At 41.3% G+C, this 243,793-nt stretch overlaps 2 protein-coding genes across 9 annotated transcripts; one reads left to right on the top strand and one right to left on the bottom strand.

Moving 5' to 3' along the window:
• The first annotated feature begins 3,908 nt into the window (after positions 1-3,908).
• Rad52 (RAD52 homolog, DNA repair protein) lies at positions 3,909-20,735 on the top strand. Of its 3 annotated transcripts, none has more exons than XM_038320640.1 (12): positions 3,909-4,038; positions 6,588-6,681; positions 8,410-8,511; positions 9,848-9,941; positions 10,116-10,183; positions 11,499-11,617; positions 12,319-12,394; positions 16,381-16,580; positions 16,720-16,871; positions 17,959-18,042; positions 18,976-19,200; positions 20,146-20,735. In XM_038320640.1, exons 2-12 carry the CDS (start codon positions 6,595-6,597, stop codon positions 20,205-20,207), a joined length of 1,269 nt encoding a protein of 422 aa, XP_038176568.1. In that variant the 5' UTR covers positions 3,909-4,038; positions 6,588-6,594; the 3' UTR covers positions 20,208-20,735. The 3 variants fall into 3 exon arrangements, with proteins under 3 accessions (XP_038176568.1, XP_038176567.1, XP_038176566.1); XM_038320639.1 differs by having other exon boundaries at positions 3,912-4,034; positions 16,723-16,871; XM_038320638.1 differs by having other exon boundaries at positions 3,912-4,034.
• A 1,268-nt stretch (positions 20,736-22,003) lies between these two features.
• On the bottom strand, positions 22,004-141,307 carry Wnk1 (WNK lysine deficient protein kinase 1). 6 transcript variants are annotated; one of them, XM_038319647.1, is made up of 28 exons: positions 139,575-141,307; positions 105,617-105,789; positions 95,097-95,317; positions 92,925-93,082; positions 74,229-74,317; positions 72,124-72,343; positions 70,488-70,821; positions 68,834-69,021; positions 65,995-66,252; positions 62,258-63,496; positions 60,431-60,511; positions 54,267-54,404; positions 49,903-50,000; positions 49,643-49,805; positions 48,935-49,051; positions 48,506-48,679; positions 48,267-48,324; positions 47,991-48,113; positions 45,829-47,264; positions 43,752-43,835; positions 41,634-41,717; positions 40,495-40,555; positions 36,780-36,844; positions 34,831-35,492; positions 33,807-34,009; positions 32,798-32,992; positions 25,166-25,353; positions 22,004-24,762 (listed from the first exon to the last, which is right to left on the bottom strand). In XM_038319647.1, the coding sequence occupies exons 1-28, from the start codon at positions 140,331-140,333 to the stop codon at positions 24,445-24,447; spliced, it is 7,887 nt and encodes a 2,628-aa protein (XP_038175575.1). In that variant the 5' UTR covers positions 140,334-141,307; the 3' UTR covers positions 22,004-24,444. The 6 variants fall into 6 exon arrangements, with proteins under 6 accessions (XP_038175575.1, XP_038175574.1, XP_038175569.1 ...); XM_038319646.1 differs by lacking the exon at positions 65,995-66,252 and adding an exon at positions 50,684-50,968; XM_038319641.1 differs by lacking the exons at positions 62,258-63,496; positions 65,995-66,252 and adding exons at positions 50,684-50,968; positions 51,767-52,225 and having other exon boundaries at positions 139,575-141,306.
• Positions 141,308-243,793: the final 102,486 nt, after the last annotated feature.

The raw sequence follows: 243,793 nt of genomic DNA, 5'->3' as shown, positions 1-243,793 counted from the left end.
AATATTGTTTTAACACAATCACATTTCTGAAGTTGGGCATTTCTTGTCAGCCAGGTGGCATTGGTGACGCTGTCAGTTCATATGGTTCAGACTTGTAGTGCATCCTGAGACATGTCTTCTCAAAGATAACAATATAAATTGTCATTGAAAATCTTTTAGGGGCCAGGCAGTGGTGGTGCACACCTTTAATCCCAGCACTCTGGAGGCAAAGGCAGGCAAATCTTGGTGAGTTCAAAGCCAACCTGGTCTACAGAGCTAGTTCCAGGACAGCTAGGGCTACAGAGAAACCCTGTATCAAAAGAGAGACAGAGACAGAGACAGAGAGAGAGGGGGGGAGAGGGAGGGAGAGGGAGAGGGAGAGAGAGAGAGAGAGAGAGAGAGAGAGAGAGAGAGAGAGAGAGAGAGAGAGGCACCTGGGCAGTGCACAGGTTTTTCCTTGGGTCCCAGAAAACCATGCCTTACCTGGGCTCCACCTCTTAAAGACAATTGGCTAACAAGGTTTTCCCCATCAATCCTGTAGTGCAAGCTTGTCTGAAATTTGCTATGTAGCTTAGGTTGGCCTTAAAGTTGTGGCAATCTACCTCCTTCAGCCTCACAAATGCTGGGATTAGAAGCAGGAGCTACAACCCCTGACTTATATTTTCTGTCTTGATAGTAAACAAATAATGAGAAGTATTTAAATGGACAGTATCTTACAGTAAGTGATTCTTGGATCTCATTAGGTTACCCCACAAGGTTATTATAAAGTATAAGGATTAAGTAATATATACAATGTTTACAGACTTGGAATCAAAGTTAGCACCATGTAAGAACTATGGTTACTAAAGATTTACAAAATGAGTCATTGTTAACAATAGCATCCTCCACTCTGACTTCTAATGTGTCATGAGCAGCAAGCTTTTGAGAAATGCAAAAGGAAAATTAGAGGTTTCTCCAATGTGAAAATAATGGCCTTGGAAATTAATTATCAATACCATCAAAGCAAAGGAAGGCCCAGGAGAAAACAGTATTGTCTTATGGAGCCAGACTTCCCACACTCTTCTCAGAGGAGATGCTCACAAAATCTCTTTGGAAACAGCCCAGAAATAAACCCTTGGATGTTGCTTAAATGATATTTGACCAAAGGTCCCAAGAATGCATGGGAAAGGGATAGTCTCCTTGATACATGATGCTGGGGAAAACTGATATTCCCAGGTTAGAGAGTCAAGTCAGATTGTCTCCCTATAGTGCAGATGACAAATTAGTTCTTAGTATTCAGGAGGTAGGGGCAAGAGAACTGTGAGTTTAGAGCCATATGGAGCCATATATGAGTTCCAGGAAAGCACTGTCTTAAAAAAGAAAAGAAAAGAAATGATAAAAAAAGTAAAAGCCAGGCATGATGGATGGTGGTGCACACCTGTAATCCCAGCAATTCGGGAGGCTGAGGCATGAGAATAACAAGTTTGAGGCTAGCCTCAGTTCTACAAAGAGATTCTATTTTAAAAGCAAAACCTTTTTAAGAAAGGTTAAATAATCACACCCATGATCCTAGCATGTGGGAGGCAGAGGCAGGAAGGGCGGTGACTGTGAGGCCAGTCCTGGTTCCTAGTCAGGGTTTCTGTTGCTGTGAAGAGACGTCATGACCACAGCAACTCTTAAAAAGGAACATGTCTTCTTTTTTTGAGACTGGGTTTTTCTGTGTAGCTTTGGAGCCTGCCCTGGAACTCCCTCTGTAGACCAGGCTGGCCTTGAACTCACAGATATCCACTTGTCTTTGCATCCCAAGTGCTGGGATTAAAGGCATGCGCCACCTTCTGGCTAAAATAAAGCATTTAATTGTGGTGATTCACTTACAGTTCAGAGATCCACTCCATTATCATCTTGGTGGCATGCAGACAGACATGGAGCTAGAGAGATGGCAGAGAGTCCTATATCTTTCAGGCAACAGGAAATGGTCCCCCCCCAGAATCCACAGGCTAGGAGGAGAGAACCAACTCCACAAAGTTGTCCTTGACCTCCTGCGTGTGTGTGTGTGTGTGTGTGTGTGTGTGTGTGTGTATGCACTCAGTAATTGAACCCTGCTCCCTCAAAAAAACAAAATAGCAACAAGGACTGGAGATGCGGTCCACGCCTAGTGTTCCTAGTATGTCTGAAGTACTGCACGCAGTCCTCAGCAGGAATATACGGGGCAGGACCGACCTCTTGTTCTAGCATAAGTGGTTCAAGCTCACTCTTGGTTACACGGTGAGTTCAAGACCAGCCTGGGCTGTCATGTAAGACCCAGGAATAAAACAAAAGTGTATGTTGTGTCAATAGAGATGAAGTTATTTTGCACGGAAATGGTAAAAAGGAACCCTAGCCAAATTTTGCCACAGATAGGTAAGACTTCATTGGAATTTTGAAATGACTTTAGCTGGAGCCGAAGAGACAACACTGGCTGAGAGTTAAACTAAGGTGTTCTCTGAATGGAGGAAGAGGCAAGCTTTTTCTCAACTTAATCTGCTGACCCAGGGTAAAGTAGCCCCTTCCTCCTGTAAATTTTGTTTTCAGATTTATTATTTTATGGGTATAAGTATATTTCCTGCATGGATGTGTGTACACCATGAGTCCAAAGAGGCCAGAAGCATCACTGTGCCTGGCTTCATTTTTGTATGTCTATGTGAATGAATGTCATATGTATATAGTACCTTCAGAGAAGAGTGTTGGGTCCCCTGAAGCTGGAGTTACAGGCTATTGCGAGTTGCCAGAGTTGGATGTGGGGACAGGTTCTAGTAAACATCAGCAAGTGCTCTTAACTGTGGCGCTCTCTCTCTAGCCACTGGTGCTGATAGCGTCCTCCTCTGTCCTTGGGCTTGAGCCCAGTGCTTCACACAAGCTAGGCAAGAGTTCTACTACTGCGTTATAGCACCCTCTTTATTTTGAGACAGGTTCTAAGCCCAAGCTGGTTTAGTCTTGAACTTGGGATCCTCCTGTTTCTCCAGTAGCTTGGGTTTACAGGTCTGTGCCACCAGGTCTGGCAGGTTTGGCAATTTTCCATTGGCCAGCAGGAGTTTCAGAAGATGCCCCCTCCGTGTCCTCCCTTCCCCCCCCCCCCCCCCCCCCCCGACATAGTTTCCCTGTGTAGCTCTGGCTGTCCTGGAACTCACACTGTAGATCAGGCTGGCCTCGAACTTAGGGATCAACCAGCCTCTGTCTCCCTAAGCACTGGGATTTAAGGGCTACCAAGGCCTGGCGAAAGATGCTTTTCTCTTTATTGAAGGAATGGGCAAGTTGAGTTGTCTACTCATTCCAGAAACCGCTGAGTTCTTGCAGCAGGTGCCTTTGTCCTGTGCAAATATCCTGGTGGTGTTGAAGGTTTGGGCCCTACAATAGCTTATAGGACTTTCGGTTTACTGATTAATGGCATCCAGACTCCGTGTTCCTGGGAAGACGACTAGTCAGTCAACCATCTAGGAAAACATCGAAGGGCCTGGAGTTAGTGGCCAGATAATGGATAATGAATTGATTACACTGTAGCAATCTAAAAGTCTGACTTTTTTTTTTTTTTTTTTTTAAACAAGTTCTCAGTATATAAACTAGGGCTGCCAGGGCCTCCTAGTTTAAGAGCTCATTAGAAGAGGTGATGGAATGGCTGGACAAGCACCTTCTCAGGGCCACTACGGAGGCAGGGTGAAGGGCGAAGAGCCAGCCTCAGGGGGCTTGGATGAAGCCGCATCCTTGAGGAGAGGACAAGGACCGTCGAGGCAGAGGAGCTGCTGCAACTCCAGGCCAACCCTGGCAGGAGGAAGGCGGCCCGATGCTTGGCGGTAGCAATAACGGAGCTAGCAGCTCCGGACACCGATCCCACCTTGGCCTCGCGCCCGCGCGCGGGTCATGATTTGCGACAGATTGCTTTGCGGCTCGGGTCGCCTCGTGACTTGACTTACGGCGCCTCCTTCGGGTATGTGCGGACCTGCTTCCCGGCGTGCCCTGAGCCTGCGCCTCCGTCTCAACTGCTTGGCCCACTTCGGCCTCCCGGTGCCGGGACCGAGCTCCTGCGTGCCCCGCGTTCCGAGGCGCGTGAGTGGGTGTTTCCGGCGGGGTGGCGGGGCGTGGGGCCCTGCCGACTGGACGTCCTCGGCGGCTGCTGAGCCTGTCCTCCCTGCGGACTCCGGCCGGGTCGGGGTGCTGGCCGCGGCAGGGCAGCTTGGGAGGGCAGCCTGGAGGCGGTGGCGGTCACTGACGGTGGCTGGGTGAAGTTGGGAAGAACCGGTGGACTTAGGAAATTTGACGTTCAGGGTAGCCTCACAGTCCGCCTTTGTGGACTTTGAAAAATGAGGCGTGTAGTAGTACACTGACTTCACTCCTTGGAGGGGCACAGTTCTATGGTTACTAGTACGTTTTCGGGGTTCCACAACCCCTAGCATTATCGAATTTTCACACCATTTTCATCACCCCTAAGTAAATCCTGAAGCCCTAGTTAACTTCCAAACTCCCAGCATCCCTTCTGCTTTGCATCTGTGAACTTGCCTGTTTAACTGGTGTGAAGTGATACAGTACTTTTAATGAGCGTGTAGGGTCTGTTTCTGTTGAATCAGTGTGTTTCCCGCTTTCACTGGCCATCGGTTGATTCCACTTCCTTGCTCTTGTGGATGTAGCAGCAGCGTACACACAGATGTACGGGCATCTGTAGTTGGATCTAGAGTCCTTTGGGCATATGCATACGAGAGGGTTAGCTGGGTCATGAGGTAAAGAACTAGCTTTAGTTCTTTGAGATATGCTCAACACTAATTTCTGAATTGGTTGCACTAATTTATATTCCCACCAACAAATCCTCCCTCCTAGCCAATTACTGTTTTCTTGTTGACAGCCATCCTGACTGGACTGAGATGGAATCTCAATAGTTTTAGTTTACCTTTCTTTGGTGGCTAAAGATGTTGAACACTTAAGCTATATCGTTGGCCTGGGCCTGGCTGGCTGGTTCAGTGGTTTCTGCTCTTGGGGAGAACTGGCTTGAGTGCTCAACAGTCATCATCAGGTGCCTACAGCCACTTTTAGCCCCAGCTCCAGGGGCTCTGATGCTTCTGGCCTCCAGGGCCACCTTCAGTCATTCACATACCCACACACAGACACATACGTACGGAATTAAAATTGATTTTAAAAAGATTTGAATTTAGCTGGGCGGTGGTGGTACACACCTTTAATCCCAGTCCTCTGGAGGCAGAGGCAGGTGGATCTCTGTGAGTTCGAGGCCAGCCTGGTCTACAGTGTGAGTTCCAGGACAGCTAGGACTGTTACATAGAGAAACCCTGTCTCAAAAAAAAAAAAAAAAAAAAACAGATTTGAACTATTAGAACATCTTCCACAGTGAACATCTCAGAAAAGTCGGACAGATCGCAAGGACCAGAAGACCAGGAAGTCTGCTGTAACAGTGTCTTTTACATGACATTACACTATGTGACATGTTAGTATTGCTGCTTTACTAAAACATGGGCAGCTACAGGACCAATTGACATGCCAACTTGGATGGGGGAAGCTCTCACAGGGCTCCACCTCTAGATGAAGAGCTATAGTTGACTGTTGAAGGAGGGAGAAAAGTCTTTCCCAGAAAGTACCAAGTGATTATCCAGTACCAAGTGATCATAGACAAACATGCCCCATTAAACAGATTCAGTAGGCTTGTGTTTATATATTTATTTATGTATGTATGTATGTTTGTTTTGTAAAAGGAAGAAAGCCATGAAGTTTGTGGGTGCAGGAGCTATGGGAGGTATTGGATGTGAGGAAGAGGAAATTATATAATTATGTAAAATTATCCATAGCAAGAATTCTGTAATACTGATAACATTGTAATACTGATATAACACCATATGTTCTCAGTGTAAGCATTTACCTTTTCTAGCCCACAATAGTAAATATGTTAACTGGAAGAATAGCTAGGTTTATCTGTGTCTTGGCAGACCCTGCCTGACCCCTGAGAGACATTGTCCCCTAAGTAAGTGCTTTATTTGATTTGGGATAGAGGTTCTTGCTTTTTCCTCTATTTTTTGAGCTTTATATTAATGTTTTATTTGTTTGTTTTGAACCCAGTTTGGTAATGTCAACCAACTTGGGGCTTTTTTTTTTAATTTTATTTTATGTGTATCAGTGTTTTGCCATGAGCGTTGGGTCCCATGGAGCTGGATCTACAGACAGTTGTGAGCTGCCATGTGGGTGCTAGGAATTGAACACAAGACTTCTGGAAGAGCAGTCAGTGCTCTTAACCCCTGAGCCATCTCTCTAGCCCAGTTATTTTTTTAAGTGAAGAAATACAGATATTTCTATTTGCAGATGCCAACAACCTATACTTAAAACACCACAAAGATTATACCGGAATATTCTTGAAGATGTGATAAATGATTTCAGAAGGCCACAAAATACATAATCAGCATACAGAAACCAAAGTTTGTTTCATAGTACCAGCTAAAAAAGAAAGCAATAACAATTTACAATATTTACATTAAAATAAAACAAACAAAAACGAGCCAGCCAAAACCCAGATGTGTAACAGATCACAGGAAGCTCTTATCTTTGCTTCTCCTCTGAATCTGTCCCCTAATCCTCTCCCCATTACTGCTTCATTTAAACAGAGTCAACATGGCTGGAGCTGAGGAAGCGGTCCACGGATGTTGTGACAACCATTCTCCCTTTGCCGGTGGGAAGTCTGTGCTGTGCTTTGGGCAGGTAACTAGTTGCTTCATTCTGAAGTCTAAGTGAGGAGAGTTAGGATGAAGTGATAATGTCCTGCGTGTGAGCCTTTCTGGACTCCCTTCTCCTTTGATGCAGTGTTTCAAGGGCTTTGCTGTTTCGGTTTGCAGCACTGAGGATTGAATTTAGAGTTCTACCACTGAGCTGTTGTATCCCCAGCATGATGCTTTTTGTTTTTTTGTCATTTGTCACAAGGTCTTTAGTGACTTAGTGTACTCGTGAACTTTGCAGTAAAGTCTAATAGTAGGGCCAGTGAGGTGGCCCAGCAGATGGCCTCTGCTGCTAAGCCTGATGACCTGACATCTGTCCTTGGGATCCACATGGTAGAGGAAGAACTGACTCCTGCTAGTTGTCCTCTGAGTTCATGCTCACACTGTGCTACTGTGTACTTATGTATACACAGGCAAAATAAATTTTAGAAATGTAATAAAAAGTTTAAAAACTTGTAGTACAAGGGATTACATTTAGGTGTAAATTTTTGTGTTCATGTGTTATAAAATTTGACCCTATTTGAATATATAATGTAGATAGAATATGGTACATGTATGTGATGCCTCTCTGTGTGTAGAGATTGTGCATGAACTGGGCCGTGGTGGTGCACGCCTCTAATCCCAGCACTCAGGAGGCAGAGGCAGGTGGATCTCTGTGATTTCGAAGCCAGCCTGGTCTACAAGAGCTAGTTCCAGGACAGGCTCCAAAGCTACAGAGAAACCCTGTCTCCAAAAACAAACAACAACAACAAAAAAGAAATTGTGTGAAAGATTCTTGTTTTGTCTATCCAAATTCTGACTTTATCAAAGAATTGTTAGGACTTACCTAATTTAAACAGGACAAGGGAATAAACCCCAAAGATCAACCATGATATATTTGTCTCGCTGAGAGATGGGAATTGTGGAAGTGGATATTGTAAGAGCTCTTCTCCTTTTGCCTTGCCTGTGGAGTGAGGTTTGGGCTCTGAGGTGGTAAATTGGGTTTCCCAGCTCTGCTTCAGAGGATTGGAGCTCCCTCAGTGAGAGAGCTTGCTTAGCCTGTGGGAGACCTTGGGGTCTGTCCCTAACTCCTCAAAGCAAAAAAATCAAAACCTAACTTAGCTTGAGAAAGTTTAAGAAGGATAGGAGCGATACTATGTTAAAAGCAACATTTTTGTATTAATGTTTTGTTTTTGTTTTTCGAGACAGGGCCTCTCTACAGAGCCCTAGCTGTCTTAGAACTCACTATGTAGTCAGGCTGATCTCAAACTCACAGAGATTCACTTGCCTCTGCTTCCCAAGTACTGGGATTAAAAGGATATGCCACCACAACCTGTTTACATTTTTTTTTTCCGGTTTTTGGAGACAAGGTTTCTTTGTGTAGCCCTGGCTGTCCTGGAACTTGCTCTGTAGATCAGGCTTGCCTCGAACTCACAGAGCTCCGTCTGCCTTTCCCTCCTCAGTGCTGGGATTAAAGGTGTGCACCACCACTACCTGACTTAAAGCAATGTGTAATACGTGCATAAAGTTAGGCTTTTTTATAGGCTACCATTCGATGCTTTGATACACGTATGCAAGATATGTCCAGTACTTTTCTCTGGGCTGAGGGTGGAACTTAGAGCCTCATGTGTGCTAGGTGGGTGCTCTAATCTACAGTCAGCTCTTCTCAGTTCTCAAGAGGGGGAAGAGGAGCTGTGTCGGGAAACTCAGGGAGATTTCCCCTTCTGGATTGTAGAGCCAGTACACAGCCGAGGAATACCAGGCCATCCAGAGGGCTCTGAGGCAGAGGCTGGGCCCAGAGTACATCAGCAGCCGCATGGCTGGAGGAGGCCAGAAGGTAAGTTGAGTCTTGGGCATGTATCTAGCAGTTGATAGAGAAATTCTGCCTGTTGGTTTTACTAGATTCCATAGATTCAGAGGCCCTTGTTCCCTATTACTAGAGACCTCGTACCTCTGGAAGGGGTGGGTTTCAGACTTCTTTGTCATTTGTAGTGGCCCAAATGCTGTCTTGAGATTGCTGTAAATTCCATGTTGAGATTTTTATATCATTTTTAAATGTTCTCTTTACTGCTTGCTTCTAATTTCATTCCATTTCTCTTCCTTCCTTCCTTCCTTCCTTCCTTCCTTCCTTCCTTCCTCCCTCCCTCCCTCCCTCCCTCCCCCCTCTCTTCCCTCTCTCTCTCTCTCTCTCTCTCTCTCTCTCTCTCTCTCTCTCTCTCTTTCTCTCTCTCTCTCTCTTTCTTTTCCAGACAATGTTTCTCTGTATAGCCCTGACTGTCCTGGAACTCACTTTATAGATCAGGCCTTGAACTTAGAGAGATCCTCCTGCCTGCTGGGTTTAAAGGCGTGTGCAACTGTAGCATACTTTCCTTGGGGCCACCATCCAGCTCCCAGTCATGATATGGGGAATTATTATTAGTTGTCAATTTTCAGCCTTATCTTCTCTCACTAGCTCTTATAACTTATTTTAACCTGTTTCTCTTCATCTTTGTTTTGCCTCGGACTCTTTACTTTTTTTTCTTTCTATATGTCCTAGTCCATGTCTCTCTGTCTGGCAGCTGTCTGCCTTCTGGGCCCAGATGTGTTCCTCACTTTTTCCCTTGTCCTTTCTCCTCTCAAGGCAAGATTCCTTCTCCTGTTCATTCTTTTTGCCCACCGCCCCACCTGTCCCTCCTCTGCCTAGCTGTTGTTTATTCAGCTTTTTATTAGGCCAGTCAGGTGCCTAAGGCAGACAAGGTGAAGCAGCAACACTTCTTTATGTAATTAAACAAATGTAGCACATCTATACATAGTTAAAGTAACATCCCACAACAAGCCAGCACACCAAACCTTGCTTCCAGTTTTAACAACCTTCTGTTGCTGAAGGACGGAGTCCTGGCCTTCCGCTGGAAAGCTTATGCTGCCCCAGAGCTGCTCATGCTGAAGCTCTGTGTGTGGTTTTGGTCCTCCGGAAGCTGTGCCATAGGTCAGCCTGAAGTTCCTGAGGCTGGCCCAGAGATTGACTAGTTCTAGTTTGATTTTTCCAAAAGTCTCTGAAATTCTTGCATTGAGATTTCCTGTGGAAAGGAAGTTTTGCCAAAAACATACGAGGATTAAATGAATTTTAATTGACACTTAAAAATACCAACACCAAGGACATTTTAATAACTTTTTCTTAAAAATGTATTTTCTAGGTGTGTTATATTGAAGGTCATCGGGTGATTAACCTGGCCAATGAGATGTTTGGTTACAATGGCTGGGCACACTCCATCACCCAGCAGAATGTGGGTATGTTCCCTGCATGTGCTGACTGCTTTCTGCTCGTTATTTCATAACTGGTTTCCCCTGCTTAAAGAGTTTAGTGAGGCAGGTTTTGGGTAGGTGGGTTTGGTTGCCAGCCAAGGAAAGTAACTAGGTGCAGGGATCAATGTCTTTCCAACTGGTTCTCTTTCCCATTCCTAGATTTTGTTGACCTCAACAATGGCAGATTCTACGTGGGAGTCTGTGCGTTTGTAAGAGTGCAGTTAAAGGTGAGGGTGGGTGCCTGCTGCCGGTGAGCAGGGAGGGCGGCGTGAGTGTAGGCCCGGGTGTGTCCTAGCCAGGGTGCCTAGGATGGCAGTGTCCAAATGTCAGCTCCTCAGGAGAGTGTTGTGTCTTAACTCATCTTACGTTGATACACAAAAGTTTGACCATATAAATACAAAAGGAGTGTGTGTGTGTGTAAGTGTGTAACTTAACAGTGGAAAATCTTTTTATAATGTAACAACCTAAGTGCCATAGGGGATTAAATGCTATCATTTATTTGAAGCAGTGCTGTGTCCCATAGCCCTGACTTCAGTTTAGATCAGCGGTTCTCAGCCTATGGGGGTTGAAGGCCCCTTTCACAGGGGTCACCTAAGACAGCTGCATATCAGAGATTTGCATTACGATTCATAACAGATATGAAGTAGCAACAAAATACTAATATGGTTGGGAGGGGTCCCCACAACACGAGGAACTGTATTAAAGGCCGTAGCATCAGGAAGGTTGAGAGCCACTGCCCTAGACATCTCACTCTGCAGGGCCCTGGCTGCCTGAGGCTCAGGCTTCTTTCTCTGCCTCCTGTGTACTGAAATGACACTCGTGTGCTTCCACCAGCTTCAGTAAAGTCTCAGCACATAGAGCCTAGGTTATGCTGGGGCTGGCGGTTTACAGTACAGTCCTGAGCTACAGGATTGTGCTGTCCTGCTAAGCTGCACTCTTATCAGAAATGTCATTGTCCTAATATAGTTATGACTGGAAATTCCATTTATAACTCCATTGTGTTTCTAGAATACATTGTGTGTATGTGTGTATCTTCTATCTATCTATCTATCTATCTATCTATCTATCTATCTATCTATCTAGAAACTCTTTTTGGTCAATTTCTATTGACCTCACAGCTTTAAAGACTTAGCACTGACCACAAGCATGTTTTCAGGCAGATCTGTTCCAGACAACACTTCAAGACAGGGTTACTCTGTAGCTTTGGAGCCTTCCTGGAACTAGCTCTTGTAGACCAGGCTGGCCTTGAACTCAGAGAGATCCGCCTGCCTCTGCCTCCCGAGTGCTGGGATTAAAGGCGTGCGCCACCACCACCACCAGGCTAGAAAATGATAGCTTAAGCTCTGTGCTGTTGTCTCTTCAGTAGGGTCCTGGTACCACAGCCTGGGGGTGGTAGGTGTGGGGGTGGTGGGGGTGGGGGTGGTGGGGGTGGTGGGGGTGGGGGTGGTAGTGGTGTTGGTTTCTTTTTTTTGAGTGCTGTTGCTCAGGGAAGAGGACCATAGCTCCCATATCAGAGCTCCACCAATGTCCTTTCTACCTCAGGACGGATCCTATCATGAGGACGTGGGTTATGGAGTTAGTGAGGGCCTCAGGTCAAAGGCTTTGTCACTGGAGAAGGCTAGGAAGGAGGCTGTGACTGACGGGCTGAAGCGGGCACTCAGGTAAGAAGGAGCTGGGCTGCAACCACCTCATGTCAGCTCATCTTTCAGATGTGGCGCATTTCCTTGGGTCAGAGATCTAATAATGGGAGAAGATAAGTCTCATTCTATCCTGATGCTGTGTTTTCTTGCTTGCTTCTGTACTTTCCCGTGGATGCAGGACTAAATCTGACTACACCGTCCACAGTGCTGCTTCCTCCTGTGCAGGAAGGGGTCAGAGGCCTTGCAGCTTTTCAGTTCTTACAGCAAATGTCCGAATACACTGACTCAAAGTTTAGTTAGCCTCCGTTCAGGATTGATTGGCCATATTGTTTTGGGTCTGGGGTGGGGAGGTTAAAAACAAACAAACAAACAAACCCAGGAAACAAACCCTGTGATCTGTGCTCCCAGAGGGCAAATCTGCAGTGACCTAACACCTCTCACTGGCCCCCAGCTCCCAAGATCCCATCAGTTCTGCCCCACTCCCTAGAGGCCTGGCCTTTAGCAGGTGGGTTGTGTGTGGGGCTCCATTCATAGCACTTAATGTCCCCTTGGGAAATCTGTGTCAGGTCACTGCTGTGCTCTCAGAAGCTAATGTAATGCAGGGATGTGACATGGTCCATTGTGTCTCACTGAACTAGGACCCATTTCCTTTCCTGTGCTGCAGCTTTGTAGTGTTGTAACTGTCAGATGTAACTGAACTGTCTGGCTTTTTGTCACTGTAGGAGTTTTGGGAATGCACTTGGAAACTGCATTCTGGACAAAGACTACCTGCGGTCACTAAACAAGCTTCCACGACAGGTATGTTAACAGCGAGGAGTGGGGTGTGGGCAGCTTGCTATCACAGCATGCAACTTCTCCAGTATGTCCTTGAGTGTGGCTGCAGAAAGGAGAAGGGAGACTCAGCGTTTGGCAGCATCTAGAATGGTTATTTCAGAAGGTTGATGCTAGCAGACGTGACCTGGCCATGTTTATAATACCCCTCATGAACAGAGAGCCATGCATGGCCTTCTCACACTATTGCTGTTCCCTGTACATGTTCACACTAGCCATCTTTCTGCTCTGAGCTCTGGTGGCTGTGAGGTGCGTACCTCCATTCTGTCTGTCACTACCTATCTGTGGGATCTTAGTACCAGCTTCAGGAGTGCTGTGTGGTAGATGTGGCTAGAGTTGCAGTAATTGGGGCAGATTTGGTGTCTGCCTGGCAGAATCATTGCCTCTGTCTCCTTGAGAGCTTTGTCAGGTGCTACCCCATCCTTTTATCACAGGAACCAGTGGAGTGCCATTTGGCTTCTGACAAGACTTTCCTTTTTTCCTCGTGTGTGTTTGTGTGTCCTGAGAACATACACTGTGGTTGTTTATCTACCTCTTGACTGTTGTATTGCTGCTGTGAACACAGACGTGTAAATTTCCGTAGAAGCGCTGTCTTCAGTTTTGTGATCGGTATCTACAAGTGTGAGTGCCAGGTCATGTGTCTCCTATTTTGTTTCTTTTGAGAAATCTCCATCCTTCTTGCTTTAACCCATATTTAGTAATCTGTGTAGCACCACTAGGTGGTGTCTTAACTGGGAGAGATTTTAACCTGTCTGTCTCGGAGAGGAGAGGCATGGCGACTGCCTCAGGCATCTGCCTGACTCTGCTTTCTTTCTCCCACAATTCTGTTCTGTCTATTCCGCCTACCTAGTTTTCTGTCCTATTAAAGGGCCAAGGCAGGTTTTTTTTTTGTTTTTGTTTTTTTTTTTGGTTTTTCGAGACAGGGTTTCCCTGTAGTTTCTAGAATCTGTCTTGGAACTAGCTCTTGTAGACCAGGCTGGTCTCGAACTCAGAGATTCGCCTGCCTCTGCCTCCCGAGTGCTGGTATTAAAGGCTGCGCCACCACCGCCCAGCAAGGCAGTCTCCTCCGTCACATCCTGATACAGTACATACTGTGCAGTCCGTTCTCTCCATGACCTTGCTCTTCTGTTGTCCTAGCAGAGTCTTTGCTTCTTGTGTCCTTGGTGTCAGCAGCGTTGTTGTGTTTCAAAGGCTTGTTGGCCATTTGGGAATCATCTTTTGAGAGACTGAAGTCCTTTGCCATTTTTAATGGGTTATTTGGTATTTTTGCTGTTGAGTTATGGTAGCTCTTTAAATATTCTCGACATTAAATACTTTAACTGTTAATAAGATATACAAATGTCTTCTCCCATTCCATATATGTTTTAAGGTTATTTTTTATTTTATTTTATTTTTGATTTATTTTGGTTTATTTTTTGTTATTTTGAGGCAGCCCTGGCTGTCCTGGAATTTGCTCTGTAGACCAGGTTCTTCTCAAACTCTGAGCCAACTGCCTCTGCCTCCTAAGTGCTGGGATTAAAGGCTGGCACCACCACTGCCCAATGCTATTAGTGTCTTTCTTTAATAATTTATTTTTATTTCATGTACATTGCAGTTTTGTATGAAGGTATTGCATCTGTTGGAAGTAGACTTACAGACAGCTGCAAGCTACCAAGTGTTTGCTGAGTACTTGCGGGGAGTTGAACCTGGGTCCTGAGTGCTCTTAACCATTGAACCCTCTCTTCAGCCCCACTTTTGGTATCTTATCAAGAGATCATCACCATATCCAGTGCTGTTTCTTTTTTCTAAGAGTTTGGAGTCCTACACTTAGGACTTTAGTTTGTGTTGAGCTGGTTCTTCTGAAAAGTATAGGACATTTACCAACCTCATCCTTTGGTCTGGGGAGACCCAGGTTTCTCAGCAGTATTTACTGACTCCTCTCCCCATGTGACAGTACATGTTCATGTGTATGTATGCATTTGCCTGTGGAGGCTAGAGGTAAGACGTTAGCTGTCTTTCTCAGTTGCTCTACCTTATATTTGAGACAGGGTCTCTCACTGATCTGAAGCTCAGCAGTTAGGATACACTGGTTGGCCATTGAGCTCAAGGGATCCTTCAGGGTTGGTATTATAGTCATTTGTTACCCCACCCAGCTTTTATATGGATGCTGAAGATCAAACTCAGGTCCTTATAGGTGACAATATAGTTGAATACGGTTTTTGTAATCCATTTAAAACAGTTACCGATAGGATAGTTACTATTTCCATTTTTCTGATTTTCCACATATCTTATAGGGTTTTTTTTTTTTTTTTTTTTGTTCTTGGATCTTTGCCTTCCTGTTTTGAATTTTTTTGTATGGCTGATTTGATTCTTCATATTTCATTGTGTACTTTCTTAGATAATTTCCTTGTAGTTTCCATTGCAGTTGCATAAATCATCTTAGTGTTAATAGTTGCTTTAAAATGGCATCAGTTTAACTCCAGTTGATAATAACACTACTTTAGATATGATATATATTCATTGCTGTAGGCTTGAGTTTTGTTGACCCAGGGTCTTAGGGTATAGCTGAGGCTGGTCTGGAACTTAGAGCTGCCCGTCTCTGCATCCCCAAGTGCTGGGATTAAGGGTGTGCCCCACCATATCTGGCAGGTTTTTCTTTTTGTTCTGTTTTGTTTTTTGTTTTTGGATATAGGGTTTGTAGCTTTGGAGCCTATCCTGGAACTAGTTCTTGTAGACCAGGCTAGCCTCAAACTCACAGAGATCAGCCTGGCTCTACCTCCCAAGTACTAGGATTAAAGGTGTGTGCCACCTCCGCCTGCTGTTTTTTTTTAATTAAAATTTTTCTTTTATTGCTTTGCTCTTTAAATTCTGTGTAGGAGCATTACAGTGACATTTTTCTGTGTATACCAGTATTTTTTGGAGAACTTTGTATTTGTCTTTGTGCTGCTACTTGTCTTTTTGAATCTGAAGGACTCTATTTTCTTTTCTTTCCCCTCTCCCTTCTGCCTTCCTTCCAGTTCTCTTTCCTTTTTTCTAAGACAGTGTCTCAAGGTGTAGCTCAGGTTGGCCTTGAGCTTGCAGGTTCATTGCCCGTGTCTCCTAAAGTGATGGATTATAGGTATGTGCCACTGGGCAAAGGAAAAGGGATAAGTATACCGCAAATACAGCCACCAAGGAAAGAGACAAGTTAGACTATATAGACTATTTTCATCAAAAGCATTTAATCTTTATTGAAACTTATTACTAATACAGAACAGTTCGAAATACAAATGAATTGCTCTTGTTAAAATATGTCAGATGTCACTGGGCAGTGGTGGCGCATGCCTTTAATCCCAGCACTCTGGAGGCAGAGGCAGGCAGATGTTTGTGAGTTCAAGACCAACCTGGGCCGGGCAGTGGTGGCTCACGCCTTTAATCCCAGCACTCGGGAGGCAGAGGCAGGCGGATCTCTGTGAGTTCGAGGCCAGCCTGGTCTACAAGAGCTAGTTCCAGGACAGGCTCTAAAGCTGCAGAGAAACCCTGTCTCGAAAAACAAAAACAAAAAAACCAAAAAAAAAAAAAAAAAAAAACAAAAAACAAACAAACAAACAAAAAAGACCAACCTGGATTACAGAGTAAGTTCCAGAACTGGCTACATAGCTTACATAGCTACTGAGAAACCCTGTCTTGGGAAAAACAAAAAACAAAAAACAAAAAAAAACACAAAACATCAACAACAACAACAAAATGTCAGATATCTACAACCCCAACTGCTCAGGCTTGCCTGGGCCCAGCAGTTTGCCATCAGTGTGGGAAACAGACCCAAGTAGAAAAACAAACCAGCCAGCTTGGAAGTTGTGGGTCAGCTTTTGGTGGGGCTAAGAAAACAGATAGGTCAAGGATCATCAAGCAGTATGTCTGCGGATGTGCATGACTAGGGGAAGGAGAGCTGGGTATGGGGTGCATTCAGTTTTTCTACCATTTTCCCTTTCTAGCTCCCTCTTGAAGTGGATTTAGCTAAAACAAAGAGAAAAGATTTTGAACCATCTGTGGAACAGGCAAGATATAACAGCTGCCGACAAAATAAAGCACTGGGACCCTCAAAACCACAAGAAGCAACTTCCCCTTGCAGACCAAGCCACCCACATGATTCGGACAGTAGGCTGCAGGGGGCTAAGGACTGCAGCAGCTCCTGGTACTGGACTCAGGTTCCCTCCCTTTCCTCTTCCAACCCCTTCTCGCCTGGCTTTGGTTGCTTCCACTCCTGCCTTTGAAACCAAGTGGTTTGTGTGCTTCTTCAAGCCGGGTTCCTTTGTGGTTAACTTGGTTTGCAGCAGTCTGGCCGCCACTGGGGAGAGTGATGCCATTCACCAGCGGAAGCTCCGGAAGCTCCGGCAGAAGCAGCTGCAGCAGCAGTTCCGCCAGCGGATGGAGGCTCGCCTGCAGGTTCAGGCACCTGCTGCAGAGGTGGAAGCCGAACCTGAGGGTGTGTGAGGATGTGTGTCAGGGAGACTGTGACTCACTCCAGGCCGTGCCTCGCTAGGGCTTCTCAGAGTTCCATGTAGGACAGATGACCCCATGGAATTAGGATGGTAAAATATGCTCTGCTCCTTCCCAGTTCTAAAGACACAAGGGGATTTTCAGGGAGGTCATCGGCCATGATTGACATAATCTGCACCACTTGGGAGGCAGAGGCAGGTGGATCTGTGAGTTCCAAGTTGGCCTGGAATACATAATGAGGCCCCTCCCCATCTTCTGGAATTTGAAATTTCAAGTAAAGAATTGCTTTGTTTGTCTCTGCATTAGGAAACTTGCCTCTTGGGTGGCTTTTGAAAAGCTGAAAGATAACTGGAGCTTTTAGCAGATTCTTTACTCAGGAGCTTAAATTAACCTGAGCTCGGATTTCACAGAATTAGATATTTCTGATGTGCAGACATTTGTTAAGTACTTTTCTGGTCCAGAGAACGTTTGCTCTTTTTCTCTGTGTAGTGAAGGTGCAAGAGACAGGTTATATGCTGGGTTTATTCTCACCCCTTAACCCAATGCAACATTAATGTAGAAAAAAAAAAAACATATTCACCATCCTGAGTAATGAGTTAGCCTAAAAGTTTGGCTTCTGGCCATGCCAGGAGCTTGAAGAGCAGGGATGGGATTCAGGATGCACTGCTCTGTCCCAGAACCACTGGGCTGGAAGACTCCTACCACTCCCCTGCCTTTGCTGTTGACAGGAAAATGGGTTGGGGGTTTTGCTCAGACGGCAGAATGTTGTTCTGGTGTGGTAGTGGCACACTGCTGCTCTACTAGGAGAATCAGATATTCCAGATCATCTTGGCTGTATAGGAGTTTAAGGCCTGCCAGAGCTACATGAGAGACTCTATCTCTCAAAAACAAAATACCAAAGAAAACACCTGGTTCTCCCCCCTTTAGTAGACATACAGAGTTGGAGGTAGGCCTGGGAGTTAGGAACCTAAACACTCAAGGTATATCTGTCCAAGAGGGGAATAGACTTCATCCTGCAGTTGACAAATTAATGTGACCTCTGGCTTGTCCTTTGTCTCCTGTGCACACTGTAGCAGTGCTTCCAGCCCCTCCTCCGAAACACAGTACCCCCATAACTGCTGCTTCAGAACTTCTCAGGGAGAAAGCCATCTTCCCAGGTAAATCACTTAAGAATTAACCAGTAAACATTTAGGAGTATGTGTAAGTTACTGTGCTGTGTAATTTTTGGCAGATATAGAACTCAAGTTTTTGGGGGGAGGGTTAGGTGCAGTACTGGGATTAAACCTGTGCCCTTGCGACACTAGGCAGGTGCTTTACCATTGAGCTATATACCCAGCCTGTGGATTTCATCTGGTAGTCAGTTCTCTCCTATTACCATGTGGGTCCTGGGTCTTGAACTCAGGTTGTTTGATTGGGTGGCAAGTGACTTTACCTCATTAGCCATCTCTTTGGAATTTATCTGATTTTTAGTGCTGTAATATAAAAATAAAGGCCGGGCGGTGGTGGCGCACGCCTTTAATCCCAGCACTCGGGAGGCAGAGGCAGGCGGATCTCTGAGTTCGAGGCCAGCCTGGTCTACAAGAGCTAGTTCCAGGACAGGCTCTAGAAACTACAGGGAAACCCTGTCTCGAAAAACCAAAAAAAACCAAAAAAAAAAAAAAAGATTTATAAAACTAGAGGCCGGCGGATCTCTGAGTTCAAGGCCAGCCTGGTCTACAAGAGCTAGTTCCAGGACAAGCTCTAGAAACTACAGGGAAACCCTGTCTCAAAAAACAAAAAACAACAACAACAACAAAAAAAGATAAAAATAGAAAGAGGTTCCCAAATTGACTGACAGGGGATCTGATACATGTTCTCTAACAAAAGGAAAGACTTGGGGTATTTGTTGGAACAACAACAACAACAACAACAACAAAATGCAGATTTATCAGAGGGAACCGAAAGCCTGATTTTTTCCTTTTTTAACCAAGAGTCGGGGTCTTAAGTCTGTCGTGGAACTGTCCACCTTCCTGCTCACTGCTGGCTGCCATGTGCACCATCACACCTGTCAAAACATGGAAGCTGTTGTAATACTGTGGTTCTCTCTGTAGATAACCCTGAAGACAACCCTGAAATGTGGGACCTGACTCCAGATTTAGAGGACATTATTAAGCCTTTGTCTAGACCAGAACCACCCCAAACTTCTACCACCCGAGCCCTCAACCACCAGGAGGTGATTCAGGATGGTGTCCTACACAGCCTTTGCAACCAGATGCCACCAGAAAAACCTGGAGCTGGGCCCCTGCAGACTTGCAGCACTCACCAGCGTGTACTAGGTAGCAGAGATCTTTGGAAGAACAAATATGCTGGGTTTGATTCTATAAAATCTAAAGGGAGGGAGCTAGTTCATTTTAAGAAGTTGAATTATGGGGACTGTAAAGATGGCTCAGCAGTTAACAGTGCAGACTATTCTTGTAGAGGTATTTAGCTCCTAGCACACATGTATTGGCTTACAACTTCCTACAACTCCAGGTCCAAGGGATTAGACACCCTCTTTCTGGACTCTGGACATTAGACATGCAAATGGTGCGTAGACATACATGTAGGCAAAACATCTACCAAAAAATATATATATTTTTAAATCTTGGGAAAAATAATTGTTGGGAGAAAGGTACACAGTGGCAACATGCGTGTAATCCCAGCACTCAGGAGGCTTAGACAGGATTTCCGTTGAGTCTGAGGCCAGCCTGAGCTGTATAGTAAAGTATAGATGAGTTCTGTGGGCTGGGTATTTAGCTCAATACTAAACTTTGTGTTGCAAGGCCCTGGGTTCAATCAGGCCAGTGAGGACTACATATTAAGATCTTTATCAAAAAGGAAAGGAAAAGCTGGATGGAATGCAAGCAGTGCGGGTGAAGAGAGTATTTGAGCTATTGGCTCTTGATTTCAAGTTCAAATCTACTCTTTAGATCTAGGATGAGGTGTGCCTAACCTGAGATGAGACTCTATGAATGCAGCCCAATACAACGTTACATTCTTTTTTTTTTTTTAATTTGAGTAGCTCTTGCTGAACTTTGATCAAAGTGTTTTATAATGTTAAAATGCATGCTTGTAGGAAGCAAAGGCCTGACTAGATCTAGAAAACTCATAAGAATGACAAACAGTGGTCACTCTCATTCAGTGTCTGAATGAGAATTGCTAGCTTATACAATCCAGAAATGATTAGATTAGCTACTGCTTAAAGTCAAGGCTGCTGCATTTTAACCATTTATCTTTCACAGGAAACTCTGACTCTCATATGAAGATCCAGGACCTAAAGAAAAGGAAACTGGATCCATCCTGAAGCTCAAGACATGACTAGATTCTATCACAGGAAGTTTGGTCACAAAATTGTTCCCAAGGCTTTCTTTTGAACTTATTAGAGTACTAGAGTACTTTAAAGAGGTTGTCATACGTTATGATGGGAGGGAGGCCAATAGATAAAATGCCTTTCCATTGGCTCTGCAAGTTTCTCAGTACTATTCATTTAGGCTACCCTCTTTTAGTGAGGCAGCCCATCTAAGCATCAGCTTGATCATCACCTTCAATAAATTACGTTAGCTCATCTCTCCTTTTGTTTTCCACGAAGTGTTAACCAATCAGGCCATGGTGGTGGTTCAGGATTACACATGGACTCAAGTCAACAGAAGCCTCTAGAGAGAAGTACCAACACGTACAGTGGGTGCTTTCGCATGTCTGATTTAGGTCTTCTCCATTCTCCGTGCTTACCACGTCCCGTGGTTGTATGTGGTTTATATACAGCAAGAAGGCCAGCATGAATTTTTCAATTTTATTATGATTAAGTTATAATAAAGACTACATCTCAACAGTTGCTGCCTTTGTTTTGTTTTGTTTTTTCGATAGGGTTTCTCTGTGTAACAGCCCTCGCTGTCCTGGAACTTACTTTGTAGCCCAGCCTTACCTTGAACTCACAGAGATCTCTGGGATTAAAGGTATGTGCCACCACCCAGTCCCATTAGTGCATTTTCAAGCCATCGAGTAAATTCATATTTAAACATTGACAAAATTGTGGAATTTACAACTGAGATTACTGGTAGATAAGTCTTTCATGGCTGTACTTGGCAAAGATAAAACTCACATTGATGGTGGAATTCTCATACTACATGGAATTTTAAAGAATTGTTTTCTTCTTGGCTGAAACCTTTGAATGAAAAAACATGGGTTATAGGGGGAGCCACTGCATAATTTCTCATTTAAAGAAATGGCAGTCGGGTGACGGTGGTGAATGCCTTTAATCTCAGCATTCAGAAGGCAAAGGTGAATCTGAGTTCAAGGCCAGCTTCACAGAAAAACCCTGTCTCAAAACAACAACAACAAAACCCCATGGCATCTCCCCCAAGCAAGGAAATGATCCAAGGAATAGGGTTTTTGTTGTTTGTAATTTTACATGTGTTTTGCCTGCATGTATGTGTACATGCATTTGTAGTATCCACCGAGGAGTTAGAAGTTGTTAGATTCCCTGAAACTGGAATTACTGTTGGGTGAGCTGCCATGTGGGTGCTGGGAATTGAACTTGGGTCCTCTGCAAAGGCAGCACACACTCTTAACTGCTGAGCTCTCTCTCCAGCCCCAGGAATAGGTTTTTAAGAAAGCAACCACTCTTAACTATACCACCCCCAGTAATTTTCTTTCCCCAAATGAACAATGAATTTGTAATTTTACATAAGCTGAATTTGTGGTTTTGTTGTGCTGAATCCTTAAAAAATATCTTTAATTACACTATTATTTATTGTGCATGAATAATTGTGCATGAATTGGTGTTCTTTTCACACCATGTGGGTCCCAGGAATCAAGCCAAGACCATCACACTTAGTGGGGAGTGTCTAATATTGGAGCAGGGTCAGACCTGTCTGTGGGGAGCTGATACCTCAGATACTTACACAAGTGTTGACTGACAGCAGTTTGCCACATGCCACCAAACTTTGATTTTTCATTGTTAACAGCTTGATTTTTAGGTTAGGATAAAACTACTGCTAAAAGTTCCCAAGGGACAACAAATCCAGTTATAAGTTGTACAAAATTCAAAATAAAGCCATGGAGAATAAAAGGCATTTTTAGCTAGAAATGACAACCCACAGCTCAACAAAAGCAAGTTTGGTTTATTTGAATGGTTTCATTAAATAAGTCTACAAAGGTAACAAACTGAAGCACAAAGCGCAATCTTACAAGAAGCGCAACACCCGGAGTTAGTGCAAAATGTACAGTTAACGGCTGCTGAGAAACCCCAAGGTTTGAATTCAGTTTTATACAGTGTACATTGTTAAATAACGTAAGGAAAACATTTATAATTCGGAAAGTTCTTTTTAAATGTGGAAAAAGGTACTCAAAGTGTACTATTAACACAAAAATAATTTAAACAGTTCAGTAGCACTAGCTCGTTTCTCTAGGCTTCAGTTATTTCATCCACAGGAGGGCAAAAAATCAACAGTAAATAAACTTTTGTGAATGGGGAAAAGACCTCAAGATGACTAAAACCAAAACCAACAACACGCTGCATCTGGCTCCCTCTACACTGGTACAAAGCACTCTCACCCATCCTACAACCCGTCTCATTTCCACAGCACCTCTCACCCTCTCCCAAAAGGAATAAATGAGTCAACACTTTGGTAGCAGGATCTGAAAGAAAAACCATGCTCTTTTCACCTCCCTCTCCTAAAACTTTCAGCTTTCATGTGTATCTTTTGGCCTAGACCAACTTAAAAAGAACAGGACTCTTAAAGAAGGGTGCAGGTAGCCAGTGTCTAGTGTGTAACTCCTGGGATGTGTCAAAGAGGTTGGAAATGTGTCAGTTCCCAACCAGGGTCAAGGGGGAAGCACCCAAGAAACGAGGACTTCTACTTCTCTCTCAGAGTATTCAGATCCCAAACAGCCAATTAGGTATTGACAGAAAACTGCCTGTTACAACTAGGCGTAGTACTAGATAATACTGGTTGGTTGTAGTTATTTGGGAATATGGGTATGAAACTGTGAGAGTATTAGTTCTAATACAGAAGTACAGGTGGCACAGATTCTGACTGTGCAACCATTTGGACATTGTAGAAGGGTAGGAAAGGAAAGAAGCACTTTTTCCTACAATGCTTAGAAAGTCAGAAGTGGGTCCATTTTCCACAATACAGTACTTCAAGTGGAGAAATGTGTGGTACCTGTACAAGAGGTGGAAACAACCAAGCAGGTTTCCTTAGAACATTTTCCATCTTTGACTTGGCACTGCCATCCTTCCCAACTTAGAATCTAGCCCGCTCCCATCTCATTTTGTTGAATATCTTCTAGGTTTTGTTAGTTCACTGGCCAGGCATCACTTCAAACAAGCTTGTCCCCACGCCTCTGGTCCTTATCTTTCACACAGCTCATAACCCCCCTCATTCTTTCTGAAACAGAAGTTTGTTTTCAACCTCTGATGCCAACTTCTCACTGTGCTCATATCACACCTGCTCTAGGCAAAACTGTTTGAACGATTGAAAAAAAAAACAACAAAAACAACAACAACAACAACAAACCCACTTTCATTTTCCCTTTGGCATATCCACTGCTGGGGTCATATGGACCTAAGATTTCTTTCCACATACCCTTTGGTGACCTGGGGTCTGGTAAGTTGATGCTAACAGCAGAAGCAAGAGAAGTCCAAGGCACTAAAATATCCAGCAAGCAATACTGGGAGAACAGAAGTATTCAAGTACAGTAATTTATACAATTTTACATTCACATTTATTTATCTAATACAATGGAAATACAAAGGAAAAAGTTAAAGTGTCTTAATAAGTAATGGACAGAGCTAGCTTTTTTTTTTGTGTGTGTGTGTATGTGAACCTTTTAAACCTTTCAAATTTTACTCTTAAAACTAATGTTGTCCAACAACATTTATATATCACAGTGTTTCCACATCAAAACTGATGGCAAAATTACATGTCCTCAGGGAACGTCATTGTTTTCCCTAATTGCTAATGCTGCAGTCAAAGCTGCTAATATCTTGCTTAAAGCATTAATGACCTATATAAGAAAGGGTTGCAACCCCAGTCCCCTGGTATTTATTTTTCACTAGGTTGTAAAGGAAAAAAAAGAACGTGGGGGTAGGGATCAGAGTGGGAGAGAACCTTCTTGTCTTAAGGTGTGCATTCTTGTGGGAGTAAAGAATTTGGAGCATATGTCAAAATTAAGAGCTCTACCCCACTCACAGATATATATGGGGTTTAGCTTACATTGAGCTCTTGGGGTGATCTGGTAACAAGGCTCTCTTCTAGCTCTAGGCCTTACTGGTGGGTACAGAAACAGGAAAGCAGTCTCAGGCAAACCCCTCCACCAGAAAGCTGCTCTTTCTTCTTTTTGAACTCCAACAAATGGAGAGGGAGGGTGGTTCTCCATTCTAAGGGCTCAAAATGATATTAAAAACATTCCTTCTGGCAAGAAATAACCAGTTAAATGCAGCACTAGTAGTTAGTATATAGGCTACTTCCCCAACCCCCCAACCCCCAGCATTCCATCTCCTGCCCCCAAATCTATTTAGTTAACATGTTCATGTCTGACTAAGTGGTCCGCAGATTGGAACCTGGGGGATTGCTGATGGACTTCTGCAAATTGCTGATGTTGAAATTCTGCAAGGAAGCAGTTCCTACAGGTTGGAACTGGCCAAGTGGCTGTGGCGCTGGGCCACCTGTTCCACTCCACTGAGTGCCAAATGGGGCAGCTGGAAAACCATACTGCTGTGGGGGGCACATGGACTTGGTGAAGTGACCTAAAGAGGTAGCAGATGCTGCAGAGATGGGGGCTGAGCCACCCAGGTTTGAGGTCATGGAAATGCACAGCTGCCCAGGAGCAGAGAACTTCCTTGCCATTCCAGGGCCCTAAAAACAAGAAAGAAACAATGACAATTTGATGTAGGTATAATACCAAGAAAAAAATGTGTGATAACTGCAATGCTGTTCTAGAGCTTGAGATGTTTTAATCTTAGTGTTAGCAAAACATAACAAAGCCTCCTGCAATATTTATTGGCTCTATGTTTAATAAGGAGAGAAAACTTTGGTATGAGATGTGTGCATATGTGACAGGTGTATGTGTGCACACACAGGTAGGGTAGGATACTGAAAGAAAAGGGTACCAAAGTGATTGTTATCTTGTTTACTCAATAATGTTAGAATCCATGGGCTGCTGAAGAAGGTGGTGGCAAGGATGGTGTACCAGTGTTGGCAGTCCTCAGCTCATCTGTGTGTTGGTAGTCTGGCAAGTTAGGAAAAGTGGAAGACTTACTTCATAATTCATGTGTCCTTTGCTCCCTCTCCTGCCGGAAAGATTCATGGCATCTCGGGCCCAGTTGTCTACCAACTTGTGCAGGTCATCTGTGAAGGTGCCCTTCCTACTGGAAGTCATGGCAGGTGGCTGAGCCTGGGCAGCCTGGCTACTCACTGTTCCCCCAACAGTATTTGTGCTGCTGGTCCCTAGAATTGCAAACAACACAGTATTAGCATTAAAGGGGATCTGGGATATGACTCTGGGGAAATGGGAAAATGTAACAGGATAATGAATGGCAAGCCACAGAATGGGGAGAATAATTGGGAAGCCATGCAGGATAGGAAGATACCAAAGTTTTATTTATCTGTTTGCTTTTGCATAACAGGTAATGAAAATGGTTTCATTTCCATAGCTTGTAGATATAGCTCAACAACTTGGGATAATGGAAGACATGGGTAAAGGCTTCTTTCAAAGCAACCTGTAATACTGGGAATGTCTGCCAGTGCTCTGTTCCCAGCACTACACTGACGAGGGAGTGATATGGTCCACAAGGCTGGCTGCTATGGAACTTTGCAGAAAGCAGGGCCAAAGAAGTACTGTGTGCTAGGTAAGTTAAAGTAGTACAAATGCAGAGATCAGTGCTTGCTGTGGAAAGATGGGGTTCCCAGATCATGTAGATACTGTGGCATTCTTTAGTCAATCTTTAACAAATAGAAGTAATGAGACACGGCATGCTCTGTTCAAAACATTTTTTTTCACCTGGAACCACAAATATAAATTTGTAAATATAAACTTGGAAAAGAGTCAAGGCCCCAACTTTTCTCAATGTCCCACGAGCAAAGAATTGAGATTTGGCAGTGGGGAAAAGATGTGCCTGAATCTCTCAGGTCCAGGAAGTTAGTTTTCTTGAGGACTTGTCTTTTAATTGGTTCAAGGAGTCTTATCCCTTCTCCCCACTCTTCCCAACGGAACAAGCACTCCTGGATAGAAGCAACAGGAAAATGCAGTTGAGGCAGGGGAGGGGAGGGGAGAGGAGGCATAGAGGTTATGATGAAGGAATTCTATTTCTATAGTTTGATGAAAAAGAAGGAGAAGTCTGTGTCCTGCCTGATTTCGGCTCAGCTGGAGGGCACACTGAAGGTTATTCGGAGAGGCAAGTTTTGGGGAAGAGGGAAAGAAGAGTCATGGTCTCATTTTTGTTTATATCCCCCTTTATTGTCAGACTTCACATTTACTACATAGTAAACAAAGGTTACTAAAGTAGTGAGCCAGGAGGCCCTATCATACTCAAGGAACCCTGGGACTAAGTGCATGCGTTTTTCTGCTTTCAATGCCAAAGCAGCACACCAGAGCACAGCAGCACATCTGAAGCAACCCTACCTACTACCGCCCCCTGCAATCCTGTTTGTGCCAAAGGGTGTATATTTTATCACCTAAGGAGTGGCCCACCAAAGCATAAAGCATGTCTGTGCTAGAGGAAAGCTAACTCAGGTGAAGCTGCAGAGTGAGGATGCTCACATGCTTCTTCTGGTCACTGTGGCAAAACATCAATTACTGCAGTCACATGGTGTCTGCTAGAACTGCAGGGGATCATTACTACACACAACGTAAAAATAGAGTAGATTCACCTCAGTACAGGAAACCAAGTGAGAAAATATAAAAACACAAGAAACAGCTTTCCTTGAATAGCAAATGTGGGAAAAGGTGCAGTGGGAAGAAAGCACAGGCCATGAGGATGGGCAGTCACAACAGTGAGGAAACCCAAAAAGCGAGCATGTGGCATGCACAAGGACTAGCATCCTGCTGGATGACGGGCCAGATGATCAAAACAATAGAAATATCCACAAGTGAGTAGAGCTGTTGGTGCCAAATGAGAAGCCAAGTCAGGGTGAGCACTGCTTATCCAGAGAGCTCATGCCAGAAGTCACACTTCTATAGTCTGGTGCTAGTTGCTCTTGATGCTGTGAGGGCCCTTTAAAACCAAATGCCATTCACTTTAGTCTACATTCCTCAATATTGGATTCTTAACATGAGGTTTACCTTATAAGGGAGAGTCATCCTATGGTTAGCCTTATTTACTGTAGTTTCTGACTGTAAAGTAGGATTAGTAGGCTTTCTGTGGAGAGTGCTAACTTTTAAATCTTTTCAGTGTCCCTGAAAGCTATATAGATATCCTTAAAAGTAGGAAATTTCATTTCTCTAAATTCATGTTCTGAGTTTCTCCTACCCCTACACTTGCAGGTTATAAGCCATTATGAGCCACAATCACTTTAACACTCTAGACTCTTATAAACTGCTAGTATTAATTTCTTAGCATCTGCATTTTATTTTAGCCCCGAGGCTAAAAAGTCAAGCTCTAAAATCAAGTAGCATTCCTCTCCCCTGTAGCTGAGCACCAACTTCTACTGAGATACACAGAGGATGTGAGGACATGGCCCTCTGTGTACACTTAGATTACTGTTGAGTTTTCAGTGTTGATGAACAGTGGTGGAGTGGTGGGTGCATGCTCAGAGACTTTTTTCTGTACAGAACCTAGGCTGCCTCCATCTCCCCATTCATATCCATGGATGTCACAGATACAGACTAACACAGCTGGACTCACATGAGAGAACTGACTATGAAGTGGTTTCTCAATCTGGAAGTAGTAGTAGTAATAAAATATAGCAATTAAGCACAATAAGGAATATTATCAGAAAAGGGTGCAGGGATAGATGAAAATTAGGAATCAGGGAGTTATGAAGCTTCATAGTTTAAAGAACTCATGGCTTTGCAATCAGGATCAAAAGTAACAGAAAGAAGATAATTACTACAGAGCTGGTTGCAAGGACAGACTTTTTTCACCATCTTCCCTGAAGCACAAAGAGAGAGCAGTGTGTTAAAGAAGTATCAGTAAAATCTTTATATGAAATCTCCAAACAGCACATAGAAGCCCAGCAAGAGAAAGCAGGAGGGGACAGATGGGTGGGACCTGGCAGCCCTAGATGAAGAGACAAGTCTAGGGACAAGTCTAACTGGCTGTGAGTGTTAACACAGTTGTCAGATGAACTGTGAAGTCTGGATGACAGATGTTGAGTTTTTACACCTCATCTTTATTTCTAAAATGAAATGTGACATTAAGGTGAAATGTGACATTCTGGAGGAGGGAGGAACAGGTCTAACTGCTTGAATTCCAAATACCCAAGCAGTACTTCCATTGACCACGTCCTACTTCCTGTTTCTCTTGCTGGGTTGTTACAAAGCATTTAAATAAGTACCACTGTTACGCTTTAGGTTGATTTAAAACTGGCTGTTATATTTCCACATCCTAGATACACATTCTCTCTCTCCCTCTCCCCCTCCTCCTTCTCTCTCACTCAATCCATATATCCCCATCCCTTCTAGAATTTTAAAAGTATGTGGAAAACAAGCAACCTTTAAATATAGAGCATTAAGCCAAGCCGTGCTTCCAAACTATTTTGAGAAGATAGGATTAACGTATCCAAAACAAGTAAGGGACCATACCCTTCTTCCAAACACCTGTTTTCTTTATATATATTGTAAAACATCTGCCTTCTAGGATTTGTCCAGCAGTTTTGCATGACCTATCATCATGCACTTTCAACAGGTATAGGTCTTCATTTAGACTCAAAAGGAAGTGGTAAGGTTTACCACTTCTAATCATTTTCAGATCAATACTGCCTAAACTTAATAGTATGCTGTAAGACACAGAATTAATTCAAATGGTGGGTAGGTATCAGACTTCACAGAAAGAAGCTCTGGTTTGCCTTCTTTCTTTTCAGACATATCAGATTGTGGATCACAGGACTGGGCACATTTTACTGCAAAATACCCATCCTATTATTAATGTCCTTTCATCTTTCTAGCTGGACATAAAATTAAATGTTTATTCAAGTGTGCTAATAACATGCATAGTCTGAGCTAGTCTAATCAAAAAAACTATTGATAGAAGTATACCCAAATCATGCATGCTTGGAAACTATCAACATGGGCAATGGCTTCCAGCCACTTTGTTAAAGAGCTCAGCCCTGGACCACTGGCATGTGTGGGAATGTGGTAAAAGAAGGCTGTAGGTAGAACCAATCCATGACTAACATGTCAGTGAGGGAAACAGGTTAAATCTAATACACAAAGGTACAAGAGAACAAAGCAGAGTTAAATTCTTCCCACCATGAAGAGGCCAAAGGCTCTCTGAGCCACATACAGAAACACTGATGGCTTTAGCACATGCATTTAAAAAGCACTTTAATAACCACACCAGAAGTTTGAGGCCTTAACTGATTGTCATCCAAAACTCTAACACAGTTCTTTTTCTTACTTGAGTTTTTTCTTTTTAAAATTTTTCTTCCAATAAAGACTCTGGCTACCTACTAATACCAGACAGATATTTGCAAATCACAAGGAATTGAGAGTTTTCTAAGTAGCAGCTGTTTCTGTGGACAATATCTTATTTAAACTGTACAATAGCCTGATTTCACTCCTTACAGGGAGAGGACAATACAGGGCACGCAGTTTGGTCCTGGGCTGCCACTTTCTTCTTAAGATTTGTTTTTATTTCATGTGTATGGGTGTTTTGCTTGCATGTATCTCTGTGGACCATGTGTGTGAAGTGTCCCAAGGTGAGAGTGGGTGTTGGATACCCTAGAACTGGCATTATAGTTGTAAGCTATCATGTAGGATTTGGAAACTGAACCTGAGTCCACTGGAAGAGCAGCCAGTGATTCTAACTGTTGAGCCATCTCTCCAGTTCCACATGTACCTTTTGTGGTTTGTGCTTTTATGAGTGGGTACATGTGGAGGTCAGAGGATACCCTCAGGTGTCAGTCTTCATGAACCACCCACAGTCTTTTCTGAGGAAGGGTCTCTCATTAGCTTGGAGCTTGCTGACATAGCTAAGCTGATTTGCTCATGAGACCTAGGTTCTTTTTTTCTCCAACTTTTCTAGTAGTAGGACAGCCCAGCTTTTTAACTTAGGTTGTAGGGATCAAACTCAGGTCCTCAATCTGCATGGCAAGCATTTTACTGAGGTATCTTTCAAGCTTCCTGCACCTTATTTTAAATCAAAAAGAGATGAAGTTCTATTAATACTTAATATTAAAATGATAAATTTCACTTGCAGGTACTTGGCTTTGGTCTTTAAAAGCTGGGCAGTGGTGCTCATGCCTTTACAGGAGGGTCTCTGTGAGTTTGAGGCCAGCCTGGTCTACAGAATGAGTTCCAGGACAGCCAGGATCATACAGAGAAACCCTGTCTTGAAAAAACAAACAAGAACAAAAAACAATAATAACAAAAAAGCTTTGTAAGATAACTATACTAAATGTTCTTTGAACTATTTAATCTCATGGAGTTGGTAACAGAGGTGAAGAGATTTCTAGCATCTCTTTAATCTGCACATGTTTGGGCTTAACTGAGAAGATTTCAATTCATATTTAAAAGAATGGAAAACAAGGTAAACTTTTACCTTCCATCAGGATCATGCATCAGTGGTCAACATTGATTCCTGTCTTTTTTTTTTTCAATTTTATTTTAATTTTGAGATAGGGACTTGCTACACAGTCTACTCTGGCTTCAAACTTACAATCTTTGCTTCTCCCTCCACAGTATGGGAATCGTGGACACCACCACTCCTAATGTCAGGACAACGAGACAACACTGAGTATGACTGTGTATTGCAGTCTTAATATAGATGCTAACATAGAATAGATCTAAAAGAGGCAATTCTACCTGGGAGTTATTTTGAAATCTATAAAAACCCACTGCTGTCTCTGTATCTTTTTCTATAATTAACACAGGGACCCAAACTTCTGAGGGTAACAGTCAGCCAGGCCACTGAGTAGATGATAAAAGAGACAAATGAAAATGGACTGCGTGACAATCAGATCCAAAGTAGCAGAAAAACAAGGACAAGGAAGGAGTAAAGGTGTTACACACAAAGAGCCAAGCAGGGCGTACTCAGAAATCGGGTCCTCCTGCCACCAGGTTTGAATGTCACCTGCTCAGATGCACAGTTAAACTTCGCACAGCCTGTGAGAAGGGAAAAGGAAAGAACAGAGAGGAGAAGAGACAACACAACTACAAGATGTTAGCGCTTGAGGCTGGAGTGGTGACACACTGGATGGCATGTGGAAGAGGGAGATCTATAAGGAAGTCCATCTGTTGTATGCGACAGACACCAAGCCTCCCCCATTGGCAGAAATGAAGCTTTTTTCAACTGGAACAACGTTAACAACTTTGTGTTATTTCTTACTAATTACTCCCATTAGCTGGGAGGGGGGGGGAAGGAAGGAGGGAAACTGAATGTCTAATTTCTATGAAATTGTGCTAGAAGCACTTAATTATCTGTAGGTCTGTCCTCTAATTCCTTTCTACCCAGACACCCAATTCATTACTTTTGACTTTTTTGTTTCACTATTATAGCCCAATTTGGCCTCAGCCTCATGAGTACTAGAACTAAAGGCATGTGCCATAATGCCCAACTTTCCTTTCAATTCTAGTTTTATTCTTTTATTTTTTTATTTATGTGTATGAGTGTTTTGCTTGAAGATAAGCCTGTACACTACATGTATTGCCCTCAGAGAAGAGAACAACAGATCCCCTGGGATGGCTATGAGCCTTCGTGTGGATGCTCTGAATGGAATCTAGGTCCTCTGCAAGAGCAGCCAGTGCTCTTAACCACTGATCTCTCCGGCTCCTCTTTCCAATTCTCACATAACTTTCAGTTTCAAAAGCTCTCTGCAGCAGTAATGTTATGAGCAACAAAACCAAAACATTATTTTGGAAAGTAGAATATGGATCAAAAATTTGATCTTAGGGTACTCCTCTCTTGGGAGTCCCTCTAACTTTCTGGAATTTTCTTATTTTTTTCTTAATAAATCTATGTTCACAATGGACTAAAAAAAATAGATTTTAGCGTTAATCATTTTAGTATGCTGCTACCATGCTTAGAAGTTTAAAAGCAGATTTGCTAGGGCTGGGCGGTAGTGGCATACGCCTTTAATCCCAGCACTTGGGAGGCAGAGGCAGAAGCGAAGGATCTCTGTGAGTTCGAGGCCAGCCTGGTCTACATGAGCTAGTTCTAAGATAGCTAGAGAAATCCTGTCTCAAAAAAAAAAAAAAAAAAAAAAATCAAAATTAAAAATAAAAGCAGATTGGCAAAAAAAAAAAATTTAAAAAATTTAAAAAATTTAGTCCACAAAATCTTGGCTTAGTGTTAAAGGTTATGGTCTAAATCATAAATAAGTTAATTCATACAGGCTGCACGTGTTAAGGATCACCCTTTGAAAAGAAGCTATTTCAGAACTGAGTTTAATGATTTTTATCTATAATTCCAGCACTTGGGAGGCTGAAGCAAGAGGATTGCTAGGAGTTCAACATTAGCCTGGACTCCACAGTGAGTGTCAGAACAGTCTATTCTAGGCTACAGAATGAGGTGCTGTCTACACAACAAGAACAACAACAAAACAACCCAAACAACAAGAAGCTATTTTACCACGTCTGGAAGCAAGGAGGCCAGTGACTCTAATCAGCTTTCCTGCTCAGTCTCTTTCTATTCAGCCGATGACATAAAGTTATTGACCTTGCTTTTGTTCCAAGTATGGAAGTATTTCTATTTTCATGTTTCTAGGTGATGGTGGTCACACTTTGAATTCTTACCTTGACCTGGAGCAGAAAGGCTTGGTACTGAAATGGCACCATCACTGGTGAAGGCTGAATAGAGGTTGTCACTGGAAGGAGATGGCTTAAGAGGCTGTAACAGCTGGTTGTGTCCAGTCTCTGGGGTGTTGCCTGGGGGGTGGAGGGTCTGTTGGGGGTGTAAAACTGAAGTTCCACTCTGACCAGACAGGTTACCTGGTGAAAAATATAGAGGTTTGAAGAAACATGGAGAAGGAACTAAGGATGTATTTCAATTCACTAAGCAGCCATGAAAAACTGGGTTTGATTCAGCACCACACAATCCAGGTGTGGTGGTGTACGTCTATAATCCCAGCATTTGGGAAGTATATGAAGAATGATCAGGAATTTAAGGTAATCCTTGACTACACAGTGAGTTTGAAGCCAGTCTGGGATTATCTTCAATCAATCGATCAACCAACCAATTAATAAAACATCAAGAAGAATAAGAAAAAAAAATACATTATATAAACTTCCTAATATATTTACTGTTTCTGATTCCTCTTTCTCTTGAGTGGGAAATTTAAAAACAAAACAAAAACATATAAACTAATAAACAGACAAATTCTTATTGATATGAAGGTAAGAAGCAATAAGATGTTTATAGACATAAGGCTATGTATATGAATAGCTACTCAAGAATGCTAACTTTAGACAATGCAGAGCTCACTAGCTTGGCCAGAATGAAGTGTAAACTAGAACATGCAATAGATATGAAGATTCCATTTCTACTTCCATAGTTACATAGATATTAACACTGACTACATTAAAAAAAAAAAAAAAGCCTATTTCTAGGGTCAAAAGAGGTTCGAAACACACCAGGTATAGAAGAGCCAAAGTAGGAATATTGGAAAGTCAAACTCCTAAAACAAAAGACACAGGGGGAAAGTCAAAATCCTTTGAAATTTAATTAAAAGTTAACAAATGTTCAACAGGTTATGAGGGAAAGAAACAGAGAATGGCTGACTAGACTTGGCCCAGGGCTTCTTACCTGAAAGCTGTGGACTTTTATTGCCCAGTGAGCTGCTGCGACTAGATTTACTGCCTTTGCTTTTGGTAGGTCTCCTTCTTCTCCCTGACAGAGGAGCAGCTGGGGGAATAATGACAGCTGGAGGAACCTTGCCCAGTTTGGTATACAAAGATTCAATTTCATGTTTCTGGCGACTCTGCAGGTCCTGAATTTCTTTAAGATGTCTATAAAAGATAACCAAATATGGATAAAAATATAGCCACCTTTGTTCAAGTGAGAGTTAAATAATATTCCTAAATCTTCATTCAAGCGTTTATGTAGCTATGAACCCTTAAATGAGCTGTGAGATTCTAGTTTGACAATTCATTTTGCTGATCTCCATACACAAGGCACATTTCAGTAAACTCCTAGCCTAGATAACAGCATGTTAAAGAAAAAACAAAACTGAAGCCATACAAAGCGTAGGTAAATTTGTTACTGTGATCCAGGTAATTAATAAAACTATAAACATAATTATACGTTTAGTGCTATTATTAGATTCATGTTATAGACTAACAAACAACCAAGAGTCCTTAGTTATTAACAGAACTGAAGAAATGGTTCAGTCATTAAGAGCACTTTGTCTTCTTGTAGAGGACCTCGATTCAGTTGCCAGCACCCACATCCCAGCTAACAACATCTATGTAACTCAAATTTCAGAAAATGATACTGTCTTCTGTCCTCCATGGGCACCAGGCATGCACATGGTACACATACATACATGTAGGCAAAACACTTGTACACATAAATAAACATCTTTCTTTAAAGGTGTCACTAACAAAAATAATGTAACAATATAATGGTGCTAAGGAACCTCAAAACTAGAAATGCCATGGGTACTGATGAATACAGGATAACTCAATGAATGACGAATCAGGTAATTTTAGCTTTTATGTATTACTTTCTGTTTAAAAGGAATGTGAGATCAGCGTCTGTATTGAAATGCTTAAATACCAGACTTGAGATACAATATCTGCCACTGTTTTACAGGAAAAAAATTACTTACTTTTCTCTGAGTCGTCGCAGTTCTAACCTTAAGTCTTCATCTTCAATGTCTGACTCATTGTCACTACTCATGTAAGAGGAGTTGAATGAATTACTAAGGCTCTGACTTAGATTCTGGATAGGAAGGCTCTTTGAACACAGGTGAGGCGGAGACTGTGGACTACCTGAGCCATCCTCTGCACCCCTACTAAGAAAGGCAGCCTCCAAGTCAGAAGAGGGCCCATTCAGATGGGAAGGCTCTGCCAGCTCAGGCTTCTCCTTCTTTGGTATCACAACAGGACTAACAGTTTGTTCTGAATCTCTGAAAGGAGGAGAGGTCACTGGTCCCTCTTTTTTGAGTTCTGTGACCTTGTCCTCAGTTCTTGAAACAGAGAAACGACCTACTTTGTTTGCTGTAGTTGTCACCTGAAAACGCCCAACCTTGGTAGGCTGCCCGGTTTCTGACTTTGCTTCTGGGGCAGGTGTTTTGTGGATGCCATCTGGCACATCTAAGGAGATGCCAGGGATGGTTATTCCATTAGGCTCTGGCTTTACCAGAGTACTCTCTGGACTACTACTTGAAAGAACTGATGACTCTGATGTGCTAGATTCAAAATGAACCGACTTTGTATCTTCTGACCTATTTTTACGCTCTTTCTGAGCATCATCCGTTGTAACTGAAACCTGATGGAAAAGAGAATGAAGTATGATTAAAAAAGATGTCCCTGGCTGGGGTAGTGGCAAATAACATTAATCCTAGCACACCAGAGGTAGAGGCAGGCAGATCTCAGTAAGTTCAAGGTTAGTGTAGTATATATAACAAATTCCAGGCTTTCCAAGGCTATATAATAAAACCTTTTCTGAGAGAGAGAGAGAGAGAGAGAGAGAGAGAGAGAGAGAGAGGGGAAGAAGAAGGAGAGGAGGAGGAGGAGGAGAAGAAGAAGAAGAAGAAGAAGAACAACAACAACAACAACAACAACAACAACAACAACAAGTTGTTCCTTTTTTGTAGCATGGACAGTTAAAAGAAGGATTGCTTCTGATGTAACTCAGTTGGTAGAATGCTTGCCTAATATGAAAGAGGCCCTTTGGTGAAATCCCCAGCACCAAGTAGACCAGGATTGGTGATGCATGCCTGTTATCCCAGCACACTTGTGGGAGGGGTGGGGCAGGGGATGAGGGTGAAAGGAGGATCAACTTATTTGCCAGTGAACCTGTGGAATTTCTTTTCATAGTCTTGTCAATCATTGTAAAGTAAACTGAACACCTACTACAGAGACAGCACATCAGTACTGAGATGCAGTCTCAGCGCCTGCTGAATCAATGGTTCATTTTTACCTCTCAAGTGAAACAACTCAAATTCATGTCTCAGTCAAATTATAAATAACAGGTTACAGGATCATGAATGTTTCTTATGAATAAATTATATCCAACAATATTAAACTTCAGATTTGTAACAGGGCTTGTTCATCATATAAACTCAGTCCATTCCAAACTCTTAGAAGTTTGTGAATTAAGACTTATCACCTATAATTCCCAACTCCAAGGACTATCCCCAAAATAATTTTGAAGTGGTTGTGAAAAGTTTCATATGTACCATGAGCCAGAAAACTCACTGGTTGGACCAAGTGGGGAAATAAAATGTAGTATCATTTGATGTTGAATTCACTTGAGGACTGAATCCTAAGAAAAATATTTTAAGTATGGAAACTATTTTAGGCATAAATTTATAATATTACTTTTCTTAGTGTGTTGGAAAATTACTCTCATTTATTTTTACTTTGAGAAAGGACCTCACTAAATTACAAGTATAGATTTGAATTCACTCTGTAATCCCAGGAAGACCTCCTGCCTCTGGTTCCCAACCAAGTATCTGGGAACAAAGCCCATGCCACCAGGTTTGGCTAATAATTTTATTATATACCTTGGCCCCAAAAGAGAGGATCAAAGCAAGGAAAATGATCATCTTACCTGAAATCGCCCCATCTTAACAACACCAGCTCCTAAACTAGTTGCAAGGACATGGCCTTCAGTGGCTTGAGAAACAGAAAGACAGAAGCAAAATTAATATTTCTTTCCAGTTTCTTTGCAATGTCACCAGAAATAATATTAAAGATTCTTTTCCCACCCTTCAAGACTGTCTGCTACCTCAGGTTGACCATAAACTTGATCTTTTTGGGACAGTCTCCCAAGTGTTGGAATTACAGGTGTGTAAAACAGCTAAAGATTTGTTTTTAAGTTTTAGTTATTACTATGGTTTGTTTATGATGTCTGCATGTGAGTATGGCCGTGTACATGTGAGAGGAAACTTTTATGACTCAGCTCTCTATTTATAGTGCAGATCCTGGAGACAGGAAGCAGGTTGTCAGGCTTTTAAGGCAAGCACTTTTAACCATTGATTCACCTCACCAGGCAAGATCAGTTCGTTCGTTCATTCATTCATTCATTCATTCATTCATTCATATACTCATTCACTCATTAATTCATGTTTTTCAAGATAGGGTTTTTCTGTGTAGTCCTGGCTGTCCTGAAACTCACAGAGATCTGCTTGCTTCTGCCTATTGAGTGCTGGGATTGAAGGCATGCACCACCACTGCCAGGGCAATTTGTATTTTTAAACACATACACATAAACAATTACATTTATCTATTGTGTGTGTGTATATGTGTGCACACGTCACACAAGTATGAATGTGTGTGGAGGTTAGGATGACAACCTGTGGCAGTTGGATCTCTTTTCTCACCTCATGAGTCTTGAAGCTCAAACTCAGGTGGCAGCAGGATTTTCTGTCTGCTGAGCAAACATACTTGTAGGTGGAGGCTGCTTGTTCGTTTCCCAGCCACCCAGACCCAAAATAATCACAGAAACTTTATTATTACAATACTGCTTGGTGTATTAGCTCATGGTTATTATTGACTAGCTCTTATATCTTAAAATTAATCCATTTCTATTAATCTGTGTATTGTCACATAGTTGTGGCCTACTATTAAGGCTCTGTCCGGCATCAGGCATCTGTCTCCTATAGCAGCTACATGGCTTCTCCCTGACTCTATTCTGTTAAGCCATTAGCCAAAAGCAGCTTATTAACCAATGGCAATAAAACATATTTACAGCATACAGAGGGGAATCCTACATCATATACTGGCCTTTCTTGATATTACAGATCTGTGGACTACAACTTTAACAGGTACTACTAAATTGACTATCAGAAGCTTTCTCCAATGATACTGAGAAATGCTACTGCTTATAGTTTTGTTTTGCATTTTTATTAAGTATTTTCATATCGCATGTATTTAATCGCAGCATTCAGGAAGCAGAGGCAGACAGATCTCTTAGTTCAAGGCCAGCCTGTGAATTCCAGGACAGCCAGGGTTACACAGAGAAACCCTGTCTCAAAAAACAAAACAAAACAAAATTATTTCTTTGTATCATTTGTCAATCTGTGTTGAATTTTAGGAACTCTTTATATTACATAGTGAGACCTTGTCTCATAAAACAAAACAAAAAGTATTTTCCCATTCTTTTACTCAAATGTTATTCTAAAAGACTACTACTGCCTACTCTGGGCTGTGTTTCAGATTTAGTAACTCGTTCCTAAATTAGAAAATTTTGATTCTGCTTACTACCCATTTTTACAAATACATTTTATTGGAACACAGCCAAACTCCTCCACTTATATATTATGAATTACTATTAGTTTGGAGTATGATTTCAGAGACTGGTGACCTGAAAAGCCTTTTAAAAAAAGTTTCAATTGGGCATGGTAGCAAATGCCAGCAATTATAGTACTCAGAAGGTAGAAGCAGGAGGATCAGAAGTTCAAGGTAATTCTTAGCTATGTAGTAAGTTTCAGGCCACCCTAGGCTACATAAGGCCCTTCCTATTAAAAACAAACAAACAAACAAACAAGAAAACAAACCAAACGGTTCTGGACTCTGTTCTAGACAGTTGAGAGGAAAAGGATAAATCTGTGTTCTCAAGTATTTCAGGAAGTTTTACTATTTTTTTGAGTGTGTCTCAACTATACAGAAAAATAGGTTTATGATATTTTTATACATATATACACTTTTATAATTTTATACTGATATTTTTTGTAGTGATATTTTATAAAGTTTCATTTGTATTTTATTTAGAATTTTAACTTGACTTGGCTTTATCCAGATGACTACACAGTTGCCCCAAAGCATTTATATATCAAAATATCCTCTCTTGCCAGGTGTGGAGGCACACACCTTTAATCCCAGAGCTTGGGAGGCAGAGAAAGGCAGATCTCTGTGAGTTTGAGAACAGCCAGAGTTATGTAGAATGACACCATCACAAACAAACAAACAAACAAACAAACAAACAAAAATCTTCTCACTGGTTTAAAAGTCATCTTTTCAGATCTTACATCCCTCCTTCCCATTTTGTTTCTCTGACACAAGGTCTGACACTGTAGCCCACACTGGCTTACAACCCATGGCAATCTTGCTGTATTAGTTTTCTGAGTTCTGGGATGGCACCTAGATTCTGCATTCCCTTTAATTTGGTGCTCTCCCCAACAAGTGATGTAGATTGAACAGGGATTTGTGCTTGTAAGGCTTCATTCCCAGCCCTGAAGTAAACATCAGTTTTTAATCGCATATATTCAAGGCATCTAATTTATATTGGAAATCTATTTTACTTTGTCCATTTCTAGACTTTCTAGTCTTGTTTTAATGATTTCTACTATTTTTTAATGAGAATCAATTCATAAAGTAGTGCATAGAAAATAAAAATTATAATGTCCAAACTGATAAATTATTCTCTCTCTCTTCCCTTCCTTCCTTTCATGCTTTCAAACAGGATTTCTGTCTTTGCCTCCTGAGTGCTGGGGGTAAAGTTTTATGCCACCACCACCTAATAGTATCTTATATTTTTATCTGTGAACAAATTATATGTTCTGGCTTTTCCAACTAAACTGTATTTCTACACAGTTAGTGTTACAAATGTTGTAGATTACCTGTAAATTGACTACCCTCCCTCTTTCTTCCCTCTTGAGACAGTGTCTAGCTTTGTAGCCAGGCTTACTTCTGGCCTTCTGCTCAAAATTATTCTGCCTCTGCATACTGGGTGCTGGGATTACAGAGGCACACTACTACACTTGGGCTTGCAAACTGCTTTTTATAAATATACTTACATTTTAAAATTAATCTCTTATAGCAAGGTTCTTGCCTAGCTAATAACAAATGATTTTATGCTATGAAACCATACAATGCTTATTATATGTACCTCTTCACCCACAATAATCATTCAAAACTCATTAATCAACTAAAATTTCCTGCTTTAGATACTAGATAATATTTCCTCTCATTCAGGAAACCACACAAATGTTATATATAATAACCTAAAGTGCACAACATTCTCAAAAATGTATCTTTTAAAAAGTAAACTAGTCAGCAGTGGTGGTGCACACCTTTAATGCCAGCACTCAGGAGGCAGAAACAGGTGGATGGATCTCTGTGAGTTCAAGGCCAGCCTGGTCTCACAGAGTGAGAGTTCCAGGACAGGCTCCAAAGCTACAGAGAAACCCCTCCCAAACTCACTCTCTCTCTCTCTCTCTCTCTCTCTCTCTCTCTCTCTCTCTCTCTCTCTCTCTCTCTCTCTCTCTCATCAATTACAGGTAGAATTTGGCTTAATAAAATGAAAGTATGAAGGGGTGTCTCACCATCCTTTTGAGGCTGTGTTCCTGCTTCTGTAACTGCTGTTGAAGCCATCGTGGACACAGGCTGCAAAACACATACACACAGATACCACAGAATCTTCAGTTTTAATCATTCTTACAACTTTTGCCTTGTCCCTTTTTCTCTGGTCTATGTAAAATGGCAGAAAGATAGTATATGAAGAGATACTTTTGTTTAGTGTAGTGTTTTTTTCTTTTACAACCTAAAGATCTATATCAAGAGGCAGCTTTTTAGAAGAAACATTGGATCTTAACTATTTACTGCTTTCTCTTACTTACTTTACTACTTAACTCTTTACTATCTTTTTACTCACAGAATTTAAAAAAGAAAAAAAGAATGCCAGCAGAACCAAGAAAAAGGCATTGGATTCCCCAAAGGTTGAGTTATGGACCTTTTCATATGTAAGTTTATTTTTTTATATCATTTGTCAGTCTGTGTTGAATTTTAGGAACTCTTTATATTACATAGTGAGACTTTGTCTTATAAATCAAAACAAAAAGTATTTTCCTATTTTTCTTAATATCATTCTAAAAGACTACTACTTCCTACTCTGGATTGAGCTGCTAGGAACTGAACTGTGGTCTTCTCCAAGAGCAGCAAGTGTACTACTTAACTGCTGAGCCATCTCTCCAGTCCCTGTAACAAGATATTTAAATAATGTAGTTTAGCTATTTACTGAAATATATATGGTTTTTTTGGAACAGGATTTCTCTGTGTAGTGTTGGCTGTCCTGGAATTTGCTTTGTATACCAGGCTAGCCTTCAATTCTGATCCCCCTGCCTGCCTCCCATGTGCTCTGATTGAAGGCCTGTACTACTACGGCCTGGCTGGAAAGTAGTTTAAACAAAAATATTGTCACAGGCATTTAACCTCTTCCAAAGCTTAAATACAAAATTAGTAAAATCGATCTGCAATATAATTTACACAGAGGTAGAGAAATAAAACAAAATAAGCATCTCTGATATCTTTTCCATAGTTACATCGGGGGTCAGAGTTAAATCTTTCAATAGTCTGTGCCATTTCTGTTGACAATGACTGAATAGGAGGAATTAAGGTATTAATCATCTATATTATAGTTTGTACTCTAGAAAACGAGATTTTTTTCAAGGCTTTAAAAACTTACACCAACAGCAGATGTCACGGTAATAGTCTCTGGACTAAGTGTTCTTCTCAATTGGGCATCAAGATCTTCTAATGGTTGCTGGGACTAAACAAAAAAGTTATAGTATGGTAAGCTGTTTAGTAGCTTCAGCCACTATATATAACTAATTTACATATAACACATTATTTTATGCTTTAGATCACAACACAGTGTTTGCCGTAGTGTAATATGACAATTTATCAGGTTGTCAGTCTATCCGTCCTTAGGGATTTATACTTTTGTAGATTCAAAAATGATCTTATCTTCTATGCTTAATGTTAGGAAATTTACTGTCTTCTATCTAAAAACACATTCTGAAAAGTATATCACCAACTGTTAGATTATTTACCATTCTCATTTTCTTTCTTTTTTAAAAAACATGTTTTTTGATGTGTATATAGTTCAGGCAAGCCGGCAAGGTACAGTAATATTCCTGGTTTCGTCTTGTGGGGACTTTTACTGCATTGTCTTGGCTCCTAATTTCATACATCTTCCTGGGAACTGCTTTTGAATAAGATAGCATTGACACATTCAGTCATTATCAAGGGTATTCTATCCTTCAGATTTTAAGATGTGTACTTCCTTTTTTCACCCATGACAGTAAGGAGGTACTATGCCTCACTGGTGTACAACTCAAGTGCCTTCTACCTTTGGTATAACCTTGTTGTATTTCTTTCCTATATGCAGACTTTTATGCATTAATTCCACATATTTCTCATTACACTATACCTTCCCTTAGAAATTTGGATGCTGAATTATGTGTCTTACTATGCTTCCCAGGTTGGTCTCAAATTCCTGGGTTCAAGTGATACTCCCATACCATAGTGCCAGGCTTCTGAATACATGTTTCTAATGAGAAACAGGTTAAAAATTCATTCCCAATTTATAGGCTTTTCTATTACACATCCTTTTCTCTTGAAATTTTATGGCTGGTCTGGTAGAGTGTGTTCTCTGTTGGAGTTCATACTCTTGTAGCAAGTTCCTTACCCTAACATATCTATAGAAAATAAGGAACAAAGAAGTAGAAATAAATTCATACTGGATTTCTAATGTAAGTAATGTGTCATAATTTTCTGACATAATTAAAAATGAATTACAAATATCATTTCAAATTTACTTGCTGTCTCATGGCAGAAGCTTTTTCATGTTTACAATGGATTCAGAACAAGTGCTTTCTTGAAGAAAATGTCATTTAAAGCATTGGTAACAGAGCAGTAGGGAAAGTAAAAACTAAAATTTTTAAGTAGGTATACCACATGATACTTCAATTATTTTACTAATGAAAGAAATTCTAAACACATAAGGAATTACTAATGTGGTTTCCACCCTTCCCTCTGGACACAAACTTGCTTTGTAGGCCAGGTGTCCTCATACCCACAAATCTTTTGCTTGACCCACCCAAGTGGTGGAATTATAGACCTCTTCTACCAAGACTGCTTATGCATGGCTCCTTTCTTTAAAGAGAATGAACAGTGAATTTTAAGCAAGTAAAAAACTCTCAGGGTGGGGTAGAGGGGCTTCAGAGATTTTAAGAATGCTGACTTACGAATCTCTTCTAATTCAGAACTTCTAGATAAAATTTGACTACATACAACTTTTTATTTCTACAATGGCTTAGAAGCTTTACCTTATTTTTCTTTCCCCACTCAAAATTTCATTTTATTTGTGTGTGTGTGGTGGTGGTGGGCTTATATACATGTGTGTGTGTGTGTGTGTGTGTGTGTAGAAGCTTGAGGCTGACATCAAGTATCTTCTCTGATTGCTTTCTAACCCAGATCTATCTTGAGGCAGATCTCTCATTTGAACCCAGAGCTTGCCATCTGACTAGTATAGTCAGATACAGTTTATTATTTATTCATTTATTTGTTTGAGGCAGGGTCTTGCTAAACAAGACCCTGGATGCCTGGAACTCACAGATTCACCTGAATGCTAAGATTAAAAGCATGTGCCACCATGCTGGTCTGTCAGATAGTTTAAAAGGATGGTATTAAAACACAGCCAAAAAACAAGGTGGAAGCCAAGATTAAGTAGTGGAGAATTTATACAAATTCTGTGAAGGAAAGCAGAGGCATAGAAAATAATCTGCCAAGTTAGGGGCACCTGAGTTAGAGAAGGCCCAGGAAAAGGTGTCAGCTGCTCACAGGATAGAGTACCAGCTGGAAGTTCAGGACCCACTGGTGGCACCTATAATAATGAGGGAAAATTCAAATCCATGAGACACCATTGGTAAAGTTATATACTAAAAAGAAAATTACTAATTTGAATGCAGAAGAATGAAATGAAAATGTGTTTAGTTATGGCATACTTCTATCATTTAAGTTATATTCTCTAATCTGTCCTAGAGGACATCATAACCAAAGACATTATAATGAGTTATGATGAAATAACCATCAAACAAATAGTTAAAAAAAAGAATAAATTATTTTTTTTTTTTTTAAAGAGACAAGGTTTCTTTGTGTAACAAAAGACCTGGCCATCCGGGAACTCACTCTGTAGACACCAGTTTGGCCTCAAACTCACTGAGATCCACCTCCTATGCCTCCCAAGTGCTGGGATTAAAGGTATGCACCACCACCACTCGGCAAAGAATAAATTCTTTATAAGATGTACAGTCAGGAGCTGGAGAGATGGCTCAACAGTTAAGAGCACTGGCCAATCTTGCAGAAGACCTAAGTTTGGTTTCTAGAATCTATATGGAAGCTCACAACTCCAGTTCTAGAGGATTTGATCTTGGTGGGCACCAGGCACCAAGTGGCACACAGATACACAAAGGCAAAACATTCATACATATAAAAATAAGCCTTAAAAAAAAACAGTACATCAACAAATTTGTAAGCCACCATATTTAAGAAAAAATAAATAAAACAAGACTTTTCAAAGAAAACAAGCAGGTTTAGAAATAAACAAGGGTTAAGACTGATAATAAAAGGTATAAAAATGTATTACTGTCAAGTAATTTGTTTTGTCTACATAAAGATTATATAGATGGTCCCTGACTTAAAATGGTAAGATCAAAAACTTTTTAATTTATAATAGAGAAAAATCAATAAATATTCAGTAAAAACTGTACATTGAATTTTTTTTTGGTTTTGAGATAAGGTCTTGTGATATAGGTCAGGATAGCTTGAACCTGTGTTAGGGTTATAGGCATGTACTAATACATTTTAGTCAACTGTTGGAAGGATTACAGGTATACCACCACATCTAGTCAATTTTTGGAAGGTGTTGACTACGTTAGTCTCAAATGAGTCTCCCACTTCAGACTCTTGAGTAAATGAGACTACAGGCACATGCCACCAGAAAAATTTCTAATTCTGCTCTATTTTCAGGATAGCAAAATATGGTATCTCTTGGACAGCAACAAACAACAGCTGTCTATCATCCAAGTTATTACAAGAGTAAAGAAGTGATATTCTTGTTTTGTATTTTTATGCTATAACGCTAGTTATAATAGCATTACTCTTCTGTCAAAAGAATTCTACCATCAATAAGCAATGCAGAAAAAGGGTAGAAATATTTAATACAATAGTTACTCAGCCTTGTGACTTGGAACAGAAAGAAAGAGGCTGAAGACAGAATGAGAGGAAATCTATAATAGCAGAACTAAATACATTCTAATCATTGAATTTGTAGAATGAGATTATTCCCTATTTCATTATATCAGTTTTATCAACTTCCAACTTTTTATTAATTTCAAATGTCTATCTGGGAATTACAACAAAGAATATTTCATTCTCATTTTGAAGATGGTAAACTATTGTCTTATTGATAAAACATTTTGTTTCCTTTTGGAATACAGAAATCTTTAGCATATACCAATTCAGCAAAAAATTTTCTCATTAAGGATTTATTATATATGTCTGTGTTAAATTATATATGTCTGTGTATGTTTATGTGGTGGTATGTGTACTCTAAACAGGCATAAGACCCACCCAGGGAAACACTTGTATTTTACCTGATAATTATATATTCTAAGAAAATTGCTCAACATAACCTAAAATCCAGCCACATTTCAAACAAAGAGAAAATTCTTGTGTTTATTGTACTTACACCCTAAAACATACCAGACACCTTTATGACTACATTTTAGCTTAAGTCCAGCTAAAAAGGTGGAATTACTGAGAGGGAAGCACGAGGAATAATCACATTTATTTAGTCATTTAATAATGAATCTTACCACAGTCTTAGCTAAAGATGTCTTTGGGGGAGTTGTTCCAGGTTTTGCTCCTGTTGCAGTGCTGACTGGGGCTGAAGCATGTGTGCCTGGGGTAGAAACTTGTCCAGGTGTGCCCACTGGCATAACTGGCAAGCCAATTGCTCCTAATGGTAAATTGGTGGGTGGTAAGCAAGTGCTCGTAGTGGAAGTCATGAGTTTGCTTGGTGCTATAGCAGTGGTGGGGATGCCTGGTGTGACAGTGGTCTCTACTACCAAAGGTGTCTCTAGTGGGACAGAAGCATGCTGAGTTCCAGATGAGCTGTGTTCACTAAAGAGAGATCTCAGTTTTTCCTCCAGAGTCTTTATGTCATCGATCCCAGGAGCTTTGGATTGGGTATCAGCATCCATTTCTAGACAGTGAGTGTGAGGCTGGTTGGGGAGCAAAGCTGGTTGAGGCTGACTATGAATGAGCGTTTGCTGTACAGCAGGGACATTGGTAACAGGTTGTACCAAGGGTGGGATATTAGGTACTTGGGGTAATAAAGGTGTAGAAGTAGGTCCTGTTGGTTGGGGGAGGACAGGTGTAGAAGCTACAGCTGATGAGATGACCAAAGGATTTACCACACCAGGCTGAGAAACAGAACTAGACACTGCTGTTCCAGAGGAGGAAGAAGAGGATGGTGCACAAAAGGATAAAGTCAATCCTGTGGTGCTACTGTGAGATGCCTTGTCTAGTGAGTGTGCACTAACCACCACAGTTTCCGCTAAAGTGGGAGCAGAGGTGCTGCTACTAAGAGGAAGGGATGGCTGTGAAGCTGTGCCTGGGAATGGAGTGCTAGTAGAGACTGATGTCACTATGGTTACCCCAGCAGTACTGCCTGCTATCTGTTGCAATAATACAGCTGGAGGCTTAGCATTTGGGGCAGTCACACTAGCCACTGTGGTAGCTGAAGTTGTGGAAAATGTCCCAGAAGGAAAACTGCCTGTACTAGAAACAATGCTCCCAGATGTGGGAGCCTGAACTGGCTGGGATGTTGTAGACACCGCAACAACTGTAGGTACTGTAGAACTGGAAACCACACTGGAAAGTGTTGGTGGCACAGACAATGGGGTGAGACCACTTGAAGTTATCACACCTGTGCTGGTGTTAACTCCGACAATGCCTTTTTCAGTCGGTAATGCAGCCTCAGACTGCATTACTGATGTGGACATGTCAGTAAGAGGACTGCTGGTTATAGGGACTGATACTGGTGGTGAGGATGCTGCTACAGTTGGGCCACCAGCAATGCCAGTCAAGAAAGGAGGAAATGTTGGTCCTGTGTGATTGAAATTTGGAGGTGCTGTATTGGGTCCTTCAGTCATTTGGGCATGTTTAAGTTCAGAAAAAGCCTGCTGGAGACTAAGGGATGAAGCAGAGTGAGATAAGTTCATTCCAGGGCCCTGAGATGTAGCAGCAACTAGAAAGGAAAACAGAAAGAAATTAACCTATTTTAAAAGCATGGATTCAGAGTCTTTGAGGAACCATTATTAGATTATCAACAATGCTATATATACATCAGTAAGAATTATAACATCTCCCAAGCAAATGACATGCTCTAAAATAGTAAAATTAAGTAGTAGATTGACCAAGTAAGGCAGCTTATGAGTATATACTCCTTGAAAACAAAACACAGAGTAACCCCAAAACATAATTTATCTCTAAATAAAGAAATAAACATACTACTGTGTAGGTTCTACTTAGCACACCTGTTATTTATTTATTTATCTATTTATTTATTTAGGTTTTTCGTAACAGCTCCAGCTTCTTGGAACTCATTTTGTAGACCAGGCTGGCCTGGTCTACCTCCCTATGTCTCCAGAGTGCTGGGACTAAACGTGTGTGCCACTATGTCTAGCACATTTTTTGTCTTTTTGTAAGACAGGGTCTCACACAGCCACTCAGGCTGACCTCAAACTACTGATCATTCCTTTTCTGTCTCCTGAACAATGGGATCACATGCATGTGCTTATGCCCAACTCTAGATTTTATTTTGATGCTATTATAATCTATTTTCTCTTTCCATGTTACTTTTTTATTAAAAATTCTACTTTTCATTTGACCATGAACTAATGTTTAATCAAGCTCCTACCATATGAGGGATTTGGTGGAAGATTTTCTTAAACATGGTTGAATCAATCCTTACCTGTATCTGATGTTTCACTGGTGAAAACTTTTGACTCTCGTAACCTACTTTCGGGCACAGGACTCACTATAAACCGTCTTCCGGCAGAATGAACAACTTGAGTTAAAGAACTGGTAGGAACACCTGAATAAAATAAATGACTGAAGTTCATGTATATTGCTATACATGGGTAAAGTCTCAAGATTCCATTATTGGCACATACAATTTTTTTTTATCAAATGGAAACAAAAAACAAAAACCAACAACAACACACACACACACACAAAAAAAACTCACCAGTCTGCTGTGGCATGGAAGATACAGCAATTGGTTGCTTGAACTCTCCTTCTAATTTCTACAACAAACAGAAGCAAAAATTAATTCTCAACATGTAACCTCCATGATTACACAAAGCAAACTGTCATATTTGAAGAGAGCATAAACGCTCATTCTCAGTCATAGGGGTAAGGGTAATGTGTGCCAATACAGAACTGTTTTAAATAAATGCAACCCCATTATTAGTATGGTGAACCTACCTGAGAACCTGAGAAACCGTATTCATCCTTTCCTTGCAGATTCTCCAATCCCTGGTCACCCTCAGGCTCCACACTGACATCCTCACTTAGCATTTCATCAGCTTTTTCAATAATTTCTCGCACTTGAGCCACAAAAGATTCTCTTTCTATTGCTAGAATGAAGTCATTGTTCACCTATGAGAAACATGTATCAATCTATTAGTACATTTCTTATCATTCTTATAACTTCTATCTATACACCATAAGCTACATCTTAAACAAAAATACCTCTAAATCATAGACCACGGGTTGGGTATGCTGGTTGTAAAAGAGAAATTAAAAATCACTTGTCAAAATGAAAGTGGATGGCAAAATACTGCATAGTTGCCTAGGACATGTACTTAAGACCAAATACTATAGAAAAATGTGGAATTTCAAATGGAGACATACCATAATTGTTGCTATCTCTTCAGGGTTGTCACCATCTAGGTCAAATCTGAATGTAACCATTTTCCGATTATGAGTTTCTAATTGACATTCTACTACTCGATCTCCTTTATTTGAAACCTAAAAAGAGAAAGGTAATACATATTCAAATTTATTACTGAATTTGAGAAAACATCTTTGAATCTTAAACTGGCAGTAAGGAAATCTATGAAAAGATCTCAGCCCTCAAGCTCCTTTAATCTTCCATTAGCAAAAGTGTCTAGTGTTTTTTCTATTAGTTAAAACTCTGTTGTCTGGAAGAAGTGTGGTGCAGGCCTTTATCCCAGCACTCTGGAGGCAGAGGCAGTCAGATCTGTGAGTTCAAGGCCAACCTGATCTACAGAGCCAGTTCTAGGACATCTAGAGTCCATATAGAGAAATCTTGTCTTTAAAAACAAAACAAAACCAAACAAAATAACAACAACAAAGTAAATGTGATATTCAATTAAAAGAGACTGAGTGAATTAAATGAAAAGGCTGCTATAAAAATAATATATATAGCCAGGTGCAAGCCTTTTATCCTGACACTCAGAAAGCAGAGGCAGGCAGACCTCTGTAAGTTTTAGGCTAGCTTAAAAAAAAAAGTTTATTTTATGAATAGTTCAGAATTGATCTCTAAAACTAAAGTCCCAAATTATTTCAACAATACAAAGGTTACAAATCAATACTTACATTTAAAATCCTCAGTTTTGGGCGAGAAGTCTTTTCATGACGAGAGCGACTTCTTACAGATTTTCGATAATGACGTTTTGTCGCTCTTCCTTCATGCCTCCCACTGGATGATGGAGCATTCTCATTGCCATCACTCATTCCTGAAGCAACATCTGAATGTGCACTTTGAAGGGAAAAAAAATTAATGAGACTGAAAGGCCTGTTATTCTGAAGTTTCATACCATCCTGCCCACAACTCAAACGAGTGTTAGTTTTCTTACCTGTCTACATTTGAAACCAATGTGACAGGCTGGGTTGGTTGTGACTGTGTTATTGGAGTTGGTTCTGGAGGAACAGTCTGAGAGACTCCCTGAGTACTCTATAAATAGAGAAGATAACTCAAATCTTGGCAGGAAAAAAGATTTACACACACACACAGAGAGAGACACACACACACATGTAAGTATATTTATAAAACCATTCACCGTTCCTAAGAAGTTCCTGTTACCCCTCTATAAGTCTTGGAATCAATGAAGGTACTAGTAATTCTTAACTCAAAATCTTCTCCAAAGCTAGTTTCTAATACCGACTGTTGGTGTGAAGTCAGCCAACCTATTTGCTAGGCATTGTGAAACTACAATTTGCCATGCAGACAGCATCTTACTAGAGTGTGCAATAGGGCAGGTAGAGCGAAGTGCAGAGATGAATTCAGAACTGTACCCTAGGAGAACAGAAAAGGTTGTTGGGAGCACAGCAAGTAAGATACTCTTATGAACTGCCAATGGCAAGAGTTTGTGGAAGGAGAACAATGGCTAACGCACTAACTAGAGAAGTGAAGTGCTAATAGTGTCAATCTTCTCTAAGGCAAACTCACTTCCCAACAGAACAGCCAGTGGCAACAAGGCCCCCACATTGCCATTTCATTCTGCTGTAAGAAAAAGTCATTTAGAAGTTAGACAGTCTCCAAATGAGTTGTAAATCAGGGGAGCCTGTTTTTTCTTTGCTATTTGAACCCCATTTTTATATATGTTTTTCATATAAACATGCAGTAATTTCATTTACCTCCAGGGCTGCTTGCTGGGAGGATGTAGTGGGGGGTTGTTGTGTTAAACTCACTGCTGGTTGGGACACTTGAACCTGTCCTCCTACACTGCCCATAGGAACCAAAAGATTTGATTCCACAAAAGGCTGCACTACTGTAGGAAAGTAACCTTGGGTGGCCAAGGCTTCTGTCGGCATAGGAGGAGGGGCTAGGACTGTAGAATGGATGCAAACAGAAGCCACGTTGGAAGAGGGAACAATATTTGAATCTCCTGGGTATTGTGGTGGCAGTCGAGATGGGAAGCCCTGTGACAGAAATGAGGAAGGTGAGTTAGTGTGAGTAGGGACATCAAATTAGCAAATCTGTAGACGAGGGGCCAGAGGGAAAAAAGCACAAAGCAAAGAACAGTACCCCGGTTTCTAATAATTTAAAGAAAATTTAAAGATCATTTTCAAAATGAACTGGCAGATAATTTAGAAAATGGCACTCTTTCAATCATACTTTAAACTGATTTCCCCTCCTAGAGACCATTTAAGTAGAACTTAAGAGACTAATTCCTCACAGAAAGAATTTATAGCAATCTTACATGGAAGAATGCAAAAAAATCTCTCCCAGATAGCAGTCATATTATAAAATCTAAATCCTGAACTTCCTTGTTTGTATCAGGCTACCTGCTCTATTTACTGTCTATATATAAAAGAGCAGCCTGGCATACTAAACTAAACATTATCCAAGTTTATCTAGCTTACCTTGAATAGAGTTAACTTTTCTTCTAAGTTGTATCTTCAAAACCATGTATGACTCATTTGGTAATATCACTCCAATATTTTCTTTGAGATAGAGTCTTACTATGTAGCCCTGGCTGACTTACTCACAGAGATCTGCTATCTTGCTCTGCCTTCCAAGCACTGGGATCAAAGGCACACACTACCACGTCCAGCCTTTTCAGAATTTTGCTATTTTTATTTTGTCTAGTTCAGAGTGTCAACTTTTGTTATTATTACTCTGACACTCAACTAACTAGTACATTTCTCAAGTTCTTAATGATCTGCCATTAAAATCCAATACTCTAATACCCTCTGATTTACTAGCTAACACAATACCTGGTACAGAACATCTCCAGAGGGAAGTGGACCCTCGGCAGCTTGTCCAAGGTTAGCTGGTATTCCCATGGACTGAACTGTTGGCTGTAGGAGCTGTGGGTGAACCTGACTTTGCAGCTGATTCACAGGCTGCAGAAGGGTTGGAAGCTGATTAGGAACTACAGTTGATCCCCCTGGGATTGAAGATGCTGTAGCAGATGAAGTCAAGGGGAGCAGAGGCTGATTAATGCCAGCAGCCATCGTTATAGGAACGGAGGAGAAACCTGTCTGAGCCGTAGATACATGAGGAGTTGATATGGGAATTTGAGAGACAGGATACTGTGGGAGTAAGGAAGCAGGAAGTGGCTGTCCCACAGGAAGGAAATGAGCACCAGAGTGGACTGGAACAACTGAGGGCTGAGCGGAAACTGGGATGTGAGGTTCGCCTTGGATAGTTGGTACTGTCTGGGAAACTGGAAGCTGGGAAGGTAAAGAAAAACAAAACAGACTTTTTTTTTTTTTTTTTAAAGCAAAGCTGCCAAAAGCAAGATTAACATATTAGTCAAGAAGAAAAACAAAATTCTGCATACATTAGTATAAATTAACATGCCACATAGAATCAAGAAAGAATAGGAGAGAAATATGCTAGTAAAGTAACATTTCCAAACCTTTCACTGTTGAAAAAAAAAAATGCTATTTCATTTTTGGCAATAAAAGAGGACCTTTTCACACAGAAGGATTTCTCTCCCCTCTCTGTTGGTTTATTTTTTGATTTTGACTCTCACTAGGCAGCTGAGGCTTTCCTGGAGCTTGTTGGGTGATTCTGACTGAACTTTTAACTCTAGTTCCAGCCAGGTGGATCTCTGTGAGTTCAAGGCCAGCCTGGGTTATGGAGTGAGTTCTAGGACAGGCTCCAAGACACAGAGAAGCCCTGTCTTAAAAACCCCAAACCAAACCAAACAAAAACAAACTCTAGGTCCTTCTGCCTTTGCCTTCCAAGTGCTAAGACTACAGACTTGTACCGGAACACCCAAGTTTTTGTTATTTGTTTTCTGAGGCAGGGTTTCTCTGTGTAACAGTCCTGGCTGTCCTCAAGCTTACAGAGATCTGCACACAAAGGAGTACACCACCACCACCACCCAGCTTTGTCTACTGGCATATGCGTCACACACCATAATCCACCAGCATGCCTGCAATCACCTAATCTATGACTGCTAATATACTGATTAAATTCAAATTTCTTTCCAGTGGAATTAGACTTCATATTATGTCTCAATTTTAAGTGTAAAACAACACTAAAAGTTGGTATAATTAGTATAATTCACTAATTCTAGATGTATATCATTCCACAACTGTATCATTTTAAAACTTGAGTGAGATATATAGAGAGAAATTAAGACTATATGCCAGTGGCAAATAAGAGTGCACTTAGAATAGATATTATTTTAGTTCTGAGATGACAATAATATTCTATGCACATATATCTAAAACTGACCCATAGATGAAGTTGATGAAAGATTATTCATAAGAACATGCCTTCTACAGGGTACTTTCCAAGAGACTGAATAAACTAACAAAAGAATAATCAAAATAACTTCTCCAGACAAAACAAAATCCACATAAGTTTTTTGAGGAATAGTAGATAACACAGGTTTGTCTGGAACTTTTGAACCTCTTGTCTCAGGAACTGCAGATATGTGACAACATACCCAGCTGATGGGTAATCTTGGCTGTCAACTTTAATTAGATTGAGAGTAAAGAGGTGATTACTAAAATAAATCTCTGAGAGCATTTTCAGAGACAACTAGATCAAAAGGGTTCTGACCTCTGATGGATTCATAATTTAAGTGGAGAAGTGGTGAAAATGTGAAGAGTGGGGCCTAGTTAAAGGAATTGGGTGGGTGGGGCTTTGAACGGTATGTCTTGGCCTTAACCTCTTCTATGCTTCTTGCCAGTCATAAAATAGTTTCTTATGCCATAATTTTTCCTTCATCTGTAACGCTTTCTCCATCTCCTGCTACAATATAAAGGCAATATGGCTTGCCAATCATGTGTGGACTGAAATCATACAAGAAAACAAATGATTCTTTTCTTACAATATTGTCCTTAGGTATTTGCCAATGATGAAAAGCTAATTGACACAATAAATTAATATCTGTATGCAGTGAGGGAGAAAACATTGAAGAACTTTATATGAAAATAAAACACAGCTGCAAAACTGGAATATAAGATACAGCTGACACATTTCTAGATAATGTCATAGGTCCAGTTACCAAAACATTTCCATTTAACCCATTAGTTTCAGGATTTGTAACTACTTCATACTTATAAAACCTAAAATTTCAATATTTTGACATGGTCATTACTATTGATATTTACAACAAAAACAAGTGTATAATGGGATTAATCCCTACTCCATTTTAACAGATTCTTCACTATTACAAGAGAAGGCAGAAATCTGCTCTAAAGGACAAAGTACATGAATATCATTTGTAGCATCTTTTCAGGAATTAGAGTTTACCTGTGTTCCAGCTGACACTTGAGGCAAAACTTGTGGAGCTTGAGGCTGTGCAGTAGTGCCTTCACTGGAAGATGCTACCTGTGGAAGTGAATACTGTACTGCCTGTTGAGGAGCAGCAGTTGGCTGTATTCCTGGTTGCTAGAAATAAAAATAAAAACAAAAACCAATGATTCAGACTTTTTGAAAGAGGGAGGTAACTGAGTTGACCTTTTTTTTTTTTTAAACAGGATATGCAGCTCTGGAACTCAGAGATCTCCCTGCCTGCCTCCTGAGTGCTGGGATTGAAAGCATGCATCACCACGCCTGGCATTTATCCTGATTTTTTTCTTAAATCATTAAATATAATTAGCTAAGAGGCAAGCAAATCTCTCTGTGAGTCTGAGGGAAGCCTGGTCTACAGAGTTCCAGGTCAGTTAGGGCTACATGGTAAAACCCTGTCACACACACACACACACACACACACACACACACACACACACACACACACACACACACAGGCCTGCAGAGCTCTGAGTTTGAGGCTAGCCTTGTCTACAGGGCGAGTTCCAAGACAACCAGGGCTACACAGAAAAATCCCTATCTTTTTGTTTGTTTTAGAGACAGGATTTCTCTGTGTAATAGCCCTGGCTATCCTGGAACTCGCTCTGTAGACCAGGGTGGCTTCAAACTCACAGAGATCCACCCGCCTGTGCCTTCTGAGTGCTAGGATAAAAGGTGTGCACCATTACCGCCTGGGGGAAAAAAAAATCCCTATTTTTTTTTTTTTTTTTTTTGGTTTTTCGAGACAGGGTTTCTCTGTGGCTTTGGAGCCTGTCCTGGAGCTAGCTCTTGTAGACCAGGCTGGTCTCTAACTCACAGAGATCCGCCTGCCTCTGCCTCCTGAGTGCTGGGATTAAAGGCGTGCGCCACCACCGCCCGGCTAAATCCCTATTTTTTTTTTAAGGGAATAATTAGGCAATGCTGGTCATCAACTCTTTCTATACATCAGGTTGGACAAATCTTCCTGACACAGCTTCTGAAATGCTCAGATTACAAGTGCATATAATCATATCTAACAATTCTCTACCAGTAAATAAAAATTAGGAAAAAACTTTACCTCTGGGCATATGATATTGCTTGTCCCCTTCATTCCCATTAAGAAAGAAGACTCAGCTGAGTGGTGGTGGCACACATCTTTAATACCAGCACTCAGAATGGAGAGGCAGGGGGATCTCTGTGTGTTCGAGTCCAGCCTGGTCTACAAGAGCTAGTTCCAAAACTACAAAGAAACCCTGTCTTGAAAAACAAAACAAAACAAAAAAGAAGGTTCAACATAAAAATTGGCTTGCTAGGCAATGGTGGTGCATGCCTTTAATCCCAGCCCTCGGGAGGCAGATCTCTGTGAGTTCGATGCCAGTCTGGTCTACACAGCAAGTTACAGGACAGGCACTAAAACCACACAGAGAAACCTTGTCTCAAAACAAACAACCAACCAACCAAACAAAATACACACACACACACAAAGACTCAGTCAGTTCTTTCCTGAATGAATTCGTTCACAAATTTATCTTTTAGTTAAATCAAATCAAGGGTACATGTGTATGTATGTGCACATGTGCGCACGTGCGTGCACACACACATGCATACAGACAAATGTAAATTTGTTATTTTATTTTGTTTTTCAAGACAGGGTTTCTCAGTGTAGTCTTGGCTTTCCTGGAACTCGCTCTGTAGACCAGGCTGACCTCAAACTCTCAGAGATCCACATGCCTTTGCCTTCTAGGTGTGCCACCACCACCTGGCTATATTTTTAAAAGAGAAAAGATCCACCTCAAACCGAACTTATTTGTTTCTGTCCCATAATTTTCTAACTTTGTTCCATTTACATGTTCCAAACTGCAACTCCTCCACCCTTGGCAGGAATCTGACTTATAACACATCATCTTTTCCATAAAGTCTTTTTGATAAACCCCTTCCAAATAGGAAAGATGTCTATTTTTCTGTCAGAGACACGGCAGTAAAATGGTAAGCTGTGGAAAAAGATTTAGATTTAAAGTGCTTTTACCTCTTAGATGCCATATCCTTGAGACAGTTTCCCAAAGTTCTCAGATTTTAGCTTTTCCATCAGTAAAATGAAAATGATAGGGTCTACATTTACATTTTATGCTTACAATTACATTACTTAGGTTCCCCCAGAGCCAATCATGTTAGTCCATCTCAGCTGACTGTCAGAAAATAGAAAAAAGAAAAGAAAAAAGAAAAAAGAAAACAAACAAAACTCTGGCTTACTTGGAAATGTTGAGAAAAAGTAAAGGGGTAACAAAAATGGATACCATTTCTTTTTATGAACTTATTCCTAAAAAGACAACTGACAGGTATGTCAATAGTACCTTAGAGTACTGTTTCTGAGAAATGGTACATTTGGTAAGCCAAAATTACATGCCATCTGCTTCTGCATAATCACACTGGCTAATAACCAATAGATCATTCAGACAGTAATGATGACTTTGCATAGACTTTCTTTATAGAAACCAGTTCAAACAGCTTTTATTGACTGGTACGACATAGCTGCATGATGATATATAAATATGATCCTCAGGCTGAACGGAAGAATATGAGTATCTGAAGGCTGTGTACATGCTTTTATGGAAGACATGTTTATCTTTCCCACAACCTTCTTTACAGTCATAAATACTGGGGGCACCACATTAATATAAATGATACCATTTTAAAGCTTTATTTTTTAATAATTTTTGTGCATGTACATGTGTATACATGTGTGGACAGATGACCACAGTGGTAAGAGAAGGGTGGCCCTTACAGCTAGAATTATAGGCAGTTGTAAGACATCTGGATTAGAACTGAATTTGGGTCCTCAGAAGAGCTGTAAGCTCTTTCAACTGCTGAGTCATATCTCTAGCCTTTATCCATCATAACTCTTGATAAAAAACAACAATGAATCAGGGGAAAAGACATTCCTCATTTACTATATTCTAAAAAGTCACAAGATAAACTAAATTTCAGATGAGGTATATGTCTTTCCTTACTATAAAAAACTATTACCAACATTAAAGAGAGAGGTCCTTTTCTTCTTTGCATTAATCCATTCACATAGACCCAGTAACAGGTAAATATCTACCTTATAAACTAATTTTACAACAACAAAACAAAACAAAAGTCACTTATACAGAAAGCTTGAATTTCAGTAATTTGTAGCTTCCTTATTACCTGAGAAACTCTACAAAAGTAAAATATAGGGCTGGAGAGATGGATTAGCGGTTAAGATAATTGCCTGCTCTTCCAAAGGTCCTGAGTTCAATTCCCAGCAACCATATGGTGGCTCACAACCATCTGTAATGAGGTCTGGTGCCCTCTTCTGGCCTGCAAACATACATGCAGGTGGAACACTGTATACATAATAAATAAATAATTTTTTTAAAAAAAGTAAAATATACTAGATAATATACCTCTTATACAAACTGGCTTCATAATTTTGATTCTACTAAATTTAAAATATACTGTAATAACATCTAAAATGGAACCAAAAGAAAAACAAATTATAATGGTCCATTTACTTGCATTTTATCCACCACTAGAATCAACTATTTAGCACTTTCTCAATTTATCTTTTTAGATTGTTCAAATTTATTTGTACTTATTCTTTGACAGTTTCAAATACACAGAGTGAAATTCAGTCATTTTCACTACTATTACCCTTTCTCTTCCTTCCTTCTTCTGTAGAAACCTTCCCATTTCTCAAGAAATCTTCCTTCTACTTTCGTGTGTGTGTGTGTGTGTGTGTGTGTGTGTGAGAGAGAGAGAGAGAGAGAGAGAGAGAGAGAGAGAGAGAGAGAGAGAGAGAGAGAGAGAGAGAGAGAATGAGTTTAATTAGTGTTGCATTAGCACAGGAGGTTATTTACTGGAACATGGCATACTTTTCAGTGGCTACACCACTGAAGAAATGATTCTCCTTCCTTCCCCCAGCAACCATTAGCTACTAGAAACCAAGATTTTTATAATAGTGAACTTGTTCCTAAATAGTTACACTGCTGTTATCAAAAAGATTACATTATCTGTTTCAGGTTCCACTTCAATGAATGAATGCAAGAAGTAAAGGACTTATCTCTACTACATTGGTGGCCTGTTTTAAGATATGCTACTTATTTCACATATTCTAAGAGAGAGTTGGGGTCTTATGAACTACTTTCTCTTTTCTGAGAGTACAACTCACTAGGCAACCCAGGATGGCCTGGAACTTATGATTCTGCTGTAGGTGCCCTAAATGTTGGCATTCCAAGTGCACATAATCACATTCAGACATATTACTATTTCAACTTAACATTTATTTATAGCATTATGCTATTTTATCCCCACATACTTTGAGTGTTGAACCTGATGATTTATTTCACTTTCTCCTTTATTTGATAATATTTATATGTATGTATGTAAATATAAACATGTATTTAAGACAGTTGACACATTTCTTTAGAAAAGAAAAAGCACAGCATATGTATTCCTTTTATTAGTGTTGGCCTATATTGAAATATAAGCAAATTAAGACATCAGTGTGAGTCAGATGTGTGTGGCTCATGCTTCTAATTCTTGTACTTGGGAGGCAGAGGCAAGAGCATTGAGAGAGAAACTCTACCTAACTGAATGAGAGTCATCTCACTAACCTGTAATTTAACCTCCATAAAGATGAAGTGACCATATGGCCACCTAGTGTATTAAAAAAGGCCATTTATAATAAGAATGAAGACTTTGTTTCAAAATTAGAAGAAGTCCCTTTACAATATGGTCATTAAAATTATAGTAGAAGAACCATCAATGAAACAGTTTATCATATTAAACAGATGGGTATAAATCTTGCTTGAAACAACTAATAAATTGTTCAAAATGAATGATTTCCTGTAAATAAAAATCTCCTAAGCAAAAGTATTGATAAACTATTTGAATTTTAAGATTAGTCATTTTATTGATGCTTGGCTCTTTTTAAACTCATGTCCTGAATTTCTCAGATCTTCTGGGACAAAACCTCCCAGGTCAAAAATTTAATTTATCAAAAAAAAATCAGACGGGGCATGGTGAAACTTGCCTTTAATCCCAGTAACTGGGAGGTGAAGGCTGGCAGATCTCCGAGTTTAAGGCCAGTCTGGTCTACAGGGTGAGTTCCAGGACAGAGAAGGCTACACAGAGAAACCCTTTCTTGAAAACAAAACAAAACAAAAAACTTCCTGTAGTAGTTGCTTTTTGTTTTCTTTATGTGTTTTGCCTGCATGTATGTACATGTTAAACATGCATGCTTAATGCCTGAGGAGGCCAGAAGAGGGCACCCTGGAATTGGAGTTACATATGGTTGTTAACCATAGTGTGGGTCCTTTGGATAACAATACATACTTTTTTTTTTTTTTTTTTGGAGACAGGGTTTCTCTGTATAGCTTTGGAACCTGACCTGGAACTTTCTGTGTATACCAGGCTGGCCTGAAACTCACAGAAATCCACCTCCCTCTGACTCCCGAATGCTGTGTGGCCACTACCTGGCTACATATTCTTAACTAGTGAACCATCAGTCACTCCATTTCCTTTAAGGAAAAAAAAGTTTATTTTGTTCTTTAGGTTTTCATTCATTCCCTTATAGAGCAAAATATGATACACTATCCCACTAATAACCAATAAAAACAAGTTCACTATCCAAGGCATGAACCATGGGAGGTTGTAATGACAAAATGCCCCCCCTTTTTCCCTTCTTTTTGGAGGTAAGGTTTCTTTGTAGTATGGCTGTTAAGGAACTTGCTTTGTAGAGCAGATTAGCCTTGAACTCAGAAATTCACCAGGCCTCTGCCTCCCAAATGCTGGGATTAAAGATAACAAAACTCCCATATGTGGACAAGTCATAAAACATAAATAGAAACAATTTTCTTTGTATATTTTACCTCATGAATACAATCATTAAGAAAAATTATGTAACAATTCTTCTAAATTTCAACATATACCTAGTAAATTGTTCAATAGTTATAAGTACATTAATCAAAATCAAAGATATCCTAAAATACTACTAAATGCCAGAAATGTTATGTCAATTATTCTCCAAAAAGTTAGCAAGCCATTTATATCAGCAATCTAGCTCATAAAGTAAGTGGTTTTGGCCACTGATAAAACATAATGTAACACCATAACATTCTTACCTGTTGAGGATGTTGGACAGGTTGTGAAGATAGAACCCCTGCTAAGCTACTTGATGGCTGGCCTTGGCTCTGCCCCTGTGCCTGAAATAAAAAAGCAAATACAAATTAGAGAAGGTTTATGCACATGAGAGTTAGACTTTTGTATAAATACTTCAGATCCTCAGAAGACTGCTTGATTGAAATGAAACAGTTTGGTAGTGTAATACAAGACAGACCTCTAAGGTTTTTTGTTTTGTTTTGTAAGATAAGTTTAGGAAAAAGATCATAGAACATTTCTGATCACATCTCAGATAAAAAAATCAAACAAAAACACAAACACGCTGCTGTTAAAAACCTACTATTAATGGTGGCTAATGTTTTAGCTGGCTTTAATAGTTAGATTCAATAATAAAATTGTCACAGGAAAAAATGTGTTAAGATATCAACATGAAAACATTTAATCTGGATAATTAAATAAAAGCCACACTCAAAAGTGCTAATTTGGTTATCTTTTCCTATTTCTTGTAGTCATAGTAACTGATAAAAAATGTCAAACGTCTGTTAAAAACCAATTTCTCAACAGGTATGTAATGGTTGCTTCAGGTAACATATGGAAACATTTGAAGACATTCTAATTGTCAAAACTAGGGGAAATGGCTATAAGATGCTACTAAAAATTCTATAATGACCGTACAAGTCCCCATTCAGAACAAAGGATTAACCAACCCAGAGAATGTGAACCATGTTAGGTCTGAGAAACCGAACAGCTTATTCCATTTAACAAGAAGTCTATATTAACTGAGAATAGAGTACAAGAATATATGTTGGGGAAATTAATGCATGTATACTATGCACACAGAAATACGTTAAGAAAATGAAAAGGCTACCTTTATGGTTTCAATTCAATTTAGAAGAGGTTCTTCAATGTTTATAGGGATATATCACACTTGATGAAAATTTAAATTATCTATTTTAATTTTTTTTTCTTTGCAAAGCTTGAAGGATAATGTGAGCATACAGCATGCCCACGCTATTTAAGTTTCAGGGTCCTTCTGCTACTTACCACTATTCCAAGTAACTGATATATCTAAAGAGTATATGAAATAGTCATAAATGACTTCTTTAATTCTGTCTCTTTTTATATTTGTATGAGTATGTATGCTCGTGTATGTGTGACTAAATTTTTAAATATATTCAGAACAAAGCCTGAGACACTACTGTTCCTGGCCTTTGCAATCCATTATTATAAATTCATGCAAAACCCAATAAAATCATTACACAATAGACTCTACTAGTTGTTAAAATTTGACATAGTCCTTAATTTAACTGATTAATGTTACATTTGGGACCTTAATACAGTGGTTTGATTGATACCATTTCAAAACTATACCTTCATTTGTTAAGCCAAATCATAAGATGTGTTTTCTTAAGTCCTACTTATAATGAAAGGCTCTGTGTTTCTTAACATTACACCAAAAAAGTTTTCGCTATTTCCCATTTTGCTTTAAGGTTATACTTCTTTAATTTTTAAAAACTTATTCAGAGGAAGAAATTATACTAAATCATTGTATTGTATCTAAATAATCAAAATAGACAATTGCATTTTCATTACTAAGGTAAATTTCTACATAGAGTCATTAATTCTGATGACTACAATCACAGGCAAACCAGGTAGTTTCTGCTTTATCGTTCATTTAGTACAAATATTTATAACCACAAAAGAAATTCTATTAAGAAAATAAACAACATTCCTCATAAATCCATGATTCAGGGACATGAGATAGAATACTTAAATGCACTAGTGCAAAATAGGGTAGTTTAAAAGAATTGTGAAAGTTGTCCTATAACCTGTGGATGGAGTGTAGATCCTCCTGAAGAATATGAGGCAGATAAGACCTGCTGAGTTGTGGTTCCTTGGGGGAAACAGAAGAAAAGTGGGGATTCTTGTAACACTGTCTGAGGCAGGCGAATAAAGGGCAATGAGACGTCAGAGCCAAAAGGTGCAGCTGTTCCCCCTGTAGGGGGAGGTGATTGAAAATCACTGAGATCTGAAGAAGTAATTTGAGAGGAATCACTTGAATATTCTGGGCTTCCTATTGGCCAGTTCTGTCCCATAGGCTCAACCACAGAAATGGTCAATTCTGGGGCATGGTTATTACGCTGTTCTTCAGTAACAGGCTGCAGGTGGCAATGCAATCCAACTGACTGAGGAGGCAGTTCTTCCTGACTTGAGTCCACTGCAACCTGTCGATTTCGGTAAACACGTTGAGGTAAAATCCCACCTCCTTCTCCTGAAGAAGAACTTGGTGTTTGAGCATGAAATTCAAATACACAGTTGCTTCTGTTCTCACTGTTATGAGTTAACACAGCTGGTGCAGAATGAGGAACAAAGACAGGGTGAAATTTCAAATGTGTAGCATCTGTACTGTTAGGCGCAGAAATACTAGAGAGGGGTGATGCTGGACTCGGTCCAGAATCTAATCTTAAATTCTGAAGGTGTCCTACCAGGAAAGCCTGTCCAGATGGAAATTCAAAGACAGAACTTGAGGCAGGGCCCCCGGGCACTGGCTTCTGTTCAGGTATCTGTTTCATAGGACTTGACAGTACTGGTGAGTTGTATGAAATGCCCTCATACTGTCCTGCCACCTGGGTCTGGTAATGCACCCCAGCTAGATATACTGTTTCCTGAGGAATAAAATAGTGAGCTTCTTCTGCCAGTACTAGTCCAGGTCTATAGTCACTGTAAATCTGGGCTGGCTCAAACACAGGTTGGGCCTGCATCTCACATAGATCTCTATTTACTCTACCGGCTGTAGTACCAAACATAACTATGGCCTCTGGTGTCCAGTTAGTTGGGCTGCCACCAGGTGGAAGAAGATTTTGGCCAACAGTCCTCAGCAGGGGTTGAAAGTGGCGAGTTTGGGCTTCCAGGAAGGAGGTGCTCTTACGTCGTTGGGAAATGGCTACTTTCGGTGGACAGGTGGGAGGTGGTGAAAAAGAAACTGGACGTTCATGAATAGTTGGGAAAAATATCTGTGATTCTGGGTATGTTGGGGTCCCCCCACACGGATGCGCCATGGACTGAGGCTGTATCAACATGAATAAGACAAGTAATTCATACATTCAGTAAGTGAAATTACATCAGACATGCATAGCTGGATAGTTCTGTGTAACCCCATGAAGTGGCCACACTCAAATTTTAATAATTAACAATGCTTTTGGAAATTATGTGTATAGTAAAAATCCATTAAATACATCCAGGGCCAATAAAGTCAATCTTTGGTACTTCCTTGAATGAAAAAAACAGCTGTTTTTCCACAAATCTGCTCTCTCAAAGCAAAGGTATGAAGTAAACTTCCTAAATGATTATTCTATTTATCTATAATAAATGTGTTCATTCTTAAAGTTTTATCAATGGAAAAACCTAAAGTTAAAATATTAAAGGACAACAAAGAATCCTACTATTTTTATAATTAAAAATATACTTCAATTTAAGCTACTGTTCCATAGTAGTCTATTAGAGGCTTCAGTGTTATTTTCATCAACTAAGAGTAAATGATCAGAAGAAATTTCTAATAGTATAAGTCAAAAGGGATCTCTGGTAGATGGTATAAGACAAGTCAAGTTCAATGATGCACACTTATATAATGTTAGGACTTAAGAAGCTGAGGTGGGGGCTGGAGAGATAGACTCTGCTGTTAAGAGCACTGACTGCTCTTCCAGAGGTCCTGATTCAATTCCCAGAAACCACATGGTGGCTCACAACCATCTGTAATGATATCTGGTGCCCTCTTCTGGCCTGCAGGCATACATGCAGACAGAACATTGTACACATAATGAATGAATGAATGAATGAATGAATGAATCTCAAGAAAAAAAAGAAACTGAGGCAAGGGGATTTTTGAATATAAGGCTATACTGAGTAATTATATGAGATATCATCTTTAAAAAAACAAACAAAAGGATAAGTGACTAGTTTTTTTCCTTTCTGTATCCAAAACTACAATTAATAGTTTTACTACAAAATGTTAGAGATGCCGAATCATTCTTCTGAACATTAATAAGGGTTGAACACCACGAGTTTTCTAATTCTGAAAAATCAGATAAAATGGAGGTAATAAATAGCAAAATCAATTTAATAGCAATTTTTGTTTCCAGAATTAAGACTGAGCTTAGATTTGCAGCTTGCCAAATGCAATGCACATAATTCTCTACCAAGGACTGAACTCCTTTTTTTTTTGGTTTTTTCGAGACAGGGTTTCCCTGTAGTTTCTAGAGCCTGTCCTGGATCTAGCTCTTGTAGACCAGGCTGGCCTCGAACTCAGAGATCCGCCTGCCTCTGCCTCCCGAGTGCTGGGATTAAAGGCGTGTGCCACCACTGCCCGGCTGAACTCCTTTTTAAAATATATTGGTTTTAGGCTAGGGATATAGCTCAACAGGAGTGCTTGTCTAGTATATGCAAGGGTCCAGGTTCAATCCTTAACAATACAAAAATGGATGTGTGGGGGGGAGGTCAGAGGACAACCTCAGGTGTTGGCCATCACTATCCAATTTGTTTGACACATATCTCTGTTATTTGATGCTGTCTACAACAGGCTGGAGGGCCGTGAGATTCTGAAGAGTCTGTTAACACTTCCCTTCTCACCCCAGTAAAACTGGGATTATGGATGTGAACTACTGCGTCAGGTTTTACATAGGTTCTGGGGATATGCACTCCATGCTTGTGCAGTACTTTAGTCACCGAGCCATTTCTTCATCCTGCTAGGAGTATTCTGTATCAAATGCTAACATTTTATTGATTATTCAAATTTTATCCTAAAGCTATAACATAGGTAGTCATTTTCCTAACTAAATATCTTAAAATTCTGGTGACACTAGTTCAGAATATTAACTATATTTTCTGTTTGGAAAAGTAGCAAGCAAGGTCTTACAGCAACTAGTAATTTGAGAAGTTGTGTAGCTTCATAGACATTAATGGAGACAAGAAAAGTTATATATGCTATATGTTTATCTAATATATTCAGTAGAGTCTATGCCCAATCTTATATAATCTTTGGAGTGAAAAAGTACCTCCCAAAGAGGGAACAGCCTTTTAGCTTCCTGACATATCACTTTACACAAATGACTGAATTAAAATCAATTTTTACTCCTCAATTGACTGGTTTTAAAAAACAAAGGATTCAACTAGTTGTATCGTTGAAGAATAAATTGAGGAGAGAACACATTTGGTTAATGTTTGGTAGAATCCATTTTTGATTAGGCTAATAATATGTTTAATAATAAGTAATACACATAGTTCTGCTAAGATATAAAAATTCAAATCCTTTTATCAATGGAAGCTAGGAAATTATAATAAAAGTTATACTGAAAAGTGCTATTTAAACAAAATTTCATTGCCTCCTTGCTTTTTATTCTCATTTAAAGTATTCTTTAAAAAATATTTTCTATAAAAATAGCTGTTATCATAAAAGCACAACATATAACCAAGCTAATAGTTTAGTTTGGCTCTTTAATCAAATTTTCCATGCCTGGATGTATTCATTGGTAATAGTTTTTCACTTGTCAGGAAGTTTACATTTACATACAGTAGTGACAAAGAGGGAAGGCAGGCTGGAGCGTCGATGCTTGCGCTGAGAGGCAGAGTGCATAGGCAGGACACTCTCCAATGCTTTAGAGAGTTTTTCAGCAAAAGTTTCCTCAGGGGCAGTCCGAAGGAGGGAAGGACAAAGAGGTGCAGACAGCACTGGTGGTGGGGTAGAAGGAGCACTGGGAGAGATGCGGGATTGAGAGGGAACAACAGAAAGATGGGGAACACAAACCGACATGCTACGGCCACGACGAGGCTAAACAGAAAACAAACACACATGAAAAACAGTACTTTGAAAACAAAATAACCAAATGTACAGTGATAATAGGGCATAGTAAACAAAGAAATGTTCTACCCTCCCCAACTCTGCAAAGTTTTCTTTTTTTTAAAAAAAGAATGTTTAGGTGAGACATAATTCTACAAAGCACAGCTGGTATATCATAACTAGTCTCCCTGTTTTGGTGGTTTTTTGCAGGTTTTCTCGTATGAACAAAAGATCAATTATTATCTTGACTATTTTGAAGTAACACCAACTATTAAGTGCATGAATTAATAAAAACTGACTAATAGAGTACCACACAAGTAACAATGAACTATAGTTCTAAAACCTTAGTAAGAGTATAATAACAAATTTACTAAAGTATAAAATTTGGGAAGATTTTAGGAGTAGATTATTTGCAAGAGCTCTAGAAACTTGAGGAAAAAACTTTTCTATTTTAGAAGATAGTCTACAAGATACACTTGCAACTTTCTCTACAAAGGTTAAAAAGTCATCATCAAATAGAAGAAAAGAATAGCTTTCTGACATTTACTACTAGGTATTAGAAATACTTTGTACTTTTATAAAGAAGTCAGTGGGGGAAATGCCTTCAATTTGAATCTCTAAAGAATTAACCCCTCCCCCATATGATAAATTCAGTTTAAACTTACAAAGTTTGTAGTGCCCTAAGAGAAAGGGTTTAACATAGGTACAGAGCTAGTCTAATATTGTAAAGGTGCCTGGAGCAAGTTTATGATCTCTTTCTTTTACAAAACTAGCTGCAAAGAAATGCTTTTAGCCAAACTTGGAGTTCAATTAGTATGTATCATCATAATTAAGTTCATTTTGGTTTCAAATTTTTACCTTTGTCTCTCTTTTTAAATTTTCTCTTAGGCATAGTAAATTCTTGAAATGAAAAAAGAACATGATTATAAAATGTTTTATTATTCTAAATATTTGTAATTCTTTATAATCACTCTATAGAAGACTGTTATCAAAAAGTTAGATACAGTCTAATTTTAGAGTAACAAATAAATACAGCTAATGTTAATGGCTTGAGCATTTAATATCTGGATAAATGATCAATCCTATTTCTCTTAAAAAAAAAAAAAAAGACATAACCCCCATGATGAGGAAGCCAAGAGTTGAAAATAATGGTGAAACAAAGAAATGAAGAAGTGCTGAAAACTAATATTTGTCAGTATATGGAAATAAATCACCCAGGGTCATTTGCCCTACTTAGGTTAAGAACAGATTGTTAAAAGGTTATTATATATTAGTTGTACTTTTCTTTGAATTAATGTGGCCATTCATCTTGGGACCTAAGTCCAAAGCAGAACTGATCCATCAATGGACTCCAAAATAAACATCTTTTATGAGTGAAAGTATTTTCCTGAAAAAATTTTTTTTCACTTAATGAAGATATAAGAATTCTACAAAGTTTGGATTAAAAGCCTTCTGGGAAGGAGGGAGGAAAATCAGTCTGCTTAAAGATTGTACTAAACAAGTAATATAAAGTGAACAGTTATCATCTAATTCCTTTCTGAAGTATATGATCTTTTTTTCCTCTGAATACCTCACAGAGAGTCAGCAAAAAAATGGGGATATTTTATTATTCATCTAATTTAACTTTCACTATTGCAAAGGACAATGTGCATATACATCATATTCCAATAAATTCACTACTTCTGTAAGCTGACTCTGAAAATAAACTGGTAATAAAATAAATACCAAATAAAGGAAAAGGTAAATGAACATATACTGGGAAAGGAACACGCATAGCAACTGATGATCAACTAAATACAAGCAATAAATTAGTCAGAGGTCATACAATAAAAGATTACTTTGCTCTATAATACTCACATGCAACATTCTATTAATAGTTTGGAAGGTCTTACCTGGTTTTTGTACAAAAGAAAATCTTATAGAAAACACTTGTTACTTTAGTTAAGTAAGCTTTCAAAAAATTAAAAAGCCTTGCTCCACCCACAAATCATGTTGTTTCTAGTTTATGCCACTTTGAACAGATTTAATTCCTAGGTGAAGAGAGTGCAGTTCAGTTTTACTGTACAGAGCTACTTTGTGTTTGAAGTTCAGCTAATTCTCACTTGTTAATGTGTATGTTACCCAGACTAAACTCCTCTGGTTATACTCTTATAATCTTATTTCCTTTATAAATAACATCAAACCTCAGTCTCTATGCTGAGTTGGTTCCAAGCCACCCCAACAGAAACAAAAATCTGCAGTTGTCCAAATCTTTTATATAGATTATCATAGTATTTGTATATAATCTCTAGATTACTTATAATACCCAATTCAATTCAAAAGGCATTTAAAAATTATTGTATTACTAGGGAATATATCAAGAAAAATCTGTACGTGTTCAGTACAGATAAAAATTTTAAGCATTTTATTATTTAAATCTACCCACATGAAAACCACGGACAACAAAGACTGACTAGATCATTTATATTTTCTACCTTAGACTCACATTGCTACCTAGATGACATAAGAAATAATCTGAAGATTACCTATTGGCTATCATTTTAGTATTACATTTTCTTATGCATTTACTCACCATACTTGAGGGTGGATACACCCCATGAGGCTGAGATTGTGCTTGGATACTAGAAGCTGTATGCCCCGGTGCTGTGCCAGTAGAATGTGCCTGTTCATGTTGGGAGCCATAGGAAACTGTCTGTTGGCTGCTCACTCGAGATTCTGTGAAGACAGATGATCCCTGACCGCTGTCAACTGTTCCATCAGCTGAAGGATAAATGAATCATTAGAGGGTGGGAGATGGAAGAGGGAGAAGTTCACATTGTAGACTCATTACATCAATGTTATTGGTTATTTCTTTGTTAAAATCTTGAGTAAATTTTAAAAACTGAATAGGCCAGTGGTGGTGGAGCTCGCTTTTAATCCCAATGCTCAGTAGGCAGAGGCAGGTGAATCTCTGTGAGTTTAAGGCCAGCCTGGTCTACAGAATGAGTTCCAGGACATGCACCAAAGTTACATGGAGAAACCCCGACTTGAAAAACCAAAAAAACCAAAAACCAAAACAAACAAACAAAAAAACCCAAAAAACAAAACAAAGCAAAACCAAAAGAATAGCAGTCTTGTTAAGATGTGAGCCTGTTTCGCCCTTGACTGGAAGTCAGAGAATTTGAGCTTATTTTTGCTCTCTCAAAGTTGTTGACAACAGATGTGGCTACAAACAAGAGATTTTCTGACTTAGGGTGTAGTTAATTAGTATTTTGGGTATAGAGGTGAATCCACTCCACCCGGACCAAAGGTCAGAGAATTCAAGTCTATTCCTTATGAATGATTTGAATGAAGTCTGTTGCCACCCGTTTCCCCTTTTGGAGTGAAGTATATAGGCATGTGGAAAATAAATGAGGATGGATTCATGATTCAGTATTCACTGAATTTCTCTGCTAATGCTGTTCTGTGTTCCTGTCTCTTATATCCTTGTTTCTTTTGCTTAATAATTCTAATTAATCCTCATGTTCCTACCCTGGTACGTTTCATCAAGGCTGGTCTTCGACAGATAGTAGCCCAACGTGGCACTTGAGACAATTAAGTACCTGTCTACATTTAAATGAGGGACTTGTGCAAAAAAGAAGTAATCTTAAAAAAATATTTCTCGCCAGGCAGTAGTGGTGCATGCCTTTAATCCCAGCATTTGAAAGGTGAGGAAGGTGGATCTCTGAGTTCAATGCCAGCCTGATCAACAGAGATAGTTCCAGGAGAGCTGGGGCTACACAGAGAAACCCTGTCTCCAAAAAAAAAAAAAACAGCAATAACAAAACAAAAAATTTCTGATTGTCACTGAATGATATCATCTTAAATTGAATTCAACCTCGAGGTCTTATTCTGTGGAGACCTGTGTTTACTTGATGTTAAATACTTAATTCAATTACTGAGCTCTGGTCTCATCAACCTTTGGTCTTCTAGGTAGTTTTGCTAAAGAGCTGAAATCAGATTAACAGCTTCAAGTGTAAATAGCAAAATTTATTTACCCTTCATTATTTGCAAATTTAACTTGAAGGAACTAAATAAAATAGATAAATAACCTACAAACTCAAAATGTCAAGACACTAGAAGTTTTCAAATATCCTTATATCTTAAGCACATTTTCTCAGTGTTTCACCCTTCTATTAGTAATGAGTACAAGAACGGAAATAATCAAAAGCATCACTAGCACTTTGCTTACTTCTCCTAACACTTACATAACACAGATATACTAGGCTGCTGATACTGTAGCTGTTGATGTTGATCTGCCTCGGGTTCTTCAGGCTCTACTTGTGTAGAAACTGAAGCAGAAGTGGTGGGAGCAGTTGGTATGCCAGTGCTAGCAGAAGAGAGTTGCTGAATTCCTGCTTGGGAAACACTTGGTGGTTGTTCATTCTGCTGTTTGAGACTGCTCTCTTCCTGTTTTCTTTTTTCTTGCTCCTCTCGCACCAACTGCCGCTGCTCTCGTTTTCTCTTAATTAATGACACCCTGTCTTTGATAGCTTTAGCCATGGTCTTGTGATCACCTTCACAGACATACCCAGACTCCACCTACAGAATAAAAGGGTATATTAAGAAAAAGGATATTTAGAGAAAATTACTTCAAAACAAAATGAAACAAACAAACGAACAAACAAAAGCCACTGTAGAAAAGTAGGTTAGTTATTTTGGAGGGGTGCATGTATTTTTTTCAAGTTTTATAATGTTTGAGACCAATTTTATAGTTGGTCTCAAACTTGAAATCCTCTTGCCTCAGCTTTCAAGTACTGGAATTACAGATGTGTGCCACTAACATTAGAGACCTTAGGATTCTTCTTCACCAAACAGTAAAATTACCAGTCTGCATTATATGTTTCCCTACAACTGTGGTAAACAAAGAGTGGATACCACCATTTTTATAGAACATTACATAAAATTAATAAAATAATAAGTACCTCTTTCATATCTGACCCTTTTTCTACTACTGAATAGTTTTATTTTTGTTGTTTTTTAATAAATCCTAGTAAGGTTATCTTATGACTACCTTTGTATAATAACTGGCTATTTTAGGCACTGGGGCATACCTAGATTTGGCTTTCCTAAAAGGGTTTCCTTTTAGAACAGTGATCTTTTACATCAGGATACATCAGAGTGATTTGATCTTGAAAACACCATTCAAAGTAAAAACTGTTTTCATAATATTTATTTTTATTATTTAAATTGTACATGTGTGAGTGTCTACAGAGGCCAAAGGTATCCGATCTCCTGGTGCTCGAGTTATAAGCAATTGTGAGCTGCTCAATTTGGGTAACTGCTGGGCTACCTGTCCAGCCACCAAAGCGAAAATACCTTATGATTCTGTATTTCTCTCTAGTGTTTATAATGATGGATCAAAAGCTAACCAATGTTTAGAAACAATTCCAAACTTGGTCTGATTGGCTATACCTGTAATTTCAGCACTCAGGGAACAGGAAAAACATAAATTCAGTGTTCCCAAAGCAAAACAGCATAACTAACACATTTTGACTAAAGTCAGCTACAGTTAGCTAGTTATTCACCTTTACAGGTTTTCAGAAAGACTCCAGAATTCCAGTCTATTTTATTTATTCACTTATAACTACATGTTCTTTTCCTCAAATAAAAATTTTAAAGGACTAAAAACCAACCCACATTATCAAAACAATACCAAAAAATACAAAGAAAGGTCTTAAAAGAAAAGTCATAGAAAAATCCCCCTATCCAAAGACAAAGACATATGGGATCACACAACCTCATGTTAATGAGACATGCAACATACAACACTCATTAGATGTTTGTTTTTTCCCCTATTGGTATCAGTATACATAAATCTACAATAGTTAAGAGTCAATTTACCATTTCTTGAGCAACATCTTCTGGTACATCCCTCTCCAAATCAAAGGAAAATTCAATAGCTTCATTGTCTTTGTATTTTCCCTTTAATTTCTTAATATCTTCAATACGCAGCCATAATTTAATAGCTATCTTTTCTCCATCATCTTCTTCTGCTAATTCTACCCGTACCCCTGTTTCCTCCTGGAAAAAGGCATGGTTCAAAAGGTCTTTGATGGAATATCTTTCAAAGAAAAAGAAAATTAAAAAAAGAAGTCATTAGTTTGAAAAGATATTTTTCTTTCTTTCTGAGACAGTATCTCTTATGTTGCCCAAGCTGGCCTCAGACTAACAGAGCATTTATAGGCACAAGAATGACTTTTAAATGTATGTGTTTACTGTTATTTAATTAAGGAGAAAAAAACTGGGGAAAATTTGTGATTCATTTTAACATTAGTCCATCTGAATGGTAATGTTACAGCGTTGTGTGTGTTGGCAACGGAATCCAGGACCTTGCACATAGTAGACAAGTACTTCTTCATCCCCAGCCTACCATCTTATGCCAACAATATTTTATTAACAGCTGATAGAGTCAATTTTTAAACCAAATGATCATTAGTCAGTAGAATAATTATGGAAATAATACACAGAATATCAAAGCTTCAAAACACCACAGAAGCATAGCAAAAAAATAAACGACAACAAAACACTGTGTAGGACCTTCTCTGGTCCTTGAACAATAACAATGGAATGCCATTTCCTGACTATTATAAAATGAAGGCAGAGGAAGGTTAAGATTCTTTCTCAAAGTTTTACAGTTATAAATGATATAATCATAACTAAAATATAAATTTGTTGTTTTCTAGTTTGGTACTTTCTATAACAGCAACCTTTATTTACTACAATAAATCCTTTCAATTCCTTATCAACAACTAGTGGATTAGGCAAGTCAAAGGTTGAATGCAAAACAATCAATCTTTTTAAAAATATTTTATTGATTTTATGTACATTAGTGTGAGGGTGTCAGATATTCTGGAACTGAAGTTACAGGCAGCTGTGAGCTGCCATGTGGGTGCAGGAATTGAACCAGGGTCCTCTAGAAGAGCAGCCAGTGCTCTTTACCGCCTAGGCATCTCTCCAGCCCCACAATCAATCTTCTTTATACAAAATACCAGTAATCAAAGAAACTTTTCCATCCAGAAATGAAACAGAATGTTTTTAAAACTCAAAACAAATAACCCTTTGTTTATACTGAAAAAGTCTTAAAAGAGCTTCTAAGGGCTGTATATCTCAAAACAGAAACTCATAGATAACTATCTGCTGAACGGTCTGAAAGATCATGATGTAGAGCTCTTCTAAATAACAAAGTTTTGAAAAGAACATGAGACTAGAAGAGTTAAGATACAAAATTCTTCAATTTTGCTGATATAGCCAATTGTGGCCGTATTTTAGGAGATAGGTTATGCTCAATTTACAGTTTATATTAATTAGGATGGCGTGCCTTTTGTTTTTAGACTGGTATGGGAGTAAGTAAGGCAGATTATTTTTCAAATAATCATGTATCTTTGCTAAGCCTACAGGTGACCCATTAGCTACACTGCATAACTGATACTGGACACTCTTCTCAGAAAAGCTTTGTTTGTACAAATGACTAAGCCAGCTCTTCTTCTAAGCCTTGCATGAAATCTCTGTTTACTCAATAGAATTTTTACTGTTTTGCTCTTTTTCAATCCTGGTATAATGGTAGGAAAATAAAGGCCTGTAGAGCTAAGCTGATTTTCAAAAGCCAAGATTTTACTTTACTTTCAAATTTCAGAGGGAGAATGATTAAGGAATCAATTTTTTGCATTGGAGAATGAACTCTACTGTAGGGTTTTCTAAATTATTATATTGTTATAAGTAGTTTTCATTGAATGCAGAGACTGTGTAAGGTGGTTCTGGTTTAAACATAAACTTAACTTACTTAAACATCACTAAATCACATTCTTACAGTTACAGAGAGCAAATCTGAGTAGTTTCAATGGAAAGAATCCAATTTTTAAAAATGTTATGAATGGAAAAATGAAACACAAGTATTAAATATACGTCACATTGTTCAAGCAACACCAGGGGTCAAAGAAGCAACTTACCTTTCATCTTTATTTTGTCGGATACATCCTTCAATAATTTCCTTCACTTCAGGAATTGCTACTTTGTCAAAACTGGCTGGCTTCACTCCCTAAAATCCATAAAAATAGCCACAGAAATGTTAATGAAAAAAGAATCTTTGATTTTTTTAAATGTCCCTTGCCTTTTTTTTTCTGATGCAGGACCTAATCCATGTAGGGATCAGAGGTAGGAAGTGGCAATCTCAAGAAACAATAAGGAGTACAACAGATCTTACTTTTACAGAAAAAAAAAAAAATTTAGGCTGATGACAATATCTTTCTTCACATTTAAAATGGTATAACCTGACTGGTTAGAAAATCTTGTCCTCAATCTTGAAAACTAACACATCGATTAATTCAGCCTTTATTTGGACATTGAACCCAGGGATAGGTATGAATTTACAAAGTTTGGTAAGCATCATATTATATGATACTATTCTAAAAGCTTTATACAAAGAATTATGGGTTAGTATTGTTTTGGCAGGATAACTAAGGAGCAACTTGATATAAATAAAACAGAAAAATAAGAATCAGAAACTGCTGTATAAGTCTATAAATTCAACACTTGGGAAGCGGAGGCAAGAGGATCAGGCATTCAAGGTTATCCTTGGAGTAGTATGTCAGCATGAAGCCTCTCACAAATATTAATAGGCATCCTATTGGGGTGCTGTCTATGAGCCCTCAGCTAGAAAACTTACTGTTACCAATGGAAACGTTTCACACCTATCCTTATACCCTTCCCTGTATCCAGCCTGGGAATCATGAGAGTCTGGCTACAGAATCTTACTGTCAATTAACTCTTCATCCCCATCCTTTAAAAGGTCTAAAAAGAGCCTGGTCTACAAGAGCTAGCTCCAGGACAGGCTCTAAAGCTGCAGAGAAACCCTGTCTCGAAAAACCAAAAAAAAAAAAAAAAAAAAAAAAAAAAAAAAAAAAGGTCTAAAAAGAAACTCCCTCCCTTGCCATTCAGATCTTGATTCTTTTCAGAAGAGGGACTCTCCTCGGAGCCTCTTCAATGCTATTTCTCCTTTGTCTGTAGGTTCTTGGAAATAAAAATAATATAAAATGTTTCTAATAATCCTATGTGAAGCAAAATGGGGTTCAAGACCATGAATAGATAAATAAATCAGCTTAGTCGACCAGGCTGTCTTCCCCAACTTGACCCTGGTACCTCTGGCCATTTTCCTGCTAGGTTACAAGGTCACCTCCACCAAGTTCATACACAGTATCTACAAAGATCTCCTTGGTGGACTCATTATGTAGTCTTCTTCTGCTCTAGGCTAGAATCTACCTATGAGCCCCCAAAGGTAACCTGATGTGGGATTCCCCTCTGTATGCTGTGATTACCATTAATGAATAAAGAAAGCTGGCTTGAGCATATAGCAGGGCAGAACAGAGGTAGGTGGGGAAAACTAAACTGAATGCTGGGAGAAGGAAGGCAGAGAGCTTGGAGAAGCCATGTAGCCCTGCTGGAGAAGACCCAGAACTTTACCTGGTAAGCCACAGCCTCGTGGCGATACACAGATTAATGGAGATGGATTAACTTAAGATATGAGTTAGCCAGAAATACACTTAAGCTATTGGTCAAACAGTATTGCAAAACATATGTTTTTTGTGTGATTATTTTGGGCTGAGCAGTCGGGAACAAACAAGTGGCCTCCTACAACAGTAACCTACCAGGCAACTTCATCAAATTCTTGCTTTCACAAATTTTTTTTCTTCATTGTTACAAGTGCCCTACCTGCTGATTACAATACACACAGATTTGACAAAAAACAACCTCTTCTAATAAACTCCTTAGTGCTCAGTAATCTTCTAGTGTCCTCTTGAACCACCTGCCCCATCTGAAAACTGCATAGAGTTCAAGGTCAGCTTGAGTTACATGAGACCCTGTCTCAAAAAACAATGAATAAACTAATAAAAAGCATAAAGGACAAATTAATCAGGCTCACATGAAATAAAAGTATTACAATTAGTTTTAGAAGAAAACTCATTAGCTTACTCTATGTGAAACTAAACAGCATCACTGTGTGTCCTAAGCTAGGGTTACTATCCCTGTAATGAAACACCATGACCAAAGTAATTTGGGAAGGAAAAGGTTTATTTGGCTTACACTTCCATAGTATTATCAAAGAAAGTCAGTACTAAAACAAGGCAGGAACCTACAGGCAGGAGCTGATGGATGATGCTTACTAGCTTGGTCCTCCTGTCTTACTCAGCAAAACCTTTTTTTGGTTTTTCAAGCAGGGTTTTTCTGTGAGTCTGTACTGGAACTTGCTCTGTAGACCAGGCTGGTCTCAAACTCAGGCGTGTGCTACCACTACTCAGTCAGCCCACTTTCATATAAAACCCAAGACAACCTGCCCAAGGACAGTACCACCGACATGGGCTGAGCCCATGCCCATAAATCACTAATTTAAAAATGTCCTACAGTCTTGCCTACAGGCCCATCTTATGGAGTCATTTTCTTAACTGAGGTTCCTTCCTTTAAGATGACTTTAGCTTGTGTCGTGTTGACATAAAATTGTTCAGCACACAGTGATAGTTCAGAGTTTTCATGAAATATAAATTCTTTGGCCAGATGTGGTGGCACCATAGTAAGGCCCCGTCTAAAAACAAAACTCCCAAACCAAAATAAAAACAGCCTCCAAAACAAATCCAAATAGATATACCAACATGTTGTACAAGTGGTGGTATACTTCTATAAACACATAGATGAGAGGGAAAGTTACATAAATTCTAATTATCTGTATAGTCTCAGTAACACACATAAAGCTAGTGATAACTGGATCACAGAAAGGTACATAATCACTCACAATCCTAAATAAAATATAGTAGTCTGACTTCCTTATCTGTGGCTTCACTTTTCACTGCTTTAGTCATTTGCAATCAACTGTAGTCTGAAAATATTAATATTTGTCTTGATTCTGTTCAATAAATGACCTTGTCGATACAATATTTTATTTCTATTAGTTATTATTGCTTATTTCCTGTTATGTCTAAATTACATATATTAAACTTTATTATAGGTCTGTGAAAATGTATTATAAGATTCAGTATTATCACTGGTTTCAGGCATCCACTAGGATTATATACTGAGAGATTCAGTGTCAAAAAAATCATTAAACATAAAAGTTAGATGCAGATTTGGTTAATTCTCATTAATTACCCATTGCATTCTTTCTAGTCCTGATTTGGAAAATTGTGCTCCTGATGCTAATTTTTCATAGCAGCTAACTGTGTAGTAGAGTGAAACCCTAAAGTCACATGCAGGTAATGTGAATGTTTCATATGCAGGTAATTTGAAATGTTTAATTCTGAGAATGGCGACAGAGAACATTTTTGTATATTTACCTTCACATAATTCTGTTTGGGAATCTCATACTGGCACAATATGTGTCTTGATCAAGTCTACCCCCATTTCTCTTACCAATCAATTTATACACACCCCTTTTGATTAAAGTCATTGAGTCTATTTATTGCTGCCAGTATATATTTGGGTGTAGGACCACCCATTGAATCCTGGGAAGTAACCTCTTAGGGGCTAAATCCTTCAAGTAAAGTGAGTCTTCTCTCTCAGCAATTTCCAAGAGCTCTTCAGGGTGATACTGTGTGACTACCTTCCCTATCCACACTATGATTTTGTTTGGCTTATTTTACCCAAGTCTTGTACATGATGTCACAAATGCTTTGAGTACATGTGTGCAGTTACTTTGCTATATCCAGAAAACTTTTTTTTGCTGTTGTCATCCACTGCTCTTACAATCTTTCCAATCCCTCTTATATACTATAATATAGGTATGATGTTGTAGGTATCACCATCTCTGATAATTTTTACAAGGAGACCAAAGTACACATTGTGTAGGTAGAGAGATAAGAATCTAGTTTTGCTGGAAAGTGGTGGCACATGCCTTTAATCCCAGTACTCAGGAGGCAGAAGCAGGCAGATCTCGGTAAATTTGAGGCCAGCCTGGTCTACAAGAGCTAGTTCTAGGACAGACACCAAAGCTACAGAGAAACCCTGTCTCAGAAAAAAAAAAAATCTACTTTCATTGTTCTTCATGTAACCATCCAACTTGACTGGGACCATTTGTTGAAGATGTTCTTTTCTCCAATGTGCCCTTCAAGTCTCTTTGTAAAAAATAGCAGGGATGGTAATACCTACAACAGTGTTTTGTCTTGAAATTTTGATGATGACCACAGTAATCTGTAGATTGCTTTTGGTAGAATGGCCATTTTTATAATATCAATCCTATTAATTGGGTATGGGAAGTCTTTACATCTGCAGTGTCTAAGTTTTCATTATACAAATTTTTCCCTTTCTTGATTAGATTTATTACAAAATTATTATTATTTGCATGCTACTATGAATAGGATTTCTTTCTTGATATTTTTGGTGCTGGTATCTAAGAAGGCTTCTGAATTTTGTGTTTTAAATTTGTATTCTGCTTCTCAAAAAACAAACAAAAAAGTTTATATTCTTCTACTTTGCTGAATGTGTTTATCAGTAGCCAGAGTTTTCTGGTGGAGGCTTTAAAATCTTTTATGCATAGAATCATATCATCTGCAAATAAGAATACTTTTGTTTCATCCTTTCCTATTTGTATCACTTGTTAACACCTTCATTTATCTTACTGCTCTAGCTAATACTATACTAGTAGCAGTGGGGAACGTAGACACTCTTGTCTTAATATTGATTTTATTGGAAATGTTCTTCATATAATCCTAATAAAACAAAAATAATACTGCTATAGTCAAAAGCTGCTGTAATAGAGCAAGAGAGGTGTTTCAAATTTAAGACTAAAGGAAATAGAAAATGGAAGTTGTATTTCAGTTGATACAGTACTTGCTTAACACATATGAAGCCCTGGATTGATCTCCAACACAGCATAAACTGAAACTAGGGCTGCATGACTAATCCTGCCACCCAGGTGGTGGAAGCAAGAGGATCAGATATTCAAGAGCATCATTGGTTACAAAGCAAGTTCAAGGTCATCCTAGATTACATGAGACCTTGTATCAAAAAACAAAACAAACAAAAAAACCAAAAACACAAGTGCTGTGGCATTCAAGGAGTTGTGGACATACACACATACAATGAGTAAAATTGTAATTAAAAATTAAGCAATTTTATGGATGACTTATACTAAAAGATGATAGTAGAAAATTTGAGTTTTCTGTTTTATAGTGGCTTTTTGTTTTCTACAATAAAGCAATACAGCATAAAGTAAACTTTTAAATGGAAAGAAATACCTAAAAAAGTATTGGTAAGCAATTGTCTGAAATAGATTTTGGTATAACAGGTTGAATATAGTTAGATTATGTATGAGAAGACAGCTCAAATGTTACAAAAAAATAACCAAACCAACGGAAAACTTAATGAGGAAAAATGTGGCTCCATCCATAATACAATATCTCAAGGGGATGTATTTAAATTACCGGCAGTAACATAATAAACTAAGATGGCAAATATAGACTGACTTTTATATCAATATTGGAAGGACATAAGAAATTCTCCTAAACTTGTTTTCATCATTGATGTTCCTAAATTGTCTTATTAACCCTATTCATGCAAACATACACATTCATGTTTTTACACATTGTAATTTCTATCTACTAGCTAATAAAACAAATAGAAAATAAAGCAAAATCAATAACTGTGTATAGCACCATCCTCAAATATATTAGTTTATACTAATGTTAGTTATAATAATATAATAATAATATAACTATGTTAGACACAGATAGGTCCTTTTAAATGTAATAAAAAATACCCAGAAGCTACTGTGGCCTTAACATATTGTAAACGGCAAGGTGGCCAATAAAACTGAGATATATTTTATTAACCCATCAGTTGATATTAGAAGATTAAGACTACTACCCACCTAGATATTGGGAAAGTAAGTAAAAATCTCACCATCAGTCAAGATTATAAAAATGCCCAGAAAAGTCTTTAAAAAATAGTGTAAGAATGTAAAAATTTAGTATTAACAGACAAAAAGTACATGGAATGAGTATGAAGCTCTTGAAAGTGACCTGTGACAATAGGTAAGAATGTGCACAATGCAAAGTTTTTGAGATTTACACCACACTTTTTGTTCTTAAGATATAAGAACTTAATAACTCATATTTTTTAAAAGTTGGTCTAGATAATTCTTAAACGTGGTTATTGGCACCAGAAAGAACACAGTATTGGCAAAGTGTTCTTGTGATAAAATTTCGTTTTATTTCTTTTTAATGTGTATATTTCAATAGAGATGAAGATTAACTTAAAAGCTCTACAACCCTGCAAAAGCAACCCCTTTTCTTTAACTTACTCCTTAACTTTTTAACTTAATCCTACTCAGTCCTGCTCCAACCAGTAAAAGCAAATATGTTTCCTACCTTTTCTACATAAGGTTAGAAAACACAAAACCAAAAAGAATACTAAGATAGAAACACTGGGTTACTCTTAAAGAAAAAAATTAAGCTATATTCACTAAGAATAAAAACTTTTCTCACGCCACTCATCAGAACCAACAACTTAGCTTTAAAAGTATTCTTGCCTTATTGTTTCAATTCACAGGTTCTATCTTTGGGCAATCGTGTCTCTATATATACACAGCTCCTGCAGACAAGGAGACTAGTTTACTTCTCTAAGTTTCATAAAACCGTGCACTTTCTCATATTCTGTTTTGAGACTGTTGGTCCAAAGTCACTTCTATAACATATCATATATATTATAAAAACTGAGTAATTTTTTACTCCAAAGGCCATATACATCGAGATGATAAAGAGAAATGTTTATAAAATATGTTGCTTTATTTGAACTAAAAATTTTTATAGACACTGGTTTCTTTAATTCTGTATGTTTACGGTTGTCAACTAATCTGCTGGAAACACAGAACTGAGTCATAGTATAGAATCTTTTGGCTCAATGTTCAATTTCTTAAAACTGTCAGGAATTGTCTCAAAGCTTAAGTTTCGAATGTTAGGTTTCAAACATTTAATCTCTTGCTTGATAAAAGTAAAACTTGTCCTAACCAATCAGAATTGAGAAAAACATACTTACTTCCTCACACAGAATAAACCATAGAACATTAAATAACTTCAGCAGTTTACGTGAAACTTTCTATATACGTCATCAGAAAGGCTACGATATGCTCTACACAGACTGGAAATTCTTACCTCATGTATACAACCCTTTTGAGAGCAGCAGCAGCAATGAGAATTTACAATAACAAATACTGAACAAAAATCTGTCTTCATAAAATCCATCAGAAAAGACAAAACAGATTTGTTAAGAGTTTAGAGAAAAATTAAAGGGAAAGCTGATAGAAATGTAACAACTTAGCCCACAGCATAAAGAAGACAAATATAAAAGTCAGACTGGAGCATAGTTTCTTGCTGAATAGCCATGTTTCCCAACTGAGCTTGCTTTACTCAGCCAACACTCTATTTAGATTGGCTCTGTGGATATAAACCACATGTTGAAAGACTCGGCAACAATTTTGCTACTAGTAGTTTCTTCTGCTTTTCCTACAATAGCAATACATCCTTGGATAAGCAGGGAGACTTTTATTTGCTCAAAGCTCCACCTACTGCATCTAAAAGTTCTGCCTCCTTGACTCTGAAATCTACCTTGGAGGCTTTCCTGAATGTAACACTAGATACCTACCTACTGAAACACCTCCTTCATAACAATCATGTTGAAATTATGCTTTATTTAAAAGTGGGGGGATGGGGTGGAGATTGAGCTTAGGCAACAGCAAATTCAAAGTAAACATCAAGCAGAGGGACTGGCAGTTATCCAGTTAACTCATACTTTAACTGGTTGTTTCCTAAGGACTCAGGTTTGATTCCCACCACCCACATGGCAGCTCACAACCATATGAAACTCCTGTTTCAGGGAATCAGATGTCTACTTCTGACCTTATTGGGCACCAGGTGCACAAGTAGTACACAGAAATAAAAACAGGCAAAACACTCATGCACATTAAGAAAGAGGAAGGAAGGAAGGAAGGAAGGAAGGAAGGAAGGAAGGAAGGAAGGAAGGAAGGAAGGAAGGAAGGAAGGAAGGAAGGAGACAGATTTTTTTTTTTAAAGTATGCACAATAGCTCCTTTGTTTTATCAACTGAAAAGGTAGTAATATTAGGGCTGGAGATATAGTTCAGTGGTAGAATGTTTGCTCAGCATGCATGAAGACCTGAGATCAACTCCCATTGTGTGTGTAGGGGGGTAGTGATATACTGCTTTCCACTCCTTCATAGCTTTTAAAAAACAGTAGTGAATTGGTATACAATTTCCCTCCTATTTATTAAAAATCTTAACATGTGCATGGACTCAAATAAAAGCTACTTTGAATTTAAGTGTTGTTAAATTTTCCTTCATACAGTAAAAAAAAAAAGCACTGTGGTATTGTAATAATGGGTAACAAAATAAAGCTGTATCCTTTGTAATGATGTAAGACTGAATCCCAAAGAAGACAGTACATGCCAAGGTTTCAATCACTGATAAGTAAGATTGGATGCTATTTAGTAGAAATACTTCTGCTCTAGGGACAGTTAAATTACTCAGTGGGCAAAACCACCTGCCACTGAGCCTGGATCTGAGTTCAATCCACTAGAAGGAGTACAGACTCCTAAAAGTTGTCTTCTGACCTCCAAACACACTGCTATGATGCATTCATTAGTCCCCCAACACAAAATACATGCAACTACAACAAACAATAACAACAGCAAATCATTTCTCTTCTAAAGGTTAGAAATGCACTAATTCTAACATGCTATCTCAAAATAGCTACCAATAATTTCTGGTTCAATATTTATCACTACTAAGCAAGTAGTCAGGTGGTGGGCAGAAGTACAGTAGTTCTTTTAACTTACACATACAAGGAAGATTGCTTAAGGCTATGCTTGGCTACCTCAAAGAGCTTTTTAAAAAAATGCCTTTTCCAGCAGGGTGGTTGAGGCGCATGCCTTTATCTAGAACTCAGGGAGGTAGAGGCAGGCAGATCTCTGTGAGTTCGAGGCCAGCCTGGTCTACAAGAGCTAGTTCCAGGACAGGCTCTAAAACGTAAGTGAAATCCTGTCCCAAAAAACTAAGATAGATAGATAGATGATAGATAGAGATAGACAGACAGACAGACAGAGAGAAAGATAGGCCTTTTCCATTCTTTCATACTTCTTTAAGATATGATTATTGTGGCTGGAGAGATGGCTCAGCAGCTGGGAGCACCGGCTGCTCTTCCAGAGGACCTGAATTCAATTCCCAGTACCCAGATGGCAGCTCACAACTGTCTATATAGCTCCTATTCCAGGGGGTCCAACACCCTTACACAGACATACATGCAGACAAAACATTAATGCACTAAAAATAAAAAAAAAAAATAAAAAAAAAGATATGAGTATTAAGAACAACCTACACTGGTGTAGCTTTTTTGGTTGTTGTTGACAACAGTTTGATATAGGCACAAACTTCTAGATTCTGTGAAAATAAACCTTTTCTGGGCTTGCTTCAGCAACACATACTAAAATTGGAGTGACAAAGCCATATATTAAAATGGCTCCTGTATAAGGATGACATACTAACTTGTGGTACATTCCTATTTCTTGGGGGGAAAAAAGAAATTTTTCCTACAAATTAAGTTTCCAATATCTATAATAATACAGTTACATTCAAGGAATGGAAACAAAGAGTCCATGGTAAATTGACCTTAACTTAAAGACATGGGGTGTTAGTAATCAGAATTTGGTGGTCAAAATTTTAATTCAAAAGAAATAAAGCAATGACTGGGGAAGGTAACAGAATCAGCATAAAAAAAATCTCATTTTATTTGGCCAGAAATGTGAAGCTATTGGAGAAGTAAGAGGGTACAACAGCAGAACTGTTTACCTCCTGTTTAAACAAACAAACTTATCTGTTTTTCAAGAACTCGCAGACAGAAGTAGTTATTATATAAACCACACCAGTCATTAATAATTTTGTATTTTTTATATTTTATATCTTCCTAAAACATTATTAAGTTTAATGCACTTAAAATATATTCCCTTTCCCTGAAAAGCTGTTTTAGTGTTTAAATACTACAGCACAACAACAACTTGCATATAAAGGAAAAAGGAACCACGACTTTTATTAAAGAACTGTAGTTTTTATAATTGTATACTTAAATTGGTATTTTTTCAAACATCAATAAACTACTTTTTTTTTTTTTTGTCAGTTTGGTATATCTGGTTTCTACAAGGAAGGCTGAACTCATGCTGATTTGCTTTTAAATGTGGTCTTTGACAACTAAATCTAAAATGTAGTATTTTTGAAATTTACAATATCAATTTCTGTACAGAATTTATTATTTTTAAATAAAGTCAAGATCAATGTGTGCTTCTGTACTTCTCATTCTCTTCTTTCAACTGGTAAAGTCTTTTCAGAGGGTTGATTCTAAAGTTATATGTACAAAAGGCACCACAGACATTTATCTGGGTGGTGAGGCTGCAAAATCTTCATTTATGCCAAAGTATCAATGGAGTTGTTCTGTTTTCTTCAATTGTATTTAGTACTGCATTTCTCAGCATAAACATATTCCATTGCATTTTTATATTTTTAAACATTCATGAAAAAAATTATTAATTCAAGGTGGATTACTGAATGTCTAGTCCAATGAGTGCTAATGCATTAACTTGAGCACCTAGAACAGTCTATGTTCTAATAGGTAATGGCCCAATTAATGGTAGAGTCAAAACTAGAATCCAAATATTCCAGTGTCAAATTCAATGTTACTTCTACTACATGCTTTCTACTTAACCTCTATCTACCCTTATTTCCCCAGTAGTTTAAATTGATTACTTGTTCAGTGAATGCTTAAAATGTGTTTCCATCAGCATTTTTTTCCAGTCAGGTTTGTGGAGGTGCAAGCCTTAATCGCAGCGCTTGGGAAGCACAGGCATGTGGATCTCTGCATTTTAGGCCAGTCATGGCCACATAGAGAAACCTTGCCTGGAAAAGACAATCAACCAACCAACCAAATAAATAAATAAAAATAATACTTTTTATATGATGCTCCTTCTACTATGAAAGACATTCTCTTTTGTTCTCAAAAAACATCTCTCAATCTCTGACTCAATAATTAATAATAATAAACAATAATACCCAACTACCCAGTAAGTTCAGTCAAATGCATTACCTGCTCACTGTATACTTAATGCATTATTTTTAGTTATTTATGTCTCGTGATTCTTTAAAGGTACACCTTAAACCATATATATCAGTAAAAAAAAAAAGCAACAATTATGAAGTAGTATTTCCATTTTCTTAGCACTTAGCATGTGTTATTACCAAGAGACCAAAAAATTCAGTATTGCTGAAATGTGCTTAAATAAAAACACCATCTTTATAGACTGTCAGTTTTTATTCTGTCTACTGCATTGGAAATTAAAGACTGATATTCAGGATTTGCTGAGGAATTCTGAAAATTTTACAATTTTTTTAACACTTCCCCCCAAGAAGAATGATACTCTAAACTGTTACTTTTAAATTTAGAATCACAGGAGAATAACAGAATGTCTCTGAAAGTCACACAGAATATTAAGATACAACTTGTGATATCTTTTCACTTACAATCCACATTTATAAAAGGACAAATCTAATCAAGAATTGGTATTGTTTGTTTCTATAAAAAGAGTGAACTGTTGCCACACCAACTCCAGTGTCATTTGTGTGACATGAAATATGTCATTATGCCAGACGGGAGCTACGTGTCCTATGGGACTAGGCTTCCTGGAGGTCAATGACAGACGGCCTGGTATTAGCCACCGCTGAGGCATAGATGGGTTTCTCGATTAGCTGGCTATGCGGAAAATGGGCTTTGCACAATCTCTTCTAATAATGATATTCTATATATCTACAAGACAAGGATTATCTCTTCAGGAACAGCTCTGGGATAGGGAAGCAAAGTATGGGAATGTACAGCAGAACCCTTGTCATACACAGGGTGTGTGATGAGCAAGGGAATAAATGGGTTAATGTTGATGGACAAAAAGTATTATATTATACTTTGAACTTTATGGATAGACTTGCTAGATCCCAACCCCCATGGTGTCTGCTGCATAAGAAGGTACTAAAAAGTATATTTCAACATGTGCAGAGAACTGATTAGGCATATTTGGTCACTAGATGAGATAAGAAAGGATTAGAAAGAGGAAAGACCATGATAGTGATGAGACAAAAACTTTCTATTCTTAAGATGAAACCACTTGTCTGAGGTTTACGTTCCCAAGGACAAGATTTCCTCTTCTAAGGATGCTTTATGTCTAACACCTGTCCCTGATAATATGATTTTCTTAAATATTGTTGATGTGACTAAAAGAAGCTTTCATACTGTGCCAACCAATGATACATGACCTTCTGGTTTGTTCTTTGTTTGAATACTATATAATGAAAACATGAATTCAGTAAAATCGCAGCAGATTCCAACCACTCTCTTGTCGTGTCTGTCTGTCATTTGCCGAACTTGTGCCTTCCTGTGTACCAAGACCCTGCTTCTCCCACGGTCTGAGTGGCTCCCCTGAGCCGGTCTGTGGCAAACTGTAATCTATTATATAAAAGGTAGAAGGAATTTTAACCTAATGGCTTTAATTCTGTTTTTTTCCATACAGGGTGTTCAAGTCTTGCAATCCAAAGGCTAATGGAATCAGTGCCAAAGTTAAATTACACAAACAAAGTAATTAAAAAAATCCCCATTATTTTTAACTTGGTTGTTAAAGGACTGGATTCAGCCAGATTCTTGTTGGTATGAACCATTAGTTTACAGGTATTTGAACATACCATATAATTCCATTGGAAAACAAGCCTCTTCAAATGCTCTACCAAATTGAGTTGGCTCTATTAAAGGAAATTAGCTTCCCTCATGATTCCCTGAGGCTCACTATTCTGGATACATGAAAGTCAAGATATTGCTCCAGCCTCAAATGCACTATCCTTCATATAAACATTGATGTTATAGTGCACTAAACTTTTAAATTCTTTTAATAGCATACAAAACTTGTGTTACTTTTTCAGCCTTCAGACTGAAGACTGAATCTATGGCCAAGTACATGCTAGATAAGAGCTCTATTGCTGAGCTATATTCCGATACCGATTTTTAAATTTTTTTTACTTTGATATGGTCTCACAAAGTTCTTAGTTCTCCATAGTTCAAGCAGAGCTTAAACTTTCAATCCTACTACTTTAGCCTCCCATAGCCGGATTGATACTTACTTTGGATCTTCTCAATTCCAAAGGCACACAATATATAACTAAACAGTTTTTCTATGCTGCCACAAGAACCTACTTTTATGAAAGAATCCCCAAAGTGCAGTTGGGGATCTTATGTACAAACTTGTGTTAACTATAGTTTGTAAGTTTTTTTTTATTCATGGAATTATTTATTCATGGTTTTGATTTTGGTTTTTTGAGACAGGGTTTTTCTAGAACTTGCTCTGCAGACCATGCTAACCTCAAACTCAGAGATCTGCCTGCTTCTGACTCCTGAGCACCGGAACTAAAAGCATGTACTGGGATTAAAGATATGTGCCACCACTACCTTGGCTAGAGACTTTTTAATACCTAGAGAAAAAAGTTTTAAAAGAACAAGCAAAGGACAAAAATGTTACTATCTATCTGTACGTCTTGTTTTTGAACTCAGCTACTAAATATCACTCCTTCATGACATTAAGAAAAATGGTTAAAACTTTCAAGTCTGTCTTACCTGTGAAATGAAGATATCTATTTACCACAATACTAAAATTAGACTGAAATAGGATATTTAACGTATTTTGCAAGGCAACTGACAAAATTTTAAATAAATATCAACTCCTACCCAGTCTGAAGTTGGCTTCATGTTGGTTTGTTAAACACATTTAATACAATTTGTGTCTATACATCATTGGCAACTAATTTCACAATTACTCATGTGACAGTCATATTAGTAATAACGGCAATATCCAACAAGTGCCGGTTGACAAGTACATAATTAAGATGATGATGACGACGACGACTACTACTTCTTTAAAGTTGTATGTTCTTTTCTCAATTAATACTTTAGGCTCAGAGGAATTTAAAAACTTGCAGCTAAGTTCACAGTTCACAGCTAGGAAGCATTTCTGGGATCTGAATTCAAGCAGATCAAACTCCAAACTGTATTTATTCACTCCTTATAGTCTACTCATGTATTTATTTCACTAATATTGGCTGAGTACTTGCAACTTTTAAATTGCTGCATTACTGATAGTCTTTAATTCTGTACTGTCAATTTCTATTATCTGAAAATACTGCTTTATTTTTTACTGATAACCATTCTTTATCATAAGAATAATAAAGGGCCTGTGTCTTTTGTTACTTTTCTAAAGAACTGCTTGTGTTTGAGGTAACAAATGCCTAGACAATACAATAATTTCATGATATATATAAGTAACAATGATCACTATTAAAAGCCTCATTGAAATACAGTATATATGACTTGTATTCAAATTAGGGCATTAAATTTAAAAAGTGAGGTTGTGGTAATAGCCATAAAAAATAAAAAGATCAAATTAAAATATGTATTTTAAGAACTCTTTTTAGATAGGTTAGTCAGAGAAAGCTTCCCAAAGAATATTAACATTAAAAGAAAGATTTGAATGAATTACAGCCATGATACACACAGTGTATTATCAGTGCATTTATCTCTCTATTAAACTAGTCTGTACTTACTACTTTCATATCAGTACAGGTTAAAATGCCCTCATATCATAATTGACACTATAATATTCATTAATAAACTTTCATGTTTTAAAAGATTCAATGTGAATTCCTTGATATCTCATTTCACATGACCTAATGCCTTTTCAATACTAGTTAGACACAAAACCATGACTACATTACTTCAATTCAGAAATAAGTGTGACATTAACAAGAAGTCATACATTGGTGTCCAATCCCCCACCATGGTGCACAGTCTATGATTCTTTTCCCATTGCACTCTATGGTTCACATCTCTACTAGAATGTTTGAACTGATGTTTTACTATTCTTTTTTTATGTAAACACAATGGTGAGTTTGGAGTCCTGCTCCTCTAAGATTACCTTCTCAGAATAGTCTTCCCCAGGGAAGAGCACTGCATCGCACTACATCCCAGCCCATCCTGCAATTGGTTATTCAGTACCAAGCAGTCAGTTCTGAGACCATATACATACAGGGTGCATTATGTGGACTGAGCAGCTGTATTTAGGAATTTGAATATATGTGCATATATTCATAGAGATATTTGAGAGATAGCAAGGAGTATATGGGAAGGGTTGGAGAGGGAAAAGAAAGGGGAAAATTGTACAAATATATTAGAAGTTTTAAATATGATATAAAAAATTTACCTTCTCAGAGCAAATTCTTAGTTTAAACATACTTTCTCAGGAATAGTATCTTTGACTCTCCCAAGAAGAGTAAAATTCCCTAACTTCATTATGTCTATACTATCTATTTGGTTTAGTGAATGGGCTATTTTAATATGCCCACTGTTCCTAGTATACTATAAAATTTCTATAGACGATTAAAGCATCTCTCTTGCTCATTGCTATGTCTACAACTTAGCACACAGATGATGCAAAAAGGAGGTAGAGTGTCGAGCATGCATGAAAGCCTGAGTTTGATCCCCAGCATAATGACAGCACATGTCATCCTAGCACTCAGGAGTTGAAAGCAAGAGGTCAAGGTCATCTCTGACTACATTTCAAGTTTAATGACAACACGTCTCCAAAATCTAGAGAAGGTAAGACTAGGTGTGGTGGTACACACCTTTACCTAGGACTTGGGAGGCAGACATAGCCAGATCTGTTTAGTTTATACTAGTCTAGTCTACAAATTGAGTCCAGGGTAGCCTTGTCACAAAGAGAGAGGAGGGAAGGATGGGGGAGAAAGACAGAGGAATGGAGAGGAGGAGGGGGAAGAGGAGAAAGAGAAACAATGTTATACAATTAATTATGGGAATTAAAATGAAAAGCCAGGCACTGTAGCTTGCATCTGTAGTCTCAGCACTTTAGAAGCTAAGGCAGAAGGATTGCTGAGTCTGAATCATCCTGGGAGACACAGGAAGACCCTGTCTCAAAAGACAAAGCAACAAAGAAACTTATAATTATGGCTCATGTGTACAATTGAACAAGATTCTGGAATAGAAAAATCTGGCCTAGGAAGGTAAGTCCAAGGCTCTTTCTAATCAATCAATGCCAAATATACAGAAGGCCCTTGGAGGTATCTTACCAATTACTGATAGGTAGAATATATAACAGACCTCAACTAGAAACTAGAGAACTGGTGCGTGTGTGATGTTAGTTAGGAAATTATAACCTCTTTGAATAGATAACCAAACATCAACATGTTTCCTTAATAAGCATGTAGTAGGTAAGCTGAGTATATTAGCATTTTTAAATTAGTTAAATCTATATCCAAGGTAGATTTGCAAGAAAGAATGCTACATCAATCTTGTTTCACAATAGTCACTGTTGTTTATATAATTACATAAAATCACTGTGTTATTATTTAAATACCCCACATTAATATCAGAGCCTCAAATATAAGCAATCTTCCATTAAAGCAACAAAAGACACAGTCCCCTTTGACACTTCACTGGAACTCATAAAATAAAAATGGATTAGTTAAAAACAAGACAGCATGTCCAAATATATGAATGAACAGTGCAGAATTAAATATTAAAGATACCTTTAGAACTATATTTGTAAAGACCAGAAGGAAAACAAAACATAGATTAATGTCACCAGTAGTATGCTCTGAATTAAGGATTTTGACACAGTACCAGTCAATTTACTTTGTAAACTTTGTTAATTTTTGAAACAAGGTCTCCACAGGAATGTTAAATCCTAAAACAGCTTGACAAGATGTTATCTTAAACAGAAAGACAATGACAAAACAGCAGAGCAATTTCCTTTTTCCAATAAGGCATACAAGCTTCCCTTTCTTAAGAAACTGGTTTTAGAAAAATATCTCGAAATGTGTGGGTTATCAAATGAAATATGATTTGCTCTTGCCCTCAGAAAACTAAGTGAAGATAGACTAAAAATTATGAGGAAATGTTGTTAGGCAAAACCGCACAGTCCCTACCCTCACAACACAGAAAGCAATTTAAACTAGCTATTCAGAAATTACAATTTTGAGATTTCAGAATCTGTATAGTAGCAAGAGAATGGACAAGGATTTCAGATGCCACCTACCCTTGGAATTTTCACTGTTAAAGTTAGTTTTCTACTTTATCTGTATTAGTTTCCCCCATTCTATTCTTTTTTCTATACCTATATATTGTTTTTATTTGTGTGTCAGTTTCTATTTATTGCAATTTAGCTTCACTTTAATAGGATAAAAAAATTCCAAGAGTCATTTTAAATTTCATTTCTCTTTTGGACGATAATTCTCACAAATTAGCATAGTATCTAACTTTTAACTACAACTGGGATTCTTTAATTGAAATTTTTTATTTATTCAGGTAATGAACGCACAAAATGTAACTTAATAAAAGGAATCTTTCACAAGGAAAGGACAATGTAAAAAGGCACTATGCATGAAGAATGGTTCTTACATAGATACTGAAGCTGAAGGCATCTTTATCTTGAATTTGCCAGCTTCAAGGAACTGAGAAATAAATTAAATAAACAAATGAAAAAATAAACCCGCTGTTTATTAATGCATCCAGTTTGTGACATTTTTATTATTGCTGCTCAAAAGATTAGAACATTGGGGGCTAGAGAGATAGCTCAATGGTTAAGGACACTGGTTGTTCTTCCAGAGTTCATTTCCTAGCAATCACTTAGTGGCTCACAACCATCTATAAAGGGATCTGATGCTCCCTTCTGGCATAAAGGTGTACATGCAGATAGAGCACTCATAAAATAAAGAAATCTTTAAAGAAGGAAGGAAGGGAAAAAGAAAGGAGGGAGGGAGGGAAGAAAGGAAGGAAGGAAGGAAGGAAGGAAGGAAGGAAGGAAGGAAGGAAGGAAGGAAATAACATTGTTCTTGAGCCAGGCGGTGGTGGCACACACGCTTTAATCCCAACACTTGGGGGGCAGAGGCAGGTGGATCTCAGTGAGTTCAAGGCCAGCCTGGTCTACAAAGTGAGTTCTAGGACGTCCAGGACTGTTACACAGAGAAACCCTGTCTCAAAAAACAAGCAAACAAACAAAAGCATTGTTTTTGATCCCTCTCCAGGAATAAAGCTATAGATTCAAGCTGTTTAACAACAAAAGGAAGGAAAAAAAAGAGAACTAAAGTAAAACAAAAGCTGCTCAATATTAGGTAATGAAATATTATTCAACTATAAAAAGCAGAAGGTACTGCTTTTATGTGGTAATTCGAGGCCAGCCTGGTCTACAAGAGCTAGTTCCAGGACAGGCTCTAGAAACTACAGGGAAACCCTGTCTAAAACCAAAAAAAAAAAAAAAAAAGAGAGAGAGAGAGAGATATTAGAAAATAAAATATACTTCATGCTAAAGGTTTAAGTGACTACAAGGGAGGTGGGAAGAAACTGATTAACTTTGCTCTCACTGTACGCTGCATCTAACTGAGCAAACTCTCATCCCAACAGCTTAGGTTTTCTATTATTGCCCCCTTTTGCACATGTGGATATTATCTAGTTTGATTTTATTAAATATGATGTGATGCCATCAACAATTAAGACAAGGACTTACACTGGTCACTCGACGGTAGATCTGCGCAGCATTTTGGCACTCTGAGTATGGATATTCAGATGTAGCCATCTCAAGCATGCACATCCCAAAAGCATAAACATCAACAGATTCGTCATATTTTTCCTCATACATCTCAGGAGCCATGAACTCCGGAGTACCTTAAATTAAAACAATGATTCAGACTCATTTGAATAGTAGCTGTAGGTTTTACCTACTAGAGGTTTCAAAAAGCAAAAAGGTTTACCTGTCAGAGGGGGAAAAAATAGAAGGAGATGAAGAAGAAAAAGAAAAGGGGAAGAGGAAGGAAATCTTAGTCTGTTCCATCAAATATCCTATAGAAGATCTTCCATTGTAAGGTCTTTAAGGGTACATGATTACTTAAACTGTTGAAATTGTGTTTCCATTATTACCATAGAACTTTGACTAAGAGATACATTAGCATTATAATGAAAAGAAATAAAAAGAAAGGTAAGAAAAGAAAAAACTAGCAGAGGGAATATTATTAGATAGTAGCGATAAAAAGATCAGATACTTGTCTGCCTTCTATCATATGGCAGTTGTATTCACAACTAGCTTCTTGCCATTAATACTTCACTTTTTAAGGAGACCTTGCTGGGTAGGGGAAGGGGGGGGGGGAACCTCTGTATTCAATGTTTTTAAAAATAATAACATGTAATCATCTGCCAAGGCCACTCATCAGAGCCTCTTCTTCATATACTTACCATGCAACCCACAATGCACAAATAAGACTAATGCAGATACAGGAAATACAGAGAGGGGCATCCTACAGGTGAAAAACAAATACACATACACATACAACAGATACAGAACTTAAATACACACTGGTTTCTTACACAGTATGTATGTGTATGTATGCATATAGTCCTACAAGGTAAGATTTTACAATGATTTCAGGATCTTTAATTTCCAATTCCAGAATAAGTATGTACATTATGATTTAATAAACAAAGGAAATAACTCCATTGGACCAGTGATTATAAGATGCCAAAGACAATCAAATGCTTCCTGTCAAGAAAACAAAAGGGCAATTTGGCTTCAAATATATTTTTCTTGTTAAATATACTGTGTGAAAATGTATAAACAGCATCCAAAATCCTAACTTCACAATATTCCATGGAGAACAAACATTGGTTTTGTTTTGTTCTTTATGTTAAAAAATGCAAATTATAGGTGTGCCATGCTGTTCTTATTGTATTTAGAGGATTCTGGCCTGCTTAATCATGAATGTGCTTTGTGAATTAAAAATTTTTAAATTTCAGAGAACTAAAGCTTATCAAAACAGTCATTATTTCTTCTAGCTGTGACTAATATACAATTAAAAAGTCTGAATGGTCACTCTTATTATTTAGACAATTTACTAATTCCCAATAGGGTTAATTTTGCTCTCCTTACAGCAATGTCTGGAAACATTTTTGGTTATAACAATTAGGAGTAAAAAGATAAAATATGCTACAAATATTTTGGGGTAGAATCCAGGTATGCTATGAAATAATTCTGCAATATACAAGAAAACCCTAAAAAATAACTATCTAGACCCACCTATCCAGTTTACTGAGGCTGAGAAACCTAATTTTGATATATCATTCATTCTAAAAGGTGAGAGTAAAGAAAAGTTGATGAGGCCGGCTTTTCACAGTACAACCCCCTATATTCCTATTTTCAAATCAAATTTTTACAGCCATGTATTCTTATATTTTTGGTTGTGAGCCTAGCCTTTAACAGCTAAGCCATCTCTCCAGCCCAAGCCGGGTATTCTTGAAGATATAGCCAACAAACATTTCTGAAGCTAAACTACATAGAAACTCCATTTACTTTATGAAAAAAGAAACATTACTTCTACTGTATAAGTATGAATATAAAATATTTAACAGAATGACTCAGTAAGACTGTTAACAAGAAAGGTTATATCAACGAAGTTCACCTTACTCTTCTCTATGTAACTTTATAAAACATCAATAGTCTTCAAATGATTTTAGAAGCTTAAATATTAAAAAACCTTCATTTCATATTTAAGTAGACTTGATCACTAAGTTAATGATATGAATTTCTGAAGGCTTATTCTGTGTCAGAAAAGATATGACAGGGTCAGGTTTCTAAGGAAAAGCTATGTCAAAAGGCCAAACTGGCTCCAAAGCACACTTGGAAACATACCTATCACACTCTTGGCAAAGGAAGCCCGCTTTAGAGTTGCCAGACCAAGGTCTCCAATCTTGACTGAACCCGTAGGACCAGTGATAAAAATGTTGTCACATTTAAGGTCCCGGTGAATAATTGGTGGTGTTCGTGTGTGCAAAAACTGAAGTCCTTTAAGGATTTGCCGACACCAGCTTCTTAGAACTTTGATCTTCATCACTTTAAACCTTTTTAAGTACCTGGAAAAGGCAAAGTAAAACCAAACAGGTTATCAATGATATAAGCTTTCTGCTTTGAAGAATTCAATTAAATTCTAATATACTAAGGCAGAAAGAAATATCAAATTCAGAATATTGACTCAGTAACTTTAAGGGTTAGCAATACTTTTAGTAAGGTTAAAGGAGCTAAGTTTAAAGAAAAGAAATAAGTCCTTAAAATATTTTTATAGCTGAGTAATAAACTCTTCTTGAAAAAATATTTATCTTTATGTGTGACTATAAGTATGTGCATGTGGGGTAGGGGATTTACATGCACCTGTGCCATGTGTAGAAGTCAAAAGAGACAGTTAAAGTCCTTAAATCTGAAGTTACAGGCGTTTACCAGTTGCCTGGCTTGTTACCTGGGTGCTGGGATCTGAGCTCTTGTCTTCAAGACTGTGCAGCAAGCAATCAATTATTTCTCTGGCTAGTAGTTTGTTTTTGAAAGGATCTATGTAGGCCAGGCTAGCCTCAAACTTGCAATTCTTCTGCCTCTGCATCCTTCTTTCATTTTTTGTATGTATGTATGTATGTATGTATGTATGTATGTATGTATGTATGTATGCATGCATGCATTTGAGAATGGTCTCATGTAACCCAGGGAGACTACAAACTTGCTATATAACTAAAGATGATCTTGAACTCTTAATCCTACTGTCTCTGCTTCCCAAGGTTAGAACTTTAAGTATGCACCACCCTGCCCAGTTTTTGCAGTGCTAGGAATAGAACCCAGCACTAAGCAAACACTTTACCAACTGAGTACCCCAGTTCTTGGAGAAACTAATTAGCAGTTGGTAAAAAAATGGCTATAACAGAAAAAAATGTATACTTAAAGTTAGTTTGCTATTAATATAACTAAAAGAATTCTGCTTCTAGTAAATGACAGAGTGGCTTCTACTGGTCACCAGTGTATTCCTAAACTGGTTTTAAAACAAGGAAAATGGGCTGGCAAGATGGCTTACTAGGTAAAAAAGAGCATACCAAGTTCCTCCAAATTGTGTACCACAACACGTGCTGCCCATATATGCACAAACACAAAAGCAAATAAACAAATGTAATTTAATAATTTTTAAATAAAAAATGAGCAGGGCGATGGTGGCGCACGCCTTTAATCCCAGCACTCGGGAGGCAGAGGCAGGCGGATCTCTGTGAGTTCGAGACCAGCCTGGTCTACAAGAGCTAGTTCCAGGACAGGCTCTAAAGCCACAGAGAAACCCTGTCTCGAAAAAAACCAAAAAAAAAAAAAAAAAAAAAAAAAATTGAAGAACAAAACGAAATCAAAGTGGTTTCACATGAGAATAAAGGGAAAACAATTAGTAAGGAGCCGCTGTGTGTGTGTGCGTGTGCATGCGCGAGCACATGCATGTACATGTGGAAAGAAAGGTCAGCTTTGAATGTCATTTCATCCATCTTGTATTTTAAGTCAGGGTCTTTAACTGATCTTATCAAGTAGGCTAGACCGACTGGCTAGGAAGCCCCAAGGACTCATCTGACTCCATTATTGAAGTAAAGCAGATAATCATGCCTTGCTTTTTTTCACATGGGCTTTATAAAGACTGAACTCAGGTCTTCATGCTTTTCTGCTCAGTGGGTAAAGGTAGTTGCTGCATGCCTTCTGACAATCTCCATGACTCACAAGAGATAATGGATTCCCATTAAGTATTCTTTGATCTCCATATGCATGCCATGACATGTGTATGTGTACATACACATAAGTAAATGTAATCATTTTTAAAAAGGTCTTATGTGGTAAATGGAACAAATTTTGGATATGGTATAATAAAAAACAGTTCTATGAGTACAGTGCAATGGTGATAAGTAAAGAAATGGTGAGGCTAGAGAGATGCTTCAAGGTTAAGAACACTTGTTAAATACTTCCAAAAGACCTAAGTTCAGTTCCCAGTATCCTTGCCAGGCAGCTCATAACCACCTTAACTCCAGCTTCAAGGTATCCAACACCCTGTTATGACTGCTATGAGCACCCGCATATGGGTAGTTTGCACATACATGCACGCGCGCGCACACACAGACATACAGACACACAAAGTAAACCTTTTTTTTTTTTTTTTTGAAGATGGAAAAAGAGGGCAGATAACCTAATGAGTTTTAAGTTTGATTTCTGTAATTCATGGTGGAAGGAAAGCAGTACATGCTGGATTTAGTCTTCTGGCCTCTACACTTGTGCCATGGCATGCATATGGACTAGTTAGTACACACACACACTGTTCTCATTCATATTCTAATTTATTCTCATATTCTTGCTCCTCTCCCCCCACTCATAATAATAAAATACACTTTAAAAAGGAAAGAGACCAGCTCAACAAGAGGGAAATCATGCCATCATGCCTAGTACTGGAAACCTAGTCAACTACCTAGGACTAATGAAGATGTGGATCTTGGAGGAGACTCCATAACTGCCACTTTACTAAAGCAACATACTCCCTAACTACATTCTAAATTTTTATTCTTATACCCACAGAAGTGTAGTTCTTATCTCTCAATAAGGAAAGTTCTCTTAGTAACTAACAGACAGAGACCATTATTGCAGACCACAACTGATGAGAATGCAGAGTTGTAACGTCAGACATAACCAATACACAACTGCTGCACCTAAGGCTCAAGATCATTGTGGGGCAGAAAGATTTTAAGAGCTGGGAAACAGGGAGTTTGTGTGTTTACTCTAAATATAAGAAGCTGACCTGAACAAAAACATCAACAGATATGCTAATATGAGAGGAAGTCTCAACCCTAAACAAAGGCCTATAAAGGAATGCTGAGTGGGAAAATTAATCTTTCCCTGGAAAAGGGACACAAATAGGTTCTCAAATACAAAATGTTCAGCCCTGAAAACATATATGGTAAGTAACATTATATAGACTGAGTAGGTACTTATATACTTTGAAATGTGTACATACACATACATATAACAACTGGAGAGGAGGAGGCCATGAATTTGAAAGAGAACCAAGGGGAACAGGTACCATGGGATGGCTTAGAGGGAGGAAATGGGGAGGATGACATAATTATATTATAATCTCAAAAAATAAAATAGTTAAGAAGGGGAGGAAGGAGCTGGGTGGTGGCAGCTCACGTTTTTAATTCCAGCACTCTGGATGCAGAGGCAGGCCAATCTGAGTTCCAGACAGTCTGGTCTACAGAGAGAAACCCTGTTTTGAAAAACAAGAAGAAGAGGAAGAAAAAGAAGATAAAGAAGGAAGAAGAAGAGGAATGGGAGGAGGGGGGTGAAGAAGGAGGAGGAGGAGGAGGAGGAGGAGGAGGAGGAGGAGGAGGAGGAGGAGGAGGAGAAGAAGAAGAAGAAGAAGAAGAAGAAGAAGAAGAAGAAGAAGAAGAAGAAGAAGAAGAAGAAGAAGAAGAAAAGAGGGAGTAGGAAGGAGGAAATTCCAGAAAGTAGTCACAGAAGGAAAGTTCTCAATTTGAATATTTCCTATCCAAATCTCCAGTTAATTAATGAAGTATGTACATATGCAACAGAATCCACAGGATGACTAAAGTGAAGAGGATGGTACAAGAGTCTCTTGATATCTATCATTATAGAGAAGATATTGTTTGGAAAATGCACTGATATGCACATTTTATTTGTACATATGCAGAGTGAGGAGAGGAAAAGCATCTACTAATATTTTCATATTTGTACCTTTAAAGTACATGTAATTACTCAATGGAGAAAAATCTGTATTTTGTGAAGGGCTACAAAATATACATATATCAATAAAAAAATCACAGTATCAAAACAAGTATTACCTAGGAAACGTGTTTTATATCAAAGTGTACAATATTAGCAATAAATTTGTGAAGAGGTAAGGATATAAATAAAATCTCTACAGTAATCATTTCTTTTAAAAATTCTACACACACCAGATCTGGATCTATCAGAAAAACTTAAGAGTAGAACTAAAATAAAACTCTACATCTGGAAAAGGCAAGTTGTTTTTTAATTTTTTAATGTTTTTAAGTTTTTTTATATTTAAACTTTTTATGATCGGTATTTTGACGTTCCATATGTCTGTGCACCAAGTGTATGCCTGGTGTCCAAACTGGCCAGAATAGGGTGTCTGATGATCTGAAGATTAGACAGTTGTGAGCCATCATGTGCCGCTGGGACTTGAACCAGGGTCCTTTGGAAGAGAACCAGTGCCCTTATCTATTGAGCTACTTCTCTGACCCCAAATTACTTTTAATCCTTAAAACCTGCTTTGGATGTGGTGGCGAACATCTTTAATCCCAGTACTCAGGAGGCAGAGACAGATCTCTCTGTGAGGTGAAGGTCAGCCTGATCTAAAAATAAGTTCCAGGACTAGACAGGGTTGTTACATAGAGAAACTCTGTCTTGAAAAATAAGTAAATAAATAAAAAACAAAACAAACAAACAAAAAACCTGTTTTGGGGAAGAGGTTGGGTGGATATAATCAAGATACGATATATAAAATTATCTAAGAATAAAAATGTTACTAAAAAAAATACCCTAAGTACCAAAATGAGTTATCTGTGGAGTTGCTGGCCACTGGGGGTCCCACAGACCCCACCTAAACATTACAGTCTAATGCCACTGTTCTAGGTTACCCTCCTGAAACTGATGGCAAGACCCTTTTGTGAAGACATCACATATTTGTGTAAAAGGACATGGCGAAATCACGGCAGAAATTTCATCCCTACTGACAAGCTCCCATAGTGCTGGAAGGTGCTATGCATGCTACTGAGGAGTGAAAGTAATCGACAGTCCTGCCCAGTTGAGAACTCCATGAGCTATAATTAGACCTGTCCTGGCAAGATATGCCATTGATAAAATATTGGCACAAATGTTATGGGAGTAAGCAGGCACTTTATGGTTGGACTTAAGACAGAACACATGCCTGGTACTACCATGGCTACTAGGTCATACGCTCTAGGTGAAAACCTGCTACTATTGTTCTATGAAATGGACATAGTATTAGAATGACTCTTAATGGCTTATCATTATACCTATATACTAGTGTATCTCTCAATACTCATAAGAAAAGCTTTTTTTTTTGTAGCAGCAGCAGATGGTGATTAATACAGACTAACAACTGGTCAAGATGTAGAGAGTTAGATTAGAGCACTACCAAGTGCTCAGCCCTAAATGGGACATCTATGACACACCTCCTCCCTCTGCGGCTCAGGGATCATTGCTGAAGAGGAAGGTAAAAGATTTTAAGAGCCAGAGGTAGCAGAGAACTGCTATAAAACACTTTTTCCATACATAAGTGAATTTATACCTGGTATAATAAACCTTGTCGAAAACCCATTGCTGGGAGGTTTTAGGATCTCTAAGGTAGTGGTTCCCAACCTTCCTTTTGCTCCAATCATTTAATACAGTTCCTCATGTTGTGGTGACATCAAACCATAACATTTCATTGCTACTTCATAAATGTAATTTTGCTGTTATGAATTATAATGCAAGTATCTCATATGCAAAGTATCTGATATGAGCCCTGTTGGGTTCAAGACCTTACTACTGTTGTTAAGCAAAATTCCTTCTAAATGTTTTAGTTTATACCCATAGACAAATGTTCTTTTTAGCCTTAGAGAAGGTTCTCTTTGCAATGAACAGAGGTAAACACAGAAACTCACAGCTGCTAAAGTTTCTGAGAATAAGCAATAGCTGAGCATCCAACCCTGAACAGAACCTTTGTTACCATCCCTTCTAAATCTCAAGGAACAGTGTCAAACAGTGTGGAATTGAGGTAGAAAAATATAAGATGCAGAAGTAAGGGTAAGGACTATGGGACTATCTTCCAGGCATGACTCTGCCATTGCAATAATGATCTCACAGTAAGGGACAGAGTTTCACAGGGTCCTAACTTCCCCTCTGCTGAATTAGTATGGGGAAAGAGTAGTCATTGTCTTCAATTCTTTACCCACTAAGAAGCCCACCAAGTTCCAATAGACAATTCCAAACTAAAGTTCATACTGGTTAAACTTAACAAGTCACAAAACAATAAGACATGAACATGGGGTAAAGAGTTGAAAGGAGAAGAAATAGTGGCAGGAATTGGGAGGAGATATTGGAGGAATGGAATAATCAAAATATATAATATCTATGTATGAAATTGTCAAAGAATAATTTTTATTTTATTTTTTGAGACAGTGTCTTACTGTACATCGCTGGCTGGTCTAAAATTCACTAGAAAGACTAGCCTGCCCTCACAGAGACCTGTCTGTCTCTGCCTCCTTAATACTTGGATATACAGGCGTATACTCTGAGCCCTTGTGAAATTTTAATTTTAATAATTTGTTCTTAGGCATAAATGTTCTCCAGATCTTTCTCAATTGTACCTGTCCTTTTCTTAATGGAGTCTCATTTCTTTCTTATGTCTTCTTTCTCATTCCCCTCCTTATATAACTGTATATTCTTTTTCATCCTTACTTAATATATGATTACGTTCAGAATCACCCACAGCAGCTTTAACTGGTTCAGTATTAATTTGTGGTTGTGTGTTCATGGTTTTTGGTGATTAGTTATTTAGTTGTGAAGTAACCTGTCTTAGTTACTTTTCTATTGCCATAGCAAAATACCATGACCAAGGTACATATTAAAAGAAAGCACTTAATTGGGCTTACAGTTTCAGAGTACATGGTGGTGAAGCAAAGACGTGGCAGCAGGAACAGATGAGAGCTCACATCCTGATCCACAAGTAGCAGACAAGAGAAAAAGACTAGGAGTGATGCTAGTCTTGTGAAAACTTAAGGTCTCCCCCACAATGACATACCTCCTCCAAAAAGACCACACCTATAATCCTTCCCAAACAATCCCATCAACTGAGAGAGAATCAAATAAGTATTCAAGAGCATGAGTCTATGGGGACCATTCTCATTTAAACTACCACATCACTTTTGAAAGTTTGGCTGTTGAAATTGTAGTGTGACCAATGAACTATGAAAATGTACCTGGAAATTTCCACTGGAATAACTATGGCATATATCTGTTGGCTTGAGTTTCCTGCACTAACTAGGCAGTAGAGTTTTTATATATATTTTTTCACATATTTTATATATTCTATATGTGACAGGAACAGTTATAAAGAACAGGCACTGATAGCAACTGGAGATGAAAGTAGGGCAAGAAGGACAGCACTTTAGTATTTTTCAGAGGTCCTACTTTCCATCCAGAGGGCAAAAGCTTTCTTGTTATTTTTAATGACTGGAGCGCCAACTTCACACTTTATATAGACAATTACATTTCTGACACAGGTAATATTCTAATCCTCTCTGCTGATTTCCAAGGCCTTTTTGTCACTATGTGGATACCGAAACAAGTACCCATTTGATGTGGGATTCCCCTCTGTATGCTGTAAATGTATTTTATTACTATTGGTTAAAAAAAAAAAAAGTTGCTTCGGCCTATGGCAGGGCAGAATATAGCTAGGCGAGAAAATTAAACTGAATGATGGGAGAAAGAAGGCAGAGTAGACACCATGTATCCACCAAAGAAGCAGTATGTGAAGTAATAAACAAGCATCATGGTAAAATATAAAATAACAGAATGGGTTAATTTAAAATCTAAGAGTTAGCTAGAAATATGCTTGAGCCATCGGCCAAACAGTTTTGAAATTAATATAGTTTCTCTGTATGATTATTTGGGTCTGAATGGCCATGAAACAAAAGTGCAGTCTCCGTTTACACACAATTCCTCATGCACAATATCTGGTGTAACTCTGATTTATCTCATTATTTTTCTGGGGATTATTCTTAACCCTGCTAGGGGGTGGGTGACTAAATAAGGCACTAGAGACATGGTTCAATGGTTAAGAGTACTTGCTACTCTTCCAGAGGTTAGAGTTCAGTTCCTAGCACCCATATCAGGCAACCCCCTACAACCTGTAACTCCAGCTCCAAGAGATCTGCCATCCTCTTCCCTCCTTCAAAGACTCCCACACACATATGGCATACACTCACACAGATGTACACACTTAACACATGAATAAAAAAATAAATCATGAAAATTTTAATATATTAATTTTATGTGCTTTTGCACGTGTGTGTGTGTGTGTGTGTGTGTGTGTGTGTGTGTGTACTACATGCATGTTTGGTGACCACAAAAGTCAGAAGGTATCAGATCCCCTTGATCACAGATGTTTGTGATCCACCATGTGAATGATGGAAATCGAACATGGGTCCTTTGCAAGAGGAACCTTAAACACTGAGCCACTCTAGCCCCATAAATCATTTTGCAGATAGATAGATAGATAGATAGATAGATAGATAGATAGATAGATAGATAGATAGATAAAAAATAAACAAGAAAGACACAACTAAACCATTGTAGTATGCTCTTAGGTATGTCTGACAGAATGCTGACAATAAACTAGGAATATGAACCAGTGAAAATAATCTCAAGATGTAGATAGACACACAATTATCACACAATTTTCTTTAATCCACTCAGGTATTTATCAAGTTTCAGACACAGTGCTACAAAGTAAAGCGTAGTAGAAAAAACAGGAATGTGAATATTAAAGAGCCTGGAAGAACAGGAAGAGCTGAAGACACTGGATTAAAAAAAAATAGAGCATTCAATGACACATGCAAATCAGTGACTATAATCAGGGGACAAAAAACTATGTTCCAAACTGACCTAATATGAATCAGCTCAGTACTATCTGATAGAGACAGATGGTTCAGTGGGTAAAACCTCCTACCGACAAACCTGGAGCTCCACCTCCATGATCCACATGATAGGAAAGAACTGAGTCCCACAATTTACCCTTTGACCTCTACACTGACACCATGATACATATACCTACACACACACACAGAGAGAGAGAGAGAGAGAGAGAGAGAAATATGCCAGGTGGTGGTGGCATATACCTTTAATCCAAGCACTAAAGGGGTAGAGGCAGGCTGATCTTTGAGTTTGAGGCCAGCCTGCAACCTGATATATAGTATCATACCACCTTGAGCTACATAGTGAGACCTTGTCTCAAGTCACATCCAACCTCAAAATAAAAATAAGAGAACAAATAACACACCACAGTAAATATTTAAAATTCAGTTACTTAGGAACTAGGCTACAAAGATGGCTCAGTAGTTAATTGTTGTTCTTTAAGAAGATCCAGAATTTGGTTGTTAACACCCGCACCCAGCAGCTTACAACTACATGTAACTCTAGCTCCAAGGGATCAGACATCCTCTTTTAGCCTCTGTAAATATCCCCACACAAGATATTTACTCATATATTCGCTCTCACACACATATAAAATAATAAACTGGGCATGGTGGTACAAGCCTTTAATACCAGCACTTCGGAAGCAAGGCAGGCAAGTTTTTGAGATTGAGGCCACCCTGGTCTACAGAGCAAGTTCCAGGATAGCCAGGACTACAGAGAGAAACCCTTTCTCAAAAACCAAAAATTAACAATGAAAGTAATAGTAATAATAATGATAATAATAAAAAGAGAGCTGGAGAGATGAACCAGGAATTAAGTGCTTGCTGCTCTTGCAGAATTCAGATTCCAGCACCCATCAGGTGACTTACAACCATCTGTAACTCCAGCTTCAGGGAATCAGACACCTTTGGCCTTGGTGTTACATGCGCGCGCGCGCGCGCGCGCGCGCGCACACACACACACACACACACACACACACACGTAATTTAAAATAAAATATTTTTTAAAAACGTAATTAAAATTAATTTCTCCCATAACAAACTTATACCATGTACTCTACAATAGCTTCCTTTCTTAATATAATAAATAGGTACTCTTGACAAACCTGTGATTTTAAAAGTATACCCCATCTCTTCACCCAAAGCTCTTGGTACTTCTATGTTACCTATTTCTCTCAAGTGGATAATACATCTAGCTATTTTGGTTTTAATTCTTAGTGCTATGATAAATAAGACTATAGCTAGTTGCATACATACAGTAAAAAATAAAATGTGATCAAATAAATATTTCTTAATATAGTTTAATCTCATTTTATCTAGTTTAATCTCATTTTAACCACTAGAGGGCAACCTTGTCATTGATTTCTAATCCCTAAACCATTCAACTTTAGAAATACCAATCAACATGACTTTAAACTTAAATAGGTTTATTCAGCAACAACCACATTCCAATAGTTATAAATAAGCGATCACCATATCGTTTTATATACAAGAGAATTTTGTGGGTAAGAAAAACACATGGTATCACAAAGGCTGAAAGAATTGGTTCTGCCTTGCTAGGCTAAACAATGAAAGTACATCTAAAATGAGATTATCTGGACATTCTTGCTATATTTTTTTAAATATTGATAGACTTACGTTTTAAGTGTTCCAGATGTCATTAGTTCAGTCACTAAAACAATGCATTTTTTTCCTTTTACTGTGGATTCCCAGGAGTCATAGAATCGAACAATGTTGGGATGTTGAAGACCCTTTAACATTTCTGCCTCTTCTTTGAATCTCTGCCTTTCAGACTTTGTTAACTTTCGATCCTAAAAGAAAAAAACAAAACAATGTGGTATAAAATGATAAAACACAAGTCACATGGCTATATTAAGATGCTAAATAAGCTGGGCATGAATGGTGGCATATGGCTACAATTTCAGCACTCAGGTAGCCTCTTAAAGCAGAAGAATGGCATGAGGCAGGAGGATGACAAGTTCAAAAACTCGTCTAAAAATGTGCTAATTATGTATTTATGATAAATAGCATTAAAATTAAATAGAAACCTAATAACAATCATTTTCATGTCCTAAGTGTCTGATAACAGACTACTGCATACTTAAAGAAATTGGACTATAAAGTGATGCTTGATATTATTTATCATTAATAACAATGTATATCTAATATATGTCATTTGCTACTTCCAAAATCAGTCAACAAGCCAAGTGGTGGTGGTGCAAGCCTTAAATCCCAGCACTAAGGAGGCAGAGGCAGAAGGATCTCTGTGAGTTTGAGGCCAGCCTGGTCCACAGAGTTAGTTCCAGAACAGCCAGAGCTGTTACACAGAGAAACTCTGTCTCGAAAAACAAAACAAAAACCAAAAAACCACCAAAATCACTCTCAATAGCTAATTAATCATCATGGAATAGTCATGGGTTTTTGAAGGCAAAAAAATTAATAACTACAGTTCTATCTTTGCACTAATTAGAACTTTATGACTATACTACATCACCCAACAAAACTTACCAGAATCAAGCAATCTAGCAAGTATGTTTTCATCATGTGTTTAAAGTTCTTGGTGCCTTTACAAAAACCAATTTATTTCCTATCTAAGATGAAAAATGGAGAAAGGATCCAATTTGTTCTTATACCTTAACAAGGTTCATATACACAATGTGTTGACTGTTCTGTTTATTAAAATGGAGACTATCTCTAGCCACTCATTCGCACAATACTTTAATGAAGTATTCCCAGCAAAACTAATATGACTTAATATTACAGTATTTTTGTAAAACTAAGTGATTTAATATTACACACCTAATTTATAAAGTCCTCCAAGTAACTAGTGGCCCCTCCTTCCTACTCCTTACCCTTGAATGAACATTATCCAGAATTTATATATATATATACATATATATGCATATCTATATATATGTATATATATAAGAATCTTATGGTTTTTATATTCTGTAAAAAAAATTGAACATAACACAATTTATACATTACCTACTCAGGAATCTTTAGGCACTTCCTCATTTGTTGCTTCTTCAATACCACAATTAAGGTTTCACTGTTAAGCTTTTTGGACTTATATATATAACTTATATAAGACACTAGGTTTTTTGTTTTGTTTTATTTAGACAGGCTCTCTCTAGATAACTCTGGTTGTTCTGGAACTAGCTTATGTAGTTCAGTCTGTCCTTGAACTCACTAAGATGCACCTACATCTGCCTCCTGAGTGCTGGTATTAAAGGCATGGGTCACCAATCCCAACAGGGCACTGTTTCTTGTAGGATTCACAAACTTCAAGATTTATAAATGTATAGAACTAAAGAGATGGCTCAGCAGTCAAAGAGCAGTTGGCTCATCAGTTAAAAGCCTTTGCTGGTCTTGGAAAGGACTCAGGTTCAGATCCTAACACCAGCATAATAGAGCACAACCATCCATGATTCCAGTACTTGGGAATATAACACCCAACCTTCTTCTGACCTCCTCTGGCACAAGGAATGTATGTGGTATTTATACATACATGCAGACACTCACTCACTCACATATTAAAAAAAAAATCTTTTTTCTAAAAATGTTAATTTTCATTAACTTTGAATTAAAACTTAATATTTTGATTTTGTTTTTTGTTGTTGCTTTGGTTTTTTTGAGATAGAATTTTTCTGTATATCCCTGACTATCCTGGAAGTAGCTCTATAAACCAGGCTGGCCTGGATCCACTCGTCTCTGCTTCTCCAGTGCTAGGATTAAAGGCGAGGGCCACCACTGCCAGCTTAAAATTTACCATTTTTTATTTATGAATGTAAACATAAAACAGTATTCTGCATTACCTGCGATTTTAACACTGACATACTAAATCAAATGATAAATGATTACACAGGTAACCCAAAATTTCACTCAGATTAACCACTACTTGGAAATCATGGTAGCTATTAGACCTTGTACTAGATTGTAGTATCCATTAATGATGTATACAATGCCACTTAAAAATAATAATTTGATAACTAAAATGTAATTTCTTTTCTGCTCTTATGTGCTTTTGTTATGATTTAAATTATTCACATTGAAATCTTAATCTCTAAGATATTAGGAGGTAGGCCCTTTAAGTGTGACTTTATAGGGGAAGGGGACATCCTTCAGGTAACAAGAAAATCTCTTCTGTCCCTTCTACCTTGTGAGGATGCAACAAGAACATGATACAAGTTCTCTGTACAATAAGTAGTCACCATAAATGGAACCTGTTGGCACTTCCCAGTTATCTGAACTGTCAATTTTTTCTATTATTTATAAATTAATGCCATCTAAGTTTCATTATAGCAGCCTGCACAGTCTAGACACTATCTTGCGTCTGAAGATTACTACTGCTACACATGCTGTAGAGCACATGTGGTAGTTACCTACCACATATCAGCTTTGTCAGTTTGGTGAGTGTAAAATCATACTCGCTTGTTTACTTTATCAGTGTCAGTAATATGCTTAAACAACTTCTTTTTACTTTTCTGGGAAGGTTTGGTATGTAGGTCCAGATAATTTTGAACTTGCAGTCCTACTTTAGTCTCCCAAATGCTGAGATTATAGATGAAAATCATCAATGCGCACTCTGATTGTTTTTTAAAAATAAAATTTAAGTGTTTGTGTTTAATTCAGGAAAATTGTCAGCTTCTCTCTCACTCTCTAAAATAACCTTCTCCCATCCTTCACTCTCTACAAGATTTTATGTGCAGAAATGCATACGTGTGTGCATGTGAGACTTATCTTTATTGTTTCTCATTATCCATTGCTTTCTTTAGGTTCCTGATTCTCAGATATATCATTATCTTCACTAATTTTCTTTTCAGTTATTACAACAAATCCTTGTTTAGTATCTTTTTAATACTACCATAATTAATTGAACTTTATGGCTCAAGGGAGGCAAGGATACAAAAGACATGTGCCAGGTTCTTAGACTGCTCCAGCTATAAGGGAGAGATGAGCCTAAACCAGACACTTCCAAATAAAAATGCAAGTGAATATGAAATATATATGGGGGAGGGGGCCAATACATGGCCATCCATAAAGAATATAAAACACAGGTCAGGCTAGGATGATGGTGGCATGCCTATGATCTTAGCACTCAGGATTGAAAGTATGATGTTAGACTGGGCTAATGATACCCTATTTCCCTCCACACTACAAAACAAACAAATCTCCAAACCAAAGCAGAACAGTCTAACAAGAAAAACTCTAGAGGGTCAAGCAGTCAGACTCAAAAGTATCTATGGGGAAGTTTGAGAAAGGAAACAAGTCATGACTCCTATTCACTACTCCCACTAATATCAAAAACAAGTCTAAGGGTCAGAGACATGGCTCAGCAGGTAAATGCACTTACCCACAAGCCAGATGACCTGGATTCAAACCCTAGCACTTACATGGTGAAAGAAGGGAACTAACTCCTGAAAAATGTCCTTTGACTTTGAGCTTACACACACACACACAAATTAAACAAGCAAAACTAAACTGGCATGGTGGTATAAACAACCCTAGCACTTGTGAGGTTAAGTTAAGAGGAGGCTCAGACTGTGTTATAGGTATGACAGGCCCTAACTCAAAAGTACAAAAAGCTAAGAAAAAAAAGGGTCAGGTAGGTGAGGTAGGAGGGAGCATGTTCACACTAAAGAATTTATTAAGAAGAGAGCTTTTCTAGCTATCTCTTTCACCAAACCCCATGCCTGGAGAAGAAATTCATCTTTCCTCATTCAGCTCTGACCTTATACATTTGAATGAGTCATAGTAATCAGTTTAATTACAACAGTCCCCCTCTAGCCTCCATTGGATTCCAGCTTCATGAGCAAGTAAGTTTCTCCACATCCTCTTTGGAATTTCCTCCTCAGAATCTTGCTCCCTCTATAAATTTTCACTGTAAGACTGACAAAAACATTATTTCACTAGACTGGCGAGGTGGCTCAGTAGGTAAGTGCACTTGCCACCAGGTCTTTGATAACCTGTGACCCTAATGATGGAAAGGAAAACCTGGCTTCCACAAGTTTTCTTTTCACCTCTACACACATATATCCAAGCTCCAAGCAAAAGAAAAATTTTAAGGTAATATTTTTTTAAAGTAATGTTTAAAAAATACCAGACTCGGGCTGGAGAGATGGCTCAAAGGTTAAGAGCATTGCCTGCTCTTCCAAAGGTCCTGAGTTCAATTCCCAGCAACCACATGGCGGCTCACAACCATCTGTAATGGGGCCTGGTGCCCTCTTCTGGCCTGCAGGCATACACACAGAATATTGTATACATAATAAATAAATAAATATTTTAAAAAAAAATACCAGACTCTCTTTCACATCTTTTTGTACTTTATTTCAACTCCCCAGCCAAAGGCTTTATCCACAAAGTCACCTAAATCTGTCTACTAGGGGTCATTACTCATGATGACAGAATTATTGTATTATTGGTATCTCTCAAAGTATAAACTTTCCAGTCAAGGCACAAGTCAAAGTAACTGAAGCTAGAAGACTGAGGAAGGTGGTACTACTTCTCATTTAGTATTTAATCTCAGTAGATTTTCATTTCATATTAGATTAAGTTTTCGTTGTACCTCCATAGCATCAGTATTTCATTTTCATCTTTTTAACTCTTAAAAGATCCTGAGGAGGCTAAGTTAGGAGGACAGAGTTCAAGGTCAGTCTGATCTAAATATGAGACCTTATCTAAAACAAAAATATAAAAGGAAAAAGAAGCAATGAGAGATGGGAGAGTCTGCCTATGTTATTCAGACTAGTATTAAACTACTGGGCACAAGCAATTCTGTCTCAGCCACCAAAGTAGTAGGACTAGAGCTGTATGCAACTGCACCTGACTTAAAATATACTTTATTACCAGACACAGTGGCTTATTACCTGTAGTACCTGTACTTGGAAGACTGAGGCAGAAAAATCATTAAGTTTGAGACTAGTCTGGATTACAGATATATCTGGTTGCAAAGTAGCCTGAGCAATACAATGATTCTGTCTACACACACACACACACACACACCCAAAAAATAACCTAACAACCAACCAAACAAACAAACAAACAAAAACTTTTAGAGGCTCAGGTCATTTACCTGGAGTAGCAAGAATCTAGTCTTGCCAAAGATTTTAACTGTTGCCATTAGTTCGTTATAAGATTTATGACACTAGATAATGAAGCTAATTTAAGTTGCAATTTATTCATTGGAATTCAATATATCCCACACTTCTGTGGACAAGTTCTAAACTTACGAAGGTTTGGTGACTCAGAGATAGTATCAGTCCTGGCTGTGACTCTTATGCAATGAGTTTAAATATGAATCTTACTAGTATGTGATTGCATATACCTGGTTATAATTCTAAGGATGTACTTTCTTCGGGTGACATACACCAAGTTTGCTTTTTAGTCTGATTTTCTCATCATTCCTTCTCATTCTGTAGCTTGTTTCTCTATGTCTTTACCACTAGGTGATGAAGTCTTTCCCATAAGGGAAAGAGCAGAGGTGACTTCTCTTACCTAAAATATCCTTCAACTCCCCATTCCCAGAGACTCCTATCTTCCCTAATCCCTAACCCTGGCTCTATTCAGACTGCTTCTGAGTTCCCAATATGCACGAAAACCAACAGCCCCTTTCAAATCAGGTCTTCAACAAAAAGAAATCTTCAGCTGCATTACTCAGAATACAAGGGAAATTGGTGATTTGAAGATGTATTCTCCCAACAACAGGGACAATAGGTGGCATCCCAAAGAATTCCTTACTAGGGTGAATTCTAAATAGCTGAACTAAATTTAAATTGCATATAGTAATAAAGGAAAAGCTTTTGAAATATGGCTACAATATCAACCGGGAAACTAGAAAACCTCAATCTTCAATGACTCATTAAACAATGATGCTATTACTACTAGACTTGTTTTGTAAAACTTTTAAGAAAATGGCAAGAGTACCTCATGTCCTCATCTTAATGGCCTGCTATGTAATCTAAAGCTGAGACACAACTGCTGGGTATGACTGCCTCATATTCTGGGAGCTAACACTACCAACTGAGAAGATCTTCTTCTAATAGTACTTAATGGTATGGTCCTTCTAAACATGTCTGAATTAATAAACTTTAAGGGGGATACTCCAAGGATCTCATGAACTGTTTTTAATTCAGAAACACAAGGAACAGCAAGTCTTCATCAAAATAATCCCAATTTTGATCAAACAAAAGAAATTATGTCCTCTTTAATACATGCCAGATAGGAATGGAGGAACTATTAAAATACAGTCTCCTCTGATAGATCTGGTCCTACGCAGTAAAAAACATGATTATCATAAATTTATAGAGAAATTTTTAAAATTCACTTTATTTGACTGAGGATTTGCACATCTTACTGTCACTTTTACAGTAGAGAAAACAATAACAAAGGATTACGAGGGCAATTTCGCAGCATGCAAATGCCACAGTAATGTTTCCAATCTTGGTACTTACCAAATTAGAGAAATTCTACCCCAGACACCTTTATTGGGAATATAAGAAAAGTCCAACCAAAATCAGAAAAGAGGTGACCATATTATTTCCCATATAGAAGGAATGAAAAGGCATGTAACCAACCTTGTTAATAATGATTAAGTTTGTGAAATCACTTAAAACAAGGAGAAAATTCTGTCCTCTTCCCTGAATCGCTGCTTGAGGGCCTTAAAAAGTACTCTAATGTTAGCTCTGAGTCATCAGAAGAAAAGGTCTTCTTAGACAAGTATCATCATCATCATCATCATCATCATCATCATCATCATCATCATTATTGGTTTTTTGATACAGGGTTTCTCTGTAGCTTTGAGCTTGTCCTGGAACTAGCTCTTGTAGACCAGGCTGGCCTCAAATTCACAAAGATTTGCCTGCCTCTGCCTCCCAAGTGCTGGGACTAAAAGCATGTGCCATCACCATCCATCTTAGACAACTATTTAATCCCAGCACTCAAGAGGCAGAAGAAGGCGGATCTTTGTGAGTTTGAGTTGTGAGTTTGTGAGTCTGATCTACACAGCTAGTTCCAGGACAGCTAAGGCTATTACACAAAGAAACCCTGTCTCAAAAAACAAAAACATGCCAAAAAAATAGACACATAGGAGTTTTGGGGTCATTAATAATACAGAAGCAGAAAGGCCCACAGAAATAAACTGAATAGGCTGAATGGCTAGCTGCTGCTGTGAACCCTGTGCCACTCTGGAGATGCCCACCAACAGAAAATAAGGCGTCAGGAAGGTCCTGCCTAGAGCTATCACCCAGCCAAGCACCTAGAAATTCATATATGTAAATGAAAGGGACCTTGGAAAATAAAACATCAATTTGCAAGAAAGGGATCAACAATTCCCGCACTGGAAAAGAGTATCTCCAGTTCTGAAACAAGTACAAAGACAAAAAAATCTTGGGCACTAAAGGGCTGCAGATCCTTACACATGAAACCAACCTCTAGCAAAGAAGAAAGAATTTCAGAACAATTAACAACTGCTTAAGGCCCTTCTCACTTGCTTTCCAGCTATAAACCTGAAAGTTTCTAGGAATCTCGCCAGAAACCCCATTTACAGAGAAAGGATGTACTAAACTCCTTGTGCAACTCTAGTTGTTTCTGGTTTTACCTTATCAGATTATAACTCTGCTCAAGGCATTTACAGAACCATTTTATAATCTGACTTCCCAAGGGAAAACAAACACCCACAAAGGTTTTCTAGCAACTTTCTGAGATGTTAACTTTTTGTTGTTGTTTTTGAGACAGGGTTTCTCTATAGCTTTGGAGCCTGTCCTAGAACTCGCTCTGTGGACCAGGCTGGCCTTGAACTCACAGAGCTCCACCTGTCTCTGTCCCCCGAGTGGTGGGATTAAAGGTGTGCACCACCACCACCTAGCCCCAATGTAACTTGGGCCACCAAACTTTAGTACACAGGACTAACACTAAGACAATTAATTGTAACACTCTTAAGAAGCCTATATTAGCGGTAGTACATGCCTTTAATCCCAGCACTTAGGAGGCAGAGGCAGGTGGATCTCTGTGAATTCAAGGCCAGCCTAGTCTACAAGAGCTAGTTCCAAGACAGTCTCCAAAGCTACAAAGAAAACCCGGAGGGGGGGGGGGAAGAAGAGGAAAAAAAAAGGATGCCTATATCTATATTTGGATATGTCTTACTTTCTGTGACTTAGAGAAGCCCACACCCACGCTCTGAGGGGAATGTCTTTTTCTCCTAACACTTATGCTTCAGTCTTATTAAAATATCTTTAAAATCAACAAGATAGGTGAGTGGGTAAGACACTTGCCATATAAGCTTAAGTTTATTCCCTAGAATCAACATAAAAGTAGAACCAATTCTAAAGTTTATTCTCTGACCTCTAGAGGCATGCAGTGACACACACACACACACACACACACACACACACACACATATATATATATATATATGCATGCACGTACTTTATTTTATTTTAAAAAAAATAACTAAACTCTTCAGTTCTGGTTATCATATCAGCTAGGCCTGGAATTCATTTCTGCATCAAAGCTAAGAATCACAACTGAACCTGAGTCAAGGTCCTTTAAAAGCTTAGGGAAACTAACTTTGCAGAGGGTGACCATCATGGAGCTGGCTTTGTGTCCTTACCACTGCTAGTTCCAGAGGAAACTAGGGTTACCTCAATTTTGGCACCCTAGGACAACTGAAGGGACCAAAAGTCCTCTCTTTTCCCCACAGAACAGCTTATCATCGGCACTATATCAAATAATTCTGAAAGTGGTTAGAGAAACAAAATTAAACTGAATCTACTTTGAGCCAACAGTTAACCTCAAATATGTCTTTAAGAAAAAGACCACATTGGACCAGTAGTGGTAAAACCAAAGGAGTCTGAGATAGGATTATGAAAGAGACCAGCCTAGGTTATTAATGAGACCCTGTCTAAAAAAACACAAACTAGAATTGGAGAGAAAAGGCTCAGTAGATAAAAATGATTACTGTTCTCTTCCAGAGGGCCTAAGTTTGGATCCTAGCACTCACAAAGGAAAGCTCACAACTGTTTGTTAACTCCAATCCCATCAGTTACTCTAATTTTTTATTGACTCATAAACTTCACCTTTCTGAAAAACACAATACCAATGCTTAGTATAATGTACCCAACTTCAGTTCATTGTTCTATAGAAATGTTGTCATTTAGAAAGTCCACAAGGCCTCAACCCTACCCAAAGAACTACAAGTAACCAAAAAATGCCTAAGAGTAAGAGAAATAATCTTTGTCAGGAAAAGCACACCAACAGGTTCTCTAATACCAAATGATCTGCCCTGAAAACAACCATAAAAGTAGCATTATACAGACTGAATAGGTTATATTTAGAAATATATATATATGTGTATATACATATATGCACATACTAACAACAAATTTAAAAAGGCTATGAATTTGAAAGCAAGGAGGGTATATGAGAGGGTTTGGAGGGAGGAGGGAGGAGAGAGGAGTAATGTAATTATGTTATAAGCTGAAAAATAAGAATTAATTTTTAAGAAATATTTCACTTAAAATAATAAGTAAAGAAAGGGGGGAGTGCACAACAAGATAGCCCCGTGGGAAAAGTGTTTGCTATACAACCTAGTAACCTGAGTGCAATGCCTCAGACTCCCACAGTGGAAGGGGAACTGACTTCCACAAGTTGTCCTCTGGCTCCACATGTATGCTATATAATACATGGGTCCCCTAGCACAATAGTCTTTCTCTTCCCAATACAAAATAAATAAATTCAATTTACAGACTTAGTTTTAAAAAATTGAGTTTATATCCTTTTACTGGACATCTCTCTGCTTTTGTTTGTTTTTATATAAACCTCATTCATTTGGGAACCTTTTACTGATTCCAAAAGAAATGTTTCACAATTGAAAAAGTGAAACTGGCTTTTATTAATTAAAATCGAACTTCTGCAAAGCTATAACCCATCTCAAAAAAAAATCTACTCCTCAAGTCTTTTTAATTTCTATATTTTATATTTGGTTATATTTGAAGTCTTACTACTAAATTAAGACCCCACTATGATAATTCTACATATCAAAATATGGATGACATGTCTGGAATCCTTTGATTAAAAAAAAATTAGGTCAATATTAGAATCCTCCCTCCTTATCACCGTGCACCACACTGACTTAGCAAAAACCTGAGCATCTATTCCATCTTCCAAAATAAGTACCAAAAATTGATGGTAAGTATTGTGATAAAAATTATTTCCAAGCAGGTAATAAAGCAGTCTGAAGCAACTAAAGTACAAATTCCAATTACTATCTACAAAAAGTTTTAAAAAATTGATCAGTATTTTAAATTACATTAAAATTATTTAAGTCTAGAATATTCTCTGAGAATACTATATAATAGCAATTTTAAATGACAGAAATATTTATTAGCTGTAAGAAATTTATTTTATGTTCATGTGTTTGTGTCTGAGTGCATGTATGTGAATATATATATATAGTGTTCACAGAGGCCAGAAGAGGGCATCAGAATCCACAGAATTACAGACATTTATAAACTGCCACGATGGTACTGGTAGCCCAACCCAGATCCTTTGAAAGAGCAGAAAGTGTTCTTAACCACTGTGACACATCTCCCCAACCCCTATTTTATTATTCTTGATAATATTAGAACAGTAGAGAATGGGTAAATAACTACTAAGAAGCAAAACAATTCTCTCACACACATACACACACTTGCAACTTTTCAAAAAAAAAAAATCGCATGCTGAGATACAATAGGAAAATCACCTCTGAATTTGTTGTGGCCAAACCTACAGTGTAAATAAAATGCTAATGCAGATTTTCTTATAACCTTCCAATATAGTATCTCTGAATAAAACTTTGTCTCTCCAACAGGAAAAATTATTTACATTAGTTGAATTTTTCTCAATACGTAAAAAGTATGATAATCACAGGGGGAAAGGTACAATGCCCCTTACATCTTATGGAATCTTCTAAGAATTATTCTGAAATCATGCCAGTTTCCACAATTTTTAATTCTCCATTAAAAATAATAAAATAGTCTGGTTTTGTACTTCTGTTAGCCCATTCTTACTATAGCTTATCTTAATTTTCACTCTATTTATTGTAAAAGAAGAAAAATCTACTTATAAGTGTATAAGTAAAATAGCAGAGGCCAACATGAAAACAACTAACTCAAAGGGCTAAACTTTAGCTATATAGGGTCTAACACTATTGCAACTCTCTAAAGAAAGCAGTCAAGCTTAAAAGGGGACCAAAGAAAGAAAAGAGAGATGGGAATCAAACAGAAAATTTTTCAGCATCAACTGCCATACATGAGATAAAAATTAACATTTTTTTCTTGAGGTTGTGTCATCAAAGGAGAAGCCAATAAAACAGAACTGATTAAAAACTCCTATAGTGTACTAGCAAAAAAAAATGTCAGCACAAGAGGGTAAATGTGTAAATGTGGTGGTGGTAGATGCTGCAAAGTTAATGAGCTTCTCAATAAATTCACTGAAGCAGGTATCCAAAGCTATTTTCATTTTGTTCGGGCGGAGGGGAATCAAGAAAATAGGGTATAAGTACTATGTGCTAGGTTTCAGAACGCATGATGAAGCACTGACTTAAAGAAAAAGAACAAATAACGCAGGACTCAGAGCCCTTACAAGATAACATACCAGTGATCCCAGAATTAAGTAGGATAAGAGGAAAGAGTTCATGCCAGCATGGGCTGCATAGCAAGACTCTCAAAATAACAAGAGAAGTCAAGAGGAATCATCTGCTTTTAGAGTGCATAAAATATGTTATGATTCTAAAACAAGAAGATGATGGAGATAGGACCAAAGAACTTACAGAAATTAAAGATAAATTCACAAATTAAAGATAAATTCACAAACAGAAGTTGGCTGGCAGTGAACAGAAAAAAAATTTTCTCAAAGTAGCCCAAACAGAATGTCAGACAATAGATTAAAGAGGGTAGGCAACAGTAATTGCAAGATTCCCAAAAAACAAATACTTCTCAGAAAACAAACAAACAAACAAAAAATCAAGGGTCGAAGTTTTCCAATTGAAACATTTCTCAAAATAAAACACACATATTTACAGGAATTTATTTACCAAACCAGAACAGATGGCAGAGAAAAGTTAAGACCAAAAAGAAAAACTCTAATGAAAAGAGGGAAGCATTCATTATTCATTTAAGTAGTTTCCAAAAGCAAAATATGTCCAGAAGCAAAAATACCAGGATAGTTTCTTTTCTCCCAGGAGCTGTTCCTCAGGAGCTATACCTACTGAAGCATGATTAATAAAAACTCAGAGAAAATGGGGTTCAACCTGAAGACCAGAAAAGCCAAACAGCCAGCCACTGGCCCTTACCTCAACCTCAGTCCGAAAATGGCAATCCTGCTTCCAGGAATCTCAGAATGAGACTTGGAGAGCTGCCTCCTTCCATTTTATAATCCTTTCTAGTTCTGGGATTAAAGGCGTGCACCACTACCACCTGGTTTCTATGGCTACTGGGATTAAAGATGGGTCATTTCTGCCTGGTCAATAAGGTTGGCCAGTGTGGCTGTTTTACTCTTCTGAACCTCAGGCAAGTTTTATCTTTAAAAATACAAGTGAAATGCCACTACAACCTACCTTTATTTTTAATTATTATTTTGAGACAAGGTCTCTCACTAGTCTGGTAGACTGGCTGGCTAGCTGGTGAGTCCCAGGGACCCATGTGTCTTCACCTTCCAGCACTGGCATTATAAATTATAAGCATACACCACCATACCTGGCTTTTACCTTGCTTTTTTTAAAAAACAAAGCAAAACCATGGGTTCTGAGGATCACACTTGGGCCCTATTTTAGAGCCTGAGCTATCTCCCTAGCCTAATAGCAGAATGTTAAGGAAGAAAAGTAAAATTACAGAATCCCACACAAAATTGATTTTTAAAAGTACTTTCACTGGGTGAAAACCTCCAATCTTATATACAGATATTTACTTTATATAGAAATCATAAAACTGTGAAAATGTCACTAAACTCTAACTAAAGCATATGAAACCTTTATTTGGATATAATATCCATCTAGAAATGAGAACATAGCTTTTTTAAAAAGTCAACACCCAAATATAGCAAAAAAATCTTAAATATTTATTTTTAAGTGAATATTAATTTATTGGGTATGACAAGAAAAGCAATAAGAGCACAGAAATGAAAAACAGCAGAGGTGCTAATAACTTCAAAATAAAGCTCAGAAACCAGACATGGTGGCACTTGCCTTTAATTCCAGTACTAAGAAGGTAGAAGGAGAAAAATCTCTGTGAGTTTGAGGATAGCCAGGGCTGCATAGGAAGACCTTGTCTCAAATAGGCAGGCAGGGAGGGAGATAGCTCAAGATTGTTTAAACATGTAATGTAGAGTATATTAGTGTGTGTATACAGATAAGTGCAAGTGCCCTTGTAACCAGAGGTGTTGAATCTCCCGGAATTGGAGTTACAGGAAGTTTTAAAGCTGCCTATATGTTGGTGCTGTAAGAAATAAATTGTGATGGTCCATTTTCAGTATGAGGTGTCCTCATTGTTTTCTCAAAGTTACAGAAAAGCAGGAAGCACCAAGCCTCTCTCTTCCCTAGCTGGTAGCAAGCACCTTATCTCAGAACTCAGAGTTGAAAAGTTACTGGTAGTCTGCTACTACATGCTCAGAAAAATCTCAATGTGGAATAGTCTCAAGCCCTAAGTTATTTATTAGATAAAAATTTGCTGCCTAAACCAACAGCAAAGGACTATGCTAAGTCCCGGCCTATGGGAAATAGATAGAGCAGGAATTTCTCATGATCAGGATCTTAAAATCACTGACTTATGTTATACCAGCATACCAGCTATTTTTCTTTTCTCTATCTAGTCCCTTTCTGCAGAATGGTATATTAAAAACCATACATCCCCCTTTAAAAAATTAATTGGGACACTACTAGAAATTGAAAATACAACCTGAAAAGCAAAGAAAATGTTTGCTAACTATATCTCTGAAAAAGATTTGTGTCCTATATTGAAAACTTTTATAACTACAATAAAAACACAAATAATCAAACTTATATGTTAGCCTCATTTGAATACTGTAATAATCTATGTATGTATTAAAACATTATATACTACTCCAAACAATATATATAATTTTTTTATTTTTAATTACTAGTTGAAGAAACAAAGTCAAGAGTTGAGATAATGAAGAGACCCAACAAGTCACCACTTATAATCTTAGACTTTCCATCTCATTCAACTTTAGTATAAGCTATGATTTACAAAGCAAAAACAGCTAAAATTTTGGTGTCTTAATTACTCTAGAACCACAGGGAAAAAAAGACTTAGTTTACTAACTTCATTAATCAATTCTTCAATTATTTGGTAACAATTATTGAGACCCTATGAAGATTTTATTGTCTACATTTAGAGAACTGATAGTGTATTGTCTACATTTAGAAAACATACTACATATTTATTTCTTAGGTATCAAAGAGTGGTGAAGTATCTTGACCCTTAAATTTTAATAGTAGTCACCCTGGCTAAGGGTTCTATTTAATTCTTGTCATACCTAAAAGATCGAAGATGAGGAAAAATAAGATTAAAGGTATCCCATTTCAAACTGTCTTTCTTGTATGTGTATACTAATGTGTGTGTGAAGGGGTGTGGGAATATGCATGTGGAGAACACAGGTCAACAATGAGTCTCTCACAAAACCTGGAACTCATATATTCAGCTAGGCTGCTTGGTTAGCAAGCCCCCAGGATTTCATTTCCACCTCCCCAGCACTAAGATCAGACATACTACACACACTGCTGCAACAGGCTTTTACATGAGTTCAGGATATCCAAACTTAGATCCTCCTGATTGTGTAGTAAGCATTTACCAAGGCATCTCCCCTGTGCTTCCAAATCATCTTTAACCTTAATGCTCACTATATCTAATAAGAATTCCATGAGCTAAGGAAAACAAAGTGAGTGATATAAATGTTTACATAGTTTTCCAATACATGAGCATTTATGTGCATGAAATGCATGAGAAAACAGAAGCACAAACAATTCTGATTTTCTCTGGGCAAAGGAGGGTAGAGCATGAAGAACTTTGGAGGTCTGGAGAGAGAGCTCAGAAACTTAAAGAGTACTAAAGAAATCTTCAACTCCTTGGTTACTTGAGAAATGCACATCAGAACTACCTTAAGATTTCATCTTATACCTGTAAGAAAGACCAAGATCAATAAAACAAATATCTCATGTTGGTGAGCCAAGGACTCGATATCCTACAACTGAGACACCTGCTCAACCATATTCGTTGCTGCTTTATTCATAATAGCCAGAAACTATTATCAATGTGCATCAATGGAAGAATGGATAAAGAAAATGTGGTACATTTATACAATGGAATAAAAATGAAATTCACAAGTAAATGGATGGAGTTAGAAAAAAAAAAAGATTACTGTGAGTGAAGTAACCCAGACCCAAAACGGCAAATATGGAGTGTATTCACTTATAAATGTATGCTAGTTGTTAAGGGACCACATGGATAACTTTCACCCCTAAGCAGACCAGGATATATATTGTCAAGGCTAATGGCTGATCTCCACCAACTGATGGGAAGGCCCTATTGCAAAAAAAAAAAAAAAAAACCACACCTACATAACTCATTGAACACAAAGACGTCAAGCTGGTGCCTACCTAGAGTTTTCACCCTTACAGGCTGGTATTTATTGTGCTAAAAGATACTCTGCACATTACCAGAGGAGAAAGGTAAACAACAACCCAGCAACAAACTTCTATCTACAATGCTGAACTGCCTGCAAGAGACTCTGGTGCAATAGTGACATAAATCTTACAGGAGTAACCAACCAATAATGCCCATTTCATGAAATGGAACCCATCCCTGACACTGCTCAGGTGAACAAGAACCTGAGACTAGATAGGCACCTAGCGAAAAACCAAATACTACTGTTCTACTAAAGGAAAATAGCAATAAAATGATTCTCAACAACATTCTGCTATACACAGATCAGTGTCTTTGCCCAGCTGTCGTCAAAGAAGCTTTCTCTTGCAGTAAATAGGAACAAATACTGAGGCCAACAACTAGACAATGTGCAGAGAGTGAGAGACCTTGGAACGCTCAGTCCTAAGCATGTGTCTCCATCAAATCCCCCCCCTCAGGGTTCAGGTAACCCTTCAGAAGAGGTAGAATAAAGATTTTAAGAGCCAGGACAAGATGAATGACACCAAGAAAACAAGGCCTTCTAAACCTAGCAGAACTAACACATATTTGAACTCACATTCACATAACAACTCACAGAAAACGCAAATAAGACCCCGGACGGGTAGGGGTCAGATAGAGTCCCAGCACTGAGAGGGGAAGTGGACCCATGCCCCAACCCAGAAGTTATCTCCAATTGACAGCTACTCACAAAGGAAAAATTAATCTTCTTGAACAGAATGTCACTGGGTGTCTTAGGGTTTCTATTGCTGTGAAAAAGACACCATGGCTATGGTAACTCTTAAAAATGAAAACATTTCATTGGAGCTGTGGCACGCAGACAGACAAGGTGCTGAAGAGGTAGCTGAGAGTTTTACATCGGATCCAAATGCAGCAGTAAGAGACTGCCACACTAGGCCTGATTTGAGCATCTGAGAACTCAATAAAGCCCACCCCCAGTGACACACCTTCTCAAAAACAACACATCTCCTAATAATGCCACTTCCTAAGAGCCTATGGGGGCCATTTTCTTTCAAACCACCACACAGGATATACAAACCACTCCTAAAGACAGGACCATGCCCAGAAATAGTCAACACAAAATAAATTTAATGGCATTTTTGGAAGTTCCTTGTCTCATAATGCTTTCTCTGAGCAATATTTTTATTCTTTTTATTTTTATTCTTTTTTTTCCTCCCTTAGAGGTTTTTGTATGTATTTTGTAATTTCTGGTTTTGTTTTAATGGAATTTCTATATGTGCAAATGTGTGTGTCTCTGTATCTCTATGTGTTGCTTTTCTCCTAGTAATATGTTTCATCCTATTCTGGTTTATTTATTTTTTTAGATGCCCATTTGTATTCTAATGAAAAAAAAAAGGTACATATTCATACTTTTCTTTACATGCTCTCTCTCCCATTTGAAGGGGGAAGACATGACTGGACTAGAGGGAGTAATAATTTTTGGTACTACAAAGACAATTAAGAAAAGTTCCTCTCCCTAGCTAGGTATTAATTAGTGGGAAAAATAAATATTTGTGTACCAAGAAATCTTCTAATTCCCTTCATCTATTGTAAGGCACTCTTGGTTATAGATCATGGATAAATAAAAGTGCTAAATGAAGGATGTATGTTTTAAGTATATAATAGTATGTTACTTTTGTATTAACAAACATAAAAAAGCCAAAAAATGCTAAAGGCAGCAAACAAAAATGAGAAGAAAACTATCAGGAAATGGCTTAGCAATTATATTAACTAATGCTAGATACTTTAAGGGCTGTACTAAATAAGCTTTAAACAGTTTTATCTGCTTTCTTTAATTTTTTTTTACAAAGTAAATTGTTAATAAATATTTAATGAAATAAAATAGCTTCCCATCTTAGGGTAGCAGGTTACACAAAATATTTTTAAAGAACAGAAGAAAAAAAAGTAACACCTCTTAGCCAGGCATGGTGGTAAATGCCTTTAATCCCGGTGAACAAGATGTAGATAAGTCTTCACGAGTTTCAGGGCTTTGTATTGAAATCTTGTCTCAAACAAAACAGGGGTCGGAGAGTTGGCTCTGCAGTTCTTCCAAAGGTCCTGGGTTTGAGTCCCAGCACCCACATGGTGGCTCACAACCACCCAGAACTTTAGCACTGGGAACCTGACAACCTCTTCTGACCTCAACAGATACCAGGCATGCACATGACACACATACATACCCATGCAGGTAAAACATTCATACACAGAAAATAAAGCCGTGCAGTCACTTTTGATCCCAGCACTCAGAAAGCAGAGGCAGGCGGATCTCTGTGAGTTCAAGGTCAGCCTGGTCTACAGAGCGATTTCCAGACAGTTCCAAAGCTACAGAGAAACCCTGTCTTGAAAAACAAAACAAAACAAAACAAAAAAAAAAAAAAAAAAAAAAAGCAAAGAAAATAAACAAATCTAAACAAAATTCCCTCTTGAGGTAAGTATATGCTAAAGCTAAAAAAAAAAAAACCATTACAAAATAAGCACAGACCTAAGCTTCACATACATTTTGATTTTTGACAGTCTTACTCTGTAGCACAGGCTACTCTAGTACAAGTTGATATTTTTGCTTCAGTCTTCCAAGTACAAGCCACCATAACTAGCTGGCTTCATATATCCTCGTACAAAAATTTCTCAACTGATAGTATTATAAAGGAATTTCACCTATAGAAGCATTTGTATGCTACAATGCTGGAACACAGGAAAATTTTCAGATAGGTATCACTATTCATATGATTTGTCTCTTAATTATGAGAAAGATCTTATGTTCCTAATTTTAAATACATAAAGATGGCAAATTAGAATTGGTACTGATACTTTTAAACTTCCAAGTCCAATAGATTTTTTAACTATATGACATACGCACATGCACATCCACACACACACAAACACCCACTATATAAATCTTAACAAAGTTTTGCACCCTTTTTTAAATATGTCAGACTATATTGGAGTTAAAATGTAAAATATTGTCGCCAGAATCCAAATATACCAACAGTTCCCTCTCTTCACTGCAGCTGTAATTCATTTCCCTAGACCTGGCTAAATGTAGATCTAACAACCAACTGATAATATTTAATCTTTTTTACATCTCTTTCTTTACCTCTATATAATACAAGAAAAAGAAGAGGGGGAGGCAGGGAAGAAAAGGAGAAAAAGGCTAAGTAAACAAACTATAAACCTTGTAAAATCTTCTAGAACTTAAAAAACAGAATAATCACTAAACAAAATGGACTGAAAACTTATAATGTATTAGGCATGGCAGAGAAAGATGACACCCAAGAATAAAACATTACTATGCCAGGCATAGAGGCAGCACTTGAGAGAGAAGCAAAAGGATCTTTGAGAATTTAAGGACAGTTTGACATGCATATCAAGTTCCAGGACAACCACAGAGACCCTGCCATAGACAGACAGACAGACAGATAAAAAAAAAGAATGAAACTTCAGAAGCTGGAAAGATGTCTCAGAGATGGATAAGCATGAGGACCTGAGTCCAATCCTGAGCAACCAGGTAAATTCCTACTGTAATTCCAGCCCTGTGGAAGAGGAAACAGGAGGATCTTGAGGCCAGTCAGTCTAGTTGAATTAATGACCTCCATGTTCAATGAAAAATCAAGAAAACAAAACTGTCTCATAAAATAAGACAGTGATTTAGAAAGCCCCCCCCCCCAAAGTCAATCTCTGGGCTTCACACATATGACACTGACACTGACACACGCACTGCACACGAGTGCACATACATGGGGACACACACAAAGTATGAAATGACAGAAGATTTTTGTCCTTTTAAAATTGTGGTTAGAAATTTTGTAAGGGCCTTCTCTCATAGATGTCCATTCACCTGAACAAGTTGCTATAAAATCCTTTAGAAGTCAGTAACACAGCAAGCACTTTATTCATTGAGTCAGTTCCCCAGCCCCATAAATACCTTTTATATATGAAAAACAGAGATGCTTTTTAATGTCTTGGAAGTAAAAAAAAAATAAATATCATAGCAAAAACAGAATTTGATAGCATGGTCAAATCAAAATTTCCTAGAAAAAAATAATAGTAACAAACGATTAAAACAGGAAAACAAACAAACAAACAAACAAAAAAGACACGTCATCTATGAAAGAGTTTGGTGTTCCAAAACAAAGAAATCAAGGACAAGAAACAAGAAGGGAAATTTAGTCAGGACGTGGTGGGGGACACAGGCTTTGGATCTCTGAGTTCAAGGCCAGCATGGTCTACAAATCAAGTTCCAGGACAGCCAGAGCTACAGAGAGAAACCCTGTAACCACCCCCCAAACCCAAGCAAATAAGTAACAACAAAAAAAGGACTATCATAACAAATATACTCATGCTAAAGACTAAATTACACATCATGAAACAAATACTGCCAAATGGGTGACACACACGTTTAATCCTAGTACTTGGAGGCAAATGCAGTGTATCTCTGAGTTTGAGATTAGTCTAGTCTACAGAATGTCTTTCAAAATTCAATTGTAGTAAGTTGCTGAAAATTTTGGTGTCACTATCTTGTTTCAACTAAACAGTACTGTGCATATTAATAAAGTTTAAATTCAAAGTAAAAGTCAAAAAAACATTAAGATTGGGGTGGAAGAAATGGTTCATCATTGGGAATGTGTCCTGCTCTTGCAGAGATCTGAATTTCAGTTCCCAATATCCAAATTTGTATTTCATAACTACCTGTAACTCAAGTTCAACAGGATCTGATGCCTGTAGAAATTCTGGTCTCTGGCTACTGCATACACATATGCAACCCTCCCCCACAACCACACACACAATTAAAACTAAAATCTTTTATTAGGGTATGGTAGCCAATGTCTTTAATCCCAGTACTCGGGAGGCAGAGGCAGGCAGATCAGGGCTATAACACAGAAAAAAGCACTGTCTCAAAAAAACAAGAAAGAAAAAAACCTTAAATCTTTAAAATAAAAATTAACAGATAATTTGTCTACATGGAAATCTAAGATACAGCAAAATTAGTAGAACATTGCCTAGCTGTGCAAGACCATGAATTGAATCTCCAGCACTGTATAAACCAGTGCATCGCAGGAGTATCAGGGGTGGGAGGTGGGGTTTAGTCATCTGTCCCAGAACTTCAGACCCTGTCTCAAAGAAAACAAAAACAAGGAAAAAAAAGAAACTTTACAAGGACCCAACTTCAGCTGTTACATAAAATCTAATCATCTGTTTCTTTCTAAGAATGAAATTAGCAGAGTTTGTGTGATTAAACATGACAAGAACTAAAATCCATATAGCCAACAATTTTCATTTTGTAGTAAATACTTATAAACAATTTGTTTAATTAGTTTTTAAAAAAAGACAAAGGACCAAAAGTGTACTGGCTAGTCCAAAACCTAAGTCACGAAAATTACAAATTCAAGGCCAGCTGGAAACTAATGAGAACCTGTCTAAAAACTAAAAGTGTTGTGGGAATTCGATACAACAACCAATTGTATTGGGACAGCTTGGCCCAATGTGCTTGGTCTTCTCAAGGATGTGTAATCAGATAATAACCAGAGGCAAGGGGTCGAGTGCTCTCTTGGACGGTGGATGAGCTGGCAGCAAACCATGCTTGGAGCTTCCCCATTGCCTTTTAGGAACGTGGTTGCAAGTAGTGGAAGAGAGCTGATTCCCCAGCGGGAACAGCAGAGCAGCTGGTGACAAAGCCCAGATTCCTCATTCTGTCTTGTAATCATTGTGCATAGATTTTGATATTAGTAAACGGTAACATAAACCCCAGACTTCCCTCTTTATAAAAGGGAACTGATGATATACCTCAATGGTATAATATTTGCCTAGCATGTGTAAGTCTCTGGGTTCAACATTTAGCACCAACCCCCCCCAAAAAAAAAAACAACAACAAAAAAATCAAGATCAACCTGGCATACATAGCAATACCATAGCTAGCCTATCTGGAAAAACAAACAAAAAGGATCTAGCTTTAGGTTTATACCCTAAATGTTTTTCAAAGTAGTTTATTATCGGTGCCTCTCATTTTCTTATGAAACAAAGTATTTTGTGAGGCTTTTTTTTTGGGGGGGGGGGGGTTCGAGACAGGTTTTCTCTGTAGCTTGGAGCCTGTCCTGGAACTAGGTCTTGAAAACCAGGCTGGCCTCGAACTCACAGAGATCCACCTGCCTCTGTCTCCCGAGTCCTGGCATTAAAGGAGTGAGCCACTGCAGCCCAGCATCTTTAGGCTTTTTATATGTGTATTTATTGTCATAATGTTAAAAGTGTTACTTAAAATGCTTCTCGATCATAAAAGTTGAAAGTATCTATAGCAAACCAAACTATATATCCAAATATTTGGAAAAGAGTCACAAAACTAAGACTGAATAAAAAAATTGAAATATATTTAAGACAAAGGCCTAAAGCTGACTGGATTTTAACTAATGAGCCATCCTTCTACTGTTTACATTTGAACCAAGTCTCCTAAACTAAGCTAAATTAGGGTGTAGAAAACCACATTAGCATTTAAGTGTTAGAATGAGTTTCTTATTTTGGATTCTAATAACTAAAACAAACTGTACCCTACTACATGTGACCACTTCCCCAAGTACTAGAGTACCAAATTAATGACCATGCCAGCCATCCCATTAAAAGCCTTTTCTAGCTAGTTACTTGGTACTTAGCTTTTTTATGGCACTTTTCTTTTCACATTATGCTCAGTAGTGCATGCAGCACACTACATTTAGGAATGCAACACACTTGTTTAGGAATGCATAGCCATGGTCATAAAATCCCCTTTCTATATTACCTAAATTTAGAAGAACTACAAAACCAAATTGAACTATTCTGTGTTTTTGTGATCTGTATTCCATCTTACTGTTAAAATAAAGCTTTCATTGAAAAAAAGTAGTATCATTCACATCACCTAATAAATATTCACTAACAACTGAATTAGTAAAAACAAACATACAAAAATTAAAGTTAAAAATGAATTTGCTAGCAGGTCATAGTGACACACACCTATAATCTCAACAGTCAGGAGGCTGAATAAGGAGGCTCATAAACCTGAGGCCAGTCTAGCTCTCAGAGAGTTCAAGACCAACCTTGGTTATACAACAAATACACAAAATTGATTTAGAAAAAAATTCTCTACATAAAGAGCTAAAAAATACTGCAAGTAATGGGCAGCTCATAACTACTGTATAAACAAAGATGTACTACTACCCATTCTTTCCCAAAACTCATAGTAAGCTTAAAATATTATGCAAAGAAACCATCCTCTAAAGTGTTTCCAATTAGTTCTTAGTTCTATGGACATTATCTGTTCACCTTTAAGCAGTTCTATCAATGACTATCAACAAAATCACAAACTTAAACGAGAATGTTCAGTAATGACAATGGCAGAGATACTGGCTCTTATGATGAGTCAAACTAGTAAAGTATGGATAAATAGCAAAAAAAGTGTAGGCAAGAGAAAAAAGGAAGCTAACTCAAGTATCTGAATCCTTTATATCCAAAACAAGATAAAATATATTCTCAAATCTGCCATATGCACAGTAATAGTTTTATAATTATTATTGTTGTATGTGCATGATATGTGTGGACACATTTGCCATGGTTGGCATGTGGAGGCCAAAGGACAAGTATGTGGAGTCAAGTTCTCTTACCACCTTTACATAGGTCCCAGTGATAGAACTCAGGTTGCCAAGCTGTACAGCAAGTCACTGAGTCATCTTGCTGGCCTAAAACATTTTTTTTCAGTTGTGAATAGCATTTTATTCATTTTTATGTTTTTAGTGGTCAAGCTAAATGAGCTACATCATGGCATTCTCAAATGTACATGGCTTTGCTCCTATTTGCTACTTCCCACTTCTCTCCTCGTCCCGCTACTCCCACTATCCCTCAAAATTATCAACCCTCTCCACTTTCATGACAATACATTTTTAAATACACTAATTTTGGTCTATAGTCAAGTCAATTCACAAAATGGCTGTATGTTTGTGTTTATATTAAACACTAACATACCTAAGTTATTTTCCTAACAGAGTTCTAAATGAGCAGCAAAAACCCTCTCATATATCAAATATAAGGTCTACCAAAGTTCACTCACAAAATTTTTCTAAAACATAATTAAGATGAGGTTTTGGCACAAGTCTATAATTAAAACCCAGCATTTTATATGCATACATACATATAAGAACTTACTTGGAGTCCTGCTTCAGCTTCAGTTTTGTAATTATTGAGATTAAAGGTTTGGGGTTTGCTTGTCTATCCTATCCATTCAAGATAACTTGGGTCTACTTTATTAGCTGTCTACTCTAGAACATATCTAAAATGTTTTAAAAATATAAGAAACTTAATGTGCTTAAAGAGAACTACTTTCTAGTTTTTTATATGAAATAATATATACTCAGAGACATTTTAGAATCTATCCACTTTTAAAAACATGTATATTGCTATCTTATTCACTAAAACAAAGAACTGGAAAAAACCTAGTTACCTACAAGTAGATAAATAATTTTGGTATATATAAATATACATATGGAATACTTTTAGCACTAATGTAATCACAAAACTTGCAAGAAAATGAACTCAGAATATATAATATTTAAGTAAGGTCATACAATCTCAAAGAAAAAGCTGCTTATTTTCCTTCATATGCAGAACTGCCAATGATTTATGTGTATATGTAAACAAATGTATATATCAATACAGCAGAAGTAGTAGAAAAAAGGACCAAGAAAGGGTAAATATTAGGGGATGAAGGAGGACTGAATGCAGGAAATGAATACAAGCTATGAAAAAGAATATAGAGTAAATTGTTTTTACTCTAACTATGTCACAAATTTTTCATTTTTGGTGTGTATAAGACATAAATATATATTGAATAGTGAAAGTATAAAAGCCAAGGTGAAGCTCTACAGCTTCAAAATGACTATTCTAACCATACAGAAGTTCACTGAGACATAAAACTTTGGGTTTGGTTAATTTTGAACTGTGGTGGTTTTTATTTGCAAGGTTTTGGGGTTTTGGTGGTTGTTTTGGCTTCACTGGATAGCCCTGGCTGTCCTGTAACTTGCTCTGTAGACCAGGCTAGTCTGGAACTCAGAGATCCACCTGCCTCATCACCACTGCCTGGTAAAAGCTTTTTTATAATAAAATTATTTTAATTTTTTTCCAGACACTTACATCCATCACCAACTACTGTCTTTCTTGCCAACAACTACCATACTCAGAGAACATGATTCATTAGAGATATTTCTGATACACATATGCTGGGAAATGACAAAGCACTATATACTAAAAAGAAAAAATTTAAATACTAAATTTCTGTGCTCAGCAATAGCAAAAAAATTGCCATTTAGAAAGAATGGTAATGAAGCCAGGCATAGTGGCACACACCTTTAATCCTAGCACTTGGGAAGCAGAGACAGGCAAATCTCTAGACTGGGATAACTTAGCCAGATAGGTAAAGATAAAGGGGTTCTTTATTAGTTTTGTTTTTATTTCACCATGAGATTGCAGTGCTATGCCTGAGTATCTTCTAATGGCCTGCCAAAGAAAACTTTTCCTTCCTAATGAAAAAAGTAGTTTTAAAAAAGAGAAATAAGATTTTAAAGTGTAATTTTCAATTTTTACATGTACTCTAAAATGTTAAAATAAAATTGTTAGCTCTTTTAGTTTTTTGTGGGGTTTCTTTTTTTGTGGGGGAGGGTAGTCTGCACATAAGTTCTATAATGCTATACCAAGGAGATGGCTTGGTTGGTGCCTGGTGCCAAACCTGTCAACCTAAGATCAATCCCTAGAATCTCACTGAATCAGCCAAGCTGTCCTCTGACCTACACACACACACACACACACACACACACACACACACACACACACAAATGTAAAACAAAAGAAAAAAATTTTAGGTTTTATACTACATGGTTTGGTGGTAAACATCAGTAATACCAGCATCAGAAGCAGAGCAGGAAAATCATGAGTTCAAGGTCAGCCTAAACTACACAGCAAGACCTTGCCTAAAAATATTAATTTTAAAAAAGATTATTACAATTAAATCAGCTGTCAGTTGGCTAGTGCCAATCATAATAAACAGTAAAAGTTTAAGAACTCTACAACAAGCCAGGCAGTGGTGGTGCGCGCCTTTAATCCCAGCACTTGGGAGGCAGAGGCAAGCGGATCTCTGTAAATTCGAGGCCAGCCTGGTCTACAAGAGCTAGTTCCAGGACAGGCTCCAAAGCTACAGAGAAACTGTCTTGAAAAACAAAAACAAACAAACAAACAAACAAAAACCTCTATAACGTAAACTGGCTCAGCATGGTAGTGCACGCCTTTAATCCCAGCACTCTGGAGGAAGAGGCAGGTGGAACTCTCGAATTTGAGGCCAGTTTGGTCTACACAGTGAGTTCCAGACCACTGTGGCTTACATGGAAAGAAACTGAAATTTTTAAAATGTATGCCCTGGCAATGCTGAAGCATGCATGGGCAGCCCAAATATAGCGGTTCTGTTGAACTTGACCATATTGGGTTTCATGGTCTACTTAAAAAAAAGAGGGGGAAAGGAACTAGGGGCTAGAGAGAATGGCTCATCAGTTAAATTCTCTTCTAGAGAACCAGGTCCAGTTTCCAGAATCCACATGAAGGTTAACTACTGTTCCAGAGATCTGCAAGGGCACACAGTGTAAAACACTCATATACATAAAATAAAAATAAATTTGTTTTTAAAAAGGAATAATTTGGTGTTCAAATACTAAATCTTGCATTAGTAGAAACAGGTGTGATGTGACGCACACAGTAAACAAAGTAGGCTTTAAAAAATATTTTAAACAAAAATACTGAATTTTATTTGAGACATAACCTCACTATATCACCTTGGTTAGATATAGAAATAAATACTCAAAGATGTATATGATAGTTTTTGCCTTTAATCCCAGCACTCAGGCTGAAGCAGGATGACAAGGAATTGAAGGCTAACCTGTGCTATATAGTAATCACAAACATCCATTAAGATTTACCTTTTCTCTAATAGTTAAGGTGAACTACCTATTTCCCCCATAAATTGTGCTGAAATCTTAATCCTTAATGTGAGGAAGGGAAGTGGACCTCTACCCTCTTGAAAGAACTAATGCTGCTAAAACAGGGTTTTCAAACATCTATTTCATACAGTAAGAAATTCCTCATCAATTGTCAGCACCTTGACACTGGACTTTCCAACTTCTAGAACTATGAGGAAATGAAAAAAAAATTATAAATTACCTAATCTATTATTGCAGCAGCCCAAATGAGCTAAAACAATCCTTACTTAAAGAACCTACAAAAAGAAGCTATGTCTGCAATATAGCCATGAGCATACCTGGTAAGTATTATTTTGTTTTCTAAATAGTATTCTATTTAGGAATCAGGGGAACTAAAATTTACATCTAGACTTGAGGCTGATGTGATGGCTCAACAGATTAAGGCACTTGCTGCCAAGCCTAAACTCAGTCACCACAATCCATGTGGTGGAATCAGATAGTATATGCTTCCATATATACCCATAGTAGAATGAGACTGACATAAATGCACACACATACAAATTTAAAAAAAAATCCATTTTTCCAGACAAGGTTTCTCTGTGTATCAAGCCCTGATTGTCCTGGAACTCACTTTATAAACTAGGCTGGCTTCAAACTCACAGAGATCCACCTACCTCTGCCTTCCTCCCACGTGCTTGTGGCGATTAAAGGCATGAGCCACCACACTTGGCAAATCATTTTTTAAAATGATTGATTTTTAACTTATGTGCATTGGTGTTTTACCTGCGTGTATGTCTGTAGGAAAGTATTAAATTCCCTGGAACTGGAGTTATAGACAGTTTTAAGTCGCCATGTGGAGGCTTGGAATTGACCCCAGATCCTTTAGAAGAGCAGTTAGTGCTGTTTGTTGACCTCTGAGCCATCTATCCAGCCCCCACACAGTAACTTTTTTTTTTTTTTTTTTTTTGGTTTTTCGAGACAGGGTTTCTCTGCAGCTTTTTTAGAGCCTGTCCTGGAACTAGCTCTTGTAGACCAGGCTGGCCTCAAACTCACAGAGATCCGCCTGCCTCTGCCTCCCGAGTGCTGGGATTAAAGGCGTGGGCCACCACCGCCCGGTCACACAGTAACTTTTTAACTAAATAAAAAACAAACAAAACGAACAGGTTGACAAGTGTGGCTAAAGCAGAAAGACCTTACCAACCTATCTACCCAACCACAACAGTATTTTGAACCTAAAATATCCTAAAACAAGATCTGTACACTCAAGTATGGATTACCTCTGGTCTAAGAAGGTGCGAGACTGAACTCAAAAGAACTATTCCAGCCCAGCGGTGATGGCACATGCCTTTAATCCCAGCAGTCCGGAGGCAGAGGTAGGTGGATCTCTGTGAGTTAGCAGACAGCCTGATCAGGCTCCAAATCTACAGAGAAACCCTGTCTCAAAAAAACAAAAACAAAACAGAACACCAAAAATCCGATGGGTGGTGTGGCACACGCCTTTAATCCCAGCACTGGGGAGGTAGAGACTGGCGGATCTCTTGTGAATTCGAGGCCAGCCTGATCTACAGAGCAAGTTCCAGGACAGGCTCCAAAGCTACAGAGAAACCCTGTCTCGGAAAAAAAAAATTCACATGAGAGGAGATTCAGTTCAATGGGGGTTATTTCAAAATTGACAAAGGAATAAATTAGGTTTGAGTAGCAGAACTACATTCCATTTCTGCAGCACTGCTCATCTTGAAACATTCATGTTGTATACTTAGGAGCCAGGCATGGTGGCACACACTTTTAATCCCAGCACTTGGGAAACAGAGGCAGAGTGATCTCTGAGTTCTAAAACAGCCTGGTGTGCAGAGTGAGTTCCAGGACAGCCAAGGCTACATAAAGAAACCCTGTCACGGGGGGAAAAAATCATACCCTTAGGAAGGAACAAAAACCTTAACTTGGTAAAAATCAGTTTAAGACACAGGTACTAGGTAAACTGGAGTGTAAACAAAATTATGACTTCTACCTCTCCTTTTAGCTAGAACTAAAAACAATCTCATAAATATACAGGGCTTCAAGTAAACTCACTATTTAGAGACAACCTATGAGAAAAATGTCAGAAACAGATTACTAGGTCTATGTATGTTTTCTTAAAGCAAATTATGCTGTTCCTGAAAAGCATGCTCCCATCACTACCCCAGCCTCCAGAAGAGTAATAGTAATATAAATTCTACAGAACACCCTAGTAATATTTTTTCATCAGCACATCTATTTGAATAACTAAAGTACACCATTTACGTAACAGGCCTTAATAAAGAAATCTTGTTTTAAGAGTTCTCAGGCTGGTGGTAGTGGTGGGTGGTGAGTGGTGGGGTAGATGGGTGGTCTCAATTATTACTTAAAACTATGGTATCAAAATATTACCTGTGACTCTAAAAATAACCTTAACAATAGGAAGTCTGATTTGTATACCCTACTCCACTCATCCTCCAAAATTTATATCCCCATATGAAATGATAAAAAGTAAACAATCTGCCATTGTTAGAGGACTCTAGAAATCTGACAGTCACTTCTACATAAAACTAGTATTACTTTGCCGAGCAGTGGTGGCTCACACCTTTAATACCAGCACTTGGAAAGCAGAGACGGGAATCTCTGTGAGTCTGAGGCCAGCCTGGTCTATAAAGGAAGTTCCAGGACAGCTAGGACTGTTACACAGAAAACCCTGTCTTGGGGGGGAAAAAAATGAAAAAAATATTACTTCATTTGAAATTACTAATTAGCCATCTACTAAAACTACAATGCAGTTTTTTTAAAAAAAAAAAATAAAGTTTTATATGTAGGTAATCACAGCTACTGTTTCCCTTAACATTTTGGGACATTGAAAACTAAACTTTAAGGATATTAAACAAGTACTCTACTGAACTACATTCCCCAGCACTTTCTTTTGAGATAGGGTCTTACTAAGCTGTCCAGGCTGTCCTAAAACTTACTTTGTAGCCTAGACAGTTTTTGAACCTATGATCTTACTGTTTCAGCCTCCCTCAGTAGCTAAAATTATAGGCCTGTGCTACCAGGCCCAACTTGTAATAGTTTTAAATACCTCACAAATTGCTGGATCCTAACCATTTTAATTTTTGTTCTTTTTAAACCTAAACCAAGTTATTTATTGCCCTATGATTTCAGGTCCTTATTTAATAAACAAGTAGACAGGAAAGATAGCCTATTTCATCCAGTTTTGCATGTATTTATTCATGTATGTGGGTGGGTATACAAGTGCCACAGCAAGAGTGCAGGGTCAGAGAACAACTTTCACAAGTTGGTGCTGGAGATTGAACTGATATCAGGCTTAGTGGCAAATGCCTTTACCTGATGAGCCATTTCCCAGAGCCCTTCTTCAAGTTTTCATACACTAAGATTTTTAAAGTCAGACATGGTGGTATATGCCAGTGCTAGGAAGGTAAAAACAGAAGTTCAAAGCTATCCTGTGCTAGCGAGGTGGCAGGTGGCGGAACACAGCCCCGCAGCCCCATCACAACAATCCTGGGCAATACAGCAAAACCTTGTCTCAAAACAAATAAAAAACACCCAGATTTTTAACTTAATGGAACACAATCCTATTCCTGTCTTGCAAAAATAAAACTACATTCAAGTATTCATTCAAGCTGGCGATATAGTTCAGTGGTAGAGTATATAATACCCTAGATTCAATTGCTAGTAATGGGGCAGTGGGGGAAACACTGACATTCAATGTAAGAGAGGTATTTTTTCTTTCCAAAGCCTATCCTTAGGTTTATCTTTTAATTTGGACCCAAAGATAAAAGTTCAAAACATTGACCTACTAACACTTTGATCAAAATCAAAACAAAAAACAAAATTATTTCCTGACTACCACTATAAAGTACTCTTCTACTAGAAGTCACATTTAATTTTTTTAAATCAAAAATGAAAATTTTTCAGAAGCTTGGTTAAAAGGCATGAAAGTTCTGAAAACCAGGACTAAGATCCATTTGGTTCTGCTTTCAAATGGTGACTTGGCTTAAAAATAATAGTCAAAGTAAGATTTCCTTAGTTTGATCACACCCAGATCTACATAAAGAACTAAGTCCAAAAATTTAATATTTTGGGTTGTTTTTTTTTTTTTTTTTTTTTTTTTGAGACAGGGTTTCTCTGCAGCTTTAGAGCCTGTCCTGGAGCTAGCTCTTGTAGACCAGGCTGGTCTCGAACTCACAGAGATCCGCCTGCCTCTGCCTCCCGAGTACTGAGATTAAAGGCGTGCGCCACCACCGCCCAGCTAAAAATTTAATATTTTAAGAAAAGCTGAGTTTTAAAATTATTGTTGTGACATTAGACAAATGGGAGTTTTTTTTTTTTAAATATTTATTTAGTATACAATATTCTGTCTGTGTATGCCTGCAGGCCAGAAGAGGGCACCAGACCTCATTACAGATGGTTTTTGAGCCACCATGTGGTTGCCGGGAATTGAACTCAGGACCTTTGGAAGAGCAGGCAATGCTCTTAACCACTGAGCCATCTCTCCAGCCCCCCAAATGGGAGTTTTTTATATTAGTTCCAAGACAAAAAACTATCAGTCCCTAATGAGAAAGGAAAACAAACCACAGTCTGAGAAGTCCTCTTAAATGTAAAATAACTGAGTGTTGCTGAGTGCTAGGTTATAGGGGTTGCCTAGCATGTTAAGGTCCTGAGTTCAATCCCCAGAACAACAACATACATACATACATACATACATACATATATATATATATATATACACATACATATATACATATATATACATATATATACATATATACATATATGTATATATATTAATTATACACGCACACATACATATTTTGTAAGTGAAAAACTGAAACTAACAAACTTAACCCACAAAATTCTCAATACTTAACAAACAGTACTTTAAAATGGGTGGTTGGGAAGGACCAGACATGGTGGCTAATATCCATAATCCCAGCACTTGGGAGGTTGAAGCTTTAAATTAGTTGCCAGGCTGATCTACAGAGTGAATTCAAGTTAGCCTGGGCTGTCTCAAAAAAGTAAGTAATAGTAATACTAAAAATAAAAAGTGGAAGCACACATTCATAAACAAAACTATAATGGAAAAATCAGATCCTTGGCACACAAAAAGTGTCTTCCTGTAAATCAATCACATCTGAATTATTGAGTATGATCGACCAGGCATATTTTGACAAATTTATTTTTAAAACAAATAAATAGCTGGGTAGTAGTGGCCGATGCCTTTCATCCCAGCAGAGGCAGGCAGAGCTCTATGAGTTCAAAGCCAGCCTGGTCTACAGAGCTGGACAGAGTTCCAGGGCAGCCAAGGCTACAGAGAAACCCCATCTCAGGGGAAAAAAAAAAAAAAAAAAAAAAAAAAAAACCAAGAACATTTATTTCCATTAGAGGAAATTTAAAACAGCACATAGGGAAGTAGAGAGGAAAGCTTGATCAACTACTTTGCATGGAACAATCATGTGCTGGTAATTGTTGAAGCTGGATGACTACTACGGTCTCTCACCCTCACTGGATATTTAGAAGCAAATTCCAGACATTATTCCTTTCACATTTCATATGGCCTTGGGTCATTTAGAAACCAAGTTGTTTATTTACTAGTTCTTGGGTAAATGAAGTTCTAAGATTATTTCATTTTAATTTTCAATATTATTTCAGTTTGGTCCATTTTTTGGACAAGAAATCATCAATGACACTTTCATCTATGATACAGCTGAACACATGTTCATTTCCTGTCGAGAACAGAGCTAACAAACTGATATTTACATAGATGCTTTCTAATACTCATTATTACTTAAGTCAAGCAAACTAACCTAAGTCTAGAATATAGCTGCAATTTATTTATAAAATGAAAACTTCCCTATGAGATTAGGGAAAGTTTGGTTTAAAAATCTTCTATATCCCTGGCATTGTGGCACAAACTTGTAATTCTAGTACTCTGGAGGCTAAGGCAAGAGGGACCAACAATTTCAGGCCAGACCAGGCTATACTTGTCAACAAAAGCCTTTTATAATAAGATTACAATGATGCAATAACACAATTTTCAAAGCACTTCAGCAATTTTGCATGGACTTTTACTATTCACTACTGACTGAACAGGATGATGACAGTCACTCTAATGAACAGTGTCAGATCACAGGAGACACATGGATTAAGCATCTGTAGGTGGTATAATAGTAGAAGCATACAGTACCTTCCTAACCCCAAAGCACTTTTCCTAAAATGGCAAGAGTGTCTCACTGTGCAGCCCAGATTGGTCTTGAAGTTGGGATTGTCCTGCCTCAGCCTCTGGAACAGTTGAGACTTACAGGCATGTCCTGACACACCTGGAAAGCATTTCTGTTTTTATTATTTATTAAATGTCTATGCTGCTATCAAGTAAGCTGTATTTTAAGGCACAGGGTCTTATCTAACAACCTGATTTCAGAGATGGAAACACACAAGGCAATTTACTATTACAGAGACTCCGATGAGACTGAAGTGCACAAGGGAAAAAAAGGTTTGAAATTTACTTAAAAATTTTCCCCAAGGTTGAAGATACATATAGCTCAGTGGGAAAGCACTTGTCCAGGCCCGGGGTTCAACGCCCAGTTCATGAGGGTGAGAGGGAGAAACCCTTCCCCAATAATTAACTCCACGTTTCTAGAGACATTAAATACACAAGTTTATACGTAAGTGACTTTCACCTCAAACCTGGTAGGAATTATTGGTGACAAGAGGGATTGCTATCTTTTCCAAACACTTAACTACAAGTGCCACAATCTCCCAATTTCATCCTCTTCGGAAGCTGGCCTCCCCCTCCCACTCAGATTCAGAGAATTACAAGTAAAGAATGAACTCGATGAACTGGCTTAAGCGAGTCAAATTAGGGATCCAAACGACCGACTATGAAAGGAGGTGGGGCATTACCTGCAATTCACACCAGGCGACTTCCACTGTGGTCTCGGTGTCCAGACCTTTGTAGACCGTCTTAAAGGACCCTCTGCCGATTTCGATATCAAATTTGAGGAAGCGCCCGTCATTGGACATTCCCACGGCCTTGGTCTCCAGCTCTTCGATGTCATCCTGTTGCTGGTGGCGTTCCTCCTGCAGCTCTTTAGCGCTGCCGCCGCCGCTGCCACTTCCACCTCTGGACGGCGGCTGCTCCTCTTTGCTCCCCACCGGGCTGGGCTGGGACACCGGGCGGTCTTGGCTGATACTGCTGGGGACGGTCGCGGTGGCCGAGCCGACGACGGCTTGTTCCCCAGGGGAGGCAGCAGCTGAGGGCTGCTGAGACACCTGGGAAGCAGCGGCGGCGGTCAAAGTTTCCTCTCGGTGAGGCTCGCGGGGAGCGCTCTGGGGCAACACTGCGGGCACGCTAGGCTGGGGGACAGAAAGGGGCAGGCCCGGCAGCTCCAGCGCGGTGGCATTCGAGTCGCAGATGACGCTCCGGCGGAAGAAGCGGTGCTCCGTGGGGGTGGTGGTGGCGGCCGCCCCACGGCTGTCCTTGTCCATAGTGTGACGGCGGCGCCGGTATTCCTCGGTTCTGCCCATCCCGGAGTCGGCGACCGCGGCCCCCAGTTTCTCGCCCACGGAAGAATCGGAGCTTGAGCCATTCTTGGGGACGGGCGCCGGCGGCGAAAGGAAGCCCGGGGTGCCGCTCTGCTTCTCGGCGGCGCCGTCAGACATGGTCGGTCCGCTGGAGTCAAGAATGCGGGCTCGGCTTCGTGAATGAAAAGGGGTTAAGAGAGGCCCGGAAGAGCCACCAAGAAGTGCGGGGCAGCGCTCCGACGACTCCCGCTCAGCACTGACAAGACGCCCCGAGGGCGACGCGGGACTCTGGGTCCGGCTGCGGCGGCTGCTGCTGCTGCGGCTCACGGGGCGGGCTCGTCGGCGGGCGAGGCAGGAGCGGAGCCACGGGGGTTAGCGCCGCACAGTCCGCATCCATCCTGCAGCGAGCGGTGGCCGGTAGGGCTGTGGCAGCACCAGCGCCGCAGTCATGAGGGGCAGGGCGCGGGGCCGGCTCCCAGGCGAGCGGATGCGACGAAAGCCAAAGACGGCTAAGCTCCCGCCGCCGCCGCCGCCCGCCGCCCGCCGAGCACGGCGGGATAGGCCCTGAGGGCGGAGGCACAGAGCGCGAGGGACGAGCCCCGACGCCGGGCGGTGGCAGCCCGGGGCACAGGAGTGGGAGGGGCCGCGCAGGGGAAGGAGGGCCGCGGCCCGGGTTCCCGGTCACTCGGCCGCCGCCTCAGGCAGCACGCGCCCCAGAGAGGGGGACCAGTCTCACAGGGCGCCCATCACCAGACGCCGAGGGCCGGAGCCTCGAAACCTCGAAGCCTGAGGAGCGGCCCCCCCCCGTCCCCGAGGCCTCCCCGCCCGCCCCGGGCCTGGCGAACCTCTTCCCCTCTCTGGCCGGCGCCGGCGGCAGAGGAGGGAGGGAACTGTGGGGAGGGGAGGGCCGCTCACCGCGGGGCCCGGGCTCCGCTACTTCTCTGGCCAAGAGGAGAGAAGACCGAAAGAACTGGGAGGAGGGGGAACAGGGAGAGAAAAGAGCAGTCACCCCGCTAGGCGCCTTCTGTCAGCGAAGAAGGGAGTGCGGAATGGCCGAGCAGAAGAAGCGCGTCCGCCCGGGAAACTCTCCGCTTTAAATGGCGCCGATGTCTGAAGCCTCCACACAGCCCGCTTGGACCCCGCCCCCTGCTGCCCGGGGCGGCCCCGCCCACATCGCTCTCGGGGGCTCTCGCGCAGGCGTGCCGAGCTCGAGGCACAATGGGATTGGTAGTTTTAGAGTGGAAACCGTGAAAGGGACCAGGGAGAAAGGCGCCTACTACTTCCGTGATGCCCTGCGATTGTTCTAGCCTAGTACCTCCTGGGAATTGTAGTTCCTTTTTTTGAAAACCGCCCCTTCTGAAAGCCTGATGGGAGCGTCATCGTGGGTCGCTCAATTCCATCCTAAAGTCAGTGCTCTCTACCAAAATCATTATTTAGGAATCAATTGCAAAAGAAGAAAAGAAAGGAGAAAGAAAAAAAGGAAAAAAGTCATGAGGAGAGAACGAAAGACTTCCGTCATGTTCTGTTTAAATAGCTCTTAGAGCTGCCATGCAATGAAAAATGATCTGTTGTTCGCCTTTAATGGAGAGCCTCCTTAGTGTTGAGTGACTAGGGGTGTGGGAGTGGAGGGGGAAGGCAAAGCTGGATAACCAGAGCCGGAGCTCGAAGACTCCCAAGAAACTTTGTGAAGAGTGCACAAAAGATCACTGTTGATTAAATGGTTTAGGGAAGACAAATATATTCCATCCTTCTCCCCTCCACAACTTGAGACCACATGCTCGACTCCAGTTCCTAAACAAGTACTTTGGCTGCGAAGATGGGCTGCCTACTAAATAAAACCCAAGATCAGAGCGAACCCTCTTTGCTTTGCCAGAAACTTAACGTGGGGGAGGGGGAGCGGGTGACAAGTACGGGAGGAAGTCGGGTTCGAAGATGTCTTCATCTTTGATCTTTGACTACAAACTTGAGAGGGCATAGCTGACTTTCGCCTCTATAGTTGGGTAAAATTTATTTACCTTTCGTTTTGTTTTTCCCTCCCTCGGTGGTTTAGTGAAACATCCCTTTCTTTACTAGACTTGCATATGTGTACATATGTAATTTATACCAATCGAGAAACCTAGATCCGTACAGTTTACAGTAATGGAATTCTTTTCATCAAAATATCCTTAGTGCTTCCTGGACCACCTTTGCTACTACCTAAGATTATAGTTGTGATGAGCACCAGGGGGCACCAGACAGAGTAGGAAGACAAATTTATGAGCCAGATGGCAGTTACAAGTCTTAACCCAACCGATGAGAGCGGGAAGCGCTTAAACGTACGCAACCGCACCAGAGCGTGGATACGCAGCAGTCGCAGCCCGGGACTGGAGCGAGCTCTGAAGCCCGCATTCTCGGTCCAAACCCCAGGGAGAGGAGCAGTAGTTTGGAAGCTGCTAAAAAATTCGTTAACTCACGGTATCTGGATAAACTCCGCTTAGAGAAGTCTTGCTATACGATTAATACTAACTTATCAGAAACGTTTTTTAAAAAGAAGTTAGCACTTTCCTTTTTTTTTCTTACCAAACGCTACACTTTAATCTTTAGCATTTGTCTGAAACCAATGGTTGTTAGATTTCATAAAGACGGCAGATTGCGAACACTTTACAAATGCAGCAGTGACAGCAAGAATACTGAAATATTAGTGCTCTGCTGTTTAAGAAAATCATTTAGTTCGCTATAGTAAGGATAAGTCTGTTTTGCTAAATGTAATTAATGACTTATCTCCAAACATAAATCTAATGTCAGCAAATGAGGAAATGGCTGTGAAGTGCATTTTGTTTTACTTCCTGAGGCTACTGACTATACTTTTCCCAGTTGCTGCTTCACCAGAGAGAAGTTTGCTTATAGCACACAGAAACTAATCATACAGTGGTGGACTAGAAGGCCAGTAAATCGCAACACTTATTTTTTTTGTCTCTACAAAAAGAAATTAGGATAGTTCTGTATGGATGGTTATGAAAGAGTTTTAGCTATCTTTATTGCTTGTTCCTATTTACTAAGACCTGAAACTTCGGTCACACAGCAATGGGCACAAGTTCCTTCACTATAACTACGACCTGTCAGCATGTTGTTTCAAGGAGGAATACCTAAAATCATTGTAAATAACTTAATAACCATTGGCTGTAAAGCCACACTTATCCACATGATGATTTTTCCTACTTAGCGTTACTGTGGACACGGATATAATTTTGAGTATAATCACTGTATGCGGGTAAGACTTACAGTTTATACTGTAGTGTGGCTATCTACTACACTTATTTGCTCGTTTCTCTTTATAATGCTTACCCTGATAATTTTCTGTTTCCCATGACTGTAATTCCTGGTAGTGCTTTTCTTTTCTCTGGCACTTCAATTACCAAGTTCTCTTCCACCCACACAAAACAGCAGTGACCAGAAGGATCTGTGAGCTCAGCACACAGAGAATGTGCTAAGTGTACGGACATTTGACACATTGACATTTAGGTAACAAAGAATGCAAATATTTTCTTCTTTCCCACCATATTTTGTTTTGCCTCCTATTCCTGTTCAATTTCTTGGTGTATGCTTCTTTCTACTTCCCACCCAAGCATATGTTACGTTTCCACAATCTCCTGCCATTGGTAACTTACCAACAATGAAAGCCAGTGGCAGCTTTAGCTTAGACAGTGGCTGAAATAAGCTGAACACATGTATCTACCTGACCTTGCACGTCACTCCGGTCATAGGGGAGCTTCTTGGATTGTGGGTGGAAAGGTACCATGGAGAGGCTCTGTCTTTATGTCCCCTCCCCCTCTTCTCCCGCGTCCCTTTGACTTGCCTATGAGTAGGCTTTGTTTTCTTTCTGTCATTTGCAACTCTGTTTGGCCTTATTTTAAACGACAGCACCTGTTAACTGCTTTACAACAGCTTGGACTTTCCAGGTCTAATGGGGCTAGTACAAATGTCAACTTGAACATTACTTCATTCGAGAAACCTCTCTGACCTTTTTACCTAGAAACAATCTTTGCTCCCCACAATTTTCATCATACACTGTTTACCTCCGTGTCATACATAGATCATCTTCTAAAGTGTGTTGTTTTTATTTAGGCACACATCTTATATTCTTCTGTAAAATAACATCTACCATTGATCAAGCAGTTACTTTTATGTCAAGCGTTTTACAAAAGGAAGCCTAAGTAAACCTCACAACAACTTCTCAGGGAGTAAGCCTTTAAATCTTCGCTTCAGGAGCAAAACCCTAAGGAATAAAAAGATTAATACAGAAAGATGACTCCACAGTTAAGAGTACTTATTGCTCTTCTAGTAGACCCCAGTTTGATTCCTGGCACCCACCTGGTGGCTCACAACTGTCTGTAACTCCAGCTCCAGGGGACCTGATATACTTTTCTGACATCTATGAGCACCAAGTGTGCAAGTGGTATACCGACATACTTGCAAGCAAAACACCCGTACACCTAAAATGAAATAAAATTAAAACTAAGGTTTTGTCTGAGACAGGAGATTGAGTTCAGACTCAACTAATCTGCCCTTAGAGTTTGCACCCTAACTGCTGGGCCCAGCATCCTCCAGTAATGCTTTCTGCACATTGCAGGCACTAAAGACCCTCAATTAATTTGTGACTCAATCAATAAGACAAAAAGGCTGCTACTCATAGCTATTTATAGACCATGCCAATTTCAGAAACTCCTTCGGACAAACATAGCGTTAAAGTAGCTCAGACTGTAAAGGATTTAGGAGTAAAATCAATCTGATGATCACTAAAGCAAAACTACCAATACTAACACTGGCAGCATTAGAACCAACCACAGACACTGCTTCACAACCCCATGCAGCCTAAGCTGAGTTTGACATCTGTAGAAGAACTAAATTGTGGACTGGGAATGTAGATCAGGGGCAGAGTGCACGCTGCCATGCATAGGCCTTGTGTCAGATCCCCAGTACAGCAAGAACACACACACACACAAATTAAATAAATAAATTACATAACTCTTTGATTGAACTCTGGTGTTCCACATGTTCAGAGAGAAAAAGAGCAGCTGTCACATACCTTTGGTTAATGTGAAATTTAATAAGTTAACGTGAAGCACAGGACAGTGCCTGATACAGGCACTTCCATTCCAACAGGAGTGAGAAGTTCCCTCCTTCCCATTTTGCAACAAAGCTGAATTAACAGACAAAGCAATGAGGCAAGGTGAATGAATGACAGCTGAGAAATATTAGTCACATTCCACAGGGTTAAGCTATTGTGAATCAGAGGCATCAAGTCCACTCCCAAGATTCCTAAGGGCAGCTTTCAGTCTTGCAGGGGGATAAATGAGAAGCTTGGGAAGGAGGAAGGAGGAAGTGGCTGTTCCTGCAGAGGGAGAAACTGGTTCATAGGACCCCTCCACTATAATAGAGACGGCTCTGTCTGCCAGGGCTGGGTCAGCTCAAAGGCATCTGAAGATCTGCAGATCTCCCTGGGCCTGCATTTCACAGAGGAAAGGGAGGATTAATTACAGGCACCTGCCAGTCCTGTCATCCCACTTACTGCAGCCAACACAGGAAATTTCCTTTCTCACTCCAGAAACCACTCCATCCCCTGCCTCTGTAAAGTTTGCACATCTGTCTGGAAGCGGGGCAAACAAGCCCCCGTTTCTCCTAAGCAGTAAAAAAAAAGACAGCCTCGACAAACCTTGAAGTTTGTCCTGAGAATCTGAAAGGTTACTTAAGAGAGATTTCAACAGTGTGTATCTTGGGTAAGCTTCCCCAGGAAGAAACCTGTAGGCTGATGCACATGCAAGGCTTATTGGTTCCTAGGTTTTGTTTTGGAGGGTTATTTGTTTGTGTTTGTTTTTTGAGATAGGGTCTCTCTATTATGTAGTCCTGGCTGTCCTGGAATTGGCTCTCTAGACCAGACTGACATTGAGCTAAGAGGTCTACCTGCCTCTACCTCCCAAATTCTGGGATTAAAGGTGAGAGCCACCACATCCATTTCATCCTGGGTTTTTTAATGGGGAATTCAGAAAAGGCTATCACCCGGGGAATAAGGGAGGCAGAACAGGCAGAGGGATTCTTTCCCTTGCTGCACTGTTGCAACAGGAGCATGTGCTGAGCTTTCTGCAAGGGGGTGCAAAGTTGCCTCAAATGAGGCCAGGCATACACCTTCATGAATTGGACTGCTTAGATGCTGGCTGCCACCACAGATGGGTAAAACCTCTTGACTCCTCTGCTAAATCACTGCCAGAGAAGAACTCGCTGACAGCCAGTGTTACAGCTTCAAGAATTCTTCAGTACAAACTGCTATTAGTCACAGTCAAAGCTCAAAATCAAGGAAAAATTTTGGTTTATTGATTTCTAGGAAGTAATAAAGGGAAATGGATGGAATAAAAGCTGTGGATGGAATAAACGATGGAATAAAGTAATAAAGGATGGAACGGATGCATTGTTATGCAGTAGTGAGGGCAAAGCAAGGGCTAGATGACCCTCAGAAGGGAGGCCAGTTCTTTGCAGATAGCAGGGAAATTTTTCTTGTGTTCCACAAGCACAAATACTTGACTTAACTCCACAAGGGTTGAAAGTCTTTGTAGTCTGTCAAGTCGTTGGAAGAAAAACTGAGAAGATGACTTTCTCACACCTTGGCAAAATGAAAATCCCAGCAATATAATCCCTGCACCCTCCCCACCAGAGACTCCCTCTATGGCTAACCACTTGCATTATTTCACAGATGTGTGTATATGTATATATTGTATATAAAAATGTAATAAATTGCATTATTTCACAGATGTGTATGATATATATATAAATGTAATATATTACATTATTTCACAGCAACATAAGTGTGTGTATACACACACATACACACATATATCCCTTAGAATATATTATATTGCTAAAACTTTTTTACTTTGCTCCGTTTTCAAAGGCATGAAACTCAGTGGTAGAGCATGTATTAACATCTATCAGGCACTAGGTCCAATCTCGGTACCAACTAATTAATTAATTAATTAATTAAACAAAGCAACATGAACTATAACAAAATGAGGAGTCTGACTTCTCCACCAGGTTTTTAATTCCTGGCGTGGGGGCTCTCAAGACTTTCTTATCTCCCCCATAGCTAGGGGAGGTCTTCAAACCTCAATGCCTTGTTCAACGCAGGCACCAGCTAAAGTGGGCACAGGTCTGCACTAGCAAGCACAGCAGAATGTTTGTTTATTCTTATGGACAAGACATCCAGGAAACAAGCCTTGACATGAATTGCATTGGTTTAGTAGTCCTGGATTGGACAGCTAATCATCTTCTTTCAGAAGACACAAGATTTTCTTTGCCAAAATGAAAGTATAATCACTTTTCCTCATGGATTTAGATTTTGTAGGCATTTGTAACTTTGGAAAGCTTTGCAAGAAACATGACACCCCATACCTTTATTATGTATATGGTAGCCACCCATCACATGTCAGATAAAATATTGACTGCCCAGTTCAATTGGAATTTTCAGATAAAAAAGAATATTTTGTTGCATAAAATACTTGTGTTTTTAGAACCAACATCTAATCTGCCCTAGGCTGACTTTGAACTTGTTATGTAGTCTAGGCTGACCTCAAATTTATAACAATCCTCCTGCCTCAGTCTTCTAAGCATTAGCATTACAATTGTGGCCTGCCATGTCTGATTTAGAGAAAGCATTTGAAAGTTCCTTCATGAGAAGTGCTGTTATTTACCTTACTGTTATTCAACAATTTTTTTTTTAATCATCAGAAAACCTCAACTAGAACAACCTGATTACAAACCAAGTCATTGGCAAACAGCAGAAATACTGTCTTGTAATTAGCCTTTTGGGAGAAAGCATGTTTTGAATTGCTGCCTGCAGCCCTGGGAGTCTTGCAAGAAGCAGAGGTGAATTAATCTGGAAAAGATTTCCGTGACAAAGGCTGTTTTTTTACATATGGCTTGAAAATCTGAAACTGGCTAAACTGGCAAGTGGAATCAGCTGAAGTCTGTGAAGCCTATACCAACCCTAAAAGTAGGAATCCTAAAGCAAGTGATGGATCAACTTGGCATAAAGGCATTAAAATTTATATCAAGGGGATGGAGAAATGTCTGAAAGGTTAGGAGCAATGGCTGCTCTTCTAGAGGACCTAGGTTTGATTCCCAGCATCCACATGGCAGCTCACATGCATCTGTTACTCCAGTTCCAGGGGTTCTGACACCCTCTTCTGGCTTTCATGGGCATCATGCGGTCATGTAGTGCACAGAAATGCCTGCAGACAAAATATCCATACACAAAAGGATTCTTGTTTATGTTTACCAAGACAGGGTTTCTCTGTGTAACAGCTCTGGCTGTCCTGGAACCAGCTCTGTAGACCAGGTTGGCTTCAAAACTCAGAGATCTGCCGTGCCTTTGCCTTCCAAGTGTTGGGATTAAATGCGTGTGCCACCACTGCCTGGCCAGAAAGATTTTTTTTATTATTATTTTAAAGTTGTGTCAGAAAAGGGTAAAACATAAAACCAGATGACGTGAATTTTAAAATATTTTGGCGCACAACTTTGCTTGCACTCAGCCGCAGCCCACTGTACTCATGTCTGTGGCAAAGCATTGACGTCAGGACTAAGAAGAGAACCGTGAGCTAAAATGACAACAGAATAGTTTTTCTCTTGTTGTAGTCAGTGTTGGTAACGCTGAGGGGAAGTGCCATCTGCCATGCTGGTGGGAAAACCAAGCAGGAGCAACCCTTGCTGTGCAAGTTCACAACATGGAGTCTTTGTGTGAAACCTTTGACATAGCCATTTTATTTCTAAGAAGTCAGTTCAAGAAAATACTTCCAAAGTCCCCAAACTGCATACAGGGACAGGTGTCTTCCGTCTGTTTTTTGGCTCTTCCTCGTAATATCCCCTAAGGGAATGACAGATTCAGCCTTGAAAGGGACCTTCTTTTATCTTGCCATCCAACCTGGAAGCTGCCCTTTGTGCCGCTGACCTATGCTTCTACCTAGACCTTTATTTTTCTATTATTAAATTTATTTATTGTGTGCGTAGCCCTGCACTCCTGTAAGCACAAGTGCAGTGTGGGAGGTCAGAGGACAGCAGCTCCACTGCGTGGGTCTGGGGGATAGAACACAGGTCGTCAGGTTTAGTGACAAATGCCTTTACTCACTGAGTTGTCTCACAAAACCCAAACATTGTTTTTGTAGAAAGGAGATCACAAGCTCACACGATATTTGATTGCAACTTAGGGCAACTTTAATCATTAGCCAGATTTTCCTAACATTAGGTTGAAATCCATCTCTGTGTGACTTGCACTTTTCAGCCCTTTGAAGCTACACAGAATACATTTAGTCTAGATTTAGATATCTGAAGAATGTTATGTCCCAACATGAATTTTCTTAACTGTGCTGTGTCCTGGGTTTTTGCATTTTCATAGGGTATGATTCTTTTTGTCCTCTTGGGGGATAGTTACTGCATGCTTTATCAGTAACAAAACAAAAAACAACAACAAAAAAAAAACAGCCCTCAGACAGTAATGAGTGTCACAAGGTTCAACCTAAGGGCTAGAGGAAGTCAGCAGTCGCTAAGGGAGGGAGAATCAGTTGTGTTTTGGTTTTTCAGGGTTGAGATTTCAATCCTAAGTGTGGTCAGACCTAAACACATCAAATTAAGGATAACCTTAATTGAACTTAGTATATACATATCTTTATGAAGTCACGATTTTGGAGAGGGGGTAGTTGGAAGGACACAGTAAGAGTGAGGGGGAGTAGAAATTATGCAAACATAGTGTACTCATGTAGGAAGTTCTACAAAAATGGTAATTAGGACAGAACGCTATACTGTAGAATAGTGATTCTTTCACTTTGGTTTTATTTGTTCAGTAGAGGAAGAACCAACTATATCTTTGGGAGACAATGAAAAAATGCACTTAATTCTAGCACTTAGGAAACTGAGGCAGGAAGTTAGAGAGTTGATCTCCCAGGATCTACACAATGTATCAGACAAAGAGAACTCATAGAACACCTTGTTGTCTTCCCAATACAGCATGGGCTGAGGATGCAGCTTAATAACAGAGTCACGTCCTTGGAATTCATACGGTGGTGGTTCATGACTTTAATCCCAGCACTTGGGGGAGGGGAGGGCAGAAGCAGGCAGATAATTGTGAGTTCGAGTCCAGTCTGGTCTACAAAGCAAGCTCCAGGACAGACAAGGCTACACAGAGAAACTTGAAAAACAAAAACTCAAAAAAGTTAAACCAGGGACTGGGGTGTAGTTCAGTGGCAGAGTACTTGTATGTATGAGGGCTTGGATTCTACCCTCTGTACAACAAGAAAAAAGAAGGAAAAGAAAAGAAACTAAATCCACAAAAAATAAATGGGCGTGGTTGTGCACACCTTTCATCCCAGCACTCAGGAGGCAGAAATGGGCAGATCCCTGAGTTTGAGGCCAGCCTGATCTACATAACGAGACAACAAGGACTACATAAAAAGACCCTGTCTCACCAGGCAGTGGTGGCGCACGCCTTTAATCCCAGCACTAAGGAGGCAGAGGCAAGTGGATCTCTATGAGTTCGAGGCCAGGACAAGCTCCAGAGCAACAGAGAAACCTTATCTCAAGGGGAAAAAAAAAGGAAGAAAAAAAAAGGAAATGCTATGGTGAGGGCTGGGTCTGTACCTCATTTGGTAGGGGGGTACCTAGCATGTGAAACCCTGGGTTCAAACTCTGGTTAGAACACAAGAGTACTCCAACCCCAGTACTCAGAGACAGAGGCAAGTGGACCGCTGAGTTCAAGGTCAGCCTAGTCTACAGAGAGAGTTCCAGGACAGCCAGGACTACACAGAAAAACCCTGTCTTGGGGGGAGACTGCAATTGACTAGGCAGTAAGACAGGGGCTTTAAATTTTTTGGCCAACTCTACACTACCTTCTAATGACCCTATGAGCAAAGACAGTATGACTGACTATTTTTTCCATCAAGGCCTAGCTTTTCTGCTTGACTCTTTCTCATAGCTAATCTGACACTTCAGCCTGTCCTAAAGTTGTTGGAGAAACATAAGACTGCAACATCAAGAAGATTACTGTCTTAGGATATTCTATTAAATGTTGGCATCTGGCTTTCACCCTAGCTCTCTGGGAGCTGAGACAGAACAAGGTAGGGTTTGAGGGCAGCCTGAGCTACACAGGAAGTAAGTTCAGCCTGGACTACACAGGAAGTTCTGAGACAGTATGGGCAAATTAGCAAGACTTGCCTAAAAGACAACACAAAAGGCTAAAGCAGGGTGTTTGGTCAAAACCAGCCTGAACTGCATAGTGAATTCCAGCCCAACCTGGGCTACAGTGTGAGTGAGATCTTGTCTCAAAAAAACAAAAAATGCTGGATGGTGGAGGCACATGCCTTTAATCCAAGCACTTGAGAGGCAGGCAGATCTCTGTGGGTTCAAAGCCAGCCTGGTCTATAGGGCAAGTTCCAGGACCACGACCAGGGCTACACAGAGAAACCCTATGGGGGAGAGGCGCAGAGGGGTGGACAGGGACACGACAGAAAATATAACGTATCAAATGACAGAGGTTGCTTCATGTATTACACTCTTCCAAAAGCACAAAGCCTGAAAGCAGGGTCTGCGTCAAAGTCCTGAAGGGCAGAGAGTGGTCCCTGTGGAACTACCAGTGCATCCCACCCTAGGCATTGTAAGAACAACAGTTTCAGGACCTCCCAAGGACTCATGTAGAGTGGGTTTAGAGCTAGCCCCAATGAGTCAGGCAGGATAGCCTTAGAGCTGGCCCCTTGAGGTGAGACAGAGCTTAATCCTGCATGCATGGGTCAGGATTTACCCCCATGTGTCTGTCAACCCATCGTACTGCTAGGCCGTATATGAACAAGTGAGGCAGGAGCTTTGAGGTGTCCCTTACCTCAGTCTCCATGTTCTGGGAGTAGAACACAAGGACTGTGCCCAAGAAAAGTTGGTTCCTGCAGCAGTAGCTGGACTAGGAGTGAACTGATTAATTAAAGGGAGCCATGTCTGCTGAAAGTCATTATAGAAGATAAATGAAGAAAGACTGAGCGGTTGGGGGTATCCTCAGTTTTAGAGACTTACCTAACATACACAAGGCCTGGAGTACAATCCCTAGCCCTACAGAAAAAAGATGACGATAAAGAAGAAGGAGAGAAGGAATAGGAGAAGGAGGTGGCAGAAGAAAAAAGAATTAGGAGACCAGAAGGCAACACCAGTTGCCGTAAGTTTGATGCTTGCCTGGATGACAAAGTGAGTTTAAGGCCAGAGTGAGCTATATAGCAAGACCCTGTCTCAAAAACCCAGAAAGAGGGAGGGGGAAAAGGGAGAAAGAGGAGGAGGCAAACTCTGTAAGTTCAAGGTCAGACTGATCTACAAAGCAAGTTTCAGGACAGGCTCCAAATCTACACAGAGCAATCCTGTCTTGAAAAATCCAAAACCAAAAACAAACAAACAAACAAAAAGCCATAATAAGAAGGTTGAGAAATGTCTCGCTTTGTAGGCTAAGACTACTCTTTTGTTTCCTGACTGCTCAGATCCAAATAATCACACAGAAACTATATTAATTACAACACTGCTTGGCCAATAGCTTAGGCATATTCCTGGCTAACCCTTATATCTTAAATTAACCCATTTCTATTAATCTGTGTATTGCCACAAGGCTGTGGCCTACCAATAAGGTTCTGGCTGGCGACTGGCATCTTTCTCCTTCAGCAGCTACATGGCATCTCTTTGATTCCGCCTACTCTCTCTCTACACCTCTGTTCAGATTTTCTGCCTGGCTTTACTCTGTTAAGCCATTGGCTGAAAGCAGCTTCTTTATTAACCAATGGCAATAAAACACATTCACAGCATACAGAGGGGAATTCACATCATTGCTTGGTAAAGTGCTTTCCTTCAAGTCAAGTGCAAAGATGAGGTCGATCTTTAGAACCCATGAAAAAAACGCCAGGACAGTGAGTTTGTAATCACAGCACTGGGGAGGTGGAGACAGAAGGAACCTGGGCTTGTGGATCAACCAGTCTATCCAAATAGGTGAGCTCCAGGCCAGTGAGAAACTTTGTCTCAAAAATGATAGATGTCGCTGGGCAGTTGTGGCACAAGCCTTTAATCCCAGCACTAGAGAGGCAGAGGCAAGCAGATATTTGTGAGTTTGATACCAGCCTGGTTTACAGAGGGAGTCCCTTGACAGGCACCAAAGCTACACAGAGAAACCCTGTCTCGAAAAAAAAAAATAGATGTCATTCATGAGGACACCTTAGGTTGTCCCCTGGCTTTCACACATACTTGTGCACACACACACACACACACACACACACACACACACACATGAACATGCACATATTTTTTTTAAAAAAAACATATTGCGGTACTGGAGAGATAGATTATTGGTTAAGAGATGCTGTTCTTGCAGAAGACCCGTATTCAATTCCCAGCGACCATCTATAACGGCAAGTACCGGGGCACCTTACAGCCTTTTCTAACTGCAGTACATATACATACATGCCAGCAAACACTGACACACATAAAAATAAAAATTAAAACACCTTTTAAAAAAATTTAAAAGGGGCTGGAGAGATGACAGAGCAGTTAAGGGCACTTGTTGATCTTGCAGAGGAACCGGGTTCTATTCCAAGCACCCACAGGATAGCTCACAACTATCTATGACTCTAGTTCCAGGGGAGCTGAAGCCCTCTTCTGACTTCCATAGCACAAGGCAACATATGTGGTGTACATATCTACACTTGAGCAAAACATTCATACACATAAAAAATGAATTAAAATTTTAAACACCAGATACTACTTTACAGCTATTAGGATAACAATTACCAAAACAAATAAACAAACTGGAACCTGTGTGCATTGCTAGTGGGGATGTAAAATGATACAGTAATAGAAAATAGTTCGCAGTGCCACAAAACGGTAAACAATTATCATATGATCTAACAACTTCACTCCTCTATGTGTACTCCAGAGAATTGAAAAAAGATTTAAACAGATTATCTGTACACTAATGTTTACAGGAACATTATTCATGACAGCCAAATGCTGGGAACAATACAAGTGCCTAGCAATACATGAATGAATAAACAAAATGTGACATATGGTAATGCACACAATGGAATATTGTTCAACCTTAGAAAAGGATAAACTCTGATGCATGCTGCAGCACGAAAGAATTTTGAAACCATGTTAAGTAAAACAAACCCAGCACAAAGGACAAATTCTTCTTATCTGAGGTAGAAAAGGCAAATTCAGAGAGACAGAAAGGGAATTATGGGTTACCTAGGGCTGGTGTATTACTGTTTAATGGGCATCAAGCTTTTATTTTGAGTCATGAGAAAGGATATTGGTAATGATTATGTGACATTGTTGAATATGCTTAATGGCACTAAATATATGTCCTAAAATGAGTAAAATGGTAAACTATATATATATAATTATAATTTTTTTCGGTTTTTCGAGACAGGGTTTCTCTGTGTATCTCTGGCTATCCTGGAACTCACTCTGTAGACCAAGCTGATCTTAAACTCAAAGAGATCCACCTGTCTCTACCTCCCTGAGTGCTGGGATTAAAGGTGTGTGCCACCACCACCCGGCTTATAATATACATTTTATATATACATTTTTCCCCTACAACCAGAAAAAAATACTGAATCAAAAGTTTATGAGAAGACAAGAATGGGAGCACTTCAAATAGACTCCTTCAGCAGCATCCAGGTCAACCTACTCCAAGGTATTAAAGTTGTGAGACGGTTTTGAGGGGCCTCTGAACGTAGGGATGGGTTAGCTGAATTTATAAGGGACACAGGAAGCTGTGCATCAAATGGAGCAACTCTAGCTACAGTGCATAGTCGTGGTAATGCTTTGAGAAAAGTAGTTTCAGGTTGGGAATTGGCTGGGTTTCTCTGAAACTGAGCCCCTACAAGGCTTAGCTTTCCTCTTGGCTTGTTTATTTGGCTCATCTTTCAGTGTCTGAGCCAGAGCCAAAGCCAGAGCATCACCGGGGATTCAAGAGAGACTTGGATCCCCTATCACAGTGTCCCCTCAACTTCTGTCTCAGGTTGCCAGTCTTCAGATTGACACTTGCCTCTTACGCCTGCTGTCATCTGCACTTCTAAAACTCTTTGAGCCTGCCCAAGCATTTTTCTCCAGCTGCTGATGGGGGTGGGGGGGGTTTCAAGAAGTGTTTTTCTGGTTCTTCCTGCTTAGCACCTGCTTTTGTAATTATCCTCTTAGAGCCACAACAAATGCTTTTTCCTTCCCGTTTCCCCAGGCAGCAGAGCATGACCAGCTCCAGTTGATGAAGAAGTCTAGCGCTTTCCCCTTCCCTACCCCGCCTCCATGCCTTCTGATTGCCTTTGCCAGCCACAGCAGTACCGGTCTCCTCAGCCCCCTCTGAGCATCGCGGGCAACAGGCACTATTACACTTAGAGTCTTCTTAGCCTGGGGTGGCACATACCTTTTAATGCCAGCACTTGGGAAGCAGAGGCAGGTAGATCTCTGAGTTTGAGGCCAGCCTGGTCTACGGAGCAAATTCTGCTAAATAGAGAAACCCTGTCTCAACAACCCTAAATTTTCTAGGTTTAATCTCCCTCTGGCCACATATTTTAGGAAAGACTGACTTCTTTCATCCCCAGGCTTGCACTGTGTAGGATCTCGACCCACAATGATTTTCAGAGAATCCTGTGTATAGAACCAAGCTTGAGAACTGTTATTAGGTAATCTGGAAGTTCTTGAGAGATTTTGCTTTATAATAAAATCCATATTGGATGAAATGTACCATGGTAGAAAGTCCAGTGGTAGAGTGTGTGCTAATCCTATATAAGGTTCAGTTCCCCAGGACACCCTAAAAACTGCCACTCTGCGTGTGTGGACCAAAAGTTGATATGAGCTGTTTTCTTCCCACTTTATTTATTTAGGTTTTTTAAGACAGTGTTTCTCTGTATAATCCTAGCCTTTCTAGAACTTGCTCTGTAGAGCAAAACTGGCCTCAAAATCACAGAGCTCTGCCTACCTCTGCCTTCTGAGTGCTGGGATTAAAGGTGCGCGCCATCACAGCCTGGCCACTTTGGTTTTTAAGACAGAGTGTCTTGACTAACCTGGAGCTCAAGGCCTTCAAAGCCCAGGAGTCTGGTTATTTCTGCCTCCGGCCCCTGAAGCTGGGTTATCTGCGTGTGTCACTCTACCTAGCTTATTGCTATACAGTTGTGGGAATCGAACTCAGTCTCGTATTTATGTGGCAAGCAAGACAGTCAGCTCCCAATCCTTTTAATAATTAAAAAATACGCGCAGGTGGTAGTGGCACACGTCTTTAATCCCAGCACATTAGAAGCAAGATGATCTTGAGTTTGAGACCAGCCTGGTCTACAGAGTGAATTCCAGGACAGCCAGGGCTACACAGAGAAACCCTGTCTTGAAAAACAAAAATAAAAAAAATAAAAAATATCAGTCAGGCATCAAGATGCACACCTTTAATCCCAGCACTTAGGAGGCAGAGGCAGGCAGATCTCTGTGAGTTCAAGTCCAGCATGTGGTTTGTTTTCAGAAGGGCATGACTTCAGATTAAGGGACTGTCTGTAGCCAACACTATCCTTAAGAATAACAATTATACTCCCAGCAACTGGGGCTACAAGCTCACACTTGAAGGGAGATCTAGGTGATGCATTACCATGTCCACAGCAGTTTCTGTGAGAGCCTGCCAATGGAAGTGTTGGCAGTGCAGATCATGGACCATGGGCTCGAGACACAATGTGGCAGTATGGGGTACAGAACTTACTATCAGTATGAAGGTGATGATGTTCTTAGCTGGCAAGTTGCTGAATTTGAAACCCTCCGTTCTGCTCCTTCCAAGTTTGGTACTCTTAGCCAAATCACTTGACTTTTCTGTACTTCCATTCCGTGCTATACAGAACATGCTAGAATCTACCTCATAAGATTGTTATGAGAATCTGATGAATTAATTAAACTAGCAATCATTAGTCTGTGTAATCCTGGCTTTCCTGGAACTCATTCAGTAGATCAGGCTGGCCTCGAACTTGCAGAGGTCTGTCCACATGGCAACGACTGTAAAGATAAACACACCCTGTTTCTGGAAGTATCTGACTAAAGGTAACAAATGCTTCTAGAATTCATAGAAGCCTTGGGAAACCCAAGGACGCTGAGGTGTTCCAAAAACTATGGGCAAAATGAACACTGGAAATGAGCAAGCACCTAGCTGTGGTAACAACTGCACCCCTACTCCCAGCACCTGGCAAGGGGAGGCAGGAGTAATTTTGAGTTTAAGCCCAGCATCAGCTACAGAATGAGTTGGGGGTGGCTTAAAGAAATAACCCCCCCCAAAAAAAAGAAAGAGAGAAGGAAGGAAGAAAAGAAGCACTAGGAGATGAGAAATAAAATGCATAGTGAAAATAAAATAAGGAAAAGAGTCCAACTGAACATTATAAATATTAAAAACAATTTGAGAGCATGGCTGGGAAGTTGGTTCTAAATGGTCTGAGTATTGAGGATCTTACTCATATCAAAATTTGGATTCCTACTCCTGCTCTGTCTTTCCAGCTGCCCCAAAGTATCTCACCTCCCCTCTACTCATTACTCAAGCCCAACTTGCTGTGGCTCTTAGAAGCTCATTGTCGGCCCATTTCAAATGCCAACACAGTGTCTTCTATTAATAAATGTGACTGTTGCCACGAAGCAGATGAAGCATGAGACCAGACAGGATCAATACACAACAATAATGCTGACTGTTGAGCGTGAGCTGCAAGAAAAAGGAGATTGCAGCCCCACGGCACAGGGTACACAAACCTGCTTCCTGGCTCTCTTCCACAGTGGTGTCCTGGGAGATGACAGTAGCTGGCTGGGATGGAGGAGAGCTGTCAAAGGCCTTTTAGGAACTGGTCCTCAGTCTGTGACAACCCGAAGATCTGCTCCAGTATTCAAAACTCAAGTTTTGTGTTTTGGGCTTTTTGTTTCTTTGTTTGTTTTGGTTTTGGCTTTCTGAGACAAGGTTTCTCTGTGTAACACTGGCTCTCCTGGAAATATCTCTGTAGCCCAGGCTGGCCTCAAACTCACAGAGATCCACCTACCTCTGCCTCCCAAGTGCTGGGATTAAAGGTGTGCACCACCACCACCCTGCTCAGATTCATTTTTTTTTAAAAAACAAAATATCAATACCCAATACTCACATGGTGGAAGGGATAGAACTGATTCCCACCAGTGTCTCTGTCCTCTGTGTACACCTGTGGCAAGCGCATTACTCCCTCCCCCCCCACACAAATAAATAAAGGTAGTAACAATTTAATTAAATTAAAATTTAAAAAGAAAACAAATAGGGCTGGAGAGATGGCTCAGAGGTTAAGAGCACTGACTATTCTTCCAGAGGTCCTGAGTTCAATTCCCAGCAGCCACATGGTGGCTCACAACCATGGAAAATGAGGTCTGGCTCCCTCTTCTGGTCTGTAGGCACACACTGTATACATAATACTGTATACATAGAACACTGTATACATAATAAATAAATTTTTTTTTTAAAAAAAAAAACAAATATCATCTTCAAGGATGGCTGAGATATTTCAACAGATTGCTGTCTCTAATAATCTTGTATACTCTGGCATATGAGAAGGCTAGAAAAATAACAAGGTTTTGTACATCTATGATCGTTTACATTTGTCAGTTTTATGTCTCTCCATTTATGTTTTAATTTTTTAAATGTTTTTACATTTACCCATTGATTCGGTATATACATGCCACATGTTCACATGCATATGAATGCAAAGAGCCGCTTACTGGAGCCAATCATCAGGCTTGGCAGCCATTGTCTTCACCTGTGAACCATCTTGTTGGCCTCCTCTTATTTCTACATAATATGGCATTTAAGATGTTTTAATAACATAAGGGTTTTTTTTATGACAATTAGACATATCTGCTCCTGGCAGCATCAGTCTACTTTGGAGAAGATAATGTACACCAAAGAAATTCTACGTGGAGTTTACTTTCTTTGTGACCAAAGTAAAGCCACCGGGCAAGAAGCCATTGTTGCCTTGACTGCTAACAGAATGCTGTTCAAATTGGACAGGGAGAACACAAAAGAAAGTGCCAAACTTTGCGAACAAGGTGGAACAGTCCTTCAAACATCCTACTCCACAGAAAAGCCTATTCTGGACCTGCAGGCCCAGGATGAAGGCCCCAACATTGCAGAGGAACTGTGGGCTAATGTCCAGGCAGCCCGCTGTTTCCATCATTTCTTAGTTTTGGAAGTTGTTGGTTCTGCATTTCCTTTTCTTTTTTTTGTGTGTATGTATATGTGTTTACTCGGGTAATAGTAAATCCTTCTCCGGTCTAGAATTATAGTTTGAAGACTAGAGAATTATAGTTTTCCTTGTTAACAAATTCAGAAAAGAAACTCAGAAAAAAAAAGTATAGAGTGTAAGGTTGAGAGACATAAAAGGATAATTTTGGGTTGGTAACACAAGTTAGGATATTAAGTGTTTAGGTACAAATCTTTGGATTCAGGATAGGATAGATAATGGAGTATTTTCTCTGAATTTGCCGAGTGCAAAGAGACTAGACATTGTTAATGTAATTCTTTCCTGTATATATTTGTATATAGTTATACTTATTGTATTTAGTTTTACTACATTAGTTAAAACTTTCCCTTTTTATTTAGACAAAGTGGGGAAATGTTGTGTGGTATTTTGATTATTTCTGGCAAATAAAGCTTCCTTGTGGTCAAAATAGTGGAGGTAGCCACTAGCTGACCAAAATTAACCATAAAGGTTTGGAGGATTGTAGGCTACACTGCTCTATACCCGTTCCCGTGGGTGCCATTTTAAAGATGTAAGCAGCCTGGGCTTAGTTCAGGAGTAGAAGTGTAGGTGCTTACTACAAGTGAGGCCCTGGGTACAAACAAACAAAAATGCCACACACATACACAGACATAAAAAAAAAAAACATAATCATCAACGAAAAACACAGAAGAAAGAAAGGACAAAGTATATTACAAATAAAGGGGCACTTGTTCCCAGTACAGAGCAGAACAGTCTTGCTTTGTCTGCTTGCAGTGTGCACCACTGTGTTCTGATGACTTAATTTTCTCTCTTCTCTGTGACTGTCGCTGACTGCCTGCAGATGCACCGTGAGGACTGATTTGGCTGTCATGGCTAGATTTTAGGGAGTAATCAGATTTGTAAATACCGAGCCACGGATGATGGAGATTGATTATGACTATCTATATTAAATACTGTGAAGGCAAATGTGGAACCAGATGTCAAGGAAGCATGCTTTCAGTTGCTGGGATGGCTTTGTAAGGGCCTAGCTGCCAAGCCTGAGTTCTATCCCCAGGACCCACTTGGTAGAAGGAGAGAATCAATTCCCATAAATTGCCCTCAACTTCCATACCCACCTACCCATACAAATAAATAACTAAAATAACAATAACAACAAAGCAAACAAACACCCCCCTCAAAAAACAAAACCAACCAACAACAAAAAACTCCCTTGGCAGAGTGTGGTGGTACCTGCTTTTAATCCCAGCCCTGCAGAGAAACGCTTCTTTAAAGACAACTTCCAGCTGTGTGTGGTGCTCCAAATTCAAAGCCGGCCTTGGCAGTCTTGAAAGGCTGCCCTCTGCCAGAGAGAACAGGGAAGAGAGAGAATGCAAATCTCTGTACCCACTGTAGACCTGCAGGATAAGAAACTTGTGAGAAAGGGTAGGGGTGGGGGTGGGGGTGGGGGTGGGGCACGTTCTGGATTCTGCTACAGGTCAAGGGTAAGAGCATTTCTCTAAGCTGTCCCTGTCATATAGTCCTCTTGTGGCTAATGGTCTGCAGAAGGCATGACTGGTTGCCCTTCACTGTGGAAAGAGCCAGGGCTGGACAGTCAGAAGAATCCCACTTCCACCTTCTATTATGAGGAAACTTAAAGTTACTTAAACCCTCTAACCTTCCAGTTTCCTAATATGTAAACATGTGGAGCTTCGTAGAATCAGTGGCCAATAAAGTGCCTAGCATGGAAAGAGCCCTCGCTCTGTAAATGTTAGTGTTCTTCCCTTCTTTTGTTTCTGTTTTTTGTTGCTCCCGGGTTTATTGAAAACATCACAGAACAGTTTGAAATGGCTCCAGGTGGTGTTTTGAAACTCACCCCTGCTGGAGGCTGAGTAGCCTGTAGGTTTGTGAATGAAAAGAAGAAACGAAAAGGAAAGGAAAGAACTGACTGCTCCTAGGTTTGGTGGAGGAGAAAGTGACCGTAGATACAAGTCAGAGTGTAGTCAGGGGCAGGGATATCTGGGAGAGTCCAGCGTGGACATGAGCAGACCGAGCTGGGCCAGTGGGGAGAGAGGAGGGAAAGGGGAAGAGAAGGGATCCAGGTGCAGCAGCCAGAAGGCCAAAGGTATGGAAAGGGCAGGTAACCAAAATAACTGCATTCTAAAGGGAAGACCAGCCCATTCCCCTGGGTTGGAGCATTCAGGGTAGGGGCCTGGTATGGCAGCCAGGAGGGTCCTCTGACAGGGAGGGACTGAGGGTTTCAGGGAGAATCAGGTGGCCAGTGTTAAATTTGATGTGTTAAATAGGCACCTCAGCCATCTGTTCCCAATTTGAAACCTCACAGTTGGAGAGCCTGCTGTTAATTCCACCAGGTGAGAATCGACCACTATCACATTTTTTGAGTCAAATTCGAAACAAGCTTTATGAACTACTAGCCAGGACCATGGACACTGGGCAGGTCCAGTCTATGGCTGAGGTTCAGTCCGTAGTCAGAGGCTTATAAAGGTAAAATCCACAAAGCTACATACTTCCTGCCTTCATCCCTATTTGGGGAAAGCATCTATCCTGAAGTACTTCCTGCCTGTGTACCTCCCTATGTGTAATCAAACATATCCTTTGCAGTTGGGGCAACCAAGCTTGTTTACAGAAGCGAAACACATAGCTTAGGGTAGCTTGTTATCTTCCGTGAACAGTTCCCAGCCTTCCAGGAAGTTGTCTGTCCTTGGGCAAGTGGGGCTTACAGGTTAGAGGCATTTTTATTTTATTGATCTCTTAAGCTCAGTAATTTAAACTTGAAACATAACTTTAGCCCTCACAAGTAGTCCATTATGGTGGGAAGTCAGGATAGGAATTATTAGAGCAGTAGCTTGGAGCAGAAACTGCTAGAAGGGGGACTCTGTTTGCTGACTTACTCACCTTCCTACATAGCCTGAGAGCAAGCTGTCCACAGTGGGATGGGCCCTGCTACATCAATTAACAGTTGAGACAATTCCTCACAGGCATGCCTACAGGTAAAACCTTGATTGACATTCTCTTCTCAACCGACTGGGCTGTCTTCTGTTGACAGTCAAAGCTAAAGAGGACATGATTTTATCCTAATTTAAAAATTGTTTTATTTATTTATTTGAGACATGATCTCGCTATGTCACCCTGCCTGGTCTGGAATTCTCTCTGTAGAACAGGTTCTACTTGAACTCAAAAATCTTCCTGCCTCTGCCTTCCGAATGCTGGGATGGAAGGTGTTCACACCCTCACCTGGCCCATTATTTTTACTTTAAAGTAAGTGTGTGTGTGTGTGTGTGTGCGCGCGCGCAAGTGTGTGAATGCAGGTGCCCACAGAATCCATAATACAGCATCTAATCTCCATCGGGTTGGGAGCTGGAGTTATAGGTTGTTTTGAGCTGCCAGATGAAAGTGGTGGGAAATGAATTGGGTCCTCTACAAGAGCAGTAAATGCTCTTAATCACTGAGCCATCTCTCCAGCTCCCACGACCCCGACCCATTTTTGAGACTTGATCTTATATCGCCCAACCTGACTTTGAATCCACTATTTAACCCACAATAGTCTTGAACTCCTGATTTATCCTTCTACCCCAGACTCTCAAATGCTGGGATTACAGGCAAAAGTTACCACACACAGTCAACTTCTAAAATTTTCACAATTTGTCTTATTTACGTAAGAAAAGGCTAATAACCTGGTTCCAGGGTTGCTCTAGGGAGAGAAACACACACCAAAGACCTTCAAAGAGGAGAATTTTCGCTAGGTTCCTTCACCATGACATAAAGTAGAAAAGCGAGTACCCTGGACTCACCACACTTCCCCATTTCTTCTGTCTCTCTCTACACAACACTATCTTCTGCTTACCTTTTAGCCTAGGAAATTTAGAATCCCCTTTGTCTGAAAAGTGGCTGAGTTCAGGCTATGGCCATCCCACACGCCCCCAGGTTTCCCCACAGCTATCAATTTGCTGGCTCTTGATCTTGAGCCACACAGTCATTAAAATCAAAATGCAGCCCAATGAGTTGTTTTTGGAAGCTGGAGTACCCCATGTCCACCATGGAAGGCCTTTTCATCTAGAAATTACCTGCTTTGGTTCTTGATGTCGCTTAGATATGGTTTGAATGTACCCCGCCTCCAAGTCTCCGTGTCAGAGGGTCAGTCACAGAGGTGGGGAACTTGAAGAATGCTGACCTGAAGTTGGTTGGGGCGGTGCCATTATGGGACCCCAGTCTTTCTCTGGTCTTGAGAAGGGCTTTCTGGCTCCCTATCATGGTGGTGCCAGTCCCTGAAACCTCCAAAAGGCTGATCTACATAAGTATTTTCTTCCTAAAGTGTCCCAGCCTCAGGCTTTCATTATGGTTATAGAAAATTACTACTATTACTACAATTCCTCTTGGCTACGAGGACACGGTTTTCCCGTATTTGAGCTTTGTTGGAGTCACCTGCAGACCTGCTGTAAGGGCAAGCAGAGGGAATGCTCTGTGCTAATCTAAACTGCTTTCCCCTGAGCAGTGGTCAGACCCAATGGATGAGCCAGCATTTACAAAGAGGAAGAAAGGACTGCGATCTTGGACTTTTAGTGGTAAAAACCAAAGGGATTTTAGTGGTAAAACCTGTTCAGAGGCAGGGAAATTCCTTAACACGGGTTTCAAGAAGTCTCGCCAGGTTTCCCTGAACCTCCTCCGGTTCTAGCCCACCATTTTTTTTTTCTCTTTTGCTTAAACTTGGGCTCTGCTAGAAAAACTGCATTGAGCCGGGCAGTGGTGGCGCACGCCTTTAATCCCAGCACTCGGGAGGCAGAGGCAGGCGGATCTCTGTGAGTTCGAGACCAGCCTGGTCTACAAGAGCTAGTTCCAGGACAGGCTCCAAAGCCACAGAGAAACCCTGTCTCGAAAAACCAAAAAAAAAAAAAAAAAAAAAAAAAAAGAAAAACTGCATTGATTTTCTTTTCACACTGCCTCCTTTCCCGTCCCCTCCCCCATACTCCACTTCTGTTTTCTACTTTTTTCTGTTTTACTACTTTCTGTTTTCTGGAAAACAGATCACATTTGGAGCCTGGTATGTCTATCTTTACGTGTTTCTTCTGGACTCTGAGGCCATTATCCTTAACCCCTCACTGTGGCCCCGCTCCTAACCAGGTCCCAGTCTACAAATCCAGGCCTGAAACATCTCTTGAAGATTCTCTTCCTCTGAGAGGCCAGATACCCCTCATATTCACCTAGCTCCAAACCCCCTTTCTCTTCTGGATATAAAAGCGTTGACAGGAGGGTCATAGACGTTTCTGTCCTGTTATTTACAAAGATCCTACTAGGGGCTAGACAGATGGCTCACCAGTTACGAACACTTGCTATGTGAGTTGAGGACCTAGTTTGGTTCGCAGCACCCAAGTCAGGTAGCTGGGGAAAAGAAAGCCTGTAACTTTAGCTCCAGGGGGTCTGGTACCTTATTCTGGCCTCTTCCAGCACCTGTATTCATATGCATATACCCACTCCTACACATACATACACATAATTAAAAATAAATCTTTTTTTTTTTTTTTTTTGGTTTTTCGAGACAGGGTTTCCCTGTAGTTTCTAGAGCCTGTCCTGGATCTAGCTCTTGTAGACCAGGCTGGTCTCGAACTCAGAGATCCGCCTGCCTCTGCCTCCCGAGTGCTGGGATTAAAGGCGTGCGCCACCACCGCCCGGTTTAAAAATAAATCTTTAAGAAAAAGAGCCTACAACCAGAGCTAAGTGATCAGCTAGTTAAGGGGCAAAGCTAACTCTGGAATCAAAGTTCTTAGCTCAAGACTTCTTTTATGACCTGGAAATACCTATTTGTATGTACATTCTCTATTTTAAACATTTATTTACCTGGGCATGGTGGCACATACCTTTAATCCCAGTACTTGGAAGGCAGAGGCAAAAAGATGTCTGTGAGTTTGAGGCCAGCCTGATCTACAGAGTGAGTTCCAGGACAGTCAGCACTAACATGGAAAGACATTGTCTCAAAAAAAAAAAAGATTTCAGAGGCAGGCGGATCTCTGTGAGTTTGAGACCAGCCTGGTCTACAAGAGCTAGTTCCAGGACAGGCTCCAAAGCTACAGAGAAACCCTGTCTCGAAAAAAAAAAAAAAAAAAAAAAAAAAAAAAAAAGATTTATTTAATGTGTCTGTGTGTTTGCCTTCACTAATGTATATATAACATATATGTGCAGGAGCCCAGAGAGACCAGAAAAGGGCATAGAATACTCTGGAACTGAAGTTATAGGGGATTTTGAGCTGCCCAACATGGGTACTGGAAACCAAACCCATGTTCTCTACAAGAGCAGTAAGCCTCCTAACTGCTGAGCCGTTTTGGCTTCCAGCCTCCTCTTTCTCTATTGTAACCTCATGCTTTCCATGAGCCCCATACTTCTAATTGTTGTCTTTTAAATATTTAATTTATTTTATTTTATGTGTGTGTGCCTGAGTATACGTCTGTGCACCATGAGCATGCAGGAGCCCACAGAACTCAGAAGAGGTGTTGGATCCCTGGAACTGGAGTTTCAGGTGATTGTGAGTCATCATGGAGGTACTGAGGACCGAACCTGGATCCTCTGCAAGAGCTGCAAGTGGGCTCAGCTACTAAGCCACCTCTCCAGTCCTTAGCTGTTTATTTTTAAATTATTACCACCATCACCATCATCCATTCATCTGTCCCCCATCTAGCAGTAATGGTACTCTATAGCCATTACTGATTGTCCAGCTCCTGAACTCCTTTTCTTTATATCCTAGATGACTACAGTTTTAGATCCCTGATGGCCTTCACATTGGTGCTGCAAAGAGAACAGAATTGATATTGCAGGAAAGGGGCTGGAGCTGCAGTTCAGTGGTAGAATGTTTGTCTAGCATTCATAAAGCCTTAGGTTTGATTTCAAAAGTAGCAAAACACAACTTGCAGAGCAGAAAGGAAGATAGCTGGGACCACAGTTATTGCAAGATCAAGGAAACAGACCCAACTCTTGCCTAATAGAACTCATAGGAGCCAGGAAATATGGAGACACTCACTGGTTTCAGACAGAGCTATCAATTGCCTATGATGACTTTGGCTGCCAACTTCCTAGACCAATGTGACTTTATTATGCTGTGTATGGGGTTAGAATCGACCTAAATCTGGGACTTAGATGTTCAGGACTGGAAAGGTTGAGAGAAGCAGAATTGAAGGAACCCCAAAGTAAGCACCATCTTGAGTTCAGACACCTGCTCCTGGTCCTACCTTTTTGGGTTCTCTGTATCCACCAAACTGTTCTTCTCCTTCTCAAATCAATTGAGTGGTTTCTTCTGCAACCAAGTATGGACTAAAACCCTCCCCTTCTCTGCAGCACTGAAAGCTAAGCCTGGTAAATAGGCAACAGTTGGGGATGGACTATGGTGATATTTTGTCTATGCTATAACAAATAAAGCTTGCCTGAAGATCAGAGTGCAGAGCTAAGCCACTAGTTAGCCAAAGAGACAAGGCAGTGGTGGCACTCACCTTTCATCCTAGAACTCTGGAGACAGAGGCAGACAGATCTCTGTGAGTTCAAGGCCACTTTGGGCTACACGAGACTGAATCTGTCTAAAAGAGACACAGATCTCACACAAAGGTGAGCCCAGCACTTGGGATCACATGCCTTTAATCCCAGCACTAGGGAGTTGGAGACAGGACTGATATGGCTGGACTGAGAGAAGAATATAAGGCTGGAGGAAACAGGAGGTCAGGACAGTTTGAGGATTCGTAGAGACAGAGGCGGTCTGAGGATTTGGTCTGAGCATTGGTAGAGGTGAGAACGCTAGTGTCTGGCCACTCTGCTTCTCTGATCCTTCAGCTTTCACCCCTGACAGCTGACTCCGAATTTTTATTATTAAGACAAATCAGAATTCATGCTGCAGAGGACGTTGCTTCCCGCTTGCTGGTAATGCTCCACCTTCGATGACTGATTGTCTACAGGGCCGGTTGGACTGGCCCAGAAGCACAGTTACTGTGAGCTCATGTTTACAATGGCTGTGTCATGCTACGAGACAGCATTTCTCAGCCCCTTCCTTATCTTCTGATTCTTTTTTTTCCCCCCTGAGTCAGTCAGTGTGTGTGCAGCCCTGGTGGTCCTAGAACTCTTCTGAACAGTTAGGATTATGTCAGGGCCACCATGCCTGACTCTCTTTTGTTTTGTTTTTAATGGGATCCATTGAAATGCAGTAAACTTTAAATATTTAGCACGATGCCTAGAACATAGTAAGTATCTGATTGATGCTTTGTTTTATTTTGTTTTGAGGCAGTGTGTCAGGGTCTCAGGTAGCTAAGTCCAGCTTCAAATAAAGCCCAGCAAGACTTGGAATGTTTTGATTCTCTTGCCTCCACCTTCCAAGTGCTGGGATTACAGGGACAGGACACCTGGGACACCTGGCTCCGCTTCCCAATAGATGCTGTATTCATTTCTTGTTCCTGTCACTGTGACCAAAACATCTGCTTGAAACAATGTAAGGAAGGAAAGATTCAGCCTGGCTCACAGTTTGAGAGTACAGCCCACTGTGCCAGGGAAGGCATGGCAATAGGGACACAAGGCGGCTGGTTACATTATGTTCACAGCCAGGGAGCAGAAGCATTAGAAACTAATGCTGGTTCTCAGTCCATTTTCTCCTCTTTAAGTTAGTCTGGGACCTTGTGGGATGGTGGTATTCACAGTCGTGGACAACCTTCCCATCCCAGTTAACCCAATTTAGAAACTCCCACATACACCTAGAATTTTGTTTCCATGATAATTTTAAACCCAATAAAGTTGACAGTTAGGATCAACCACCCGGGTAGTAATGGCACACTCCTTTAATTCCAGCCCTCAGGAGGCAGGGGCAGGCGGATCTCTGAGCTCCAGGCCAGCCTGGTCTACAGAGCAAGTTTCAATACAGCCAGGACTACACAAAGAAACCCAGTCTTAAAAACCAAAAACCCCAACCAACCAAACAAACAAAAAAAGCAACAAGATATTATGCCCTCTATATTTTTGCAATCTATTTCTCTTTCTCAAAACTTTTGATTTGATGATGATTATGATCATGCGTATGTGTATGAGAAAGGGGGGGGGCGTGCACACACCCACGGTGAAACACATGCAGAGGCCAGAAGACAGCTTCGGGGAGTTGGTTTTCTCCTTCTACCATAGTTTCTAAGGATTGAACTCCAGGCTTGTACAGAAAGCCATCTTGCTGGCCCTCCATTCCTTTTCATTTCCCTTCTTTCCTTTGCCATCTGAGTAAAACATGCACTAGCATGAAATGGTTTGTTTACTGCTGTATTGAGAATAAATATAAATCCCTCCGGGGACAGAGCATTGGTGCGGTGCATCTGCTCCCGTGGTTTGCAGTGTCTAATGATGGCCCTTACTGCTTACTGTGTGTGTGTTGGTTGCTGAGATAATGACACTGTTTCTATAGAACCTAGTTTCCAAGGTGTCCAGAGCCCTTGTGTGCATCATTTAACATCCCTTCTAAGTGCCAATGATTGTTATTACACACTTTAAGGTTTGGGAATCAGGACCCTTATAGATCAGCCATGGATGCTCAGCAACACTTAGCAGAGTCACACAAGAGTCCATGACCCCTGGCTCACAGGATAGGATATTGCTGTAGTGGAATGTTGACCTGGAAAAAAAATCAATAGAAATGAGAAAGTGTTCTGTGCACAATAAATTCATGAACCAACACTGAATTATAAAATTTCAAAACAGCTTTTTTTTTTGAGGATTCTCAATATTTAAATAATAATTTACATTATGCTTCCTGACAGAGAGCAACAGAACAGACAGCAGTTTTCAACTTCGGCCATTAAGCAGAACTGTTGAGGAATTCTTGTTACTGTGCTTTTGTTTCTAATATTCAATTTTTAGAATTTTTTACATAGAATTCACTCAGTAGCTGTGGGTGGCTCAGAACTCACTGTAGACCAGGCTGACCTTGAACTTTTAGCAGCTCTGTGGCCTCTGTCTCCCCAGTGCACTACTGCACCTGGCTTGGGTTCTTAGTATCGTGTTCTTCAGAGAACTAATTTGGGAAACAGGACCCATTTGGGAAGCAGGACCCGTGTGTGTGTGTGTGTATCATATTGGCACGATGTCTAATTCTTTATTCTAATTCTTTTCCATTATAAATGCAAACTACTCAAATTTGCTACAAAAAAACCCCCACATCTGAAGTAATTCTGTCCCCACATCACCCTAGGCCCATCCTGAAAACTAAGACTCATTCCTGTGTGGCTCACTGTAGCTTGCCTGAAGAACTGGTTTCCTGGACAGCCTGTCTTCAGTCACATGTTTGCTGATGTGTAATATACTATCATCTCATTTGGTTCTTAGGGTCTTTTATTAATTCGTAACATTTATTTTATTACTTTGAGGAAATAATAATAGCAGGAATAATCACCTCTAATTTTTGTAAAAGTTTATTATTGAACCCAGCCTATAGTGATCCATGCCTGATTTATTATGAAGTATGAAAGCTTGGCCTTAGCTTAGGCTTGTTCCCAACTAGCCATTATGGCTTAAATTAACCATTTGTATTATCTACATTCTGCCATGTGGCTCATTAATGCTCCTCCATACTGTACATCTGACTTCCTCCATGTCTCCCTAGCAAATCTATACCCCTCTGATTCTTCCCCCAAGTTCCTCTCTTTCTCCAGAAGTCCCGCCTCTCCTCTCCTGCTTAGATATTGGCCTTTCAGCTCTTTATTAAACCAATCAGAAGATGCCTTAGGCACACAGGGTAAAAGAGATGCAACTTCACAGTGTACAGAAAGATTATTCCTCAACAAGTAAACCTCTCTACCATTCTCTAAAATGTTACTAAACGGGTACCATCCTTGGAAAGAGTCATTCAGCTATGTCCCCGTGCTCTGTAGTTCAGAAAGACAGCTGTGGAAACACCCCTGGGACTGTAACCTAGAAGCGAATTGCAAGATCTTAAACTATGAAATATTTTCAGCTTCTCTAAATATTGTCAATGACTCTTCAAAATGGATCTTCTAGCTTAATACTTTCTCCAGGAGTACACAAGCATACTTGCTTTCCTGTATATTTTGATTTAATCTAAACTTATTGACTATTGTTGTATATGATGCCTGTATGGGTATGTACCCCAGAGTGCACCTGAAGAGACCAGAGGACTCCTCACTCATGGAGGCCTTCTTTTACCCAGGCAGTGATAGGACTGTTTCAGATTAGCTGGATATTTCCCTAAAGGAAATCCTGCTTGTGGATACCGGCTAACAAACTAAGACTGAGAGTCAGTGGTAGCCATACCATGAATTGACAGTACTGCCTGGATAGGAGTATTGGCCTAAAAGGTCTCCTAAGAGAAAAAATGGGGCACTGTGGGACAGTGAATAAAAACATTTGCCTCCAAGCCTGACAACCCAAATTCCATCCCCAGGTCCTATGCAGTGAAGGAAAAAAACTAAAATTTGTTCTCCAACTTACCCACACATTCCATGGCACCTTGCACATTTGTTAAGTGACAGGATTTTCCTGATGGGGGACACAACACATGGACACAATACTACACACACACACACTAGAAGTTAATGAATATAAAAAATAAGAGTGTAGTAATTATAGGATTGAGTAGACTCAAAGTTTTCTTAAAACATCAACAGAAGGGGCTGGAGAGATAACTCAGCAGTAAAAAGCTCTGGCTACTCTTCCAAAGGGCCCAGATCCATCTCCCAGCACCCACATGGCAGCTCACAACCATCTGTAACTCCAGTTCCTGGGACCCAATGCCTCTAAGGACACTAGGCATGCACATAGTGCACAGATACATATGCAGGCATAAAAATAATTTTAAAACAAAACTGCCTGGATAGGAGTATCCAGAGAAAGCACAGGGTGTGCTATGATCACAAATTTATGTCTCTGTTCTCCAAATATTCTATAATAGACCTACGCAATGGTGTATTAATAATCCAAAATCAGCCGGGCGGTGGTGGCACACGCCTTTAATCCCAGCACTCGGGAGGCAGAGGCAGGCGGATCTCTGTGAGTTCGAGGCCAGCCTGGTCTACAAGAGCTAGTTCCAGGACAGGCTCTAAAAAAGCTGCAGAGAAACCCTGTCTCGAAAAACCAAAAAAAAAAAAAAAAATCCAAAATCATACTGAAAACCCAAACTAAAATATGAGCCAATGGGTTTTAGTGGTTTTGTTTTGATTTTTCAAGACAGGGTTTCTCTAGCTTTGGAGCCTGTGCTGGAACTAGCTCTTGTGGACCAGGTTGGCCTTGAACTGACAGAGACCTGCCTGCCTCTGCCTCCCAAGTGCTGGGATTAAAGGCGTGTGCCACCACCGCCCGGCATGAGTCAATGAGATTGTAAGGTTTCAAAGTTTCTCAAGAAGGCAGAGACACTCAACTAAAGTTGGGAAACCAAGCACAGGGAAGTAGAAGGCTCTCTCCCCTTTGTAAGCCATTCAAAGTAAAGCTAAAAGGGCTGGAAAACTGCATGGATGGAGGAGGAAGTGGCCAGATGCTGCGGCTGGGGAATGAGACAGAATGAAGTGAGGGCTCAGCTGTGTTCTATGTGTCCTGGAATATGAAGAAATACACGGCAAAAATCTGCGTAGCTGCTGGGGACCTGCAAAGACAGCCTTTTTTTACTAGGGAGGACTTCAGAGCAGCGAGTGAGAGATGCTATATTCCATTTATTAGCAGATGTCCTGATTATATATGCCAGCTGAGCCCTTACCAAGTGTGCAAGGCTGCTCACTCCAGCGTTGGTTTAGCTGTGTGTTGTATTTACTATACTCTTGCAAAGGAATTATCCTCAATGCATTTTCATTTTATGACCACCCTGTCTTACACATAGCCACCATTTCCCTCCTGTATTTAGTGACATATAGGGAAGAAAAGAAGACATACAGAATATGAAACGTCTTACTGATTTGTATAAACCAATAAGAAGTTGGGGTTGGTAGTCCGTGCCTTACTCTTAGCATCAAGGCCATTCTCTGCAGCACATGGAGTCTGAGGCCAGCCTGGACTACATACACAGAAAACCCGAAACTGAAACCAGGATGCAGGTGGTGAGGAATGTGTCATACGGTAAAAAGTACCAACTTGTAGCCAGAAGACCAAGGTGTGGCTGACAGCACTGCTAGGTACTCTTGCTATGAACTCAGAGTTAAGTTTCTTCAGTTTGATCTCCAGTTGTGACTGTAGACAGAGGAGCTGAGGGGAGTGACATTTTCCTTAAGTAACGGAGTTAAGACACAAATCGTTCAGTAGGTGCTGGTACCATTTCAGCAGGAGATATGAAAAGCCAGCCATGTGAGGATATTGCGGGCTGTGTGCGGGGCTCTGCACATGGCTGAAGGTGTGTCTACTGGCCTCTCTTGACCTATAAACAAGAGACCCGCCTTTTCATTCTACATTGATCCCTGCAAATGATGCTTACAAGCATGCTGCTAAACACACTGCACATGCTAGGAAACGCTCGAAAACATAACGAAATATAAGCAGTGCTTGGATGTAGGTGGCTTTTAAGGTGGTTTTCATTGTCTGATTCTCTCTCTTTCTTTTTCTTAAGATTTAGTCTTATGGAGCTCAGGCTGACCTAGAATCTTCTGTGTAGTCAAAGATGACCATGAACCTCTAATCCTCTCGCCTCAGCCTTCAAAGGACTGGGATTGCAGGCATGCCTAGCGTTTCCTCCCTTATTCTTCTATGTAGTCTACGTTGGTTTTTCTTTGTTTGGTTTGGTTTGGTTTCGGTTTTTTGTTTGTCTCAAGACAGGGTTTCTGTGTAGCCTTGGCTGTCCTAGAACTCTCTCTCTGCAGAACAGGCTGGCCCCGAACTCATAAAAATCCATCTGCCTCTGCCTTCTGAGTGCTGGGATTAAAATTGTGGGCCACCACCAGCTGCCTATATTCTATGTTTTTTTTTATAATGACCTTATGTTACTTTTCTGATAAAAAAAAATAAGTAAATATATGTACATTTACAAAAATTTCCTCCCTATTTTGCAGATGAGTGAAACCAAGGTACCAGATAGGAAATGACTCACAGGATTATGTAAGAATCAGTGGCTTTGTGACCATGCTCAGGAAACTGCATTCATACCCTGATCACTGAGGTCTGCATTACCAAGAATTTTGCTAATACGAATCTTTTTTTTTTTTTTTTATATATATTTTTTTTTCCTCTCCTCCCTCCCTCTCAAGGCCAAGGAGCCATCAGGGTTCCCCACTCTATGCTAAGACCAAGGTCCTCCCAACTCCCCCCAGGTCCAGGAAGGTGATCGACCAAGCTGAGAAGGCTCCCACAGAGCCCGTCCATGAAGAACAATCAGAGCCTGAGCGTCTGATTTCGTCTAGGAGCTCTTTCTGCACTACGCAGAGAGCATTGCTCCTCCACAGCCCAGGGTTACTCATTTGTGTTCTTCAGTTGAGGCTAACTACTAGCGGAGCTTCCAAAATCAAAGCCCTATTCTCAAGGGGCTTCCAGTAAGTTCTTACTGTTCCGTGTGCACCAGTGACATCAGTGGCACCGTGCAGACTCTAAATTTAAGAACTGTGATGTGGGTGGGGGAGGAACTGGTTGTCAGGGGAGCAACCAAGAACACTTGGCCTGAAACCTTTGTCCTAGAGCTGTTCGCAAATTAAGCAGATGCGCTGCCCCTTTAAACATGTCCAAAGGCGCGTGTGAGGGGAAGAGGACCTCCTGTGCTGTTCGCGGTGTGGAGAGTCTGCAGTTCACAGTGCAGCAGATGAACTCTGGAAAGGTCTCCCAGTGGCAGCCTCTGTTCCCGCATGAGCATCTGCTCCCTCGGCAAGTGGTCCAGGTCTGAACCTGCGGTGGACTGGGGAACTTTGAGGGGTCTACGAACACCCGTGTGTTTTATCCCTGTATCCCTGACTTCCTGTGAGAATCCCAGGGCAGTTTTAGTTCTTCTCCGCAGCACGGTAATTCTCATAGTTTAGTGTCTTTAGGGGATCTCCATGGTTACCTGGGCAAAGTTATCTAGACCTGAGACCTGGGCTGATGCAAAAGAGTCTCTTAAACAGCTTGGCTTATCTGGACCATATTTCTACGACTATTAACAGCCCTGTGGATCATGCTCTCTTCATTCTGTGCCGGCAGAGCCATTTACTTTTACATTCAGGATTTGAGTTAATGTTTTTTAAATTTTTATTAAACTTTAATTAATGTTAATTAAGTAATAACAATTCTTATTTTGACAAAAGGTCTTATTATGTAGCTCAGGGTGGTCTTAAATGCACAATCATCTTGCTTCAACTTCCTAAGTGTTGGGTTACAGTGGTGTATTCCTGACTCATGATTTAATTTTATCCTCATACTAATCTTTATGAACTAGGCACCATGATTATGATTTTTTTCTTTTAAATATTTATTTATTTACTATGAATAGTGTTCTGCCTGCATGTGTCCTTGCAAGCCAGAAGAGGACACCAGATCTCATTACAGATGGTTGTGAGCCACCATGTGGTTGCTGGGAATTGAACTCAGGACCTCTGGAAGAGCAGTCAGTGTTCTTAACCTCTGATCCATCTCTCCAGCCCCATGATTATGATTTTTAACATGCCAAGAAAAATAAAAGTTACACCAGACGGTGGTGACACAACACACCTTTAATCCCTTTAATCCCAGCACTCAGCAGGCAGAGGCAGGAGGATCTCTATGAGTTTAAGGCCTACCCGATCTACAGAATGAATTCCAGGACAGCCAGGACTACACAGAGAAACCTTGCCTTGAAAAACCTAAAACAAACAAAGGCAGAGTAACTTGCCTAAAAGCACACCTAAGGGCTGGAGGGTGGCTCAGTGGAAGAACCCTTGCTGAGCATGCTCAAAGCCCTAGGTTTGATCTTCAGGGCGCAACACACAGCTTATCAGAACCCATGGGGATGAGGCTGGGGTATAGACATATGCTTAATGTATCCGAGGCCCTGGGCTCAGTCTCTAACATCAAAACTCAAACCAAACAAAACAAGACAAAACCCCCACAGCATGTCCAATACCAAGAGCGAACCCGAATCTCTGCCATTTGCTTATGGTCATAAGGACTGCAGCAAAAATAAAAAGCCTTTCTGGTGCTGCATGCTAATAGTGGAGCGTGGGGAGCAGAGCAAGGCCTGAGCAAATAGTATCATTGCCATGGGCACCACCATGTCAAGTATCCCAACCCCTCAGCCCCTGGGAATGGTGAAGCTTTCCCCTGGTGAGACTCAGAGACATAACAAAGCCTTCCTCTGGTCCAAGTACACATGTTTACTGAAGACTGGCACACGTGTACAAAAGCTAGCAACTGGCAACTTCCCCTCCCAGGATGACTACCACCTGAGACCTGTTCTCCACACCTGACACAGAGACCCCCCACGGAAACTAGGAACCCTTCCTCCTGTGCTGTACATAGTAGAAGAGATGACTTTCCCACTGTTTGACAGTGCACTCCATCAGAGCAAGCATAACCCACTCCTTCTCAGTTTTTCTGTCCGTGTCTGTGTGTCTCTCCTTTCTTCATTAGCCAGCAACCCAAGTCCTGTTTCCAGGACCAGGCCATGAAAAATATGGCGGTAGAGGAACGTGGCAGACCAGAGGAGTCCATGAGACCTGTTTGAACTTTCTGCTCTAAAAAATAGTCTGTTAGACCAACAATAGGAACTAGGGATGTGTCCAACACATGCAAAACCTTAGGTTTCCTCTAAAGCATTGCCAAACAGCAATAACAAACAAAGGACACCCTCCCCCACACCCCATGGCCACACGAGAAGGCAGGAGGCCCAGGAGTTAAAAGTAGACTTTTTTTCCTTGGCTGACAGTAAGTTATCACTACCAACAACCTGAGAAACGCCAGCATACAGCATCTGTGTTGACTCTGTGTGTGAGTGTGTGTGTGTGTGTGTGTGTGTGTGTGTGAGAGTGTGTGAGTGTGTGTGTATGTGTGAGAGAGTGTGTATGTGAGTGTGTGTGTATGTGTGAGCATGTGTGTGTGAGAGTGTATATGTGAATGTGTGTGTATGTGTGAGCGTGTGTGTGAGAGTGTGTGTGTGTATGTGTGAGCGTGTGTGTGAGAGTGTATATGTGAATGTGTGTGTATATGTGTGAGCGTGTGTGTGAGAGAGAGTGTGTGTATGTGAGTGTGTATGTGTGTGTGTTGGGGTTGAAAGTTGGAGGTTATATACTAGCATTTGGAGGGAAGAAAAGAGAATTGGAGGAAAGAAGTCTCGAGTGAATTTTGGTCTCCTCTCAACCTCGCCAGCTAGGATCCTAAACAACTCTCTGCCATCACCACTCAACTGCTTCTGTCAATTGCAAGATGAGCTGGTTGGACGGTGCTCTGAGGAGTTTTTGTTTGATTTTTGTTTTGTCTCTAATCTCTGATTTTCATACTCCACTCATAATTCCAATACCGTGTCCTCATCCCACCCTCATAGACTCGTGTTTAAAGGTCTCACCCTAACCAGTACTTCCGGGCTTTCTTCTCCCACTCAAACCTGAGCATCTCTGCCCTTTGGAATATAGTGCAACAGTGACATTAAGTTGTCCTCTCTCCGAGGAGCCAATAAGGAGCCACTATGGGACAGTGTCCCTTCTGCAACTGGCTAAGTGGCCATGGCAGAACTGTGCCTTTTAAACCCTCTCCTTCACATATATCCATGCCTCCTGAGACTTGAAAACTCCACAGAGCTTGTGATTCCCAGGCTAACACACAGACCTCTCTTGGAGAAATAAACCACGGTCAAGAGTTCTACTAGCTCCTAAGAGGTGCCCTAAAGGATGGCTTGAAAGGAAGACAAGGAGCAGCCAGAGGGGTCAAGAAAACCAAGAGAACATAGTCCACAGAATCAACTAAGCAGCACTCATAGGGCTCACAGTGACTGAAGCAGCAATCACGGAGCCTGCATGGGTCTGCACTAGGCCCTCTGCATCTATGTTGAGGTTGTTTAGCCTGAGGTTTTTATGGGACTCTGAACAGTGGGAGTGGGGATGTCTCTGACTCTTTTGCCTGCTCTTGGGACCCTTTCCTAGTAAGGTTGCCTCATTCAGCCTTGAGAGAAGGATTTGTGTCGAGTCTTATTGTATCTTGTTATGCTGTGTTCTGTTGACATCCCTGGGAGGTCTGCTCTTTTCTGAAGGGAAAGGAAGGAGCAGATCTGGGGAAGAAGGGGGTTAGGGGTAGTTCTGGGAGGAGTGGAGGGAGGGGAGGCTGTGATTGGGATATATTGTATAAGAGAAGAATAAACAGAAAGGAAAAAGTAAGAAGATGAGGATCAATTGCTGCAGATTTTAGCAGTTTCATCTGGTTCTTTGTATTAACTTCTGTCCAAGATCCCAGTTATTAAAGGGTTTGCCTGAATTACAGTCATTGAAAACTGCAGACCCCCTTTGATTGCTGAGATCAAATTACTCTCCTCTGGGTTCCAGGAGAGCACTAGTCACCCTCCTGCCCCCCCCCCCTTTGTTCAGACAGTGTCTCTCTACACAGTCTTGACTGTCCTGAAACTCACTATGCAGGTCAGGCTGGTCTTGAACTCACAGAGACCCACCTACCTCTGTCCCCTGAGAGTGCTGGAACTAAAGTGTGTGCCACTTTTACTGCTGTCACAGAGGTGAAAGGTGAGAAGTATTCTGTCTCAGGAAAGCTCTGTCACTAACCATCAGTTCACCAGTGAGTCACAGCTAAAATCCCCTGCTCGGAATTGAAAGAAGGGAAATTTTGCATCAATGAAGAATACCCCAGGGTGTCATGGGGCACTCCAGAAAGCTGTGTGCTTGAGTTTCTATTAATGTCAAATCAGACTTTAGCCGGTGAACCTCTGAGCTATAGAGACAGAAACAGCCAGTTCCACTGACCACTAATGTCTTAGCTACTAGCTATTTAAACTGATTTTACGCCAGACCTGGTGGATCACACTGTAATCCCAGCACCTGGAAGGCTGAGGCAGGATGATCATTTTGAGTTCAAGGCCAACCTGACCTACATAATGAGCAAAAGACACAAAAAGTAAATAAACTAATAAAATTAATTAAATAAAATTAATAAAACATTTAAATTAGGTATGGTGGCACATACCTATACTTCTAGCATGCAAGAGCATTCTAGTCTATACTATAGTTCTAGCAGGCCAAGGCAAGAGCATTGCAAATTCAAAAACAGCCTGGGCTATCCAGGGAAACTCTGTCTCAAAATAAAATAAATAAGTGAATAACAAACAATAAACAAATGTAACTCTTTAGGACTGGGCGTGTGGTTCAGTAGTAGAGCAATTATTTAGTATGCAGGAGTCTGAGTTGGCACACACGCACACATACACAGCTGTCTAAATGAGAATTTATTTTTCTTTTGTAATTTATATGTATGTGTGAGTATGTGTCTATAACGTGTATTTGGGTGACCGTGGAGGCCAGAGTGGATATTGGATTTCCTGGAGCTGGAGATACAGGTGGCTGTGAACCTTCCAATGTGGATGTTTGGAATTGAACTTGGATTCTCGGAAAGAGCAGGATTTCCTCTTAACCACGGGGTATCTTCCCAGTCCCATTAATAAATTCGTTAATTCACTTATTTATTGAAACAAGATGTTGTTATGTAGCCCTGACAGGGCTGGGACTTACTATGTAGACTTGGTGGCCTTGAACTCACAGAGATCCATCTGTGATCCACCTGCCTCTGCCTGAGTGCGGAAATTAAAGATATGTACCACCCGACTTACTTCTTTTTAGTGAAATAAAGATTAAAATTCACATCATCAGCCCTTCCAACCACATTTCATTTGCTCAGTGGTTGCTGGACTGAACGACGAAGATGGAAGTATTTGGTTACTTTGGTCACTATGGAAAGTTTTATGAGACACACAAAGGTCACTAAATCCAATTCTGGCTCCACCTTTTGAGCATTCTGGGCCTCGCTACAGTCCCTGCATAAGCAGCTCCCTCCACAGGCCGACAAATCTTTCCTTTGCTATCCATTCTGGTCCTAGATGTCCTGATTGGTGAATGTGGAAATGAGTCTGTAAGCATGCCCCCAAAGTTTGCTTGTATTCTCACGTTTGCACCGAGTTCATCATCTGTCTCTGCGAGTAGAGGCACCAGGTCGGGTGCTTCCCCTAAGATTTCTCGACTGCATAAATATTCTATTAGAGACAATTTGGTGAAATTAATGGTCTTGAATTATTTTTCTATTTTAATTTCCCCTTTTCTATTTCAATCCACTTCTATATATCTAAATATATATATATATATATATATATATATATATATTTCTTCTCCTCCTCCTTTTCAAAAAAAATTTTGAGAGTGGGCTTCTCTGCATAGCCCTGGCTGTCCTGGAATTCACTCTGTAGACCGAGTTGGCCCCTCACTCAGAGATCCACCTGCCTCTGCCTCCCTAGTGCTGGGAATAAGTTCGTGCACCACCATTCCCAGCTCATGTATGTATTTCTAACCTTTAACTTTCTACACTAAACTTAGACTTGGAGCTGAGTTACACTGCTACCCAGGAGGCGTTTAATATGAACCTCCATTAAAAATAAGAGTTAAAAGAGGCACAAACCTTAGGAATCACTATTTTGTATTTTGACAACTTCATTTTTCACACACAGAAATACTATAATAGCTAGGCATTGTTGGTGCTTACCTTTAATCCCAGCACTTGGGAGGCAGAGACAGGTGGATCTCTAAATTCAAGGTCTGCCTGGTTTACAGATCAAATACCAGGACAGCCTGGCCTGGACAGAAAAACCCTGTTTTGAAAAACCAAAAAAGAAAAAGAAAAAAAAAAAAAAAAGAGAGAGAGAGAGAGAGAGAGAGAGAGAGAGAGAGAGAGAGAATGAGAGAGAAAGCAAGAGCAAGAGAGAAAAAAGGGAAGGAGGGAGGGAGAGAGAAAGAAAGAAAGAAAGAAAGAAAGAAAGAAAAAAAGAAAGAAAGAAGGAAGGAAAGAGAGGAGGGAAACAGAGAGAAAGAAACAAAGAAAGAAAGAAAGAAAGAAACAAAGGGGGATGGAGAGAGGGACAGAGAGAGAGAGATACAGAAAACAAAAAACAAAACAAAACAACCTCTCCTGGGTTCAAAAAAAGTAATCCTCCCACCTCAGTCTCAGATTAACTGGGACTAGAGGTGTGCACCAACATGTCAGGCAAATGGATATTCTTACTGCTATCTCCCTGTGTCTTCTGTAATTCTGCCTCTCCACAGCCGTACTGAGGGACCCTATCCCATAATTGCTTTAAGCTGATGTGATTGTAAGTTCAAGTGTGTTCTAAAAAAAAAAATCTTCCCCAAGAGAGTTTCCCTAAAAAAAAATCTTTTTCTTTCTTGGACTTTGCACTACAAAAATCACTCTAACAGTAAAGGTAAAACCTTTCCCACCGAGACTGAACACCCTCCGCATGGGGCAAATTCAGTCTAGAGCCAAATGTCAGAACTACCGTTCATGACAAGCACACTTGCTGTGCATTGTCTCAGGGCACTCCTTTACAGTGGGAATGTCCCCAGAGGGCTTAGCACAGTGTCAGCTCAGGGACTCAGAAGTTGCCATAACCATGAAAATTAGGCCTTGGAAGAGGTTTCTGTTTAAGTTCTGAGACAGGGCTCTGCAGACTACAATTTTGTAGGGCCATACCTGTTCTCCGTTTTATAATCTCTGACCGTCTGTTTTTGTTTATAAAGTTTTATTGGAATGCCACTTCCTTCATGTACTAAATACCATGTATGGCTGCTTTCACGCAATAACAGCAGGGCTGAGCGGTTGTGACAAAAACCATATCATCTACAAAGGCCAGAAAATATTTGCTCTCTGGCCTCGTACAGAAAAAGTGTGGTGACCCCGATCCAGGGTCGCAGTGTGACAGAGGAGATAAAACAGTTTCCAAATCCTGCTCTTGTTTACCTCCACATGACGCTTCTGAGATGCCACATGGTTCAAATCCAGGAGGAGCCCGGCAACCCCACCAGTTCCTAGCCAATCACAGCTGTTTCCTCTTAAAGCCAGTGTACTCGTTACTAGGGAAATTTCTTTGGAGATATATTCAGGTGCTTTTTTCTCTTTTGTATTTTCTCCTGGTTTCCCCTCTATCCAGCCAGACGCATCTATGTAGTTAAAAGGCAATGGGAATTGCCAAAACAGGAAAGCAAAGGGAAAGGAGATGGTTAATATTTTGTTTCTGATCCTCTAAATAAAAAGTTCTAGCAAGACAGTTTTTATTATTTTTATTCTAAAGTAAACAGTACATTTTTATTTTATAATATATAACCATACACATGTGAACACACATGCACATACACACACAAACACGCATGTGCCATAGCTTGCAGGAATCGCTTCTCTACTTCACTATGAGGATATTAGGGTTCTAACTTGGGTCATTGGGCTTCATTGTAGAACCCTGTACCGATTGATCCATCTACCTTACTGGTTCAAGACAATATGTTTGGTAGGTTTTATTGCCAAGGAGGACTTCCAAATTTCTTTATTTCTCCTTTTGAGTTATCATCCTAGAATTCCACATAAAATAATGAGGCGATATAGAATAGAAAGGCTTAGGAGGTGTGACCTTTTTGGAGGAGGGGGTATCGCTGGGAGTGGGCTTTGAGGTTTTAAAAACCCACACCAGGCCCAGAGGTTTCCTTCTCCTCCTTCTCCTCCTCCTCCTCCTCCTCCTCCTCCTCCTCCTCCTTCTCTCTCTCTCTCTCTCTCTCTCTCTCTCTCTCTCTCTCTCTCTCTGCCTGTAGATAAAAATGTAAGCTCTCATTTTCTGTTCCAGCACCATGACATCTGCCTGCCGCCTGGCTGGAGCAGTCATGATGGTCACCCTCTAAAACTGTAAGCATGCCTCCAATGAAATGCTTGCTTGCCTGCTTTCTTTCTTTCTTTCTTTCTTTCTTTCTTTCTTTCTCTCTCTCTCTCTCTCTCTCTCTCTCTCTCTTTCTTTTCTTTTCTTTTCTTTTTCTTGTTTTTTTTTTTTTTTTTGTTTTTCTAGACAGGGTTTCTCCGTATAACCCTGGCTGTCTCTGTAGACCAGGCTGGCCTCAAAGTGAAAGAGATCCACTTGCCTCTGCCTCCCAAGTGCTGGGATTAAAGGTGTGTACCACTACCGCCCACCCAGCTAAATGTTTTATTTTATAAACAAAAAAAAAAAAAAGTGAGCCAAAGAAAAAAGGGCTAGGTTTCCCTTTCTCACCCCAGATTATGAAAGAAAGAAAAAAGGCAAAGGAAGGGAGAGCAGGCATTGGGAGTGTGGCCGTCTCTCCTCTTTAAAACAAGTGTGCGCCTTATCTGAACCCAGATTTCTTAGGTTCAAATCTTGGGTCAACCTTTAGCACCTTCTGTGTTTCTGTTTCGTCTTCTATAGATCAGTGGCAAGAGTGGAAATCAATTTCCAGAATCTTCATGAAAAGAAAGCAGAGTAGGCTAAATGTTGAGGACAGTGCTTATGACAGAGGGCAGAGAAGTGCTCCCCAGGAGCCCACGGTGGAAGGCTTGAACTTCAGGAGATGGTGCTCTTGGGAGGTGGTGGAGGGGGAGCCCCGGGAGGGCATTGGATTAGTGTGAGGCTTGCCCTTGGGGTGAACGGACTTCCTCTACACCACACTTTTATGGTTCTGGAGGGCTGCTGCAGGGCCTGCCAACTGTGAACTAAAATCTCTGAACCACGAAGCAAAGGTTGATTGATTGCCCCATGCATTTTGTCACAGTGTCCAAAAGCTGAGTGACACAGATATAATTGTGGGAGGGAGGGTGTGATGGGTAATCTTGTTCATGTGACGTAATTGTCATGCATCTTCTAAAGTGCTCAGGCACTGTGAAGCAGAGTGGGACTTAGACATGGAAGAGAAGTCAAGTCTCTCTCCCTCTCTCTCTCTCTCTCTCTCTCCCCCTCCCCCTTGTAATGATCTGTTCTGTCCCTTTAACAGACAAGCCACCCCCACTCCCTCCCCATCTGCAGAGGCAAGCTGATCTTCAGCTTCCAGACTGAGCCCCTTCCTTTTTAGTCTCCCTCTTGAAGAGGCAGCTTCTGTCTCTCCTTTCTCCCTGTTTTGCCCCTTCCCCTCTCTCTATTTCTCTCTGTTTCTCTTTGTGTTTCTCTCTGTTTCTCTGTGTGTGTTTCTCTGTCTCTCTCTCTGTCTCTCTCTGTCTCTCTCTGTCTCTCTCTCTGTCTCTCTCTCTCTCTGCCTCTTTCTCTGCTCTTCTACCCCCCATAACCCACTAAATAAATATCCAACCTCACTCTGCATGGCGTGCCTATCCATGTTTCTGTCTCTTGCCCACCATGTGGCTCCCTGCCTGGGACCAACCACCTTCGGAGACCTGTGGCTTGGTCTCGTGGCGTGCCCGTCTGTCTCTCTCCCTGTGCGACTGGCTGTCCCATCGAGGTCTCTCACCCACCACGCAGCTCCCTGCCTGGGACTTGTGGCCCATTGCAGCCACTCAGGGAACTGTGCCATCCCTGCCTGGGACTAGCTGCTCTCAGGACTTGCAGCTGGCTGCCTACAGCCACTTGGGGGACCTGTGGTCTCGGGACCCACTGCCCACTGCAGCCACTCAGGGATCTGCAGTATTTTACTTAAAACATAACACCCCTCCCTCTTTCTCTCTCCTCTTCACATTTGAGAGTGCTAGGAAGAAACACAGGACTCTGCCATGTTCCCACCTCCCGTTACCCTGAATGGAAATTCTCCCTGACAGTCCACTTCTGGCACATTCAGAGACACTCCCACCACTTGGGTCTAAAACAGGTCTAGGAACAAGACAGAAGTGTTTTAAATTCTAAGGTAAACAGGAAAAATAATCAGTTTCCAAAAAAAAAAAAAATTCTGGCTGTTGTTGCTCTCTTTTAGAAGTGGGGGGGGGGGAAGCAACTGGCTTCATGGGAAGGATCTGGAGGCACAGCTTTCCCCGCTCTCCACCACCTCTGTCCCCTCTCACATCAGGACAGAAGTTAAGGTATTGATCTGTCAGTGAAGATGTGTCACTTACGTTGTCGCTTTGTGTCCTCCTGGGTAAGCTACTCCCTCCTCCCCCCCCCTTAGGAATGGAGGGTACAAACAGCAAAGATGAGAAAGGGAGAGTTCCCGAAACTTATGTCTTGAGACTCTGCTGAAGGCTACCCCACCCTTGTGATGGACGACCCTACTCTGAACCACTAGTGGGAAGTGGGAAGGTTCCCTTAGAGCAATTCTCCCATTTCCTGGGCAAATATGCAGATTTACTTTCTCAAGTAGTAAATCTACTGCCTTGAAGCAGACGAGGTAACCTCAGATGGCCTGGCTGGGACTGTAGGGGGTACTCACAAGGCCACCTATCAATGCGCCACATGCAGGGCAGACACTTGCAGACGTGTGCGCCTCCCCCAGGAGCTGAGGCCAAGCCAAGCATCCCGCATCAGCCGATGAATAGCAAGTCTGTCTTGCCGCAGCACTGTCTCCCACCCAGAAAAGCTGCAGGCGCAGACAGCCAGGGTGAAGAGCCCAGAGCCCACGCAAACTACAGGCACTCCAGGTGGAAAGTGGCCAGAAAGCAGCAAGATGGAGTCAGACGGAGAAACCATCCACTTTCAAGTAAGTTTTGTCGGGAGCAAGAGAACCGAGGAGCCAGGAGAAGGGGACCTGGGCATTTGGTCACTCGATAGCCACCCCCACTCCTGTTCTCTCTCTTCCTTGTCCTTTTCTCTGAATGCTCCACTGGCCTTTGCTCGTTAGTTCTATTTCATGAAGTTTCTCTGGGCTGGTTCCTCATGTCTTTAGACATACAAAAAGTGCATTATTTCAATTCCTCTTGGCTTCTGCTTCCTCTTGTCAAAGATTTTATTAAATCTGTGTTATCAAAAATGATTTCATATTCTGTGCACTGCTCTCCCCAAAGGCTCAGGACAGTGGCTGCTACACGCGAGCTACCCGTCTGTTCTCTGGAGACAAAGAAATACGAACTTGAGGGGTTAGAGAGAGAGGCAGGTCAGAAAAACCTAAATGTTTATGAGGCTTTCTTGTGTGGGGCAAACAGTGTCTCATTCGGACAGCAGCGGTATAGGCGACTGTCCCTTAGGAAACGCAGTCAGGCATCCTACCCTCGATGCCACAGGCTTAGAAGGCACTAAAGAGAATGGAATGGTCTAGCAGAGCGGAGTGTCAATCAAGCAGCATGGCATCAACTGTAAGCTTCATGATAGCTTTTCCAAGACTCAGACAATTAATGAACAGTAAAAGACTTTTAAAAAATTCTGTTTAGATTTATTCTTACGTTTTTGAGTATTTTGCCTGCAAGTGTGTACCACACACATGCTCGGTACCTGTGGACATCAGAAGAGGGTCTTGGATTTCCCAGAAATGGAATTACTGCTGGTCATGAACCACCACGTGACTGCTGGGAACGGATGAGAAATGAACCCAGGTCCTCTACAAGAACAGCAAGTACTCTTAACCACTGAGCCATCCCTCCAGCCCCCAGAAGAGGACTTTTTTGTTTTATTTTGTTTTTCAAGACAGGGATTTTCTGTGTAGCTTTGGAATCTTTAGACCAGGCTAGCCTTGAATTCACAGAGATCCACCTGCCTCTCAAGTGCTGGAATTAAAGGCTTGTGCCATCACCACCTCCCAGCTACTAGAAAAGGACTTTTAAGATCAAGAATTTTTTTATACCAAAATATGATCTTCAGACTAAACACGAGCCCCCAGACTAGTGTATACTTAACCTGGGCTGGAGAGGGGGTCAGCTTCCTGTTCTCTAAGACTTGAGGCTGGCATTTGGGCACCCAGGGCCTCACTCATTCAGCACACACTGCCACTGCATCCTCAACCCTTCTACCTTCCGGATGCACTTAGAGCAGGTTTAGGGTGTAGCACACTTGAAAAGAAGACATAGGGAACTCCCATAGAATCCCCGCCCTATAGCTGCGTAGACGCCAGCATTATCATCGTCCCCCCACTAGAACCCACCTTCCACCGCCAAAGTGTACAGCTGACAGTGTGCATCAGCGCAGACACAGCGACCTGTTTCCCTCACTCGAGTACCGTAGTTGCTTCCCTCGCCTTCCACCTGTTCATCCCTCTCAGGCCCCAACAATCCCAACCGTGCTGTCTTTGCCAGTTTCGTCCTATCTAGACTGTCATATGGTTGAGATTACACAAACTAGACTTTTCAAATTGGCTTCTGTCACTTAGTCATCTGATTTCTCCATGCCTTGACTGCTTATTTCTCTGTTGTGTATGTAACTGGGGAAGTTCACAGTGTGTGGTTATGTGTGCACACATATGTGAGCACACGTATGTGAGCACACATAGAGGTCAGAGGATAACCTATGATGTCATTCCTCAGATTCTGTTTACCTTTTTTTGAAACAGGGACTCTTGCTGGCCTGGGATTCACCAAGGGCTAGGCTGGCTGGCCTGTGAGCCTCTGGGACCTGCCTGCCTCCATCTCCTCGGGGCTGGGGTTCTAAGCACCTGTCACCACGTTCAGCTTTTTTTTTTCTTTCTTAGTTGAATCCTGGGGATTGAACTCAGGTCTTTGTGCCTGCAAGGCAAGCATTTTACCAGCTGAGCCATCTCCTAATGCCAGCATATTTCTTTTCAGATCTGATTAACAATCCAGTGTCTGGGTTTACTAGGTTATTCCTTTTCTTTTTCCTTTCTTCTCCTTTCCTTTATTTTCTTTCTTTCTTTCCACTTCCCTTTAGAAACTTCCCCCCCCCACACACACACACATACCTTTTCCTTTCTACATAGCCCAGGCTGGCCTTAAACTTTTGACAGTCCTTCTGCATAGGTCTCCTAAGTGCTGGGAGTATAAGCATGGACCACCATGATTAGCAATTTATTTACTTCTAGACATTTTCATCAGCATATACTAATTGTACAAAATAATGAGCTTCACTGTGAGATTACTATATGTGTATATTGTATATGATGAGCATATTCACTCCGATGTTTTCTGTGTTATTGTCACCCACCCCAACACACACACACACACACACACACACACACACACACACACACACACATACACACGTTATCTTCCTCTTTCCAGACACAGTTTGTGGGCTCTATACTACCCCACTGATCTTTTCTTTTGACAACAGCACATTGTCTTGATCTCTATAGTGACTCCTGAATTTGGGTCCTATCAGTCTCATACTTGTTTTCTTCAAACACTATATTACCATTAGCTGTTCTGGATTAGGGTGTTTGCCTCTGCATACACACTGCAGAGTCATTTTGCAGATAACCAATAATTTATTTTGATAGGGATTGTTGTGAATCTGTAGATCAAACTGAGCAGAACTGCCATCTTCATAATAATGACCCTATCTTCCTGTGTTGATTCTGCTTTCCACCAGCTGGACACAGTAGCAAATAACTAAGGTCAGTCTGCGGTAAAAAGATACACCCTGTCTCAAAAGCAAGCAGAGGTTGTGAATCTAGCTCGGTGATCATGCTTTTGTCTAGTGTATGTAAGGCCCTGGCGAGCACCAGGGAGAGGGGAAAACTGGGTAGGGAAATGGCTTAATGGGTAAAGAGCTTACTGGGCAAGCAGGAGGACCTACGTTCAAATCCCTAGACTCCACAGAAATCCAGTCATGGTAGAATCTGTTTCTAGTGCTTCGATGGTGAGATGAGAGAACCTGGAAGTTCATGGATTACCTAGCCCCATGCAGTACCAAACAACAGGGCTCTTGCTTTGAACAGGTAGAAGGTGAAAATCCACACCCAAGGGTGTCCTCGGGCCACACATGTGCTACAGTACACACACACACACACACACACACACACACACACAGAGAGAGAGAGAGAGAGAGAGATAGAGATAGAGAGAGAGAGAGAGAGAGTTCTGCCTTGTTGATTGCTACTTTGTACCTTTTCATTATTCATTTTCAGCTTACATTCATTTAACTGCTCTTCTTTTGCTCTTTAATTTGGAAGTTGGTTGTTTGCTTGCTTGCTTTGTTTGTTGTTGTTCAGAAAAAGTCTCAAACAGCCTAGACAGTCTTCAGTATCATTATGTAGCTAAGGCTGGCCTTGAACCCCTAATCTTTCTGGGTTTCTGAATGTTTTGTTTTAGTGTGTGTGTGTGCCTGCACACATGCACGCATATGTGTGTGTGTGTGTGTGTATGTATGCATGTGTGTGTGCCCATGCCCGAGTACACACGTGTGGGAGTGTGTGTATGTATGCGTGTGTGTGTGTTTGTGCGCACGTGTGTTTTCAGACAAGGTCTTGCTGTGTAGCCCAAGAGTAGCTCGATCTTCCTGCCCTCCTTCTCAGCTTGCCGCAGACTTGAAGGAGTCTGTTGCTGTGTGTCACTTGTTCTTTTTCTATTTTCCCAATTTAGAAGCATAGATTGCTAGTTTTAAATGTTTCTCCTTTTCTAGTATCCACATTTAGTTCTCTAAATTTCCCTCTGAATACTGATTTTGCTGCATCCCACACATTGTGATAAACTGTGTCTTCCTTTACATTTAGTTCAAAATACTTTAAATGTCTCTCAGAATTTCTTTCGTCACATGTATTACCTAAAAACGTGCTGCTTAATCTCCACCACTTTTGATTTTCCAGTTACATTTATGTAAGTGCTTTCTGGTCTATTTTCACTTTGGTCTAGTGATATCACACTAGATATCACATGATTTTCTATTTTCTTTTTGAGACAGGGTCTCTCTATATAGCCCCAGATGTCCTGGAACTCACTATGTAGACCAGGCTGGCCTTGAACTCACAAAGATCCACTTGCCTCTGTCTTCTGAGAGCTGGGACTAAAGGCAGGCATGTGCCATGATGCCCAGCCCACGATTTCTATTTTCAAAGAGTTATTAAGAAATGCTTTGTGGCTCTGAATGTGACCCATCTTGGCGAATGCTCCAAGTGAGCCTGTGTAATTCTATTGTTGGGATGAAGTCATTTGGAGATGTCAGTTATATCCAGCTGCTGCTGCTGGATTTAATCACACCCTTAGTTATTTTCAACTGCCTGCTGAACATGTCCATTTCTGAAAGACAGGCTCTCGAATCTCCATCTATAGTAAGAGTATGGCATCTACTTTCCCTCAAATTTTTATATGTTTTTGCTTCACATGCCCAAAACCCATGCCTCCTGGCTTTTGAGATAGGTCTCACACAGGTCTGTGACTCACCGAGTTGGTTAGGGTGGCTGGCCAGGAACCCAAGGATATGTCTCTTTCTCCTCTCCAATGCTGGGCGGTAAGTGTGCCACTGAATCCGGCTTTTTAAAATGGGTTCTGGGAATTAAACGCAAGTCCCCATCTTTACGCAGCGTTTACTGCTAAGCCATCTCCAGAACCCCCATCTCTGTCTTCTAATTGATGGGTTTAGACTGTTGACATTAAAAGTGATTTTTGAACAATTTATTTACATAATGTGTGAGTATGTGTGCCCCTGGGTGTGTGTAATATACAGTGTGTATACATCCTGTGAGTATAATGCCTGTGGAGGCAAGAAGAGGCTGGCAGATCCCCTAGAACTGGAGTCACAGGCAACTGTGAGCCGCCTAACATGGATGCCAGGAACTGAACTGAACCAGGTCCTTTGGAAGAGCACCAAGTGTTGAGCATCACTGAGCCATCGCTCCAGCCCTTGTGAATTTTTTTTTATGTAGTTAGATTGATATCTATTGCATTTATTTCAGTTTTTTTTATTTTTTGCCCTGCTCCTTGTTCACATTTTTGTCTTCTTCTCTTTTCCTATCTTCGTGGGGTTTTAGTATTTTTTTTTGGTGCACAGTCTTATGTAGCTCATCTGGCCTTTACAGATGAGGATGGGCTTTTGCCTCTACCCCCGAGTGCTGATGGACAGGCACGAACAACTGCCTTTTCTGCTGCAGTGACAGACACCATGGCCGAGGCCACTTACTGGAGGAGGGGCTTGCTTGGGCTTCCGGTTCCAGGGGGATAAGAGTCCCTCACCTCACAGTTACAATAGGCAAGCACCGGGGCTAGAGCTGGAAGCCAAGAGCTCGCATCTTGACAAGTCAACAGACAGCAAGGAAAATGAACTGGGGATGCATGAGTCCTTGAACCCTCAAAGCCCACCCCTAGGGACAAACTTCCTCCAACAATGCCACACCTCCTAATTTACCAAAACATCCCCACCAACTGGAGACCAAGTTTTAAATCTTTAAGATTATGAACAATTTTGCATTTAAATCAATACAACCGCTTTATGGGGTTGTTTATTTGTTGCTTTTTGTTTGTTTGTTTGTTTTTGAAACAGGGTCTCTCTACCTAGCCCTTGTCTGTCCTGGAACTCACCAAGTAGACCATGCTGGTCTTAAACTCACAGTCATATTTTTCACAGAAAACACACAAGTTTTCATTTCTAAACTGAGAAAGATAATAAAAATGAAAGATCATTTTACCTCTATTCTTTAGAATTATTAAATTTGTTTATATATTTATTTTTCTTTCCATCATGCTGGGGATCAAACCCAGAACCTCATATAAGCTAGGCAAGTACTGACCTCACCTTTGAGTTACACCCTCAGGCCTTCTGCTTTCTTTCAGATGTGAGCCTTATTTTCTTTTTTCTAAGTAACTTGTAACAATGTTTGACGTCAAGTCTACTGGAACAAATTTCCTTGGTTTTGTTTCTCTGAAGTCTGAGACAGTATCTTTTTTCTCTTTTTCTTTCTCTTTTTTCTCTTTCTTTCTCTTTCTCTTTTCTTCCCTTCCTTTCCCTTACTTTTTTCTTTTCTTTTCTTTTCTCTTCTTTTTTCTCTTCTCTCCTCTCCTCTCCTCTCCTCTCCTCTCCTCCCCTCCCCTCCCCTCCTCTCCCCTCCTCTTCTCTTTTCTTTTCTTTCTTTTTCCCAGTTCTGGAGACTGAACTCAGGGCCTTGCATATGCTAGCCAATTACTCTATCAGTGAGCTACTCTTGACTCCACCCCTTTCTTTATGTGAACTCTTTGTTGAACTCTTGTACTATTTGAGCTATCTTTGTCCGAAGATAAATTTCTCCAAATTTCACAAAAAAATTTTGGCATCCAGAAGGTTTCAGTATATTCTTCAGGAGATGAACTGCTTTTCGTTAGCTTGTATGAGATTCGGCAACAAGAAGGTATTTCTGCACAGACCATCAGCTGATTCAGGCTTGCTTTCTGCTGACACTGTGTGGAACACCCAGGATGGTCGATTGCCCAGTAACCTGCTTCCTCGTGTTTGTCGTAATTGACTGGACAAGCGTCTTGACTCTTGGCTGCTGTGGAGTGTTTTATCACAAGATTTATCTTGTTCATGGTGTTGCAGCAAAGCTGAGAACCTGCTCCATTTTCTTGCTTTCAATGTTCATATTCTATCTAGCTTCTCCACTGTGTCCTTTTCTTTTCTTTTCTTTTCTTTTTTTTTTTTTTTTTGGTTTTTCGAAACAGGGTTTCCCTGTAGTTTCTAGAGCCTGTCCTGGAACTAGCTCTTGTAGACCAGGCTGGCCTCGAACTCAGAGATCCACCTGCCTCTGCCTCCCGAGTGCTGGGATTAAAGGTGTGCATCACCACCGCCCGGCTCCTTTTCTTTGCTTAAAGACAGGGTCTCATGTATCCCAGGCTAGTGTAGAATTCACTGTGTAGCTAATGATGACTTTGAACCTCTGACCTCCCTCCTCTACTTCCTGTAGGACTGCAGGTGAGCACCCCACATCCACTTTAATGGGGTGCTGAGTATGGAACCTGGGGTTTTGTGCGTGCTAGACAAGCCCTCTACCGACTGAACTGCACTTCCAACATAGCCACTGTGTTCTTAAAGGCATTTCTGCAGGTTGTTAATATTATTTCTCTCCTGACATAACTTCTTTTTCTGTTATATCTAACAAATGACACATCTCAGATTAGCTGTCATTTGCATAGTTAGAGAGTATTCTTCCTCACACATCTTTTGTTTGTTCCTTCAAGACAGGGTTTTACTGTGTGTCCCTGGTTGTTCTCAACCTCACTCTGTAGACCAGCGTGGCCTCAAACTCATAGGGATCCTCCTAAGTGCTGAGATTAAAGGTATGAGCCACCACCACCCATCTTAATCTTTTTTTTTTTTTTAAGATTTAGTTACTTTATGTGTATGAGTGTTTTGTTTACATGTATGTGTACCACATGAGTGCTTGATGCCCAGGGTTTAAAAGAGGGCAGCAGGTTCCCTGTAACTGGAGTTAGAGCCACTGCCATGTGGGTGCTGGGAACTGAACCCCAGTCCTCTGCAAAAGGAGCAAGTACTCTTAACCACTGAACCATCTCTCCAGCCCCCATCCTGTATAATAGTTAGCTGGTGTGGTTTGTGGGAGAAGACCACTGTCTTAAACAGCTAATATTGATGGCTGCTTTCTCTAGATTCTTCTGCTTCAAGCCATGAGTCTGAGTTTCTTCAAGTCTCTAGAAAATGCTCCCCCACCCCTTTTTCTAAACCTCTTACTTCACCTTAGTGTTCGTTCTTCTAAGCCCATGTCAAGGTGTCTGGTTTCTTCACTTGGACTTCACTTTCTTGTGTCTGTTAATTCTCTCTCCTCGGGGGCTGTTTCCGGGTTCTTTTTAAACCAGCGTCAGGACTCTTTCCTTCTCTTCTTACACATTGTCTTCCGTGGTCATTTGATCTTGGCGGCAGTCCCCACCAGGAAACCTTTCACAAGCCAGGATAGCCTCCTACTTCACACAGGAACCCGCCATTCCGGTTTCTACGGCTGTGTTTTCATCCTGGGGGAAGCTGGTTGGTTGTATCTATTCCTTCAACAAGTTGTGGTTGTTGTTCTTAAAAAAATGCTACGGAAGAAAGGATCTCTGTGAGTTCGAGACCAGCCTGGTCTACAAGAGCTAGTTCCAGGACAGGCTCTAAAAAAGCTGCAGAGAAACCCTGACTCGAAAAGCCAAAAAAAAAAAAAAAAAAAAAAAATGCTACGGAGTCCCAGGCAGCAGCTGTAGGCAGGCGGCGGACTCTGCGAGCAGCCAGTCCCAGGCAGAGACCGCTGCCGGTCCCAGAGCGGTGGCCAGAGCAGTGATGGAGGGCCATACGGCAGGGAGACAGAGACATGGATAGACGCGACTTGCAGAGTGAGGTTGAAGATTTATTAAGGGGGTTATGAAGGGGAAGGGGGAAGGTGGGGGGGAGAGAGGGGGGGAAGCGGAGAAGTGGGGAGAGAGGCAGAAGCGAAGCTGCCTCTCCGAGAGGAAGATGGAAAAAAGAGCGAGCTCAGGCCAGAAGCAGAAGATCAGCCTGCCTCAGCGGATGAGGGAGGGAGTGGGCGTGGCTTGTCTCTTAAAGGGTCCAGGGACCAAAACCATAACAGTGGTTGATAACTCTGAATAGCTGGCTTGTTCCTCAGCACGCACATTTTTGATAATTCAATTTGCCTGTGTGTTTTCTTGTATAGGTCGTTCTTCTACGCTTCTAACTTCTTTCATTTGTCTTTCTGTAAATCTGAGTATGATGTCATACCTCATATTCTCAGCCACTTGAAGCTTTCCTCATACTGTGATCTTTCAGTATGCCCTTCCAGTGTTGGTGTGAAGTTTATTTATACTAACGTGTTGTCGACTGCTAGCTACTCGAGACAGGGTTTCTCTGTGTGGCTTTGGAGCCGGTGCTCTGTAGACCAGGCTGGCCTTGAACTCACAGAGATTCGCCTGTCTCTGCCTCCCAAGTGCTGAAATTAAAGGCGTACACCACCATTGCCCAACTTCATTTTTTTTTAAGTTTAGGTATTATTATTGTATGTGTATGCATGCACGATGTGTGTACACAAGCGTGTGTACCGTGGTGTATGTGTGGAGGTCAGAGGACAGCTCCAGGGAGTTGGTTTCCTCCTTTGCCTTGACCTGGGTGGCAGCAATTGAACTCTGATGGCTGAGCTTTTGAGGCTTGACCTACTAAACTCAAGTACCTTGACCTACTAAACCATCCTGATGGCCTCACCCTTTCGTTTCAACAGGGATGTGTGTGCCATGGAGACCAGAGGAGCACTTTCAGGAGTCACTTCTCTTCCATTCTGTGGGTCTCAGGGATGGAACTCAGGTCATCAGGCTTGGTGGCAAGAGCCTTGAGCTACTGAGCTGCCTCACTGGGCCCCTCTGAGCGCTTTAAAGATTTCGCTGCACTGTTTTCTTTGGGGGCATCCTTGTCTTTAACTTTCTGACGCTTTCTTGAAGTCCTGCCTAAGATTCTGTGTTTCCTGGCCCTGTCATCTATTAGCATTGGAGCTCCATCTAAGGAAGTCATTCCCTCCTCTTTGTCTTGAATACTTCTGTCTCTTTCCTCTTCCTCAGACACCCACCCACATCTGCTGTAATTGCTACACCGGCTTGAAGTATCCTCTTGCTTGTCTGGTTCTGTTCAATGTTTCCAGTTTGGAGGGTTCCTGGGACATGTCTTCAAGCTCAGAGATTTTTTTTCCCACAGCCGTGACACGTACAGATAAGACCACCAAAGGTAGACTGTGTTTCTGTGCCTGGGCTGGAAATCTCTAGGATTTCTTCTTGATTCTTTCTTATTTTTATTTTTCCTGTTTTTGGAAGTGTGTGTGTGTGTGTGTGTGTGTGTGTGTGTGTGTGTGTGTTGCCCACAGAAACCAGAAGTGGCAGGATATCCTTGGCGCTGGAGTCACAGGCAGTTGTGAGCCCAATGACATGGGTGACAGAATCTAACTTGGGGACCTCTGCCGGAGCAGTAAGTGTTCTTAACTACTGAGTCGTCTCTCTAGCCCTGACTTCTTTTTGGCTCTTTTTTTTAATTTTTGTATTTTTTTTTTTTTTGAGACAAGGTTTCTCTTTGTAGTCCTAACTGCCCTGGATCTTGCTAGGAAAAGTGACTCTTAAACCAGTCTGGCTTTGAACTCACAGAGATCCACCTGCCTCTAACTCTCAAGTGCTGGGTTTAAATGTGTCTGTCACCATGCCCGCTGGTTCTTATTTTTGAACATTTACTTATTTTTTTCTCTCTCTCTCCCTCCCCGCCTGTGTATGTGCATGTGTGTGTGCATGCATGTGCGCATGCATGTGCGTGTATGGTGTATATGTATGTGTGTGCATGTGTGTGCGTGTGTGTTGGGGACATTTGTGTCATGATGCACGTGGTGCGCATGCTGTGTGTATGTGTGTGTGTGTGCATGTGTGCATGCGTGTACGCGTGTGGTGTGCATGCATGTGTGTGCGTGTGTGTGCTGGGGACATTTGTGTCATGATGCACGTGTGGAAGTCAGAGGACAGCTCTGTGGGTCAGTTCTCTCCTTGCACCTTTACGTGGGCTGAGGGATTGAATTCAAGTTTATCGGGCTCTCGTGGAAAATGCTTTACTATTGAACCATCTCACCAGCCTTTCTTTTTGGTTCTTTCTTGAGGTTTCCTTTTGCAAATTTTTGATTTTGTGCACTCTTGATTGATTAGTGTTACTTTGTCTCCTTTAGTAAGACATTGTCCCCAGGTATTCCATGTTGACATCTTTAGTTTCCTTTGTGGTGCTGGGGATGGAACCCAGGACCCTGAACATGCTAAGCTACCACTTTATGGCTGAGTCACACCCCAGCCCCATCTTGGATCTCCACCTCTCAGCTTTATTGACAATCTGTCTTTGCTTGCTCTCCGTGTACTTTAGAGTCCTTAGCACAACTCAGAGGTTTAAATTCTCTATTTTTTTTTTACTTTTATGTGCACTGGGGTTTCGCCTGCATGTGTGTCTGAGTGAGAGTGTGGAGTCCCTTTGAACTGGAGCTACAGGCAGCAGGGAGATGCCATGTGGGTGCTGGGACTTGAACCCGGGTCCTCCGGAAGATCAGTCAGTGCTCTTAACCGCTGAACCATCTCTCCATCCCCAAGAGATTGAAATTCTTGATCAGCTAAATTTAGTATCCCTGCCATGTCTTATTCTAGTATCTTGGCCAATCTCTTAAAACTCATGATGCGTAGACATGATGGATCAGGCACAGAGAACCCTGCAATAGCTGTGTTGAGGCAGGGTGTTAGGGGCTTGGCAGTCCCATCGTCAGATCTCAGTGCTTCCCCAAGCCCGTGCCTGAATCATGAACTTCAGGAGGGCGTCCCAATTCTCCCATCCCTGACTTCTGAGGTGGGAACAAGATGGCCAGCGGGGCCTCCAGCGGTTGCTTTCCTTTCCTTGGGTCAGCAAGGCTGGGATAAGAAGCTTAGGCTGTGGTTAATAACTTCTCTTGAGAGGAGAACCCATTTAAAAGAACAAATCCTCTGTTATTTCCGAATGATTCTATTCTCATTGCCTCTGCAGATCTTTTCTTACAGTGTTCACTGTGGCTCCTAAAGGTAAAATGCACAAAACGGTTCCCTCACCCTCACCAGGACTGGGCTCCTGGTGCTGTCACCCTGAGATGTATCCCCTCTGCCTCCAGCAGCTGTACCTGCTGCAGTAAGGTGTCCCGGCCTCAGAGCCTGCTCAGCTTCGCATGGGTCCCCCAGCTTGAGGGCTTTGCTTTCCCTGCTCCCTCTCCTCTCTTTCAGAGGGAGATAGTGACTCATCAGCCATGTAGCTATTGCTTGTCCCATCAGAGCAGTGTCTCCCAAGATTCTGATTTGAAGAACTGGAAATTAAAGTCTCCTCCGGAAGTATTTTCAAATGGTAGCCCTAGAAAACAAGTTGGGGAGTCTGCAGAGGCTGAAATGTGCTGGGTGATGGTGGCGCAAGCCTTTAATTCCAGCACTCGGGGAGGAAGAGGCAGATGGATCTCCAAGTTCTAGGCCAGCCTGGTCTACAGAGTGGGTTCCAGGGCAACCAGGGCTACACAGAGAAACCTTGTCTCAAAAAGCTAAAAAGGAGACAGAGAGAGACAGACTGAAATGTTTCTAGGTTCAGTCTAAGGAAATAATTGCTGCTCAGAAATACAAGGATGTTCATTGAGATTTATAGGGGTAAATAAATGGTTAAATATAGGTTGTTGCAGCTATGAGTAGATATTTTAAAAAATATTTTTCAAGAATATTTAAAGGAATAGCTTGCTTCTGTTGCTGTGATAAATAAACACCACGACCTAAAGCATCCTGGGGATGGAAAGGCTTTGTTTTAGCTCATAGCCTACGGCCATGGTCGAGGGACTCAAGACAGCAGTGTGAGGCAGAGCCACAGTGGAGCAATGCTTACTGGCTGGCCTCCAGTCTCACATCCAGCCTCTTATTCCACTACCTTTCTCATCCAACCCAAGACCACAGTGGACTGGACCCTCGCACATCAATCAACAGCCAAGAAAACGCCTCACAGGCATGCATGCCCACAGGCTAGTTCGATGGTGATGACTTTCAGTTGGTGGTTCCTCTTCTGGCAAATCATATTAATCACCAAGATTACCCATCACAAACACCAGAAAGCTAACTGTGCATTAAGGGGTGCAGGTGGGGGGTGGACTTAAAACTAGATAAATATTTCATTTCGAATGACTTCAGAAATCATGTAGAATAAATATGCATGTTTTACTATTGGCAGGAAACATAGCAAATGTTTACTGGTTATTTCTGGACTGAGGGTTTATGAATGACTCACTTTCTTCCTTTATTTTCCTTTGAATTTCCTTTCCAAATTTCTTCCAACACACGATTGTACTTAGAATAGAAAAAAAATAGTTTTAGGGTTAGAAAAGCAGGTGTGTCCATAGACAAATTCAGATTCCTGAATATGGGCCATAGAAAATATACATATATGCACATACAAATATATGTATTTTGTCTCTAATTGCCATAGAAAATAATCAGCTGACTAATTTTGTGTCTAAACATGCATCTCCTTTTCAGCCACTGACCCAGTTTTTAAAAGTTTTATATAAGCCGGGCGGCGGTGGCGCACGCCTTTAATCCCAGCACTCGGGAGGCAGAGGCAGGCGGATCTCTGTGAGTTCGAGACCAGCCTGGTCTACAAGAGCTAGTTCCAGGACAGGCTCCAAAGCTACAGAGAAACCCTGTCTCGAAAAACCAAAAAAAAAAAAGTTTTATATAGCACAACTTTTGCATGTTTTACACACACACACACACACACACACACACACACACACACACACACACACACACGGAGGCCAGAGGATGATATTGAATGCACATATGTGTGCAATTACCCACAGAGGCTAGAGTATCAGGTCTTCTGGAGCTGGAATCACAGGTGACTGTGAGCTGCTTTACTTGGGGGCTGGGAACTGAATTCAGGTCCTCTAGAAGAGCAGCAAGTGCTTTTAATCCTGAACCACCTCTAGGCCCTTCCACCTTATCTTTTGATGCAGGATCTCCACTGAACCCAGAGTTTACCTCTTTGGCTAGACTCCCGCCTCTGCCTCTCCATTACTGTAATGACAATCATGCACTGCTGTACTCAGCCTTTCTCACACGGATCCTGGGGGTTGAATTCAGGTCCTCGGGCCTGTGTGACAAGCACTTTGCTAACTAAGCCCACATCTCCAGCCTTCAATTCTTGTTTTGATATCTCAGAGTTGTTTTGATTTGCATTTCTCTGGTGGTTAAGGATGTTGAGCATTTCCTTAAGTGTCTTTCAGCCATTTTAGATTCCTCTGTTGAGAGTTCTCTGTTTTTTTTATTGGATTATTTGTTCTTTTGATGACCAATTTCTTGAGTTCTTTGTATATTTTGGAGATCAGCCCTCTGTGTGATGTGGGGTTGGTGAAGATCTTTTCCCATTCTGTAGGCTGTCGTTTTGTCTTGTTGACCATGTCCTTTGCTTTACAGAAGCTTCTCAGTTTCAGGAGGTCCCATTTATTAATTGTAATAACTTCTCTTTTACTAACACCTAAAGTAAAGTCTCTTGTGGGGGATGATGACTGGTAGGATAAGTTGATAGATAAATCATGATGATCCATGAAGACCCAGTGGTGTACGTACATCGCCAGACAGACAGACAAGATTAGATTGCCCCCTACACAGAAGGATTTGAGATGGGTTAGCATAAAAGGCAGACAGTGAGTGAATTTTGAAGGATGAACATAATTTTGAATCGGGCCAGGATGTTCTGTGGTCAGAACTGTAAGCGAAAGCTGGAGGTAGGAAAACAAGGGACCTATGTGGGGAAGAATGGGTGCCGGCACTTTGTGTGGATCTGTGGACTATGAGTGAATGGCGGGGAAGTGCATAGAAATATTTCTATAAAGTTGGTTGAAGAGCAGGAGAAATAACGCAGCAGCTAAGAGCACGCACTGATTTTGCAAAGAACCGGAGTTCCCAGCACCCACATCAGATGGCTCACAAACACCTATAGACAGCTGCAGGGGATTTATGTCTCTAGCCTCCTTGGGTACCTACACTCGTGTGTACACTTGTGTGCCTGCTCACACACACACACACAATTTTTTATTTTAATTTGTTTGTGTGTTTGTTAAGACAAGGTTTCTCTTTGTAGCCCTAGCTTTCCTGGAACTCACTCTGTAGACCAGAGTGGCCTCAAACTCAAAGATCAGCCTGCTTCTGCCTCCCAAGTGCTGGAACCAAAGGTGTGTGCCACCCCCGCTGCCACCACCTGTCTACAACTTTAAAAAAAAAAGGAAGAAAGAAAGGAAAACTGGTTGGAAACAATCTTTGAAGACTCAATTTGGCGTCCTGGACCAAATGCCTCTCCAGGTGCTGTGTGGGAATCTGGACAGGATTGTGGGTTAGACTGGGGAGGACACAGGCAGCTCTTGTTCCTTGGACATCCCTTTCAGGACCTCTACCTGACAGCCGGGTGCCTCTGTGGAGCAAAGAACATGGGTCACCAGACTCTGACTGTCATCCCTTATAGAAGAGCAAACTGGTGTCCAGGGGTGGGATTCCCCCTCCGCCCCCATTTTTGGTCTTGCTGTCTGTCTCAGGTGGTTTCAGACATGCCACGCTCCTAGCGAGGTCTCTGAGTACGGTAGGCTTGTGTCACCACACCTGGACTGAGAGGCAGGATGCTTACCTGGGCTCTGCAGTTCTCACAAATGCTCTGTCCACAGTCAGCCACAGCACTGGGCAAGGGCTCTCTGAAGTGCAGGAAACAAACTAGCTTGATAAATGGTGTCTTGTCTACTCACTCTTTTGTGGTGCTTCGGATTGAACCCAGGGCTTTGTATACGTGAAGTACATGTTCTATACTGGAACCACACGGCAGCCCGGATATTCAATTAGCCATGGACAATGAAGGCTCTTTCAAATCCACATGCAGTCTAATTCCCTGTCTTAGTCAGGGTTCCCATTGCTAGGATGAAACACCAGGACCAAAAACAATTTGAAGAGGAAAGGATTTATTTCACTTACATTTCCACTTCACTGGTCATCTTCAAAAACGTCAGGACAGGAACTCAAACACGGCAGGAACCTGGAGGCAGGAGCTGATTTAGAGGCCATAGAAGGAGTTTTGGTTACTGGCTTACTCTTTCTTCATGGTTTGCTTAGCCTGCTTTTTTTTTAACCTTTTTTTTTTTTTTTGAGACAGGGTTTCTCTATATCCCCGGCTGTACTGGAACTCATTCTGTAGACCAAACTGGTATTCAACTCGGAGATCTACCTGCCTCTGCTTCCCTGAGTGCTGTGATTAAAGGTGTGAGTCACCAAGGGACTCATCTCAGTGTGCTTTCTTATAGCACTCAGGATGCCAGCCCAGGCGTGGCCCCACACACAATAGGCTGGGCCCTCCCATATCAATCACTAGTGGAAAAATGTGCTACAGGCTTGCCTACAGTCAGTTTTATAAGAGGCATTGTCTCAATTTAGGTTCCCTCCTCTCAGCTTGTGTCAAGTTGACATAAAACTAGCTAGCACATTCTCTTACCTGCACTGGGGTCATTGAACTGAAGCTCAGCAAGCTCTCAGAACTGGAAAATGGCAAACTCAAACCTGAAAAAACAAAAAAAAAAAAATGAAGAAAAAGAAAGCGAAGAACTGTCAAACCAGAAGCCCTAGGAATCTAGGCTTTGAACCTACTAATGGAGATTTTTGCTTTCCCATGGTTTTCATAACCCAAGATCAATCATGATCTGAAAATATTAAGTGTAATATTCCAGAAGTTAACAATCCATAGGTTTTTTAAGTTGTGCCCCTTTCTGAGAAGCATCCTGAAATCTCCCACTGTCCTACCTGGGAAGTTAGTGATCGCTTTGTTCAGCATCTCCCTTCTGTCCACTAGTTCCTAGGCACCATGTTGATTACCACATTGACCATTACAATGTTGTCATGATGTGTTCAAGGGACCCATGTTTTACATAACAGGAGGAGCAGATTGAGAGTTCAAGACCAGCCTGGGGTACAGAATAGCAAGACTCTCTCTCTCTCTCTCTCTCTCTCTCTCTCTTTCTCTCCCCCCCCCCCGACAACACATACATGCAAGCAAAAATAAAGAAAAATAAAGGCAGGTGAGGTGGTACCAACCTGTCATCCCCACACTTGACAAGAAAGAGGATATCAGGAGTTCAAGACCAGTCTTGACTGGAGAGCAGGTCTGAGGTCAATCAGTGTACTTGAGACCCTGTTTCAAAAGCAGACAGCAAATGGAAGTGCAGTAGTGTTGGAGTGTCAGTGCTTGTGACCATAAAAAGTGTGACCTTTAAGTAAAAAGAGAAATGTTTTGCATCAATATATATATGCCCTGGGGTGGAGTGGGGGAGCATGTACAGGACTTAGTAGTAGCCACAGCTGCGGGTATAAACTCAGTCTCAGAACCCAGGGACAAGTGGTGACATTGTTTTAACACCCCCCTTCCCGGTGACTCTGGAGCATAGAGAAGTTTCAGAAGCTTTGCTCAAGTGCGTGACTAATTGACTGTGGGGGACGTGGGAACTTCAAGACTGGCCTCTCTCCTCAGCTGTCTGAAGCCAGCCTGCTCAAGGGACCTAGGTAAGGCGGCCACCTAGCAACAGACAGAGAGTGGGCCAAACCAGGGCCCAGGAGGCCGCAGATGCCAGGGAATTGAAGAACACAAAGCATAATAAATTTTACAAGTCTAAACTTTTTGCTTTAGTCCAAGGCACCCCCTTCCTGGGACTGCTTCTACTTGCCTGCCACATACCTGTGGGGATTTACACCCACTCTGATGAGAGATAGCTGGGATCCCTCCAGCCTGGGAATGAGGTGTGTTTGACAAGTCTGCCCCACTGGGGAGATTAAACATAATGAAAGACCCAGGTGTAGATGGATGTCTCCCTCTTGTCACCTGGAACTGCCTCTCAATCGCTCTGCAAGACTGAGAGCAACTGAAAGCAAGAGTGGATGTTCCCACAGGGCATGTGGGAACAGACATGCAAGGGACGGGGTGGGGGAGGGGCAGGGCGGGGATGTGGCCGTGGATGGGTGGGAGGAGAAGGGGCGCTGGGAGGGATGTTCTCCCTTCTGCCAAGCAGAGGCGAAGGGGGCTTAATATCCCTGAGTGGTCAGGGAAGGGATTGTACGGGAAGGGATAGTACAGAAACATGAGCCAGGTGGAAGAGGGCTACACCCTTTGCTAGAGCTGCCAAGGCTGGATGGGGGAGTAGGGGCGTGTGATGGGCTGTGTGGGGGCTGGGGTAGCCACAGCAGGAGAGCAAGACCCTGGTCCCCTACAGAAAAAGAAGAAATGTTTCCCAGGTAGAAGATCAAGCTTTTGTCCTTCTGTTCTTGTCCCCTGTCTTAAACCACACTTGGGACCCTGTGATGTGGTCAGTGCCAGTGTTCAGTCCTGGTCTGCGCACAGCTGCCCTCCACAGCTGGGACCTCTCCCACAGCTGCATTTTCATAGAAAAGGAACTCCAGCATTCTAACTGAAGCAGGGCATTTCTGGGGAGGGGGGGCAATTGCGCTGGGTGAGGGTGGGGGGTTGGAGAGACGGGGGTGTCTTGCTGCTATGCATAGTCTCCTCTGCCTGGGATTCTCACAGCCACCTGCCCAGCTGTGGACCCCTCCACTGCGAACTGCCAGCAGGAGGGCTGGCGAGGAGAAAAGAGTTTGCTAAGGTTGTGACTTGCCTGGGTCGCCATAGTGGTCTTAGTGATGGGGACCTAACCTGAACAGGACAGAGTGCTTTTGTGGGTGATAGGGCCAGAACCTCCCAGGTCAACAGAGTGGAATCTGAAATCCTGGGCTTTCTCTTCTCCATCGAGGACAACGGAGCTGGGCAGCGTGAAGGTGCCTGAAGGGGAGGTATGCGGGACAGGACTGGGGCGGAGAGCGAAGGAGGCACAAGTGGTCTGCCCACTGCACCTGCCACCAGCATCCCACGACCCAGGAGCTCAGCATTGCTGACGACACTTTCCAGAGGCACGGTGGGAGATTGAGAAAGAACAGGACAGAGGAAGAAACCCTGGGATTTTGTCTCCCCTTTTCCACGTGACTTGAAGTATTTTTTTCCTCCTCCCATAGAAGCCTACTCCCTCCTCCCCCCCCCCCCCCGCATCCTGATGTGACCTACTTATCTGCTCCTCAGGGAGGGAGGCGCCCTGGAAGGCTCCCAGACAGGCGTTCCCTCCTCCCTCGGAGGGAAGCAGAGGCTGTAAACCTGAGAGGGTGGAGTGGGCATGTTGAGCGGGGTGAGGAGGGAAGGTAAACGGAGGCTAGCGGGACAGAGCAAGGTGCCACTGGCTACCAAGCCTGTACAGCCCACCCCTGATGGTGTGGACCTAACAGGACAGAGTTGTCCCCACTTCACAGATGAGGAAACCTAGGCTCAGAGAGCAGATAAATGCTCACTGAGCCACAGATAAATAGCTCCTAAAAGATCTAGGACCATCTTTTATTTTCCCCTGCCGCCCCCCCCTTTTATTTTTAGTAAAGAACTGAAGTTCAGAGAAGTTAAGTCATTTGTGAAAGTCATACAGCAAGCAAATAGCAGAGCTGAGGTTTGAACCCATGTCTATCTGGGTCAAACATGGGCTCTAGCCCTTGCCTAGACTACAATTTTATTGGACTTAATAAGGATTTAGCAAAGCTGGTCTTGGCTCATGCTGGCAATCTCGGCCTTTGGGAGGCTAAGGCAGGAGGATTGCTACAAATCTAAGGGCAGCCTTGGCTGCAGAGTGGAACTTTGTCTCAAAGGGGAGGAAAGGGGGAGTGTCGATTTGGCAAAGCCCATGTTCCCAGATCTTAAGTGAATTTAGAATGCTGAGTCAGGTTGGTGATGGAGAAATCAGAGAATAATAGGATTGTATAATGCTATCGTGTTATGCTAATCTTGGCTCTGAGGAGTCTCTTCCCTGCGGAAGGCAGTAACAGAGAACATTCTCAGTTCTCTCAGTGGCTCCCCATGCCCTCAAAAGAACATCCCAGCCACCAGCGCCAATACTCAGTTTTTAAATCAAATGTTTGAAAATATACCCATAGCACTCACTAAATATGAATTTGTATATAAATCCTTTCAAAGGATTTTTGCTATTTTTTCTAATTTTATAAACTTTATTGTTTAAAAAAACTTGCAAATAAATAAAAGCATTCACCAAGATTAGTTAGCTTTCTTTGATACAAATCTCATACTGTAGATCAGACTGGCTTCAAACGCTCCACAATTTTCCTGCCTCAGCAACCCAAGAATAGGATTACAGGCAGGCACCCACACGTTGAAAGAGTCAGTATTTGAGTTCAGGAATTATTAGCTGACGTGTTCCGTTCTGGCCTGTGCCTGTGACTCTGACAGAGCGACTCTGCTACTGTGTGCAAAGCCCTAGGTTCACATGGAGGCAACAAACGTTTTTCTTTCAGGTACCAAATAGTTGGGACTTTGGGGAGCTCACAGTCCAAGACCTGTGCACACAGTTAGGTGACTAATATTTAAAATAGCCTATGATTAACCCCGTCCACCTCCCCTGCATGCTAAGCCCCTATAAATACTGTTTTCTCTGTTAGAATTTCTCTCTCCGTCTACAGCTATATCCTATCCGCCCTATTAGCCTCATTGGCTCCATAGTCATTCCCTACTCCCATGTGGTTTCTGGGGCAGCAGGTCTCAACCTGTGGGTCACAATTCACGGGTGGTTGCATATGAGATGTCCCATATATCAGATGTTTACACTGGGATTCACAGCAGTAGCAAAGTTACCGCTATAAAGTAGCAATGAAATAATTTTATCGTTGGGGGTCACCATGACATGAGAATTATGTTAAAGCGTTACAGGATTAGGAAGGTTGAGAACCATTTTGCTAGGGGGTCAAACCCAGGGCCTTGCATGCATTCTGTCATTGCACTATGTCACATAGGTCCACACAAGAGGAGCTCAATGTCCTTATCTATAAAGTGAACCAGTTCTACTGGCAATGGTGGCACACACCTTTAATCTCAATACTTGGGAGGTTAGAGGCAGGTGGATCTCTGTGAGTTCTAGGCCAGCCTGGTCTACAGAGCGAGTTCCAGGACAATGAAGATTACATAGAGAGACCCTGTCTTGAAAAACAAAACAAACAAAACAACAGCAAAAGCGAACCAGTTGTATAGGGCTATTAAGAGGATAAAGTAAATCAATAACCTAGAATTGATGGCCCATGAGAGCTTGCTCACCACCAGAATCCGCTTTTTAATAATGCCCAGGTGACATAGCCATATTTGGCTTCTTAGAGCAATGCCTTTTGTATAAGGAGCACTCAGTAAATGAATTTTTAAATTTTTATTTATTTTTATTTTATGTGCATTGGTGTTTTGCCTTCATGTATGTTTACATGAAGATGTCAGATCCCCTGAAACTGGAGTTACAGACCAGTTGTGAACTACCATATGTGTGCTGGTAATTGAACCCAGGTCCTCTTGGAAGAACAGCCAGTGCTCTTAACCACTAAGCCATCTCTCCAACACTTGGTTTTCTTGTTTTTGATGTGGCGTCTTGCTGTCCTGCCCAGGCTGGGTCAGGAGAAACATTCAGTGCGGAGGTTCCCTCACCCTGCCAGTATCCTTCTGCCGCAGAGGGCAACCGATAGGAAAACAAGCAACTGCAGTATGGCTCAATGCAGGGTTTAGAAGGGGAACCAGAAGTGCTCGAGGAGATTTGGGGACAAGAGCCAGCATTATAAAGCTTCAGGGATGCGTTGGTAACTCAAAATCCCTCCCCAGAGTGACAAAAGAGTCTGAGACATGGGACTGCTGTCCTTATGTGAGTGGAGGGGCTCCGGAAATGGCAATGAAAGAACAGTTTGGTGACTTGGGGTGTAGCTCAGGGGTAGAACACTTACTTGCAAGAAAAGAAAAGAGTCTCTTGTGGAAAGAAGTGGCTCTGTGTAGTGTCACTTACGGGGAACTTACGTGTGTGCTCCATATCCAAAGACCTCCTTCCCACCCCTTCTGGAAAGACCTTTAACTTCAGGGAGCTCATTCTGCCCTCACTGATGGCCACCAAGCAAACACTGAAGCCCGTGGGGTTTTCAAATGGGCATTATTTGGTGTTCTATTATGAGTCTGGGTTCTTGAGAAAAACCCATGCCTTGCAGTCTGAATGTGTGTCAGGTAAGGGCTCTACCACTGAGGTATCCATGGCCCAGCCACCAAAGGGCCTCAGTTCTCCAGGCCTCGAACATCTGTACACACTCAGAAGGTTCTCGTGAGGACTGATGAGGATGTTTTATGTATAGAGTAGAGGCCCTGAATAGAGTTCATTCTCCCATTACCTAGTTTTGAGGGCCCTTACAGCAAGCAGCTGCGCTCGCATAGGTTGTGAAGGCTGGAGCTTTAGAAACTACCAGTTTTTAGAGTCCCTACAAGACACCCTCTTTTCTACCTGGGGAGGGAGGCAGTGCACACAGGGTCAGGTAACTGCAGCCGCCTCCCCCCACCCCAGCTGCTCCTCTCCTTCAGAGCCCAGGAAGGCCCCCCAACACTGCACAGCAAAACCAGGGGCCCCCAGGGCGGGAGGGCAGTTTCGGTTCCTTTTTCCGCAGAAGAGTTCTTGGTTTCCTGCTGAGTTTCTCCAGGCTTCCCTTTGGCTATAACTACTGCAGTCACCTAAGAGTGACAGCCACTGCTTTCTGAGGGACTGGCTTTTTGTTGTTGTTGTTGTTGTTGCTGGCTTTTTGTGTTGCTTTGTTTTCCTTCCAGACTTGCCAAAGCAAACCCAATTTACAGATAAGAAAACTTGAGAGAGAGAAGTTCATTTGCTCACAGTCATAGCTGGCAGGGGCCTTGCCTGGGATGACAGATGCCCCCGGGTAGCTGGATCAGGCCAATGCAGGACCATTTTGAAGCGTGATATTGCTTAGGCTATATTCTACCTCCAGTTAGACTAGGGCAGTGTTTAAGATTTCCTCTAGAGTTGATGTCTTTACCAAGAGTGGAGTCAAAGGTGTGAGTGGAATTCTTACTTTGAGAGAAACATTCAGGTTGGTGTTTATCTCTTCTCGCATCTTCCTGTGGCCCCTCTGCCCCTCTCTGCTTGGTATAGAGAATACAGACTAAGCTGTAGTTAGGCCTCTGCAACCAAAAATCTTGCTACAGACCCACTCGGACTAAGATCAGGAGAGAGCTCCCAGGTCCCATGCTTCTGGTCCTTGCAGAACACAAGCTTCCCAGAACGCCCCCTTCCAAGTGAGAAGGCAGGTCTGTTGGAGAAGTCGTTGGTAGTAGGTAGTTTTTGAACCAGAAAGCTTTGTGGATGTGAAAGACAGAATTTGGGCTTTGCTGAGACTGACTGGTTTTTATTATTTGAAAATCAGTACAAGCAGATTGTCAAATAATTTTACCCACATTAGCATGGCCAGATAAGAAAAAGGTCTAAAAACTACCCGTAGGACATTAAATCACTAAAGACAGTGCAGATGATTTATGAAGGCTATGTCTAATATCCATTTTCTCTCTGGATCCCCTTCTTCAGCATTTAGAGCTGAAGACAGTCTGCAACATGAGAGCCACTGGGGAAGAAGAACATGCTACATGAACAAGACCACTAAAACGGGAACTTGTTCTATTTTGTGAAATGAAATGTGGCTTGATTCTCGAATTGAAAGTTAAGCCAATGGAAAAAAAACATAATAAAACTGACTGAAGGTGTAGCTCAGTAGCAAAGCCAGGCGTTATGTGGCATGTGAGACCCAGGTCGCATTCCCAGCACTAACAGAAGAAGAAGCCACTGAGTGATGGCGCATGCCTTCAATCTCAGCACTCGGGAGGCAGAGGCAGGCAGATTTCTGACTCAAAGGCCAGCCCAGTTACAGAGTGTGTGCTAGGATTACGCAGAGACATCCTGTCTGGAAAAACACAAACAAAAGCAAAGCGCTCCCTGCTCTTCTAAGGACCGAATTTGGTTCCCAGTATCCATGTCGATGGTTCACAAATCACTGTAACTCCAGCTCCAGGGGTTCCAACAACCTTTCTAACCTCTATTGGCACTTGTGCACGTGTGCATGCACACACATACACACACATACACACATAATTAAAAATTAGAAAAAGAAAAATAGAAACCACTGAGGAACTGGAGAGATGTCTCACCAGTTAAGAGCACTTGCTGTTCTTGCAGAGGACCTGGGTTTGATTCCCAGGACTCACATGGTGACTCATAACCACCTGTAACTCCAGCTCTAAGGGAACCTGTGGCCACTCAGACATCTCCAGGTACCAGGCATGCACGTGGTACACAGACATATAATCAGTCAAAACACTTGCAGATGAAACGACTAATTCTTTTTTTTTTTTTTAATTTTGTGGCAGATAATGATTTGGAAATCATGAAACTAAAGTTCTTTGATAAATAGAAGAAAGTAAATAATGAAAACTATTCTTTCCTGGCAGAGGTGGTGCACAGCTGTAATCCCAGCACTAAGGAGGCAGAGACCAGCCTGATCTACAGAAAGAGTTCCAGGACAGCCAAGGCTACACAGAGAAACTCTGTTTCAAAAAATAACAATAAAGCCTATACTTTATTGACCGTTTATTTGTGTCAAGCTAACAGTCCTCTAAAATACATGATGGTAACTCCTCTTGTTTGTTTTGTTTTGAGATAGGGTTTTTCTACATAGCCATAGCTGTCCTTGAGCTGACTACCTAGATCTCATGGAGACCATCCACCTGCCTCGCCTCCCAAGTGCTGGGATAAAAACGACTAATTCTTAAAGAAAAAAAAAACTGCTAAAAAGAAGAGAGTCCCCAGGGACCCAGGATGAATTAAGGACTGCACTGGAGACTCAAGGCTGCACAGGGTCTTGCAAGGGAAGGGGGATGTAGTGGAAAAATTACACTTTGACTTTTCTTGAACCAGAAGCCCTGATGCCTCCAAAAAAAAGGGGGGGTCAGTTTAGCCTGGCATAATGGGTGCACACACCTTTAATCCCAGCACTCATGGGGCGGAGCCAGGCAGATTCCTGCAACTTCCAGGCCAGCCTGGTCTATGGTCTATACAGCAAATACCAGGGCAGGACTGCATAGAGATCCTGTCTCAAAAACCACAAAACAAGCAAACAGACCAAGAGTCGGTTTCCACATTCACAAAGCGAGGACTTTGAATGTGATTGGTTTGGAAGCTCTTGCTTCAACAATATTTTCATGAAATGACACTCTGCTCCTCCAGCTCAAAAACACGTTAATCATCTGACTAACTGCTCAGATTTCCTGCTTTATGAGATCATCATTGCCTGTTCCAAGTGCTTTTGGCTGCCAGAGAGCAAACATTCCGCATGTGGACTGGAGATGCATTTCACTGTGACAATAGGTCTGGCGCTCTGAGGGCTGCTAATTTAATCCCAAACAGCGCTGAGCTAGGGTCAGCTCCAGCAGACTTTCTGAGATTTCAGAAGACAGAATTTCCTACTTTGCCTTCTGACAACTGCAAAGGAAGATCCTTAAGGGTTTTGGCAAGGGAGACACAGGGACCTAGAAACTTCACACCACAGGCTCGCAGCTGTCAAAGTGAGAGAGCGTTCCTAGCTCCAGGCCACTTTCAATCTTGTCTCGTGGGTGGGGGTTCTTCTTGCCGTGATCTGGAGCTGGGACTCAACCTACCTCCAGGAGGCACTGGCTGGGGCTCTATACACATTACATTATTACATTATTACATTATTACAAATGGACAAATGGGCATGTTCTGTCAGTGACGAGCTGCACATAGTTTTCAGAACTCCTCAGTAGTTCCTTACAGGCAAACCTTGAAACCCATACATGGAACCAAAGGTGAAAGTGGGTATTTGTGTGTGTGTGTGTGTGTGTGTGTTTCCAGTAAATTCTCACATAGTACTCTGAATACCCGCATGAAGGCCGTTGCAAGATGTAGACACAGAGGGAAGAATTACTTCAGAAAAGTAATCAAGGGTAGAGCTCTGGAGCTGGGCTGCTTGGGTTTGAACCCTGGCCATCACCTTTTTGCTGGGCTATCTGCTCTAGGGCACATTACCTGTCTGTGCCACACTTTCTTAAAAAATTGCTGGGAAGGTTAAGTGAGTTTGTTCAGGGAGAACACCAGGAGCAATATCTGCCCAGGTATGTAAATGTGGCAGTTGTCATGGCAAGTTCTATGCTAACTGCCCGGGATGTATTATTTATTCTCCCTTAGAAAAAGAAAAAACAAAACAAAACACTAAACTACCGCCTAGAGTCTACGAGGAAACAAGAAACTGGTGTGAAGATCGGGCCTTGGTTTCCTCTGTTCCCCTCTTTGTAAAAGGTTTTGTGCTGTGCCTAGTTAGTTCCCCCCAACACACACACACACACACACACACACACACACACACACACACACACACACACCTTCGCCTGAGCTGAGGACCAAACCCAGGGCTAGCACTCTACCACTGAGCTGAGTCCCCTACATGAGACAGACTCTCATGTAGCCCAGGCTGGCCTCAAACTTGCTGTGTAGCCAAGGATGACTGTGAGCGTCTAATATCGGCTTTCCTTCTGATATCACCACACCTGGTTTACATGGCCCCAGGGGATCAAACCCAGGCTTCACGCATGCTAGGCAAATACTCTAGCACCTGAGCTACATCCTCAGCTCGAGCTCCCAACTTGCTTTAAAACAAACAAACAAACAAAACCACACACACAATAATATGAGCTAGAAATGTCATGCTGGCAATGGCAGCACACGCCTTCAATCCCAGCAATCAGGAGGTAGAGGAAGGTGGATCTCTGAGTTTGAGGACAACCTTCAAGATTGAGTTCTAGGACAGTAAAGGACAGCTAAGGCTACACAGAAAACCCGTCTCAGGAAAAGAAAGAGAGAGAAAGGAAGAAAGAATGTCCTTGCTAAACTACATAGATGACGGTGGTGGTAGCTCTGGTGATGCTGATTAACCCTAGGACCTTCTATGTCCTTAGCTAGTGTTCAATTAAACTTATTTTTATCTGTCATACAAAATTACATGCTATGAATACGCACTGGACTGTTCTTTTAGATGTTTTTAAATTACATTTATTTATTGTAGGTACATGTATGTGTATGCATGTGCATGTGCCAAGGGGCATGTGTGAAGGTCAGAGCACACCTTTTGGGAGTAGGTTCTTTCCTTCCACTGTGTGTGTCCCAGGGATCAAAGCTAGGTTGTCATACTTAGTGGCAAGTGCTTTACACGCTTAAGTATCTCAATGGCCCTGGCCTGGACTATTTATATATCCCTACTCATGACTGTGTGTTTAACATTTACAGTATCCTCCATGTGGAAGGGAACAAAGATAGCAAAACAGCATAGAGCGTGGCTCTCAACAACTTAACTTTATAGAGACACTCAAAACTTAACGTGAAATAATCAGAAATCAACACAAGCAGCTAGGTAGTGAAATACTGAACCAAACTTAAAACTAACAAATATCTGTGATGACTCACAAGCTTGTGATCCATAAGGTTGGTGCAGAAGGGTTGATGTGAATTTGAGGCTAGCTTGAGCTGTATACCAGGCTAGCGGGTCTACACAATGAGGCTCCACCTCAAACAGAACAAAACCAAAACAACCTAAAACTAATTTTCAGTGCTACTGTGATAGGTGTGGCCAGTAAAAAGACACAATTTAACAGGAAATAAACACCGAGAGTGCTGGAGTTGAGGTCTGTGTCCCGGGAGCCCTTGCTGGAGGGAAGCCTATGGGTAGGACTTCCAGGCTCTTTGGGAAACTGCTCGAAACAAGAAGGACCAGTCTATGCTGTCATAACAAGCCTCAACACAGCAGCAAAGGGTGTCTTCGCCAAAGGTGGAATGCTGCCCATATGGGCAATCTCCTGCAGCTTGCTTAGTATGTGGGCAGTCTCTGCCTTCTGAAGAGGGCAGTAGGTAGTTCTTACTTCTACCCTGGTACAAGCGTGCTGTTGAGTTACTGAGAACCTTCTTTAGGGCATGAAAATGGTTTCCTGGTGGCCCCAAGTTGGGGACACGTTGTACTTAGACACCCACAAGCTTTTGCTAAGGCTGAATTTACCTTACCCCACCTCTAAGACATGATCACTACCTAAGCCAGTAACCTGATTGCCAAGAAAGCTGCCATTCCCCCTTCAGGGTCTGACCTGACAGTGTCTTAATACTTTAGGGGAAAAAAAATTGGATCCTGATTTTGTCTGCTAAACTTAAATATCTCAGGCTTTTTCCTCTGCATTGATGGAGTAGCTAATAATCAATTACAGAACAAACTATACTAAGTACCTACTATGGTGTTAGCTCTTTTGCAACAAAATTGGGTGTTTGGTCTCTAGGTTTTCTTGTTTGTTTATTTAGTTGGCTTGTTTTGTTTTTTCCAAGACAATGTTTCATTATGTATCCAAACTGTCTTGGAATGCACAGAGATCCACCTGTCTCTGCCTCCCAAGTGCTGGGATTAAAGGTGTATACCACTGCCCAGCTGAGATTATTGTTACTGTTTTGTTTTGTTTTAAGGTTAAGAGAAAAATGAGTCAAGTACTAGGGTTGTAGCCCAGTGGTAGGTGACTTGCTTAGAAGGCATGAAGCCCTGGAATCTGTCTCCAGCACCACCAAAAACTGGAAGTAGTGGCCCATTCTGTGATCTCATCACTCAGGAGGTGGAGGCAGGGGGTCCAGGATTACTCATTGCGTTTCCTTATTCTGACTCTGATGTCTCTGTTAATCTGAAACAGAAATCTACTTCTTCGTCATCCTCCTTGACATTCGTGAAGGTCAGTTATTTTAGAGATCTTTTTGGAGCTGTCTCATTTCTTCCTCTTATAATTTGACTCGGGCTCAATTAAACTGTAAGCTATAGTAAGCAGTTTTTATCATTTTAAGAGTATAAATGGTGATGCTAACATTTTCACGGTGACTTTGTGCAGGGTGAGAGATAGGGATCTAGTTCTTTCTCCTATATGAGGGAATCCAGTTTTGCCAGCATCATCTGTAAAAGAGGGCTGCCTTACCCCCCCCCCATGAAAGTTTTTTACACCCTTGTCAAGATTGGTGGCTGAAGCTGTGTGGTTTAGTTTCTGGGTCCCTACTCTATTCTGCTGGTCTACAGCTCTGGTTTGGAGTCACTATCTTGCTGTTTTGTTACTCTGGCTCTGTAGTACAATTTGAAAGCAAGTATTGTGTTGCTCTTCCAGCAATTCTGCTAAGAATTGCCTTATCTTTGTGGGGAGGAGACTTTTGTGCTTCCATTTGGATTTTAAATTGGTATTTCTATTTCTGAGAATAAGAATGGCATTGGAATTTTGATGGAGACTGCTTTAACCACATAGATTATTTTGGCATTTTCACAATATTAATTATTCTAATCCACACGCATAAGAAGTCTTTTCATCTTCTAGGGTCTTTTTCATTTTTTCTTTAAATAGGGTCTTGTTTGTGCTTGTAACTGCGTATACAGACCAGGCTGACCCCCAAACCTGTATCTGTCTTCCTTCCTTGTCTTCTGAATGCTGGAATTTCAGGTGTGCACCGCCAATGCTCAGCTCAGTGTCTTAAATTTTCATTATAGAGATCTTTCACCTTATGTTTGTACCTAGATTTTTTTTAACTATTAGAAAAATTTTTAAAAAAGCTTTAGGTCCTACCCATCCCCAATTTCCTTCTCAGTAAGTTTGTTATTGATGTAGAGAAAATCTACTGGGTTTTGTATGTTAGTTTGTGTCCTGCTAGTTTGTTGAAAATGCTTCTCACATCTAAGCATTTTCTGGTTAGAGTCTTCAGGGCCTTTTAAGTGAGCATTCTGTTACCTGTAAATAAAGCTTTTTTATTTCTTTCTTATGTATCCCTTTCTCATTATTTCCTTGTTTGTCTTAGTTATTTTTTCTATGCTGTGATAAAACACCATGACCAAGACAAACTTATAAAAGAATTCGTTTAATTTGGGACTTATGGTTTCAGAGGGTTAGGGACCATGGTGGTGGAGCAAAGGCATAAGCAGCAGGAACAGCTCAGCACTTATATCTATGATGTCTTGATTCAGAAGTTGGAGAGAGAGAGAGGAAGACCCGAATGGTGCCAGTCTCTTGAAAGCTCAAAGCCTATCTCCACGACACACCTCCTCCAAAAATGCACCTCCTAATCCTTCCCAAATAAATCTACCAACTTGGGGCCAAGCTTCTGGAGGCCATTCTCATTTAAACCATTACATTGTTCTACTGCTCTTGCTAAGACTTCAAGCCCTGTATTTAATAGGAGTGATGAGGGTAAACAATCTCGGCATCATTCCTGACTTAAATGAGATGATTTAGTTTTCCTCTCCTTTCGTATAATATTGGCTATAGATCTGTGATATATAGCCTTTACTATGTAGAGATATGTTTCTTCTATTCATAGTTTCTTCAGAGCTTTTATCATGAAGAGATATTGAAGTTTATCAAAAGTTGGCTTCCTCCCTTCTTTCTTCCTCCCTCCATCCTTCCCTCCCTCCTTCTCCCTTTCTCCCTTCCTCCCTTCCATCCTTCCTTCCTTCCTTATCATTGTGTGTGAGTACACGATGTAGGGTGGGGGGGAGTGCATGTCATAGCACACGTGTGAAGATCAGAAAATAGCTTTGTGGAGTTGATTTTCTCCTTCTACCTTTTCATAGCTCTTGGGATTGACTCAGGTCACCTACCTGTGGAGCAAGCCCTTTACCTGATGAACTGTCTTGCTGGTCCTCAAAGGACTTTTCTGCAGCTGCGGAGATGACTGATTTTCTCACCTTAAGCCTATTTTCTGTGCTGTTTTACACTCCCTGCCTTGCGTGTGTTCAGCTACATTGCATCCCTGGAATGAACCAGCTTCATCACGATGGACGATCTTCTTAATGTGTTTCTAAATCTGTGTTGCAAGTATTTTGCTGAGTATTTCTGGGTCTGTTCATCAAGGAAATTAGTGTACAATTAATTGTCTTCTTTTTGATGAATCCTCATCCAGCTAAGGTACCAGGATAATGCTTATAGATTTATAGATAGGTTTGGTAGTGCTCTTTCCATTCCTTTTTAAAAATTTTTTTATTTCTAAAACTACATCTATTTACTTACTTGTAAGTGTATATGTGTATGCGCATGGGTGTGGCCATGCTACGACAGATGTATGAAGGTGAGAGAAACAGCATGCAGGACTTGGTTTTCCTTCTCTCTTATCCTTGCAGCTGATCTCAGGTTGTCAGGCTTGGTGCAAGGTTCTTTCCTTCCTGAGCCGTCTCAGCTGGTGATTGTTTGTTTGGAGACACTATCTTGCTGGCGTAGCCCAGGCTTGCCTAGGACTCGCTGTGTAGCCAAGACTGGCTTCAACCCGCAGCGGCCCTTCTGTCTCATTCCTCCTGAAGGCTGCTGGGATTACAGACGGGTGTCAAGCACACCCAGCTATCCTTCTCCTTCCTGTTTATGGAATAGTTGGAGAAGCGTTGGTTTTAGGCTTTCTTTAAAGGTTTGGTGTAACTCAGGGTCAAAGGTGTTTGGTTGAGGTTCTCAGTGTATAGCTTTGCTATAGAACTGTTCAGGTGATACATCCCGTTGTTCTAACTTCAGTAAGGTACACGTGCCTAGGGGTTTTATTCCATTTTATATTCAAATGTAAGTTTCAAAATATTCCCCAATGACATGAATTTCACCAGACTCTCCTAAAGCATCTCCTTCCTTCTCTCTTGGTGAAATTGGTGGGGGGCCCCGCTTGTCTGTTTCTTCACTAGATGGACTCTGTCATCCTCTTAGCTTCTGCTTCATTCATTCTGTCCCCAATATTTATTATTCTCACTGTCTTTCTGCTTGAGGCTTGTCTGGAAGTATATAATTTTTTATTTTTGATCTCTCTGATATTGGTTTGTTTGTTTGCTTGCTCATTTGAGACAGGATCTTTCTGCCTAGCCCAGCCTGGTTGCCAACTAGTAGCAATGCATTTGCCTCTGCCAAGGGGAGTGACAGCTGGTATCTGTCCCTGACCTGACCTCTGCTATGGTCAACAGCCTTCCCCTGAGACCCACCTTAGCCAGTCTAGGATCTCCTGGTAAGGTGCAATTGCACTTGTCATTTGATTCTAGGAATTATTTTATGTCCTCACTGATTCTTCCATGATTCAAAGAACCGTTCTAAGATGTTCTTCAGTATTTGTCTATTTCTGGGGTTTCTCTCATAATTGGTTGCTAGTTTTTATCCTGTTGTGGTGTGATATGATCACAAAACTGCTTTTTAATTTATTTATTTCCTGGGTGTTGTGTGTGTGTGGTGTGTGTTTGTGTGTGTGTAGGTCAGAGGACAACTTGCAGAAGTCATTCTCTCCTTCCACACGTGGGTCCAAATGGATCAAACTGTGGCTGTCAGGTTGCTCAGAAGCATCTTGTACCCGCTGAGGCAACTTGCTAGCACCATGGTGTTTTTAACTCTGAATTGGTTGTTGTTGATTTCTAGTTTGGGATGCCTTATCTGAAGAAGGGATGAGAGCGCTATTTCTTCCACTATTACTGTATGAGTACCTGGTCTGGCTTTTTATGCTTATTAGTGTTTTTTTTTCCATGGAAGCCCCGATAATTTGATATCCATATTATTAAACATTTGGTATAGTCCCCTTCATTAATATATAGTGGCCTTTAAATTTTTCTGATTAATTTTGGTTTGAAGTCTACTTTATCAAATATCTGAGTAGATATTGATTGTTTTATTCTAAGTTTTTTTCAGCTTCAGTCTACTTGATTAAAATTGGCTTCCAGACCAGGCAGTAGTGACCACATGCCTTTGATCCCCAGCACTTGGGAGGCAGAGGCAGGCAGATCTCTGTGAGTTCGAGGCCAGCCTGGTCTACAAGAGCTAGTTCCAGGACATCTAGGGCTACACAGAGGAACCCTGTCTCAAAAAAGCAAGCAAACAAAAATTGACTTCCATTCTTTATGCTCAGTTGTTTGTGGGTCTTGTTGGCGAGGTGTGTTTCTTGGGTCTTGTTTTTGAGGATGCCAACTTGCATCTTCTTACCTGCGAGTTGAGGAATTTATAGTTAAAGCTTTATTGAGAGACATTTGCTAATTCCTGTGATGTTGGTTTTTTCTGGCTGGCTGGATTCTTATTTGTTCTTAACTCTTGCCCTAATCCTATTAGGAGTTTTCTGATGTACCACATTGGGCATGATGAAGCCCTCCCTAGCTCTTCTCTGATCATACAGTTCTCTCACAGAGTGCTTGCCTTCCTGGCTCTCATAATTGGGCTATTATCTTCATCCCCGTAGGCTCCTTTAAGGTATCGTCTGGAGTGCCATCATGGTGGTCACAAGTTGCCTTTGTCTGGGCTTGTTTGGCAATGTCCTCATTTCTCTATATACGCACTCAGGGCTTTGAAACACATTGTTTCCTGCTTGCTTTAAGGCTGCTGATCAGAAGAGATCTGGTGTTGCTGGAGTATCTTCCTTTGTCTATAAGTGTGACAACTTTAGTTCTTATATATTTTAAGATTATTTCTTTGTCTTGTAATTTTAATGTTTTGGTTTTTATTTGGTTATTATTTTTGCTTTGGTTGATATTTTAAAACAAAGGTCACATGCAGACCAGGTTATGTATTCTTCTCCCCCCACCCCACCCCTGCCCTTTCATTTTTCAACAACAGGGTTTCTCTGTGTAACTCTGTCCTGGAATTAATTCTCTCGGTAGACCAACCCGGCCTGGAACTCACAGAAATCCTCCTGCCTCTGCTGCCTCTGAGTGCTGGGATTTTAAAGGCGTGCGCCACCACTGCCCTGCTATGTATTCTGTTTTGTTTTGAGCAGAGTCTCACTCTAGAACCTAGGCTGGTGAAGAACTCACTGGACTAGCGTCAGACTCCTGAATTCTAGGATTACTGGGTAAAGCCACCAGTACCTGAGTACACCAGTACTTAGGCTTTATGTTTGGGTAATTTTAAATTATATTTTATTTACTTAGTTGCGCGTGTGTGTGTGTGTGTGTGTGTGTGTGTGTGTGTGTGTTGTGTACACAGTGCATGTGTAGCAGTCAGAGGACAATTCACAGGAATTGATTCTCTATTTACTACATGGGTCCTAGGAATTATCAGACTTGGCAATAAGTTTGCTTGCTGAACCAGGCTATGTGCGTTTGGCATTTAGCTGTATCATGTCATCAAGAGATGCTTCTGTGGTCATATCTATTTAGAGTTCAAAATGTTCCTTGTGTTTGGGTGTCTGTTTCTTTTTCTACATTGGGAAATAGTCTGTTGTGGTTTCCTTAAATAGATTCTTAAGCCTTCAGTTGTATCTCGCTCAGCTTGCTTCTTCCTACCTGTGGATCTTAAATTTAGTTTCTTGTTGTATCCTAGAGTTCTTGGGATGTTTTGGTCCTGGACAGATTTTCTTTTTCTTGTTTGATTCTTTTTTATGGATCTGGGGTTAGAATCCAAGGCCTTGACCGTGCAAGGTAAGTGCCTTATCTTCAAGCTGCATCCCTGCCCTCACCACACTTTTAAATTTGAGATGGACTTGTATTAATTGCCCAGGCTGACCTTGAACTTGTGACCCTCTTGCCTGAACCTTTCAAGTAGCTATGATTATTGCCTTGCACCACCAGGCCTGACTATTTTGTTTCTTTATTGCTGTTTGAATGTAGTGTTTCCTTAACTTTGCTCTTCATATCTGGTGTTCTTTCTTCCTGGTCGTCTGAATGATGCCTCCAGTTTTTCATTTCTACACCTTTTAAAGATTGGTTTGCTGACTTTCTCTTCCATGTTGCTGACTTCGTAACCTCTTGAGGGTCACTGATCATTTTCACTCCTAAATTTTGAAGTCTTTATTTAACGTTTAACTCATTTCAGTGTCTTTGAGGTCGTTAGTTGAGGAGTTAGCATTTTGAGGTGATGTCTTTTCCATATTCCTTGTGTTTTGGTATTTGCTTATGTCTGCTAGTTTCATTGGGGGGCATCTTAGAGAGCAGCTGGCTTTTGAGGGTTCAGAGCCCTGTGCCACGCAGGAAAAGCAAACCGCTTTGTCTCCTGCCCCCGACAGAAGCTTCAGATGGAGCTGTGTTTGGCTTGACTTTCTTCCTCTCTGGCTTTGCCTTTCGCTCTCGCTGGACTGCTGGGCGTCCCATTCCTCCTTTTGGAGTTTCTGAAGCTCTTCTCCTCTTTTTGTCTTTGGAACAGAGTCTGTTTTTCCTTATTCTGATACTTCTCCTGTCGCAGATTGCACAGAGGCATCGTCTAGTCTGCCACCTTACCTAGAAGTTGTAATAGGGTTCTAGTTTATTTTCTTGTTGCTAAGCTACAAGAATTCTTTTTTACTGTCATTTTCTTTTTCCTCTCCCTCCCTCTCTCCTTTCCTCCCTTCCTCACTTTCTTTTCCTGAGATAGGATCTTACTATGTAGCCCAAGCTAAACTTGCCATCCCCTGTCTCAGTATCCTGTATGTTACAATTTCAGGCACATACCATAGTACCCAGTTATAATATTGACACACACACATATATATATATATATATATATATATATATATATGATTGTATATATATATGATTGTATATATATATATGTATGATTAGAAATATCCTCTTCTGTTCTGAGTTGTCTGTTCATTCTCTTAACAGTAATTTCATACACAAAAGTTTTTTATTTTGTTTTTGTTTATTGAGACAGAGTTTCTTTGTGTAGTTTTGGCTATACTGGAACTAACTCTGTAGACCAGGCTGGCCTTGAATTCACAGAGATCCTAGTTCTGCTTCCAGAGTGCTGAGATTAAAGGTATATGTCACCACCACCCAGCCAAAAACTTTAACTTGGATGAAATCTAATTTATCTTTCCTCTTGTTGTTATATTTGCCATAATAGTCTAGAAAAAAATCATTGCCAAAGACAACATGAAGGGGTTTTGTTATTTCTTTCCTTCTTTTCCATTCCTTCCTCTCTGTGCCTCTCTCTCTCTCTCTCTCTCTCTCTCTCTCTCTGTCTTTCTGCCTCTGTCTCTCTCCTTGAGCTTTTGCCTCCACCTTCTGAGTACAGGAACTATTGGGATTATCACACAGGGCACGACATTCTGCTTCTATCTATGGTGCTTGAGATCAAACTTAGGACCCTCTACGTCAGGCGAGCACTGCACCAGCAGAGCTGTGTCCTAGACTCCATTATCTTTGCTTAGAAGAATCCTACAGTTTTAGTTCATAAGTCAGGTCTTTATATGAGCTTTTCTTTGAGATGTTGTCTTGGGAACCCTGGTTCACCTGGTACTCATTGTGCAGCTCAAGTTTCCTTGAGCTCATAGCGTCTTCCTGCCTCAGCCTCCTGAGTGCTGGGATTACAAATATGTGCTAGCATGACTGTTTTCCTTGCTCTGTTGGGGTTCACTTTTGCATAGAGGCTCATTTTCCACTTTTTTGTGGAAAGATATTTATTAAATCTGCTTTTTCTAACACTTATTTTTGACAAGGGGGGCTAAGACCATTAAATAGATAGCCCCCTTGTCAAAAATCAGCTTAGCAGGAGCTGGAGAGGGGAGCTCAGCAGTTAAAAGCACTGGCTGCTCTTCCAGAGGGCCCAGGTTTGATTCCCAGCAACCCACAGGATGGCTCACAACCCTCGTGTAACTCCAGTTTCAGGGTATCAGTGCCTTCCCTTGTCCTCCACAGACAGGCAAAAACAGGTGTATAGACATATCTTATGCCATACACACAAATACACACAAAATCAAACAAACAAATCCTTTAAATGATTTTTTTGAAATCAGTTTCCTGTTGCCTGAGGAATGGTGAACTCCTGTTGGCTGTCACTGGGCTACGACTGCTCATTCCATCTTGAGAAGTATACATATGGTCTCTCCTGGACTTGTTCTACTACTGAGGACACAGAGGACTTTTCTAAGTCACGGAGAACGAACTTGAAATGTTGTTGAAGGGTAGCCACAACACTTTCACGAGGAGCCCGGTTTCCAGGCGAGGCATTTAAAAGATCAGGGTTGGGCAAGCACTTCCTTCTGTTTTGAACTCATTCCTCCTCACTATCTGGGCACATAACTTTTCTGCCTTGAGTTGCTGAGCTCAGAGTGAGAGAGCCTTGTCGCGTGCTGTGTTGAAATCCATGGGATTCGGAAGCCCTGATGTTACTGTGGGTGTGTTAGGTTTGGGGCTTATAAGAAAAAAAATATTGCAATGAATTTGTATCGAGCACAATTTATGTGAGGTGTTGTAACACACAATTCAAGGTGACTTTCCAGCTACTTAGAAAGGGAGACGTGTCAAGGAATGAGTTAGCGATTACTTGGAGATAGAATTCCGATTCGGAGGTGAAGGTGAAGAATGCTAGGTATTAAAGCAAAGGCCAGAATGAGTAGGCACTCTGAAAACAGTGTAGCCAGTCTGACTCCATGAGAGGGGGGTGCGCTAGTGTATGGGTGTGGTGTGACCAAACAGAGGACTCAGAAATAATGAGGCAAAAGAATGTGTGCCAACATTAGCAGGTAGTAGCAAACCCTTAAAATGTCCTAAGTGTTATTTATTTATTTATTTAAAGGCAACTCTCATGTAGGCCATCCGGCCCTAATGGCGTGTAGCTGAGGCTGCCCTTGAACTCCTGATCCTCCTGGCTGTATCGCCCACGCGCAGCGATCACAAACACTGAGCAGCAGTGATCAGTTTTGTTTAACGGAGAAAGGGGCACTCACTGTTCTGCAGAGTGTGGTCCAGAGGGAACACAGGATTAACTATGAAGACAGGAAACTGGGTCAGGGGCTTCTCTGGAATGGAAAGTTCTAGATCTTTATGACCAGTCTGAGTTCTGACTAGAGTCTACTACTGTCAGGGAATGAGATGGACTTAAAATTCCCAAGATCTTACCCAAATGCAGAGTGGCCCACTAACCTTTCATGCTAATGGCGTGACATTTACATGCTTGGTTCTGGCTTTGGTTTGGCAGGTCCCCAGCATGCCAAGCTTCTCAGCTACAGGCAGGACTATAATCTTAGTTCCTTTGCTGTCACAAAAGATCTTGGTAGATCAGCTGAAATTTGCCTCTGTTGGTGAAAGTGGAGGAACACTGGGCGCATTGCAGACAACTGCAGACAACCTGGGTCTCTTCCCAACACGCCCTTCCCGCAAGCCTAGCAAGGTCTCAGTCCTTCCCACAGCAGCTGAGATTACCTGTGACTCATGCCAGCTGCTTCAGCTGCTCTGTCCCAGACTGGGACGCCAGGCCCCACCACTTAATATTTTGGGGTCACAGGAAAGAGAGAAGCAGGAAGTCACTTGTGGGCTTGAATCAGAACCTGGGGTGCTGCACTGACCACAATGAGCATTCCAGGGTGCGGAGTGCAGAGCCCTGTGAGCCAGCAGGCCTGTTTCTACCGTGGTCATAGTCTGGCTGGCTTTCACCCTCCCTGCCCTGCCTGGGCACTCTTGACATTGGAATCTCCTCAGATGGCCACTGTTTGGTTTTCAACCAGGAAAACAAAGAAGGGAGATTTGTTCTCCTGCTGTCTTTCGCTGGACAGAATCTCTGACTCTATTTGCTGATTGTGCTTGCCGTAGACATCTACGTCTGGACATAACCTTAATCTCTGAGAACACAGAAGTCTATACTGAATCCTTTTCCATATCCTGAGCCTAAGATCTGTCTTCATCCCCTTCTTGTCCCTTTAATCGATGATTAATTCTGCAGCCTGCTAATATTCCACCCACAAATTGCTATTTCAGCCGACCTTCCAGAACACTTGAGCATCCTTGCCACATATCTTGTGTTTCTTCAGGATCTGGTTATGCTCTCTTCTGTATGCCTTTCTGGAATAACTATGAGGCAGTGAAAAATAAAAAATCTTTAATTTTCAAGGCCATGCCATGAGCTCGGCCCCCATAGGAACAGTGCACACTTAACTTCAGTCTCTCAAGAGTTTCAGATAAAATTTCTTGAACTCTTTTGTTCTTTGTTCTTCATTCAGTTTCTCGTTTTGTTGTCATTTTTCTCACCAGTAGCTGAAACAGAATGAAGAACAAGGAAGAGGGCCATGAACAGAATGTTTAAAAAGCCAGAACACACACACACACAAGCACACACACATACATACACATACACGCACACCACACACGCACATGCTCACACACACGCACACCAAAGCACACCACAAACATGCAAGCACACAAAGCACACCACACACATGCAAGCACACACACATGCATACACACATGCACCACACACACAAACACATGCACATGTGCACACACACATATGCACACATTTGTATTTCTTATTTCATGTGAGTAACTTCCTAGATGCCTGTGCATGCCCAGAACATCCCCAGAAAGGCTACACACACACACACACACACACACACACACACACACATGCACCACACACACATTTGCATTTCTCATTTCAGTTGAGTAACTTCCTAGATGCCTGTGCATGCCCAGAACATCCCCAGAAGGCTGAGACTACCCACCACCCAACAGAAGTGTAAGGGACAGACTTCTGCATTGTTTTGCTTTGTTTGGTTTTGTTTCTCTAAACCTTTGTCCAGGGGACATCCTGTACTGTCATTTCTAAATTGCTGGTTTAGAAATAGAACCAGAACCAGCAGGCTGGGTCCAGAGGCTGAGACAGGGGTTGTTGCTGAGGCCACCTGTACAGCCCTTCTCGTCTGCAACCATTCTTCCTTCGCTTCCAGGACCCGAGGCCTTGACTCCTACCTCAGCCAGTAGGAAAGGAAATTTACTTTTGCTTGATGTTTCTCTTTGAGACAGGGACTCACTTGCAGACAGACTAGGATGGCCTTGAACTAACGATCCTCCTACCCAGTCTCCCGAGCATTGGTGTCGCAAGTGTGTGCTGTCATACCTGGATTTTTAAATGTTTCAGAGGCACCTTAGATCTTACTTGGCACGTATCTCAGGAGTTCCTTTTTCTCCTCCACAGCCCATCCCTTCCTTCTTCCCTGTATACTTGGGTAAGTGGACCAGACTCCCAGTGCTGGGGTGTGGTGAGGCTGAGCCAGGGGCTCTCTGGGGAGCCTGAACCTACAGGCAACTGTAGCCCTGCAGGGATGGAGGAAGGGAGGGAGGGCAGTCGCAGGAAGCCTTCATTCTTCAGCCCGTATTTAGAAACTGCTTGGAGTAAGCAGTGACCATCTCTGCCTATAATTATAACCGAGGACTCCTTTTTCCTAAGCTCTGCTTCAGATGTTTACAGCTTTCTTTTAAAACGGATGGGGTGGGGAAGGAAGGGAAAAAGGAGGGAGGTAAGGAAGAAAGTGGGGAAGTAAAGGAAAGGGAAAAAAGAAATAAAAGGGAAGAGAAGGGAGAAGAGGGAAGAGCTAGGCAGCTAAAGGTGGGTCTCCCAAAGGTGGGCTTCCCAAAGGTGGATATCCCAAAAGTGGGCGTCCCAAAGGAGGACATCCCAAAGGTGGGCATCCCTAGGTGGATGTCCCAAAGGTGGGCATCCCAGAGCATCCTTCTGGAGAATTGGGAATGGGTTGAGAAAGTCCTTTCTGTCTTGGGCCTAACCTGAAGTCATCAGTCTTGAGTAAAACTTGGAGTCCTGAAGATGGGACTCCAGGCTAGTATTTCTATGCTCTTTCCATCAGCCCCTTCTGCTGCCATGTAAGGGACAACATCACAAAGAGCCTCCCCCTTCCTTCATATTTCAGGGGACTAATAGTGTGTCCTGCTTACCTCTGGTGTGAACTCAGCCAGACCCCGACCTTTAGTCTCAGCTTTCTCCCAGGTAGCATCGGGAGCAGGCATAGCAGCAGCCCTACCCCATAAGCTGGTTGTGAGGATAAAGTGTGGGACATGAGCATGCAGGATGGGGTAGGGACCGGTCCTCACTGGGTGAGAGAGGAGACAGAGATTCCTCATAGACATTCTTGGTTGATGTACAAAAAGGAGGAAAGGATGGCGCTGGGCTTGGTCACAGAGCATTTGCCCTGGGTCTATCCCAAGCTATAAAAAAACCCAAAATGTAAATTATTATAGTATGCATGAGCACCTGCAAGCACATTTTTATATGCTATGACACACATGTAGAGGTCAGAGGACAACTTTATGGTATTCGTTCTTGTCTACTCTTTTTTTTTTGGAGACAGGGTCTCTCTTTCTGTAGCCCTGGCTAGCCTGGAACTCACCATATAGACAAGTGTGGTACTTGAACTCACAGAGATCCACCCAGCTCTGCCTCTTTAATGTTGGAATTAAAGACTGTGCACACTGTGCTCTCTCTTTCTACTTTTGTATGCGTCCCCAGGATTAAACTCAGGTTGTTGGTCTTGTACAGATAGTAGCTTGCCACCTGAGCCATCTTGTCAGCCCCAATAAAAATTTTTTGAGATGGCATCTCATGTAACCAAGGGCTGACCTCAAACCCCTATGTAGTTGGGGCTAGCCTTGAACTACTGATCTTCCTGCCTCGACTTCACAAATGCTAGAATTACAAGCATGCATCTCCCTGTCCAACAAAACAGTTGATTTGTTTTTCCAAGGGGAAAACATCTACACCCCATTTTCCCCTTAAGTGTGTTTTGTTCTTGTTAGTTGGCTGTCCTGGGACCTAGGCACTCAGGCGTGTTGAAATTCCAAGCCCCCATCACCTTTGTTTAAAATAAGCCGTGGCAGAGGCCTGTTTGAGGATTCCCCATGTAATCCCTTTACCACCAAGGCAGTTTTTTCAGCCACAGCCTAGCGGTCTGAAGGGCTGTGGAGGGATCACACAGCCTCTGACACACGGTCATAATCGGAAGACTCTAGCTCCCTGTCTGCTCTGACTAATGCTCTCACTGCAGGCCTCCTGTCGGGAGGGCAGATGGGATGTGGTGATCCTTCTGGCTGAGACTGACAGCTCAAGGGTTCCTATCTCTGGGCCCACAGTTGGGCTACTCAACAATTATGTCTATCTCCATCCCTGTCCTCCTAGCCCTCTTTCTAGGGCCCAGGCTCTGACACATGGGTGCCACCATGCATGTATATGTGCCATGCCTATGATGCCTCTTTACCGTCTCGAACTTGCAACTTATTCTAAGCTTCTGTAATCTGAATCCTCTTACCCAAGTCTGTTGACGCACACTGCAACGTCACCTCCTCTTGAAGCCTTCCCTGACTTAGCCCTGTGGTCCTAAGTCTCCTGGTCATCTATTGATTTAGATATTAGAGGTGGAATTCATTATAATCTCAAAAAGTGAACACTTGCTTTATTGTAGGACACAAGGGGAGTGCTGGGAGATTTATGAGAGTAAAATCAGAGCTGGGTACTGTGATCACTGTGCATCTGTGATCACAACACTTGGGGCTCTGAGGCAGGAGGATTGGTTCCAGTTCAAATCCAGCCTGGGCTACATAACAAGCTTTGGTAGAACCTGAGATACAGATTAATATCCTATACCACTACCCCCATGCCCTCCTAGGAAGAAAACCAAAGGCAGAAAGACAAGAAGACAGGAAAACAGAAAGAGAGAAAGAAAGGGAGAGAAGGCAGGCAGGCAAGCAGCTGCATGTGACTGTTGAGGAGGGACAGTAACATGTAATGTTATAATCTTTGGGACAGATTGGCTTGCTGTATCTCCACTGGACCCAGAGATAAAATTCAGATTGTAACAGTTTTGTAGTCATGAATATCATTCAGAAAAATGGGGACAGCGTCCAAAGATAATTATGAAGGAGGGGCTCCACCGTCAATTGCTTCTGAGCTTGCTATTGGCAAGCTGTCTCCTTTTAAAACTTAAACACCCTTGTATACATGTGCATTATAAAATAATTAAGATAAAAACATATTCACAGAAGAGTAATGTTGGATTTGGAGTCTTTGTTTATAGGATTATTAGAATCAATATTTATATTTATAGATAAAATGTTTTTATAATACATAATGTGTTAAATAGCTGACAGATCCAACATGATAAAATGTTAGTAGAAAACAAAAAGAGACGGGTGGTAGTGACTCACGCCTTAATGCTAGCTAGCACTCAGAGGCAGGCAGATCTCTGTGAGTTCGAGACCAGCCTGGTCTACAGAGCCTGTTCCAGGACAACCAGGACTACACAGAAAACCTTGACTAAAAGGCCCTGCAGCAGGGAAATGGGGCTGTCTGAGGTTTCTCACTTAGAGGAGAGAGAGAGAGAGAGAGAGAGAGAGAGAGAGAGAGAGAGAGAGAAGAAAGCTTGGGTTTGTCAAGGCCTTGGGCTCAGTCTCCAGCACTGGTCCTGGGAGGATGAGGTGTGATATTTTTATCTATGGGTCGTGACCCCCTTGGGACTGAACAATCCTTTTACAGGGGTGGCTTTAGAAAAACAGTCATTTACATTATAATTCATAACAGTAGCAAAATTACAGCTATGAAGTAGCAACGTAAATAATTTTATGGTTAGGGGTAACCACACTTGAAGAACTGTATTAAAGGGTTTGTCACATCAGGAGGGTTGAGAACCATTGAGCTAAACCAAGGTTACCCTGAAGGCAGCCCGCTAGATATCAGGAAGGTTTTGTGCAAATATAGCTGCCTGGTGGACATTTTCCAGTTAGGGACAGGCCTTGGTGACTTTGGATTAACACCTACAGGAACAGTGAGCACCAAATCTTTTCTGGAGCTGGATTTCGTGTCCTGTTTTTAGGACAGACTCATCCATCCCTTGGTATTTCTCATGACATCTGCCAACGTAGAGTGGCCACACTGAGGAGTAAAAGGAGCACATGGGGCAAGAAAATGTCAGGCCCTCTTCTTGGGGACAGAGAGATACTCCTGCTTCATGAGAATCTTCACTACTCACCTACCCTGCCGCTCATCTCTTTCATGTTTATCGATTGCCCTTTGGCACAGGAAACTGGGTAACCGAGAAGGGTTTTCTGCCCTCCATCAGCAGCCTAATAAGGAAGACAGTTGTCGTGGAGGGAGTTTTCAGCATTGGAGCTGGAACCCAGGGCCCCGTGCATGCCAGGCAAGCATGCTGCCACTGCGCCATATTAGCCCTTAACGCCAGTTCTACATATACAGATCTACTACCTGAATCATGACGTCATGATTACCATGCCAGCTCTTTCTCAGTAACTTACCCATCCCTAGCCTCCGTCTACTATTTTAGCAGATTTTATATCATTTAACCCTTCCCAAAAACTCAGAATATGATGGCTCTGTTGCATCACAATAGGTAGGTCCTGAGCAGTGAGTTTGCCTCGGCGTTGTCTGTCCTTTAAGCATTAGTTTGTCTGATCTCAAAATCTTCTCCTCACAGCCATACTGTCCTGGTCTCTGGGAGAATCCATCATGAGGACCCTTGGGAACACAGATCAAGGCCCCTTTAGTTTATTTGGCTAGAGGTAGCTTGCTGGAAGTGCTTCCTGTAGCAGTCACCTCTTCTGCGGTCACTTCCACCAGCCAGCACCCAATCCATGTTGCTCTTCTTTGTTTCTCCAATCTCACCTTCACAGAATGATCTAATGAGTCTTTCTAAGATCCAGCCGTTATGAACAGCATGCAATCATGTACTTCCTCTTCTCTGAAGTCTGTAATAAAACCAGGCATGCTGCTACGTGCCTGCAATTCCAGTACACAGAGAGGAGGATAGCAAGTTCAAGGCCAGCCTGGGCTACATAGAAACATCCTACCTCAGGCAAACACATACTCACTGTGGCCTCTTAAGTGATTTCCTAAAAGTCTCAGACCCCCTCCTCTCCTCTCTCTGTTGTGTGTGTGGTGTATGTTTGAATATTATGTGGATACATGCACTTATACATGTATGTACATATGGCGGTCATAGTATCAACATTGTATGTCTGATCAATACTGGAGTCCTCATCAGTCTCCCTCCACCTTGGTTGGTTGGTTTTTTTCTGATAATTTATTTGTATCATTTTTAAAAAATTTATTTGTTGGGGCTGGAGAGATGGCTCAGAGGTTAAGAGCATTGCCTGCTCTTCCAAAGGTCCTGAGTTCAATTCCCAGCAAACCACATGGTGGCTCACAACCATCTGTAGTGGGTCTGGTGCCCTCTTCTGGCCTGCAGGCATATACACAGACAGAAATTGTATACATCAATAAATAATATTTTTTTAAAAAATTATTTGTTTTTATTTTATGTGTATGAGTGCTTGTGCACCACATGCATATAGAACCCATGGAGGCCACAAGGGGGTGATGGAACTAGAATTATAGATAAATGTGAACAATCACGTAGGTGCTGGAAACCAAACTCAAGGCCTTTGCAAAGGGCATCTAGTGCTCTTAACAGCTGAGCCATTCTCCAGGCCTATTTTCATTATTTTAATTATGTGTATGTTGGACTGGGCAAGGTGGTACACACCTACAACCCCAGTATTTAGGAGGCAGAGGCAGTGGGTCTCTGTGAGTTCAAAGTCAGCCTGATCACCATAGCAAGTTCCAGGACAGCCAGGACTACATAGAGAGAGCCTGTCTCAAATAACAAAACAAAAAAAAATTATACGTGTGTCTGAGAATGAATGTGTCCACCATGAGTGCAGTGCGCATGGAGGACAGATGCATTAGTTCCTTGCACTAGAGATAGTTGTGGGCCTCCTGATATGGGAGCTGAGAGATCAACTAAGGTTCTGGAAGAACAAGCAGCAAGCGCTTGTTCAATGCTTGTTGTTCAACCATTGAGCCATCTCTCCAGTCCTCTCCACTTGGGTTTTTGAGACAGGGTCTCTCACTGAAACCTGGAGCTCTCCAGTTGGCTGGATTGATAGGGTGGACAGGCTCTCCAGGCTCGCCCTGGCTGCGTCTTCCCAATGGCTGCATCTGACGTTTTATGTTGTAGTGGAAATGAACTTCAGGGATCCTGATGCTTATACAGCAAGCGTTGTACTGGTTTGAGATTTACTTGCTGACATTGTTAGTTTGTGTTTTCTGAGACAGAGTTTCTCTATGTAGCTTTTGTGTGGTGGGGGGGGAAGTTTTATGAATTTTATCCTGTGGAATGTGAATATCAATAGGCAGTTTACTCTCAACACATGTTTTTCTAGATGATTTTCCCTTTTCTTCAGATGTCTCATTGTCCAGTGGTCTTCAGATTCCTTAGCTGGCCACCTTTATTCTCCTCTCCTGCAGACTGAAGTGGTGATCCTGACTCCATGAATCCTCAGAATGAGATTCCTCTGTGCTAGCTTTGGAGCCTGTCCTGGAACATACTCTGTAGACCAGGCTGTCCTCGAACTCACAGAGATCCTCCTGCCTCGGCCTCCCGAGTGCTGGGATTAAAGGCGTGTGCCACCGCCACCCCAGCCCCAGATTACTCTTAAATCTGCCATTCGAATCTGTCATCTGTTTAGCTGTCCCTACCTGGGTTTTCACCCTCTCTGTCCTATTTCTCCATGTTCTTATATATGTGTAGGTCTGTGCATGTGTGGAGATAGATGGATATTTGCCTGCATGTATGTCTGTGTACATATACATACCTGGTATCTGCCAGGAGGCCAGCAAGAAAGTGTGTGATCCCCTGGGACTAGAGTTACAGAGAGCTTGAACTGTCCTGTGGCTGCTAGGAATCCAACCTGAGTCCTCTGGAAGAGCAGCTTAGCGCTCTTACCCATTGAGCCATTACAACACCACCTGTCTCTGGGGTTCTTTTTTTTTTCCAGGCAGGGTTTCTCTGTGTATCCCTAGCTGTCCTATAATTTGTTCTGTAGACAGGCTGGCCTTGAACTCAGAGTTCCACCCACCTCTGCCTCCTAAGTGCCGTAATTAAAAGATGTACACTGCATAGCTCTCAGGTTCTACCAACTAAATTATTTGCTCTTCTGACTGTGATCCACTTCCCCTTGCTTCTGAGACTCTTTTCAGGCCTCCTTTCCACCTGGAAGGTCTTTTCCTTGCTTCGTTTCCAGCTTTTACTCACTGTCTAACTTCCAGCTAGAGTGTTACTTGCTGCACGGTGCAGTTACTAAGCTAGGAAAGCATAGACATATGTAATTTCTACCATGTGCCATGGTTTTGTTATGGCCTTTGTCTTGTGGTGGACAGCAACTCTCCTTAAAAACAGAATCAGAATCTCATTTGTAGCCGGGCGGTGGTGGCGCACGCCTTTAATCCCAGCACTTGGGAGGCAGAGGCAGGCGGATCTCTGTGAGTTCGAGGCCAGCCTGGTCTACAAGAGCTAGGTCCAGGACAGGCTCTAAAAAAGCTGCAGAGAAACCCTGTCTCGAAAAACCAAAAAAAAAAAAAAGGAATCTCTTTATCTCATTTGTAGATTTTCCTATCTACTAGGAACTAGTACATTTTAATTTTTCCCATCTCCTTTTACCCTAACCTAATTAGAGCACCATAAAAATTTGTTAGATATATTAATTTACAAACTGAGAGGCTGGGCTAATTTCAGAAGTAGAGTGCTTGCCTGTGCGAAGCCCTAGAACCTAGAACTGTAGTAGAAATGATAGCAAAACAGAAACAATGAACTGAAATGGAGAAAAGTGGATTGCTGGGAGTATGATTCAGCCATAGAGTGCTTCCCCAGCTTGGAAGCCATCCTGGGCCAGTCTCCAGCACTGCAAATGAAGGAAGACATCGAGTTGGCGGAAAGAGAGTGGCATGAGCAGTAGAAACCTTCACGTGCCTAACACGACTCTACGGGCATCTCAGCCAGCATGGGCCGACTCGAAGGCACAGGGCACAGTGAGTCATTCGCACAGTAGCTGCTGCAGAGGAAAAGGATGGGACATAGAGTACAGGGCGGGGGAGAGGAAGGGCTGGAATAGCAGCGAAATTCATTATTTGACTCTTGCTCAACATCCTGGTATTTGGGGAATTTGCCTCTCTTGCCTGGTACAAATTGCCCACTGGCCTAGGTTGCCTGTCCCGGGTGGACCGGTTGGTTTTCCTCTGTTCCCTTCAGAGCTGTGGCTTTCTCACCCTGGGACACTTGTTAGTGGGTACAAGTTGGTAAACAATCTCTAGGCTTTGGTGACAAGGCTCAGCAGGAGGACGGCTGAGGAAAGGGTGTCTCCACAGGGGACCCAGGAGAAGGAAGTGTTGCAGCAGGTGCAAGCAGAAGACAAGGAGTTTGGAGATCTTGCCGGGAGACAGGAGTAGCTTCCATTACAAGGACTCAAGAGCCTGCAGACCACAGATACAAAACTGCATGGACAGAAAGGATTCTTGACTTTCCAATAGGTTCTCTTTCTGTGTTTGTCTCTAGGCTCTGCTTGCCTCTTGAAGCTCAGTTTACCCTTGCAAGGTGCCACCTTAGCTCATGCAGCCTGATGCTGCCAAAACCTGAAGCTCCAACAACAGCCGTTGGGAAATGCCAGAGTCCTAGGCCCATGGGACTTTTGGAACTCATAAAGTTATCTATGGAAAACTAAGCCAAGGTATTTCCTCAAATGCAAACTTTCTATCTCGGGGTCCATAAATCCTCAGAGACCACACGGATTGAGGGTGATATGTCTCCCGGAATGGTGTGAGAAGCACCAATGGTCTCATAAGTATGGGCTGTGTCCTAGGAACTGGCATGAGGGTCCAGAACCTTTACCGGGGTTTGAAAGAGTCTATGACCCCCTGAAAAGTTTAAACAAAACAAAATAGCACATTTTTCTAGAGGCCGCAAAGGGGACTGGGTGGACTTTCCAGCTCCTCCCTTTTCCTATGTGTTGTAGATAAACATGGGCAATGGAAACAATGACGGGTGATGTGACCGGTCACATTTCTAAAAAGACCCTTCCATGGATAGAGCCCTGATCTTTTCGAACTGCCTGATAGAAACATCCTTCCCTGCCTAGGCAACACTGGTCTTCCAACCTTACCCTTCATCTTTCCATTGTGTCCCTAGGCCACAGGGAGCTTAGGCTAGTGGCTGCTCTTTGTCAAGAGGACTGGGACTGACAGGGGAGCTGAGCTCATCCAGCCGGCTGGCATCAGGGACCCTGGTCCAAGAGAGGTGGAATGTGCCCTTCATGTGATACAGAAGGTGCAAACCCTGGAGTGCCTCTTTAAATTTCAAACTCAATCTTGCATTCCTGAAAGTAATTATAGTTGCGTTTCTAAGAGTCCACACATGAAAAATGCATGCCGGTCAAGAGCTACTATGCAGGCATCTAAAATGTAGCGTATAACAGCCTCCCTGAGCGTTTGAGAAAGAACACAGCATCTACTGTGTAAAAAGCATTATTTATTTGTCTGTAGGCAATTTTGATGTACATATAAATTCAGAGGACCCCCCCCTCCGTCTCTAATGGAGGGTCCTCCTCTCCCAACCAGTAGAAATCACTGGTCTCACGTAAGTTCTTCACTGTGGATTTATGACTTATTTACTTATTGTTTATCTGAGAGGGAGTCTTGTAGTCCTGGCTGACCTCAGAGCTGAGGCGTAGTAAAGATGACCTTGAGTCTCTGTCCTCCTGCCTCCCTCGTCCTGAGATTCCAGCTGTGGGCCACCACCCCTGACTGCTCTCCACTTCAGAGGAAACTGATCTAGCTAAGGCAGCTTAGTAAGGCAGGGTGACCCTAGCTTTCTGACTATCTCCCCAGTTCGGGTAAGCTTTGAGGACAGCTACAGAAAGGACGCCCGGGTCCATCCCACACCCCTGGGTCTCGCGAGAGGTGTCCAGGGGCACCTGAAAAAAGAAAGGACTCATTCAGGCTTGGCTGATCTAATCAACGGTCGGGCAACGAAACCAACCACACACCACAGCAGGCCTTGGCAACCAAGAGCAGCACAAAGCAATGACGTCACCGTTACGGCAGAGAATGCCAAGCTGGGGGTTAACTCTATTTCATTCAGCCCCTTCCTCTGAGCCCTGTGAGTTAAGGATTGTTGTTACCTTCCCTGTGCAGCTTCCTTGCACAGAAGTTTAGGTTAATGACAAATCACAGGTCATTAAGGAGTCTGGATAGGAATCTAAAGTCCCGACTAAATCCAGACCCTGAAATGCCACTGCTAATGCCAGACTCAGGATTCCTGGCTTTCCTTAATGACTATGTGATTTTGCCCAAGGAGTCATTCTGAACTCAGCCACAGTTTACAGAAATGTGTGAGGACCATCTCCCGGGAGACTACCTGGGTAGACCACACTGTTGCTACATTTCCCAGGGACAGGAGGATTTTGTGCAGTACACTCAACCCTGTAGGGCCAGAGCAATCTTTAACATTCCCTCCTAGCTGGGGCGCTGGTGCACATCTTTAATCCCAGTACTGAGGAGGCAGAGAACAGGTGGATTTTTCTGTGAGTCAGGCCCGGTCTACAGAACTAGTTCTAGAAAGCCAGGGCTACATAGAAAGAATATAGTTTTAGAAAAGCCAGGGCTACATAAAGAATTTAAAGAAGAAGAGAGACAGAGGGAGGAAGGAAGAGAGAGGGAGAGGCAGGGAGGGAGGGAGTGGAGAGGGAGGGAGGGAGGGAGGGAGGGAGGGAGGGAGGGAGGGAGGGAGGGAGAGAAGAAGGAAGAAGAAAGGAAAAGGAAAGACATTCCACTCTTGGACTAGACACAGGGAAAGAGTACAGCCCAGTAAGTTCCTGGCCACCAGAAAACCACGCCCTTCCTACCCCCACCCCCAATCACTAAGCTCTGGGCCCTTCAGAACCCTTTGGAGCCAGCCCGAGTTTTTCGTAGTTCCCTCTGGAACACGTTCTTTCCTGGCCTTTAGCACAGCTCTTGCCTTTCTCCTCTGTGACTAGGTGTGCACTTTAGGGGTCAATTGTTAAACACATTCTGATCCCTCTCAGGTGTAGGTGAGCACAAACTCAGCACCTAACAAATGTTCTCTGAGTTCAATTCACGGTCCCTAGACAAACCACCTCCCTCCTGGACCATTGGTTTAAGGTTACAAATGCCTACCCAATCTTGCACAAGGCTCCTGGCCTTTGAGAGAGCTAGGATCTAGTTTGCTGTCTTGCCTGAGAGCATGGCCTTTGGAGGGATCGTTGGTGCAGGCTCAGGGCCCCTGCCTGGAAGCACACCCAGTGTTTGCACCTGCTGGAGGCTCTCATGGAGCAGAGGCTATTTAAGGGCTTTGGCAGCTCTGCCTTTTAAGGTCTCCTGGGTCCCTGCAATGGGCTAAGGGCAAGCGATGGAGGAGGGTACGTGGAGCTGCTTCTCACTCAAGGCTTCCTGGGAACCAAGTGTGTTTGCCTTTTGCTCCCCTGAAGGCCAAGAGCTGTTTTTTTCTTCAAAGTGAGACAAAAAGTCTGGCGTGAGAGGACAGTGAGCTCCCAATCTAACAACACAATGTCTCAGATGCCCCAGACTTTGCCATTCTGATCAGGCAGCCCCTGGGGCACAGTGCTGTTCAACAGCCCACACTGCTGACTGAAGTTTTTATGTGATTCTCAGAACCTTGGTTTCTTCATCTGTGAAATTGACAGACTTGGCATCAAATGTCTTCCCGATCTAACATCCCATAGCCCAAGCCTCTTTGGGGTTCTAGAACAGCACACTTTCTTCTCAATACTACTCCAACTCCTCAGCCCCAGTAAGGTCAGGGATTGACCCCTAGCAACATCCAGCCAGGAATTCCTGCAGGACCAGACAGGCCTGTTGACAGAATGGAGTGCCCTAGACAGAGGAGCCCTTTGATAGGCTTGATATTTAACCTAGGAAATCAGAGTCTTCCTACACTCTTGGAAAGTATGGCTTCGCGTTCAGACTACAGGAAATCTGTTATTCACGTCGCCACCACCATCTTCTGAAAATGATGCCTGTGCTTTATAGTTTAGGAAATTAGTTCCCATTAGTTCTAGTCTCTCATTTTTAAAATCCTCAGCCCGCGGTGGCAGCACACACCTGAGCACTGGGGAGAATGGGACAGGAGGGACTGTCACAAGTTTGAGGCCAGCCTGGGCTGCGTAGTGAGATCCTCTCTCAGAAACCAAAACCAAATCCCCACAAAGTGCTAGGGCGATAGCTCGATGCCAGGCAGCAGCCTGGCATTTCAAAGCCTTGGGTTTGATGCCATCACTGAGAAAAAGCTGAAACAAATGAGCAGCCGTAGAACCCACAGCAGCCGTGTGTGCGAGCCGGTTCTGCCGCCTGTGGCGTGGCTGGTGACTGTATGACTTACTTGTGGTAAGCTGACGGGGAATGGTGCATGTCCCAGAAACTGGGGACAAACGTACATCCTTCCCAGGGTGCATCCTGTGCTACTGAGCGACTTCCAGTGTAGAGATCGTAAGGAAGACCACGTTGAAAATGCTACGCAACACACCCTAGAGCAGTGGCTCTCAGCTCCTTGATGCTGCGACCCTTTAATACAGCTCCTCATGCTGTGGGGACCCCCACCTTAAAATTATTTTCACTGCTACTTCATAACTGCCTTTGCTACTGTTATGAATCATGGTGTAAAATCTGGTGTGCAGGAAAACAGACTTATGACCTTGTGGGGGCTATGGCCCACAGGTTGAGAACCACACTCTAGCATTTCTGAGGTTTTGCTTTTGTTTTTTGTTTTGTTTTTGTTTTGAGTGGAGAACCTGGAGTTCCTTTGCAAGGTGACATTCCTCTCCTCCCTGTTTGTTGGGGTTTCTGTTCCCACCCGGTCCTTGTCCACAGTCTGGGGAAGAGGAGACTGTGAGGAGAGGACCAAGCAGAGCCCAATTAGCATCGTCCCCATCTTCTGATTTTCTTCTCTTCAGTGTGGAGGTGAAATCCAGAATCTTGCTGTGTGCTGGGTGAGCCTTCTACCCCTGCACTTCCCGCTGCTACTGAGTGGGAAGTGGGGAGTGGGGGGTAGTCAGGAGGCAGGCTTAGGCTACAGGAGCTCTCCTGAAGATTCAGCTTCTCAGCTTCCTTCACAAAGTCCCAGATCCCCACTTGGGACCAGAAGGATAAAAATGTGGTTCACCTTGAAAGAGAGTGGGAGTGGGCCACAGGCTACAACCTCAGGTCTCTGAATCACACAAGTCACATCCGGTCACAAACACGTTCCTTGCCAGAGTGGGAGAGTGAGATTCTTCTGGAAAGGGCTGGAAATGGTGCCCGAGGTAGTCTCGGTCACACTGGAACTGAAGGAAGAAAGGTAAAGCGGTCCTTCCTTAGGGAGGTGAACCACGACTTATGTCCCACAGCCGGCTTCTGCCTACAGAGGTCAGTGAAGTCCAGCCCCGCCTGTGTGACTTTGCAGACTGTTTCCAGGCCCAGGCAGAGTGCAGCTGCTCTAAGGTCCCGCTGGAGGCATGAGAAGCATCCCAGGAAGGCTTTCTGCCCTGGATCCTCAGGGTGTTGATAGGCCCAGGATGACAGCTCTCTTTGCCCACACTTGCCAAGCCAGGCACTCAAACAAATCATTAGTGTCAACCTGCAGATCTCAGCGAGTAATAAGAGGCAGTTGAATTCCGGGGCAGAGAGCATCAGGGTCAGCTCAAGGTCACAGGCTAGCCTAAGGCTGGCTAGTAGTTCCTTTTAGGACGGTGACCTCGGAGCCTGCACTCCTGGCCAGAGCCCAGCATGTGCTCCACATGAGAGCTGGGTATGGGTGTGAAGTAGAATGCCAGGGCCTTGGTGGCTCCCAAGATGCTTGGGAGACCAGTGACTACGTGTGACCTGCAGGAGAACCATTTCCTGGGAAGCAGGGTCATGACCCTACTGCCCGATGCTAGTTGCCCAACCTCTGTGACTAAATGAGGAGGCTAAGCTGAGGAAATCAGAACATCCTGAGAGGTGAGCAAAGAGAAACAGGAAACATGCTGATGTGGACGGAGCAGGGAGCTGCATACTTGGGTGCCCGGTGAACCCTGCTGGGCTCTTGGCTGGGTGACCCCGTCAGTGCACAATTGTCCATGAGTGTTCAGGGAACCATGAGGAAAAGCGTTGAGTCAAGTGGGCCTTTTATCTCCAGGATCTCATGAGCTTCTGGCCCCCTAATTATAAGCCTGGGAAGTAGAAAGAACAAGTTGTGCTCTGGCCAAGGCTCTTTGCTTCCCTGACTTTGGGAAGACAATGTGCAGGGAGCTGCGGCTGTAGTGGTCCAGAGGAGCAGGTATCAGAAGGAAGCTCTCAGCACACGATGGCCTCAGCGACAAGGACAGAGACCTAGCAAGACTGGCAGGGATATCATGTGCAAGCTATTATGGAATTATGTTTGGGGTTTTTTTTAATAATGGAATTAAGTTAATCAGCTTTCTGTCATTGTGACAAATTGCTAAAATAATCAATTTATAAGAAAGAAAGAGTTGGGCCTGAAGAGATGGCCATAGATGGAAGTTTTGCCCCTCCCAATGTTGGGTGCCATATGGCTCAGCCATTGAGGGCACTTTCTGTTCCTACAGAGGACCCAGGTTCAGTTCCCAGCACCCACAGTGTGGCTTACAATTAGTTTCTATAACTCAGGCATCCAATACCCATTCCTTGCTTTGCAGTGCACATACATACATGCAGATAAAACACTCCATCACATAGTAAAACTTGTAAATCCTTCAACAAAAGAAAGGCATTATTTGGACTTTTTTTTTTTTACTAATTTTAGTTTTGTTTTTATTTAAATTATGTGTATGTGTTCTGGCCTTGAGTGCAGGTGCTGGCAGATGCCAGAAAGAAACATTGGGCCCCTGGAGCCATCCAATGTGGGTGCTGGGAACTGAACTCAAGTCCTCTGCGAGAAGAGTTGGTGGACTCCAAGTGCTGAGCTACCTCTCCAGTCTCTTGGTTTCAAAGACAGCATGGCCCTGTTGCTTTGGGCTTGAAGTAACTCAGAACACGGTAGGAGCATGTGATAGAGAAGGCTGCCCACCTCATGGCAACTAGGAAGCAAAGAGAGAAGGGAAGAGGGTGGGCTCCCAAAATCCCCTTCAAGAATATGCCCCTAGCCGGGCGGTGGTTGGCGCACACCTTTAATCCCAGCACTCCTTCTTGAGGCAGAGGCAGGGCGGGATCTCTGTGAGTTCGAGGCCAGCCTGGTCTACAAGAGCTAGTTCCAGGACCGGCTCTAAAAAAAGCTGGCAGAGAAAACCCTGTCTCGAAAAAACCAGAAAAGCAAAAGAAAAAAAAAAAAGAATATGTCCCTATAACCTAATGTTCCTCCTTAAGACTCCACTACGTCTCCATTGTGCCCTGGGCTAATGACCAAACCTTTGGTAGACAGGTGTCTGCAGGACATGTAAGATGCAGACTGAAGCTGTCACTTTTTTACTGGTGTTGCCTCTGATCTCTTCCTTGTTCAAGGGAGGCATCATTACACCAACATGCCGAGGTTAGGGGACTTGGGACAAGAACAGGTCTTCTACCAAACTGGGCCTTGGGATGTGTTGCAAGTGCCCCCAGGTTAGCCAGGTAATCACCTGACGCCTTCTCACCCCTCAATGGCCTACCTCGGCAGTCTGCTCTACAGTTAGTCCACTTCAGTGGCAGTGCAGAAGGGTGTCCCATCGTGGGCAAATCTTCAAGGCACAAGAGAGGAGCATGGCACCAGATTCCTCGCCCCTCCCAGGATTGTGTGCCTAATTTATGAGTTGGCAGCTCAGTCTACCCCAAGCTCATGACGTCCCTGTTTTGACATCTTGGTTTCTCTGCTCTTTGGAGGCACCAGAGGAGAAGGTTCCTGGTGATTGTACATGGCTTGTAATACTTTTTAAATGGTATTTTTTTTATTTTATGTGTATGGGTGTTTTTCCTGCATGTGCATGCCTGGTGCCCACAGAAGCCAGAGGAAGGCATTGGGTTTCCTGGTTGTGAGTTGTCATGTGGGTGCTGAGAACCAAATCTAGGTCCTCTGTAAGAGCACCAAGTACGCTTAACTCCTGAGCCATCTCTCCAGTCCTGTGATGCTTTTATTTTTTTGCAGAGAAAAGGGCATGGTTTCTCTATGTAGCCCTAGTTGTCCTAGAACTCACTGTGTAGACCAGACTGGCCTCAGATACATACCTACTCCACCTCTGCCTTCTGAGTGCTTGGATTAAAGGCTTGCACCACCAAAGCCAGCTCCTGTAATACCTCATTGGGAAGACAAGAACAGGGACTGAAATGAGGGCTCAATTGTTAAGAAGACTTACTGCTTTCCCAGCAGACCCGAGTTTTGTTCCCAGGACCCAAATCAGGTGACTCGGAACTGCCTATAACTCTCAACCCAGAGACTCTGCCACCCTCCTCTGGCCCCAGTGGACCCTTGCACACACACATGTACACGTATGCATGCAGGCAAACACTCATAAATAAAATATCTGAAATATTCACACACATAGCTAACTATCACACCATAAATCTTAAAAACAAAAAGAAACAAAAACAAACAAACAAAAACCCAAGGGCCAGCGAGTGGCTCAGAGGGTGAAAGGTGCTTGCTACCAAGTCTAACAACCTGAGTTTGATTCGGCAGGGCCACACGGGGGAAGGAGAGGAGCGACTCCCCAGAGTTGTCCTCTGTCCCCACACATGCACCCTGAGTGTCTACACCACACAAATAAATAAAAATGAACTTAAAACAATACTATATCACTATCATTCATTTTATTACATTTAAATTTACTGTTGGGTGTGTGTGTGTGTGCGCCACATCGTGAGTATGGAGGTCTGTTGGTTTTTTCTCATCCCGAAATTGAACTCGGGTGTCGGATCCCCTCGGTGGCCCAGTCTTTGGACTGCTCACCACCAAAGGATCCTGACTTATGTCCGTCCCAGGCCAAGCCCCCGGATACCCACACAGGCCCTTGCTCATTCACAAAGTCTATCATTCATCTACAGGACGCAAGAAACCAGGAGGCATAAGCCACAAGGGATTGGTGAATTACAAGTGCATGGCCTGGCTGCTTATGCCGCTTACACGGACAACCCTGAAGGCCAGGCTGTCATTGTTGCCTCTTGTCTCCTTTCCTCCTGGCTAGCATCTGGAGCCCAAGCCTGCTCCGAGGCCTTTTAGAACTGTAGGAATAACAATGTGGTCCCAATTTCGCAGTCTTTTTTTTTTAAATGATTCTTTAAGACCGGGTTTCCTGTTTAACTGTCCTGAAACTAGCTCTGTGGACAAGTCTGGCTTTGAACTCACATAAATCCGCCTGCCTCTGCCGCCCTAGTGCTGGGTGGGATTAATCTAAGACATGTGTCACCACCGCCCGGCCCAATTTTCCGGCCTCAAATGTTCTAACTAATACTTAAGCTTCCAAAGAACTTTAACCCCACCAAATGGGTTCACTTCCTCTCTTTGTCTTTCTCAGTGGGGTCTCATATTAGCCCAGGCTGGCCTAGAATTCATCATGTGGTAGAATGAACCAAGAACTAAGAGAGAAGGTGAGTTTAGTCTCTGGACCCTAAGGATGGCTAGGCAGTTGAGCTGGGCTTTAAAAACTAAACAGACTCTTTAAGGGCAGAAAATAATGGAAATTCTTCCCAAGGCCTGAATAATCTTTAAAAACTCTGTCTCCTTCTAGAGTGCTTTTGTTTATCCTCTTACCCCGTTCTGAGCGTAGTGCTTCTGATTTTGCTTCCTGGTGGGGCCCACAACTCTCCTTGAAGAACCACTCATTTGGGGGGAAAGGAAACACCATAGATTGTTTTTAGGATTCACAATGAAGTCACAAGGGGCTTCCCTGTCCCCTGCCTTCACACAAGAGCCCATCATCAGGGTATCCCCACATGGCCTCTGGAGGTGATGTCTGCAGAGGTCAGGATCTTAAGCCTGCAGTTTTCAGTCTCAGGGAGCCTCTCTGGGCCTTGCAGCCTTCACACAAGAGCCCATCATCAGGGTATCCCCAGATGGCCTCTGTAGGTGGTGCCTGAAGTTTTCAGTCTCAGGGAGCCTCCCTGAGGCTGGCAGCTTCCTTGTCTTGCATGACTATTGTTTGTTTTTCATGGAGAGCTGACCTAGCACGCTACCTGCCACCCAGCATGTAAAGACACAGTCCTGCCCTCAGGCCTCTGGGAACCTGAGCTAGACAGACAGTCAGCTCTGGGTACAAACACAGCCCAGAACCAGGCCAGCTGAGGCCTGAGCTGAGAGAGCCTTTGTTGCTTCTCTGTGTGTGAGGGGGTGGGGGACAGCCAAGCTGATAACTTCTGTGGACAAAGTGGCGCTGGGAGGAAGAGCCACGCAGTCCTTTGTGGAGGTTAAGAAGCACGTTTAGTGCAGGCACTGGAAGGTTTCTGGAAAGGAGAGAGGGTGATGGGGACTCAAGTAAGAGGAAGCTGGGAGCAGAGGACAGGCCTAAGAGGAAGCAGTGTGGGGAAAGTGGCACCTGCTGGGCATCCCATGGGTGCTGCCGTGCACACCATCTCCCCCCCACCGTGTCCCCTGGGTCTCTGCTCCACTGGCCAGGTGCCCATGGAGGGGGCTGCGGAAGAAAGCCGGATGGCCTGGGTTCTTCCCGGTTCTGCTCGTCCCAGCATCTCTCACACTCCCGGGCTGGAAAAGGATGTTGGCTCAGAAGAGTGCCACCCATAACACCTAACACACGGTAGAGGTTCATCACTCGCTCTTTTTGTAGGAAAGAAATCTGTTCATTTTTTTAAAATGTATTAAGTTAGGACAAGAGAGTAAATTCCAGAATCAGGGTAAGTGTGTTTTTCAAAGGTGACACGGGAATGGCAGGTTTGGCATACGTGCTATAAGAAGTTGACTCATGAACACAGAGGAAGCTTTCCTTGGAGTGTGGCACCAAACCGGTCAGCCAGGGGCAGGAGGAGAGGAGGGAGTCTGGGGGTCCAGTCCAGGGTCCACCACTTGAAATGCATGCCTTTGGGCATGTCAATCATCTTTCTGGGCATGCTTTGCCTGGTGCCTCTGGTCCCCTTTACCCCTAGTCCTATGATTCCACAAGGCCTGATTGGCATCTCCCGGAAAATTCATTGACTGATCCACCCCAAGTCCAATTAATTGGGGAGTCAACCTAGTAAGCCATCTAGTTGATTTGAATTGTAAGAATGGGAAGTATCAGTGTGCTAAGGGGCGTGCTGCAGAGGCATTGGTCCCTTACTGTGCTGTGAAGGGACATGGCCACTTTTGATTACAGGTGACAGAAAAGAACCCCATGGCATACAGACCAGCATGGTGGCTTCTTTCCCTGGGCCTGCCTGACACATGTTTATTCTTATTCTTTCCCTCTCAAAATTTTCTTGGTTAATCTATTTTATTTTGTGTTAATGAACGTTTTACCTGTATGGATGTATATGTGTGTGTGTGTGTGTTCTGTGTGTTCCTGGTGCCTGCAGAGGTAAGAAGAGGACATTAGATCCCCTGGAATCTGAGTTAGGGATATTTGTGAGCCACCATATAGGTTCTGGTAACTGGGTCCTCTGTAAGAGCAGTCAGTGCTCTTAAATATTGAGCAGGTGCTCTAGCCCTGACCTCTCGTTTTCGT

The sequence above is a fragment of the Arvicola amphibius genome, chromosome 2 (genome assembly GCF_903992535.2).
Source record: "Arvicola amphibius chromosome 2, mArvAmp1.2, whole genome shotgun sequence".
Classification (NCBI taxonomy): Eukaryota; Metazoa; Chordata; class Mammalia; order Rodentia; family Cricetidae; genus Arvicola; species Arvicola amphibius.
Note: the sequence above shows the minus strand (reverse complement) of the source record. Positions and strands in the feature narration are given on the sequence as shown.

What these genes read in the sequence shown, in the direction of transcription:
- Rad52 (XM_038320638.1), top strand. Translation starts at nt 3,922, where the DNA reads ATGTGCGGACCTGCTTCCCGGCGTGCCCTGAGCCTGCGCCTCCGTCTC. An exon ending in CTGTGCTGTGCTTTGGGCAG is followed by an intron (nt 6,682 to 8,409) that starts GTAACTAGTTGC and finishes TCTGGATTGTAG; the next exon opens with AGCCAGTACACAGCCGAGGA. An exon ending in TTGTAAGAGTGCAGTTAAAG is followed by an intron (nt 10,184 to 11,498) that starts GTGAGGGTGGGT and finishes TTTCTACCTCAG; the next exon opens with GACGGATCCTATCATGAGGA.
- Wnk1 (XM_038319646.1), bottom strand. Translation starts at nt 140,333, where the DNA reads ATGTCTGACGGCGCCGCCGAGAAGCAGAGCGGCACCCCGGGCTTCCTT. An exon ending in TGTATCCACCCTCAAGTATG is followed by an intron (nt 63,497 to 68,833) that starts GTGAGTAAATGC and finishes ATGTTGATACAG; the next exon opens with CCTCAGTCCATGGCGCATCC. An exon ending in CTGGGCCTTCTCTAACTCAG is followed by an intron (nt 41,718 to 43,751) that starts GTGCCCCTAACT and finishes TTTTTTGTTTAG; the next exon opens with TCCCAGCAACCATTAGAAGA.